Raw genomic sequence first — 235,715 nt, 5'->3', positions numbered from 1 at the left:
ATTTTTTAGTAAGACTGGGTGTAATGCATGAACACACGTGTGTGTGTGTGTGTGTGTGTGTGTGTGTGTGTGTTTCCAAACCATTCCGACCTCTTACAGACAGTGATAAGAAGCAATGATCAAACCTACCTGGCATGTGCGAGGTAACCAGAGTACCAGTAGGAAACCCACACGGACACCAGAGGAACGAAGAAATATACGTCCCCAGTGCTGTGGTTTTATGTGGCACAGTCTGGGTAAATTAAAAAAGCTTTAGGATTTGCTTATGCGACGTCATGTGGAAATGCTAAAACCATTCATGGAGTGTAGTGGGGTTGACGTAATGGTAGCAGTGATGGGTTAAATACTCCTCATCCAAACTATAAACGTTGCCGTGAAACCACAGACGCCAGTAGGTGGGTTAGCCGAACCACTCGCTGATTGACGGCTGATGTAACCAATAGAAATCCAGATTTGCTCACGGCTCCTTATATTGAGACGTGGAGGGGGAGGAGTCAGTATAACACCGAGGACTAGCGGCTCTACTGGAGGAGCGAAGGTGCCGAACGAGTGTGAAGGAATCAGGCTCGTTCCCATGAAAGCGTTCCGTTATGTACACTAATGAGGGGAGGAAAACTTTATTACACCTGCAGCTGAACTGCGATTGAGCATGGAATCCCTCGAGTCGTGCGGATATTTCGTGAACGTTAGTTAAGCGCTTTGTAAGGTAAGGCTTGTGTGAGGTAACGTTAGCAAAGCTTACGAAGATGTGTTGCGTTTAAGGCAGTTGGCTAAAATATCCGACTTTGGCATGAATAAAATGAACACGCAATAATCGACTTTATTTCGAGCTTATTATTATTCTAACTTACGTCAGTTCCAGGGTCGGTTATTCAGAGCATCCTACCGAAACATGACACCGTTGTTCATGCAGGATTCATGTATTAGCACTTCCAAGTAGCGTCGTGTCGATTATTATTCACATTTCAGCACAAATATGTTCACTAAATTAAAAGTAAACCGTGGTTAATGAGCCAATCGACGCCCACTCCCGAACTGTAACGTTACCTGGTTATCGAGTTAAACTTCTCGGCCGTTCCGCAGTGTGACTGAGTAACGGTTAGCTGCCTAAGTAACCGTTGGGCGATTTAAATTTGAATTAATTAAGCTCTTGTAACGGTCGTTTCTGCGCGAGCTCATATAAAGCGCGTGCTAAATAAGCAACAAAGAAAACAGCACTGTCGCGCTCACGTGCGATTCACTCGCGCTTACTTATTTATATATATATATATATATATATATATATATATATATATATATATATATACTGTATATATATATATATATATATATATATATATATATATAACTGGTGCACTTAATAATGTAGCTGCGTATTTAAACAGAGCACCCAAACTGGACAGCAGCAACACTGGGCGATACCAGAGGTGAATGGTCACTTAGGTGACAATGACATCAACTCAACCCCGCGGTGGAGGGCAACTGTAAACCCTTCTGTACAATACCTAGAAAACTAAATGGACAAGAACGACATAGTGCCAGAAGATGGGACCCTCAAGACTCAAGCTCTCAACCTGTTGCTGAGAAAGACTTGGAGAAGTCCTCAGAGTACATACAGCCTGTTAGCATGAAGCAGCTTGGTGATATGAAGAAAAAGTCGCAATTGGAACCTTAATTGTTCGAAGTATGAATCATGGCAAGCCAACTTGGAATCGGTGAACTAAAATACCAGGATTAGGACACTTTCAATCAGAAGAACACATTGACTATTACTTGGGTCATAAGTAAGAAATGAAGCGCCCTTCATCATCAAGAAGTATGGGGCGGCATGGTGGCTAAGTGGGTAGCACTGTCGCCTCATAGCAAGAAGGTCCTTTTTTGTGTGAAGTTTGCATGTTCTCCCCATGTCCGCGTGGGTTTTCTCCGGGTGCTCCGGTTTCCTCCCACAGTCCAAAGACGTGCAAGTGAGGTGAATTGGAGACACTAAATTGTCCAGGACTGTGTTCGATATAACCTTGTGAACTGATGAACCTTGTGTACTGAGTAACTACCGTTCCTGTCCTGAATGTAACCAAAGTGTGAAACATGACGTTAAAATCCTAATAAACAAACAAACATCAAGAAGTATGTCCAGAACATGATTATTGGATACAGTGCTGTAAATGATCAACTGATGTGCAACCATTCAACATCTCTGTCATCCAGGTTTATGGCCCAACAACAGATCCAGCCAAGACGAAATTAAAAAGAATTATGATGAAATCCAAACTGGAATTGACCAGACCTGCAAACAAGATGACTTACTGTTTATGAATGACTGGAATGCCAAAGTTGCAAATCAGACGGAGGAAAATAAAGTTGGACAACTCTAGGATCTCTGTCCTGGCGTTAATCCCGCAGTGCAGGGTCCGCTCTTGTGCACAGTCTTCTCCATCTGGTGCGATCTAGGATGTCTTCTGGGGCCGCGTTGACAGTCTTCATGTCTACATTGATACATTGATGGACAACTCTAGAATAAAAGTTGGAAACAGGAATAAAGCTGTGAACTGTATCAAGAAGCACCTGTGTTGGATTCTTGTGTGTGTCTGGCCTGTGATGGACTGGCAGCCTTTGTGGGGTGTTCCTGGCTTTTGCCCAATGAATCAGACTCACTGCTACCCTGACCAGGATAAAGCAGATATAAAACATTGTATTCTTCAAGCAAACAAAATGACACCTGGACATCACCCAGTGGATTTCATTAAAAGCAAATTGACTGCACTCTTTGTACCGAAAGATGGACAGGGCAGACAGGAACCAAAACCTGTGGGTTAAGCTGAAGAAAAGAGTGAAGAGAATTAGAGATGGGACGATCGATCGGCTACGAATCGGTATCGGCCGATTTTTAATCAAAATATGCGATCGGCGATATTTCCTAAAAGTAGCCGATCCGATCGTGTGATATATAAAGATCACGTTAAGTTAACAGCTCAGTGGATTGATCCAGACTTTGAGCTACGAAGCACCAACCATCACATCACCATTCATCAACCATCGTACAGAAACCATCGTGAAAGCTCTTACGATGTAATTTTGCTGATTGTAATATTTACTTTAAAAAGATAATTCGACCCGGTCACATCTGAGTGGATTCTATCAGCACGTTATATAAACTCCTGGTTCACTTTGGTAAATCGTGAGCGGTTCTTACTTGTGATGTAGATGAGAACAGAAGACGTTACAGAGCCAATCAGAGGCAAAAGTTTATTCATTATCAAATTCGTTAGTTCAGGATCATCTGCTGAACTTTTAGCTCCTTAGACGGAACGAGTCTGACTCGGTTACAGATCTGTGGTAATAGCAGTTTAATGAAGCTTTTTAATGTAAGAGAGTCACACAAAATGTTCTGTAGTAGCTGGTGTTTATTTAAAACCACGACATTTAATTAATAACAGTAAACACGGAGAGATAACTGAGAAGAGAAACTTACGCTTCACATAAAAATGAATCAACTCATGAATCAATGAATCACTTATAGCGATACTGTGAACAAAGCGTCTCTTCTAAAGGCACAAACACACACACACACACACGCGCGCGCTGCTCCGGTTTATCTTCACTGTGAGGCTCTTTTTAAGTTTATTTACTGCTAATCCAAACACCCCCCCCCCCCCCCACCCCCCCCGAATCGGAATCGGCTATCGGCCGATGTCCCTGAAAGGAGATCGGAATCGGTGCCAAAAACCCCGATCGGTCCATCTCTAAAGAGAATACTCGGTTGGCAAAAAGAGTTTGCACATAGTGCCTGACGCAGGGGTGCAGTTAATTAACAGTGTTGGCACAGTGGTACATCCATCTCCTGATTGGGTTATTAGATTAAGTGACTTTTTTGCATGACTAATTCACATCCAACAAGTAAAAGCCATGTTTACATGACCAGGTAGGGCAGCACGGTGGCTAAGTGGCCTGGGTTCGATCCCCGGGTGGGGCGGTCTGGGTCCTTTCTGCGTGGAGTTTGCATGTTCTCCTCGTGTCCGCGTGGGTTTACACCGGGTGCTCCGGTTTCCTCCCACAGTCCAAAGACGTGCAAGTGAGGTGAACTGGAGATACAAAATTGTCCATGACTGTGTTGGATGTAATCTTGTGAACTGATGAACCTTGTGTACTGAGTAACTACCGTTCCTGTCCTGAATGTAACCAAAGTGTAAAACATGACGTTAAAATCCTAATAAAAACAAAAAACATGACCAGGTACCAGGTAAAAGGACCCTAAGTGTAGGTGGATGTGTACCCCGTGTGTCTGGAATAGGCTCCGAGCACACCGTTCCCATCATTATGTTATGCAGTTACTAAAATAAATGAAGAAATAAATAAAAGGAAGCTCTGCTCTATCCTGTGTTCTCATGTAACTTTTCTGTGCGTAGTTGTTGAATGAAGGCTGTGATGCATGCACCACCTCTACCTGAGCACTGCCAGGCCACTGTGCTCAACCAAGGATGGCACATGCTCTCTTTGTGCTTGATAACATTGGTCTCCATGACTACTGCAAATCCCGCTCAAGGTAAGTTGCTTAAACATTTTTTTCAGCTGCATTAACGTGTAAAATATACTGAAATAAACTTTAGGCTTGTTTTGGGGTCTGTGTAAATTTGTCAATACATTTGTCAATTTACATCGGATCGTTTTATATGTCATGCATCTGGATGGTGTCCAAAATATTTTGACCACCTGTTTACATTTGTAGTCAGTTTGTATGTCTCAGTTTAGCCAGATTAGGAAATATTAGCAACAAGGTGTATGTTTGTCACATGAAATAATGCAAAACAGGGGAATTAGTGCTAAATCTGCCACACTGACTAGTTTTGTGCTGATTTGCTGTATAAAGGTTTACTAGAACCAGTGTGGTGCTTTTGCAGCAATAATAAAACCTGTTTCTGTACTTTTCCTTATATAGTACACTGTTATGACTATCTGTTGAGTAAAACTGTAGAAAGCTGGAGAACAATCTAACACTGATGCACAACTAGCTGGTCATTATATGGCTTTTGGGCTTTGTGTAATCTACATGAAGTAGATTAGTGCCAACTAGGTTCTAAAGTAATTTGAGCTATTAATCAAAATTCACATGTTTAGACATAAGTCTCGGACACTCGGGTGGCACAGAGGTGAAAATGCTAGCTCATTATTGCTGGGATCCAGGGTTCCAGTCCCCAATAGTGCTATTGTGATGTGATGGTCATGGGTCATGGGTAGCTAAGTGGGTAGCACTGTCGCCTCACAGCAAGAAGGTCCTGGGTTCAAACCCCAGGTGGGCCGGTCCCGGTTTGCATGTTCTCCCCATGTCCACGTGGGTTTCCTCTGGGTGCTCCGGTTTCCTCCCACAGTCCAAAGACGTGCAAGTGAGGTGAATTGGAGACACTAAATTGTCCATGACTGTGTTCGATTTGACCTTGTGAACTGATGAACCTTGTGTACTGAGTAACTACCGTTCCTGTCCTGAATGTAACCAAAGTGTGAAACATGACGTTAAAATCCTAATAAACAAAGAAACAAACAAACATCAAGAAGTATGTCCAGAACATGATTATTGGATACAGTGCTGTAAATGATCAACTGATGTGCAACCATTCAACATCTCTGTCATCCAGGTCATAGCAGGGTTCCAGTCCCCAATAGTGCTATTGGTCGAGCGTCTACATATATGCATTGGCAATGTGATGGTCATGGGCTCACAACAGGTTGGTGTCCTGACTGGTGTGTTACTGCATTGCGCCCAGATTCCGGAAAAACCAAAGCCACCGCAACCATAACCAAGACAAAGCGGTGGTAAATAAAACAAAAGTGACAAAGGTTTACTAGCCTTATTTTGCTACTATACTCCGATGCAATTGTGGAACACTAAAATCAGCTTTTACTGAGGTCTTGTTCTGTGGCTGATGACACTGAGGAGCTCTGTTCCTAGCAAACAGCTGTTCAGGATCTAGCTTAGTGGGGGGTTGAGGGATCATTAATATTAATATCTCCATGGTAAAATAGAAATATTAATGTAAAAGCCTTTTGTACAAATTACTATCAGTTTTCCCTGTGGTTTTAGTTCGACTTCTTGAGGTCTCATAAAACACTTAAAATGTACTTGAAAGGAATTATTAAAGAAGGTGCTTAGAAGGGGAAAATCATGCAGTCAGATAAGATCATGATCAGTTGTTCACCAAACCAAACACACGTTTAGGAGAAATAAACCATGACGATTTGTAATAGTGTGGAGATCCTTAAAATGGGTTGAAACTAATAATTCTGACAAATTATTTAGTATACAAAAGCATATAAGAAATAGACATTAATAAATTTCCAAATAAGCCTATTACTAAAATAAAGAAAATAACAGTAAAATATTTTGTAGCAACTCCAGCAACAATACTCATGTTAAACAGTAAAATGTAGATTGTTTGGCCTTGCTCATCAGTAATGATTAAAATAGGTTTTATGGGGAAATTAATGTGAAGCTGATGCACTACAGGACACAATGACATTTCTTTTTAATTTTACTAAACAGCAAACTCTAACATTATTATAGTCTGGGATTATTTGTACTTTGTTACCTTAAAGTGCTTAGTAAAATAATCCCTGTGATGGATTTGCTCTTGCAGCCATCGAAACAATTATTCATTGTTTGGAAATCTAGCTAATTCAGTTGTATCATTGTGTATCTTGATTCACTATTTGATGGTTTTGGATCATCTTTCTTGCAAACTGTGTGCTTAATATTAAAACCTTTTATCTTTTAATACTTTGGTTCTATAAACTATACTCTACTTCTGCATACTGCTGCCATCCTATCCTGGAGCTGGCACATTTCTTGGCCAAGTTTATGAAGGAGTCTTAGCGTAAATCACAATGAATGTCAGTCATGTATACGCTGACTGTTGAATGTAAACACAAAAATGCCATTGTCGAGCTCCATAGCATCGGTCAGAGAACATGCAGGAAGTGTTAACTCAGGCTAGAACGTTATCAAAGGTTAGGACTACCTAGCCTAATACCTAAAGCTCTAGAAATATGGACTTAAAATGTACCCAAGACTGCACTAGAAAAAAGTCAAACATCTTTCTCTAAAAGCCTCTTTACCATCTGATTAAAATGCCAATTTATTTTTTTGGCCAGGACATGCTATTAAAATCATTAAACTGAGTAAGAAGCAATGAAAGTGCTTCTGTTGTGAGTGCTTTCACTGATTTTAGCTGACATTAAAATTAAAGTTATTATATAATATATGGGAATGTGACGGATCCTAATGAAATATATGTAACTGATACTTCACAGCCAACACAAAGCTAAAAAATAATTACGTGTACGATTTCAGTCTAAAAACATCAGGGTTGTGTGAGGGGGGTATCGGTGGAGGGAGGAACGTCCGTTTTAATGAAATGACTGTAGCATCCTAATTCCATTCTGAGATGTCATGGATCCCACTTGGCTGAGGGTGTGTGTTCCTGTTGATTTTAGTTTACAGTGGCAGTTTGAATCATTTCCCAGTCCAGTGCTTGGAGGCGTAAGAGCTGAGCTGAGCAAGTGATCGCACTTCCCCGGGGGCTAAAGGAGTTGGCAGGTGTTACCAAAGATTTTGTTAGATTGTTTCTGCTCACACTAATGCAGAATCAAGCAGGAGCTCCACTTTGAATGAATTAGATGTTTATTAATTGTGTAAGCTGGTGTTTGGCCTTTAATTAGCAGTTACAGACGTTCTGTCTGTGATACACTGAACATGATATTCATTAGCGAAAGTGCTCGGGTGGAGCAGCGATCTGTTATGCTCCTCACCATCACTTTGAGATCTGGGTTAGAATCTCAGCAGTGTATTTGTCTGGCCAGGAGTCTACACATACAGGGTATTCCTGCTATGCACACAGTGTTTTTTTTTTTTTAGTGGAACCAGGCCCGCTGCGACCCTGACCAGGATGAAGTTGTTGATAAAAATGAAAGGAACATACAGCAATGATTGGCAAATCCATTTTGACCTTCTATCAGAATCCTTGGCAATTGTTGGCTGTCTTTCGTTGATCCATGATCAGTCATGTGATGGTGTCGGTCACCTGTTTGACCCAATATCCACGACACCATCGTGGCCATAAATCTTTCTTATTAATATGTTTTGTTGAGTATATGTTAGTTGCTACCCTGATGGATTAGTGTGGTCACTTTTAGTGTGTAATCAACCCTGCTGAAAGCAGGGCAATGTGAGTTGAGGCCTTTGAGGCAAAGATAACACTGTCTCCATGCTGCTGCCAAAGCAGTAACACAGACACTTTGTTGTTATTTTTATCTGAGCTCAGAGCCTCAAGAGAATTCCACTAGGTGACCCTTCAGTCATTACGTGTTCAAGTCATTGTTTATCATGTGTGTTAGGACTGGTCTAACTGGAGAAGGGCCACTGGTTTAGATATGAATATGAATGGTTGTTATTGCATAATCTCAAAACATGGCAGTCGTACCTGTGCCAAGTCGTCCTTGTACCTGACCAGACTCTCAGTAGAAAATGTATTGTGTCTGAGGGAGGGAAGGCTGGATGGTGAATCTTTTTGTGACATCAACAGGACTCGGTACTGCCGGTTTGAGGCACAGGTGGTGGAGAAATATGGAGACAATAGCTTGGTCTTCTGTATACATTAAAGCTGTCTGTAAGAGTTGATGTGTGCTAGTTTGCCTTTAATATAGCCCTACAAGTACATAATAATAAAAAAAATCTAATTATCAATATAATAAATCACATTCATTCTTTATTTTTCCAGCTGCTTGTGTAATGTTACATGTAAAACAGTGGTATCGTCCCACCCTATAACCCCTTACTATGATAGCATTGTTCCTATGAGATATGTAAATCTTATCTGAAGCAAGTGCTTTAGTGGTTGAACTCTGTGGCAGACATGTGGCAGTTTACATGAGCCAGAATAAACCCTGCATGAGGTAACAGGCTTGAGACAGAAGGTTGGCACTGGTGCTGGTCTGCATTGGATGTGCTACTGTATGCTTTTGTATGTGTTTGGGCTGACTTACTTAGTCCAGATGGTGGAAGATCAGAAAAGACAGCTTGATGAAGAATTCAGTGGAACAGACAGACATCGTATTGCTCGTCATACTGTGCAGATTGTCATGAATACAAAGCACTTTGTCAACAGATGATAACCAGGTTACATTTATAGAAACACGATTAGATTCTCCAAATAAGGGATGCCCTGTCCTAAATAAATCACTGTGCTAGATTTTTATGCATAAGTAACTTACCCAAAGAAATAGCGATTAACAGTTTGTCTTACCTGTTGAATTAAGCATTTTATGTTATTTTATAGGCCAGCATTGTGGCACAGCTGGTAGTAGGGGTGCTGCGTAGCGTCATGGTTGAGTGGAAGTGTGTGCTGACTTGCAATAAACTGGTTCCCAAAGTGTATTGCTGCCCCGCATCTATTTTTTCAAGGATGGCTGGACCCACCGCCTCCTAATTAAGAAAAATATTATCGCTTACATTATTATTGTTAGGGATGCACATTTTGGCAATCTGACTACAGATTACAGACTATAGTCATTAGGCAATGATGAACCTTAACTAACAAGCTTTTAGTGTTCCATCACCTTATAAAAGACAATCCTGAACTTCAGTTTACTAGTTTAATTAGTGTCGTAGTTAGTACACACTACCGTAGTGTAGTGTAGTAGTTAGGAAACATTACTGTAGTTATACGTTAATAAGCAGAGTTTTACTTTTATAGATTATAAATTGTCCAAATCAGTTTTGTAAAAGAAAAGTGCTACATACAGATCCACGTGTGCAGTTGTGAGTTGCATGTGAGTTTAACATGCTGTCAGACTCCATACTGGCACAAAACAGCTTCTCTTTTATGATTTTAATGTGTCATTTTTGATCATAGACAGCAGGGCAGCATGGTGGCACAGCAGGCAAACTGGCCACACATTACCAATTACCAGGGTCCTGGTTGAGTGTTGGACTACAGTCAGTAATCGTAGAACTACAGAGTGCTTCTATATGATAAGTGGAGCTGATAAAATGGACAGTGAGTGTAGAAACAAGGTGTATATGACAAGGTTTAATTCTTTTACTCATTAATGAACAATCAGAGAATACATCAATGATTTGTGACCAAATATTGAGCTGCAATCAGTAATTGACTACAAGAAAAAAGAAAAAGTTTTTACTATTTTAGAGTGTTGAGTGGTTGAGTGTGTTATTTCCACAGTAAGCCTGATCAGGATGAAGCAGTTGTTAAAGATGAATGAATTTCGTTGCCTTGTACTTGTACATGTGTAATGACAATAAAGTTGAATCTAATCTAATCTAATCTAATCTAATGATGTGTACTTTAATGTCATTTTACTAAATTACTAGTTTGCTGGTCTCATTTGATGATGGTTACTGTTAGGGTCTTAGTGTAAAGGGTAGAGATGGGACGATCGATCGGCTATGAATCGGTATCGGCCGATTTTTAATCAAAATATGCTATCGGCGATATTTCCTAAAAGTAGCCGATCCGATCGTGTGATATATAAAGACCAAGTTAAGTTAACAGCTCAGTGGATTGATCCAGACTTTGAGCTACGAAGCGCCAACCATCACATCACCATTCATCAACCATCGTACAGAAACCATCGTGAAAGCTCTTACGATGTAATTTTGCTGATTGTAATATTTACTTTAAAAAGATAATTCAACCCGGTCACATCTGAGTGGATTCTATCAGCACGTTATATAAACTCCTGGTTCACTTTGGTAAATCGTAAGCGGTTCTTACTTGTGATGTAGATGAGAACAGAAGACGTTACAGAGCCAATCAGAGGCAAAAGTTTATTCATTACCAAATTCGTTAGTTCAGGATCATCTGCTGAACTTTTAGCTCCTTAGACGGAACGAGTCTGACTCGGTTACAGATCTGTGGTAATAGCAGTTTAATGAAGCTTTTTAATGTAAGAGAGTCACACAAAATGTTCTGTAGTAGCTGGTGTTTATTTAAAACCACGACATTTAATTAATAACAGTAAACACGGAGAGATAACTGAGAAGAGAAACTTACGCTTCACATAAAAACGAATCGACTCATGAATCAATGAATCACTTATAGCGATACTGTGAACAAAGCGTCTCTTCTAAAGGCACAAACACACACACACACACACACACACACACACACGCGCGCGCTGCTCCGGTTTATCTTTACTGTGAGGCTCTTTTTAAGTTTATTTACTGCTAATCCACCAGTATATTTTATAAGTATAAGTATAACAGTTTATTTACTGTTTTTTATAGTACGGGATAGAATGTCAAATGTCCAAATTGCTGTATATGTAAAAAAAAAAAATACTGTTGAATTATTAATTGTAGAATAAGTTTTTGAACAGATTATTAAAGTGCATGTAGGCTTTAAGATGGCATAGGATGGCCGAAGTGGAGAACCACTGCAGAAGTGGTGGCTGCCGAGAAACTGCAGAGTGACATGGTCTTCAGGGCCTCTCCTATTACAGTCCCAGCCTTCCTGTCGTTTAATGAAAGCTGAGGGAGTGGGGCTAACACACAGAGAACTGGAGCGTTCTCCTGTGAATTACACAATACACCAACTATGTTGTGGGCTTGTGCTAAGGAGAATATTCCAACATAAACCTGCCTCTCCTTCCTCATCAGTTCTTCACCTTCTCACCCTCTCTTTATTTTCACCCATCTATCAGACATCTGTTTACTTTAGCCTTCGCTGTCTTTCTCTGCTCCTCTTGTGCTTCATTACACACAGGAGGAGAGAACGTTTACCGTGTGCCAGACATGACCTCAGTCATGAAATCTTAGATCAACAGAAGCAGCCAGGATAAGTAATGTTGTGCCTGACATGCTGTAATCGTACTGCGAGCTTCAGTCACCTAATTACAAATCTTGTCCTAAATTCATGTTCTTTTGCCAAACAAGATCACAGAGTATGGAAACACTTTTCTGATGTTGTTTTCCAATTCCAGGACAAAAATTAAACTTTGTGATAGGGATGTAAATAGTTAACCAGGAGCTCTGGTTTCCACCCACAGTCCAAAAACAAGCAAGTGAAGTAAATTGAAGATACAAAATTGTCCGTGACTGTGTTTGACATTAAATCGTGATCTGATGAATCTTGTGCAACCAGTAACTACCTGTCCTGTCATGAATGTAACCAAAGTGTGTAAAACATGACGTTAAAATCTTAATAAACAATGAAATTATTGCCCTAATAGTGAAAACTTAGTTTTTTTTGTTTTGTAGTCAATTACTGATTGCAGCTCAATATTTGGTCACAAATCATTGATGTATTCTCTGATTGTTCATTAATGAGTACAAGAATTAAACCTTGTCATATACACCGATGAGGCATAACATTATGACCACCTCCTTGTTTCTACACTCACTGTCCATTTTATCAGCTCCACTTATCATGTAGAAGCACTTTGTAGTTCTACAATTACTGACTGTAGTCCATCTGTTTCTCTAAATACTTTTTTAGCCTGTTTTCACCCTGTTCTTTAATGGTCAGGACCAGCACAGAGCAGGTATTATTTAGGTGGTGGATCATTCTCAGCACTGCAGTGACACTGACATGGTGGTGATGTGTTAGTGTGTGTTGTGCTGGCATGAGTGGATCAGACACAGCAATGCTGCTGGAGTTTTTAAACACCTCAGTGTCACTGCTGGACTGAGAATAGTCCACAAACCAAAAATATCCAGCCAACAGCGCCCCGTGGGCAGCGTCCTGTGACCACTGATGAAGGTCTAGAAGATGACCGACTCAAACAGCAGCAATAGATGAGCGATCGTCTCTGACTTTACATCTACAAGGTGGACCAACTAGGTAGGAGTGTCTAATAGAGTGGACAGTAAGTGGACACGGTGTTTAAAAACTCCAGCAGCACTACTGTGTCTGATCCACTCATACCAGCACAACACACACTAACACACCACCACCATGTCAGTGTCATTGCAGTGCTGAGAATGATCCACCACCTAAATAATACCTGCTCTGTAGTGGTCATGTAGGGGTCCTGACCATTGAAGAACAGGGTGAAAGCAGGTTAAAAAAGTATGTAGAGAAATAAATGGACTACAGTCAGTAATTGTAGAACTACAAAGTGCTTTTATATGGTAAGTGGAGCTGATAAAATGGACAGTGTGTGTAGAAACCAGGAGGTGGTTTTAATGTTATGGCTGATCAGTGTAGATACCACAGTGAAACAGGAATTTGTTGCTGCCCTTATATGTGTTTCTAATTGCTCAGGTAAACAAACTATGACTGGGAAAATACATTTATAAAGAACTTACAGTTGTTAGTTATTATTGTTAATTATGTTTTTAATTAAAACCCAAAGGATAAGCTATAACAAATATTTACAGCCTGTTTGATTTGTTTTTCGGGGTGGCACTATCTGTACACATGTAAGAAGTGTTGTTTGTTCTTTGCACTTAGGCACTGAAAAGTCAACAAAGTTCTGGTCAGCGTTAAAGAAAATCACTCAAAATTTGTCATGTTTCTTGGTTTTGCACCCGACCATTTAAGGTCAGCAAGGAAATCCGAGTCTACATGTCCATGAATATTTCTGTAGCTTTTCCTTGTACATGGTGGTAAAGGTTGAACCCAAGCCTACATGCCTTTAATCTGCAAATGACAAGTGATGTGTGGCAGGCTGTTTTGCTTGCTCTGCATTTAAGTGTACAAGCCTGTAAGACAAAGTTCACTGGAAGTCAGAATCCCATTTTCATAAGCGTTCAATACTTCAGTGAACCAGATGCAGCTGAATGTTAAACATTTCCTTACAATCATAGACTGCACATGACTAAATTGCCTATATGCCATTCCTGAATCTCACTTTATAACAATACAAAGCCACAAAATCAGACACCTCTCGATTGTTCTGTGAGCACAGTTTGCTACCTAGGGAGAGATGTGTTTACATAAGACAAAAACAGAAACATAGATTGTTTTCTTCCCATCACACCAACAACAAATGAGACTTTTTAAAAAGGAGGGAGGCAAATTAAGGGGAAATGACATCATTTAAGTGGGGTCCGTAATTGGTATCTCAGGTTTCCAGCAGGAGATTTTGGCTACAGACTTGCTTTTTGTGTGATTTCACTTTATAACCCAGAGTTGATAATGACAGCTCAGGAGGTTTACACAATTTTCACTGTGTTGGTGCTGGACTATTAGACAGATCCCATAAATGCATTTTAAACTAGGCACTAATGAGACAAAGGGTCCTTTGTTGCTCAGTTGGATTGTAATCCTGTTCCAAATTAAAGAAACAATGCCCTTTGAGGAACATGCAATGTTAGCATTTGTGGTGTTGATACTGATTCTTTGGATGGCACAGTGTTGCAGCTTGTAGAGTGGGTACCACATAGCAACATGGGTCCACAACCACCAACCAAGAATAGCTGACATTTAACTGCTGTTTAAATATCATAAACATTAATTTAAAATAGCAACCGTCAAAATTCCATACATGGAAATAGCTATAGTTATAAACTATATATTAATATTATCTATCTATCTATCTATCTATCTATCTATCTATCTATCTATCTATCTATCTATCTATCTATCTATCTATCTATCTATCTATCTATCTATCTATCTATCTATCTATCTATCTATCTATCTATCTATCTATCTATCTATCTATCTATCTATCTATTAAAGAACATGAAATAATTATATTTAAAAAATCTATTCTAACCAGATTGCTGTTCCAGATTTTACTGAAATATTTCAAGACTGCGACCCAGATCAGGCTTAAATACAAACATTGTGTTAGCCGTTTGTGTTATTCTACAAACGTTGGGGTCTGTATGCATTAGTTTGGACTATAAGGGTTTTTTTTCCAAATTATTTTGAGGAGAAATGGCTAGTAAAATTTGGAATTGATTATAGGTATAAGTGAGACGATTGGATTGCTTTGCCTTTAGACGGACCTTAACCTTCTTATATTGGGTTATATTATTGGGTTCAGTGCTGGACAGGAGTACGGGGAGGAACAAATTACATTTGTGTCTTCTCAACTGAATCATTTATGTGAGATTGATCTCTTCTCACGTCTCTGCCATTTCATCCAGAGGCGGGAGGGAGAGAGAAATTCTTACATCTAGATAAATAATAAGCAGAAAATTGGTTATATTTAAACATAATTGACAACAATCCTATGTCTAAAACTATCCGTATGTTGGTCAGACTTATGCCTTAATGACTTTTTAATATCAGTAAATATCAGTAAAATGACAGCACATAAAATAATAATGGTAACAGTTTATTAATAAAGAATAAAAAAAAATAATTTATGGTTTGTTACTCATTGGTAAAACAATATTTAGTAATTGTTATTAAAACACATAGGAACCTAAAACATAGACATTATTGGTTTAATGATACAGAAGTTCCACAGTTTGATGCCTGTCATAGTGTTTCTGATCTTCAGCACATGAAAACATTACATGAAGGACTCAGTTACGATGCAGTAGCAGTAGTGCATGACATGCTTATGTTACAGTAACAGGTGGTAGAGCTGTGCTCATTCCCATAGTCATGATGTTGCTCTTGCTTTCTTTCTGTCACACAGGCGTACGTTGGTCATTAGTTCATGTTCTAATTTACTATAGCTGAAGGTGATTTTCTTTCAAACACACTGTATATCATGACCATAAGCATCCTGTAAACCAGTGGTTTTAAAAGTCCTTGAAAAATCAAACCAAGGGTGGCACAAAGTTTGCCGTGTGTGTTGCATTAGTGCACAGCTCCAACACTTACACACAGCTCATACACTGCCAGCTTTTCTACTACTACCATTACTTACATCGAAAAGCCTTTGCTAATGGAAAATTATAACACAACCCAGAATAGAAACCAGGAAAACTGATACTGCACTTAGTAACTCTGTTTCAAGCCTCTACTTTTAATTATTGAAATGTTGGCCCAAACAGCTGTCAGCCAAGTGGACTTGTGAGACATTCTGAGCTATGTAATATAACATGCGTTATAACTAAACAACAGGGCTGCAGGTAAAAGTGGGTAAGAGTAAATAAATAGTTGTTTATTGTTTTTGCAAAGGTGATTTAAGTACCTCACACATATCTGTACATATTGTTTGAAGGATTATGGGGTGCTATAATAATATCATGCCATTATTTGTCATTTCGTTTTACTGTTAAAGAGGCATAATCTTAACAAGTTGCCAATATGGATTCTCGTTCGTTTCTTGTTTTTTATAGACTGGACGTTGTTGGCCTCCAACATGACAAAGCAATCCCTGGAGGAAGTGCCACAATACCAAGCTTCACCTTCTGCCTTACCATCTTCTTTCTTCAAAGCCTTGGCACAGTCAAGTGACATCTATAGGACTTTTACTATCTTGCCCAACACTGAACCAGCCAAACATTTATCAGATGACCACAGTGTGTATGGTTCAGCAAGTACCCCACCACTGAGTTACATCCATAGTCCAGAGCCTCTGTCTGGCTCTGCAATAAGTCATTCCCAGTCAGGTAAGGCAGATGAAAATAACTTTTCCTCAACACTGTCACAGGATGTGAAACCTCCTCTCCTTTATAATGTGCTGTCTTCATCTGTCCGGGGAGCTGTTGCGTCAAGCATCCAGCTCTCACAGACTGTACCCAATTATTCTGCATCAGCTTTTAACATCTTTTCCTCTCTGCTTTCAGCTGGACCTGATGCTTCTGAAGAACCATATTTTACAGCCCCAAAATTACAAACAGAATTAATCAACCCTGGAAATCAAATGAAACCTTTTAATCCATTATTCCCTAGTCAAAACTTAAACATACAAAATGATGCATATCCAGATGGTTACACCCTAAATCCAAGTCATGCTATTTTTGGAACCCTTCATGCAACATCATATTTTGTGGAGCCAACTATGGGCCCACCAGAGGACTTCTTTCCAACAAACACCATGGATGTTGAGTATGGTTCTGGTGACTATTTAGAAACAATGGCCTACTTGGGAACTGAGGGAGATGATTATTCTTTGGTCACCAATCTTCCGTCTGAGATGTATGACTTCGAGGCCTCAAACTCAGAATTCTATGATACATCTTTTCCCTCAAGAGTAGTGATTCCAGTGAGCACCAGGTACCTTTCTCCCACTCCCACCAGTGCGTTTCCTAATGCAGAGGTCACCATATTTGCTAACGGGATTTCCAATATAACCCATAATTCGACAGGTACTCCCAGTGTGACTAGTACTCTTCCCACCAAGACCACTTCTCAAGAAGTAATGACAGCGGGATCCCCGGCCTTACCCGTAAGCCCTACGTTAACCAGTATTCCAAACATTTACTCAACCATTCATCCAACAACGGCACATTTAGCATCGATTCTTCCAACAAATTCAGCCTCACTAAACCAGAGCAGTGTAGCCAATGAGACCTTAGATTCCACCTGGCATGACAGTGTTACCATTGAACCCAGTGATGTTCTTTTGCCTGATATGAATAGCCTGGAGTACTACACCATTCAGCTAACAAAGGGTGATGAAGGCTTGCCAAAAGAAAGCGGCAACCAGGCCCCCTCCACTCACACCTCTCTCAATTCACTAAGCATCACCAGCACCTTCAGTGTTAATTCAGATCACATGCCGACAGTAATGTATGGAGAGGATCTACAACATATGGACAACTCATGGCCTGAAGAATCTTCAACAGACATCTCAGGGTTTGATCTCTTCAACACTACTGTATTGGATCTGTCAGGAGTTCGACCTAGTTTAGCAAATTCCACACTCCCGTTTGAGTTTGTATCTGTGCTAACGTCTTCCATGGACCTGTCAACTTCACCATGGAATACGGCCTCAACTCCTGCCCTGATTAGCACTGAATCTGTTTCAACTCCTGGAGCCACATCAATGTTTATCCCACCAGCGGTGTCGGAGGAAGCCGATGTCGTGTCACAATCTGCCTCAGACATCGACTGGTTTATCAAGTCCACTTTGCCTGAGACCTCTTTCCCTACTCCTACACTCATTAGTCATGTGTTCACTCACACTCCAAGTGCATCTGCATTTCCCACTGAATCGACACACAACGCCTCCATTCTGCCTGTGACTGAGATGGCTGACCAAGGTGTAACAGAGAGTCCTTTCTCAGAAGTTACCAATGATGAAATGACAACAATCAGTGATTTCAGGACCAACTCCACTTCAGATCTAAATAATGAGACAACAGTGGCTACTCCATCAATTATCACTGTCTCCCCTGACACAGGTAGTCTACCCACAACCCTTTTAGTCACAACCCAAACACCCATCCTTGAGACTACTACCGTCCGGCAGTACATCTGCAACATCACCACTAAGCCTGATACCTACTTAGTTCGAGTTGGTAAGTCAGTGTGCTCTTTGCTGCTTTCTTGTTAGGTTTCATTCATTTGAAGCAGAGAAATCATATGTAGTCTTAGCTTAAAAACATCTCTTAAGTGTATTTATATACATGTTTCTAGACCACCAGAGCACAACTGTGGAGTGGGGGGACCTCTTAATTTAGTTGTAGTTCCGTGTGGGTGTTTTTTTGTTGACATGGATAGATATAGATTGTTTTTGTGTAGACATGAATAGTTTCTTTGTGATTAATAAATCTCACTTGTTTTTAACAAGTTAGAAATAGGCAGCTGATAGACATAAATGTGTTATCTGTGTAGTCTGTCACATACACTGTGGGAAAACAAGTATTACAGTACTTATTTTTTATTCAATTTTTGATGTTAAATACAGTGGCACTCAAGCGACATTGCAGTGTGTTACAGTAGATTCAAACCTAGATATTAGTGAATGCTATCATCCGGCAAGGCATCTACATAGACGTGACTGACAGTGTCGTCGAACCTTTTAGCTATATTTCAGCTCGCTATGTTTGGGAAAATAAATGTTGCATATATGATTCCAGCAAGGTGCCTGCATGGCCTAGAAAATCTTCCAACTTTAGCCGGAAGGAATGAGGCCAAATTTAACCACAATGCTGCAGATATGCTTATAAATACATAATCAATTGATAGAAGGTATCTTTGTGTTCTAATGCCTTATTTATTTTTCCCAGGTTTTCCAGCTGGCTTGACAGCAGGCTATGCTAAAGCCAAAGTCAGAGAAATCCTCAAAGCTGAATTCAATCGATCGGTTGAACTGCAGGTATGTCAGAGGTCATAGAGCTTAATAATTACAGGTCAATATCAGTACTAAAACAAAGTTATGGGTACGATAACAGCAACAAGGGCCTGGGTTTGATTCCACTGCACTCATGACCAAAAAGTGCCGTGACTAACACACGCCTCCTCCGAGACCTGCGCTCGCTGACCACTTCTTTTAACCTGCATAAAATTATTGTATGATTTAGTCTGATGACTGTTTAAGCTTTGACAAAAGCGTGTGAACTTTTTTGTAATGACTCCCTTAATTCCATGTCAGATTTTAGATGTTCTTTCAAACACACACAAGCTTTTCCTGTCTGACTTTTATCTCTCTTTGTCATGTAATCAACTAGGAGAGAGACTGGGTAAAATTGCCCCCTCACATAAACACAGATAACAGTTTCTTTGTAACTGATTAAAAATCAGCTCATTTAGAATTACAGTGGATGATGAGTATTGATATCCACTCATCATGGTATCTTAAGTAAAACCCTTGAAATGGTATGCAGTATACAACTGCAATCAGAAATATTCAAACCCCTGAACTTGTTGAGATTTCTATAGGCTTAAATAAAAGTCTTAGTTAACAGATAAAGAACATTTATTGTTATATAACAGCAATTTTGAGAATATAATTTGACATACACCTAGTTCCCTTGATAAATGTCCATGTGCACTGTTTTTCACCCCAGTCTCAGTAAATGGTGGAACATCCTTTTGCCTTATAACCTCTAATAAGTGATTTCAGTAAGTGCTAAGAAGCTTCTGACACCTCTCTTGGGGAATCTTTACCCATTCTTCACACACAAAAGCTTCCAGCTCATTGAGGTTTAATGGCTTTCATGCTGCAGTGGCTTTCTACAAATCTCTCAAAAGATTGTGTGTGGGATTTGAAGACTGACAAGGGCACTACAGGATACTCCAGGACTGATTCTTTAACCAAGCTTTGGTTGACTTGGACCTGTGCTTGGGATCAGTTTCTTCCTACAAAGTCCAAGTGTCACCAAGGTTCAGTTGTACCACAGAAGGCAGAACGTTCATCCTCAAAATGTCTTGGTATTTCTGTGAATCCACGATGAGTCACACAGTTAAGCTTGCCAGTTCCTGCAGCAGAAAAACATACCCACATTATCACTTACCCACCTCAATGCTTGACCATGATGATAGTATTCTTTTAGTCATAAGACTTGTCTTTCTTGTGCCAGACAAACTGCTGATCCATATGGCCAAACAGTTCCAGTTTTTTTTTTTCCAACTGTGTCCCAGAACTCTGCAGTCTTATCCAAATTCCTCCTGGTGTATTCCAGTTGACCCTTCATGAGCTTCTTGGTCAAGAGTTGTTAAGTGATATGGTTGCCACTGACACATTTGTCCCAGACTTCTTTTGGACTTTTGGACTTTCTTCCATGGCCAGGCATGTTTGCTGCTGTCTCATAAGATATGAACCCTCCAGTGGTGTCTCTAGGATTGTTCAAGGTCCTGGAAATCTGGCCTTTTGGTGCAACTAAATAATCTTCTCTTTCAGCTCCTTCATTTTCACCAAGGTTGCAACACATTTTGAACAATAAATCTCTAAGTGGTGTTTATATAACACGTCATTGCTGAAGCAATGCTGAAACGTGCTTATTGAAGTCCCAATGTTTTTTGACTCTATAATACTACATCATTCATTATCTTTGTTCATTTGCGGTATCATTCAACTGATAAAAGACTTTATTTGAAGCTAAATCTAGCTCTCCAGAAAAGTTATAAATGCTTATTTCTTTGGTAATATAGCAATATAGCATTAATTAGTGTTTTAACTTTGTCTTTTGCGTGTGTGTGTGTGTGTGTGTGTGTGTGTGTGTGTGAGTGTAGGTAGTGAAAGCCCCTCCAGACTTTGTGTTTCGGGCCGTGTCTGGTCCTGTTGTCTACACAGCAATCTCAGTCATGAACGCTCTAAGACGGTTTATGCATACTTCTGATTCCATGCTCAGTGTGTCCCCCATCAGTCCTGTACCAGACCTGCAGTACCACATCCACTCTGGTTAGCAACCTAATCACTGCTTTTCTGTTCCTAATTGTGTCTAAGACGTTGTAATTGCATCATTATTTGTGTTTTATGCGGATGACTCATGTACTATATGACTTTTGACTTTGTTTTTGTAAACATTGTACTAGAAGTATACTTGTTCACCACCCTGTATAGAACATAAAAGCTAATATTTATAATCTGATGCTTATTAATCGTTTATTGTGTGCTTTCTTTTGGCAGTGCTCCAGTTTGTGCCCAACCACATAGACATACATGTGTGTACATTCATCGACCACGTAGAAAATGGCCTGACCTTTGCTTTTGCTGAAGTGCGCCATCGCTCAAGAAAGTCTACAAACTTCACTGTGCATGTATGAACCTCTATTTTTAGACTTGTATATTTGCACATACATCACATGGACTAATGTCCAATGCGAAAGCATTGGACTCTTGACAAGGTTGAGAGGAGAAAAACAAACTGGCACGTTATGCTGCTTCACAAAGCTTTGGGGTGCTGATTTTGGAGCAGCAGTTTGCAGTGATTGTATTTTTTTACCCTCATGTTTTCATGTTCAGTGGATAAATAAAGTCTTTAATGTGTTTCAGATATTGAACATTACTTTGAGCCCTGTATCATCATCACAGAGGCCGAGGGGGTCGGTGGACATCACTTTTGTTGTGCAGGATTCTCTTGGTTACATACTGGGGTCAGAAGTCAGCTCTCTCCTGCGACTGCTCAGTGTGGTGGAGTTTAGCTACTACCTGGGCTACCCTGTTCAGCAAATCGCAGAGCGTAAGTCTAGTCATTCACTGCACTGATCACAGTATGGTGTTTAATGTGAGAATAATAATGCATTTCTTTGTAAACAGCCTTTCACTATCCTGAGTTGAACAGTACTCATCTGCTACGCTCCTCTTGGGTAAAAACAGGTCTGTACACTAAGCTTTACTATATTTATATTTACAAACCCTGTTTCCAGAAGAGTGAGATTAGATCCATGATGTTTCATTGTTGACAGTTGCTCTTTTCAAAGTAATGACATTTAAAAAGTCCCCAATAGCTCTTATTCTTAGCATCATTTCCAGTTCTCCATTATAACTCGATTGTAGCCTGCCACTGTTGGGTTTGCACACAGAGAGCCGCATCACATAGAGACGCATCCATGTGTCTCCACTACACCCACGCAGGCACCCAAACCAGTCCTGTAGATCACTTATTGCAGCGGCAAAAAAGCAGACCCTGTCCAGCCCTCCCTTCCTCAAACACAGCCAATTGTGTTTGTTTGGACACCCATTTGTTTTTATTTATTTGCTAGATTTAACACACATACGTATATTTACTGCATACAACTTACTCAATGATTTTAATTAGAAAAATATAACCAATTAATTTAGTTAAGGCTACTAAAAAGAACCTAAAAATCGGTAAATAAAATCACAAAACGACCTACAAAAGTTCCAGAATCAAGATTGCAATTACTATTATTTCATTATTATTATGTCATTAGGGTTCCAATCATGAAAACGGGGCCCTTATTTCTTTGTTTTATTTCCTGTTTAGTGTTACTGGGCATGATGGAGCACCGTGTAAGCGATAGAGTTTTCCAGGCTACGATGGAAAGGCGGTTCGCTCTGCTGCTCAGGGAGGGACTGGCTACAGGACAGCGCTTTAAAAGAGCCACCAGTGTGGGCAACAACAGCTTGCAGGTAACATCACAAAAGTCACCGATGACCACTTCATTAAATGAATTTTAACTGGGGCAACTGGATTATCTAGATCGCTTGGTGCATGTATGTAGGTGTTTATAGAGGAACATGAAAAGAATTCGGAGCCTCATTTGGAATTCCTGCTGTGGATGTCCTCAGCGTCTTTGGCTTCTTAATGGATCCCTTTCTGTGGCTTCCTTTAACACCTGCTCCACTCTGCTCATCCCCATTTTAGTCCCCTAGTAACTATAGCAACAGCTTCTATTCATTCAGAGACTGAGGAGCTACTTACTTCTCCCCTGTTCTCTCCTTACAGTCTGAATAACTGATAACTGATCAATTATTGAACACCCCTTTTTAGGAGGATGAAGTCATTCTTATAATACATCTGTTCCACTGACAGATTTGAACTGTTGAATGGGGCATACACACTGGGAGAGTCCTTTTTCAAATCAAGAAACTGGTCAATATTGGCCTGGTTTTCAAGCAATTCCCCAATGACGTCTCCAAAATGCTGCTGTTCTTGTCAATCCTGCGTGTTTTAGAACTGTTAAGATTTTTATTAATACACTGTTCAAATGCAACTTGGACATCGATGTACAAATGGTATAATCTCAAAGTGTAATACACATGCTAATATATAATAAATACATGATGACCTGAGACTGAAAGAGTTTTTTATCAAATCTAAATTGCTCAAATATGATTTCATTTATTTTAATGAACGGCAACAAAATTAGTCAAATGTTTAAATGAGCATAGAAGGTTGCTCATGAGTCAACTTTTTCAATATGACTTACTTTTACCATATTTCCGACATCTGGATGTATGTTTAGAGAATTTTGGCCCACATTATGGCCTGTAACTCTTCTGCCACTTACTGCCATAGAATACTGGTAGCCATCTTGAGGAAATCATTAGGTTTATTGACTGCTTTGCCAGGCTGTTTAAGAGCTAGCAAATGTATGAATATTTTAAAAGACAAAATGGCCAAATACTTTCTCCTAATTGTTTCCAAATTTCTAGAAGATAATGCCCCCACACATACTGCTAAAATAATTTAAGAGTCATTTAACAAGCACCAGCATCTAGTCAAGTACTTCCAACAGCCTCCCGAATGATCGTACTTCAACATCACGTCAAAGAAACTTTATTAGATGTTTTAGAGTGCAGGCTGTTAATATCTCATTTTCTTAATCTATTAAAGGACTAAAAAAATCATGATGAATGCTTAAACCAGCACTTGGGTGCTGCAGTTGTCTGTTACACTAGCTTACACCCGCAGAGATCCGGGTCTCAGCATGCTATTGTCCGTCCAGCCGGGTTAAACCCTTTAGGACTTGGAGCAGAACACTGAAAAAAAATGGCAGCTGTTTAGATGGCAGAAGTGTGGACCTGTTTACTAGCTCACGATTTATTAGATAAAAATACTTTGGTCAGTGTTTATGTTATTTTGTCCACCAACAGTACCTGTTATAAATGTACTAATAAATCAGCAAATCAGCAAACTACATATACTGAATGTGTAGAAACTATGTGAAAGAAGTTTGAAGCTGTTTATATGTTTTATCTCTAGGTTTATTACACACACAAATACAGATGTACTTAAATGATGATATATTTAACATGTTGTGTGTGTGGTGGGACACAGATTGTGCAGACCACCCGTCTGGAAGGGCCTGATAACCCTCTGGAGATAATCTACTTTGTCGAAGATGCCAACGGTGAGAGGCTGCCTGCCGTCACCACTGCTAACCTACTCAACAGGCTGGATGTACAGCACGCTGCTATTTTGCTGGGATATCGCGTCCAGGGGATTCTGGCTCAGCGTGAGTGTTTACCTTACAGCCACTACACACACCGCTCTCTCATGCTGAAGAAATGTGGACATGGAAGAGACCGAGCTTTAAGCTCCCTGTTGGACGTCGTTTCTCAGTTGCTTTTAATCAAATACTTATGACTAGTTCTCAAGTCTGGCATTACTCACTGCCTCTTGGCTGTAGTATCTGTTCAATAAACAATTAAGTTTTCCACACTGTGAACATCAAAGTGAAAGGTTTAACGAACACATCTACACATGTTGGCTGGTTTATTTGGAATTGTTTTTCTGGCAGATTTGAGCTGATTCACTTACAGCAAAAAATAGGTTCATTCCCTCTTTTTAAACACTGCTTAAAGTTCCCATATAATGCTAATATTATTCATTATAAATAATTAGGGCTGTCAAACGATTAAAATTTTGAATCGCGATTAATCTCAGAATTTCATATAGTTAATCGCAATTAATCGCATAAAAAAAATCTGTGTAAATGTTATAGAAAACAAGGATTTTTAAGTGAAATGTTACCATTAAAATGGTGAACACATTTTATGCTAAATGTACTTATGTTAAAAACTGCTGGGACAAGAGAAAACTGTACGGTTGTTTTATTCACTCACATACTAGGCAGTAATACTATCCAGCAGAGACCCTCGACTTCGTATAGATGTCAGATTGTAGGTAAAAATTGTAGATCAGCGGTGCTTTAGGTGGGATAAGGCGTAGTCATTGTAACAGACTTTTCTGTGGTTGTATCGTGACGATGGTTCGATGGACGTTTCTACACGAAGTGAGTGTGTTTTGACCCTTTGGGGCTTCCATAGTTCATGTAAGAGCATGCTTGGCTAACGCGAGGACTCTCGGTACCGTAACAGAAGAAGTTAATAAAAGTGTTCTGCTCCCGACAACTTGTGAATATAGCGTGTATTAATTTCTTTATTAAGCGAGTGCATCACTACGACGCTCGGTTACATTATGATAACAAACCGCAAATGAAACAAACGGTGACACTTCGAGAAACGCTGTCTCAATGAGAGATGCCGTGCACGGTCAAGTCTCCACATGAACTACGGATGACTCGCAGGGCCAAATAGAATTTGCGTTAATGGCACAATATTTTTTTCTCGTTATTATCGCGTTAACTTCGACAGCCCTATAAATAATTTATGGAACCCTACTACATTAACAAGAATATGTGAAGAATACATAAATTAAATGATAGAATAAATGAAAGCTACAATACACAGCACAGCCAACCTTAATGGTTAAATGTAAACCTAGAACATCCAGCGACGGTGCGGTGTTCTGTCTCAAAGATGAAAATACTTGTCTGTGTTTTGACACACCCCCTTCTGCGTCCACAGAATTGGTTGGTAGTTTTCCAAACCGCTTTTAGCTGCTTTACACTTCAACATCTTGAACGTTTTGACCAACCGATTGCTAACTGAATTGCTGTAGGATTGCTAGGACATTAACCAGTAAACGTGAGGCATTTGAACGCTACGCGGATTAAAAAAAAGACTGTGGCTGTGAATTAGGTAGCGCCTTAATAATTTATATTATAAAAAAAGTATTATTTTGCTCAAGAAACGTCTTCCCATTACACTGATAAACCATAGTATACACTACTCAAAAACTACAACTATCTGCCGAACTAGTCATAACCATTTACGCAAAAATATCACTATAGACCCTGCCCTAAACGAACAGTGACGTACCTAACACCCCTTTTGACATGTGCAGTAGACAACCACTTATTTTAAACTGCACAAGGCGGCTTCACATGGTATTGTGTAGTGAGTCTTGCACTGATCTCCATTATTTACCATCTGTTTGACCAGCAGCAGCAGTGAGGAATTCCTTCGGCCCTCAAACCCTTAGACCTCAGACACATTTTCTGCTCAGTCACTTTAAAAAAAACATCTAAAGATCTGCACATCATTCCAGAATTGTTTAATATGAGACCTGAGCTGCATCTGACTCCTGCGCTCTGCCTTTTGTTTCTGTGTGCAGCTTTCGAGAAGCAGACATCATCTCCCTCTGAGACTGAGAAGACCAACACGTGGATCATAGTAGGAGTGGTGGTGCCCGTGCTGGTGGTGGTAATCATCATTAGCATACTGTACTGGAAACTGTGCCGTACAGATAAACTGGAGTTTCAGCCAGACACCATGAGCACCATCCAGCAGAGGCAGAAGGTGAGAGACTCATTTCTGTTACAGCTTGTGTCTCAGGCTCATGTGTGCTGTTTTCCTTTTGGGTTGTTAGAAAAAGCATTTGTTGCATTGTTATCATTGTTGGCTGTCACATCTGCTGGGTTGCATTTCTAAAAGTCAAACAGCTAATCAGCTAGAAGACTCCTTCCTGCGTGTCTCCGTCTGCCTCCTGCGAATTTTCGGCATGCTAATCTCGTGTCAGTGGCACTGATTTGAGCTGCTCAGTGCCAGTCCAATCTTCAAGTTATTTTTGAATGTTTGGGATCAGGTTAAAAGTAAGCCCAGTCACTTCAGAAAACTTTTGTTCCTCTTTGTAAAATAGGCTTGATCATTGTGAGAGGGGCTAAGCTAGCCTGGGTTTATTCGGTTGGATTTAATGTAGGTAGTTTAATTGGTGTTTTATATGTTCATTTGTTCAAACAATACATTTTACATACCAAAGTCACTGTGTTTCATACATTACGTCCATACATCATCCTTTGCTGTCCTTCTACATCAAAAGTGACAGAACACCATGCAAACAGTTAAGGGTTAAGGGCCTTGCCCAACACTGGCACCTTGACGGTGCAGGGGTGTAAACCAGTGACCTTCCCATGAGTACAGTTCTTTAACTGAGTTTAGATCTTAATAATGTACCTGCTGCTGTTCATGTTCCAAGTGTCAACTTCCCAAGTTCTCTAAATGATGAAGAATTGAATTAGGTAATAATTTTACCACAAACTTTTACTGTGGTTGATGTTTATACTTTCTCTTACTTCATTCACTTCTTCAATTATGGCATGTCATTGATCTGTCTCCTCACCCCCTTCATCTGTATCTTACCTCATTTTCACTTGCAATCCCTATTTAGTCCAGCACTTCAGTTCAGAAATCCATAACCTCTGTCCAGACGTCAATGACCCCAGTTAAGAGTGGAAAGCTTTTAGGAATAGGGTGTAGTGAGGAGGAAGAAGAAGAGGAGGATGATGAAGAAGAAGAAGAGGAAAACAAAAAGGAGGTAGATGTTAGCAGGAGAGAAATCGTTCCCCTGTAGGTGACAGTGCACTGGTAGTTCATAATAGAAAATGTGGAAAATACATCCTGCCACTCAACAATCTCTTCTTTTTTTTCTTTTGGATCCCATGTAGCCCTCCCTGTTTGTAGTGTTGTAGTATGTTGTTTTCTTGATGAGTGTTTGTGCATTTAAATGTATGTGTATGTTTGTGTATGTATTTGTGTGTATATATATGTATGTATGTGTAGTTAAAGTGCATTTACAATTTTTATTTGTGCTATTGTATTAATGTTTTTATGTCACTGTGTAGCTTTTATGATTATTAATGTTTGTGTTTTTATTGTATTATACTTGACCGCATTGTAAAGCACTTTGTGGCTTGGTCCTAGAAAAGCGCTATATAAATAAACTTTACTTACTTACTTACTAAAAGAGAATCAGTCAAAAGGTAAAGCAGGTGCTTCCATAGGATTTACAGATGAGGACTTTTCAAAGTAAAAGCTGGTCAGTAAACTGCATTATAAAAAGTAACAGCTTATTTATAGCTTTTTTTATTCAGCTTTATTCATTATTTTCAGTATTTCCTATTTTCATTGATCTGGTTCGCTTATGAATGGATGTTTTGCACACAATGCAGAACCTACAAATATTAATTCTGTTGTTAAAGCATGTTTTCTAACCCAATGTCTGCCACATTCTCACCATCATGTGCAAGGTTGGAAGGTTAAGAATTTGGTGATTTTAAACCAACAAAAAAAACATTATTTGTTTTGTCTACAAGGTTCCTAATCATAATGGAGACAGGCAGGCAGGCAGGCATGCCAGATCACTTTATTCATGACTTCACGCTGTCTGCTCAGCCAATACTCAGTCCTACACTTACACATTGGTCAAACACAATAGCCAAATGTAAGAAGCTAAATGATCTCGATTGATTAGATCTATTATAGCTATTTATTATATTACACTTCTACAGTCTGTAATGCATTAAACATCACCACTCCTCTCAGTGCTATTTTAAGATCCATGCATTTCATTCCTTTTTCTCACTCTCACTTTTTTTTTTATCTAAACGTTTCTGTTATTTTCATCCATCCACATGAATTCCTGCCTTTATTCCTCTCCCCAGCTGCAGGCTCCCAGTGTGAAGGGCTTTGACTTTGCTAAGCTGCACCTGGGCCAACACAGTAAGGACAATCTCATGGTGATCCAAGAACCGTTACCACTGCCAGCACCAACCAAAGAGCCAGGCACCAACGACAATGCAGAAGCTTCCACGCCCAAATCCAAAGGTTCCTCCACCAAGACTTCCCGTAACAGGCAGCAGAGGCCTGGACAGTAAGCAATACAATCTTTAATTTACTAATCCTAATATTTATCTTTACAAAGTTATCAATATATTTCCATTTAGTAAATCATTAAATCCAGAAATAATGTAATAAAATGTACAAATGTGCTTAAAACAGACATTACAGGAGGTGCCTGATGCATTATGTACCATCTATTTTAACTGACAGAAAGAAATGATATTTAATGTTTTGGCTGCACAGCTTCATTGTATTTTGTTAATACAAACACATTTTGAAGATGAGGCAGGGCCAACTACAAGTAAAATGTTTTACACGATATTCAGACTACAAACAATCCACAATAAGTGTATATGTATATAAAAGGAGGTATTTCGAAAGTACATGCTATATGAAAAGTAAAATCGATCATAAATAATAGTCTTAATATATACGTAATATACGTATATAAAATAAGCACTTATAAAATGATCCTTATAATAAAATACCATGTGTTCATTCATATTCAATAGTGAGGTTTCTGTAAATCCATATCAGTCTGGGTTTTCTCTCTAGCCCACAGATCAATAGCTCAGCCATCACTCTAATGGCATGAGGCTCAGGCTAGAATGATTCCCACCACACAAATCTTTAGCTGTCACAGAGCAGAGTACCTGCAAACATGGCTTCTGTCATAAAAGCACAAGTGGTTATGTCTGAGAGGGGGTGGGGAGGCTAAACAACGTAGTCATTCACCTACCTGTGGGCTTATCGGTGGTAGTCCGAAGCATGAATAAAATTAGGAGGTTGACATCAAGAACTGCATCCGGCATAAAAACTGTGCCAAGTCATTGATCTGTACCAGAATGATCCACTGTGGTGACCCCTAAATACGGGATCAGCTGAAAGAACAGAAAAGTCATCAGATTACATCATGTAGATGTTGGTAGCGTGTTACTAGTCTTAATGAAGAACAAAAAGATAAAAGTATATGTCATTCAAAATTATATGGTCAAAAGTACACAAAGAAAATGAAAATCAATTAAATAAATGATATGCTTCCAACCTTCCTGTATCAGCATACCCTTTATTTAATAACTGCACATTTATGGATCACTAGTGAGAACATGTCTTCAACACACTACTCTCGAGCTAAAATATTGCGTTGTGTTTGTAAGGATCTCCCCATCAGATGGTGATTCGGTTGGAAGTGAGCCCTTCACTGAGATGGAGTCTCCTAAAGAGATTTCAAGACACTCTGGACCATCCACTGACTCCAAGCAACCTCACAAGGCAGCCACTAATGGACTGAATGGCAAGTTAACCTTCCCCACTTTCCATGAGTTTTATGATCACATACTGTAGCATGTGGCTACTGAGATTTCATAATGACGCAAAAACTAAAAGAAAATATTCATTTTTAAAATTTTTAAAAACAAACACCCTTCTTCATTGTTCTTCAGTCATAATATGTGCCAGAAACGTCTGTTTATACAGATGTATGAAATAGGGCTGTCGCGGTGACAGAATTTCCCCTTGCGGTGTTCAGACTGTCTCAATATCGCGGTATGCGGTTATATCGCCATTTTTTTGTTGTTTTTGAAAATTACTTAATTGATCTGGATTTTAGAGCTATATAAACAAGCTTTATTGTTAGGCTATGATTCGATATATTATTGCTTTATAATGACAAAGATGAGACGGCTTTAAGACCAATGAAATGCGTGTTTATTGTTAAATACAGAACAGAGCAGGGATGCGCGTCGTTTCTCTATTAAAAAAGGTTTAAATTAGCTTCTAGCCTAGGTTAGATATACACTGTGAAACGAAAAAAAAAGTGTTTAGGCTAAATATTTTAAATGCACATCTAATCAAAATATGGTAAAAAAATAGAATAAAGAATAAAGTCTGTAAGAGTTTAAACCTGCGTTATCATGCGCGCTAGACGAACCAACATGTTCACCTGATGTGTTTTAGAGAGGATCTGAGTGGGGTAGCGATGTTCCCCTCGGCACTAAAACCCTCTCTGATGGTGCTCGCTGCATTAATACACTGTAGATGTACTGAACCTGCATGCGACTTTAGAGATCAGAGAAAGTCTAGCCTGGTTATCGCGCCACTATTAACCATCTATTTAGTAGCTATAATTAATATAACAATATATACTACATTTCAAGTTATTATTCGTTTCAATAAATTTTTATTCAACGAAAAAATGCATTTTAATCATTCCAGCAAGCCAGCAAGAGAGAATCTGCAGGCTGCAATGCCATATTAACCGTCATTAAGTGTTTTAGTTCGCCATGGCTGTTTAAATGTCGTCTAAATTACAAGTATTTATTGAGTGTGAACTCAATTTAATCATTAATAAACTTGCCTATAATTCCTGTTGCGATTGTTTACATTTTAAAACACAAAGCCTGACACTCAGCAGCGACGCATGAGAACAGGTTGCGGGAAAATGTCGCTCCTATAGCTCATTTTCATTATGAATTTATTTAACATTTATTACGCCCGAATGTAAGCGTATAAAACAAGATGGACCTGCAACAATAAAAAAAAGGAGAAGAAAGAAAGAAAAAACGTGAATATCGCGGTGTTGCGGTTGTCCAGCATGCCCTGCGGTTGGCTGGTCTATACCGCGATATTTCAAAATTGCGGTTAGCGCGACAGCCCTAGTATGAAATTTTGTGCCATTGTTGTCAATAGTAAAAATTAAGTTCTGTGCCCAGTCAGATTAACATTTAAATTTTTGGCATTTAGCAGACGCTTTTATCCAAAGTGACTTTTATTATAGTTACAGTATTCAGTCTGATCAATTAAGGGTTAAGAGCCTTGCTCAAGGGCCCAACAGCAGCAACCTGGCAGTTGTGAGGCTTGAACCAGCGACCTTCTGATTACTATTAGGTTACAGTTTGCCCAGATTTACTCACATAACCTTCCAAGTATTGCTAAAATACTCTAAAACACAGTAGATAATGCAATGATAAGCTTTCTCTAATTCGAGTCAAAGTTGGACATTCCTCTAGCACAAACACTTTAGGCTTTTTAATTAACTTATTTAGTCGAAATAGGCATTTCGGGAGAAGAAAAATCATTAAAATATGCAGATCAGGGGCAACACTCCACGTGTAATCTAGAGCTAGTCAATTATTGTGACTGTGATTTATTTTTCTACTTCCCTGTCTGTGATTGGTCAAAATCAACCATTTGACTGTATCATAGTGGCAGTAATAAAATGCATTATGCCATGCTAGCTTCAACAAATTGTATTGTATGCGTTTATAAATGGATAAGACCCCCAATACTGTCGTATGGACTGTTTTACTGAGTGCCTAGAATATTGCAAGCAAATTTGAACTCATTGTTTAATTCTAATTGATGTCATTTGATGAAACACTGCTACTTATTTACACTTAACTTAAAATTGATTTGAGTAATCCTATATCATGCAATACATTACTTAGCCAGCATTTTATCTACTTTATGTATACATCGTGTAAATTAGGATGTATTTAGGATGTATGATTTTTCTATTCTTTCTAGCTAATATCCACCATAATAGACATGAATGTAGGGCTGTCGCGGTGAAAGAATTTCCCCTTGCGATATTCAGCCTGTCTTAATATTTTTTATTAAGTTTTTTGAAAATTACTTAATTAATCTGGATTTTAGAGCTATATAAACAAGCTTTATTGTTAGGCTATGATTCGGTATTTTATTGCTTTATAATGACAAAGATGAGACGGCTTTAAGACCAATGAAATGCGTGTTTAATGTTAAATACAGAACAGAGCAGGGATGCGGCGTCTTTTCTCTATTAAAAAAAGCTTTAAATTAAGCTTCTAGCCTAGGCTAGATATACACTGTGAAACGAAAAAAAAAAGAGTTCAGGCTAAATATTTTAAATGCACATCTAATCAAAATATGGTAAAAAAAAAAATAGAATTAATAATAAAGTCTGTAAGAGTTTAAACCTGCGTTATCATGCGCGCTAGAAGAACCAACATGTTCACCTGATGTGTTTTAGAGAGGATCTGAGTGGGGTAGTGATGTTCCCGGTGTTACCGATGTTACACTAATACACGTGTACTGATCCTGCGTGCGACTTTACAGAGCAAAGCAAATCTAGCCTGGTTATCGCGCCACTATTAACTATCTATTTAGTAGGTATAATTAACATAACAATATATACTACATTTTAAGTTATTATTCGTTTCAATACATTTTTATTCAACGAAAAAATTCATTTAAATCATTCCAGCAAGCCAGAAAGAGAATATTTGCAGGCTGCAATGCCATATTAACCGTCATTAAGTGCTTTAGTACGCCAAGGCTGTTTAAATATAGTCTAAATTACAAGTATTTTATTGAGTGTGAACTCAATTTGATCATTAATAAACTTGCCTATAATTCATGTTGCGATTGTTTACATTTTAAAACACAAAGCCTGAAACTCAGCAGCAACGCATGCAAACAGTTGGCAGGAAAATGTCGCTCTTAGCTCATTTTCATTATGAATTTATTTAACATTTATTACGCCCGATTGTAAGCGTAAAACAAGATGGACCTGCAACAAAAAAAAACAAAAAAAGATTAGAAAGAAAGAAAGAAAAAACTTGAATATCGCGGTGATGCGGTTGCTTGGCATGCCCTGCGGTTGGCTGGTCTATACCGCGATATCTCAAAATTGCAGTTAGCGTGACAACCCTACATGAATGATTCTTTTTCTCACACTCTCACATTTCTCTCTATTGTTGTTGCTTTCAGGGAGAAATAAGATTGGTAAGAGCATCTGTGGTCTGTAACATAGATTTAGTCTAGTTCCAAGTAGTAAAGTGTGATCCTTCTATTCATTCTTTCTAATGTAATCATTTTAATCACATTTTTAAATATGTTTTGTGTCATTTCGATTTTTTCGCCTATTTGTATAAAACCGTAGTCAGATACATAATCGCAGTTGTATTTTATTTAGAGTTTATTTACTATGTAGTGTTGCCTTATCATGAATTTTGTAACCTAACATACAGTAGCTGTCTGAACACTGAGCTCTTTCATTTCTGCTCAAACAAATAGAATTGGAAGTCACTTTTAATAATATTTAGCAGATGCTGCTCTCTGCTGGTGTTAAAACTACTTGCAATATGTAGACATCAGAACAAAACCAAATATTTATACACAGTTACGTAAATGTTCCCTGAATTTGTAAAGGATGAAATAATGTAGACATGTAAAATCAATATATTGAGAGAATATTTATTAATTTACGGATGATATTACTCATTTCAAAATAGCAGCATTAAAATTAAACTTTATGATCTGCAGGTCCTCCTCCACCAAATGATCAGGCATCATCAGCATCCATTTTTCAGCATGTGGACCGGATGTCCCGCTCAGCAGATGGTGCCAATAAGCGCCTCTCCAGCAAGATTCAGCTAATTGCTATGCAGCCCATGCCAGCTCTGCCATTACCAAACACTGCACCCACCGACAAGGCTGCAGAGAACGCCAAGATGAACAAAGAGGTGAGCTAAAAATTTAACCACCCTTACCAAAACTCTAATCACTGTCACTAATGCCAGATAAAACAGTAAAGGGATTTCTGTCCTCCAGTCTGTTGTCTTGTGTTTTTCAATCTAGTATCTACTGTACCTCATTGGTGCATATACAAGAATTGTAGGAGTTACAAAAGGTCCCTTGTTTTTAGAAGAAAGTGAAAATCCCATTAACTCTAAAACCTACTTATAATGAACGCGTGAGGATATTTGCTTAATTCATTAATACAAATACAATTAAAAACTGGCAGACGAGAGGCCTACCAGAGCTGTTTCTCTGTAGTTTTACACTAAAGCAATACAGTAAAAAGGTTTCCCAATCTATCCATATCCAATGACTCAGCTGTATCTTCTCTACTGCTGCAGATCACTACCCTGACTGAGGAGGGTCGTACCTGACACACATACTTAACCTCTGAATGGCTTAGAAGACAGAAAGTTACATCCGTTCTTAAACCACATTAAGATGTGGTGACGGGACCTTAAACACTTTATGCTTGACAGCTTTACATGTGGCTGAATTCAAGCGATTCTGCAAAGTGGAGTGGACCAGAATCCCTTCACAGTCATGTGAAAGACTGGTCTTCAGTTATTGAAAGTGTTTGGTTTTAGTTGTTGCTGCTGAAGGGGGCACAAGCAGAATTAGGTTTAGGAGGGATTCATGCTTCACACATGGGCAGTTGGAGTTTTAAAATTGTTCTCCTATAATAAATTATTAGTTTATATCCTTTTGCATTCTTTCAGGTTGTCTATATCTGTTGGAAGTCCATTTAAGATCTGAAATAAATGATTTCATGTTTTCTGGTTCTCTGTCTTATTAGATTCAGGTTGCTCTAAGGCAAAAGTCTGAGATCGAGCACCATCGCAATAAGATTCGTCTTAGAGCAAAAAGGAAAGGCCACTATGACTTTCCCACCATGGATGATCTGATGGATGGCCTGGGTGACGCCAGAGAGCAGGACCGTATCTACCAGAAAGCTCAGATGCAGATTGATAAGATTTTAAACCCGGACAGTCGCATGTCCCCTCTCCACACTGAGCCCAGGAAAAGGTTAGAAAGCGTTTGGCTCATTATTTATCCCACAATACATTTCAGTACATTTACACTGCAGTGGAGCAGAAAGTGGTTCTTTTTTCTGTCGATTATAGTAGCAGTGGGACCAGTGCCACCCAAAAACACTGGGTTCAAGGCAAAATTTTGCAATACATTCACTCACTCACTTATTTGCATCTAGGACAGTATACTGTAGAGTAGCCAGTCTGCCTTCTGCATGATTTTGGCAGATGGGAGAAAAAAAGGAGTTAACACTGACACAAGGAATGAACATGTTAAGCCATTTATAGACGGTGCAAAACATTTTAATTAAAACAATTTAATTGAAACGTCGCTGGTAAAACATGAAAATGAAATGAAAACAGTTTACTGCGGTGGCTTGGTACAGAGCTCTAGCAGGTAGCGGGTGCTCATTAGGTGCAGGGTGTAGGTGAGTGAGTGTGTACAGTAGTAAGTGTGTGGTTTTACCTTGTGCCCTGTGTTTCTGGATGGTGCCAAACCCAGCTCACCCAGACTAAAAATATCATTACACAGTACTGAATGAATGATGTTAAGCTACTAGGCTTATTAAGTGTATCTGTGTGTGTGTATGTGTGGCTGTAGCAGAGAAAAGCGTTCTCCAAGGCAGAAAAAGAAGCAGCAGATAAATGGAGATCTGACAGATGCTGACAGAGACAGACTCATCACCACTGACAGCGATGGCACATATAAGAAATATCCTGGAGTTAACAACATCGCGTTTGTGGTTCGTCTTCTGATTTCCTCATTTGTCTTTGTGAAGTTTGTAGACCATGATTACAAAAGTTTAATGTCTCATCTCTGTCTTTTTCAGTCCGATCCTGACCAGGGCCCTGACACTCAAAGTCCTTCCCCAACTGACGACGTCTTCCTGAGTTCACCCCCAGGCCACATCGCCCCTCCTCCACCCTACCTGCCCCCTCAGCCTTCTATAGAGGAAGCCCGGCAGCAAATGCATTCACTGCTCGATGATGCTTTTGCCCTGGTGTCCCCTTCCTCACTGGGGCCCAATGCAGGCATCACTTTGCCTGGGCTTGGGGTTAGAGGCGGGAATGCATCTTCCTCCAGTCCTCCAGCACATGGCCCAGGACCTTGCGGACCCTCATACCCTGCTCTCAGCCCTTTCTCTGGGGTACAGACATTACTGTTCTTTATTAAGAGCTGAAGTAGCTGTGGCTGAGTAAATGCACACTGGCTATGCTTGTAAAATGTGGGTTTAAATATTTTTATCTTGTTTTTAAAATTGTGTGTGTGTCTTTTTTAGAGATATCCTGAGTTAGGTCTGCCACCTTCAACAGTACAAGGCTTACTGCACAGGTGAGCTCTAATATTAAACAGTCACACCCAGTTTGTGTACTAAAGCTAACATTTATATTACAACAATATGGTTATGTCTAAGTTAAGCCTGAGTGTCCTGAATGTGGCCTGAATATGTGAACATATGATTAATAACGTGGAGTTGTCCCCATACATAAATGTGCACATGTACAGAATATAATTTCAATGTGAATTTAACTTTGTAGCTTTGTGTGATGTAAGGAGTTAATGCACCGTCCACTAGGGGGCAGTTTGACTTTAAATCTTTTTTTTTTGCCATTAAGGAAACAGTACAAAAATATTTTCTTGCACAGCCCAGCTTAATTCAGTACAGTGCAGTTAAACTATTAATTCAGTCACTTCCAGTGTTCTTCTCTTTCTTGCACTCAGTTTTTGGTTTACCAGGTCAGGTTGTATGACAGGTCAGGAGATCACAAAAATCTGTTTAAATGTGTTATTAAATATTTTTATTAATGTGTGATTTTGCCAATTGACACCTTATTATTAACTGTTAAACAGTTTACACTGTAATCATGCATTTAATAATTCTGCCCAACTGTAATTGCAGACAGGGTTTTGGGTCGTGTTACCCCCAAGGCGAAGGAGTAGGTGGAGAGCAGCTGCAGCCAGAAGCACTTTATAACAGCAGAGGGGGCTATAGTGATGAATTACCATCTTCTGCCAGGCCTCGACCAGTAGGGAGCACTACAGGTACTACAGGTACTAGTTACAGTATAACCACAAGCCTTAATGAATTTGTTCTCAAATAAATTACTTTTAATCTCAGTTTTTGTGTTAATCTTGCGTCCAGCTCTAAACTAAATCCTTATTGAAGGCCAGCCTGGTGATTTACATGAGATAAATCTACAATGTTTTGGTTAAAGAAAAACGAAATTTATTGCAACATTAACAACTGCAATATCATGAAAGTCCATGAAAGCTACAGGCGCCAATTAACTAGCAATATTTGTATACAAGTCATTTCCTCTTCATTTTTCTCTCTGCTTGGTACAGACAGTTATGGCATTTTTTAAGCAAATGGTTGGAGGAAAAACTTTGCAGTTACAGAGAATTTGAACCAGTAATATCACAAAATATACACCCAGCTGTGACTGTTCTCATAATAGGAGCAGCCAAATAAAGAAGAAGAAAAAGAAAGACATGTGGCTGTATATGTAGGTCACTAAGTGATTGATTTAGGATAGGAGTGGGATGCTGTGTTTTCAGCAAGATGAACAAAACACACTGGACTTTTTTTGTTCTGGTGAAAGAGCCTAACGCAAACAATCAGCAGATGATATGACAGGATTTGCTCACCTTGTGGTGTTTGGGCTTTTATTTAATTTTTACTTTTGATTCCCAACATTACAAAAGCCAAATATGACTGTTCCACATGGCTGCAGATTTATGGCTGTGGTTTGTTTACTCGTCTGTCTACATAGGTGTTCATTTACATCACATATCCCAGGTAGGAGTTTCAAGCCGTGTGGGTGACAGCAGGCAGCCTGCAGCCTTAAACTTGGGACCTTATCATGAAGAAGACTTTAGACCCGCTAACAGAGATCCAGTGAGTATCACTTTCCTTTACTGTACACTTTCACTGTTTTGCTTTTAGCTCTTCCTGCTTTTTCATGTTTGTTCTAAAATTTGCCACTTACAAATCTACTTTTCTTTCTGTTATGCAACATTGTTCTTTCTCTTTCTTCTATTTCTTCTCATTCTTTTTTTATATCCAGATTTTCGAGTTTCCCCCTGTCTCTGTGTTCCAGAACTCCAGGAATGGGTTAAGGGAGCCGTCTGCACCCCCTGTCCACCTAGACACAGTGGGTCTAGGCTACTCTCCATCCGCCCCTCCTGAGGATTCCATACCCCCCAGCCACTCATCCGCCTCACTCATCAAAGCAATCCGTGAGGAGCTCATGCGCCTTTCACAGAAGCAAGCTGCCCCAACGGGCTACCACAGCTGAGACCGGCTTCCTCCAGCTACCCCTTACAGCAATACTTTACAGTACTTCCTGTGGAAGTGTTTTTAAGTGCGGAGCACAAAGAGAAAGATGCTGGATGAAGAAATATTCTGACGTGACTATTTTACTGATGGCGAAAGCTTTGCCTGCTGTCTGTTAAACATTGTATTTGAACATCAGGGTCTGACAAAGTGCTTCATTATTTGGGCCCATTAATATTTTTTGGGCTTTTCAGATGAATGAACAGCGCAGTTCTGAACCTAAGCACTGTATTCCTATTAAAGAAGAGCACTGTCTTTGATTCAGTACTGGACTTGGATCTTTTTAGTCTGTTTTTTACACTTAACAGTATTTACATCAATTACTGAGATGTCATGGCAACCTAGAATCTCTGGTAGCAATGAACTATTATGGTGTTTCTGTGATGACCAGTTTGACGACAGCCAAATCCTGACCACCACACATGCTTTAAGACTATTAAGACCATTCTCTTGACAAAGGTGTGTCTGTAAGTAGATTTGTTTTGGGTTTTTTTTTTCTTCTTTGTATTTAAATGATTTTCCACCAATCAGTTCAACTCATTTCATTTTATCTTTACATTTTAATCAGCTACTTTCTTTTTATCAGGGCTGCGGTGAGTCTGGTTTCAATCTGAATCACTGTTCACCAATCCAAAACATGGCCAATTATGTCTATGTAGAACATTAAGGATCTTAAAAAATCATGTTCTAAATATTTAGTCCCATTTTTAGCGATTGGCACCCCCAGTGGTGATTTTTTTTTTTTTTTTTAAAGATGAGGCTTATTAAAAATGCAACTTTTGGTTAGTTAGTGTACTATTAAAAAAAAAAGTGTTATTTTTAAAGTAGCGTTTTCAAACTTTAGGCCTTTAAGTTTGTGGTTAGATGGCAGGAATGATCTGTTGGCGTGTAGGTGGCTTCTGATGGTAGTTTTGAGACTCTGAACCCAAGATGCTTTTTTTTGTAACTCTCCAATATTTTGCCTCTCTTACCATTTTCTGCACTGTGTTCGGGAGCAAAACAAACTTGGGTCCTCATCCATGATTAATCACAAACTGTATATTTATGGTATTTTACATATTTAAAAAAAAAATCAAACAGAACAAATGTTTTTTTTTTTAGATTTAATTTTGGTTGTTTTGTTTTTATTTAATCTGATGTATTAGTTCACATTTGCATGAGTATATTTAAAATGTTTTGGGGATTTTCTAAGTGAAATAGCCCTAATGCATCGATCATGTGATTTAGAATCCGTGCAGCATTTTCTCCTGTCTCTTTTTCTGTGAACTGACTGGTCACTAACAACCACAGTTAACACAGAAGTGACTGATTGTTTCAACACTGCAAGTTTAAACCCTGAAGGCTCTTTAGCCATTAGTGACTAAGAGTCTAGGACAGTGTAGTTAGCTCTGCTGTCTTCTTATTATAAAGAGCATTTCTCTGCTCTGTGTATTACAGTGGCAGCAAAACCAATGCAACAAACACCTCACGAGAACTGAAGTTCTTTGTGGTGGGATTGAGTAGTGCAGCGGTGCCACTGACCTGGCTGGGCATCAACTTAAACACAGTGGACCGTTGCAGAAAAAATGCACCTTAGTAGGCCTAAACCTCCCTTTGTTCTTCAGACTCCTGTTGCTCACAGACCAGTTCATCAAAACAGCCCAGCTTTAATTCTATTTATATTGGGTACGCTTGTTCTAAATATTAAGCTTATAGAGTATTAGACCCACTTCTCTCAATTCTGTAGTATTATATACTTGCTTCATTATACAAGCCACATTACTGTACCAGGCGTTTTAGTGTCTGGTTGAGTTCATTTCTTTTGTGTTTTTTACAAGCATTATGATTCTGTTTCTTGAATTAGCCTCAAACTGTCACACATGCTGGAGTAAGATGGGTGCTGTACAAACATGAAGGACAACCGACATAACTGCTGTAGTAGCTCAATGTAAAACACTAGCAAACTGGCCTTTACATGTCTATAAAAATTCCAAGCAAGCTCAGCTTGTGGAACTGACCCTCACCTCTTGCTAACTTATTTGGACCTCTGCAATGCGTTATGCGTAAATGTGTTTGATTAACTTTATTATTATTATTTCCGCTTCGAGTTTTTGTTCATTTGGTTTGTTTGCTGAAACTTAGTTTACGACAAGACAGTTGTTGAATAGATGGTTTACCAGAGTTGCTTTTTTGTAGATGTTTGAGATGCTGGAATAGGTCAAGCTGGTTTTTCTCATTGTCCTTATACAATATGTGGCAATTAGGCCATCTGCTAAATGGCAAATCTTTCTTTTAAATATGTAGTTTAGGTTTAATTTGAATAAACTAAGTGAGGCATGCTGCTGTTACCTGTAGGCTACATTAGCTTTGTAGCTTTATTGCAGAAATTATGCGCAAACACTGGAAACTGGAAAGTGTCTGGACTGATGAAGTTCATTTGGGCCAAGCGGAAAATTGTGTGAATCTAATTCTTTTAAATGTGTAGGATATTTAAAGTACTATTTTAATACACTAACATTTTTCTGGATTTTTTTACTAAACAAGGCTGAAAATGAAAAGCGTTGTTAAAGAATAGTATTAAATGAAATATTTATTACAAAAAAGAAATTGTTTGATTTGGTTTAAGTCTTTTCCAGTTTTATGTTAGCAGCCTGGTTCAGTCTCTTAACATGCTGTACTTCCAGTAAAGTAGCTTTTACAGACCTTGCGGTGTTTTACTTTGCAGTATGTTTTTTTTTACTTCTCTTAATCAGATTGTCATTAGTTGACGGAACACTTCACTGTTTGCTGGTTTGCTGTATTCAGATCATGTGTGTTAGCAGAAAACTGTATTTCATTTTTTGTAAGCAGTGTTACGTTCCATACAAGCTCAGCCTGTGGAACTGACCTTCACCTCTCGCTAACTTATTTGGAGATCAGCGATGTGCTATTGTTCTCCAAAACGTATCCAAATCCTGTATTAAAGCAAAGAACTGACTTTGATTGTTGAGTTTAATGAAGTTTTGTTACTCTACAGCATCTGAATTATATTTGGTTGTTTATATGTTGAAGTTCTGCTTGTGTTTTTTGTTGTTTGATTAAACTTTCTTGTGTTTACAATTATGACAGTGTTTTATTTAATAGCCAATTATAAAAATCTCTTTTGTTGCTTGAGGAAAATGGTAAATACACGTGAATGGGTAAATCTGATTGTTTCTACTTTACTGTCTATATGCTCTGAAAATTCAGCCATCAGCTAAAACTGAATCTTTAATTTTAATATGCAAGCTCAGATTGTAATTATTTTTTATCTCATTTTCATCAACTGCTTTATCCTGCTCAGGGTCGCAGCGGGTCCAGTTCCACCAGAAAACACTGAGAGCAAAGCAGGAACACCCCAGACAGGGCACCAATCCATCGCCATCCACCCCCCACCAGACATACCTATTCATATAGACCTCTGTACCACCTGAGTACATTGACCTTAACTGGGACAAGTAAGGCCTGCAGTTCTTTTGTGACCGCCTGGATGAGTTGTCAATAAGTTCTTGGTCAAATTTTGGTAGGCTGGTCACTTCTGGGAAGGTTCACCACTGTTCCAAATGTTCTCCATTTATAGATAATGGCTCTCTCTGTAGTTTGCCCGCATCTCAGGGCCTTAGCAAGACTTTGTAACCTTATTCAGACTTCAGTAACTTTGTTTTGCATCTGTGTTTGAATCTTTTTAGAGCGTGACATGTGCAGCTTGTGCTGGTTAATTTAGTAGCTAAGAGGGTAATTGCTGAGGACTGAGCAGCTTTTTCCCTTCAGTAAATGAAATCATCATTGAAAAACAAGCATTTTGTGTTTACTTGGGTCTTTGACTAAGAATGAAAGCAGTTTATAGATCTGAGACATATAACTGACAAAACACAGAAGAAATTGGTAAGGGGCAAATACTTTTTCACACTACTGTGTTAAGTGAGAATAATTTCCAAAGTACTCCCGAGCCGATGAGGCAATATTTATCACAGTAGTACAGTATGGCTGTTTTTCATGCAGTGCCATCTGAGGACTCGGAGGTCACAAACATTTAAAAGTCATTTTCAGCTTTGCCCTACGTGGACTGAAATTTCTCCAGATTACCGGCATCTTTTTCACAATATTTAGTTTGGTAGATGGTGAAAGACCACCATCTTAAACCTACATTTTTTGCAGTTTTGTATTGAGAAATGTTCTTTTTACTGATGAGCTACAACCCATCATTGCTTGCAATGACAGAGTCTTTGGATTATTCCAAGTTCTAATACATTATAGTCCTAATAAGCATTTAATACATGTATCAGTTAGTGCTATGTATATCGTATACAGCTCATAAGCTCATGTTTCTGCTGTGCACATATGGTGTGCTGGTGCACTTTTGTTCAGTGGAAACCGAAGTCCTGTTTACATCTTCGGATAAAAGAGTCCATCAATGTTTTATTAGCTTTCCACTCTTCAATTTGTACAATTTGTAAAGTGTTAGGGAAGTGCACATACATTCATCACACCAAAGTTTCCCAATCTGTAAATATAATCATGGTACATAAATGCACTTATCAACACTGCAAACACAATGGCTTTAATATAATGTTCATTTTTTATTGGTTTGTTGCTTCTTAGATTCTCCATCAACAAAAAAGTGCCTTTATTTTTACATTCATTATTTTTTTTATCTTTACCTGTTATAACAACAGACAAAACACATTGTGCTTAAAAACATCATACATACAACATCACGTCTTCACTGAGCACACTATAACCATCCAGAGTCCAGACTAGAAAAAGCATTGCACACCAATGCAATCTCAACTGTAAAGCATGGTGAAGAGAGCATCATGGTTTATGCTGCCTCATTGCCACAGGCCCTGGACAGCTTTCAATTAATGTGGAAACAATTCATTCAGATTTTTATTAAGAATAAAAAAGATAAAGAATAAAGGTACATGACCTAAGGCTTAGAACTTTCATAATAAAAGGGTTTACAAACATTGTCAAGCCTGGACTATTTAAAACAATATTGTTGTGTTGAATAAGGACATGGGAGATACACTGTTTATGTGTTGTTAGTTTAGACAATGTTTTTGTTTAATAAAAAGAAAATTAGAACAACCATGTTCTATGAGCATTACAAGAAATCAAAGTATTTCTACATGTTTTACTTTTTTTTTTTTACATTTGTACAATGTCATCTAAATCTGTTTAGCATGTTCTTCATCCAAACACATGAATATTTCACCATCAGTACCTCCAGATCAGTTGACCCTGTTGTTTTGTTTTCAGCATTTGTCTTTATGGTTTGCTGCACAATGAGTCTGATAAGGCTTTGCCTCTGACTTCTCTGCTGGCATGGCTAGGCTTCACGTGGGGGCTATCGCTTACCATGGCTCAGGAACCTGACACCTTACCAACCCCACAGTCACTGAGCTACGGCTACAGATGAACAATACAGGCTAGTTTTGGCAAGGGGGACTACCTGATCACAAAACGTTACAGCTCTCTAAGTGCTCCCAAACCAGCTCTTGGACAGCAGGAGATAATGATGAGTAGCAAGAAGGAGAACGACTGAGATGCAGACTGAACATTTGTGGATGTACCTTGACGTAGAAGTTCCTGAAGTTTGAAACCAGAAATTATATCGGAACAGCAAGGACTCACATTTTCAGGAAACAATCATGCCACCAGGATGGAAGACTCTTATCATGACCTCTGGAACTTTCACTTTTATTGGATATAAATATGTTTTCTGTATCAGCATAAAGAAGTAAAACCATCTATAAATTTGTTTTTTGGGAAGATTTGTGGCATATAGCATATGAATAATTAGTTAAAGGACAAGATAGCTTTTTAATTTAATCTTTTAATATTAGCATTTTTAATTTATCATAGTAAAAAATGAAAATTTTTCTGGAAATTTGAGAAATGGGCTCAGTCCCCCAGAAACCTCAATGTCAGAAGAAAAGGTCTGTACCAGCTCCACTGGCCTTCGGATTTTGATCTCACTAAAGTCAGAAGATTAAGCATCAGTGTGAAATGTGAAATTTGGCAAATGCACAGGGATTCCATGAGGAAACAGAAGCTCTCATCGCATTCTTCACTGGAAACACATGGGTGTGGTTTTAAGTGCTTTCTGATTTGAGTGGTGCTGTAAACTTTTGCTGTGATGCATGGTCTTCCATGCTTCTCATTGCAACAATGTTTCGGAGCACCTGCAGATGTTTCTGCAGAACCTGCTCTCCCAGCAGACTCCAGAACCCAGCCAGATCCCAACACCAGCCTGGCCATTCTTACTCAGCCTGGAGCTGCTGGTCCCACAGAACCCCAACACCAACCTGAACATAGCTGCAGCTCAAAGAGAATTAAAACGAGTCGAAGTCGGTCCAAAGAGCTAGCAGCAGAAGATCAGCAGGACGTCCAGCACTGCTCTGTCAGCTCTGAGGGATTTTCCGAACATCCTTCACAAGAGAAAAGTCCAGCTGAAGATGCAAAGTATCCGCATATACCACGACCGTCTATCATCAGATCACCACAGGTAAGAATACTGTAGGTACTAGTAGAAGTATGCATGCTGGACTAAATAGAAGAAGAATGGCTTTATTTGCCATATATACATATACACGAGTACAGTATAACAAAAAATTTTCTTCGCATATCCCAGCTTGTTTGTAAGCTGGGGTCAGAGCGCAGGGTCAGCCATTGTACGGCGCCCCTGGAGCCGAGAGGGTTAAGGACCTCATTCGGGATTCGAACTCTCAACCTTTCAATTGATAGCCCAAAACTCTAGCCACTAGGCTACCACCATCCTATGTTCAATAGTAAAATAAATATGTTTGTTAACTCTAAAACCTCTTAGAACTGTTGTTGTGTCGAAATGCCGTTTCCAGATTTTGCATTCTCCAAACAACAGGGGGAGTGCTTTATTGTTTTGCCCTCTCTAAGGCTTATGTGCCTCCCATTCGGCTGTGGGCCTCTGAATCATCACCATGCTTAACAACAATGTTACTGGGATTTTCTCCTCCTTTCCTTGTTGGCTACACTGTAGGGAAGTCTGAGGTTTGGAAAGCATTTCTGAAAAGCTATTTCTCTCTCTCTCTCTCTCTCTCTCTCTCTCTCTCTCTCTCTCTCTCTCTCCACACAAACACACACATGCACACACTTAGTTTCTCTTGGAAGTTTCTCTCCATTACTACGGCTATGTCATTCTTATTATTGTTATTATTACTGTGCTATTTGTAAAAAAAAAAAAAATCTGGATGAGGAAAGTGTTGTTCTTTACCTCACCAAGCTCCAACATCTTTGTCTCTAATGGGCTGTTACTTGGCTAAATTATTTTTACAGCAGTAGGATAAATGTGTGCACTAGCACTGAGCAGTCCCATCAGGATCTGATTGTCTTACTCATTGTAACAGACTGAAATACTTTATTTACACAGCTGCTTTGTTTAAAATGTGTGAGAAGAGCAGTTTTTGTGTTTGGGATACAGTATTGCGACAAAACTGGAGACATTTTTGATTGTAATTCTGTTAATATTTGCTTAATCCAGTGCACAGTGGTACAGCAGTCTATTCAGTCTATTCTATTCAGCAGGTCACAATCACAAACAAAATATCATTGTTTCTTAGTAAAATTAAAGATACTGCATTTTAAACTGCATACTATTCTACAAAAATAGCACTGGTGCTAATTTGACATGCTTTTAGTGGAACATTGTCTCGGCCCAGGATGAAGCTGTGATAAAATATGAGAATGAAATGAAATAACTGTCAAATCAACTTTATCCAACTTACTTACTGTTACTATGTTACCTGAATGAAGAGAGCCCCGGACTATCATGCTCTCCCTCTGATATATGCAGTCACAAGACGGAGTCTCACAGGAAGCAGTATTGTGTTCAGAAAGCTTATCTACAACAGCAAGTGCCTTTGTCTATACCAGTTGGAAATATTTCTTGGAAATAATACTCATTATAGTCATTTTAATGCTACAAAATATGTTTCTTATGTATGTTAATTAAAATATTAACTTGAGAGTGATAAACTGGAACACACTGGGTTTTTGGGTTATTTTAATTTTTATGTAAGTAATTTCTCAGAAAGGTATTGTTACCCTTTCTTTAGAATAAGTATAGTATAGTTCTTGTGATTGCTTAAGCTTAATAAATGACTTTTGGAAGTTTATCCTCTGATACTAAAGTTCCTATAGATGATTTTTAAAAATTTGTGTGATTCTGGACTTTGTTTGTTTGTCCTGCTTAGCTTTTAAGGCTTTTATGCATTTTTAACATCTTGCATGGATTGTTGCCCTGTCCAGTGTTTAACAGTTATAAAGCGGTTGATGAAAATGAAATGAAATGGGGGAAGAAAACCATAAAAGATGTGCTTATTGTATCTGATATCTGTTCCAGGAACAGGAGTGTCCTCTCCAGGAAGTGCAGTCAGACTGCACAGATTATACAGAGCCAGAATATGGACCGTTATCAGGTATGGATAAACAAACACACACACACACGCACACACTTGTACTCTCACTAGCTGGACACTTCATGGAGTGGACGAGCAGTTATCAGGAAAAAACATGGGTTTCCTCTCCTCCTTTTCCTCCATTGAGAAAACAGACACAGTGGAAAAAGAGCGGTGCTGGCGCTGTGTTAGTGGAAAATATAAGTGCATACGATCCAAAATTGGGATCCCCAGCATAATTCAGGCCGTGGCATATTTAAGCGTAGCTTTGCGTGTGTTGCTCTATGAAGTGTAGTTATCCAACTCAAAAAACAAGCCTTTTTTTGTTCCTTAGTCCCATTATGGAGTTAATTTAGGGATATAACACAGAGCTCTCTTTACATCTGTCTCCACATTTCTGTCTCTGTATCTTCCTTTATCTCTGTCTCTTTCTTTTTATGAGTTCTTTTGCTTTAGTAATGCCTGGGATTGGCCTCTGGCATCTCTTACTTACATCAACTAGAGGCAGATGACAAATTAAAAGATCAAATAAAAGCTCATTGAGCTTATTTCGACCATTGCAAAGACAGACACACACACTATATGGCCAAAAATATGTTAACCTGGCCATAAGCTGGTTTGTCATCCAATCCTAAAACTAAGATCATTAAAATAGATCATGCATCCTCTTAATGGCTGTAATAGCCTCTGCTTCTCAAAGGCTTTTAACAAAACTCTGGAAAGTCTCTGTTTGTGCCCATTATAATAAATGAGCATCTGTGACATCAGGCAATAATGCTGGACAAGAAATTAATGTTCCAATTCAATCCATCCAATACATTAATCAGGGGTAAGTTCAAGGCAATGTACAGACGTCTGAAGTTCCTTCACATCAAACTTTGTGCACAGTGGTGTGGTCATGCTGGGACAGGAAACTTGCCTAAACTGTTGTCCCAGTCTGTTGTCCCAGAGTTATAAAATAAACTTTATTCTTTTAACTCTGTTAACAATTGTTTACACGTTGGATAACAACTGATGTTGCTAAAACAGTGTTATAATTGGAGGTGTCCACATAGTTTTGGCCATATGCTAAAACAGAGAAAAAATATCATTTTGTTAGATAATTTCTATATGAAATGACTTTAGTCTGGAATTAAAACTTTAGGTCTGTTTATCTTGTATCTTGCTTTATGCTTTTAAACTGATGAGGCAGTGTGATAGATGATCTGATTACTTTAAAGCCACTTTCCCAGATGCACGATGAACCCTGGATCTGTGACCGAAAGCCAACCTCTATCTTTTACTTTATTTACTCACATTACCCACTTACAAACCTCACTTATATTTAACACCTTAGACTTTAGAAGTTTTTTAAATCAGACTGGTTATTAAAGTAGTAGAAATTTCAGAATAGAAATAGAAATGTTATTTAGAACTCCCAGCTGAAGGAAAAAATCATTTAGGGACCTGAGAGTTGATTTACAACCTTTGATACCTTTAATGAAAAGCTTTTATCCTGGTTTTTGTCCAGGTAATCCTCAACACTTGGGCTTCATTCTTGGATAGTGAACATTGTCACCCATGTTCCAGCTCCCTAAAATTCAAATCATACCAGTGTGAATTTCATCAGTGACAGTTTGAATTTGGGTAAAGACCACTGTTCCATGTACCCTTTCATGAGTGCATTGTGGTTGTTTCAAAGGTTCATTTTTTAAAAAGCATCATTTGTTCTAATCAAACATTTGCAGACATGGTACATATCCCAGGTTCGCCCCATTGTTGTGCTCCAGATACAAGATTGAACATCCCATTCCAAAACCATTGGCATTAATATGAAGTTGCACCCCAAACCCCTTCCATGCGGCTCACTCTTCTGTGAAGGCTTTCCAAAAACTTGTGAGGTCAGGCGCTGATGTTTGACAAGACGGCCTGGCTGGCTCATTGCTGACATTGCTCCTAAAACTCATTAATAGAGAGGAGCGTCCACATACTTTTGACCATGCAGTGTATATCTCTACGTATAATCATTAAAATAAAGATGTAGACTTCTTGCAGGTATATGTTTACAAGTTGACCTGGTACACTCTGAACAGCTGTGTGTATGTGGTATGTTTGAGACTCTCGCTGTTATTTCCTGTGTGGTACATTTTTGTTGAACTTTCCACCTCTTGTTTCCTCAACATGCCTGCAGGCTCTAATGTCTGTGATCAATTTTAAGACCTGATTGATTGCCTTTTACATTGTATCAAACATTATTACATCACTCTGCATCTCCTCTTGAATGCAGAATGATTCTCTGCATCACTTTCTCCATTCATTTTACTCAGCTCCATTAGGCTAAGTGCTCGGCGGGTACTGAGGAGAAAGCTTTGTGTGAGTTTAAATCACAACAGACTCAGTGTAAGTGACAGATACAGCCTCGATTCAACCCTGATTTAAGACTGAATGCTGTCTTAAATTTAACAGAGCTACATATTCACTGTAAATACGATACTATTCACCTTAATCAGCTACGTCATCCAGTACTGTATACTGTAGAGACAGAACAGACAGACCCAAGTTAATTGTGTATAGTAGTTCTGTCCACACTGACTAACTGACTATATAATTAGATCATTCTGATTAAACACAGGGCGACACAGTGGCGCAGAGGGTAGTGCTGTTGCATAACAGCAAGAAGGGTCTGGGTTTAAATCCCCAGCCAGGCAGCCAGGGTCCTTTCTGTGTGGAGTTTGCATGTTCTGCGTGGATTTCCTCCAGGCGCTCTGGTTTCCTCCCATAAGTTCAAAGATATGCAAGCCCCAAATGTGTGTGTGAATGTCAATGTATTTGTAGGCATTTTTGATCTTGTCACTGCACCACAGAGATTGAGCTTTACTTTATGATGCAGTACCCTGCAAATTATATTTTAAAATACATACCAAGTCCTTTTTGGCTGTGGTACAAAATAATAATAATAATGATAATAATAATAGAAAAAGTACAGAAAAGCCACAGAGAAGAAAAATACAGACAGTAAGTCTGCAGTAAAAATGCCAGAAGGACAGAAAAAATGACACTTTTTTACTATTTTTTTGCCCTTTCCTTCAGGATTTTCAAAAATTAGAACATATTTTATATGATTTCAATTAAATGAACTACACTTTTCAAGTTCTTTTTATATGCACATATGAAAACTATAAAAAGCTTCAAATGCCTAAAATAAGTTTTAAGCTGTTCCTTTAAACTTGTTCACATAAATGTGAGTTTGTAGAATAATGTGATATATGTTATTTCTTTATTAATAAGTGGTTTAGAAAAACAAAGCTTTTGGATGACCCCTCATACAGAAACAAGCAGAAACATGCATTACTAATCAGTGTCCCAGCTGGGTTAGATCTTCACCTCCCTTCACTATCTGTAAGGAGTTTGGTTTTCTGATTGGTTTCCTATGGGTATTCCTCCTACCTCAAAGTTGCTCTAAATTGCTCTGCTCATGATGCGCAGTATTTTTGCCTTGCAGCAGTGATTCGGTTTAGGCTCCACACCACTGTGAAATGATTGAGTGAATGTTAAATAAAAGCTCTCTTGGTAAACGGTCTATAGTGTTTAATAATGATTATTCCAGAGTGATGGAAGGTTTAGGCATGTCTTTGGTTTACAACACTGTAAAATATCCTCATAGGACCAAGGACCAGTTTATGAGAATAAAAATGGAAGGAAAAGGAAAACTGGACCTCCACGTAGCTGGGCAGTGTGTAATCACAGGAAAAATAGCATCATAAAATTGTTCAATGCTACATTAAAACAGCAACATCCATGAAAAGTATTTGGCTGCTTTTTAATTTCTTCTATTTTTGCATATGTATCACACTTACATGTATCAGATCATAAAACTATTATTATTATTAAATAAAGACCCAAGTCAACACAAAATGTTTTTTAAATTAATGATTCATTTACTGAAGGAAAAATATTGTTCATCCCACCTGACCCTATATAAAAAAAACAATCACCCACTTAGCTACTAAATCAACCAGTTCATTGTCAAATTCATTTGACAGTTGGGTTTGATTTCACTAGCAACTCCCAGGCATGATTACTGCCCGACCTGTTGAATCTGTTTGTCTGTCTGGCAATGTGAATCTCTAAAGACATTAAAATACAAATGCAAACAAGTATTTAAATCTACCAGTCTGGAAACGGTCACAACAGGACACTGCATTTTACTACACAAACATCATACCAACAGTCAAACATGGTGATGGTGTGATGGTCTGGGGCAGCTTTGCTACCTCGACCATAACAAGACCAGTGTGTCAGAATTGATGGAACCACGAATTCTGCTTTCTATCAGAAAATCATGAGGAAAAAGTGTCTCGTCAGTCCGTGACCTAAAGCTCAAGCATAGTTTGATTGTTAAGAAGGCACACGAAAGTCTGCCTTTTAATGGCTCTGAAACTAGGAGTTTTAAAGTGGATGAGTCAAAATCCTGACCTGAATCCTGATGAGATGCTTCTTATTAAGACCTTAAGCAGGCAGTTCATGCTTGGAAACCCTATAAGTTAAACATTCTACAAACAAACAAGAGTTGGCTAAAATTTCTCTATTGTGGTGTAAAAGTTATCACAAGTTTGATTGCAGTTGTTACAGCCAAGAGTGGCAAAACCGTTATTACATTATTAGTTTTAAGGGACAATTACGTTTTACATGTGTGATATAGGTTTTAAATTAATCTTTATCCTCAATGAATATAATGATCCTTTAAAAGCTGCATTTGTGTTTACTTGTGTCTTTAATTTATAATTAGTAAAAAAAAAAAAAGGTCTGAAACGTTTAAATGTTACAAACTAGCAAAAATAAAAGAATTTTGGAAAGACTTTTTCACAGCACTGTAGAATTACTTACTCAAAATAAAATAAGCAGTGGAGTTTCCAAATCAAATGAGTCTGGAATGGAAAGGAAAGTTGGCAGACAAGCATTTGCTGATGTCTCGTTCTGTACTGATGAAATAGATGCAGACAGTTTAATTTATGCCAATAAATTCCATGATGTTCTACCTCAGACAGAGTTTAAAAGTGCAATAGTAAAATAAATAAAAACTTGTATTGCATCGTCATTGTATTTGGAATCTGATTTAATCACAGCTAAAGTAAAACAGGGCAGCACGGTGGCTCGGTGGGTAGCACTGTCGCCTCACAGCGAGGAGGTCGAACGATTCGAAGGAACGGTCGAAGAATTGCAGACAGCATAGCGTAATTGTTAATATGTAATCTTTTCATGCTTATTTCTTCCAATCTGGTTGTTTCCAATTCTCTGTTTTAATTCCTCTGCATCTTACACCTTCCTCACACTGGACGAGGAGAGTGGCAGACTAGCTCCAACCCCCTCCAACACATGTGCAGTTGCTGACTGTTGCTTTACACCAGCCAGCAGTGGATTCTCACAGCTGTACTTTTCACCACTTGTGCAAATGCTTCAACCAGACAGCAGAGGCTGCGTTTTTGCATCAGCATCGAAGAGAAACTTCATCTGAACTTCCTTCTTTCAGACATGGCCAACTGATTGAATGTGACTTTGGACAGAACTGTTGGCTTTATCCCTTTTATTCTATTTATCAGCTGTGTACCATGAACTCTTAAATTTAATGCACAAAGGTGAGCGACAAAAATAATGTCTTTATATGATAATAGGCATTTGACACCTGAAAATGACATTTTATGTACTAAGTCTTAATCTAATCATTGGCTACAGATGCAACCTTGTAATCAACAGTGTGATGAGATCAGCTGGAGGTCACAGTGAGGTTATTTAGTAGCACTGCAGCTCCTGTCACATGTCTGTTAGTCCTATTCAATATGGCCTATTGTATTAGCAAAGTCAGAGTCACACTAGCTCTTTTTTCCTGTGTTTTTTTATTTTTTTATTTCTCCTCCTCTTCTCCCTGTCTGTGACAGAAGTAGTATGACACGAGGCAGTAGAGTGGGGGTGTTGGATATGTCAATAATAGTATGACAGAGAGGTTGGACTCAGGAACAGGGATTAGTTGTGTTTAAAATGTCTTTTCCAGCTGATGATGATTCAGCCTAAACAAAAGGTGATTAACACGTACCATCTGAGACCTGTGCATACTGGATATACACATTCTGCCCAGAAAGTAAATGAGTATTGATTTGTTATTGATTGTTTGAATGGAAAGAAGGTGAACAATCTGTGGTCAGCAGACAGTTTTTCCCTTTGGTTAAATTATCAAGATTTAAAGCTTTGATTTGTTTTGTGTTCATTTTTATAATGTTAATGTGTGTGGCTAATAAACGCACATGGAAAGTCCTCATGGTGTTAATATTGATTTGTTTCAAGCAACAGTCGATATGTGTATACAGTATCGTCAACAGGCTTATGTCATATTACCCTCCCCCTCTATAAACAGCTTATAAATGCTTCTGATATTCCATTAACATACTAACAGCAGATTTACATTGTTAGCAGAGGTATTACAGTGAACGTTCATTTGTTTACAATAGAAAACATAACACCGCTTTCATGCCAGACTCAAGCATATAAAAACTTAGATGCAATTTAAGAACAAAATCTACATGCTAAACAGACTGCATGGTTTTTAAGGGGGGGGGGGGGGGGGGTGTAACTGCCCTATTTCCTTCACATCACTTCAGGGCATTTAGAATCCATTAACACAGTAACTGTATAGAAATCCCTCTATAAATTCGTATTTAACAGTTTGGGGTAAGATTTTATAATTATCTACATGTTGCTGCTTATCATTGCTGCTTATATTTTATAGTTCTCTCAAAATAACTGCGCTGAAAATGAGTTTTCCAACATGATCTCATTTGTGTAATGGGTCCCCCGTTCTACAGAAATAGGTCAACGGAGAAACTGTGTATTCACTGTTTGTCTAGTTATTCATGATGCCTTTCTCTCAACAATTAGCTTTGACAACACACTGACAGTTGTAATGTCATTGGAGCCATGACTACAAGCTTTGCATTATGGTTCATATGAGTAGATTTTAACTAGATTTTAAAGTTTTGGAAGCATTTGCTTTTATTCCGCCGCAAGTGAGGCCAGCCGCTGAGGTCTGGCATGTAGTCTGCATTCCAGCTCAACCCAAATTTGTTAAATGGGGTCAGGGTAAGGGCTCTGTGGAGCCAAATTCAGTAAACCATCTATTTGTCTGTATTGCTTGGTGTTCTGTTGTGTTTTACTGCAATCTGCTTAACACAGATTTGCCACAAAGTGAAGATTTATTAAAACAGGGTGTGTCTGTACTTTCAGAGTCCACTGCTGGTGTCCTTTAAACCATCTCAGTCAAAACTTAAAATGTTTATAACAATCTAAAGTTGGTGCAAGGGGTAGGGAAACCCAATCCACGAAGCTTCCAATAAAGGGTTAATGTGCTAATATGTCTTTCAGGGGCAGTTTGAAACCAAAGACGACATTTTTTGCATTCTACTGCATGAATGAGCTGTTACAGTTTGATGCTGGAATTTCTCCACATAAACAGCAATAACAGCAACAGCACTTACATTTGCACAACAAGGCAACTCCAGCGTGGCATCTGCAAACTGATTTTGTGAAAGAGTTGAGTAAAAGTAAGACATCCTGTAACAATGTTACATTAAAAGCCACTAAGCTGATCAGTATAACCTGTTCTACTGACAGTTATGTTCTATGCAGATTTCATAGCTGTGAGTTTGATTTTATGTACCGACTTGTTATTAAAAGGCCTTAAATAGCCAAACCTACAAATAAATGGTGTCCAGACACTTGACGGAGTGGCATATATCTTCTTTTTAAAATGTTTTTTTACCTTTACTTGCAAACAAGTTTGTAAAAGAGGAAGTTAAAAGAATTGCCATGGTTACAGATAACTGTAATTTCCTGTTTAAGGCCAAAGCGACGTTTACTGTAATGCACAACCCCACAGTTTTAACAGGGGAATATATGAAAAGCCTTTTTCTTAAATAAGTGAGGGTCATTTGTACAAAAACAAAACATCTGTAGAGAAGATGACTGACACTGAGAAGATGACTTTGGTGACTGAGATCACTCGTGGTTAAAATGGAAATTCTATAGATTAGAGATTTAGTTGTTTTGACCTCGAATTTCCCGTCATTAGGATTCTTAAATACTGACATAATGTCTGGGGATTGCCTCTTTCTCAGCAAACCCCACCATGAGACCCTCCCCAAATCCCCTTATGGAGCACACATCTGTTTCCTTTAATAAGAGCTGAAGCACACATGTGCACACCCCTCTGGAGATAAAATAGTTTATAAAACACCTTGATATCCTGTAACATTACTGTACTTTGGCCTATTACATTAACATTACTGTGATGGGCTTATTAAAGTTATGCATGTTTACTTTTTGTAGCTGTACCCCAGCTGCCATTTAGAAGAAGAATGCCTTTATTTGGGTCATCCATTGTACGGCGCCACTGGAGCAGGCAGGGCGTCGCTCAAGAACCCAAAAGTGACTGCATGGCAGAGCTGGGATTTGAGCACTCAACCTTTCAGTTGATAGTCTAAAGCTCTACCCACTAGGCTACCACTGCCCCTACCATTTGCTGTTCTTTGCTTTATGCAAAAGAAACATTCATGCTTAAACAGAAATGGGGCTTCCCCAAAAGTTGCCACAAAGCTTAAAACAGAGAGTTTAAAATAACTGATCTTACAAACCTGTTCTGTTAGTTATGAGCATGACTGAAACATATGAAGGTAATAGTTAGAAAGGGTGTCTATATATTTTTGGCCAAATTGTGCAGCTAGACTAGTGTATGTTTAAAATCTCTCTCTCTCTCTCTCTCTCTCACACACACACACACACACACACTCTCTCTCTCTCTCTCTCTCTCTCACTCTCTCTCTCTCTCTCTCTCTCTCTCGCTCTCTTTCTCCTCATGCTGTTTACGGGAAGCCTGACACATACTGTTCCCCAGTCACCTTGTTCATAATTCACTTATGACGCTCTGGAGAATCACATCACTGTGAGGTTACATACATTACAGGATGTACCACCTACAGAATCAAATCAAATCAAAATCAAATGCTTTTGTGACTGCTCGACAACATTAGTAATTACAAAAAATACACTCACTTTCTTTGAGTTATCCAAAGAATTATCCAATCAAGGTCGTGTGTGTGTGGGGGGGGGGGGTAACCCAGCTTTTCAATGGGCGCAATGTGTGTGTATATATATATACACACACACACACATCTAATCTATATGTATATATCTCTATCTATCTATCTATCTATCTATCTATCTATCTATCTATCTATCTATCTATCTATCTACACACACACACACACATATATATATATATATATATATATATATATATATATATATATATATACACACATATATACTGTATATACACACACACATCTAATCTATATGTATATATCTATATCTATCTATCTATCTATCTATCTATCTATCTATCTATCTATCTATCTATCTATCTATATATCTATATATATACACACACACACATATATATATATATATATATATATATATATATATATATATATATATATATATATATATATATATATATATATATACAGTATCTATATTGTTTAGTACTCTAGTAGCGTACTCTGTTTTGGGGTGTAGTTCACACATATAACCGTACACACTCTTCCTTTTTGAGGTTTCGGAAGTGGGCTTTGTTTGTGTGTGTGTGTGTGTGTGTGTGTGTGTGTGTGTGTTTCAGCAGTATAGACTCCGCCCACTGTCCGCTGTACCACGCCCAGTTCACTCATGGGTTTCCCTGCTTTGAAACAAATGGGCGGAGCGTATGACGCAATCACGGACTGACCCCCCCCCCCTCCACACACACCCCACCCCCCACTGTGCATTTATATTCTGTATGGTTCTCCTCCTCTCCTCAACTGTTCATTTACTGACAGCAGACACACCTAGAGCGCTGAAGTGCCTGAGAAAAACCCCAAACAAACCCATGTTCCTCCGGCGCCAGCACCTTCTCCTCCCTCCTCAACACTAGCTGTGATTTAAAGTTGATTTAAGGTAGGTTTAAAGTCACTTTTATTATGCTGACCATGGTGAGTGATGTTGCTGCTGCTGCTTAACGAGTTTGTACCGGGACAGTGGAAATACAAACAGCGGAACAGTCTTTTGTTTTGGTTTTGTATTTTTTTGTGTGTGTTTGTGACTGGAACAATGAAGCAAAGCTTGTAAAGAAGAGTTAAGTGTGAGTGGTTTGGTTGTTTGAAGTCTTTACCAGCGTTTGCTATTGTTGCTATTGTTGCTACATTGTTGTGGTTTCACTGGATGATGTTCAAGCTTTGGATTAGTCAAATCACAGGTTTGCCTTTTAAACCAGATGCTTTAAATGAACCTTTAGCCTGATACATTAGCCAATTTAATATTAACTATGCTTGAGTACTAATCTGTATTACTAATCTCTATTAGTCAGTCATTGTGGTGTTATTTGTCTTTGAAATAATTCCACACATGCATGATATTTACATACACAAACTCTTATGTTCATCAAGATATGTACCTTTTTTCTTAATTCACATTCCAAACTTTACACTGAAAATATCAGATTATGCAACCAATCTAACCACATATACATCAGTTTATTCATAACAGCTTTATTCTGGTTAAATTTGCAGTGGGGGTAGCATCGTGGCTTGGTGGGTAGCACTGTCGCCTCACAGCAAGAAGGTTCTGGGTTCGATCCCCCGGTGGGGCGGTCTGACTCCTTTCCGTGTGGAGTTTGCATGTTCTCCCCGTGTCTGCGTGGGTTTCCTCCGGGAGCTCCGGTTTCCTTCCACAGTCCAAAGACGTGCAGTCAGGTTAACTGAAGACACTAAATTGTCCATAACTGTGTTGACGTTAAACTTAAATGTAAAGTAAATACCGTTTCTGTAATGAATGTAACCAAAGTGTGTAAAACATGACGTTAAAATTCTTATAAATAAATACATTATGGTTACATTTGCAGTGGCTTTGGTGCTAGGCAGAACTAGACACTGGACAGAGTGCCAATCCATCACAGGGCAACACACACCTGGGCATTCACTTACTTACAAATTACTACATTTGCTATAAATGTAAAGATATAAGAAGTATATAAATTCATAAAGTACCATTTTTGATTTAGCATCAACATCAGTCAAAAAATGGTGCAATTTTTGAGTGCTAATATACTGTGTTGTGTTGTCTGTACTACAGAGATACAGCAACTATTTTAATAGCTATTTAGAAGGATCACAGTCATTAAAACAACCTCTAAATTCTAATTTCCTTAAACTTTATTTTAGGTCTGTTTTTAGATCACAGCTGGCCATTGTTATGCAGTTTACAAGGTCAATAGCACTTCCACCAATATAGAAAACATAACTGTCAAGGTTAGACTGGACAATATTAGTTAGCATGGTGTAAGGATGTTAAAAAGTACATTTTTACAGTGTCTTGCATAGACACATATCAGAGCTGTATCACACAAACTACCTGCTGCATCACAGTGCTTCCTTAACATACAGCTAAACAAACTTGAACAACAAGGTATACCTCAAAAGTGGAAAAAGCTTTTAATAACATATTGTAAATACAAATAATTATTGGTAATGAGGCCAATACTGGCTGGCTTTAACGTTTTTCAGTTCCATCCACTGACAGTTTTCATATTTTCAACTTGTGTTATGCTGACCAGCACAGTTTTATAATAATAACACAAACTTTCTAAAGCTGCCACCCATTACACATTTAATGTATTCCATTACAGAACTGCAGAAAACAAGATTAGTTAATGCCAGAATGTCAGTAGGGGTCAGAGGCTTGAGGTCTGAGTTTAAAATGGAATTTAAACAACTCATAACTCTATCATAATTGTTGGACCAGTCCATGTTTGGATGTACTTTTAATACCTTGCTTCATATAATAGTACTGACCGTGCTGTTCCCAGAAAGTTGTGCTGAGATTTTAGTCTGATGTATTGTCCTGCTGTTTGTGATTCACACCATGTCAAGTCATCTGCAAAGTATGACAGTAAGTGTGTGTGGTCAGTGTTTTTGTTTGTCGTCTTAGATACTTGAAACTTTACTAGATTCCAGAGAATAAAAACTACTGCTGTTCTCAGCTAAAGGTCCGGTTCAGAAAAGTAAAAGAAAATAATTGTAGAGTAAAATCTGAGTGCTTATAAAGTCATCATGTGACTGTGATAGTACTGTCGTCTGCAGCGGTGTTGTCATAGTGTGTAAGACAGCAGCACAGTGTGCGCACATGTAGCCAGAGTGACACTGAGAGTAGGGAGGGGTAGATCCACATGTGTTTGTTATTTGGAGAGTTTTTTGCAGAATGCCTTACATCTGTTTTGTGATCTTTGAACTAGTTCTCCACCCCCCTTCTATTTTTTCCCCTCTTGTGTCTATTTCGTCCTTTTTTTTTCTTTGTGTGCTTGACTCAATACAAAAAAAGAAAAAAGAAAATGGAAATGTGAATGAGTAAGCCATGTCGTTTTCTTTCCTGTGGGAAGTTGGGAGTGGGTGGGAAAATTGATCATCTTTGTGCAATCTCAAGTCCTGAATATGACAGATCACTGATTTGGGATTATTTTCCTTTTACATAATAGAAGTGTTTAATGTAACTTACATTGTCATATAAACTATCTGTTTTTAGTCATACCATGCTTTTTGCTTGCCTTACCACAGTGGGTGAGATGATGTGGTTTCTGACTCACTTAGAAACAGCTTGTGTGATACACTAGTATTATGACTCAGTAAATGGTCACTTATACAGTTAGCTCTGTTAGGTCTCATTGTGAAAGAAAAGAAGGGTTTTCTTTTAGGTGTGCACTTTTATCTTGGAATTATTAAAGTTAACAGTTTGGATGGCTATGGTAATGGTGTCTATAGTAATTAAAACACTGTGTTAATAATACATGCACATTATATCTACATAGAGTGAGCTCATGTGGCTCAATAGTATGAGCCACACAGCTGGTAACGGCAGTGCTTAAGTTCTGGGGGTTCAAATCCCAAACTGGACTCTCAAATACAGAATGTCCATGGCATTATGTGAACTTGGCCATTGGGGGGAGAGGGGGAACATCGGTGCACCTTTAGTGCCAGTCCCAAGCCTGGAAAAATAGGAGGGTTGTGTCAGGAAGGGCATGCGGCTTCAAAACTGTGCCAAAATAAATGATGAGTATTCCACTGTGGTGAACCGTAACGGGAGCAGCCAAATGAAATAATTCAGATCTACACAGGTGTTAACTTACCCTCCACCTGTACTGGTATTTGTCGCCTCACAGAAAGAAGGTCCTGGGTTCGATCCCCAGGTGGGGCAGTTCGGGTCTTTCTATGTGGAGTTTGCAAGTTCTCCCCGTGTTTGTGTGGGTTTCCTCCAGGAGCTCCGGTTTCCTCCCACAGTCCAAAGACATGCAAGTGAGGTGAATTGGAGATACAAAATTGTCCATGACTGTGTGTGACATTAACTTTGTGAACTGATGAACCTTGTGTAACAAATAACTACCGTTTCTGTCATGAATGTAACCAAAGTGTAAAACATGACGTTAAAATTCTAATAAACAAACAAACTGTACAGGTATTTGGTGTTTACTTAAGTGTCTCAATACTCAAGAACTCTTGTCATATGACGTATTTACCAGCATGCCAATTTCCACATATGCCTTTAGGTGGTTTCTACACTTGTAGCCCTGTGTGCACATCAGCTTTGTCTCATGTCTTTAAAATTACCTTTTTTTCTATTTTACTCTGCCATAACATCACTTCGGTTTAGCTTTTTGGATACTCTGCACCTTCATATCAGTTGTGTGTTTGGACCAAACGTAGATGCAGAAAACTAGACTTTGTTGTCTCTGATCGACAGTTTTAGTATCAGTGTGGATAATTCATTTATTAGCACACATTTAATGAGTTTTATTGCATATTTAATAAATACAGCTTGTATTTCCAACTTACCAAATAATTAACGGTGATTAGTATGTAACACGACAACAATGAGTGAATGCAAACAATGTTTGCATTAGCTGCACCTCAATCCACAAACCCTACTTACTGTAGTTTGTTTGGCACCATTGCTAGTGTACAGATTGTACACACTATTTAGTATGTTTGTTTGTTTATTAGGATTTTAAGGTCATGTTTTACACACTTTTGGTTACATTCATGACAGAAACGGTAGTTACTCGTAACACAAGATTTATCAGTTCACAAGGTTATATCAAACACAGTCATGGACAATTTTGTATCTCCAATTCACCTCACTTGCTTCTCTTTGGACTGTGGGAGGAAACCGGAGCTCCCGGAGTAAACCCACGCAGACACGGGGAGAACATGCAAACTCCACACAGAAAGGACCAGGACATTCTTTCTGTGAGGCGACAGTGCTACCCACTTAGCCACCGTGCTGCCCTTTTTAGCATGGTTATTTATTTAAGAGAACAACAGTCAGTTCCTGGATGTTCCTGCACTAAAACTTAAAACAGTATAGTACAGTACAATAAGACCTCATTTAATTTCACATTTTGGTACATTAAAAGCAGTAAATAGTTTCTTCTAAAAAAAAAATCAAGTAAAAAGGCAGTAATTAAGTGAATTCCTCAGTGCTCGACTCCTAATTTTCTGGCACCTCAATGCTTCACTACTTGTGTGCATTTGCTACTTATTCTCTTCAAACATTGTCGTGTTACAGACTTTGCCAACTTTGCTGACTTCGTCAACTAGCTCAACCAGCTATGTTAACACTTTCAAGTTTGTCATTTGTACAAATAGCTGCAGTAAGTGTACATTGAAATGTGTATGTACATATTCATTTGAAGAGTTTAGCTTTAGGGTTTCCAATAAAAGTAATGTATTTCCAGAGCACCATACGTTTTTTGTTTTACAGAATGTAACATTTTTGTTACAATAAATGAGTATATTGTATGTAAGCTTTTGTTTTTTGTTTTTTTCTTCATTAGAGCAGGTGTACCGTGTCTTTTATATGTAAAGAGGAACAACCTGTTAAATTGTAGTGTCAGGCATGCATGAGTGGAAAATGCAAAGCCGGGCCATTACTGGTAAAGGTAACCTGGTATTTAAATGACCTTTGCGTGTGAAAGGGCTAATAAAACATTTGAAAGGCTGGCACTTTTTAGGGTAATGGGTAGGATGGTGCTTTAGCTGTGCCCATGAGTCTGTGATGGGTGGGGAATCCTTGCTTCATACTCCCAGCTCCCAACACAAACACTCCGGTGAGTCAGCACACTGCTGCGGTTCTCACTGGATTCTGTCCATACTGCACATTCTGGAGATGCGGAAGTCTGACTGTAGATCTGTGTGTACTTGCTAAGTAAACAGAACAGTTTGTCTGTTACTATAATTGTGTACATTAAGACTGAAGTGGAATTCATTTTAATCAATATGTTTGCTTAAATATGTGTGTTGGCAGTTTTTATGTAGCTAAAAGTAAAACACTGTAATTCTAATATCTAATTTGTCATTGGTAACAGTGGTAGCCTAGTGGGTAGAGCTTTAGGCTATCAATCGGAAGGTTGCGGTTTTGAATCCCAGCTCTGCCACTGCTCAGTGTAATGTGGCCTGTTCTAGAATCTAAACAGGTGCTGCTCCTGAACTGACCCACATATGCAAAGTTTTTCCACACCTGACATGGATTCTCACCGCCATGAAACTAGAACAAACAGTCCGATGAATTCCTGTGTGACTGTTCAGACTGAGGACGCAAAGTCACGTGTTTATTAACCTCCAGTAACTGCTTTTTTTTGGTCAGGTTTGTGGTAAGTCTATACCTTTAAAACTGGGTGGCAGAGTCTATAGTCCATCACTTATTTACACTCGCCCACACCACAAGCTGTGTGGCACCAAGCCGCCCACATTGCCATGGATGATATGCACATTTCAGAACTACGTTCAAAAAACATTTTTAGATCTGAACGGATGTCCGAAAACCTATTTAGAATAACGTTTGCTTTATAGCACTGTTGCTTTTTTATGCAGTTCACACTGGTGTCAGAACTTTGATGCCTCTGTATGTTCATGTATTTCCTGCTTCCTCTTGTGGTTCAGTGTTCAATTCTCTCTTACATTCTCACTCTTTTTCTGCATGTTTGGTACTTATAAACTAAAGTGATAATTTTAGGTGATGTGACTACAAAAATCATGCATATAAAGACAAGGTACAATAAGCAGACTCAAACATAATACTGATCATGCCATAAAATGACACAAACGTGTTAAACGTGGCATAAAAATCCAAGCAGACAATCAAAAAACATACAGCATCTACTTCTTTCTGATATAAAAGTATGATTGTGTATCTCTGTGTGTTGTAAAGCACAAGGAGTTTGTTTCTATTCTATCTTTCTGGTTTCCATGAGTTTGTGTTGTGGCCTCAGCATCCATGGGTTTTGGAATTGGAATAAATAAGAATTATGTTTGCATTGTTGGAGAACAAATTTGATTTTCTCATTCACATATCCAAGCCTTGGCAGTATTATAGTTCCCCTGACACGTCGATGGAAGACCTTAATCAGGTCACCAGACTAACATTCGCATAATTAAAAAACTCCACACTACCTCGGGGATCCAGGTTTGGAATCACTCACTCACTTTCCTAACCGCTTATCCAATTAGGGTCGGGGTTGCTGGAGCCTTTCCCAGCTTTTCAATGGGCACAAGGCACACAGTAACACCCTGGACAGGGCGCCAGTCCATCACAGTGCAGACACACATACACACACACATATACACACACCCATTCACCTATAGGGCAATTCAGTGTCTCCAATTAACCTGACTGCATGTTTTTGGACTGTGGGAGGAAACCAACGCAGACACGGGGAGAACATGCAAACTCCGCACAGAAAGGACCCGGACCGCCCCGCCTGGGGATCCAACCTTCTTGCTGTGAGGTGCTACCCACCTAGCCACCGTGCCACCCGGTTTGGAATCAGCGGTGCTATTATCTGGGCGTCTACATACAGACATGATTGGCTGTGTTTGGGTAGGGGTTCATTCTTTGGAAATGAAACCCACTGTGACCCTGACCAGGATAAAGCAGTGGTAAAACATAAAAATGAAATAATATGGAAAGAAAAAGCACCACCATAAGCACCTCTAATAGTTAAAGGGAAATGTTTACATCTGTCAGACATCTGCATGCCAAAAGCTAATCTGTTCTTCCAAGAGCTTTAAAAAGCAGCAGGAGATTATTTTTGTTCAAATATGAATAATTCCCAAACCTTAAACGTGTCGAATTTACTATGAATTTTCAATATTTCACCAGTAGTGTTGCTAGCTTGGTTGTTTTTGTTTTTGTTTTTCTCCAAACAAAGAAGTGCAAGCCTGTGCCCACTCCGGGACCACCGCTGTGAGGGGCCGGAGAAAAGCAGAGGAAAAAAACACGAAGGCGGGGGAGATCACGTTCTACATGAAGTATTACAGGATTCCTACAGGACGTGCACAGTGTCTAATATGGTCAAATCCAGACTGACAGAAGGCTTTTTAATCTGCTCTGTATTAGCCGGAGATCATCTCTTTGCAAATAAATAATAGTTTCAGCTGTGAAAAAAGGAAGTGAGATTAAGAAGATTTGGGTTGTGGTAATGCAATGATTCATGTTATTTAAATCATTCCGCGTTTGAGCCATTAGACTTACACAAGTATTCTGCGTATATGTGAACATGAGGCTGTAGTACTGTGGAGTGAAGTGTATATTATGTGTGGGACGTCCACTTAGTAATTAATTCGCAGATATCTTTGTTGCTAACATTGGAGGAGTCTTGCTACCAGACAGTCCTTCAACTTTAGTATGTTGGAGATGCATCAACTTTTAGTGCAAACTGGTGCCATCTGTTTCACAGGTAAACAATCCACACGATGCCATGTCCAGTTCTGATGTCTGAGTGCCCATTGTAGGTATTGTCAGTGGTGGACAGGAGTGACCCAGTTTGCTGCTGAACTTTTCAAAGCCCCTCCAATGAGTCGAACTGTTTGATATGACGTAGTAAAAGCGACGCAGGCAGTACGAACAAAGCTTAACGTGACTTACTGTATTAAAACAAAGACCAAGGAATTCAGTTAGTGGAGACAATATAACCAGCAATAAGAAGTTTAGAGAAGTTTAGTGTTCCTGTGTCGTTCTTTTAGTTCATTAAACCATGTTAAGCTTTTTTGACAGTAAACATTTTAGACTCTCGTAAAAGCTGATTCTCACAATTTCTCAGCTCTCAGAACCCCGAGCTATAACACAAGTTTAAAAGTGAAACAGGAGAAAAATTCAAGTAAGCATATATACATGTGGACGATTTCAGAGTGAATTTGACGGTTATTTCACAAATGCATATTCGTTTCTTGGTGCATATTGATGACGTTTGACGGCACTGCTCAAGCCAAGCGCTAAGCAAAGCGACGACTTGCGCCGAGGCTCGCGGTTTTGCTGTTTCTTATGTGAATCCACCTTTAGCATAGGCATTTTGACAAGCCTGATACAATGCTATCCCGTACACGGAAGGTTTTGATGCACTGTGTGTTGTGAGACATTAACGTCATCGTCAGTATTAAAATTATCTGCAGTTTTAGCCACAGTAGCTCTTCACCAAACCTGAAGTCATTGCGGTGCTATCAACTGACCGGTAATTTACACTGGCTTGGTTGGTCTGAATGATGTATGGGGTCTGATGGCTTAAGCCCTCTGATGTATTGGTGCCCTGTCTGGGGTATTCCTACCTTGTATCCAGTGTTTCCCAGTGAAACCAGACCTGTCACAACCCTAACCCGGACAAAGCGGTTGGTAAAAATGAAGTAAACATCTTGTTGCTTACTGGACATCTTTTTCTTCCATCATTGATGCACATGAGCAGCTCATATAGACCCTAAAGCTTCACATGTGACCCAGCAGTTGCTGTGCACAGCTGAGTAGAATCTGTATGTTGGCTATACTGCGGTCTTTGTTCTACAAGTCACAGCTGCTACAGTGGACATACATACTCTTACTCACACCTGACCCTTTCTAAGCAGTTGCTGTAACCCCTGACCTTTATATTTAAAAGTGTTTTAAAGCTTTGAACACAGTGGTACAGACCTTGTGAACAGTGGAACAAAAGCCTCATGGCGAGGCAGCACGTCACACAAACTGCTGTGTGTTGATCCTGACGCAGGTTTATTGCTGGCTGCAAGCTTTCCCAACTCTCCCTGGAATGGAATGTTTTCTGGCCTCTTTGAGAAAGTACGTTACGTCTGATTTACATGTTATGCTGGTTGATCTGCTTTTTGTAGCTGTAAATCAAGAACTGTCACTGATAAATGATGTGTGGCCGTGTTTGCTGACATGTTTGCTGATTGGGTTTTGGTTCATTTGCATTGACTGCTGTAGTCATGACAGGTCCTGTTCCACAAAGAAACACTGGACGCAAGGCAGGAATATTCTGGACATGATATGCAATACATCACAGGGCTTTGGCCAATCATGTCTGTGTTGTCGCTCGGCTGGTCGATAACCAATGTTCGAATCTCAGCGGTGTTGGGCTACCATAACAGGGCACCGAGTTCCCTGTGGTCATGTTAATAATCTTTAATGATGGCTAAGATTTATCAAAAAACAATTCTTTGGTCTTAATGAGAAAGTTTTGTTGGTGTGAAGCGTTGCAGAAATATTAATAGAAAAATGGCATCAAAGCATGAATATATAAACATAGTGGGATATTTTATCTATTTTAATGGGATCCATTGGAAAGTTGGTAATGCTTAACTGGTAAGAACTCGGTAGTAACTCGAAGAAATAGAAGATTTGCTATTTTCATTTAAGGCAGTGGAATTTGTGCATTAAGGCAGTGGAAAGTTGGATGTAATAGACTAATAATGTTTATTTAGGTCTGTAAAGATTCTAATGTAATCTACACCACAACCCTCATTGATGTGTGTATTTGTGAGTCTTTGTTTGCTCACCTCTGACAGGACTGCTGTTTGCGCTGCTGTGTATAGCACAATAGACAGTCTCTGCAGGTTCATCACATTCCTGCGCCATGACGTAAATCGACTGGGTCGTTGGTTTCAATGCTATTCAGTCTATTCAGATGTTGCTCCTGGATTTACACAAATGCAAACAACGCTGCACTCCATGAATTTCTGAGTCTTGATAACATTTATGAGGTTACTGTCCTGTTAGGTTAAACCATCATTCCATGTTTGTATATAGTGGGAGAGAATGTCCTGCCCTGTGAACTATCGGTGCAATAACAGTAATAATCATCATCATTAAGTGACTTTGTTATTGGAGTAAGAGTGGCAGGAGCTTCAGTCAGAAAGACTGTGGTTGAACTGGCGACTAAAAAAAGGCAGCTAAAGTGGCATCTGTGTATAGATAAATAATTGTGAATTGTCATAATTGAAACGATAAGTGTGTGTCAATGTCTGATGATGCAAATCAAATACTATGGCCTTCAGTGTCATCAAATCTAATCCCAACTGACCACCAAAGACTTTTGTACAGATGTGTTAGATCATTACCATTGCAGTATTACAGACTTCTGAGATCTCGACCAAGGTGCATAAAAGCTGTTCTAGTGGCCTAGAATGATCCTTCATATTGGTTTTCCTTAAGTCTGGTACTAACTGCATCTTTATATGCTTCTCTTGTCATAGACTAATTTACTATACAGGGGATGTGTAGTGTGTGGTGTTCCCCTATACAGGGGAAGTGTAAGAACATTCCAGGGGCTAAGGTCTGGCACAGGGGTCTAAAACAAATTTGTAACGATCTTCACAATGGCTGCTATGTAAAAAGAAGCCAATGAGGACTGACGTATTCAAAATGGTTCATTTAAGTCATTAGCATAGTGGAGTAACAGCAGGAAAGCTTAAAGTCGATTAAGGAGAAATAATTATAGAATTATTGTGTTGTACTGAGGATAAACTTAAATGCTACAGTTCTGCATTGTGTCAAGTTACGATCGAGTTAGTCATGTGTTTGTGACTGCCATCTGGTTTCAATATATGCATTTGCTTTTGCACCTGTTCTTTTAGGTAACCTCAGTGTAACCACAGCCGGTGTATGATCCTCGCTTCAACACACTGAATGGGTTGCAATGATCTCTGTTATTATAATGCAGACAGACTAGTATGAGCAAGACAAGCAGTCAAGCAACAGACTAAAGTTTAGACAAAGAAAAAGTAGTCAAACAACAGTTTAAGTAATTCAGGTGGAGTATGCATTTATTCACCTTTATCAACTGCTTCATACTGATCAGGGTCAAGCAGCATGCCACTGTGCTCCACTACTGTAGAGAAATGTAGAAAAGCAAAAAATGTGTAATAAGGCACACATCAAATCCGACCTTTTTCACTTAGGAAAGAGGCCAGAAAAGGCTAAGCAGACATGTATTTATCATGGTTTTCCCTTAACGTGCCTGTACAACATGTGGTAAAGAATGTCTGCATTCCTGTATTTTGCTTAGGGCCCTAAAATGACTAAATGTGTCCTTGCTGGTGTGAAACGAGACTTTAAACATGAATGTGAGAATGGGTGCAGCTTAGCAAATGACTGTGGAAGTAATGCTAAGTCTGCACTTTTGTCATAAAGGTAACTTTGTAATGTCCTGGCTCTTACATCTCAGGAACCAAATAACATTTCAGACAGGGTGGCAGACAGCATCACACACGTGTAGGATCAGCCTGGTCTATCATGACTGAGTTTCTTTGGTGTTAGCTTTTTGTAGATATACCGGCAGATCAGATGAAATCAAGATTATTCTCAGTGATGATGGGTTTGTTTGGGCAAAAATCGATGAATATCAGGCGATGCTTAGCGCCGTTCTGGTGTTACTGGGCTTGGGTTTAAGCTCAAGTCTTAAGTTGCTCAAAGTGTAATGTGGAGGAGGAATAATGCATCTCAGATTGGCATAACAATGTAAAAACTGGAGCTCTGGATGCTTTATATAGTATCAGCAAACAACTGATTAGTTCTTTGCCAAGACCTAGTGACTTCATATCTAATCAATTAGAACAAACCTAAAGATAACTCGATTTTTTGGGACATGACCCTGCACTATTGCTTCCTTAACAGTTTTTCTATGTTTACAATGAGCACTATGAGATGTGTATGACATGTTTGTATCTAAAGACACAAGAATTTCTGAGAGATCAGTTTATAGAGTCCAAAATGTATTTTTAGTTTCCCTAATTTACATTTACATTTTAGGCATTTAGCAGACACTTTTATCCAAAGCGACTTACAGTTCTGTGACAGTATACAGTCTAAGCAACTGAGGGTTAAGGGCCTTGCTCAAGGGCCCAACAGTGGCAACCTGGCAGTGGTGGGGCTTGAACCAGCGACCTTTGGATTACTAGTCCAGTACTTTAACCACTAGGCTACAACTGTGATATTGGTCAAGAATGAGTAAACATCTAAGTAAAGTCATTACCTTTACAGTCACATTTTGAACATTGCTTAGGTCAGTGTAGACCTTGTATCATGGACCAAATATAAATACTAATTTATCAGAGTATGTCATACTAAATCAGTATCAGGACTCGTTGTTCTTTCATAAAGAGGTTACTGTCTTTAAACACGATTTCTTTCTGATTTGGAGTATCTGGGGAGTGCAGATTGATGTACGTATGTATGTTGCTTTTATTCCTTCCTCGGTTTGGTTCCTCGTTTAGGCTCTTTGCTGCGCTCTCTAGAGACACTGTGTTCCCAGACTCGTGCATGCTGTAACATGTTCATGTTTAAGGAGTGATGTCATGTTTTGGAGCAACACAGAAACACACAAAAAGCTGTAATAAAAACACCAGTAGTTATTTGGGGTATTCTGTATATTCGGTAATTGTATATGCTTGTTCACATGTCCTTGTGGATGTGACAGTAAGTGTACTTGTGAATGTAATTGATGCACTGTAAGTGATGAACATTGTTTATTGTATTTTAGTATTGCAGGAAAGTCTGTTTGTATATAGTGTCAATAATATGAATTATTTGTGTGTGTGTGTGTGTTTGTGTAAATAACATCCCTTTCATGCTGTTATTTAAAGGTCAGGACTCCCACAGGACCACCACAGAATAGGTATTATTTGGGTGGTGGGTCATTCTCAGCGGGTGTTGTGCTGGTATGAGTGGATCAGACACAGCAGAGCTGATGAAGTTTTTAAACACCTTACCATCACTGCTGGACTGAGCATAGTCCACCAACCAAAAATATCCAGCCAACAGCGCCCCATGGGCAGCGTCCTGTGACAACTGATGAAGGTCTAGAAGATGACCAACTCAAACAGCAGCAATAGATGAGCGATCGTCTCTGACTTTACATCTACAAGGTGGACCAACTAGGTAGGAGTGTCTAATAGAGTGGACAGTGAGTGGACACAGTATTTAAAAACTCTGATCCACTCATACCAGCACAACACACACTAACACACCACCACCATGTCAGTGTCACTGCAGTGCTGAGAATCATCCACCACCTAAATAATACCTGCTCTGTGGTGGTCCTGTGGTGGTCCTGACCATTAAAGAACAGGGTGAAAGCAGGTTAAAACAGTATGTAGAGAAACAGATGGACTACAGTCAGTAATTGTAGAACTACAAAGTGCTTCTGTATGGTAAGTGGAGCTGATAACATTGACAGTGAGTGTAGAAACAAGGAGGTGGTTTTAATGTTATGGCTGATCGGTGTATGTATGTATATAATTAAATTTGTTTTTAGTAATACTATATACAAATTCAGAGACTTGAGTGAACTGGGTGGTAAATTGAGTGAATAAAAAGGAGGAACGAGGATTGCAGATGGGTGGGGAGGATTTGGGAGGATGGATGCTATCTGAGGGGGAGGTGCTTGTAGGTTTTTTGGAGGGATCTTAAGAGAAGACTTGTTCAAGCTGGCACTGTTAGTGTTAAAACCGCCCTCTTAATGACCCAGGTTAAGAGTGTGACGTGACAAACATATAGACACGTGTGTAGGAAACTGGTGGTCCGTAAAACAAGTGAGAGTGACAGACGGATGGAACCAGTAAAAGGGGTTTGAAGGAAAGGAACGGGTCATTTACTTCCTGCTGAGTCAAAAGTATGTCCAGCGATAATGACAAAGGGTCAGATGGTGCAATAGACTGCCAGCTGCTCCTGTTCACCCTTGATCACTTTGTCCATGATTGTCTCAGCAAAGGGAATTAACCAGCAAGGACAAAAAAGCTTTATATCTTTCAGGATTGTCTGTCTGTTTCCTGTTATTGGGACCTGGTGGTAATGTGTGACGTGTGTTAGTTGAGTACATGACTCTGGAGGAAGCTGTTGATGATAAATGACACGGTTTTCCAGGTTTCCTTGTTTGGCGTGTTGATATTACAGGTCATAAAATCCAAATGTGTTGATTTAAGCTGTGCAATATGGAAAAAGCATACAGGTCCTTCTCAAAAAATTAGCATATTGTGATAAAGTTCATTATTTTCCATAATGTAATGATAAAAATTAAACTTTCATATATTTTAGATTCATTGCACACCAACTGAAATATTTCAGGTCTTTTATTGTTTTAATACTGATGATTTTGGCATACAGCTCATGAAAACCCAAAATTCCTATCTCAAAAAATTAGCATATTTCATCCGACCAATAAAAGAAAAGTGTTTTTAATACAAAAAAAGTCAACCTTCAAATAATTATGTTCAGTTATGCACTCAATACTTGGTCGGGAATCCTTTTGCAGAAATGACTGCTTCAATGCGGCGTGGCATGGAGGCAATCAGCCTGTGGCACTGCTGAGGTGTTATGGAGGCCCAGGATGCTTCGATAGCGGCCTTAAGCTCATCCAGAGTGTTGGGTCTTGTGTCTCTCAACTTTCTCTTCACAATATCCCACAGATTCTCTATGGGGTTCAGGTCAGGAGAGTTGGCAGGCCAATTGAGCACAGTAATACCATGGTCAGTAAACCATTCACCAGTGGTTTTGGCACTGTGAGCAGGTGCCAGGTCGTGCTGAAAAATGAAATCTTCATCTCCATAAAGCTTTTCAGCAGATGGAAGCATGAAGTGCTCCAAAATCTCCTGATAGCTAGCTGCATTGACCCTGCCCTTGATAAAACACAGTGGACCAACACCAGCAGCTGACATGGCACCTCAGACCATCACTGACTGTGGGTACTTGACACTGGACTTCAGGCATTTTGGCATTTCCTTCTCCCCAGTCTTCCTCCAGACTCTGGCACCTTGATTTCCGAATGACATGCAAAATTTGCTTTCATCCGAAAACAGTACTTTGGACCACTGAGCAACAGTCCAGTGCTGCTGTTTCTGGTTCAAAAGTGGCTTGACCTGGGGAATGTGGCACCTGTAGCCCATTTCCTGCACACGCCTGTGCACGGTGGCTCTGGATGTTTCTACTCCAGACTCAGTCCACTGCTTCCGCAGGTCCCCCAAGGTCTGGAATCGGCCCTTCTCCACAATCTTCCTCAGGGTCCGGTCACCTCTTCTCGTTGTGCAGCGTTTTCTGCCACACTTTTTCCTTCCCACAGACTTCCCACTGAGGTGCCTTGATACAGCACTCTGGGAACAGCCTATTCGTTCAGAAATTTCTTTCTGTGTCTTACCCTCTTGCTTGAGGGTGTCAATGATGGCCTTCTGGACAGCAGTCAGGTCGGCAGTCTTACCCATGATTGCAGTTTTGAGTAATGAACCAGGCTGGGAGTTTTTAAAAACCTCAGGAATCTTTTGCAGGTGTTTAGAGTTAATTCGTTGATTCAGATGATTAGGTTAATAGCTCGTTTAGAGAACCTTTTCATGATATGCAAATTTTTTGAGATAGGAATTTTGGGTTTTCATGAGCTGTATGCCAAAATCATCAGTATTAAAACAATAAAAGACCTGAAATATTTCAGTTGGTGTGCAATGAATCTAAAATATATGAAAGTTTAATTTTTATCATTACATTATGGAAAATAATGAACTTTATCACAATATGCTAATTTTTTGAGAAGGACCTGTATATTGTGACTGTTTAACCTTTACAAGTTGTTTAACTGGCTTTAATATAATAAAAGTTATATTAATATGGAGTAGTATGGTCACGTTTCAGATCAGAAAAGGCCTGATGATATCAAGGCTGTTTTTAAATTTTTTTTAAAAATGTATTTACTTTTTATCAACCGTTTTATCCTGGTCATTGTCGCAGCAGGTCTTATCTTGGCATAAATGCTACAGGGAATTAAGCAAAACAGTTTAAACAAATGTTTGATTTTTAACTTCCGTCGTGCTTGTTTAACCACAAAACCAACAGCAAGAGCTTAAAAAAGGCAAGAGTGACTTTTTTCCTCACCTGTGTGTGTGTGTGTGTGTGTGTGTGTGTGTGTGTGTGTGTGTGTAGATGCATCGTTTAATTACATGACAGCAAGTTTTGACCAAACTGACGTCTTAACACTTTTAGTGTGCTTAATGACTATGTTTAACAAGCATTCACACCCCCACATGCACTTACCATCTTAAAAAGACGAAACATCTATAATTACAAGGGACTGGCGGTGCCATAAACATCAAGTCTTGTTCTTTTATGGAATCTTTGCTGATTTATGCTTGTTTATGTGAGTAGCTTTCTTTTGTATATTTTGTCTCCTCCTGTAATAGTAGTTATTATTACAATAATTAATATATAGTGCATATAGAAAATCATCATACCCCATCAAAGTCCTCGTCTTTTGTTACATCGTACCATAGAAATAAAAATAAAGTCTAACTTTTACCAGCTGCATTTACACACTATAACCCTCATCATCAAAGTAAAAATTACAATTTAAAATCTGATAAATTATTATATTTTAATTAGTAAAATACAGAGTTTGGTAACCAGGTCATTAGAGTAACAACTATACACTTGCTCAGGTACAACCAATCACCTTCCAGATCTCACACCACACTAGCTGGCTCACACCTGACATCAGCTGTAGTGGTTTTAAAATAAAATCAAAATAAAATCCTCTAGTTGTGCCTTGAGTATTCCTCTACTAGTAGTGGAAAGGTGTTTTTTGTAAAAATGTTATGAAAATGCACAAGTTAGGAGAAGAATACAAAAAGATTTCAGTGGCTTTAACTTTCCTTCCGAGTAGCGTTCAAAGCATTATCAAGAAGTCGATGTATATTTAGATTTTTGGCATTTACTTTTATCCAAAGCGACTTACAGTACTGTGACCATATACAGTCTAAGCAATTGAGGGTTAAGGGCCTTGCTCAAGGGCCCACCAGTGGCAACCTGGCAGTAGTGGGGCTTGAACTAGTGACCTTTTGATTACTAGTCCAGTACCTTAAACGCTAGACTACAACTGACCTGTTTATGTCCTCATTCAGTTTTTTAATTGACATGTATTTATAAATTCTGGGTCAGTATTGAATGAGTTTTTTTTTTAAACCACTTTAGACAGTAAAGAAGAAAGTACAACTCAGTTTAAACTTCACCTGTCCTGCACTGGGTGCACAGTGTTTCCCCTCTGAGTAGCCCGGAGTTTCTGATTCTGCCCTATTCAATAGCAAGACTGACTTTTCAACACTGAACCTGTTCTGTAGGTGGATGGAAATTATAAACAGTTAAAAATATCAGACGATTTTGGAACAAAACATGTTTTTAATTGAATTGTACAGACTACAGGTCTCACTGAAGGTGAAAGAAGTTCTGAATGATTCATCTAGTATCAGGGATGTGTATACTTTTTATATGCACTGTAGCACAATGGATTATGCCACCAAGTAATCTGAACCAGATTAAGATGGAATAACAAGTTTCAAAAAGTTTCCTTTAATTGCATATTGGCCATTTCTTTCAATGGTACTGAAACCTCCAGTAATCATGAGGCTGAGGTACATGATGTATATTGCCTTGTGTGATCTAGTATGATGCTACCTAGAGTGAACTGGTCTCTGTGTCTCAGCCAAGTTCAAGTGCTCTTGTAGGCCATGTGCAGTAGGTGACAGCAGCACCAGGTCATCTCTGTAAAGCAGGATTAAATGTCTGATAGGAGAGATAATATAAATGGCTCTTATTTGTGATGTTTGGCAGCAAGCGCAACTTGAGGAGGAGGCTTCCCTGACAGAATTGATAGGAGTTGATAGGAACTAGTTAAGGTTTAACCAGCCGGTGTTTTTACTCCATCTAGTGGACAAAGTCTGAAACTACATCTAAGTGATGGAACACTGACCAGCACTTTGTCACTTTATGCACAGTCATATGTCTTGTCAGGGGTACTGTCAAGGATTTTAGGCCCATTAAAAGACTATTATATTAAGCCCTGCCACCCCAAGCTGCACCAATTCTGAAAATAGCTCAAATGTGTAGACATGCATGGAACATACAGTGGAAATTACTATTCGGTGCAAGACTGCTAGTTTTACAGTGTAAATGTATTTTTAATAGTAAAATTCCTTTCACTTCCATTTTAGTTTCATTTCTTTCTGTTTTGCTCCTCTTCAAGGGCAGCTGGTTAAGGACTGGACTAGTAATCAGAAGATTGCTGGTTCAAACCCCACCACTGCCAGGTTGCCACTGTTGGCTCCTTGAGCAAGGCTCTTAACCCCAATTGCTTAGACTGTACATATACTGTCAGTACCGTAAGTCGCTTTGGATAAAAGTGTCTGCTAAATGCTGAAAATGTAAATGTAAATCTTCTCACTGGTTCACTTAGGTAACAATCATGCCTGGTTTGAGGGCGAACCGATCCATTTTATGTAAATAGAGGGGGCAATACAGAGGCTGTCTGGAGGTTTTGCCAAACAACTAAAGAAAAAGAAGTACTTTGTTTTAATTAGCATTTTCTATGAATAGTTATAATTAAATAATTTATTATCGAAAAAAAATGTGTAATGTTTTGGGCACCTCTCACTCCATACTTCGTCCCAGTCTCTTGTACAGACACAAACTGTGTAATTGATCTGATCTGTAGAGCTTGTAAATGTATAAAGTGTGGAATGTCACATGTTTAGAAGTGGGTTGTAATTCACACGATGAGTAAAAGCACCGCAGATAAGAGATTTACATTTTAACCTGGACTTTGAAAGTACTGGAGTAAAGTCCTGCAAGCATTTTCACCACACACACACACACACACACACACACACACACACACACACATCACACAAAGTAGGTTGCCTTGTTTATAATACTACAGCCAAAACATGGCTTGTTGGATCCTACTGAAATATTTTTGTTTAAATTTTTTGTTGAACAGTTTACCCTTCATAAGCATGCCTTAAAACAACTAAAAACAATACATAACAGTTTACCCTTCAACAATGCACATGTACTATTCAATGCAATTTAGTTTTGGTGGGCACTTTCATTCAAAACTTTGTAGAGGAGTAATGAACTGATAAACACTTTAATGCATGTTGATTTAGATGCCTAAATTAGGTTTATATTGAGACTAAGTATAATGTCTTTATGCAGTAGGGTTCTGGTGGGGCTTGCAGGGATTGGGTGGCAGCATTGTTGATGAATGTTGGAATATGCAGGGTGAGGATGAGGACAGTGTTTGGGCATGCAAGGACATTAAGATAGGGATCGATTGTCCTTCCTGTGCAAGTCTTTGCTGTGTAGTCTGATGAATCTTGAGTGGGTTTTTTGTGCGTGTGGATCAGTATTAGATCATGACTCATTACAGTCGAGCCCCACACACTGACCAAGAGACAAGTGCATTAGGGTTGCTTCTTACAGTCTTACACTACACCTCTCATTTCTCCAGAGTTGGCAGTGATATTTAAACCCATGTGGTTCAGTACACATTTAAAGCCAAATGGGAGCCACATTTAAGATTGTTGCTTTTCTTTCATAAAGGGGATTCCGACCCATTACCTGGACTGACTTTCATTTTGCTTGAAAACAGCTCCAGCTTTACTCATACTGTCTCATATCCACTCACTAATCAAAAACAAAGTTGTAGTTATGTGTTATTTTATTCTTCACTTCCTTGTGAGGGTTGTATTGTGTCTATTTTTAAACTGGCGCCCTGTCTAAGGTGTTCCAGCCTTTTACTCGGTGTTTCCTGGTGGAATCAGATCGGCCATGACCCTGATCAGGATAAAGGTGTTGTTGATGAAAATGAAATGAAAAGTAAAATGTGTATTTTTTTTTTTATTTTTTTTTTTTATTTTTTTTTTTATTTTACATATTTTAGACGTTTCTATGTAATAATTAAAATTGAAAAAAATTAATTAAAGCCCAAGTCAAAGGATTGTAAATGCTCTGTCCATGTGTAACAGGTGGTCAGTTAACACTTTATGTTCTTAAATTATGTCACTTTTACATACAATTCTTTACCTCAAAAGATCAAGTATCTACCAAAGGATCAGTATCTGGGCGGATACTAGACCAAACTGCCGTATATTATTTAATTGTAGTGAATTGGTTACTGTACAGATATGAGTCAGATTTGATTATTCTATTATTCTATATTCACAAAACTGCAGCTGCTAACACAGAGGTAAACCTTTTTCGATTGTCTTACAGATATCAGTTATAAATCTGTTTATATTTACAAAATACTATTAAGTTGGTCAGTTAAACACTCAATCTTTTGCTGTGGTTTCGTCTGTTAAAGGTTCAAGAAAATCAGCGAATCTCAAATTCTTTTTTTTTTATTACATTTTACAAAATGTCCCAACTTTAACAAGAGTTTAAACACGATATGTTTATTTATTTATTTTTATTAGAATTTTGGTTTTGTGTGTTATAAATTTAACACTGCAAACTGAGCAATCTGGCAACCCTGTGTGTTGTTGCTGGAGGATGGAGGCGGGTACTCAGCCTGGTTGTGTTGGACTGAGTGAGTAATAAAAGCTGGAATAATTCACTCAGCTGCTGATCGAGAGAGAGCCGCTTTATTCTCTCTCCTGTACTTATCTGAGCTCTCTGTGCTCTGTGAGACATGGCAACCATGTTCAGGTACGCAGTGTTCCCAGTGCTGCCAGGTGAGAAACTCCAATCTGGATTTACTTTTATGGCATTTAACAAATGCTTTTATTCAAAGAGATGTACAATTGTTACTGAATACAATATGGCAGGTGAGGGTTAAGAGCTTTGCTCAGGGGTCCATCAGTGGAAACTTGGTAGTGGTAGGGCTTGAACCAGTGACTTTTTGATCACTAGACCAGTAACGAAACCTTTGAACTACCACTGCCAAGATTTTATTCCAAGATAATTCAAATTGAAAAACATCTTAAATGAAAGTACAGGTACAAAGAATGTAAATGTGATCTCCATGTGTAACAGGTGTTCAGTTAACACTTTATTATGTTCTTGCACAGTTATTTTCCTCAAAAGACTAAGTAGCAAAGGATCAGTATCTGGACTGACACTGGACCAAAATGCTGGATATATTTTATTGTAGTGAATTGGTTACTGTAAAGATGTATTAGATGTTATTATTCATTCTTTAACTTGCATGATTTACCAGTGCTTTATCCTGGCCAGTGTTGTGGTGGGTCTGGTTTTCCTGGAATCCCTGGGCACAATGTAATAACACACTACAGACAGGACGCCAATCAATAGTCGATCATGTTTGTATGTAGACGCCTGACCATCTGATAGGACCGCTGGGGATTTAACCCTGGATCCAAGCGGTAGTGAGGCAGTGTAATTTACCACTGCGCCACATATCAAATTAGTATTGATTTAAAATGTTTTTAGTCATTCTGTATCAGATTTGGTATGGAGCAACCCTAGTTCCTACCCCATTAAGATGCTTGTTTCTGAGTGTTATTTGTAAAATGGGCAGATTCTAGTTCAAGAACCCAAATCTGTGATCTGATCCTTTTCTTTCTTCCTCTGTCAGGACTGGACCAGTCGGAGTTTCCGGAGGTTTTGCTGCCTCGTGTGCGGAGCGTTATGGCTGAGCCGGACTACATCGATGGCGACTGTGATGAGCTTGTCAAGCCCAAAAAACTCATCAACCCAGTGATGACCTCCAGAAACCACCAAGACCTCCATCGAGAACTTCTAATGAATCAAAAGAGGTAAAGCTTCACACACTTCAAACTTCCCTCTTTTGTATTATGCTGGAGATTGATTCTCATTCTTTCAGAGTTGCTTTAGGAATGTGTTTTACCTTTTACATCTGTTTTTAATCTATTAACTGCACTATGTACTTTCTACTTATCTCGGTGTGTTCATGGTATCATTTATTATCATTAGTATTACAGCAACACCAGGATACTATTGATTAAAGGTGAAAACTTTGGGGGAGAAAAGCTAAATTAAATTAATGTTTGGTATAATGTATAAGACACTCAAAGTTTTGGAATAACACTTAACGGCAGCATTAGATTCATTGTACATGTTACATCGTGTGTGTGTGTTTCATTTCATCTTCGTTTCACCACCAGTTTATCTGGGTCAGGGTCATGGTAGGTCCAGCTTTCCCAGAAACACAGCCCAGACAGAATGCCAATGCATTGCACCCCCTATCCCCAGGCATATCCAATCATGTCAGTATGTACATGCCAACCGCCTAGATTGCACAGCTGGAGATTCAAACCATTAATTTACCACTGCATCCGGGTTCGAATCACAGCAGTGCTGTCGGCCGACCAGGCGTCTGCATATACGTGCTTGGCTCTGTCTGGAAAGACTGGGGGGTTGCTGAAGCCCCGTGATGGATTGATGCCCAGGGTATTCCTTGCGCCCAGTGTTTTTTGGTGGAACAGGACCCGCCGCGATCCTGACAATTAAAATGACATTTTTAAAAATGATAAATGCAGTGACCAGTTGTATTCAACAGTCCAACACCAAACTACATAAAATATATGTATATGCTTTTATGCTGTTGGTATTATAGTAGTACTGATTCATAAGATTCAACAAAGACAGCCTGGTTTAACGAAAGTACTCATTTTCTCTAAGCAGCACTTGTAAAATACATGGCAACCTCTGTGGCGTAAACTGCATGCAGGTCACTTTAATTTGAATGGGCCTCCCACGATGCGGGCATGCATCACAAGTCTGATGGTGTGTAACTTCTGCTGCGTATCCATTGACGTATCGTTTCTATTCTTCCAAATTCAATCCTTTGAGCTGAATGGATGCATGTACTGCTTCAGCACAGAAATAAAATTATGAAAAAGGCTAAAATGTGTTCCTATTAGCCTCATTCTCTCTTTCTCACGTCATAATCCGTATGCTTATGTAACGGTTCAGTGCTCTGCATCCCTACAAGCATCACTGCTGGATGAAAACCCAGTCAGCCTCACTTGCTTCTCTTCTCTCCCTCCTTTTTTTGTGTTTTTTTCTTCTCTTCTCTCCTATTTATGTGTGTATTATAAAAGAGAGTTTCTGCCTCGGCAGTGGGATGAGAATGATGGAGGCAGATTTTGCTTTGTGTTGGATTAAATCACAGATTGGAGTGGGCTGCAGATGTTTATGTAATAAAGGTCTTTCCTGTTCCCTCTAGTACCGAATATTCTCTCAGTCTGCACAGTTGTGTAATCAGCAGCTGTATGAAAGGACAGGCACTTTAAGGCCACTTTTATGTGCACTAGAACTTTAACAATGGGGGCAGCTATCATTTAAGGAGAGTCAACTACCCACTCCTTGTTGGCTTTGATTATTTACTAGAGCTGAAGTTATCTTTTAGCTGACAGTGACAGTCAGGTGATAAGAATTATTAATTAAATTTCAAACATCCTGGACCTGATTTGGCTTTCCAAATGAATTCCAATTGAATTAAACAGTGATTTTAGTAATTTTGGTGCTGTAGCCTTATAGTGAGCACTGCCGTGCTTGGGAGCTGCAGCAGTCTATTACGCTAGCTCAAAAGAATCCAGGTTCGAATCTCTGTGCTATCAGATGGTTGGGCGTCTGATATGATTGGTTATCTCTTGGGGTGGGGATTCTGGACCTGATTTGGCCTTCCAAATGAATTCCAATTGAATTAAATAGCCTTATAATGATTTTGTAATATTATAAGACACCTGCATATGATTAGACGAGAGTGATAACTTACCTATTGTGTATACATAAGCTAACACATGCCCTCTGAGAGAAAGCAGAGCTGGTTATGCTTTCTCTGACCTTAAGCCCCAGACAACAGCAAAATTGACATTTGACATCTGACATTCAAACTTTTGGTTCACCGACAACAGTCTGAAAGCTCTATCACTATTTTAGTCCATGCAGCTTGTATAAACTTGATCATCTGTCAGCTAAATGTACCAGTGAAATGTAATTATGTCTGGATGTTCTTTAATATATAAGCGGAGGTATAGTTATGAAAAGTGTTTAGTATTGATATGAGACTTCTTAATTGCTGTATGTCTCAAAATGCACAGTTCTGTGGGGGTAGTTAGACGACATATTTTATAACATCATATAACCAGACGGGAAATTTTAATGATCCACAACAGGTCATTTTCACATTGTTGTGATGATCTTTGTCCTTACATAATTGCACTATGTTTACCTTCTTATCATTATACACTGTAGAGTTTTAAAACCTGGTTAAAAATTGTTTTGTATGCGTAAAAATTTACTGATGGTACAATAATGTGCAAGCTAATTCGCTGACAGTCTTGTAGTCGATCGTGCCCTCTGACTTGGGAACAAACATGTCCCTTTTTTTCTTAATGAGTATGCAGACTACTTTGCATTCCCAGGTAAAAAAAAAACAGTCATTTATTTAGCGACATTGAGATTTAATGAGTCTGGAAGTCATTTCAAGTAGTTAGTGTTTGTGTATCAGATAATACAACAGAATGACAAGTACTAAGCTGATTTGCTTTTGAACCATGGGATCAGTTATTGTGGATGTAGTGATCTCTCCAAACTATCAACATTTCTAAGGACAAGGAAATAGAAATTGTAATGAGTTTTCTTAAAATAAAGTCCAACAAATAAACTTGTGCACCTGCATTTTTTTTTTCCGGCTGCTCCCGTATTTAGGGGTCGCCACTGCGGATCATTTTGATTTAACTGAGTTGGCACAGTTTTAATGCTGGGATGCCTGACACAACTCTAATTAATTTTATCTGGGCATGGGACCAGCATTGAGAGTGCACTGACCTCCCAATGCTGCCCCGAACCCAGAACAATCAGCTTATGCAAAACATAGTTTCCATTTACTTGGGTGTCATTTGCTTGCTCTTTCCCTGCACATGCTTACTGAGAAGTTTTTTGGCTTTACATACAAATTAGTACTTATTATTTAGGTTCTTAGTAAATTAGGACTTCAGTCTGCCCTAATTTAGGCATACATAGTGTTTGGTGTTGCCTGATTTAGCAGCACTGACTTGTTCTGTAGTAGTATCATGCACTCTCAGTGCTGCAACTAATGATGATCAAAGTTATTTTAGGGAAAACAGAATGTGGATTGTTTTCTTCATCCAGTTCTGCATTGAATACCGTTCTTATACTCATGTTATACCTGCCACAACAACCACACACTCTATCTCAAATGCTAAATATATCACTCGAGAGCCAGGAAAACAAAGAAAAACATTAAAATGTTTTATGTTGCTTTATGAGATCTGAGATCCAGGTTCGAATCGCTGTGCAATCAGCTGGTCGGGCATCTACACTGACATGATTTGGTTATGTCTTGGGGTGAGGATGGCTGAAGCCAAGTGGATTGAAGTGGATTGGCTCTCTGTCCAAGGTATTCCTGCCTTGCGCCCAGTGTTTCCTGGTGGAACAGAATTTGTTGTGACCCTGACCATGAAATAAAATAACTGGGAGATTCTTGGTGTAGTAAAGCTGCCGTATTGTCATTGAAATGTTACATCTTTGTTTGCTCTGATACTAGTCTGATCCTCTGTAATTAATTAAACCTCTGTGTCTCCCGGTCTGTCTCTCTCTCTTTCTGTCTGTCTCTCTTTCTCTCTCTGTCTCTGTTTTGCTCTCTGGTCCTCTCTCTCTCAGTGTCATGCAGCCACACAATCACAGTTTGCTGCATGTGGCAGTTCAGTATTATATAAGGGCATTTTGATCTTTATATTATGTAACCTATAATGAATTAAGTGATTGCTGGAACAGAGTTGCCATAGTGACACGGATCAATGGCAGTCTTGGCATCAAGGATTATATGTTATGCAGTTTGTAGACATCCTTTATTTTTTCTTACAGCTTCACAAATACAAGCTTATGTTACCCAATGTCATTTTGTTAACATGGCCTTAAAAATGTGTGTTTTTAGTTATGTTAGGCAAAGTTCTTTTTACATTATGACAGTTTAAAATAGATTATTGACTCCCTCGGGTTCTGCAAATCCGGAGTCAGGGGGTGGCATATGTGGATCACAAAGTTGATGGTAGTTTTGCTTCATATTGTGCTTTGGTTATACTGAGGTGAGAGATGTTGACCTGCAGATCTGGGTTTGATTATCTGTATTATTTGATTATAGTAATTTTATTTAGATAATTGATGTTTTCAAAAAGTAAACATAACATTTGCCACAAACACAGGTTACAGGCACAGTTACTATATATCTGAGAAAAAATATATAAAACTGTAATTGTGCTAAAGTCTGGACACCCAGCTACAGTATTACAGATTGTAAATGCTTTTACACAATTTTTACACTACTGTTTTAAAGATTTTTACACAAACACGATGTTTGTGTGTCTAAGTGTGTTTTCTAATTACTCTATCTTTTCTTGTAGGGGTCTGGCTCCACAGAACAAACCAGAGCTGCAGAAGGTGATGGAGAAGAGGAAGAGAGACCAAGTGTTAAAAACTCAAATGGCAGAACAAGAGGCTCTCAAGAAGCCCTCAGACTTTGAGATCGAGCTCATGAAGAGACAACAGAAACTTGAACAGGTAAACACACACACACACACACACACACACAATCATGTTTGTGATAGTATAATAACCTGTGATGGACTGTCAATCTGTTCGGGATGTTTCCATTTTACTATGACCAGGATAAAGCGGTAGTAAGTGAATGAATGAAATAATTAATTCTAAGTGTTTCTCTTTGTCTGTAGCTGGAACTAGAGCAGCAGAAGATGGAGGAGGAGCAGGAGAACACACCTGAATTTGTCAAAATGAAAAGCAATCTAAGAAGAACCAAACAGGAGGTGGATGAGCAGGAGAGAACCACCTAGACGCCTTTTCATTGCTTGTGGATGAGTCCATGGCACATGACATGGCAACTGGACTGCATTTTGTGGGAATTTCCTAGTGTTTTTTTCTCCCTGTGTTCATGTGAAATAAGTGACCACGTATGTTCCTTTTGCCTGTTTGTAGGCACGACCAGTATTTGCTTAACCACTTCTCCCTGAACATGTGCAGCAGACGAGTAGGTTGAAAGAACAAATGTGCACACAAACATGCAGCCGTCACTTCACTGAGGCTGAACTTGCATGGCAAGATTTACAGAACCTACCCAGAGTTTTTGCAATAGTTTTTTTTTTTTTCTTTCTTACTATTATTTTTGAAAAAAAACACTCAAAAGAATTTTTACATTTATTTTTTTATTTTTACAAGTTTAAAATGGGACACTGGATGGCTTTGGTAAGCCAAAATAAATATCTCTGTTCAGTTTTGCCTTTGAATTGTGAGAAATTCTCACGAGGCATTCCGTTGATCAAACAAAAAGAGAAAAAAATATGTTAAAGAAAAAAATCAATATTAATTACTATCAGTATGTTCATTGTTTCAGCGTTTGTGTGTGATGTACAGAGCTTGCTTTTGTTATTTTATTCCCAATATTTGTGCACTCTCTCAATTAAGCAATACTAGATCTAGTTTTGTTGGTTTTATGTATACATTTTTCATGAACGTGAATAGCAGTTTTTGAGTGCAGTAAGCTAGAGTAAGAAAAGCATTTGTTTGCTAGTTCAGTATTGTTTCCTAATTTACATGCATTTGAGCCAATAATCAACTGGTCATGTTTCCTTTATATTTGAAAACCATCTTTTAATAAATGTTATTTTGTCATGATAATGATTGAAATTGTTGTTTATTATTTTACCACGCTCTAAGTTTTGGGGGGAAAAGTGCATTTCAAAGTCCTGGGGTTCGATACCTGCCTTTGGTCTCTGCCTATAGGAAATATGCATGTTGTATCTGTGTCTGCTTGAGTTTCCTCTGGTCATTTTTGGTTTCCTTATTTATTTTCCAAAAACATGCCCTAAGTGGATTGGTTATCCAAAATTGCCCCAGGTGTAAGTGGGTAAGAAGTGGGGTAGTGGCTTTTTGCATGTTGTCATTGTTGCCATGTCCTGGTCTATTTTTGCCTTGTTTCCAGGTGTTGCTAAAACTTCAAGACTGTGTGTTGTATAAAATGCTGAAGGTTTATCAGAAATCATGACATTTTGGTAAATCCATGAAATCTTTTAAAAATTGGCTTTTATTAAAATTTTATTGTAAGCTTGATAAGTAACACTATTTTAAGAAATCATTTTATACTTCATATAGTTCATAGACATGTGGAGCCATCAAATGATGAGCTTACTTACTTGGATTAAGGTGACACAGTAATCTAATCTTTATGCTAGTTTATACAGTGACAAACTGTCTTTACTGGCAAGGGTTTTCTGAAGTACCTCTAAGCCATTTACTATTTTTTCAGAGATTTTGTCTCATTTGTTAAATCTTTTCATGTTATAAACTGTAGATGGTAATTCTTAGCAAACGTAGAAAAATGTTGCTCTTTAACTTACAAATATACTTTTAGTTCGCATAGTTTTCCTAAGGTTAGTAGTGGCTAACCTTAACCCATCCTTGTTCATAAACCTTACTTGCCCCAACTTGCTAACTGTTTTCAAGCCTCAAATAATAAATTACTGTAGCAGCTTTATTTTTAAATTGGTGTTGAATGCACACTGAACACTTTCCTGAATTAAATTATAGATTTCCCATATGGTGTTGTTCAGGCTCATTTTTACACAATTTAGAAATGAACTTCATACTGTTGTACATCTGTTATGCTGCATTCCCATAATTTAGGAAACAATTGCCAAGTAATATACTTTCATGAATATACAGTATAAACATGGCAGATAAAAAGTTGAACAAGGCATAGATGAACAGTACAACTTTGGGCTTGGTGTTTATGTTGTACATGTGATCAACACAATGTGATTGTATCTAACAGAGGAAGTAAAATATATGTTGTTGTTTTTTATAACTAATGAAATGCACATGACGGCCATAAATGCTTCTCTTCTTCACAATATCAAATGTGAGCATGTTACAATCTTTTTATCTGTTCATGTTTTCTGAGAGTTTTCCTTGTTTTGTTACAGCTGGATGATATTTCATGTTTCGTGAGCTGGCTCGGTGGGTATATAAGGTGTGCGATAAACACATATATGCACATACATCTCTCGTTGGGTAAAAGTACCATGGGTTAAATAGTCTTCCCTGGGTCGGATGGGATCTTCCAGAAAGACATTTACATTTTCGGCATTTTGCAGACGCCTTTATCCAAAGCGACTTACATTACAGGATACAGTCTGAGCAATTAAGGGTTAAGGGCCTTGCTCAAGGACCCAACAGCAGCAACCTGGCAGTGGTGGGGCTTGAACCAGCGACCTTCTGGTTTCTATTCCAGTACATTACCACTAGGCTACTGCTTGCCCAGTGCGAGATGTCACATGGCTAGAAATGTCACACATTGGTTGGAAGAGCATGACCAAGACGTCCAAGTACTACCCTGGCCCCCTCATTCCCCAGACAATTGAACATCTGTGGGACGACCTTGATCGTCGTGGTCACTCTGTGGATCTTCCCCTCTGCCCCCTCCAGCAGCTGTGGGATGCACTGCAGTCAGAATGGCTCCAGATACCTGTAACAACCTACTAGGACCTTATTGAGTCACTACCAGCCCGTCTAGCTGCTGTCTGTGTTGCACATGTCAGTTACTCTGGATATTAGCTGGTGGTCATTATAATATGACTCGACTGTGTATTTCTGTATGTATACACCCAACTGACCAACAGTACTGAATTCGGACCGTGGATTCCAGCGGTTGTGGCAATTTACCGCTATGCCACCCAATCACTTAATACTACTACGAATAATATATAGTTGTAAATGAAAAAGCAAAAAAGAAGCATTTTCTCTAGTGGCTTCAGACTGTTATCCTTCACTGTATCTGGCTGTTGTGGTTTATAAAGTGCCCAATGAATGTGCAAACAAGGTAAGCACATATATAATTAACCTAATTATATTCCCAGCTAACAAAATTACATTCTGAGAACGTTCCCCAAACGTTCCATTTTGGTTGTGGGAATGTTGCATTGGAATGTTCCCTCAACGTTATTTTGTCCAGTTTTCTTGATGTTCTCAGAAAGTTTTTTTTAAGTTATGAAAACGTTCATAGAACGTTACCTAAACCTCATTTGCAACCATAATTTAACGTTCTGGGAACGTTGTCTTGGAATGTTCTAAGAACATTTTAAATAAAGTCCTCTGAACGTTCCCTTAACGTTCCATTTTGGTTGTATGAATGTTTTATTAGAACGTTCTTTCAACGTTATTTTGTCAGTTTTTTGTCAGTTTTCTTAATATTCTCAAGACATTTAATACAAGTTAAAGAACAAACCCAAAAACATTTTTAAATGTTACTTTAACATACTTTTAACATAACTGCAGATAATGTTAATCCAAGACAATGTTAATCCCTCTGTCTCTGTGATATATTGGATGAAGGAGATTGCAGGCAGAGAGAGAATCTGTTTAACTCTGCACATTTATTGTCCACACACACACACACACACACACACACACACACACACACATTCATGTGCATTTACTTAGTAATTCTACCCTCATTATCTTATATAGTCATGAAGTATTTACCCGTTAACTAATTTACAGTTATATATCACCAAATACAATTCTAATATACTACAGTCTTGAACCCCCCCAACCCCCTCAGACATTACCATTCATTCAAAAAAATATCTGAATCACTCTGATAACATCCGCTATGATGGTCTAATAAACAATTCATGTGATAATACTGACATAAACGGAGGCAAAATCAATGCAAACATATTTATTTTAAAACATGTTTTATCATCATCAATCAAATTCAATTGAATGAAAGAAAAAGGAAAAAAGAACAATCCCTCAATTTTTCTATCCATTATAAACTGAGGTAAAATCAGTTGTATTGTATTTATTATATGTTATTATTATTATTATTATTATCAAGCAATTAATTTAAATTAATCAATGGAAAATGGAAAAAATATATATAAATTCTAATGTAAATGAATAAATAGAAAAAGGAGAAAAATCTAATAGTTAGGTAGTAATTCAGGACGTCTCTGCATTCTCCACCTGCAAAGTAAACAAAGAGATTTTTTAAGTATTTCTGCATATTTATCAGTACATGTAAAACATTTTACACTGTAACCAAGTCATTCTGGGCAGCTAAAATACAAAGCTTCCTTAAAGTTATGTTGCAGTCTTTAATTTAATTTAATTTAATTTAATTTAAGTCTTCAATGTGCAAGAGGTGTCTGTGGCTCTTTTTTAATGGTTGAATTATTCGTATGTGTGATTTTACAGTGAAAATCATGAAATAGCATATTTCATTAGGTACATGGCGGTATTTAATATGCCATAAAATAATTAAACAGCCAGCTTGATTAAACAAAATTAAGAAGGGAAATCATACTAGTGTTGTGGATGTTTTAATATTTATTTAAATATTGTTTTTTTTGTAAATATTGTTTCTGTTTTTGTATTTTAAATAATCCAACTAATCAATTAATCAAAAACATAATCACCAGATTGATTAGGAAAATAATCGTTAGTTGCAACCCTACATGTAAAGTGAAGCATTTTTGTTTTGTGCATACACGTTAGTTTAGGATTATAAACTGTTCAGACAAATGTAGGATATATGTCACATTAAAAAGCTACGGGGGAAAAAAAAGATTAATTTAGTGTAAATCTTTTTATCTAATTAATCTTCTTTTTACTGAGAATAGTCCACCAGGTAAAAGTGTCAGTATAAGAGTTGTAGTATCTATGTGGGTTAAACTTGATAAAATAAAACTTGTTTTGGAGCAATTTGATGAATATTTTAAAAGCTATTAAAGTTATGAATAAAAATCTGTTTTTTATTATGTAATAAAGGGTAAAAGTGTCAGTATAAGAGTTGTAGTATGTAATGTGGGTTACACTTAAGTTACCATCTGTATATATATATAGATTTTGTAGATTATTAACTGCCTTAAAGCACCTTAGATTTATATAAATATAACGCATTTTTAGGGAGGGTTTTATTTTATTGTTTGTTTTATTTTATATGTGATGCTACTGGAACAAGGTTTCTTAAATGATTTGTAATTAATCTGTTTTTTTTAATTTTTTTTTTATTGGTATTGAACATATACCAGTTATTGTTGTACTAATGTTAAAGCATATTTTTGGCTATATGTTCATTTATATTAAATACACTGTATACTGTTTCTTCAAATAAAAAAACAAGGTAAGCTCAGTTGAAAAAGTAGAAGTTTGGCATGTTCACTTATGTTTTTTCTAGGTTTATTCCTCCCATCTCCTTTAAATTATCCTTTGATGTGCATCAGTATGTTTGTGTGTGTGAATGATGGAATAATAGAGCAATGTAATATAGATTGGCGCCCTGTTCAGGGTGTACTGTGGGACTCGGAAAATCCAGTACAACTTAATTAATGGTCAAAAAGATGAATTAAACATTGGCGTTATTTGTTTTTTTTTTTAGCAAACTATTGCGTTCAAATTTTTTACAGTTTGTTATACAGTCGCATATTTAATAAATGTCCACCCGGGACTTTGTGTTAATCGCCTGATGGAAAGTCCAATTCAATACTCGTTATTTGGTGCACATGTGGTACTAGCAACATATGAATGGAACGTGTAATAAAAATAGAGTTAAGCACAGTTGTATATAAAAAAGAAAGGAACCTCAGATGATAAACTTGAGATGATTTCAGGTTAGAAAGTGAAAGTGTTTGTAAGTTTTACTCCGGCATTACCCCGGACTGCCCTGTACTGCCGCACCGCTAATCAGACATGGCGGCGCAGATGGCGGTAAATTCAGGTAAATCACGATAATTCCAGCGTTCTTGTAGCTAATTAACTAGTTTGTGTGTTTGGTACATTTGTTTGTAACTTTTAATGCGATGTTATATTTATTTTGCAAGTAATTTAATAGAAAGGAAGCTGATACGATGTGAAGTGTTTGTAGAGTGTGTGTTGTGTTAGCATTAGCATTAGCTGGTGTGTGTAGCTAACATGTGAACTTGTGATGTCAGATCTGCTCTGGGTTTATTAAGTGTTTAAAAGTTCAGTAGCGTGTGTGAGATGTGAACTAAAGTTATGTGCAGTATGTGAATGTCATGTCATCTATTGTTTACATTAGCGCAGTGTTTGTGTGCTGTTTTTGGCGCAACACCAGCGTACCAGGTGTGGTGTGTGTGTGTGTGTTATTAAACATGACAGGATTTTACTCCTTCTGTTGTCAGCATCACACACACACACACACACACACACACACACACACACACACACACACACACACACACACACACACACACACACACACAAACATTAAGAGACGTTTAGTGTCCATGACAAGAAGTTGAACTCAACCATTAAGCTGAGACCAGAGCAGCCACACTGTTGTAGCAGTAACTAATATCCCAGTGACACCTCAACTATTTTGTATTCTAGTCGCTGCATTTCTACATTTACATTTTTTTGGCATTTAGCAGATGCTTTTATCCAAAGCGACTTGCAGTCTAAGCAATTGAGGGTTAAGGGCCTTGCTCAAGGGCCCAACAGTGACAACCTGGTAGTGGTGGGGTTTGAACCAGCAAACTTCTGCTTACTAGTCCAGTACCTTAACTATTAGGCTACAACTGTGCTACATTTCTCGAATAGACATTGTCACAATAAAAAAGTTATTTTTATTTTTGTTTGAACAGCCAGCAGAATTAAAATGGTCCTGGTATAAATATGGTTATAATAGAGGATATACAAGTTGTAGTGAACTTCATGTAATTACTGGCATAATGCCTGAGACTACATAACCATCACTACGTAAGGGTATTTCAGTGCATTCACTTAATTGTGTAGGAAGTTGTACGTTGTTCGTTGGCTATAGGTCCATCCTTGGGCTGTTTTATTATTTCAGTTAAATAATCATCAGTATGTTTGTGTATGCTTCTTGATGACTTTGATCACCTTAAATGAATTTGATTTTATTGTTGATTGTTTTCTTTTTTTCTTTAAGGAGCCAGTCTGTGGGGTCCTCTGAAAGAGTTGTATGAAACTGTGGATGGGGCAATATGGAGAAGGCAGTCAGAAAGTGTTCATCTTCTGGATGTACAACTGAAGAAAAACAAGCCTTATTTTTTGTCTCTGTTCAAAAATCCAGTAAGTAATGAATGATTCTTGACTATTTCAGGCTTATTAAGTTATACTATTTTAAAGCCTAATTATAGTACGTGTGTAGAATCATTTTTAAAACACGAAACTAAAGTTCTAGTAATGTCAGAAAAATGTCATATCTGGGCTGTAAGTCTGTTTTTAGAGGCAGGAGCTGCTAAGGCTCACAGGAATTCTTGATCCATCCTTGATGTAAAAGAGCTTGATCCATTTGTGTTTAAATGATCAGTCACCTGACATAATTCTTGAGCTAAAAAGGAGCACCTGGAAAAAAAAGCCTAGAAGACTAATTAGAGATTCTTTACTATGGAGTTGTTTTTTTTTGTGTTCAATAAATAACCACAAACCGATTTATTTTATTTACCAAAGATGCCAATGATTGTCTTTTAATGCTGATTGCAATTATTAAAACACGCTCTTATAAATGTAATACATTTACATTTGTGTTTCTAACAATAAATAGCCGAAGAGTGCAGAGCAGAGAGACAAAGTAAGGAAAGCCAGCACAGAGGGCATTGCTATTCAGGGCCAGCAAGGTGCTCGACTTCTGCCGGAGCAGCTCCTCACAGAGGCCTTCCTTCTCAGTGATCTTTTTGATGTTGGAGAACTTGCTGCGCTGGAACTGTTGCTGGCAGGTAAACGCACACAAGTACTCATGTCCCTAGCAATAACAGTGCAATAAGCAGTGCAAGTCTCTATGTGCAAATAAATATACAAATTGTAATCTGTTGCACAGAGTAAATGTTTAGCTTTAGTATGTTTTACACAGTTTGTATTGTGAGCCTTAAACGCTTTACTCCACTGGTTACAAGGAGAGCACCAGCAGCCTTATTTCCCTGGATTGACGAGAGGTCTGGTGGCTGTTCTGCTCTACTGGGATGGCAAGCGCTGTATTTCCAACTCTCTCCGCTCCCTCATCCAGTCACGTCATGGCAAGACCTTCACCCTGGACTTGAGGTATGGTTTCTTTTTATTCTTCTTTATTGTCTTTCATTTGCATTGCCCTGTTTAAGGCTATCCAACTTTTATTGTACTCTGGAGCCCCTTGCTGTTGCCCAACTGCCTTGCTGGCTGAGAGGAGCTGCGAGCATGCATATTTTTACTTTGCTTTAATGTATATAGAAACCCTGATCTCTCTGTATATCTCTGCTGCTTCTGGTGCCATGTTGACCAGGCAGCAGTAGTTCCTTTAGCAGCTGGAACACCTGGCCTTTCCTTTGTTAGAGACACCCAATTGTGTCTGTTCAGAACCTGACCAGTCAGAAGGCAATACTCTGGCGAAAGCATTCAACCTCTCTGCCTCCTTGGATTGTAGATCATAACAGGGAACCTCAAAACCGGTCCTGTCTAAATGTGTCTTAATATTCCTGTTGTTGTCTGTATTAATCAGTAGTTTTTACCATGATGATTTCTCATTTTCTCCTTAGTGTGGATTTGGTTAATCTCACGACACGCTTCACAGATGAGTTAATGGCTCAGGGTTTGACTAAGCAAATTTTAAGTCTTTTGTCGGAAATCAGCGTCACTCAGGAGTTTGAGAAGCTGCAGAAGGAGCGAGGACTTGGCAATGAGAAACACCGGAAAGAGGTGAGAGGGAAATGACTCTCTTTTGTCACTCCATCCCAAAACCTGCACTAAGAAAGGAGATCCCTCCCGCAAAAAGTTGCACTACTAAATGATGGAGGAGGGGTGCAATAATTGTGATGTGGAATCAGTATAAGGGAGAAACACAGGACAGTGGTGAGAGGAAAATGACCTTGACCACCTGCTCACCTCATACATTAGCTTTTTTTTCAACTGATGGCATTGAGTTTAACAAACACCAGCTTACAGAACCCACTGTGCCAAAGATGTGAGGTCTTTTTTACCCTCTGCCATCAGACTTTACAATGAGTAGACAATATAGCCAATCATGTCTGTGTAGACGCCCAGGTAGACGATAGCACCACTGTTGAGATTTGAATCTGGACCTCTGTGCCACCTGAGCGCCCTCATAAAAATAAATAAATATATAAACAAAAGTTTGTTCTACTGTAATTTAATTCTGCACTTACAGGTGCAAGGTTCAGAAGTAGGCGAGATCTCTGTCATGACTACTATGCGAAAATGCCTAGCTACAAGACACTATAGTGACAAAACGTGTTTTAAAATGTGAAGAAGTGCTTCAGTATTTTAGTCTAACTTGCTATGTTGCTGCTTGCTTGTCTTCTGCAGGTCTCTGACCTCATTAAAGAATGTCGACAGTCTCTCGCTGAGTGTCTGTTTGCGTGGACGTGCCAGTCGCCTCTTAATAAAGATGATACACTCGCCCTGATCAGCCATCTAGAGACAGTGACGGTGGAAGCCGATGGCTCATTGGATAGCGTGAATCTGGCACTGGTTATGGCGCTGCTTTATTGCTTTGATGTCAGCTTTCTGGAACAAGGCACAGAAGACAGAGATGGTACATATAATACTGTGTCTGATAAACTGTCAACATGAAACAATGCTGTGTATCTGTTATGGATGTTAAGAAATGTGCTAGAAATCTCGTAACATGATTGTGTGATGGGTGATATCACTGTAGTTTACTGTACATGAAGGGGAACCGTCATGGCCAGCTAATTTAAAAATGAACCGTTCTAATTTTATTTGATCTACTCAAAACTTAAACAACAAATACAAATCTAAGCAAATAAATCCTTATTCAATTTATGTTGGAATATGAAGGATTAAATTGTAGATGAAAATGGCTTTTGATGTTCAGTTCTTGCTTACATTTTTGTTTTTGTGTGTGTGCCAGATCTGCTGCAGACTCTGCCTCTGTTGACAGACAGGCAGTATGTTTTTGCGGTGCACAATAAGGTGATGGAGGACAAGGTGTGGAAGCTGCCTGGACTGCAGGCAGTGGCGAGGCTGGCTTGGGCGCTTTCACTCAGAGCGCTGTCACAGTTCCCTCAGGGTGCAGGTACCAAAAGCACACTTCTCATGTTACTCTCCATTCGTGCTATCTGAAAATATTCAGTGATATTCCTGCTATTAATAGTTTGTAAAAAACTGAAATAATAGTTTTTAATAATATTTGTTAGTGTATTAAAATTGTGTGTACAACAAGGTGTAATAAATCAATTGAATAAATTAAACTGTATTCTTCCAACAAACTGAGGTCTATAAAAACAAGATGACGACATAGAGGTCTGCTGTCCCTATTCCCTATTTAGTCCCCTATTTAGTCCCACTGAACAAATTTGGAATGAACTGGAACATCAATTGAGACAAACATCAAAAGAGCTATTTTAATATCACTTGTTTTTGAAATGGGATATCCAACAACTAGTGGTCAGGTGTCTAAATACCTTTATCCATATAGTAAAAAAGGGAACTGCTGGAACATGAAAGAGCCTTCCCTGAACTGTTGCTGCCAAGTTGGAAGCATATAATGTCCATTATATAATTGATTTATTACACGTAAGTACTTCTTGGATTAAACTCATGAATTAAAAAAAAATAGAAGGGGGGTCCAGTTCTTTTGTCTATATAGTGAACTTAAGCCCAGTCACATGGTCATAATAATTTGACTCTTATTAGAGTAACTCGGGTATAAGGATCATACCTGCTGCATTTAACATGTCTTCTACAAGTTACTACCATCAGCCCAACATTTAGTATAACCCCACTGTGCCATGCACTATTGTTATGGAATAGGCATTGTAGTGGGTGGTGGGTGGTTTACAATCCAAACAGAAGTGCTTTTTGTATACTGTTTTAGAGTTTCCATTTTTTGGTGGATCCTGGCAGCCTGAAATGTGAAAAAATAACTGTTAACCTCAGTGAATAAATACAAAACTAAAGCATTGCATGTTTTTGATATAAAATGAAATGCTAAAATGATAAAAACAGGTACACTGTATTGACCATGCTGATTAAACTGATTAAAAGTCAAGCGCTTTTCATTTAGGATAGAACGTGACTAGCAGGGCTTGTATTATGTTTGTATCCTGTACTTTGTACTGCTGTTTCATCTATCTGGTGGTTTTAATGTGTCCTTTTCAGGTCTGGTGGAATTTACTGAGGCAGATGAAACTCTGGCTGACCAGGCACTTCTGGCAGGCGTCTTCCTGTTTTTGACGGAGGGCGTTCTGGCAAGTGAAAGCTTCCGTCAGGAGGAATTCTACACCCGGCGACTTCATGCACTTATCATTGACTTCCTAGCTCTTATGCCCATGAAGGTAGGTGCAATTAGCAGTTGTTGTGGTGGAAAAACATCAGTTAAAAATTTAAAAGACGTGTCCCAATACTGCCCAAAAACTACACCTGGAAAATGATCAGGCTGAAGCATAAATGGAAATTTTTACTTAAACATTTATTTACAGGTGAAACAACTGCGCAACCGTGCTGATGAGGATTCCCGGCTAATACACATGGCCATGCAGATGGGCAGCGAGCCTCCATCTTCTCTGAGGAAGGACCTGGAACACCTCATGATACTGGTATAAGTTCTTCTTCCCTCCTTTTCTTAATAGGTAATGCTTGGTGCCTTGTTTTAAGTTCATATTGATGTGCTTATATGTGATTGCCACAGATTGGTGAGTTTTACAGCAAGGACTCGCATGGTTTGGAGTTAGCGCTGGAGTTCTGGTGCCCTTCAGAATCCCTGCAGCACACCTCTCTTACTGGATCCTTTTTGGGCGTCACCCTGCAGAGACCTCCTCACAGACAGGTGTGTGTGTGTGTGTGCAGATGTGTGAATGCTTTGGTGTGTGTGTGTGCACGTTTTGGGCTTAGTACTAGAACTTTTAAACCGAGTTAAATGGTGTGTCTTTTTTTCCAAGCTCCACGTGTTCAGTTGAGCCTCTTTTCAGTCCATCACCAACTGATATTTAGACAAAAATCTAATATCGTAAATTTATTCTTTGCTTTTTCAAGATTGGAGGTCTTAAAAAGCATAGCATTAACATTCACTAGAGGCAAATTTTGTGCCACTAGGTTAAAAATTCTGCAGTATAGGCGCCCAGGTGGCAGCAGATACGTTTCTGCTAGGGCAGGATGACCGGACTATGTGGGTGGGGTCTGCAGTATAGTCACTGCTGTGATGCTCCTATAGGAGCCATCGATAGGAAGATGAAGTATGATGATGCATTTTTATATATTATATGATCAAGCAATTGCTGACTTTAATCAGTATGTATTTTTAAGTCTCTAATGTATTGCTATTAACCTGTATTGAGCTAAAATTGCAAATTACAACAACTAGTAATGTACAGAAAAATTCCTGTACACACACCTGACTGTAAGCTTTCAGACATGAATGAGATGTCCAACCAGCTCATGGTCAGCTGTTGGTGTTTGGCCATATTGTCTAATAATTAAAATAATGTATTTTTGGTGTTCAGGTGGTTCTCTCCAAGTTTGTCCGTCAAATGGGGGACCTGCTTCCTGGTACTCTGTATATTCCTTATTTGCGAATGCTAAAGGGGCTTGCTAACGGTCCTCAGTGCTCTCACTACTGCTTCAGTCTACTCAAAACCAACGGAGCTCCTCATGGTAAATATCACCCCAACCCACTTTCTGTCTGCACCCCATTCCCAGATTGTCAAACTGTATTGAATTGTCCATCAAATTTGTCTGTTTGTGTGTCCTAGGAGAGAAATTGCAGGGGGGAGTATCAGGCTGTCCAGTTTCGTGGGAGCACTTGTTTCATTCCCTCATGCTATATCATGAGAACCTGAGGCGGGACTTTCCCAGTGCAGACACCACTCAGTATCGCCATCCACCTATGAGAGGCATCACTCAGAAAGAGCTGGAGGGCCTGACTGCCTTCCTGCAGCTACTTACCACCATCATCACCTGGGTACCGCAAACCTCTTTACAACCATTCTCCTAAGCTCTAATGTGCTGATTTATACGTAATGCACAGTGTCTCATGTAAAGCTTTGTTTATACCAGACCATTGGCATTATTGTGTGTGTGTGTGTGTGTTTTAGAGTGAGAATGCCCGACTGGCACTATGTGAACACCCTCAGTGGACTCCTGTGGTGGTGATGCTGGGTTTACTCCAGTGCAGTGTGCCGCCAGTACTGAAAGCTCAGCTCCTTCACGCTCTTGCTGCTTTTGGCAAGTCTCCCGAGATTGCTGCTTCCCTCTGGCAGTCGCTGGAGTACGCACAGGTAGTTAGATGCTACAGTGTGAATTGAAATACAGTAGGGATTCATTCATATTTGAATGTTAACATGACTAATGTAGAGGCCTGGTGTTTATATTTATTATTATTAATAAGTATCTTTTTGGTCTCTCAGGTCCTGCAGACTGTGAAAGCCCCTGGACAGAGACAAGCTGCCGGCATAGAGGTCAGTTATCAATATTAATCTATACAAATATGAATTATGATTGAAATTTTCTCCTGAACTGAGCCCTGACCTCAGCCCCACTGAACAGCTTTGGAATGAACTGGAACATCAGTTAAGGCTTCCTTGACCAATATCAGTGTTCAACCATACAAATGGTCTTTTGAATGATTGGACACAAGTTCCCACAGACATACTTCAAAGTTTTGTGAGACATCTAACAAGCACATGGTCAGGTGTTCAAATACCTTTGGCCATATAGTGTGTGTGTGTGTGTGTGTGTGTGTGTGTGTGTAAAGCTAGCTAAACATTCAAAACAAAACAAATTATACTTAATTAATGAAATGGTGGCAATCTGGTCCCACTGTAGTTTACAATGTGTAATGTAAAGCCTCCACAAGGGGGAGTTTGTGTACAATTTTTTTTTTATGTGCCTGTTAAAATAGGTTTATTTTTTATTCATTTATTATGGTTTTAATCTGCGACCCATTTTTTTGGCCCAGAAAGAGTAAAACAGACCCGTGGGTGGGTCGCGACCCAGCTGTTGTAGATAAAGCTGAATGCATTTATATGGTAGTTACAGATGTTTCTCCTGTACAGATGGAGTTGAATGAAATCGAATCAAGCTGTGAGGAGTACCCTCTGACCCGAGCCTTCTGCCAGCTGATCAGCACTCTAGTGGAGAGTTCACTTCCTGTTAATCTAGGGGCGGGGCTTAGAGCACCAGGATTTCAGCCTTACCTCACCTTCCTGCGCGATGGTGTTTTCCTTCCCTTTCCAACGAGAGCTTACCGTCACCCAGCTGAGAAGGTACTTTATCATTTACTGCAACTTTAACTGCTCTACCCTATTTTACCTTAAATGTACGGGCAAGCCGTAGCCTAGTGGTTAGGGTACTGGACTAGTAACCAGGAGGTCACTGGTTTAAACCCCACCACTGCTAGGTTGCTGCTGTTGGGCCTTTGAGCAAGGCCCTTAACCCTCAATTGCTCAGACTGTATACTATAACTGTGTGTATACGTCGCTTTGAATAAAGGCGTCTGCTAAATGTCGAAAATGTAAACATGTTTTACTCTTTCTGCAGTGGGAGGTAGCTGATGCAGTGTTGGAGGTCTTTCACAAGCTGCTGCAGGACTACGAGCCTCAGTCGGCTGACTTCTTACAGGAGACAGTTGAGCTCCAGGGACAGCAGGTTCCGGCCCATAAACCCCCGGGCCACGAGCTGATGTTTCACCTGCTGAATGACTCCCCCATGCTGTCTCTGTGCCTCAGCCTGCTGGAGGAGAGTGTACGCCAGCTAGACACTTACGCTCCCTTTGCTGGTCAGTTGATGCCGTCACACTTTCTAATTATTTAGTGTGGTGTTATTTCCTTTATACCCAAAACACTTTGACTTCTTTAAGATCTGTAGAATGGGGTATTAGATTTTGAGCTAAATGTGTAGAGCCATGTGGATGAACGGAGTTTGTGTTTGTGCAGGTAAGAAGCATTTGGAGTCAGCAGTGATGCATTGTCTGAGTCTGCTGGATCTGGCCCTGCAGAAGGAGGTGCTCTTTATGGACCTGCTCAGAGAGAGTCAGACCTCTATGCTGGCCTCCCCACTGGAGCAGTTACTGCAGGGTGTTAGTGCACAGAGCAGACGTGCTGATCACATTGTTAACATTGCCAGGTGGGTTTTTCACTTTTTCATGCACCAACTATTTTGTTCTTAAGTAGTGATGGGTAATTTGATTGCTAATTGCTAATTCATTTATTTGCTGTACATATACACAGTCACATTATTATTACCACTATAACACATAACTCATAACACATAATAAAAGAAAACATGTTTCATTAGCTGGCTTGGTGGGTGTATAAGGTTGTCTTCCCAGGGCTGGATGGGATCTTCCAGCAAGACAGTGCGATATGTCACATGGCTAGAAATGTCCGACATTGATTGGAAGAGCATGACCAAGTACTATCCTGGCCCCCTTATTCTCCAGTTTTGAACTGAATTAGGCATCTGTGGGACCAGCTCGATTGTTGTGTTTGCTCTATGCATCCTCCTCCACGCCCCCTTCAGCAGCTGTGGGATACACTGCAGTCAGCATGGCTCCAGATACCTATGACCCTACCAGGACCCTAATGAGTCACTCTCATTCTCTGGCCACGAGATCTCAGGTTCAGAGACCCCTGCAGTGTTTTGATATAGAATTGATTCATGGCTTTCTCCTTTTTTAGAAGAAATTAAATCTGCATTTCTAGATGCAGTGCCCTGTGGGGGACCTGGGATAGAAAATGTCCTCAGCCTCCTCAAGCTGTTTTTGAGAGTGGCGAAAACACCTTGATTGCATTTTATTTACTGTCCTAACTTTTTGGGAATTTCTGGAGGTTATATAAGCATTAAGGCCTGCTGATAACATAAACATGTATTACACATTAAGAATGTAATAGATCTGAATAGAAGTGACATAACTGAGTAGTTTCGTCCTTGTATGATTAGAATTCTTGTTATTATGTCAAATATTTAGTCCTATTATTTGAAATATTCTTGCTATTTCTACAGTGTTGTGATTTAGACAATGCATGTTCAGAAACCTCGATCACTGTCCTTCCTCTCCACAACAGGTACCTGTACCACGGCAGTTCAAATTCTGAGGCTGCATTTTTGAGTGCCAAGATTCTGAGACATATTGCACGCTATCCCAACATTCAGGCTAGACTGGTTGGAGACTTTATCAGTGATTCAGTGAGTGACTTGATTATATTGTGTATTTAATTATTTATTTATTTTTTCCATTATACAAAAAAGGTTCTGATCAGGACTAACACAATTATGTTGCATAAGCAGGCAGTGAGTGAGAAGCTCATGGCTGGTTTTGTGGAGTGTCTGGACAATGATGAGGCTCAGGAGGGTGTGGAGAAGACTGAAGGTACGTCTAGATAAGAATACTTACATAAACAGTGCTTCTATTTAGAACAGATAGTGATAATTCAGTGCACTTAATGTAATATCTCTCTCACAGATTCTGACCCAGAAAAGCGTGTGGCCAGGATCCGACATGAGACACAGATCCACATCTTGAACCTTCTGATCACCTCTCTGGAGCTTAATGCTCCTAACCTTGGTCTCTACCTGTTGGGCTATGAGGTCAAGAAACCAGTCTCCTCCACCAATCTGCAGGACCCAGGTCAGCATTTAAACCATTTGAACCTTTTATAGTTTGGGGTTCGACATTGATAAACAATTCATTTGTTGATTCTTTCTGTTTTACATTAGGAGTTCTAGGCTGTCCGCGGAGTTGCCTGCATGCAATTCTAAGTTTGCTGCAGCGAGGCAGTGAGAGTCGTTCTGGACCTATAATCATCCAGCAAGCTCCATACTTAGCAGAGCTCTGCTATCAGGTACAACCTAACGTTTTTGTCAAAGAAAATGTCACCTACAGTGTGATACTGTTATGCAAAAGCGTTAAAGCCACGTCAGTAACGATCTTGTCAAAGTGTTAATTGGTTGTACTAGTGTAATATTTCTTCTCTTTGTACTTCAGGTGATCTACCAGCTGTGTGCGTGTTCAGACACCTCTGGGCCAACAATGCGGTACCTGAGGACCAGTCAGGACTTCCTGTTTTCTCACTTGAAGCACTTACCATTTAATAGGCCAGGTTGGTGCCTTCAGTCCGTCAGTCAGTCATTTTACAGCTCTACTGTGGTTCTGGTTAAATTTTTCTTTTGATCTTTTAGGGAATGAGATTGCTGCCTTGAATCAGATGTCCTGGTTAATGAAGACCTGTGCTATAGAGCTTAGAGTGACCTCACTAAACCGGCAGCGCTCACATACTCAGAGATTGCTCAACCTGCTTTTAGATGACCAGCCAAACCTGCAGCATGCAGGTAAAACGCACACGTGCGCACACACAACCTTGTCACCCTGTCCTAAATTGCTGTCTGAGGTATGGTTGACAGACCTCACTTATCCTTTATAGTATCCCAATACTATGAAATTAAAGTTAATGTAAAAAATACTACATTTTTTTATTTGCATTTTCCATGCTGTCCTGACTGATTTGGGGTTGTATTATTTGATGGGGTTTTATTTCTGCTAAATCATTTTGGACAATCCTTTTAACAAACTGTAGGACCTAGATTTAATATTTGAAACATTCACTGATGTGTATCTGTTTTGTGCTTTTGTAGATGGAGAGATGGGTATGGAGGAGGAAAGTAGATCACTTAGTAGCTTCCTGCACTTTGACACAGTGTCTAAAGGTGCGTTGTTACATTTAAACCAGCCTTCATGAATAGACCCTGTTTTCATGTCACAAAACATTAAAAAAAACATTGTACGTTTTGTCTGTGTGAACAGTTCGCAGAAAACTTTTGAGTGTTCTGGATGCCATAGACTTCAGTCAGGAGGTGCCTGAGCAACTGCAGCTTGACTTCTTTGAGCGTGCTCAGATCGAGCAGGTCATCACCAACTGTGAGCATGTCAACGAACAGGGACACACCGTCTGCAACGTCAAGGTTTGTGCCTCCACAATGCTGTGCATTCATGCATGCAAAAAATCTGGTTGTAGGTTGTCCTGTTTTGCTTGTGCGAGGTGCTGCTGTATGACCTGGCTGTTTTTGCTCCCTGATGCATATAATGTACATTTGACTGTGGCAGCATTTAAGGTTGGAACAGTGGCATCATATGACAGTGCCACAGTAAAAGCCACTGAGCTCAGTGTCTTATTCTGCCTGTATGCTTGACTATATGACCTTGTGACTGATTCCCAGACTTGTGTCCACTTATGTAAAAATGTACAGTAGTATATTAAACAGTAAATCTTCCAAAATATGGACCTTAATATTTGGGACAGAATGCAAATAAACAGAAAAAAAGAGATCCGAACATTCTCTTAGCAATACAACCATAGCTAATCATGCCTGTATAGACGCTTAACTGGCTGATAGTTGTAGCCTAGTGGATCCTACTGCTGCAGCTCTAATGCTTGTGAAAATAAATAATTTGGTTTTAATTTTTTCTCTTCTGTTGGATTACCAGTTGCTGCACAGAGTCTTGGTTGCAGAAATCAATGCTCTGCAAGGGATGGCTGCTATTGGACAAAGACCTCTGCTGATGGAGGTAAGTGTTTTTGATATTCAGAGTTACATAGCAAGGCAAGGCAGTTTGTATGCGTGTTAAGATCTAATGATCTTTGTCGCCGTGTCAGGAGGTGAACTCCATCCTGCAGCAGGTAGTGGAGAGGAACCGGGTTCGACGCAGCCTGAGCGCTAAGCGGCATGTCCTGCAGAGCTGGCGGAGCTTGGTTGAGACCATCCTCACTGCCTGTCCTGCCGAGCTCATCCCAGCCGATCAGAGACAGCTCATCATCAGAGACCTGCTGCTTGACCTGCATGATAAAGTACTGTGATGATTTACTGACGTGAATTCCATTCCAGTGTGTGTTTGCACTGAAGATTTATTTACTCCAGTACTGCTGTTCCATCACAGGTTTTATCTGAAGATGCTGCTGTTGAGTTGATGCCGATTGTTGCCGGGGCAGTTTTCACCTTGTCAGCACACCTCAGCCAATCGGTGCTTTCTGAGCAGCAGCAAGGGGCCGGTCTGGAGGGTGGCTCTTCATCAGGGTTTGCCTCTATTGCTAACTCAGCACTGCACCTTATACTGAGGAAGCTGCTGGACTTTATCTTGTGCACAGGTGTGTAAGCTACCCCATACACCTGCTGACCGCTTTATTAGTGCTGACCTCTAAGCAGCTGAAAGGAATCATTCATTAATGATGTTAATAATAAATAAATGTTTATATTCATGAGTTATTTGTATACAAGGGGCCTTAAAATTTGCATTTTTTAAAATTATGAATTTGTAGGTGGAGGTTTCCAGCGTTTACGGGCTCACTTGTATGGCGCTCTGCTCTATTACCTGCAAATTGCTCAGAAACCAGAAGAGCCTGACACCCTGCAGACAGGTAGTCCATGCACACAAAAACGTCTGCTAAATGCTCTAAATGTAAATGAAGACGCCCAGTCGCACCACTGAGATTTGAACGCTGATCTCAGCGGTAGTGGGATAGTGTAATACAGGGTTTAAAAAAACAACAACGGGTGTAATAGACCTGACCTGAGCTGAGCTCCATTTGGCAAAGTTGGCATTCCATACCACAACACCAAAATGGAAAATAAAAAAACCAAATAAAAATAAAATCAACGTTACTGGTTTTTAGGACAGTCTATGTGGGAGCGACTTACTGCACCCGAGGACGGCTTCTCTAAGCTGCAGAGAGAGAACCTCGCCATCATTGATAGTTACGGTACTGCTCTGATGGAGGTGGTGTGCCGTGATGCCTGTGATGGGCATGAGATAGGCAGGGTAGGTACAATGCTTTACTGTTCTTTTTCTAAATGAAAAAATGTATGTATATATAGATTCACATTAAATATTAATCTTGGTATATTTATGAAATGTTAAATGCTGTTTCGTGTCCTCTTTACCTCAGATGTTGGCTCTGGCAGTGCTGGACCGGGTGTTGTCTATAGACAGGCAGAGCCAGTGGCTGGTCTATCTGTGTAATAGTGGCTACCTTCGTGTTCTGGTGGAGAGCCTGAGGCAGGATGATGTTGCTCTTCAGACGCTGCTTGTACCCCAACCACCATTGCTCAAGCCTTTATACATCTATGAATCCAAGATGGTAAGAAAACACTTTACTGCTCTTAGTTTATTTTGTTAGCTTGGAGACGACGCTGCTTTTGATGTTCATAAATTCTTGATTTCTTATACAGGCATTGCTGACCCGGGTGGCTAAGACGGCACAGGGAGCTACGGAGCTGCTGTCTTGTGGGCTGGTAGCTCAGCTGGGTGAGTGCCAGGTCTTCCACATGCTGCCCGAGAACGACTCACACAGGTATTATTAATAAGTAATTTTGAACTTTAGGCAATAGCCTTTAAACCACATGATTTATAGACTTGCTCTGGTTAAAAAATGTAATATTCTTATAATCTCACACTTTTCCCCTTTTTGGCTGCTTCCATAGTTTTTTGGGTGCAGTTTTTATGCATGATAAGTATACAGTATAACTTTTCTACTGTACCCACTCTCTTTCTAGAGTGTTTGCACAGAGAGACCCGTCTGGGTTCATTCCCAGCCCTCTGGAACGATACCGACAGATCCTACTACCAGCTCTCAGACTCTTCCAAGTCATCCTTACCTCCACTACTACACACCACCAACAGGGGGCAGCACAGGTACCGTTAATACAGTACACTACAGGTTTGTTCATATGTTTAGCATTAAGCAGTGTCAATTCAAGCTTTTTTTCATCCATGTGTAGGTGCTGCACTGGCTGATTTTGTACTCGGACACCATTCAGTCGATCCTGCGCAGTCAGGACGTGAGCATGGGGTCCTTACAGGAGCTGTCACTTCTCACAGGAATCATCAGCAAAACTGCTCTGCCAGGTACTTACAGAACCACACATCACTCTACTCTTCTGTCTGTGTATGAAGATGTTACATAAACACGTGTTTTCATGTCAGGTGCTCTGGATTTGGGTCAGGATGTTAGCAGTGCAGCGGTTCTGGAGGTCCAGGGACATGTCGCCAGATTCCAGGTACAGATCAGTTTTGGTTATCAGATGAATAAGTCTGGTTATTCATAGGCATTTTTCCATGTGTCTTTCAAGCAGCAATAATGACTCTTCAAGGGCTTATTACATCTAACATGCCTGTTTCGTCACATTTGTAATAGTAACTGATTCTTTTCACCTGCATGACCAGTCACACACTGCTTTCCATTATTCACTACCTCCGTGCAGATGCCTTCGACCTATATTAATGAAAATAGTGCTGCCCTCTCTCAGACACAGCAAATCATGTCTATGAAGGCACCCAGATGGCCGATAGCACCTGATTGTTGTTTGCCCTGTTGTAATATTGTCTAACAATTCAATTAGCCCTAAAAAAAGCTTAAAATATTTTATTTGTAATGATTAAATGAATGTTATTATGTCACAGTATAACTGGACCTTAATGATTTTGACATGATAAACTTTTTTGGATAAAAAATGCAGACCCATGTTGTAGATCTTGCATTTGCTTCATTTCTACAGGATTTCTTATGTTTAAAATGTGTGTTAAAACAGGTGAATGCCAATATTTCTTTTATTTCTTTTAAAGCGACACAGCTTGTCCTTGCTGGTACGTTTGGCTGGAACTGAGCGTAATCGCTATCTTAAGCAGATTGAGGGTAGTGTTGCTCCTGGTGACTCTGCAGAAAAGAAAGAGGAGATGAAGCTTGCCATGCAGCAGGTGAATACACAGTAAACCACTTATATAAAAAATTTTTACCTGCTGTACATTCCCACACTTAAATTGTATGTTTATTTTTTGTGTTGTCAGATCTGTGCAAACATCATGGAGTATTGTCAGGCACTGCTCCTGCAAAGCTCAGCTGATGCCCAGTTCAGTACCTGCCTCTTCAGGCCATCAGCCAGCGAGCCAACAGGTCGGTCTGTGTCTTTCACCCAGTGCACACACAATGTACTAAATTAGCTCTTTTTGTTCTACAGTCCTGTTTTTTTATGTGGCTTAGATGTAGCAGTGCCCTCTGGCTCTCGGGCTCCAAGTCTGGGTCTGGTCCTGCTTCTGCTTAGGAACATCACGACTGATTTCTTCACATATCATGACAGTCACAGACAAAGCCTGAGCAAGCTGGAGAGGCTTGAGCAGCTCCCACCGGAAGAGCTCAAAGAGGTACAATCCGAACAGAAAGCATTTTGTCCACCCATGTCATGTGAAATAACTTTCTTATGTTATTTATAAAATTCAAAGTGGTTTTTAGTAGAATATGTGAATGTGAACTGTTTATTTACTTTAATACCACATTAAGCTACTGTCATTGACCTAAAATATCTCTCTTTATTGATGTCAGTATGTTTTGTGAGAATAAACAACCAGAATTGCTTTGTGTGTAGCTGTGCCAGGGTCTTGTCTCAGGATCAGGTGGGGTGGAGAAGATCCCATCAGTGCAGAAGAGCCTGATGGCCAAACGCCGTCTAGTTCAGCTCATCAACAACCGTGCAAAGCTGCTGGCACTCTGCTCCTGTATCCTTACACACCTGAGGAGTGATGAGCATAAGGAATAAGCAAGGGGAGGGGGGGGTGGGGGGGGGGGGGGTGGATATGGATAGTTCTGGTAGTTTAAAAAGAATGCCTTTATGTTGTGTGTGTTGGTAAGGGTTGTGGCTGAAACAGCATTACATTCTCCCACACCCACTCCTCTCACTGCTGAGTAATATCACTGTACAGTCCCTCCACTGAAGTCTTTGGCTTTTCTTGACCCCTTGTTCTTCCAAGATATCATTGAGATGTGTCTGTTTGTGATCTGGCGCCACCTGGAGTACTACCTCCTCTACTGCACTCCCAGTGATCCCAAAGACACCCTGCTGCCTGGATTCAGAGGTACAAAACCTACACTTTCCTCCTACCACTAAACCCAAAGGTTTACTTGCATGTACAGTTTTTAAATAAGAAGCACTTGTGTATAAGTTTTCTGCATTATTAGGATTAAGCCTTTATACATTTCAAAGCTTTTTCAGCACTTGTGCGGTGCATCTATTACACTAGCTGACTTGGCCTGTCGGGAGTCTACACTGATATGATTGACTGTATACAAGGGTGTGTGTGTGTGTGTGTGTGGGGGGGGGGGTGTCTTAAATTAGTGTCAAGCTTTGCAACAAAGGTGTCTATATAATATCACAAGATGAATCTTTTAAGTAACCTTAAAGTAAAGAAATAAATGATTCTGGATTGTTTTAGATGTGTTCGTACAATAGAGTTTGGGTTTTCTCTTTTGGGGGAAGGGGGGTTGGTGGGGTTGTTATGTGAAATTAGCTTGGATTACTTAGGTGTAGCATAAATAATAAATTTTATCCCTTTTCAAGCATGGTAGAGACTTTTCTGATCTCTGAATGTTTTTGATGCAAATTTACTCACATTTTATAAAATTATAATACTCAGGTAAACATTAAAATGAGGTGAGAAGTTTAATGGTTCAGTTATCTGTTTATTTGTTTAATATAATGCAAGAATGATCCTAAGCTTCACTGTCTTGACAATTTTCTTCATATAGATGTCAGTGGGGGTGCAGGAGTGAGCCTGTCCAGAGTCACCCAGCAGGATCTGGAGCAGGTACAAGCCACATGTCACTATCAGTCCTTATTAACAGTGTGTAGGTGTGGTTTTGCATGTACTGATTTTTATGTTTGTGTTTAGTTGCAGAGTGATGTGGCGAGTAACTTCTCTGAGAACTTACAGAGGAAATTGCTAGATGTGGAGGGGCTCTACAGCAAACGCCACTCGCACCACACCTTCATCCAGGCTCTGACACGCAGGATCCGTGGCCTGGTGCGCCACGCCAAAAGTTAGACACACATTGTGCATCCTGCACTGCCCCGTTGTTCTTGGCTCCTGGAGTAACGCTGAAGTAAATCATTCACAGGATACAGTTCTCCATGAGAGAGAGGAGAATCTACACATGACGCTTCAGCTCTGGAACTGAAACCTGATCTGATGTCTAGTGTTAAACGCCAGCTTAAAATTTTCATGTTTAATGTTTGGTTATTACTATTTTCTATTTTGAAATGAATAAAATGCCCAAATAGTTTTGTGTGTGTGTGTTTTGTCTGGGTGCTTTTCATTCTGTGGAGCTCTCCATATTTGTTTGAAGTTATAGAGAAGGTCGGAGTCTTATTTCAAACTAAAATTACATTTAATTTTATTTATTAGGATCTTAACTTCATGTTTTACACAGAAATTACATTTTATTAATTACATGTTGATCTGAGTTAAGATTTGAGGCAACAATGTTGTCAATATATAAATATTTCTCTTAGATGTAATTTGAAAACAACTGAAAATTTGAGTTTTTAAAAACGACAATACAGGAACATGTTAAACGAGTTTAGATGAGCTTTCTTCCAAAGCAATAGAGCTGATCTGAGATTAAATTAATTAAAATTTAATTAAAACAATTAAATGAACTGAAATTCATTCCTTTGTACAAACGATCAGATTTCCTTAAGTCTCATTATTTTTTTGTTTTAACTGCCTGTTCGGATGAGCTGGAATTTATTCTTAGTTACTGCATCTGCATTGTTCACCAATTATTAGTATGGCCGTGTCAAATAGTAATTAATTCTGAGTTTTATGTAAACTGCAAGAAGGACTCAACCTGACTAAATTAAAAGAAGTCTCATCTGGTAAACATTAAAGTCAAACTGCACATACGAAGCTGCCAAGACCAAAATTACAGCTAAAATTGCAGTTTAGCATTCTTGCTGTGGATTAGCACTTATGCTATGTCTAAGCATGCCATAGCAGCAAGCTATTTTTCATCTGAAATTAGACGGCACCACACTGACCACACCCTTTAAGACACAGACAGCACTGCATTTTATAAACTGTCATTAAATAGTGATAATTCATCAGTCTAAATACTTTAAAATGGATCTTGACGATGATCTTTGTCAAACAGCATTTTCCCCAATTTTACTGAATTTATTAGTTTTCTAAAGCTGATTAATTATAAATCTAACTTTTTATTTGGTTTGTATTGTGACTATCACTGCCAATTTTTACCCTCATGCTGAAATGAGAAGGGCAAACCCAGGTTCCTCGTCTTGAGATGTGAATCATTTCCTGCATTTCTTTAATCCTTGTTATGATACATTCTACAAACTTAAAGAAATGTGGGCTCAAATACAATGGGGACATTTTTTAGCAAATTATTTCAGTTATTCTAACTAATTAATATAATGGAACATTTCTATTCTGATCTATGCACAATGCCAGTAGCCTCATTTACAAGGCACAAGGGGTCACTGCAAAAAAGTTGTAATTGATGTGTTCGGACCTTTACAGTTATCAGATTTAAACTTATTGAACACTGGCGTTTGTGTGGGGGACATATTTTCTGTTGCACCGCTTAATGCCATGAATTTGTGAAACAACATCAAACAACTATTCAAGTATAAAAATATACTATTAAAACAGGTTTTGGGTAATTAATTTAAAACATAAATAATTTACCAAGCCATGATTCATAGTCCTCAGAGTTTATTCTTTTACAATGTACACTTTATAGAAAACAGTAAAGTGCAGTTTAGATTCAGGATAAAAAATAAAGCTAGAACTAGGCTCGAGATATTTTTACTTAGTGCTGTAGGAAATCTCTGCTAAACAAGAGGCCTGCATTCAGATAATAGGAACGGGCACTACAGGAAATGTACAGTGAATTCCAAAAATATTCAGCCCCTTTACGTTGTTTACGTGTTGGCAATTATATCCATTCAAAATCAAATCCACAACACACTTTTAACCATCAATCTACACTTAATCACCCAGCATGATAAAGTGAAAAAGTGTTTTAGGAAGTTTTCAAAATATGTCCAATGAATGCAAACAGCCTCAGATGGATGGCAATTGAATCCTAGACTCATTTTAAAAATAATGAAAGCAGCAAGGGGTTTGAATACGTTTTGCAAATGTATAATTATTTTTTGTTTTTTTAAATAATAAAAAAAAACCTTTGAAATCATGTTTCTACTTCATTATTACGGGGTGATTAAGTGTAGAATGATGATTAAAAATAGCTTTAAAATCAAACACACAACACAAAGTCCACAAACAGTCCAGGGGTCTGAATACTTTCTAAATCCACTGTAGGTTTTCTGTAAGAATCATCATCATACTGGTGATGGTATGTGCACACATGCACTCTGTACCTGAAATACTAGATGATAATAAACAGAACTTCTAGTTCTAGGATTTGTCTCTGTGCATTTCACTGAATTCAGTTGTGACTGTCATCCTTAATGCAATACTTTTAATAAAATATTGATCATTTTATTCAGATTTCAATATCATGAGAATAACCAAGAAAAGTAGAAGAGCAATTGAGGATAATGACGTTTGGAAAATAAACAGAACACTTGGAGGGCAAAATACCAAGAAACGTTTACATTGTGCTGTTTTTCAAAATCATGTTTATCAATTATAAATTACTTTAAATAACAAATAATTACAATATTTCATAAAACATTTACATGTCGCTCCTGGCTTATGGGCCTGTTCGTCCTCGATTGTGCTGCCCGCACAGAATGTCTCGTTTAAGACACTCATCAGTAGCGTTAACTTAAAAGTTAACCAGACATACACCTTGAAACACCTTCAACGTTCAGAAAAACAACATACAGTCTGTGCTTGAAGATGCTAAACGTGGCCACGTGTACAGAAGCTACGTCCACACTGTAAGATCCTGAGAGCTCAATTCATATTTACTAATCAAATCTGATTATTTGGCTGGGATTATCATATGATTTTATAATGATTATTTGACACTGAAAGGTTTGTTCTACTGAACTCTTCACACAGGCCAGAGAAACATGATAACAAATGCTGAGATTAAAGGACATAAAAGTCACATTAATTTGGATTTAACGGATGCGGATTAAATTTGGATTGTCGGATTACTGAACCAAATATTCATTCGTTTTCACTAAATGCTTTATTCTGATCGCAGTGGTTTAGCAGCCCACCCATGAACAAGAGGCGCTTATCCATCCAGAAAAGCGGCCAGTACACCTACTGGCTAATTTTGTATGATAGGTGAAATTTGGAGTACTCAGAGGTAACCCACTTTGACATGAGGAGAACATGCCAAGTTCCTCAGACTGAGTGAAGGTGAGGTACAAACATATGCTAACAGGACACTCAAGCTGTGCAGCACCCACACTACATGGTGTATGTGGCACATACTCTCAATGAAAATGCCCAACAGACATCAAAAATTGGTACAGTGCTAATGTGGGTAGACACAGGATTTAAAAATCCTTCCTGTGCTAGACTACAGGAAGCGTCTTTTACTTGCAGTGTGAACGTAGCTAACGATGGACTAAAATATTTATATATATATTTAAAAAATACAGTTTTTTTGGATGTATTGATTCAATACTGATAATGGTATTTGGAAAATGCTATGAGTCAGTGTTGGATTAGATTGAACAATGAACCTAGTGATGTTTTATTCTGTGTGTTTGTGTCATGTTTACCAACAATGCACAACACAGATGCTTTCAAAACCTCATATTTAGCTTGTTCTGTTTAAAATGAATACATTTACGAAAGCTTATTAATAGATGTATGATCCACATGTGTCTGTTGTTTACACCATCAACAAAACTAAAGTAGCACTTCTCCGTTATGCTCACAATTAAAATGACTGAAGTATTTGCTTTGGAACAGACATAATGTTGATACGTCTGTATCAGGGTTAAAGACACCGTCCCGTCCCACACCATCCTGACTTTTCCAGAAGGAATCACCAATTCTGGTGGTATTTTCTTAGATACTTGGAAGCAGAAAATACTGAGTTAGCAAGCCCAGTTGTCTGCACAATTTAGTTAACATCCTAGAATAGTGATTGCTAGTACATGCTAGCTGAAAAGGGATGTCATAATGCAATCGAACTAGCTTAAAAAAGCACTATCTGAAGTATTTTGTATCCATGAGCTTACAGATGTCCAAGCTTGGGTAGTGCCGTGCCTTCGTTTGTTAGTCATTGATGATTTTGATGGGTTAATAGCAGCATCGATTAATACTCAGACCTCTATAACATCTCAAAACATTAGAAAACAAACTGGATTGGAAAATTCCAGGACATTTTGATTCTCTGCATTCTATGTGCCAGCAGGGCATCCGTTTTCCAGGTTTTAAAAGGAGGATGCAGATTAAACACAGCACAGCACACCACAGCACATTATTGGCAGTGCTGTGGTTTCAAAGGTGTCCTTTAATTAGAAAAGTTCAGACTAAGGGCAGATGAGTTTCAGTCTGTAGATCCATATTATAGGCTGAGTGATGGACGTGCTGGGGTGGAATGAGTTTGTAAATGATGGTTTTCTAATGTAGCATCATGACTCCTGCTGAAGTGCTCTTCACGTGTAGCAACATACAATAATTTTATTGCGAGTTCATCAGTAATAGAATGTCATTTGTTGTCCTTATGAACAAAGGATTGTAGGAAGAACAATAATCTCTCTTCCATGGCTGCTGATATGGCCTGAATTTAATCTCAGACGTTTAATCAGTGTTGAAGAGAGGCCTGCTTTCACTTCACATCTTTATAAAAGAGACAGTGAGGGCGTATATATATACATCTAAGTGGATTGCTACAATATATACAATACATTTACCATACTGCGCTATCATAGTACTGCTTGCAGTGATTATACTGCAGTGGCTGAGACTAAGAGAGTTGTGTATAAGAAATTCAGTCTCTATATCCATAACACCTTAACCAACCATCCTGGAGCACCGATGACTTTGAATAGCACTTGTGTATGCATGCCATCACTTTGGACTGCAAGTTGAGCCTTTTTTTTGGATAGCCTTATAATTGTTGAATCCAGCATGGGTGTATTTTTCTCAGCCCTGTCTGTGGCTGAGGTTCATTCACCAAGCTCATGGTTTGCTCACATGGAGTCTCTGGTGGTGTATCTTTATGACTTTCTCTGAGGCCTGAGGTGGCACAGACGATGCTGTGCGCTTCCTCTTTCTTTACACGCTGTCTGAACTCAGCGCTCGACTGATCTCTGGCACGTGGGCATCAGGTGGCGGAGGGCATTCGGGTATCTCCCCGGTCACACACACACGAATAACTTTGAGCCAGCGCTGCTTCAGCTCCTCTGTCTCAGCTGCAAAGCTGTGCACCGACTTCGACTGGGACAGACGGAAACTGGCTGGAGGGTCTGCTGTACGGGGAGCATCTTCCACAGAGTAACCCAGCAGAGGGATTGTGGACTGCGCCTTCACGTCCTGCAGAGAGACATCAGAGAGATGAGTTACTGGTGTGGAAACCATTTGGACTTTGATACTTATACTAAGTACATATTATATCCTATAAACTGTATTTGTTTTTTTTTCCTAGCAATACTATGGCTAAACATTTGTTACTGTCTGCTGTATATTAGATTTAAAACAAATTCAACATGTCATGTAGAGGTCAAATTATTGTTTTGCATGGACAACAACTGTAAGATAATACACAGGGTCCTTATGGTGCAGACATTCTTTCATGAGAACCAAGTCCCTATATACACTGCAAAGATTCATTAACTGTGGTTTAATAACACCAGAGGGAACTCAAACTCCTAACCATTCTGAACCATTTTGCGCGACAGGTAGGCCGAGCTTTTGTTATTATTATGAAGTTTTTAACCCTGTGCACCAGGAGGTACAATATATTTAACATCCTGTAGGAGACATGATTAAAGGTTTTCACCCAATTAAGTTATCATTTATCAAAAGTCTTGTCTGGTATTATTAGGTAACATGACTTGGTTCAGGTCATTGTTCATGGTCTGCTCAGAAATCATCACAGCTACCAGTGGTGCAGCACTTACCGACCAAGTGGTAAGTAATTCCATATTAATTATAGTTATTTTCAATAAACAATAAAAATTTCATATAAATTATTGTGACTATTGTCTTAATTTGCTTATGAAAAAAAATGGCATAAGGTTGTTGTGGGCCTATATTTTAATAAAATGATAAAATCAAATAAAACATTATTATGTTTATTGTTTGTTTTTTTAACGCCATGTTTACACATTGGTCATTCTCATGGCAAGATAGGTACCTAGATTTTGTACAGGTTATTTATTAATGTTCTTTGTCTAGTGTCCTTTCTGTGTTTAGTTCTAGAAGTTCTAGATTTTCTCTGAGTCTCTGTTTTGGTTTTGTAGACAATTTTAACCACTGTATTTGTTATTGCAAGTCTTTGACGTTCTATGTTATATTTTGTGTACTTTGTCAATAAATGTTCAATGGTTATTTGTGTATTACAGTGGTCACATATCGGTGGGTGCTCTCCCTTTACCAGGTCATTAATATGTTTACTATTTTGACTCTACAACTTAATTGGGCAACGTATCCAACGTATTACTTTAATTTATTAAATTATTTTTTGGTTTTAAACTGTTTTTAAATCTCTTTGAATTTACTTTGAGGACACATGCAGAACACTTAAACATGCAGAACACTTAAACATGCAGAACACTTAAACATGCAGAACAGTTAAAGACTAAAATGTGACTTTCTTTTTTTGAAGCTTTGCTGTGGTATTCAGGAACGAAAGCAGAAGTTTTCTTCTCTTATGAGTCATCAGTAACGTTTCTCTAAAACCCCCTGACTAAACTTTAAAATCAGGAAGTAAAGTTTTCACTTGCATTAACTGTATGTGTCCATAATGGAACGTAAATGAGCTGAAAATATCCTGAGACGATGATGCACTCACCTGAGGAGCTCCATACAGATAAAGCACTAAAGCCTCCTTCTGAGGAATAACACACCAGACTTTCTGCCATGGTTTATTCTTCTCACAGTACTGCAGGAAGCCACACATTATACTGCTGCCACAGAACTGCGCTGCTTCAATCTGAAAACAACACACACACACACGGTTTAATCACAGTTCAAGTGCCAGAGACAGAAGCTTTAGCTTAAACTGAAACTTGATCAAGAGGAAGCAGAACAGTAAATGAAGTTGTGGTTTTTAAACTGACTTTAGACACTCAACTGTGTAGATAACAGGACCAGGCAGTAATTTATTGTTCATTATTTTTTAAAAGATAATCAGGCATTCGTCTCACAACTATTGCAGCTATTGTGATCAAAAGGAAGACGAATGGTCACAAGCCATCACACAAAGCAGAGCAGCTAGAATTTGTTTTGCCTGGAGTGGCATACAGTCAATTTTAAAGTCTGTGATTGAAAATCAGGGTTATAATACAGAATATTGATTTGTGATTTGCTCTAAATGACAATATTTATTCTCACATTTTAGCACAAGGTCTTAATAAGTACTTAAGTCTAGTAATGAGAATATCTATATAAAATACACATGTAATGCTGATGAACGTAGGGATTTTTTTAAACAGCATTATAAATAGTGAAAGAGGGTCAAAACAGTAAATGATTTTAGCTCACTACCGCAGGGATCCAGGGTTCGAATCCCCAGATGTGCTATCGGATGGTCAGACGACTACATACAGACATGTTTGGCTATGTCTGAGGGATGGACAATTTATGGTATATTTCAAGTTTATAAAATATCAGTTTCTATTTCTGGTTTACAATTAAAATTAAAATGTTAATTCATATATAAAAGTTCATATTTTTACAGTTAAATACAATGATGAGCTTACCTCCAGAATGCCCTTCTTTTTGCCCTCTGTCTCTTCAGTATGCCCTGTTAGGATGGAGTAGCAATCACGACAAACTTTATTCATCTTGCTGCCATCATATTCCAGAGGAGCTTTATATTCTGAGCACTTCCAGCACACCACCTAAAATAAAAACATAAAACGACACATGTACTCCTTTAAAGGTTTGGCCAGAAACTCCAGAGGTTAACTTAAATCAAAACAAATAGAGCCCCTCTCTTCACTGGGAGACACCCGGCCAAAGGCATAAACGTATATTCACACAGCACCAAGAGGCAATTTAGCATAGCCACAGGAAGGCCATGCCAAACTCATTGACAGTAAGCAATGACAAGGTTTCAACCCAGGTCCTTTTACAGAGCCTCAAGTAGCCACAGAGACCAAGATTATAATAGTTTAGTGACAGCTGTTACATGTTCAAACATGATAATTAATTAACTGAAGCTTCAAATTAACCACAAACCCATTTGCAGAAAAGTTAAGATATTTTGTAAAATACAATAAAATCAAGAATCTCGCATAATTTAACTGACAGTAATAAAATAAAAATGTCCAATGTTTTTACTGTAAAACTTAATTGTATTTTGTAAATCTAACCAAATTTAGAATTTGATGTCTGCAACACAGTCAAAAATGTTGAGACATTGCCATGTTTCCCACTGTTACCTTCCCTTTTTATAACACTTTTAAATCGTTTGGTAGGGCACTCAGTGGTTAATTTTGCCAGCCCACTACTGCTGGGATCCAGAGTTCAAATCCACAGCGGTGTTGTGGGCTGGTCAGGCATCTACATACAAAAATTATTGTCTGCTTCTGAGGAAGGTGGGTTGCATTGATGGATTGGGATCCATCTTGTCCAGGATGCTTGAGAACTGAGGATACTAGTTTGTGTGCTTGGATGAATTGGTGAGTAAAACTAAATGAATCAAAGTTACAGCACTGTGCTACTTACATAACCACAGGCTCGACAGTGATGTCTCCTCCGAGTGAGAGCGTTAAAGGGTTCTTTACACTTCATACACATGGTCACTTCATTATCCCGAATCCAGCGTGGCGCTCGCTTTCCCAGATCTGATATCTGAGTGACACACAAAATCTTATAAATAAATCATCATAAAGCTTCGGTACTGAGATTTCCAAGTTTATTATCTTAACTTAATTTATTAGCTTAACTTTCCAGTAGATGCCATGCTACTCACCGATACTTCCTCCATTTCTTTAGCAGCCATTTTGAAGGTCTCGTTCTTTTGTTGAAAGATCTCGATTATTTTCTGGAAAGCCTAAAAGGCAAAGAACATCGCTGTTTAAAGGGATGTAAAGAATAAAAAAAAGATGAAAACTGTGAGATCTCATTACCTTTATCCAGTCCTCTTTATCCTGCTCAGAGCTGGACAGAAAACAATCAAGAGAACAGTTTAGAATTTATTTAAACAATTGTTTGATTTATTTGAGTTAGGCTAAAGTGAGGTGTACCTGGCCTGCAGCTCGAGGGTTCGTTCCTTTCCAGACACTTGGAAGGTATGAGGATAATCCTCGTTATATGTCTCCATCACCTTCATCCCATCAATGCCAATTCGTGTACGTACTGTGAACTTCTGCCCCACTAGACTGAATTTGGGGACACAGTACAGCAGCATGCTGTTGAACTGAAGGCAAAGAGATAAACACACAGATGTGAGAAAACCACATAGAGAAAAAAAATACATCAATATGCCAAAACATTATGACCAGCCATCACATCTGAAAGAGTCCTGTGGTATCTGATTCTAGGGCATTATTAGCAAGTCTTTCAATTTTGCATGTTGAGATGTGGTGACATCTCTTCCACAGGTAAATGCAGCCATCCACATGATCTTGGAGAAAGACTTGTTGGAACAATAAACATTGTTTTATTGTGTCGATATTCAGTTTCGATGCCTACCTGCCTGCTCATTATAGGTGCTTTCAACAGTGGATAGGAGTTAGCATGGGTACTGTGTCATACATGGTGTAGTGACACATTCACTTCATCACCAGCATTAAAATGACCTGCAATCTAAGCCACAACAGCCCTTCTGTTGGTCCGTACTAGAGACCACAGCTTTTATGTCTGCCAACATCAGTGAGTTTATAAAGGCACTTTAACCCAGTTGTCTGGTTATAACAATTTGGCCCCATCAAAGTCATTCAGGTTTTTGTGGCTGCCCATATCTGCTACCATCAGCCCAACATTTAAAATAACCCTGATTGTTATGAAATAGGCATTGCAGTGCACAGTTTTGGCTCATCACTTTATAAACTCTATATGACCAAAACTATGAGACAACTCAGTGTTACTACTCTGGAAATGATGCAAAAATTAGAGGTCCTAATAACTGTGAATAACTTGGTTAGGACTCACTCACTGTCTTAACCGCTTATCCAATTAGGGTCACAGGGGGGTGCTGGAGCCTATCCCAGCTTTTCAATGGGCGCAAGGCACACAGTAACACCCTGGATGGGGCGCCAGTCCATAGCAGGGCAGACACACACACACACACCCATTCACCTATAGGGCAATTCAGTGTCTCCAATTAACTTGACTGCATGTTTTTGGACTGTGGGAGGAAACCCACACAGACACAGGGAGAACATGCAAACTCCACACAGAAAGGACCCAGACCGCCCCACCTGGGGATCGAACACAGGACCTTCTTGCTGTGAGGCGACAGAGATACTCACTGAGCCACCGTGCCTTGGTTAGGACTATTTGTTATTATTATTACCCCCTTTTCCTTTCAATTTGATAATTTCCAATTACTTATTACTAGCACATGTGCCTGCCGACACTGAAGCCACTGGAGCAGATTCCTAACAGAGCTTTATCACATATGGAGGATTACTCTATGCTGACTGTATTCCTCCACCCATTGTGGCATCTGGTAAGTAGAAAAGTGACCTCATTCTGCTGAGGCTGTTTGGAACTTCCATCATAATTTTGCATTATTGTGTCATTAAATATTAGATATAATAATCAGAAACAAGTGCCTGGACTGGAAGTATGAGCATCTCAGTACTGTTGATAGCTGCACTATAATAATAATGATTGAATCCAGCACAGAAGTTGAGTTGAGCTCACCAGAAAGAGATATCTGTCCATGGATGAGGTGTTCCTGGCTGCCAGTTTAAGAATGTGGCCCTCCTTTATGAACTCATTGGATGCATTGACTATGTCCTCTTCCCCACCCAGCATCTCATAGATCTCCAGAAGTTTCTTCAAGTTCTCCTGTCAGAAACAACATGATGAATACGTGAGTACAGCAACAAGCATATGGTATCGATTTGATCTAAACACGAATGTTTTCTTTCTGTGCAAGATGTTTTGTTTTGTCATCCTTTTAGGAAAATGTTTTTTCCAGGCATTTTTGCAGACCCTTAAATTCTTCCTTATTTACATTTTTGTTGCACATTATCTTATAAAGTGAATCAGAAAGTATCCTGACCCCTTGCCGGTTTGCACAATTTATTGTGTGAGCATTTTTTAATTATTTCAAAATTCAAATTAAAAACCTCTTATTTACAAAAGCATTCAGGCTTGCAAATTATCTTGGCATGTAAAAATCTCTTAAACACAGACAAATTACAATTTTAAGATATATATTAATTACTGTATGATAAAACCATTAAAACTGTCTTACAAAAAATAAGCATCAGAAAAAATATCCAATTTCTAAGATGTTTTTATTGTTATTTTAAGACAGTCGTTTTCCATGGTAAAACTAGGTTTGAGACTTTTCTGAAAAGTGGAGAGAGCAATAAAGGCACTCACAGATTTGCGAATTGCAGTGTTGGAGTGTGTGGCTGCTGTTGCAATAATCTCCAAAGACTCTAGAATGAGAAAAATAATTTTCTCAAAACGTAAAAAGCAAATGTCGACACATAGAAACATAGATGAGTCGCAGAATACTTCTTATAAAAGGTTTATTTTATTACATCTTAATATGTAACACTACAAGAAAATGACAAGGACGAGTTTTTTAGGACTCACTCTCGGCATCCCGACAGTCCACGTGGTCCTGAGGGAGCTTCTTCAGGTAGTCTTTGAGGAGCATCTCATATCTTGGTACTCTTTGCACAGGCTCCAGCATGTGGTGCTGCAGTGTTAGACTCCCACAGACGTCCTGCTTCTGAACTCAGGACCAGAAAGAACAATAAACAACTGGCTAGTGTTAATGATAAAGAAGCACACTTGGTATTAGAACAAAACAACCAGTACAAGGCTGATTTTATGTGCATTAGAGAAAAAAAACATTATACAGTACACTTTAGTGAGTAAGGTATTCAGATTGCTTGCTAGAACAGCTTTTGACCATTTCCAGTCATTGTGTCACTAAAATCCAAATTATTTATACATCCAGCGAATATTTTAAAGCATATACATTTTTAAAATTAATTTAGACATGCCCAATTCCCCCACGACACTGTCAACCTCTGTCTCACACACAACATACAAGCAGGCCAAAGAGGGCTGCAGACTGGCAAACGCTCTTTTTGACACAGGTAAAGCCATTGGATTTCTTCTATTTACTGACTGCTGCTCACTAGATGTTTTTTTACACATTCTATGTAAACAGTGTTGTGCTCAAAAAATCCAGATTAGCAATTTCTGACAGACTTAAATCAGTTAGTATGGCACTAATAACCATTACCTAAAGCTCCTGACCATCTCTGTATGTGTTTATATCTTGCACTTTTGCCCCATGACAGACTGAAATAGAAAATAACCACACAAAACCATCACTGCCCCTCTAACCTGGATGTCTTGAACGATGGACTTGAACTGAGGTGATCGATCTGTCCACTGTTTCAGTAGTTCCATGGCGTGATCAAAGTTCCTCACGTACTCTGCATACATCTTTAGGAAGGGGGTGAGTTTCTGTAGTATGTCCCCGATACGAGGTGTTGACTCCCTGTGGAGGCACAGTAGACTGTTAAATAATAATTAAAGATAACAGGAAATCACAACTGACCAGTGACCAAATTCAGCTTTAGAGATTATATTAAAGCAATAAGCCACGAGAGGCCGTGCATTACTGTGATTTTAGCACGGGGATGACGTTTTTGGCACGACGCGAAGCGGAGTGCCTAAAACTTCTTTCCCCGTGCTAAAATCATAACAGTAATGCACGGTCTCGAGTGGCTTATTGCTTTTATAAAACAGCGGTCAACATAAAATATAATAAATACAACAATGTTTAATTCATAAATGTATTTATTGTGTATAAACTTACAATAAAGCATTCTTCCGCGACGCAAAATAGTTCGATTAACAGTGTTGCTAGGCAACATGAGGGCGAAAATAACATTAATTTTTTCTATTCAGTGGCGTATTAATATGGAATGATGTGAGGTGGTCATAGGTGTGCGTTTATCGGGGATTTTACAACGGCTTCGAACGCGGCTCAGCCAATCAGATTTTAGGACCGGAACTATCCGTTTTATAAAAGTCATTCTATAATGCTGAGAAAAAATTCCTATTTGTGGAACCTGACAAGCTGTTCAAGCAAGACATTGCTTAAATAAACACATTAAACATTTTAATACCCTTAATGTCAAACTTCCCCTTTACGTTCTATAAATATCTATAAAACAATATAGATCTTCTACAGAACAGTAAGGGATTTTTTTTATAACTACAAAAACAATAGTTTTCTTTTAATACACAAAAATGTACTTGCATTTTAATTTATTTGCTATGCCTCAATTTGCATTTACATTTGTGGTATTTAGCAAACACTTTTATCCAAAGCGATTTAGAATTATGCTCAGGGACCAAAAAGTGGCAACCTGAAGATGTGGGGCTTGAACAGGCAAGCTATTGATTACTAGTCCAGTACCTTAACCGCTGAGCTACCACTGTCATCCCAGCCACCATCATCGCACACATACATAAGGCAACAGTCTTTGGACACCTAACAAAGTTTACCCAAACTATTATTATTTTTTGAAGATTTGTGTCCTTCAGGCTCCCTCTTGACCCCCTTTCCATTATTGACTTTTGTAATAATTCGCCACCATCCTTGGTGTAATGAATGGTGTAAGTCATTGAGTAACACAATCATTAGAATGAGATTATTTCAGGAGAAGTGATCTGACTTCAGTAAAGAATAAAGCTCTTACCATTTTCCCATGCGTTTCTCCAAATCTGGAAGGAGAAACTGGCTGTGGAAGGTGTTGATGGAGGAAATATTAGAGAAAATGTTCTTCACCACCTCGACAGGGAACGTGCCTTTCCCTGCCTCATCCATCAGCTTAGTACAGAACACCTGCACAACAGGGCCAAGTTATTTTTAGTCTCGTTTTTGTATGCTAGATCATCTAAAGCTCATTCAGATCATCATTGCTAGTTAAGTCATAAAAGCAATGTACCCTAGCTATTAAACTCATTAAATCTAATAACTGGGAAAATGCATTACATGTGAATTGTGCAAGTGCAGCAACATGTACGGGCACACTTACCCCATCTAATAAATTAAGTCGTGCAACATAGGCCTTCTCTGTCTGGAGAAGCTCATTTGCTATCTTGTAAAGCTTCTGCTCGTTGGTCTCCTGAAAAATTTAAGTAGTTATAATTTGGACCCATAAAATGAATAGTTTTATTAGTTAGATTTAGTGAGTCATTAATGCCTTTTAATTATTGTTAGGGACAGTGGTGGCTCAGAGATACAGCTCTGGCTATCAACCAAACCCTTAAGCAAAACCCTTAATCCTTATGGCTCAAGCAGTACAAGAGCTGACCCTTCTGTACCATACAGGATTTCAATATTCACACAACAACTTGAGACTTTGTGATTGCTCTAAACATCTGACACATCTCTGTCACATTTCCTTTTTTAAGAGGTAGATCAAGTGAACCTGGTGTTTTTACTTAAAAGATGTCACGTGACTGGACATTCAATTCATTCACCAAAATAGTAACATCAGAATTTAAGATGCATTAGACATTGCTGTACATCCTACTTGTAATGCAATATGAACATTTTGCAAAATGCTTGTCCCAATTTTTTCCATAAAATTAGTTTTTAAGCCTTATTCTTCAACAGCTAAAGCTTGTGGTACATCAACTGATTGCTTGTATGCAATCAAACGTAACGTTTGCAGTTTCAGGTGTCATATATTCAAACAAAACCAAAATGGCTACAGTTAGCAGAATAGTCAAAATGGTAAAAACTGGTGCTTAGGTGGTGCAGTGGTCTAATGTGGTAACCCACTGGGATACCCAGGTTTAAGTCTAGGCCTCAAGTCTGGTTGGACACAAGACAAATGGCCATGTCTTATAGAGGAAAGGTCGGGGGGGCTTCTTGCGTCTGCAACAACAATGCATATAGACTAGTCAGGTCTCCAGCACAAGCAGCAGAGCAATACATTGTTTAAAGCAGCTGTTGGCACACTATATATTGTAAAAGATGTGCTAATCTGCAGCCCTCCTCAACCAGAATGATTGCATACTTAGGGGTTAATCAGAATCAGAATCAGAATCAGAATCAGAATCGGGCTTTATTGGTCAAGTATGCTCACACATACAAGGAATTTGTTTTTGGTTACACAGATGCTTGCAGTGCACGAAAAAATACAGTAAAGACAATCTTATTCACACAGCTCACACTCTCTAACACACACATTCATACCTGTAAACATAGAAAACATTGTAAACATTTAGCATGTGCAATTTACATTGTAATTTTAAAAAAGGTGCAGTTTTGTGCAATATAAAAACTATAGAAAATATAAAAATATATAATTGGGGGCAAAAAAGTTTAATTCTAAATTATATAATTTAATAATGATCAATTCCTTCTGGACCTGAATCACACGTGTAAGAGCAGATAAAGGACATAACCCTGCAGAGCAGGCTGAAATGTACCTGTCAACACAGACTAAGCAAGTAATGCAGTAATTAATCTGCATGCTGAGGATGTCTGAGCTTAGCGGAATACTTGAAAGGTCAAAGACAGAGTCAGTTTACTCTCCCCTAAACACATCAACAAACCAACTGTACTTAAATGAAGTGTGGTAGAGAGCAAGTGCCAGCAAATTGGAACTAAACCTCCTGGTGCAGAAAGTCTAAGCATTGTGGTTTCAGCACTTTTAAGTAGACAAGTAGTCCAAACCAACAACACTGGTAAAAAACATGACCTTTACTATTACTGTTCATACAAGGGGAAACAAGAATAGACATTAAAGAAGGGACTGGAGTTGAAAGACGTTAAGTAGATAGGGGGAGAACAAGCTGAAAGTCAGACTGCAGATTTGCAACGCTAGCAAAGTTGATGGTAAAAACAGGAAGGTAAACTTTAAATATTACAAATTATTACATGACAGTTTCATTATTATTACATAAGAGCCTTTGTAATAAATAAAATGTGATTATAATACATACTACTGGTTCATGAAAAGGTGGGTTCTGTTCTCTTGTTTTATCTTTTAATAGAAGTGATTATTAAACAAGAAATCATTGATGTGAGAGAATTAACTCGCTGTTAAGTGGTAAAAAGGGGATCACTTATTTGGTTAAATCTTTCGGTGAATTTTTTTTTTACTGTAACCATAGATTTAAAGCACAAATGTTTTGATATTACATCTCTATAAACACTACAATATTTTACAATGGTAGTTTAGTAAGGTAGAACATAGCTGCATGGTGGAATTACCCAGTGTTGTGATGTGGTGCTATAGTTTGAGCTGACAATACCTTGGTATATTATTTCACATTCCACAGAAATGTGTGAAATGCTGTTGTAACAGTCCATATTTCTGCTTAATGATAAAACACTAAGTATCATGGTGAAAACTACTCTGTTACTATATAACCAATCCGTTACAACAAGAATAGAAAGTATATAAGTTTATAACTAAATAAAAGCAACAAATAATATTTGCAAACTTTGCTACACTGACATTCACAATAATTGCAATAAATGACATTGTAATGGTCCAGGAAGCAAGAAATTATGACTGATATGTATTGTTACCAGATCGAAAAAGGTTTTCTGAAGAAAAAAATGAAGGCAATTTAATGATTAAGGCTCTAAAGTTAGCACCAACTGGAGAGCATGAAAGCATAAAGACTTTAGTATGGGCAGAACATGTCAAATAAATGAGTCCCTCATTACCCATGTGCAGACACAACCTGCATCAAATGCAAAACAAAACCAAAAAACCCTTAAAGGTAGCATTCTAAAATCACATTTCAACATACAGTAACCACAGTTATCTTAACAAAGGAAAAAATGGCACCGTTGCAGAAGCTGGTGCATCTAATAAGCATTCCACTTCTTAACTGAACACACCAGACTGAAATGAGTATTTAAACATCTGGGTTAGTTAGGCAGGTTTTCCATAAATAAGATGAGAATAAAAGTGTAGGTAATATAGGTGCACTAAGAACTTTAGATGTGCACAAACTGGGAAATAATACAAAAGTATACCTCAATGTTCACCAAATCTCACCAAAATCACTATAAGACAAACAGTTAATAAATATAGGAGATTTGCTACTTTTGGCATTGAGCTGTGAAATGCTAAAATGGGTGGTGAGAAACCAAAAGTTTATAGCGAAAGACATTTCTAAACTTGGTGTTTGTCCACTGAACAAAAAACACCAAACAAGAATGGTGTTGATGGACGGACAGCACTACTCTTAAAAAGCATAGATGCATTTTGAGTTTTCACCAAACCGTCTTAACGTTCTACAATGCTTCTGGGAGAATTCTGGGGTCCCGGAGGGAAATTCTGCACTGCACACCAACAACAAAGTCTTAATCCAGATGTGAAGCATAATGGAGAAAGCATCATCTGTTCGGGCTGCTTTGCTGCCTTACATCCTGGCCAGTTTACAATTATGAATCTGTTTCAGGTTTGTAGTCATTTATATTCAGCTTAAAAGAAGTTGATGCAACAACTTCTAACTAAATAACTTCAACTAAATTACTGTAGTAAGGTTATTATATTAGGTTTAACATAGAGTAACCATTGTTACCATTAACCATAGTAAACTTACTGTAGCATGATGGCTAAATTGTACTACAGTTATCATTGTGATGGATGGTAAAACCACCGTGGCAGCAAAGTGTAACATAATCATAGTAACCAGAATATAAACCATAGGAACTATATACCACTGTTGCTCAATCTCTGAGGTATGATGGGTTAAGATTGTTACCATGACGTGTTTTAGTAAAGCAGTAAGGCTTACCATATGGTTACTAGAGTGACGATAAAACACAATAGTAAAACCACTGTGGCACTGTATGTTTTAACATATAGTAACCATAGTGACCATGAAACACTGTTTTATAATCACTGTAGTATAACTAAAAGTGATCATGAACCACCATACCATCATGGTTTCACGTACAGTAACCATAGTGTCCATACAGTAGAAAAGTACTGTGGTTTACACAGTAACCAAACTGACCATAACACGCAATTAAACAGTTAAACTACTTTATTATTATGCTTTTATTAACATATTAAAAACAAAAAGACTATAGAATATTGACTATAGTTTGATCATACAGTTACCAAAGTCAGCGTTATGCACCATAGAGAAACTATGTAATGTACCACAGTACAACTACTATAGTGATTTTGCAAGTAAGTTATTACTTTTAATAAGCCCCTGCCTGTTCATGTTTAAAAAAGTGGCATATTCTAAAAACATTAAACACACACTCACCTTGTGTTCCATACTCCTGTCCTCTTTATCGGCCTCATTCTTCGTCTTCTCTTTGCTGCTCCGGTCCTCTTCCCCCGGTGCCTCAGTGACACAGACAGACCCCTCCGGGTCCCCGTCTACACTCTGTTCACCTATATCTCCATTCAGTACTGGCTGGCTGGCAGATCTTGCAGCCCTGTTGTCTTCCCTGTCTTTGTCCATTTGACCTAACACCCCATTGGCAGACGGCATGTGTGCATGACTGGCAATGCCAGTGCTGTCTGTGTTGGTGTCTTGTGGCTGTTTCTGGCAGATCTTGTGTAACGGGCTGCTCTTAACAGGTCTGTTAGTCTTCTGAGGCGAACCCTCTTTCCTGCCGTTAGTGTCTCTGTAAGAGAGAGAGAGAGAGAGAGAGAGAGAGAGAGAGAGAGAGAGAGAGAGAGAGAGAGAAAGAGAGAGAGAGAGAGAGAGAGAAAGAACCTAGGTCAGAGGTAGCAAAAGATTTTCTTTATCAGCAAGCAGTGAAATATCTCCTCTACTAACAGCAAACAGTGGCTCACTTGTGTAGCTAGTAAGAAATCTAGCAAGAGCAAGTGAGAAAATGTGTTAGAGTTAAAAATACACCAGTGCACAAACTTCCTCTACGATGTAGGGCAGCACAGTGAGTGTGTGTGTGTGTGTGTGTGTGCGCGCGTACCCAAGCATGCGTGTTTGGGTGTTAGCAGAGGATGTGAGACCATGCAGGTTAGGGAAGTGATGGAGGAAAAGGAGGGAAGGCAGAGGAAGTGAGGATAGGCACTGCTGCACTGTCTCAAGAGAAAGCCCTAGTTCATAACACATGCCAAAATACAACACACACAGATAAAAACTACAGTTTAAGTTAAATCTTTACATACACCTGTAAGGAACATGCGTGTAACCACATTTGTGTAACTCATATTAATTTGAGTTATTCTATAAGTTTATAATATATAATATTATATAATATTATGGGTTTGTACATGGCCTCTTAATTCCAAAGTTGGTGACTTGTTTGTAACTCTACACATTAGAATAAGCCACAAGTAGTACAATTAAAAAGAATTTCCTTCTTAAACAGCAGCCTCTAAGCCCATGCTGATGTAAAAGCTCACTTGACTGTAAACAGTGTGTTCCAGAAGTTTTCAATTCTGGCTACTGGATTACAGCTGATCATTCAGACCAAATTATTCTCAGTTTAAAGTAATCAAATAAATCAAGTAGTCACTTCTTGACTTGTTAAAATCATCTGCTTTCCAGGATACAGTATGTACATATTTTTCCTGTTGTACTGTTTAGGGCTCAGTCTAATGAGTGTAGTTAAAGTAGTCCTACTAAAATAAGCACAAATAAGTCATTTACAATCACTAATGAGTTATTAAGGTCATGCCAATAAATTAAATAACAGAACTACACCACTAAATTAGTAATTAGAAGTCACTATCTATGTCTATGTATTGTTTGACAGCAGATTTTCTTAGAAATACCCACTATAAACTAAAGAAATACTTAAATTTGTGATTGATTTTTGAAACAAAGAAGTGTGCGTCCCGATAATTTTGTTTAATTGCAGGACAAGTTCATGAAACTTTTGACTTTGAACTGTGATTAAAGCCCAAGTATTTCTATACCTATTAATTAATATTAATATAATTGGGCTAATACATAAAATAGTCCGCTCTTGCCAAAGTTGAATAGAAAAGCCAAACAGTCACATGATGCTAAGGTAGTAATTTGTATATATGGTCAGATGCAACCCAAATAGCTTTTAAAAATGTGCTTGTAATACATTGTTTTGTTGGGATTTCTTGGATTCAGCGTATAGTAACAGCTTGGTGTTCTCCTGATTTTGTCAAGAGACCAGTGACGCCACCACCTATAGTAAAACAAAAAGCCTAATAAGCAATTTGGCTGGTTAAAAAACAGTTAAAATCTCTGAAAGAATAGTTGCAAAAAAATTATTAAAATTCCAAAACTGCCATAACATGCATGTCCCGTACAAGTGTATGTGAACATTTGATAAAGTTCTACTGCTTATAGGAGTTTTTTTAAAAACCAGGACTAATGAAGCAGTAAGCAACACTGAGTACACTTTTAACAGCCCCCACATAACCACACATCCTGTACACTTTCCAGCTGCTTCCAGTCTGTGGCCCACCTGCAGACAATCCTTTCCTGTACAGGGCGGGTGGCAGAAACCTGAGGGTGGTACAGTACATTACACCACACCAGATCACTGCACAGTTCCTACAGATATACATTTGTGGTATAATGACCCTAATGTGCATTATCACAGCATATATAAAGCAAGTAAGCTTAGATAAAGTTTCAGAAAAGACTAATGTGTACATGTATGGGCAAAGAAGGTGGTGCTGGCTAAATCCATGATGTGGTAAAAATGCTGCTGTTCACTTTTGGACTCATGCCAGTTCCCATCCAAATTGCCGAGAGGGCAGAGGCCCTCTAACTAACCAAACTGTAAAAAGCAGGAGAACAGCTAGTACTGGTTTGGAACAAGTAAGAGGGCAATGCTAGGTCTGCACAAATGAAGTAAAAGTGAGGTGGAAATTTTTTTTCTAATCTGCTTTATTGAAGTAGAAAAGGTGCCAGTTTTGGAGGTTTTTAGGTGTACAGTTTCATACACACATGACACTGTAAAAATACACTGGGCGCATTAAGTTGTGGCAAGACATGGGTATATAGCTTCAGGCAGCCTACCTTTACCCAGAGGTAAACACCTAGCAGTAGTGTTCCTAATATTTGTAGATTTGTAATCATATGAGCTTTATTTAAAATCCTTTTGCAAACTATACAAACTATCTAATAAGACCACAAACACTAAAGATGACTTTTCTGTCTTTAAATGTAACTTGTTCCAACATGCTCATCATGATGTACACCTTCTTAAACTGCCTTCTTAGGACCCCTCAGCTACCACTTGTGCATTACTGTTTTCATTGTCTGTCTCAAGGCCCACCACAGAATCTATTTAGGCCAGCGGTACAATAAAGATCTTGCCTCCTACACAACTGAAATAGAGCAACGTTATCAGACCTGCAGCACAAACAGGATGTACGTATATATGAGTGTGTATTTATACAGTAGCTATTATTTTAAGCTTGTGTGGGGCAGAATATCCAATAGAATTTTGATCATTTACCCATGTGTGAGTATGTCTGGAAAAACCATCTGTGTTTGAATACCTCAGGCTGCCAGGGTAAGTTTAGGACAACATGCATACGAGGACAGAGTGTGTGAGCTTTGCTGCTTTAAACCACATCATTTGCATACATACATACATAGCTAACTCTTTCTTATGATAAGGATTTAAACACCACCTCTATTGCTTATATATCATGCCTAACATTTAATTGTACATACTAAAAATACCAGCCTAACCTGTATAACATTACTGAATTTTGAGTTTTCATATCAGAGCCAGAACTGTGTGTATGTACTAAAGTCTAGCACACAACGACTACAAATACATTTCATATTTAAAACATATTGACATGCCTTTAACTAATTGATTCAGCTATTTTAGTCTCACAAGTTGTGACACAGACATACAGTCACTTAATCTTTATAAATAAATGTCAGCAGTACAATGATTCATACTGAAATTCTCAGAGACTTTAGTGTAGCGCTGTCTTCTGATGCCTTCTTTCCAGCAAGCCAGTCTGTTAGATGTCTGCCCTGCTAGAGTGTTGTTTTTGTGTATATTGTATTGTCTTGCACTTTTAATTCTATGTTGCACCCTGGTCCTGGAGAAACGTTGTTTCGTTTCAATATGTACTTGCATATAGCTGAAATGACAATAAAGCCTCTCTTGAACTCTTAAGCCATTTTCATCATAAAGTCAAATTAAAACAAGACAGATAGAGGATTAAATGTTTTAATCATTTTATTAAATTTTTATTTAGGATTTAGAAACTTAAAGTCTATCAGATGGATCCCTCTAAAAAATGATTGGCCAAAATTGAACTATAATGCTGCAGAAAGCAAATTATGTCTTACTGTAGACTTCTCAAAGCCGTAATCGCCAACACAGACTTTGAGACTAAGTACTGATGTTATTCATTTATTGTGCAAGAGAAGTCCCCTGTATTAACACATTCTAAAGGACATTTTTAAGGACATTATGTGTGTATTTATACTGGAAGTATATTAAATATATGAAGTGGATGACTTGTCTTTCCTCCATTGTATGTTACACAGTGCATTGAGGCAGTGTTATTAAATGAAAATGCATTACTTTAGTTCTGGCACATGGACTTAAAGTTGTACAATTGTAGAACTGTACAGATGTATATCTTTCAAAAAAAGAGATCTAGTGCCCTTCTTAATGATTTGTTTTTATTTTTCTTCTATGCCCTACTGCACTTACACTTTTTATTAACTACTTTAGCTGCTTAAAAAACCCATGTATTGTTTATAAATCTGTAACGAATGCCCATTGTGTGTACCTTTCACGTAAAGTTGTGCCAATATGACAGACTGGTAATTTCAAGGGCTGTTAACATGAATGTTGTTGCCTAAACTTCACCAGCAGGGTGCAGCAGACTAAACTAAATCAGGCTCTTCTGGCAGCATATTATATAGACTGACTATATGAACAATTCAATCTTATGTTTATGGTTAATCATCTGTACATTAATAATTCTGCATTTTATTTCAGCCTTCAGCCTCATTTTCTACCAGCAGCTGGTCAGTAGCTGTCTTATCCATTTCAGTTCCTTTAACACCCTTTCCGTTGTAAATGGGAGTCAACTTCAACTTCTTGATAAAGTCTTTCTGTATAAACATGATCTTAGTGGTAATTCATGCTGTTCATATTGTAAATGTAAAAAAATCAGAACCCTTGACTTTTTGCTTGCTTTACTTGTGGATTTGTTATCAAATGAATATGATTTTTCTCTTATTCACAAAAGTATTCACAAAACCCTCTGCTGTTACCATTTAAATTGACTGAACATATCTTGAAAAGGCACACGTGTCTAAAAAGAGCAACAATTTACACTGCATCGTCAGAAGAAAAAAACAAGCCATTAGATCCAAGCAACTGTCTATGTGTCGCAAGGTATAGATCAGAGTGAGCACATAAAACAATAGCTAAGGTTTTGACTGTTCCCAGGGCTACAGTGGCTTCCATGATTATGAAAACAAAAAGCATGGCACAACCTCAAACCTTCCTAGAGGTGGCTGTATGGCCAGCATTATACTAAAAGGGTGATTCTTAGTGATTCTGAGATTAGAGCAACAGGTCAGATTTCAGTGCAACAATGACCCAAAGCATACAGCCAAAACAACACTGGAGTGGCACTGGGTCAAATCTCTGAATGTCCAGGTGGCTCAGTCAAAGCCTTAGACCCCCTTGAACAAGAAAATGGCTGTTCACAGATACTTCCACAAAGTATGACATGAAGGGTCTGAATACTTTTGTGAATATGAAAAAACTCAAAAAACACCAAGTTTTTACTTTATTATGGGTGATTTTCTTTATTTAAAATAGTTGAGGCAAATTTCCCATATTCCAAAATAATAATGCATATTACTGAAATTATTTAGCCAATATTTAGGCATTCACTTCAAATAATAGGACCTTACATTTAATAAATAAGAATAATCAAATTTGCCCACCATACATATCTCAAAAATATCCTCCATAAAAACAAATTTGTGTTATGAAGATAGATTAGTTTTATTTGTGTTCATTATCTTTATAATAAGCTTTAAAAACAGGCTGTGTACCTGCTGTGTACCCAAATGTGTACCTGTTATCTTCAAAGCGATTGATGAGGTCAGACACTCGACCCTTTCCTTCGCCGCCTCCACCTCCCTCCTCCATTCTGGAGCTAAAGGGTGAGCTCCTGGCCAGCGGCTTACACAGCTCTGTCACCGGAGTCTGGAGGTTTGCTGGTTTAGGAGGCACTAAAGTGCGGGATTAAAGAATACAGAAATGACAGAGCGTCACTACTGTGATGATAAAGCCACCACCCAAAAAATAATGATCACTGGTGGTTCTGTGTTGGTCACTGGGTACAAACAGATAAGGGCTGACCAATGAACTGTAATGAGTAACTGCGTTCCTCCAAAAATCATGAAGCAATAAATGAGCAATGCATCAAGTACCAGGTACTGTATAATATTCTGTATAATTCATATTTCCTACATAAATCAGCTGCACCAATAAAAAAAAATACAGTAATTGCTAAACACATGATGTTTGTGATTTCCCGGGAATCATTCATTAAAGTGTTTCATTTAATTGAACTAATCACACCTTTCTGATGTAATGAGTGTGTCCTCTACACCAAATTCTTTACCAACGCACCAGCGCATTTTTACTGACTGCAAACAGATATTGCATGGATCCACCTTACTGTTCCCAAAGTTCACAAAAAACTTTCTTTCTTTGAAATAAAAAACAAAAAACAAAAACAATGCTGCACTTCAGATTCACTTTGTTGCACTTTTACAGACTTTCCTTGTTTGTTCATTAAAAAATCATTAATTTTAAGCTAGACAGATAAAGTGCTCCAGGCCATTAGCATGCTTACTATGTAATCAAGCTAGCTATTTTTATGCAGCTAATTAAATCCAGTCTTTTTTTAGGATGCAGAGCGGCAGAGCAACCTAGTGTGACAGCTTCTATTGTGTAATTTCAAGTGCAATTTCAATATTGCACAACATTGCACAGCATTGTATTATTATACACTGCATTGCACAATATTGAACAGCATTATATCAATAATTTGATAATAGCCTACTGTTTAAAAATATACAATTATGTGCCGCTCAGGTGGCGCAGCGGTAAAAAAGACACGCTGCAACCACAGCTGGATTCTGAGTACATCGTATCAAATCCAGCTCTGCCTTACCGGTTTGAGGCTGAGTGGCTGTATGAGCAACGATTGGCCAGTTGCTCAGTTGGGGGGTGGGACAAAGAGCCGGATGTGGGTCTCTCTCTGTCAGAATGCGATTACGACCTCTGCCGGCTGATTAGAGGTGCCTGCACAGAGATGAGGAAGAGTGCCCTTAGGGTGTGTGTATTACAGGCTGTAGGCAGGCTGCTTGGTTAACTAGATAACTCCAGTTTTGGCAGAAAGTCTCAGTCAGCGCTCTCACTAGGCAGCTGGAAAACCAGAAATCCAGGTTGCTACAATCTGGTGGGCTAATCACTACTCTACTCTAATCTAAGAAAAGTACCTAGATAACACAAGTAAAATGTCTCTAGCTAATCAGATTTCAGCTGCTTTAGTGGTAGAGTACTAAACGTTGGAGTTTGTGCAGACTTTGGTGTCATCTAACAACAATATTCTGTTTATTGTGATTATTGTATAACTCTGTAGCTAATGCAACATAATCAACCTGAAGATGATTGTTCCAGCTCTCCGATTTGTCCGTGGCTGGAAGAATTCCATGCCAGTGCTACAATTTTCCTCTCAATCTAGTCGTATCCAATAAGCAGATTGCATTACTCTTCCTCTTTACTGATGCTGACCTCCACTCCTAACTGAAGTGAGCTGTGACTAACACACACCCCCTCCTACAAGTGTGCAGTCGCCGAATGCAACTTTTCACCTGCACGAGCCATACACAAGTTCATATGTGGATGAGCTTTGTGTATGAAGAGCCACACCCTGATCCTCATTATCTCCCGTCTCTGTGCAGACACTATCAATCAGCCAGCAGAGGTCATTATTGCATCAGTAATAGATATAAAAATAGATATAAAATAACTTTATAAATGTAGCTTTTTTAAACTTTATAACATGGATTTACATACAAGCTTCTCTCATCTATCTCTTTTTGCAGCCAGTACAAATGCACAGGTGTTGTAGTAAAGATGATACACACTGCTGACCAGAAGGCAGCGATTAATTATCATAAATGTTGTTTCACAAATAATAACAGATTATAATAATAATAATCTACTACTATTTCTTCTTGAAGTAATTTCACCCTCCAGTCAATTAACTGGTTATCATGTTATTAAGACTTTAACAAGCTTTATTATTATTATGGGAACTAAACCTGATAATCCAGTCCTCAGGCAGTGCATTTAAAACAGTGTGTTAGTAACTGAACCTGTAGGGAAGTCTCAATGCTATAAAAGAAGTTGATTGTTTTCTATCTTATCTCTCCATAATGATTAATCAAGTTCAAACTGAAAATTAAACACAAACACAGCAGACCTTCATGGAAACCATCTCGCTCTGGCTGCTATAAATTTCAGCATTCTCCAGCTGTCAAGTGACCACCACAAATCCCTAACTACTGACTGGATTAAAGGTCAAGTAACAAAACTCAATAATTAAGAAAGCAATAATTTTACTCCCACTTCATTTCACTTCTACAAATAAGAGTATGCAGGAACTATTAGCACCTATTCTGCATAGTAAAAACTACACAACATTGCCAAAAGTATTTAAACACCCCTAGAGCAACCATACCCACTGTTAAAATGTGCAAACATTAAGAAAAAAAGCCATGCAAACATCTTAAACATCCCAACAGTCACTACCATCATCGTTCCTACTCCACATGCTAAACCTTCTCACTAAAATAGAAGTACAGTGATGCAGTTCCATGATTTGAATACAGACATTTAAGCAAATCAAACAATGATGAAATAAAATTAATAAAGAAAACTTTCTTGTTTTCGGTTCATAATGTTTGCATATACTTCCTCATGGACTCCATGCCTACAGTGAGGTATGAAGGTGGAACCATTAAGATGTTGGGCTGCTCCTAAGGGGTACTACACATCACAGAAGGAAACATGAACAGATATATGAACATACTGTGCACAGGGGTACAGTAATGCTGGAACAGGAAAGAGCCTTCCCTGAACTGTTGCCTCAAAGTTGTAAGCATGTAATTTCTTTTAAATATTTGATCTATTGCACCTGTTAGCAACTGTTATGGCAGACACACATGAATTCAATCATTGGAAGGTGCGTCCCAATACTTCTCCATATAGCATAGTTCCCACAGTTTTAGTCTGACCCGTCAGTGTTGTAGTTTTAAGGTGTTAAGTGCAGCATGTGATTTGTATTAAAAATGTAATAATGTGGACATGTGTGTTGTTTTTACCTTTTGGTTTGGAATGCTGAGGGAGCCGACGGCCTGAATTTCTGCCATTTATACCAGTAGATCTCTGGCTACTGGTTCTGCATCCCTGATGCCGCTTTTCTCTCTGAGACGCTTGATTGGTAGACCCACTGACAGGCTCTGATCGAAAGAGACACAGAAGTGGATAAGATTAATCACTGGAATTAAAAGTAGAGTTGTAGAGTAGGTGAACGAATGAGTATATGCATTCTACTTTATGTATTTGCCAGTGGTAGAATGATCCAAGTCCCAACATACAGAAGTTAAAGAACCTGCTAGTAATGTAATTGTAACAAGAGTGTTGTTCTCCTGTGCTTACATCTTACGATCTAATAACAGAATTCTCTCAGAGTTGTGACAACACAGGTTCTACCACATTCTTCATTCATAAAGTAAGCATTCTTTTCCCAATGCTACAATGTGTACATGTTTTGTGTGTTCACAATCAAAACAAGAGCTTTAGGGTATGTTAAACTTCTTACATCCTTCGTGACAATTTAAAAAAAGACCTTGAAACTGGTACAGTCAAACCAATATGATGTTAGGTTTCAAGTTCCTCTGTCTGTTCAGACAATAAAGTCTCCTACAGTCTTTAAAAGGACAGAGGTAGATTAGTGGATAAGGTACTGGACTGAGGTACTGATTAGAAGGTCTACGGTTTAAATTTTGACCACTGCCATGTTTACACTGTTGGGCCCCTGAGCAAGGCCCATAATCTTTAATTGCTGGAACTGTATTCTGTCACAACTGTAAGTCACTATGGATAAGAACATCTACTAAATGCAATGCTGAAAATGTAAATGCGAAGAAGATTAAAACCAATTTTTCATTAAATTAAACTTACCAATGGCTCTTAACAAAACTCCTGTTATTCTGTCCATATTTTCTATATTTTCTAACAGAGCTTTAGCAGACTTGCATACTTTGACTGCTGCCTATTTGTACTGGAGTAAGAAAATCAGAAAAACAAAGGACTTTATGTTGCTCTGGATAAGAGCACCTGCTAAATGTAGATGTTCCACAGTACAACAGCAATATGCTTTACACCACTTCAGCAGACGCTTGGTACAGTGCTTTGTAAGTTTAAGCTAAACATAAGATTTAGGCCTATTAGCAGCACTTACAAGGTGGAAATTCTAATTTCTTTATGCAATTTGAAAACAGATATTAAGTACAACAGAGCAGTTTGCACATGTTTACAATGAATGTGAATTGAAAACCAAACCACACTTGTTATAATACACACTTATCATTTTTATATCAGTTTTGATGACTTGTTATTCAATAAGGATTACCTCTGTGTCTAAGGGAGAAATTCCTTCCACTTAAAAACATTTCGGAATAAGTGCTGCAACTCCTTGATTGAATAACTGTGATGTGCTCACAACAACGGAACATTAAATACCATAAATAAAAGGAAAACCATTCTTGTTGAAATGGAGCAAGAATGTTTAAAGCTGGACAAGAGTAAATATATGGACAGTCATTGGCTGAAAGGACAGGGTTGAGAAATCAAGACTAAAGGAATGTAAATAGCTTGTATCTTTCTAATCTGAGAACAGTTAATGGAAAATAGTAAATGGCCGACGGTTATTAATAGTGCCAAGTTTTAACCAGGGAAAACCACGGCTCTCACAAAAAAGCACAGATCGCTCCCACGGTTCTGAGCTAAAACAGGCTGGCCCTCTTACCAAACAGCCAGTTCGTTTTATTAGCAAATATGTGATTATATTAACAAGTGAATAATGCCTGGGTGACTTGACTCTCAGGTTCAATTTCACCACAGAGAACTAACATTCCTGCTCAAAATGTCTTGTTCTTTCTGTGAGTGCCAGTCACATGGTTAAGACTGCCAGTTCCTGCAGCAGTAACAATATATTGTTTATTTATATAGCACTTTTTACTTAGCCAAAATCTCAAAGTGGTTCACATATACAGATTTAAAATGATAATAAGGAGTACATATGGTAAAACATGAACTGCATCAGCTTAACAAAATCATGGGCTACATAGCTTTTGGAGATCAGGCCATTTAGGCCATATTGGAGGTCATATGTGGGACTTAGAATAGCCAATGTAAACTAAATAAGCAGTACCTGATATGAGACTTTTTCTAATTATTGTTATTATTATAATAGAAGAAGAATTTTACTCCATCAGTAAAAATCTAAACCTGGATGACAACACAAAGCCAACCACTGGTTTCCAAAAAGATGATGAAGGTGCTTGCATTGCAATGAAAGATGATTTTAACCCTTTAATGGTCTCACCAAGAATATATATATTTTTGCAGTTCTTAGTTCTTGGGACTAAACCAACAACAAACAATCAATATTTTTTTTAGCAGTGCACACAGTATTTTTAATAAGCCTGAGAGACAGTTGAGATGATCACAAAAATGATACAACTTTTATGGATGATTTTTCAGCTGCTAGACTGAAGTTGACATAAGGGTTAGAAAGGCTGTAATCTACCAAATCATCTACCAATATTTTCGAGTTTAACATGTGTCAACCAAGGAGTAGATACGGCCCAAAAAAGATTATTTAAATACAGCTTATTTTTACCCAAATATTTAGACTAAAAATAAGCTCAACCAAGTGGTTAAACAGACCATTAAAGGGGTTAGAGGAGAATTTTGACAGTCATATAAAAACCTAGTACGTTGTTAAAGCAAATTGTGTGCTTAGCCAGCCCAAAAATGTAGTTCTCCAGAATTCCTGATCTCTCTCTTTACTGCACATCCTTCTATCAGTAAACCATACTTCATGTCTGATCATACAGTACTGAGTTTAGGGAACTTAGCAAGCGGTGGGAGGTGAATGTCAGTGTCTAACAGAATTACTTCTTTTAACCTGTGGTTGGAGTTGATACATGAATGTGATGAAGTGTGAAGTTCAGTGTAGATGAGAGTAATGTGACTATAAACATGGCTGCACAAAACAAGGCTGTTCATTCTTTAGCTGGTATTGTGTAACCCCATTATACAGCATTACTTTCCCAGACAGTTTTACAAATCATTTGCATTTGATTTAATACCTCATACTCACATGACTTCTACAGCTACACTTACTGTCAGTAAGTACGTGACCTGCACCGAAGATTAAATCAAATCAAATTTACACCGCAAAAGCTTTAGGATTAATACTTCCTCAAACAGAACTTCCTCATGAATCCATCTTACCGTAACGTCAGGTGTAAACGGAATGCCGGCTTTCTGAGCATAGTGCATGTGTAAGGGTAAATTCAGGGCATGGTCTGCTTCTAATCAGGTTACCATAGCAACTATGTCCTGCCTCTTATGGTTCAGTCCAAGAAAGTCGAAATAAAACTGAGAAGCGATGCGGAACAAGGAAAAGGAACAAAGATGTAGTGAGTTTCATTCTGACTGTACTATGGCTCTATTTCCCATCACTTAACTGTCTTCCTGTAATGCTCTTCTCTACTTTAACATCACCTGATTGGCTGTAGTGACGTAAAGCTGTTGACTTTGCATGGGTGGCCTATGGTCCAATACATCAATACGCACATGTATATGCACACTATACGCTGTTCATTTTCAACACTGTTATTTATTCAAGTGTTGGCTCGGTGGGTAGCGCTGTCACCTCACAGCAAAAAGGTTCCTGATTTGATTCCGAGGTGGAGCGGTCCGGGTTCTTTCAGTGTGGAGTTTGCATGTTCTCCCAGTGTCTGCGTGGGTTTCCTCCGGGAGCTCTGGTTTCCTATCACAGTCCAAAGACGTGCAAGTGAGGTGAGTTAGAGATACAAAATTGTCCATGATTGTGTTCGACATTAAAACTTGAACTGATGAATCTTGTGTATCCACTAACTACCCGTCCTGTCATGAATGTAACCAAAGTGGTTACGGTACTGGACTAGTAATCAGAAGGTTGCCAAAAGTTTAAAGACCCAGCATAATGGGTTCATATCTTCTCACATCTCCAAATGACAACCATTGTAGAGCTTCCTTATTTTACACTAAAATGCATTTTTATTTTTTGGAAATCTGTGATGTGAATACACTGTGAGTAACGTCAGTCAATCCTGTGTACTGTTTTTAAAGCTTGGTGCTCAGTGGCGCAGCCAGCTAAACGTGGTTTTGCTGTATATCATGTGAAAGGCTAAACATCGCGGTAAGCAGCAGCATGCGCCCGGCCTCAACAAGAACGTAGCGCAATCCACCAGTCAAAGCTTTCATCATACCTACAACACTACTGTATACCAAACAAGCACCTCACTAATGTTATTTTGACATGACATTTAGTGCATATCATTCTTACACCTTGTTCATCCTGGATCTGGTTTTTGAAGCTGTATCACAGATTTTTATTTTATAAAATAACCAGCAATTATTGAGCATCTGTTTAGAAGCACAAATGAGGACACACTAGAATTAATCAGATGGGACGCAGTGTTCTGTGTCCTAATCAGACTGTTTTCTGGAACAGAGTGGTCTGGTGCAAGAAAGGTGAGGCTTATTATAGTGATGATGAGGGGACATTTTTCTGCTTGATTGTTTGTCTGGCATCACAGATTTACATAAATACGAACACATTTCTTGTGCTTTTAAAATGTTATGCTTTTGGTGGTAAAATTGAACTTTAAGACAGATCCCACAGACAATCTCTGGTGGGATTTAAAGAAAGCAATTGTAGAGGCCCTACAGTCATTAGATGCACTTGTCAGTGCCGGTCCCTAGTTTAGATAAAGAAAGGAGAGTTGAATCACGAAGGTCATCTGAGGTAAAAACTGTGCCCGAACGATCTGCTGTAGTGATCCATAAATATGGGAGCATTTTTAATTTTGTTTAACAGTTTTTCTACATGTTTCAGATTTCAGTATTTCTCAGAACATTTAGTACAGGATTTTTCAAACCCTGGGTCGCCCATGTAAAAAAAAAAGTCACAGAGGAAAATAATAATAAATGAAAAAAAAAAAAAAAAAAAAAATTTTAACAGTCACATTAACACGAAAAGTTGTCCATGAACACCCCCATGTGGAGGCTTTACGTTACATCTTGTAAACCACAGTGGGACCAGACTGCCACCATGTTCATTAATTTAGTACATTTTGTTTTGTGTTTTGTTTTGATGCATTGTTTGTGTTGCCTGGGTCGCATTAAAAATCATGGACATAATGTGAAAAACCCTGATTTAGTACACACAAACTTATTGGCTACAAAACATTGTCTGATTTTCTAAAACACAAAAATTTATGATTTACAGAAAAACTTAGAAGGAATGTCAATTTTTACTAGTAAAGCTTAATTTTACTGCATTAAATTTAATCAGAAACTAAAAACTACTACCATCACCAATCTACCAATTAATTCTAAAGCAGAACACCACCGATACACTGTAGAAGTGTGAGTTGGTATTTCGCAAGACCGCCTTTAGTCTTGGAATGAGGTTTAACTAAAGCAGCTGGAGCATAAGTTCTAAACTCAAAGCGTGGGACCCCTGACAACACCTACCTTATCTCTGTAAAGAAGGAAATGACCTCACTGCTGAACAAATAGCAAAGTTGGCAAATGAAGTAAATAAATCTTGTGTGTAAGAAAAGATGACTTTAAAAAAAGCAGCAGCAATGATATAACCTGATCAAATTAAGAATTTTTAGTTGTAGAGATGTTCTCAAGAGTTTTAGCTAGACTTCAAAAGTTTATATTCTGCTACATTGGAAAGACATGAGAACAGGTTTGGCTGCTTTTTAGTTAAAGCAAAAATAGAGACTCTGTCCTCTTCTGTCCTGATATTTAGTGATTGTGTATTTATCCATTTTCGTTCTTTATAAATCCTATAGGATAGCATATGGATAGCCAATATGAAATGACCAGATTTTAGATATATAGAAATACCTACTATGGTGTACTGATCAGCTTTAAAAGATGTATTGATTCGCTTATAGAAATATCTATAAAGATGTACTGAGCAGCTTTCAGAAATACACACAAAACAATAGAATAAACATTTCCATACTACAAAAATCTATATTATAACCTGACTGAAAAAGGGACCTTCTCATGTGTAAGAAACGGTACACCAACTGTAAAACTTCAGGGTAAACACAGAAGCAAATGGTTAGCAAAAGAATTTCAGCAGCAGCAGACTGAAGAAGTCATTCGGATTGAGTGAAGAAACGTATCTCTACAACAAACTTGTGTCCAGATGAACTGATTGAACTTTGTGGATTTGTGTACCTGGATTATTGAGCATGCATCAACAGACAATTTCAGCAGCAGTTGCTCTATTCAACGGCTCTGCGATATAAAATAAAAAGGACTGGAACAACAAAGGTCAGATTAAACTCACCCTTAGGTCTTTATACAATACAATCCAAGAAATGAAAGAAATCCTGATGAGCACTATCAACAACCCTTCTGCACTTCAACACAACTGAGTCTGACTGTAAGAGAACAGCAGTCAGTCACCGGGTGAACAGCTCCTCCTTCTGTGAAGCTTCACACACTGAAGTATTGAGCATTCATATCTGTTCTGCATGTTCTGTGTCCACTGCCAATGGCTCAGTTGAACTTATTATGATTATTAGAATCAGAAAATAATGATTCACACAGGAGTTAACAACTGCTCTCGCATTACATACATGCACAGCAGATGACGACATCTTTCAGTCACGTAATAAACACATCGCTCTAAATCACTGTGACTCAAGAGCCAGTTATTCATGCAATTAGGGCTGATGTTACAAAGCACATTCCATTTTGAATAAAGAATAAAAAGATAAGAAGATTGACTGTCAACAGAAAAATGCTACAATTGTATTCTCTGACTCTGCTATCACATGAAGATGGTGAAAACTAATTGCGTCATAAACATTGCAAAACCTTGGATAACACAGTGGGACAAAAATGACCAGTGTTACTCACTGAAAGCATAGAAAAGAAACAAAGGCTCAGGAGTGACCTGCAGAACGATAAAAAAGCTTAAAAGTCAAAAAAGTTACACTAATCTAAGTGATGATCCTGCAAACACAGATAAACACAAAATTAGCCAAGAATGGCTTTTATTTACAGACCAGCTAAGGGCTTAGCACATTCTTTATGCTGTTAATTTGACAATATCTAATTTAACACAGAAAAAAATGGTTTTGCGTTTGTCTTTCCTTTTATTCTTACTGTTTGTTCAGACAATAATACACCAATGTGACTCATGTCAACAAAGCAACTTCCTCTTTTGCTACTTATTACCAAATTGTCTCACTGTATTATTAAACTATTATCTAGTACATTTACATTTTCTGCATTTAGCAGACGCTCTTATCCAGAGCGACTTACAGAAGTGCTTCCATAGTAAACATTTCATTTCTCAAGTTTAAGTAAACAACAGTCGAAGAACACAAATCTGCTGAAACCTGTTAGAACCAAAGTGGTTGTTTTTTTTCTGGAAATGGAAAAATGTTAGTAAATAAGTACAAGTCAGTTCAAATAAGTTTTACTAAGTGCTTAGTAAAAAGGTGGGTTTTTAATCGTTTTTTAAAGACAGCAAGAGACTCAGATGTTCGGACAGAGGAAGTTCATTCCACCACTTGGGTGCTAGAACAGAGAAGAGCCTTGATGCTTGTCTTCCTTTAGTCCTGGGTGGAGGATCAAGTCGAGCGAGGCAAGTCGAGCAAGCCTATCTAGTAAACCTGCTGTGGTCATTATCTTCCTCCATAAGATTTTGAACTTTTCTGATGCACTTCTAATGCATGATGCAGGTTCTAAAAAGCCTGGATACGTCTCTCCTTCTCTGTCTTCAGTGTCCAGGCTTCACACCCATATGTGGCTACTGGCTAGACCGAGGCTTTCAAATATTTCAGTGGTTCATACCTGCATATTTCAATATGTAACTGATATGCGACATAAACATTCCTAAATATTATGGTGGTGTAATGATATATCACACAAACCTCAAAAGAATGCATGTCTAATTCATGATGTTTTATGTAAAGTGTATTATATGATGCATCATTAAAATCTGTCAAAACACCATAACGTTCATTTGCTGCTAGGAGCATTAATGTTCAGTAACTCTCTGTACAGGACAGTATTCAGTTTATTGTTTCAGTTCCTTTATGCTGATCTATTTTTAATATTTCCTGTGAGAATTACTGGGCCTTCTCCATCGAGTTAAATTTTACAACCACAGTGATTATACACAAAGCAAAAACAACAGATCACATAAAGTGTCGCACATCATCATTAAATTCCTGTAATGTATGCTTACTTATGACTACAATAATTAAACAAAAACACAGTAATTTGTTGGTTGATGAAGTATTCAGCCTTTTAGGTCAATACCTGGTTAAACCATCAGTGGCTACAATTACAGTGGGATTTGTCTCTAGGTAACAGTTGTGCACATCTGCATCAGAAAACTTTGCATAATAGAACTGCTCTGAATAGCAATAGCAACATAATCAATCTGACTGAGGTCTGGGCCTTGACCCCTCACACATTAAGGTTACTGGTATACCCGTATAATATCTTAATGTGCACAATAACTGCACAAAGAGACCAGATCCACATCTAAAAGATCATTAAAAGGTGATCCTTACTTTTAATTTTATTACTATGGTCAACATCAACTTCTAAAGTATGCAAAACCACATCTAAATAAATCTGTGGTATTTTAAGTATGTTGTGACACAACAGTCAAACTCACTGACTGCTTTCACCAAAAGTGCATCTAAATAACAAGGATCTATTGTAGATCTATTATACACTGGGATTGTGTGGTAGTGTAGGTCTTGTGTTAATAGAGGGAGGAATGGAGTACTAAACAGTGCTCAAAGTACACCTCAAAATCACTACAAATACTTCTAAATAACCAAAGGAACTATTTAAAGCATGCAGTGTATGCAAAATAAAATGACTCGAAACATCTGCAGAGAAGAGTTAAAAAAATCCTAAATAACGAATACATGAACTGTTCGCAGGTTACTAGAAGCCGCAAAAAGAAACTACGACCAACTAGTGACTATCACAGTGCCAAGACTTTCATGCATGAAACATTAACTGTTTCATTTTTATATTTAGTTTGCATAACTGTTGAACTCTTTAATCTCTTGCTTTAATCTCTTCCATGAGCTTCTTATAAACTAGGAAATTAATAAAGCATGTGTTTAGACCGAGGGGAAACCAGACTTTTGCAAACTAAAAATAATTGAAAACCACAAGGGTACGCATGACCACACCTTGTTAAAACAGTTTTCAAATAACACAAGGCTGTAACACAGGGCTGCACAATATGCTATTTTTTACCTTATTGTAATACTGGCCTTTGCAGTATGAAGGCTCAGGAGTGTGTAGTCTGGGTGTTGAGATGAATCACAACTACAAATGACCTTATGCAATGGTAACTTAAGGCTTTAATGCTACAAAATTCCTAAGGCCATATATTTAGAAAAACGTGTGTAAAATGTGCAAGCCGATGTGCCTATAGCATCTGCAGAGGACTGCATTTTTCCAATAAGCAAAACAATGTGTCTTTTTATTTTGTTGTTATAGTATGTGATACTAAGAGTGGCTCTGTTATAACATTCAGCACTATATGTTGCTGGATGCTGGGGATGTAATAATGCACCACAAGAAATTGATTCACATGTGTAACGATTCAAATCAGTTTACATGTATAATGAATCGATATTCACTTTAAACAGCAGAGGGCACTGGCGCTATTCTCCTCACCTGGTTTACGTCACCACAGGGTTGCCAGGTCCGGAATTTTCCAGCCCTATTTATTTATGTGAGGATACTTTCTTTATTTGTATTATTCATTTATTTATTTAATGTGGGATTTATTTCATTTCAGTTTTTTTTTTACACTAAAAAGAAAATGTGCAGCATTGTTTTGCATAGTTTGTACCTGTCTCAGAAATAAAAGGGCATTTATTATTTAGATACATAAAAGATAAGCACAAATAAATTATTTTATTATATTTAAAGAGAAATAATAAAAGGAAACTTTGTGATAATTTGTCTTCAATTTAATTTTGTTTAAAAAATTTGGAAAAAATTGTATCATGAACCCAGTAACGTAAATCGCATCGTGGGTAGAGTGTATCGTTACATCCCTACTGGATACATTATTACCTCATTTAGATAATTTAACAAACATAAATCAAACAAACAATAATAATACAGGTCAGTATTTAATCATATTAAATTAAGTGTCCAATAAAAAGATAATGTGCATGAAGAAATTACATTACATAAATGTATTTTATTCAAATCTTCTAGCTATTTTACAAAAAAATCTGATTTTATCCACATTTTAAATGATCTAAAGAGAATGTCAAGACTGCAATCTGTAATGACTGCTATAAAATGCATATTTAATTGTATTTACATGGCTAGTAACGTTGCAGAAATAATCAGCCCACAAAATCTTGCATTTAAATAAGCCACTAAAATTAGAATCAGCTCTACAGCATGTTAATGAGTTAGTGTATAATGATTCCATGCCAGCCTTTGCATGCCATAACAACTGAGCAATTCACTTTGGCTTCTATAGTGGTATGGCACAGAGGAAATTCCCACGGACTGAAGGACTGTAAAGCCTTTGTACCCATCGTTCTTTTCTGTGCATGTAGGGGCAGTAATGTACAGCATCATACTTATCTCTTAGGGAGATTTGTGACTGCTTTCAGAAAGAAGTAGACCAGAATAATTAAAGAAGAAATATACCAGAGCGCTGTCTATCACAAGAGTAAATTAAAGTCAATATTACATATTTAACAGCCTCTATAAATGTCTTGCACTAGAATCACCTGTGCAATAGGAATAAAAAAGATGTAGGTGTTCACAGTCAGGATGCTTTTAATATTTAAAAATAATACAGACTTTATTAACAGGTAAATAAAGTCAGGGACAGGAACAGGAAAAGTAGGTAGAGAGATAATGAGATAAAATGTTTATTTTTACCTTTTGTCTCAGCGATCTTCACCCCTACACAAGCCTCTTCTTCATCAAGGTTTTTGGTGGGAAAGCAGCTGTCTTTGCTTGCTTTTTCTGTAACAGACAAACATTTCATTATTGCTTATTTTGGGTCAAAATGTTACAACTACAGAACCTAAAAGAAATGAGGATCATTTATGCATCAGTGTTTTATGGTTAGTCTGTAATGCAAACTGTTCAAACCTAAACATTTGAGGAGAACACACAATATGGCAAAAAGCAATAGGATGAGTGTCCACATGATTTGGACATATCAGGTTATATATATCGGGGTATTTCCACAACACTGGTGTGACATCAAATATGTAAATCGTTATTTCTGTACATGTCTGCCTACACAGAGATGATTGGCTGTGTCTGAGAGAGGACGGGCAAAGGGATTCTATTTATTTATTAGGATTTTAACATCATGTATTACACACTTTGGTTACATTCATGACAGAAACGATCGTTACTCATTACACAAGATTCATCAGTTCACAAGGTTAATGTCAAAAACAATCATGGACAATTTTGTATCTCCAATTAACCTCAATGCATGTCTTTGGGAGGAAACCGGAGCTTCCAGAGGAAACCCACGCAGACACGGGGAGAACATGCAAACTCCACACAGAAAGGACCCGGACCGCCCCACCTAGGGATCAAACCCAGGACCTTCTTGCTGTGAGGCGACAGTGCTACCCACCGAGCCCCAATGCTGGCCTGCAAAGGGATACTTCATTGCTGCTGCAACTGTAGCCTCTGCTGGCTGGTCAACGCCGCCTGTGCAGAGATGCTGACGAATGGAGAGAAGTGCTTGGCTCTGTACGCTATATTGATCCCTGTGTAGACCAGAGGCATGCAGGTGAAATGAAGAGGTTGGCTTTGCCCTAATTTCCCAGTTTTCATTTTTAACACAACACCAATGTAAAGGCTCTTAACACTGGACACTGGACTTTCTCATAACAACCTGGCCGTCTCTTGCTTCTGTGGAGTCACGGCACAAAGGAAGTTCCCATGAACTCCAGGATAATAAAGCATTTGTACCTGTCACTCATTACTATGCACATAGGAGCAGTAAAGTACAGCAGCACCAACAGCATCTGTTCATATGTACAGATACGTGACTGCTTAGAAAAAATACACTAGAATTATTTCTATAAACACAAATGTAGTGTCAAATATACCCAAATCTATCAACAATAAGACCAGAATACACATAATTCAAAAACACAAAATTATTTATGTTAATGTATTGATTGCACAAGAATTCCTTGTACATGTTTGCCTAATGATAATAAAACCGATGCAGCTTTTGATATTTACAAAGAATAAAAACTTTATTACCAGGTATTAATAAAAATCAGGGACGGGAACAGGAATAATGTAGAGATAAACAGATATTTAGGAACTCCACACAGAGGCACAATTTAGCAGCAATCAAAGTGGTATAAAATACCACTGAAATAGCCACGTACACAATCCTAATTCCATTGTATTCCAGATTCCACACCACCAATGTATTTATTTATTAGGATTTTAACGTCATGTTTTACACTTTGTTTACATTCATGACAGAAACGGTTATTCGTAACACAAGATTCATCAGTTCACAAGTTTAAGTTCAAACACAGTCATGGACAATTTTGTATCTCCAGTTCGCCTCACTTGCACGTCTTGGACTATGGGAGGAAACCGGAGCTCCAGGAAAAAACCCACACAGACACGGGGAGAACATGCAAACAACACAGAAAGGACCCGGATCCCTCCATCTGGGGATCGAACCTTCTTGCTGTGAGGCGACAGTGCTACCCCACTGAGCCACCGTGCTGCCCACGCAACCAATGTAAAGGCTTTATACATTGGCATGAATTGGCAGTTATGGCATAAACCCAGCAATACATGCATCATACTGACTTGCACTTGTTCCCATAATCCCTTGCAAAATATAAATCAAAGATATAAATAAACATTGTCAAAAAAATACCATATAGTGATATCATTTATTACTATATTATCATAACTTGCTAGTTTACTGTTGGAGACTGAGACTAAAGGTTAAGAATTAAAAAAAGAATGGGGGGGACAGATGAGGTCAAAACCGGTGGGATTGTGGGAGTTAAATCTAATATGTGTAGTAATAAAGACTCCTGCATAAACAAAGCATGTGCAAAGCCCATGAAGCATTTTGTGCAAAATAAGTGATCCATTGAGAAATCCAACCACTAATTAATTCTGCTCTGATATCAGACTCAAGCTGCTCAGAGAGCCATCAAACTCACATATCAATTTATTGTCTGAATTAAAACCTTTATTAGATTAAAAATTACACAGGCACACATAACTCCACATAGACACACACACACACAACTGCACAACAACCACCCACCCACAACTCCACACGTACGCACACAACTGCACAAACAACCACACATACACTTGTAAGAGACATGTATACCAAGGCAGTTTTGGGATTTCAAAGATTAATTTAGGGTTAATATTGAATTGATGATAAGTAATGATCAATCAGGATTAACATGCCTCTTTGATAACGTTAATCCTCAGTTAAATAAAATAAGGTTTTACTAATTGAACAGTAACCCGTGTGTAATGTCGTGTTTTGCATCATTAGGAGGTAATTTGGCAACACTAAATTGCCCCTTGGCGTGTGTAGTACTATGTCAGTTAAAAAAGAACAAAAACTGTTAACAATTTAGGTTTCTACCAACTATCAGGATACCTGGATAAATCTCAGGTCAGTATAGGACAAGGCTGGAAACTACTGCTGTGCATGATGTTTGAGCCTTCAGACCGCAAAGCATAAGAAACAATCATGCTACAGCCATATGGGTTCAAAAGTACTTTGGATATTCGTTGTCACTTAACACAGTACCATTGTCTCTTAACACAGCATATTGAATGAATGGTGTATATTGAGAGACATACTGTATGCCACCATCAACTGCATGTCTTTGGACTGTGGGGGGAAACCCAAGTGGACACAGGAAGAACATGCAAACTCCAAACAGAAAGGACCCGGGTTGCTCCAGGACCTTTTCGCTGGAGGGCAACAGTGCTACCCACCGAGCCACTGTGCCACCCATTGGTTATAAATGACATCCATGATAAATACATGTTAATGAATAAGTAAAATTATTATTACTGGCTGTGCAGTAATGTAAATATGACAGGAGTTGAATAAAACACACATTAGCAAAACAGAAGTACCACAATATGTGTAAAACTAATAATCTGTAAGTAATAACCAAGAAATTTAAAAAGCTTCTTGATACTAAAATAAAACTGTTAGAGTTAAAAAAGTTAAAAAATCCCTGATATCTAGCAAAAAAAATCTCATGCTAACTCTTTATTCTTTACTCGCATTAATAATAATTATTTAATAAATCTTATCAATTAAGTTAAGATAGCACCCACAACAGCTACAATACTTACGGTTCAAATATGCTGGTGTAAGGTACAGACTAATAAACAACTAGTGCAACACGAATGATTCTATAAGTAAACCAACGGCTTCTGTAAAGTATCACATCCTGCATACATCCGATTCAGCTATTAAGTCAACCTAGCACCTACAGCAGTGTCATACACCCAATGCTCTTCCTTCTGCAAACAACTTCTGCTACTAAACTACTAAATAAACTTGAGATTGAAAGGACTGAAGTACCTGCTCTGCTTTGTCTCTGTTTGAGCCTCTGTTTTCCTATCTTGCTCATATCGATGTTTTAGCGTCAGTGAGAACGAGTGACAGGAGGAAAAGTCTACCTTGTGAAATATTACCCTGCATTCAGCTGTACACCACAGTGCAGCAACACTTTAACACTTAGGCTGTGGGTATATAGTTGCTATTATTATGTTTCCTCCTCCTATTGCTAGTGTTAAAGTGTCAGTATTAAAGGAAAGCTATAAATAAAAAGATAGATAAAAGATAGACACACGGATGGATGGATGGATAGATAGATAGATAGATAGATAGATAGATAGATAGATAGATAGATAGATAGATAGATAGATAGATAGATAGATAGATAGATAGATAGATAGATAGATAGACAGATAGACAGATACTTTCTTTATCCCAAGGAAAATTAGTGGCTTCCAGTAGCTGAACAAGAAGAAAATAAGAACAATTATAAATACATATAAGTAAGTAGGTAGGACGTAGCAAATGTACAATCCATCACTTACATCTAGTAAAATACACTTGTATTAATAATAATTAGTTTAGCTATAATTTCTGTTTAAGGTATTGCAAAGACTTATGTAACATTACGTGATTCATTTAATAGCAGCAAACTATTATTAAAGTCATACTGTTGTTATATTGCTAGAACAACAGTGAAGTTCACATAGAGAATTTAGTAGTTGTAATAAAGAAAATCTGACTAATTTGATCATTTTATACTTAATAACTGTAACACATATTGGACATATCAGCTAATATGAAAATATTATTTTAATAATTTAATAAAAGTTTTATATGCTCAACAGAAACCTGCACAGACTAATCATCACGTTACATTGCCTAAGACGTAATGCTGCAATATCCTGTACACTCTTTTTAATGTGAGAACTGCATGATCAGATACCAAGTACTGGAGTTAGGACCGATACCTTTAAAAAACTGCACTGGTATAAGATCAGACCCATTGAAATATTTGTATGTGGGAGCCAGGCTGGTCAGTAGCACAGCTGAGATTCGAAGTGGGATCTCTGTGTAAGGTATAAGATCAGACCCATTGAAATATTTAGACTGTAAATGTAAGATGTTGACTCGTGTAAACCAGATCTTCCACAGAATCACAAAACCCAAACTTTACGTACATAATGTAGTTAAATAATAACTTAAATAACGTAGTTTCATGCTTTTGAGGTTTTGCATAAACTGCAGTGAATGAAATTGGCTAAACTAAAGATGTGAGGTTAAACAAACCTGTTTTATGCAGATGAAGGTTATTAAAGTTTAAGAATCTAATCAGCGATTCCCTTTTTAGGATAATCAACAAACAAAACGTGGCGAGAGTTGAGAGTTGGAGTGTGTGGGTGTAAGAATGTGAAGGGGGACAGGAACAGAAAATAAGCGCTATATTGATTGCCCAATTTCCAGCACAACAGTCTTACTGTTTGCAGTTATATTCGTGTGCATGTTTTTGAGAAAGGCTGAATGTGTGTGTGTAAGCAAGTTTCAAATGTGCATGTGTGAACACCACTGAAATGCATGACGCATAATTAGTTGCATGCTTGAAAGACAGACATACTGTGCAGCCTTTCAGTTTTTAATTTTTAGTCGTATGTTTATACATGACATGGCCATTATTATAAAAAGCATTTTCAAAAAAGTTCAACATTTTGTAAAATGCAATAAACCAAAGTCTGTTTAACAGATGTCAGGACAACAGTATGGCTATGAAGAAATTAAACACATGCTAGGATGACAGTGGCCTCAACGAAGTTGAAATGGAAGAAGATTGGCAGAACCTTAAACTTTCTTGCAATTGACCATCTGGCCAAATTGGGCATCCGGACAAAAAGTGACTTGGTCAGGGATGCAGCTAAACACAAAGTGACTCTATAAAAGCTCTAAAGGTCCTGTGCAGAGATGGAAAGACCTGTTGGAAGGACAACCATCTCTACAGCACTTTATAAATCAGACACTTGACTGAGTGGCTGAGTGACATGACCAAAAGAGTCACTAGTCTGATGAAATGAAAATTGTATTCTTGGGCAGAACAGCTAGCACTACATATAGAACCAAAAACCAAACTAACTAAAACCTGGCTAATAACATCTCTTTAGCAAAACAAGGTGCTGGAAGCATTATGATATAGAGTGCCTCTCAGTGGCGAGGACTCTGAGACCTTTAAGAACTGCCGCCAAATACTGGAATATCCATAGAGAAATCTTTCTCCAGAGAGCATACAAACCACACTGTGGTGGCGGTTCACCTTTCAACACGACAATGACCGAAAATATACAGCCAAAAAAATCCTGGAGCGGTCTTAGAATATCTAAGTATATAGTATAATCAATACATTTTTGGTCTTCTCTACCGTACAGGCACAGCTGATCGTGCTTGTATGTGGGAGCCTGGCTGGTCAGTAGCACAGCTGAGATTTAAAGTAGGATCTTAGTGGTGGTGATACATTAAACATTTAAACATTTCAATCTACACATGGACTCTAAAACACAATTCAAAATAAAAAAATTACTTATGAGTATTGATTGTTTTAAACAAATTACTTAATTACTTATTGTTTGTGTTGTTTGAAAATATATTACGCATATTAGATGAGCTCCTGCCCTCCTAAAAATCTGTGCATGTGCAGAAAGGTTTCTAAATGGGCATGAGCATAAAAACCATAAAAACAGACACATTTGCAAAGGAAAAGACCAACAAGAAATAATGCAAAGAACGAGAGAGAGAGAGAGAGAGAGAGAGAGAGAGAGAGAGAGAGAGAGAGAGAGAATGTTGGGAAACCTTGTTTGCAGTTGTTTCTTTCTCTAAATGCTTCCTGTTTAATGGTTTTGCTTTTCCTTCTGCTTTTTACCTCTTTTAAACACTATTAACACAGCTATTAACATAATAAATACATAAGCAGTGCCTACATTCATGATATTTCCTGTTTTCTTTTTTTAATTGAGAAATTATCTACTTTACGGACCACCCAGATTTAGTGCATTATTAAACTGACTGCCGCAATTTAATGAAAAGAGGAGGTCAATGGAAAGTCCATGCATGAGTGTAACAGTAATTAGATCAGTCCTGTCATCTGACAGTGTTAGGACACAGGGCTGACCATGAAGTCAGTGTTAATAGATAAAAAAACTTGACACAGTCATAAAACAGGATCTTCTTCTTCTTCTTCTTTCGGCTTTTCCCTTTTCAGGGGTTGCCACAGCGAGTCATCCTCCTCCATCTCACTCTGTCCACTGCGTCCTCTTTCCTCACCCCAACTACTTCCATGTCCTCTCTAACTGCATCCATATACCTCCTCTTTGGCCTTCCTCTTTGTCTTTTTCCTGGCAGCTGCATATCTAACATCCTTCTACCAATATACCCGCTGTCCCTCCTCTGGACATGTCCAAACCATCTCAGTCTGGCCTCTCTAACTTTATCTCCTAGTTGTTTAACCTGTGCTGTACCTCTGATTATCTCATTCCTAACCTTATCCATCCTTGTCACTCCCAAGGAGATCCTCAACATCTTCATTTCTGCCACTTCCAGTTCTTTCTCCTGTCTTTTTGTCAATGCCACTGTCTCCAAACCATAAAGTCATAAAACAGGATAAACATGCTAATCACAAAAAATAGAAAATATAGAATAAAGCAGCAGTCTGTATATTACATTTACATTTAGCAGATGCCTTTATTCAAAGCAGTACTTACAGTATTGTGACAGTATATTGTCTAAGCAATTGAGGGTTAAGGGCCTTGCTCAAGGGCCCAACACTGATAACCTGGCAGTGGTGGGGCTTGAACCAGTACCTTAAACTCTAGGCTACAACTGTATTATATACTAAAGCTTTTCCTGACAGCAGTAGTTCTACCTTTATGATGCAAAATATCCAGATCATATCGTAAACAAATAAAGTTCCACACAGATCCACATGTGCAGAGTCTAACATACAGCCAGACTCCATGCTAACACTCAACAGCTTCTGTAATGTTGTAATGTTGAAACAGTTCTGTTTTCATGATGTAAATATAACAAATGCACTTCTGTTGGATGTACAATGTTCTCAGTCTAGATGAAAACTTGACACAGTCATAAAACTTGATTATTCAGAACACTGTAATGTACATAGTGCATGGTAACCAGTTTGAAATTCAGGTAGGTTGTCCAAAACTGGTCAGTAATTGATGTTGTCTTTGATTATATTATGAAAACTCATTTTGCACAGTGTGAAAAAAAACTTTATTGCACTACCTTTCTTCTGGCTTCTCTTTCAAACATTTAATAAAGACGATTATTTAAATCACATTCTTTGGCTGTGTCTGTGGGTCCACATGGACATGCCAGTTAAAGCGTGTACCCACCCGAGTGTGTGGTTTTGCACTTTAATGAGAGACATGGAGTGTGGCTGCCACCATAAAGATTAATGTAGCCTCCATCTCTGTCTCACATATACACTCATACAATCACTCAACATTAGACTAAATCTAATCCAACATTAAAGATGTAGTGTGCTTATTCTTCTTCTTATTACTATTATTTTTCCTCTGAATGACAGTTTTCACCACATGCAAAATGCTGCTAGCATGACAGCTCGTCTGCCTGTTACATGTGTGGTGATTTCAACCCGTCCACCTTTTGTCATCAAACTGAATCACATGAGACATCCACCATCCAGATACAGTTGGTCTGGTTTCATCAAATCCGTGATAGATAGAGAAAAGCGGAATGGCATGCAACAGAGGTACCAGCTCCCAATTACAGACCCCCAACCACAGACACTCAACCATAGACCAAGATCTAGACAAACCCACCTCTTATGATTCTTCTAATTCAGACAACAGCTGTACGTGAATGAGCTGATGTATATATCCGGAGTCATGCTGGAGCGGAAAGCCTCACTGCGATCTCTCCCTTGTCCTCGCTGCTTCTAACTGCTGCTCTCACTGCATCCTCCTTCCTTCGCCTTCTCCCCCTCACTTGCTAGCAAGCTTCTCTACTCCTCTTTTCCCTCGTGTGCCCTCTCCAGCCTGAGACCCCTCTCCCCCTGTTTTTACTCCGCTACCCATTAAAATTGCATTCCAGAGGAGAGAAAGCATATGGCAGGGAAACAGCACTGGCATCAATCTCTCATTCTCCGAGTGCCAGCAAGTGTGTGTCGCATGAACAATCAGTCCTATTATGCTCCAGAAGGAAACCCGAGCATCTCCTCTGCACCCTGTTCGGCACAGGAAGAGGAGGGAGGAATCACAGAGCGATGGATATAGAGAACGGTCGAGATGGATGAATGGCTATCTGTCTCCACAGACCTATTCAACCGTTTTCTTTATCGGCTACTTGTAGCCTATAGTGTCTACTTTAGATACAGCAACAAATAAGCTTGACACCTTTAACTGGCGTGTTTCCTCAGACCATGTGACACAAGCTGGCAGGGTGGGGACAGAAAGAGAAAGGATGGGGGATGCACATGGATGAGGAACTTGTGGGGGAGGGTTCCATAGGGAGGGCGCAGTCAGAGCCACTCCAGGCCACCTAAACTGGTCGCCTACCTACATCATTCTCATGGAATTGATCTCAATTAAACACTCTAATGAGCCATTACTAAACTGAATCACATATGTGCAATAACACAGGTTAAAGAGCAGCAAAAACAAACACCAGTGTGTAATCAACCACCATTCAGAAAAAAATAGTAAATGAATACATACATGAGGATGAAATTTTTTAAACATTAAACAATGGTTTTACACAATGCTGGTAACCTAACAGTTTATTACAAGTGCTATTTAAACATGCTAATCACAATGAATAGAGAGGCAGTCTGTATTATAAAGCTGTTCCTGACAGCAGTAGTGTAGTTTTCTATAGGATGATAAACTTATAGTTCTACCCTTATACTAAAGCATGATGCAAAATATCCATATCATATCGTAAACAAATAACAACAACTTGTTTGAAATCTCAATGTTGTAACATTTATGTTGTTCATAATGTAAATATAATAAACATATTTCTGTTTAGATTAGAAATGGATTAGAGATGGTGATTCTTAAATAGTATAAAGTTCTCAGTCCAAAATAGTGAGTAAAATGTACAAAATCAAACAATTACCTCCACTGACTGATGCCCAACACACTGTACCAGAGCCTCAGACACTAACTTGCCCCTGTCATTTCATTTTCTATGCTAAGCAAAGAATGGCCCACCCCCCCAAATAACCTGTCAGCTGTGCTCCTTTGGTGGGCTCTTTCCATTGATTGGTATGGTGGAGTGTGGACGTGGATGTAATTACTATTAATACAATCTAGCAGGGCTTTGTGATTCACTGACATGCTCTAGCAGATTGGTTGCCTCTCCGCCTACAGAAACGTCCACCCACAACCGGACACTATGGACTCTTGGGGCCCCATGGCAGCTGGACACACTCATCACACACCAACAGTGGCAGCTGGACAAAAGCCAGATCTGTTTGATCACAAGCTTCTCTTACAAAGGTCTAATGGGGCTTAAAGGCTGGTTTATAACATAGGTCAGGCATCTGGTATTTAGAGCAATTTACACTCCACAAATCAGATCACGACACAGAACTGAAGGACTGCAATCCATTCAGATCAGTTTTGTGGTGAGAGGGCAGGGATGTGAGGGTGATGAGGATGAGGACTGTAACAGCAAGAATTACGATCAAGTAATGTAATTTGCAGTTGTGTGCCACTGATTCAGTCCCACGCTGGCAAAGCTGATTAAAAAATGATACTAGCAACCTAAATACATTAAACATCAATAAAATGGTGCTATAACAACCTCAGGGATTTCCACAATATTTTGCAGTGGGTCTGTGGGCATTGTGCCCTTGTGGTCAAAAAGAACATTTGTAAATTCAGGCACTGATGTCAGATGCATCGCAATCCACATTTATAATTGGAAGAGCTGTCAACACACATTTGGCCATACAGTCCTCAGTGGTATAGCATTTACTCCAGCAAAATTACATTATTTTGGGACTGTTTGCTATATTTTAGTGTTTTGGTTGTTGTATTCCCTCTTTTTTTTTTTTCCAAATTCTAACGTTTCAATTGTATATTTTCAATTGTTCTCTTGTGACCCCTGTCACATACACACCATCAAACTGGCCAATCTGACTTTTCCTTCTGACTTTCAAATAATTGTCTTTCCCAGTAAACTGGTCCTTCTCATTATGTGTCCAAATAAAAGACATTTAGTTTTGTTTTCTGGGCTTTAAGTGGAAGGCTTGGTTTGATTTTGTTGAGAAGCCGTCCAGAATACTTTTCAAAGCCTTCACCAGCAACGGAAGTTCAAAGGCTTCAATATTCTTACTGTCCTGCATCCAGGTTTACATTCATAAAAAAAAAAGTCTGGAAAATTCTCCTCTTTGTTTATAGAAACAAATGTTACCTGTAGTAAATTAGGTATATTTTAACACACTTAAATAAATTCCTATGACTGTAATTATGTAACCTGAGAGACCAATACCAAACACTCCACTTGTTTCTATGTGCAAGTAAAATCAGTTAATCTGGAATATTTTTATATTTGAGTACTACAACAAAACCCTCTACCAGATTCTTTTACATAAATTATTCAGAATTCAATACATTCAATAAATTGTGTAATTAGGCTCTAGCTGCTAGCATGTTTGCTGTGTGCTAATGTTATCTACATACATTCTAAAAAGGTTTAGCTATTATTAAATAAATCACCAATGAAACACCATAACTGTTTGACTGGTAAAGCTCTATGATGAGCCTCTGAAGTGCATTAGAATAGAACTAACTAAACGCAACAATAAGTATAACATAAGTCAACAGCTTTTTTGGTGGAGCTTTATCTTAATTATTTTGCTCCTATAAGCACAAACATTTATTCATGGTCATGTGCAAAACATAATCATGCACTACTGCATTCTTAGAGTTTTTATACTTAAATTGGCCTGTTCCTGTACTTGCACGTGACCAACATCAATCTGTAATTGCACTTAACTTCTCAGGAAAAAAGCGTGTGTTTTTGTTTTGCTATTTAAAAACCCAATATAATATAGACAAAATTGCTTTCTGAAACAAAAGTTTGAATCTATTACTCCCTGGTTATAGATATTGTGACTTATTGTGATATATTTACATAGGAAGCCACTTTTCCAATAAAATGAGCACTAAAAGCTGTTTTCACCATACACAAATCTTAAACAAAACAACATAAAAAAAAAAAAAAATATTTATATACAGTATATACAGTATATATATTAAAAAAAAAAAAAGATTTGTGTATGGTGCTAAACAGTGAAATTAGCTTGCCAGTTAAGTTTGCCCATTAAAAAATTGGCTAACGTTCCAAGACACAAAGAAGTCAGAGTGTGGTGGAGTCAGAAACATTTTAAGCAGTTACAAACTGTTTTGTAGATCAGTTACAGTTGTCAAAAAGAAATCAGTTTAACAACCTGTGCTCATTTCACAATATCAGACATACTGGATTAAAAGCAGAGACAGAAAAAGATCTTTACCTTTAGTTCTGCAAAACCAATACTTTCGCCGGCGTCTCATTTTTCTTAATCCACTGCCCATTACTGATTTATTAAGATCTTTAGGATAGCTTTAGTTCTAACAGAAGATTGAACTTGCTGCTATGGAAGTTGAAGCGGCAGACCTTGTACCGTGCCTGCCTCTTCTTGATAATATTCCAATATATGATTTATGTTCATGATAAGTTCATGATAAAATTTACTATCATTCATGTAGTTGTTGGCCATCATCACCTACCAGAGGCAGTCCGGTGCAGATGAGACCTTCTGAAGCCAGAACCCAGGCAATCCATCACCGGTCTACAGCAGAATCATCAATAAAACAAGTATTTAAAAACTGTAGAGCAGAAGAAAGTTTTTTCCTAACAATTTCTTCATTGCTAACAATGAGAGTGGAAAATGTTTAAGAAAGAACAATTCTAATGCCTTCCTGAAGAAGAATAGGGACCTAAAATATCCCACATACTTCCATTTCCTCAGTACAATCACCTCCCCTTTTCCTCTACACTCAGAGCTCCTGTATGATTCATAAGTTACTTTAATAATACATTAAAAAATGAAAGGTGATCCTCCTTCGTAAGACAGTGATATCAAGTATCCTGTCAGGGCTTCACTAAAATGCTCCTTATTTCCAGTTTCTCGAAGGAGGTGATGCTGGATTTGTTCTACTCCCAAAATGATCCGTTGTTTTGTCACCACTGTGTCCCTTCGAGAAATGTTGAACTGAAGACCATCCTGTAGACAAGACGTGGTTTTAATCTGTCTGTGTGGAACATAAATCCCAGAGATCCTGCTTACCAGCTTGATCCTAGTATGAAGTTGCAGTACTGAAGCAGTAAGTGCTAGAAAGTGTGCCATTCGCTTCAAGATTTCTACATGTCCTGAACGCCTGCTTTGAAAAACAGTAGCAGGAAGCTCAAGGAAAACCCAGGAAACACCACTTGTAAGCAGTGTTCCAAAAACAGCTGAATCCAGGCCAGGTTTCTCCAGAGGAAGTGCCACAGCAAGATGTAACTGGGGAAAGGACGCTTACTGGGTCACAGAGCTTTAAAATGGCAACAAATCTGTTGATAAGAGCGTCCAGTGACAAAAGACTAGAAGATGATTGACACACCTTGTGTATGACTGCTAATGAACAGGAGTGCTTGTATGTTTACAGCTCTGTTAGACGTTTCTCCATCAAAAACACTTGTATTTCATGTAACATAATAAAGCATTTTGGCTTTAATTGTATGAAACAGGCATTTGCACTCTGTTGATTTGTCTGATTTGACATACCCTGAAATATTTTTGACAAATACTGCTCAGTTTAATGACTGTGCAATATAATGTAGTTTATGGAAACACAGGAAGCACTGCGACAGCTGCTAAGCAGATGAAATAAGAATATGTCTGATTGGAATACAAAGAACTGTTTGTCTTAATGAAGAATGAATCACTGTGACGTGCATCAAGCAGTAATGGTTGGTGTGATGGCACCATCTTCTGGCTTTATGTGGCACTAAGAAAAAAAGAACCTTCTGAGCATGTGTAGCTGTAGTGGTAAATAAATCAGTGCTTCTTAAATTGGGTTGGTCAGAAAGGTCACTGGAACTCAGTAGGATATTTCATTTACGGCATTTAGCAGACGCTTACAATTATCACTATATACAATTAGAGCAATTGAGGTTAAGAGTCTTGCTCAGAAGCCCAACAGTGACAACTTGGCAATGGTGGGGCTCGAACCGGCAAACTTATGATTACTAGTCCAGTACCTTAACCACTGAGTTACCACTGCCCCATATTAAAAAAATGCAACAATGCTAAGGTTAGATTAAATAAAATGTAATTAATCAATTTATTAACTTCACATTTTCTGGTATAATAAAACTATGTAGCTCTAACATGCATTTTAGAATAAATCATTTGCTACTCTAGACAGACCAAAAGATCTGTTATATATGTAATATATAATACTGTTATATACAATACAATGTGATGTAATATTATTTATACATTTACACAAAATTATGTATGTATTATTATATTTAAGGATCTTGAAGTTTTAAGCATTTGTTTAAAACTGCAGTCAAAATTGATTGTAAGGGACGGACACAACACTGATTAGTTTAAACTGACATTTATGGCAGCAAACCTGGAAAATAATCGAGCACCCGAGCCGTAGAGAAGTTCCTGTTCTGCAGATTCTCTCTTAAAAATCTGTTCTGTTCTTTTTACAGCAGGTTACAGCAGCAAGGAGGGAAGCTGATTTCAGCACCATGTATGCAGATTAAAATAAACAAGTCTATCTATTAAAAATGAGACATTTAGATTTAACACCTTTGTTAAAATATTGTTGTTAATTGGTTTAATGTAACGCCAAAAAACGCATTTAGCAAAATAATATGTAACCTTTGGTTGAATTAAACTGATTCCATGAAAAGAAGAAAAGCCATGATCAGATTGGAAACTGCTGAGTGGGTCAAAAAAACACATTTGCTCTCTTTATCCCAGCACTAGTGTTTATAAACTTAATTATTATCATTTATTAATTTAGTTTAGAGACAGTAAATGACTTCTAAAGGTCAACACACTTTTTGAGAAATTACCTTGAGGTAACAAACATCAAATGTCATTATTAATACCACAGTTCAACAGGAAGTCATGGATGACTGCACAAGAGTTCCTAAAAACTCAGGTGAACTTTTAAAAAGTGCCATTTAAATAGAACCTATGTTTAGTTATTTTGTAACTAACTAAGAAATTGTAGAGATATTTGTGCTTTTATCTGTACTATGATGAAATCATTTTTCTTGATTAAATGGTATATTTTTATATTCTATTGAAATCTACAATATTAACCAGAAAGACGTGGCTTATCTAGAATGAAAACAATTTGGAAGCTAACTGGATTTGGTTTTGGTGCTTTGTTTGGCTACAATCATATAATAAAAAGTAAATAAATCACTTTATTCCTTAAAACTGGGTCACAATAAAACCAACAAACACTACACTTATTAGAACCAAGGTAAAATTACAAGGTAACCTAAACAGCACTGACGGGAAGAATTCCCTGAGCTTGGAACAGTGAAGTATGTGGATTGGAATTAGTCTGCAATCCAGTCTCACACCCTATCTGATTACATATTATTACAAGTCAGGGCATGTGACCACACGCCGAGCACGGCCTCCTGCTTCCATATCTCTCATATCCTGACGGAAAAACCAATCCTGAGCAACTTCACCTTTAAGGTGTACGGTTATTTCTGCAGTTTCTGCATTGCTCTGACATCAGCACAAACTGAATCATGTATCCTGAGTAGGGCAGGTTAAAGAGACTTTCATTACATCAGTCTGTTCTAACCTTGAGAATTGTAACTCAGACCATCAATAAATATTTTAAATGTATAAAGGCAAACTATCCAGCAAAGTCAAGACTTTATCTGAATACACCAAGACAAACTCCACCCTAATCAGAAGAGTCCATTAGCTTTTCTCCCACAGGACAAGTCTTAGTGCTGCAGTCAGTACCGCTGGTGATACCACAAACAAAACTCCTAATTCATGCTTGGCAACAATCCCAGAAGGCCTTGATCTTTCTTTTTAGTACCACAATCACTTTCATTGTCTGAGTATTAGCAAAGAGAGGCTGGCTAATGCTGCAGAAGTTTTCCTGAGTGTAGCTGGTTTTCAGTGAGAAATCAGACATGATCATGCTTATGGACAAACTTGTACATTAGATCCACTGACCAACTGACCAACTATAAAAGCAGCTCTGGGAATGTCATTAGCTGAAAGCAAAGCGATGACATTGGGGGTCATAAACTGTTGGTGTAAGACATTGCTGCCAAGATGCCCGCAGAGAAGTGTACTGGATGTTGTGCTAATCCAATCAAACTGAACATAAGTCACCATGAGCCATTAGGTAAATTCTTAAAACATTAAAAGCTGGTTTCACAGACCAGACTAAACTAAAATATCAGTGATGATTCTGTTAGGGAGTCGTCACTTGTTCATTTTGCTAACAGACTGCACTGTTTATATACAAAAAGTCATTTTGAGAATTGCTCGCTTCTCCCTTGTGTCCCAAGTGTAATAACTAGAGAGACATTAACTAAAGGCCTGGCTTAAATATGCTACTGAACTGGGGACATTTTTGTTGTTGTTTTGGTGCAGACAAGGAGTTCTTACTACTAATGTTTATACACATCTAACATTAAATTATCTTAGACTATATATGACTTCAAGGCTTATGTTTTACTTCAGCAATAACACAAGGGAATGACTTGTTTTGTTCATGCTGACTCAAGTTCACAATGGTCAGAGATTGCTAAACACCTCACTCCTTAAACACACACGCCTGCCTAGTGCTGCACTGTACTATAATGTGTTAATAACTAATCTTCAGTATGATTAAACACACAGGAAAACCCTTACTGTGACATGACAAAGACTTCCCTTGCAATTCAAGAAGCAGAATTTGTTGGCATTGTTAGGATTCCTTACCCACACAAGGGTTGCCAGCCATCCTGACTCAGCCTAGAGACATGTTCTACTGTTCTACGGCTGACAAACGTTACATTTGTTCAGCAATGTTAAGTGATATATTTTTTATCTTTACAATATGAAGCCCCAACAGAAAACTGAAATACAACAGTGTAGAAAAGTACATGCTCCCTCCTGGTGCAACTGAACTGCTTGGAATTGTTTTGAACCTTCAAACAAAACTTATTATATATTTGGAACTTATGTAAAAAAAGCAATTTTCCATAGTAAAATATGTTAACTATTGAAGGTCCCTTGGTAACTCCATTAAGGAATTTGCTCAATGTAATTCATCTGTATGGACGGTAAGGATTAACTTTACAACATTTCCAATAGATTTATGCTTGATTTTAATTTAGGTACATTTTTATTAAAATAACTTTGATGTTTTTATTATGTTACAGTACAATTTTAGAAAACTGCTTATCATCCATTAGTAACTACACTTCTGTTATCCTTTATCCAGAAGCATCTATATTATTTACTATTGGCATTATAGTATATACTACAGTATTTATGTTCATGTTACTATTCTACATTGCCACAGCCATGTTTGCTATATTATACTGTTTTTTATTAATAAAACTTTACGACTTGTTTATCCGAAACTTGAAGTGTTTTAGAATAGTGAAGGTTGCTGTGAGCTAATGATGCTTAGTTAATATAATAAAACATGGGAAGGGGGCAATCTACAGGGTGTGGGGGGTTCATGCCAATCTAAAACTATTCTGCCATATCAACAACTGATGGGAACAATAAAGCTAGTAAGTGGAATATGTTTATTTATCATTTTTACATCAACATATTGGGGCAACATTTTAAGCATATTTGAATATTTTGGGGGCCATATCGCCCCAATGTACATTTACAACATTTAGCAGATGCTTTTTTTTATCCAAAGCGACTTAAAGTACCATGACAGTATATTGTCCAAGCAATTGAGGGTTAAGGGCCTTGCTCAAGGGCCCAACAGTGACGACCTAGCAGTGGTGGGGCTTGAACCAGCGACCTTTCGATTACTACTCCAGTACCTTAACCGCTAGGCTACAACTGCCCTTGGGTTATGTATACTGAGTACAACCTTAATTAAAAGATATTGGCAAAATTTGCAGCCCATTTAACCAACTGAACACAATCACACTTGATTTTAGTCCACCCTGAAAACAATAAAAAACAGGTATTTTTGCAGTATAGTTATAAACTCACCTGTAAGAGTTTAGACACTGGTGTTTCTGTAGTGCTGGTATAAACTGAGACTTTTAAGAGTTTAGACACTGGTCATTTTAGTTAACTAACCGGAATGAGATTTAACACTTGTATATTTGCAGAGCTGTTAAAGCTTTAAGTACAAGTTTTAAGACTGTATTATCTGGAGTGTACACTCAGCTCACCTGTGTGTTCGGTTTGTTCGCCTGATCCTCCACTCTTCGTTTTCCTCCTGAATGCGGTTCTCCTGAAGTCCCCCATGCCCTCTTCTCACAGTTTATACATTTAGAAACGCTTTTAAGTCCTCACCAGAGAAAAAAGGGATAACATAACATTATATCCACCTCGGTGTTTTATTCCGCCCCGCTGTAGTTCCCATTGTGCAGAACACTGTGTAAATAAACGCTCTCAGTCAGACTCAACTGCTCTGATTACCTGAACTGCACTAAACCCCGCCCACTTCACTCTTCCTTACTCATGATTGGTCCAGCCGTTCCACTTTGCTCTGAGGTGCCAAAAATGTTTTCTGTAAACAAACCATATCCAAAACATAGTGTAGAACCCTATACGGATCTCAAAACATCAACGTCCTTAAATACACAATATTTCAAACTTACACTTGGCGACCATGAAATGATTCTCAGATTTGTAAAATTGATTCTAAGATTTCGAATCGACTCTTTTTTTTAAAGCGAGTATCTGAGAGAAATGATTCTTCTCGGAATCGACTCCCACCCCATCGACTCCCAAATGATCGCCAGAAGTCGGAATTGACTTGTACACGTTGGCAACAAACTTATACCACATATTTTAATACTGTATACAATTACTGTTCATCTGCTTGTAATAACATACTGGGGTTACCTTCCAAAATATACAGAAGGTACACTGGCTGCTCTAAAATGCCCATAAGTGCGAATGAATGAGCAAGTAATGAATAAGTTGTAGCTTAGTGGTTGAGGTACTGATCCAGTTCAAGCCTCACCACTGCCAGGATGCAGATGTTGGGCCCTTAACCCTCAAATGCTTAGACAACATACTGTCATAACTGTAAGTACCTTTGGACACAAGTGTCTGCTAAATGCTGAAAATGTAAAGTAAATGGCCTTTACGTTACTGCCTGGTGGTAGCTTGGCACTCTGTCCAGGGTGTATTTTTGGCACTTAACTACCAATGGCTCTAACTAATAAAAAAAGAAATCACAAAATATGGACTGTACACTCATGTCATACCAATATTATTTTGTATTTAACAACATGCAGAAAAGAATATTAAGTTCAGATTTTATTTCATGAACAAAGACATGAATTACAATACTATTCATACATGAATATATATACACAAAATTTGTTTAAATCATTTCCTGCTGTCACAACAATGCTTTCACCAGTAACAAGGAGGTGATTGTCCTAGTCAGTGCATATCACTTTAATTCTTATCAGTCATGATCTGTGTACATCAAACAACCACAAACAGAAGACAATCATCTCAATGTCTTCTCATATTTTCATGTAAACTAAGAGACGTGGTACAAAAAGTACCAGGAAGACTTAAAGAATCTTCTCAATAAGATTATTAATCCAACTACGTCTTTTGTGGGAAACACACCACTGTTTCACTTCCACAAAGGTTTCTCAGATTATCTAAGAGAAAGCGCATAGTTCATTCACACTTTCTGATACACTATCTGTAAAGTATCTAAAATTGTCCTGGTGGTAAATCTGACACATAATTATACCAAATTGTTAATACCATTATTCTTACAGACTACCTTGTTTGTGCTTAAGTCATGGGTATATAGACAGAGAAAAGAGTGAGAAAAAGCAGAGAGATTAAGGAGAAATAGAACACCCCTAATGATCCATGTGGTTAAACATAAAGCAAAAGCTTTGCAAGGTTGTATTGATAGCAGCAAAGAAAACTTCTTAAGAACTACAAAAGAAATACAAATGTAAACCCTTTGTAATAATCTAGCTGCATTAATTATTCCTAAAATATGGTCTGATCATCTAAGTCATAACAAAATATGTACAGAACGTATAAGTTTTTATTATGACTTGAATAAAGATCAGACAGCATAAGGAATATACACAATAATGTAGATAATTGCAGGTGGTTCTTGGTACTAACAACCATGTTTCTGGTTGTATCCACAAAGCAGGATCAGGCCGCACTCTGACAAACATTTACTATTGCTGTCACATAACTTGTACAGTACATTAACATTTAAACTTACCTTCCATATCTCACTCATCTTAAAATTCAAAGCAGAAATTAATAAAAATAATTCCATAAAAATATATATAAAATTTAACACAAAGGCATTGCTTAAATTCATTGTCATTTAACCAATTGAATGAAGCTTACAGTTGTTTCCAAACATGTTGAGAATTACATTTACATACTGTCATTTCAATCAAGTCCAGTCGACCTGGAAGCAGCTCAGAACTAAAATTTAAATCTAAATCTTTTCAATATTAATTTTATATCAATGGTCTTGATATATGGTCTTCGTCCACCTGTAACACACTCCTAGCTTATTTAAAGCATTGCCAACACAACAGGTTTTTTACCTCTTACAATTTCACCTAGATCAGCAAATAATTTTACTCCCCCTCTTAGGTTAATATTCTACAGTTAGAATTAAAAACGGTATTTTACTTCATTAATGAGCTGATGTTGAAAAAAGGTAAATGTGACTTTCACATCAAAAATTCACCACTGGTTAAAAAAAAAAAAAATTTGTAGTAGTAGCAAATAAATACACACATAAAAACAAAAACAGATAAATAATGAAATAAATAAATAAATAAATTTCAAGCTAGTCTGGGCAACAGTTTTCATCCTTCAAGTGTTTACCTGTTTTTCAGCAAGAATAAATTAGTGCACCTTAGTCCAGAATCCACAAGGTAGGTTAAAAACTGGGTGAGTCTGTATAACGTTAAAACTGAAGCACCTGACTTGATGTTTAAAAGGCATGTAACTGGTTGTTCAGTTTGGAGTGGTCCAGGCCACAGGAAAAGTCGGGGTGGGTGCTAAGGGCCAGGTAGATGGGTGCGGGTTGCCAAACATTTAAAAGGGTCACAGGGGAGTCTGGAGATGGCGTCTTGTAGCTGGTCTTCTTGAAGTGTTATCACAATACTAGACCTTAAAGAGGAAAAAAGAAAACAAACAAAATAAATAAATTTATTATACAGGGATTTTTCTTCCTTTTGCATAATGAATCAGACCCACTGCGACGCTGACCAGGATAAATTGGTGATAAAACAGACAATGAATGCTTTTTTTTTTTTTTTTTTTGCAAAATGTGATTAAACAGTAGGCAGAAGCTTGTTCTCTGTAGAGGATATGTTACTTAAAGAACTAAAGCACTTGTAAATAGTACATATTATGTATGTACAGTATGTGTGTGTGTGTGTGTGTGTGGTGGGGTGTTCAAGCATAACTGTTAATAACTTTTAATATTATGATAAAATGCAAATCATCTACACAGTAGTTTTTTTATCAGTAGTTATAGTTTCTCTAGAGAACAGGTTACCTGCGTCCCATGGACGTTCTTGTGCGCCTTATTTGTGGGGAGAGTGGCGGTACTGAGGCAGTAGGCTGCTGACAATCTACAAGAGACTGATAAATTAGACAGATATACAGGAGTGACAGTCAGGGTTAGTGACACACATGCACACTATGACACACACAAACACAGCAGGAATGAATGATGTCAGTGAATGAGAGGTTATTTAGTTTAGAGTCATGCACATATTAAATAATGTGTATAAACTATAGTTTGATATGTTTCCAGTGATTAGGAAGAATAAATGATGTTTATTTGTTTAATGTGCTGAAGTCATAACACTAACAGGCTGAATGGATTGGGTGATGATTTAAACATGACAAAGCAGCAAGAAATCAGAGATGCTAATAATAAGGTAAATGGCCAGTGGACAGACCACAAGATTTATTATGTTACAATGAAATACAAGAATTTTGATGGAGAAACTGAGAAGATCCAACAGAACATATTACACAAAAACAACAAACAATATTTATTATGTTCATATTTAATATTATGTTTGTTTAAAAGGTAAAAGTAATTTTTAAAACTATTTGTTTTAATATGTAAGTTGTCAAAAGAATACAAGACAATATTTATGACATAATAACATTTACGCATATTAACCTTTTATCTGCAATCTGAATGTTGCAAGCTAGAAATTTACACATGTTGCAAAACTGTTAACTTTTCTAGCCTCTGTCAAAAATGTGGCAATTAAACTTTAATTTTAAATTACCAATTAATTCTAGGTTATAATCAGAGTAAAAAATATTGTAAACAACAAAGAAATTATATGAGTGGGAGACATTATCTGTAAACTTTTTGAAGATTTAAAAGTAAATAAAAAATTACTTCAAAAGTGCATTAAAGAGTCGCCCAGGTGGCGTTGCGGGATATTCCACTAGCACACCAGCGCTGGGATTTTAAATTCCCCAAGTTCGAATCTCAGCTCTGCTACCGGCCGGCTGAGCGCCCATATGCAGGCACAACTGGCAGTGCATGTAGCAGACAAAATTAGCCACTAAGCCTGCTTACGATAAATTTGGAGAAATGGGGAGGAAATACAAAATAGAAAATAGTACATTGAAAAATTGAAGGTCTGTGTTAATGATTTCACCAGAGAAATAGAAACAAATGTTTTGTTTATCCTAGTGCAGATCTGAACAAGCTTAAACAGGTCTGAGAGCTTGAACGTTTTTTAATCCACATCCCAAAAGGTATGCTATTTTCTTAATTTTTTTTTAGTTATGGAGGCCTGTGGTGAAACCTGATACGTGGAACACAAAGGAGGATCTGACTGGTTTTCATCCTTCCACCAGCACTGTGAGTCATACAGGTCATACACATGACAGGGCACGTAATATTACTGCACCACAACAATCTAGCCAACTAAAATACTGATCTGACATTATTTCAACTAAACACATGGAAAAGGATTTTAAAAGGATTTTATAGTGATGTACATAAAACTGCAAACGTCAGCAAATTTAAACATTCATTCAAATCACCTGACCAAATGACGTAGCTGAGTCAAGACCTGATTATCTTCAAAAAACAATATTGCTGATTTAATGCAGAACTTCTAAGGAGCATCACTGACCAGAACTTTAGTCTAATGCTTCCTTGGCCCGTGGCCTCTGGTCCATTATGATTAATGACCTACAGCATACACTGGACCATTTTTTTGGTCTGTAGGGAGATGGGTAATGGGTAATTGTGAGCTCATGTCCTGACTCTGCAAGATGCACATATTGCATTCCCATATGTTGTAGCTTTAGTAGCAGAAAATCTCTGTGAAATCTGAATGCACTGAAATAATCAAATCCTCTGTGCTGGTGCAATATGTAAATATGTATGTAGTGCTATTTTGTCACGTCTGTGTTTATATACAAGAAGATCTGAAACACATACGATCATAAAAATCTTAAATTTTATATTTGGTACAAATACTGGGCCATTTATTATTCATGCTAAGCAGATTGGGTCTTGTTTTGCTCTGTACTTATGCTAACTGACCACTAGATAGCGCCTGTTGACCTATGTGCTACTCATCTTGGAACTCAAGAGACCTACACAGTACTGTTCGGCTTAAAGTATGAAATCATCCCATTCAAGGCGAAGATCAAACCCAAACCTCAGGACCCACTTATGTACATTTACATTTGCAGCATTTAGCACTTGCCAGTGGGAACCAGTCTGTTCTCTAATGTGGTAAAATGGTTTGGAAACAATTATCTAATTTCTAAGCCACATTCATCATTAAGTTCAAATGATCTCCTGACTCTACTGCTGACCAAGAGGACTTGGGCGGCTGGGCTGCCAGCAGTGGTGGACGCATCATTAAAAAAAAAGAAATGAATGGTTTGAGTAGTACATTAGGGTTATAAAAACACCAGTTTGCGTCTTACTTTTTGAGGGCTGCTCTTTATCTTGGGCATCTTTATTCCACGACCACGATGTGACTGCTCGTGATCAAACTCCAGATCTTCTAAACGCTGCGTGAGGGACAATTTCTGCTGGATGGCCATGCGGAGCAGAGAATTTAGAGTCTTCTTTTCATCCTCGGCTGCTGCCAGCTGTCTCTGCATCTCATCCAGCTGTGTAACATACTCATCACACCTGCACATATGAATTAAAATATTAAAATAATTTTAATAAATACGTTTAGACTTTTAGCCTTAACTGAACTAGAAGAAAGGGATTTAAAACTGATAGAGCATACCTGGTGGCAAACATTGCCCTTAGCGAGGAGAAAGTGGCGGCATCTTCTTTCAGAGCCTTTAGTTCATTCCTTAGCTTCGTCATTGTCTCTGTGACCATAGCTTTTTCATTGTCATACTTACTCTTCAGGTTAGTTAATGCACCCTCAGCAGCCTGGTGAGAAACCAAGAACAAACATTTTTAATGAACCACTAAGACCTTTGCTATATATAAGCCCCCGTTTTTGTACCTATTGCCTAACCAAATGACTTTTGTCAAACTTTGTCCAGCATTACAATCATAAGTTGAACTGACGTGGACTAATAAGTGGAGAAACGTAAGTGCAGATTCCTGCAGGCTTGTGTACTGCATGATAAATGAAGTTGTGGAATAACTCCTCCCAACTCGTAATTGACTGCCCATCATTCCCTTCGTTCCTTCTTGATGATTTCTCACACCCACCTCCTCCCAATTTCCTTCACATCTCTTCCCCCGTTAAGATTTTAACATCATGTTTTATGCACTTTGGTTACATTCATGACAGGAACGATAGTTACTGGTTACACAAGATTCATCAGTTCAGGGTTTTTTTAAATGTCAAACACAGTCATGGCCAATTTTGTATCTCCAATTCACCTCATTTGCACGTCTTTGGACTGTGGGAGGAAACTGGAGCTTCCAGAGGAAACCCACGTGAACACGGGGAGAACAACTCCACAGAGAAAGGACCCAGATCGCTGCACCTGGGGATCGAACCCAGGTCCTTTTTACTGTGAGGCGACAGTGCTACCCACAGGGCCACTGTGCTGCCCCTGTTTGAAATGACCCAATGCAAATCATTACAAATTTGTTATTGCAGTAAAATGTTGCTACTTTAGTCAAAAATTTTAGATTTTTAAAATTTTATTTAGAATAAAATATCTAGCATCATATTTTAAAAAAGTCTAAAATACAAATAATAAGCAGATTAAGTTGATTGATTTTATATATTCCTACCTGTTTGTTGGCCTTGAGAACAAGACGCAGAGTGGCAATCTGTTCTCTCTTGCTGCTCAGGAGGGACTTGAGCTTCAGGATCTCCTCCATGCAGGCCTCTTTGTCCTTGTCGAAGATCGGTGCCAGCTCTCGGGCAGCAGCCCTCTGTCTGGACAGTTGAAGCGAGCGGTCTACAGCCTTCTGCAAGTGCTTGATCTGATCCCTAATAATGGCATTCAGGTTGTAAATGTTCAAAGGCTCCTTGCGAAGATCTCCACCTGCCTCTATTATAAGTGAAGAAGATGTTGAAGTGCTGTGAATTGGGGAACCAAATGGGGACCTGCAGGGACTCTGCTGGTTTACTGTGTCTGCTCCACTTACTTCAAGCAAAGCCTCTTTTTGAGGTGAACCATGAGGGCTTCTGGATGCATCCGAGTTAATGGCAGCAAGCCGACGGGCAAGACGGGGTGACAGCAATGCTCGTGGATCATCAGAGCCCTTAATGCTGCCACTTCGTGTAATGCGACTCTGGCGGTAGTAGTCCAGCATGACACGATTGGGCGTCTCATTATTGCATAGGCATACATGATGGTAAAGCTGGGCGAGCTCTTCGCTGAAGGTAACCAGCTCATCCTGGGCAGCGTTCAGTGTACCTTGATTGTCAATGGCCATGGATGATGCCCGACGCAGCTCCGCCTCTAAGCTGGCATTTCGCTCACGGCTATCCCGACACTCCCTCTCCAGTGATGTCGCGTGCTCATAAAGTGACTGCAGTTTCCCTTCACTCTGGCTGAGCTCTTCTGATTGGTTCTCCACGGACTGGTTATACTTCTCCTTCAGGGCCTTCAGCTCAGCTTTCAGGTCGATGACCTCTGTGACAGCCACTTTATACTTACACTCCAGGATCTCCATGCCCTTTATGTCAACCTCGTACTCACGGCAGCCGTTTGAGGTGGCGACCCCTTTCTCAGTTTCTGCAGCGTCCAGTTCCTTGTTGCTACAAAAACGCTTTAAAGAATTGATGCGTTCTGTGAGAGAGATCACGTGCTTGTGTTGCTCTGTTAGCGCCCCCTGTGTGTGCTGCAGCTGCGTCTGGGACTCGTGCAGGTTATTGAGAAGCGTGGCCTTTTCTCGCTCCACCTAGAAGAGAAAAAGATACAAATGTAGTTCCTAGATTTAAAAAATGCCATTTTTATAACCAAAATTGTCTCTCCCTGAAAGCCTAAACTGTGAGAAAATGTTTTTTGATCACTTATCATACTGTAGTAGTCAGCAGCATTTCCACTGCTTAATGCTTGAAGGTGTTGGGTCACTCTCTGGAGAAGACCCAGCATAAAAAAACCATACACTGATCAGCCATAACATTAAAACCACCTCCTTGTTTTTACACACACTGTCCATTTTATCAGCTCCACTTACCATTTGGAGCATTTTGTAGTTCTACAAATACTGACTGTAGTTCATCTGTTTCTCTGCATGCTTTGTTAGCCCCCTTTCATGCTGTTCTTCAATGGTCAGGTCTCTCCCAGGACCACCACAGAGCAGGTATTATTCAGGTGGTGGATCATTTTCAGCACTGCAGTGACACTGACATGGTGGTGGTGTGTTAGTGTGTGTTGTGCTGGTATGAGTGGATCAGACACAGCAGCGCTAATGGAGTTTTTAAACACCTCACTGTCACTGCTGGACTGACAATAGTCCACCAACCAAAAATATCCAGCCAACAGCGCCCCATGGGCAGCGTCCTGTGACCACTGATGAAGGTCTAGAAGATGATCAACTCAAACAGCAGCAATAGATGTGCGATCGTCTCTGACTTTACATCTACAAGGTGGACCAACCAGGTAGGAGTGTCTAATAGAATGGACAGTGAGTGGACACGGTATTTAAAAACTCCAGCAGCGCTGCTGTGTCTGATCCACTCATACCAGCACAACACACACTAACACACCACCACCATGTCAGTGTCACTGCAGTGCTGAGAATCATCCACCACCTAAATAATACCTGCTCTGTGGTGGTCCTGTGGGGGTCCTGACCATTGAAGAACAGGGTGAAAGCAGGTTAAAAAAGTATGTAGAGAAACAGATGGACTACAGTCAGTAATTGTAGAACTTTAAAGTGCTTCTATATGGTAAATGGACCTGATAAAATGAACAGCGAATGTACAGGGGTTGGACAAAATAACTGAAACACCTGGTTTTAGACCACAATAATTTATTAGTATGGTGTAGGGCCTCCTTTTGCGGCCAATACAGCGTCAATTCGTCTTGGAAATGACATATACAAGTCCTGCACAGTGGTCAGAGGGATTTTAAGCCATTCTTCTTGCAGGATAGTGGCCAGGTCACTACGTGATGCTGGTGGAGGAAAACGTTTCCTGACTCGCTTCTCCAAAACACCCCAAAGTGGCTCAATAATATTTAGATCTGGTGACTGTGCAGGCCATGGGAGATGTTCAACTTCACTTTCATGTTCATCAAACCAATCTTTCACCAGTCTTGCTGTGTGTATTGGTGCATTGTCATCCTGATACACGGCACCGCCATTGGATGCACATGGTCCTCCAGAATGGTTTGGTAGTCCTTGGCAGTGACGCGCCCATCTAGCACAAGTATTGGGCCAAGGGAATGCCATGATATGGCAGCCCAAACCATCACTGATCCACCCCCATGCTTCACTCTTCGTGATGCATGCAACAGTCTGGGTGGTACGCTTCTTTGGGGCTTCTCCACACCGTAACTCTCCCGGATGTGGGGAAAACAGTAAAGGTGGACTCATCAGAGGACAATACATGTTTCACATTGTCCACAGCCCAAGATTTGCGCTCCTTGCACCATTGAAACCGACGTTTGGCATTGGCACGAGTGACCAAAGGTTTGGCTATAGCAGCCCGGCCGTGTATATTGACCCTGTGGAGCTCCCGACGGACAGTTCTGGTGGAAACAGGAGAGTTGAGGTGCACATTTAATTCTGCCGTGATTTGGGCAGCCGTGGTTTTATGTTTTTTGGATACAATCCGGGTTAGCACCCGAACATCCCTTTCAGACAGCTTCCTCTTGCGTCCACAGTTAATCCTGTTGGATGTGGTTTGTCCTTCTTGGTGGTATGCTGACATTACCCTGGATACCGTGGCTCTTGATACATCACAAAGACTTGCTGTCTTGGTCACAGATGCGCCAGCAAGACGTGCACCAACAATTTGTCCTCTTTTGAACTCTGGTATGTCACCCATAATGTTGTGTGCATTGCAATATTTTGAGCAAAACTGTGCTCTTACCCTGCTAATTGAACCTTCACACTCTGCTCTTACTGGTGCAATGTGCAATTAATGAAGATTGGCCACCAGACTGGTCCAATTTAGCCATGAAACCTCCCACACTAAAATGACAGGTGTTTCAGTTTCATTGTCCAACCCCTGTAGAAGTGGTTTTAATATTATGGCTGATCAGTGTATGCTGGAAGAAAAACCAAAATGCAATTAAGCTCATTAAATCTTGCACTTGTGACTAACCTGTATAAGCTGCTGTTTAAGCTTCTGGATCTCGGACAGGTTGAGTTCACTGAACAAATCTGACACAGGGTGAAGCACCTCTCCCTTCCTTCCACCAGCTCGGTGGTATTCACCATTAATCTTGGGCGCATGACCGTTACAGCCATTACACTTGTTACTGTCCTCATTATTGATACTGGAACCCGAAGCTGATGTGCCGATATTGGTTTGCTCCTCTGCAAACTTAAATCCCTCCACTACAGAGATGGATATTTGTGTGCTTGCTCCATATACACAGTCTGTGAGACTATTATGGTGGGCTAGCTCTTTCCTCAGATTGTTCTTCTGCTCCCGCTCACTCTTCAGAGCATTCAGTGCCTCCTCCAACTGGCCCTCAGAGATGTCTTTCAACCGCAACGCGTCCTCCAGCTGACTGTTCAGCAACACCGTCTCCTCCTCCAGAACCTTTATTTCATGTTTTAATCCCTCATACTCCACCTGTGAAGAGAAGAAGTTGGAGAGAAGAATGAAAGGTTACCAAAGATTTTATATTTGTATGTGTACTTTGGTGATTGGTAAATTTACATTAATTATAAATATAAAAGTGGATAAAAAGACAATGTTTTATTGTTAGTTAATTGCTGTGGTATAAATAATAAGCAATACTTTTTGCCCTGAAGAAATAATTATCTCAGTTGAAACATTTTAAAGCTGCAGTGCAAAACTTTTGATGTTATCTGATCAAAGCAACATCATTATTGCAGTCAGCAAAAAGAAAAAAATACATTTAAAATGAAAAGCCTAAAATAATCTTGCAAAGGCAATGCTGTTCACATATTTAAAGAACAGTTAAACTAATCTTAGTTAACCTACCTAAGCCTTAGTTGTTCTAATTGTATTTAGTCACAGGGCAGTTGTAGCCTAGTGGTTTAGGTACTGGGCTAGTAATCAAAAGGTCGCTGGTTCAAGCCGCACCACTGCCAGGTTGCCACTGTTGGGCCCTTGAGCAAGGCTCTTAACCTTCAATTGCTTAGACAGTACACTGTCACGGCACTGTAACAGTAAACAGGATAAAAGCGTCTGCTAAATACCAAAAATGGTAATGTAAAGTTCACAGTTGTAAGCCACTTTGGATGAAATGCCAAAATCCTAAAACGTGTAAATCATTGTAAGTAAAACACCCTCTATATGGAACAAACATCTGCACACATTTAATGGCAGACTAGGTTAATTAACTGAATGTAACATTAGTATAAAAATCTAATATGTGCAAAACCTATGGCAGATTTTTAATGCTTTATTATTTATGTTAAATTCAGCAAATTAACTTTAATTGTGATTTACATTTAGTAGTTTTCAAATGTTTCGGGTGGTGTAAGAAAGTATTATTATTATCATCTAAGGCAAAACAAGATTTATAATATTTATTTAAATAAATTTTAGAAACTATATTTATGGTGGAATAAATTACTTATAATAAAGACATATTTAAAAATGCTAATTAATTGTATTTTCTTCTTTTACAAACTGTTGTATTAAAGCAATAAAACAATCAAGGTTGTGTGTTGTCAAGAACAACCATGATACACACTCCCTCGCATGTTCAAGAACTTAAATATTGTATATTAGATTTTAATAATAATAATTTTTAATAATTTTTTCTACATGCTTATTATTATTATTATCAAGTCTATTTTTACATCTGTAATAATGGTGTTATATAGAAAGTCTTCTGTTTGGGTCTTGAAGCATTTTTATAGCTTGTTCATGGTTCTTCTAATTGCATCTATCTATTCATTTTACACATTTACATTTTCAGCATTTAGCAGACGCCTTGTATCCAAAGCGACTTACATTACAGTGATAATACACAGTCTGAGCAGTTTAGGGTTAAGGGTCTTGCACAATATTGCACAAAGGCCCAACAGCAGCAACCTAGCAGTGGTGGGGCTTGAACCAGTAACCTTTTGCTTACTAGCCCAGTACCTTAACCGCTAGGCTACAACTAGACTACAACTGATTATTCATGTTGTAGCTGGCTGTGTTCTTCCTCTTTTACCTTCTAAGCATTATTGTTTTTTTTTTTTTCCAGTTAATTGGTTCTTCTCATAATGTGTACAAAATAAGTGACACATGCAAACATTTACAGTGAAACTAAATACTATAACAAGCCTATTTAACACAAAATAACCCGTGATGAATAAACTGTGTTCAAACTGTGCTTACATTACAATATTAAGAATACGATTTCACTATACAGTGGTTCGGATTTTGAGCCTGGCAACAAAATTAAATCAAGGAAAGAAAAATTCTTCACAGTGTGTTTTTCTGAGTGTGTATGAGCATTTGTGAGTGTGTTCAGGTGTGTTCACCTGATTCTGTTTAAGTGTAGACACAAGTTTCTGCAGCGTGATGTTCTCCTCCTCCAGCTCTGTGTAATCCTGCAGCAGTCTGGCTTCTCTAAACTTATACTCCTTAATCTCCTCTCTCAATCTGCTCCTCTGCAGATCCAGCATCTCATTACTCTACAACAAACATAAAAAAAAAAAAAAACAGTAATTTGTTATTCTGTCACATGGAGGAAGGTTAGCATCAGCATATATTCCAATGGGGTTTGCTTAGAGGTGCTGGAATGTATGAGAGTAGCCATATTTACAAGCTCACAGAAGCTAGACACATAAATCTGAGCCAGTGAACCAAATAACACAGTATGTGACTTACCAATTAATTAATGATGAATGGCTGAATGCACTGTATATGATATACAACATTATTTATATATTTATGTTACAGAAAAATGCAGCTGTGTTTGAAACAAAAAAAGCATACAGTTCATTATTAAACATGCAGTTCTAATAAGAGCACACAATAAACTACAATTGTGTTCTAATGATAAAACATTGACAAAACAATTAACAAAATATTTTATATTAAAAAAACACTTTACTTTTCTGATGCACCTCAGCAGTACAGCAGTAAAATAAAGAAAAGGCTATATCTTTTTCTCTCAACATTTTTAAATCCTATACTATATACACTACACCCATGCTTTGTATTATTTTCTTTTTATGCATTTTGACCCTTCTCCCAATTTAGCGTAGCCAATCCGCTGCTGGGGACTACAAGAAGAGTGTATATTCACCTGACACACTCTCTCCAACCTGTGATACCAATCCCCTCTTATTCACCCATACTTCGGTGGATTTGCGTGTGAGGTCGGCTTCAAGTACAGAGAGCCACGCCCCGTTCTCTGCGTTCCTCCACTTTCTGTACAGGAGCCATGGGCAACCAAGGTCCTTACACAGCGTTGATAACCACACTCCTTAGTCCGGTCTTGATAACCCCACCCAGCAGACTGGAAGCCAATTTTGTCTGCTGCAGGCACCAGCCAATTATGTCTGCTAGAGGGCGCCCAGTCGACCGGTAGCAGAGCCGAGATTTCAACAGAGAACTTTAACACATATGGAAGAAAATGCTATGCTCTTTGGATCCACCACTAGTGCCACTACTTTAAGTAACTGCCCTTCCTTCCTTGAAAACTGACAGTCGTTTTGTTCAGTGCCCAACAATGTTGAGTCTCTACACAGGACTTCTTGGAGTAAAACCTGAACTTGGAGAGCATCAGTTACCTCAGTAAAACCACTCCAGCATTTTTAAATCACTGCTGACCCCAGTGCTGAGTGAAGGAGCTCACAGACAGAAATGCTGATGCAGACACCAGTGAATATCTGGTGCAGAGGTAGCAGTTTGGCCAGGTCCTGTAGAGACACTGAGACTCTCTGGCAAGGACAAAAATACATCCTTCACTAAATGCATTTACACGCATGATAATGAAATCCGATCGCCAGCGTGATATTTAGTCTCATTTTTAGTCATTTTTATAGCAACAGTTCAACTGCATGAATTTGTAGCTGAATGCTTTCTGACAATAAATGAAGCTGAACAATAAACAGATTAACAGATGTAATGATGTTGCTCCTGCCTGAGTCACTTTCTGAGAGAGAGAGAGAGAGAGAGAGAGAGAGAGAGAGAGAGAGAGAGAGAGAGAGAGATTCGGCTCTGTTATCATCCAGCTGACTTTATTCATCCAGTGCTACACATACAGTGGATTCAGAAAGTATTTAGACCCCTTGACTTTTACACTTTCTGTCATGAATCTGAGTATCGTTGCCATTTTTACCCATCAATCTACACTTAATTTGATCTTTGCTCTGGCAATTCAAACTCTGGTCATGTGCATCCTGTTTGCTTTAATTACCTTAACATGTGTCTAGAACTTAACCAAAGTCCACTTGTTACAATTTAAATTGGTTTTTTTATTGCACAGTGGCAAGGCAGAAGTCACTCTTGAGTAAAAAGTAAAAGGCGTCCCACAGCCCGTTTGAAGTTTGACAACATTATTAAACAGATTCTCTGGTGTGATGAAACAAAAATGTAACTTTTTGGCTTGAACAACAAGCACTACATCTGGCAGAAAAATAAGCACTGCACACCCCTGGCTAATACCATCCTTCTGGTGAAACATGGCAGTATCATGGTGCTTCTCAGGAACATACAGGAACATATTTAAAGAAAACGTCCTTCACAGTGTCTAGTGTAACATCTTTCTAAAAAACAAAGACCCAAAGCATACAGTCAAAACAACACTGGAACGGCCTGGGGACATTAAATGCCCCAGTCAAAGCCCAGACCTGAACATGACACATGCCATCCAATCTATAGGAGCTTGAGAGAATCTGTCATGAAAAAAGGATAAACTGCCCAAATCCAGGTGTGTAAAGCTTGTAGAGACAAGATTGTTTCTACATAGTATAGAATAAAGCATCTAAATACATTTACAAATAAGAGATTTCAATTTTTGAAATGTATTTAATAAAAAAGTGTTTTAATTTGTCATTATATGTGATTAAGTACTAATTAACTGGTAAAAACTCTGCAATTATATCCATTTAAAATAAACCTGTCAAGTGTACAAAAATTCAAGATGTCTGCATACCTTATAAACCCACAGATGTCCACAGTGGGCTGAGCTATGAGTATTGACTGATTTTCAAGTCAAACATTCATTAAGTTTCACAAAACCCCACTTGCTCTCTCACTGTACAGCTTTATTCATCTCATGTCCTGGTGTAAAGGCCAGAGGATTACAGACCAATTATAATCCAACAGGTCCTATTGTAGCTCTAACAATCGAGGGCTTCACACATCGAGGTCAGGAGCAGTGCAGTGGTGTCATTCTGGACCTGACCCCAATGCAACAATGCGACAATGCCCATAGAGGTAGAATTAAACACACTTCCACATATTATTGAAAAGGCAGCCATGCATCACAGTACTGGTCCAGAAATGGTTTAAACTAAACACAACTATGCTTTCTTTTTCATCACCAATTATTTATTTGTTCCATGCTTTAATTTCAGAGCCAGAAGCCAAGTTTGGTGTTACTTTCTAAGCAGAATGTGTCCCAAATCACATACAACTAAATACAAACCTCAGACTTAGTAAGTTGAGACAGTATGTGACAGTATGAGACAAAAAATACAAAAAAATTTATTCAGCTATATATCTATATATATAGATTGCTCTTCTATTATTCATAGGAAAACCATTGATTCTAAATTAATGTCAGCAAGACCAAATGTCAACATGACCAACAAAGATCAGCCAATATCACCAAAACAGTCAAATTAATTTCTACAAAATTACATAGAAACAATAAACAGAAAAGAATTCTTTACCTACTTTTACCTCACAACTCTCTAATAAACTGTTTCAGCTCATACAGATGTTTGTGCATTGTATATGAAATTCTAAATGAACATTCCTCTCTCATTTGTTTAACAGATGTGAGTAATGTGTCTTTATGCTGACCGCAGGACATTCCCTATATTCCTCTTATGGATTTGGCCTCAACAATGGATGAAAGTCTCTGACCTTTGCACCACCTCTGCCCTATGATGACTGCTGACACAGACAGCCACACTAACACATATGCCTGCACTTTGGATGACCCCAGTGAAGGCCTAAAGGTAACAGCTACAACATAAGTAATGAATGTTTTAAACATAACTATAAATAATAGTATTTTCAGTTACGTACTGACCTCTCTTAGTTCCTGGATCTGCAGGTTAAGACGTTCATTCTCTGCCCGTGAATTGGAAGCAACTGAGCGGCACACATTGAGCTCTGTCTGTAACTCCAGCAGACGACTCATGTAGAATGCTTCTTTGGAAGCAGATTCCCGTAGAAGCGTCTCTTCGTTCATCTCGCCATCCTCTGCCACCTTACGCTGGTTGGAGTATGCCTGACCAAATGCCTGCAGGATACAAAAAAATTTATTTATCTGAGAGGCTGGATCCATAAAGCAGAATTCAATAACAAGAACAACTAAATTAAAAATGACACTGAAGACTTTAACCATAAAAATTAATTTCTGAAGTTTAAAGAAATATCAAAACCCTGGATGGCATTATTTGATATGGTTTGGTTAGCAGTGGACAGTATAATAACAATAAATTGTTTTTGTTTCGTACCAGAACAATTATAAACTTACTACTGAAGCATGAGGTAAAGCTATGCACCAGAAATAATGAGAGTGAAATACTAAAAACTTCCAATAAATTCACACATACACCATTTTGGCAAGGTTATGGTTTTGGTTATGAATATTAAATATCAGTTTTAAGAGGATCTATAAACAATGTATCATTGTATCATACTCCTGAAGAAGCACTATTGGCAGCATTCAGTGTCCTCACCTGCAGAGAGGTCTGACCGGTGAAGGTACACTTAAAGGTAAAAGAGATAATATTTCACCTTCTTGCTCTGATCAATAAAACCAGTGTTCCCATTCTCCTGACACAGGTTTTCACAGCGTCCACATCCGGTGTGCCATGAATAAAGTGTCCATCCTTAATTGCAAAACTACAGCAACTATAAACAGGCAGAGCAAAGCACAAAGTATAAGTTTGGATCTAGATCTGTCTATAAGGACATTAAGAACATGTGCGAGGACAACCTGGACAGGATGCCAATCCATCACCTTAAATCTGTTTTTTTTTTTTGCCAATATCCTTCTCCCGGGTGAAGTCATGTTTTCTGACTGGAAAAAAGCTTCTTCCACATGACACAGACAAAGTCTGATAAATAATTAACAGATGATTCTGTTAATAGTGAGTAATAATGCTACTCTCTGATCAGCCTTTATTGCTCTGTGGTATTTTATATTGGGGATAAATAGTGGAGAGCTCTGCAGGCCTTACATCCAACAAGAAAATCAATACGTATCTTACCGGGAAAAATGATGAAAATAATATGATATGAGGGACAAAATCAATAGTGGTACAATGGCAGCTGCGAGAGTTGTGGACAGTGAGAAGATACATAGTCATACACTACACATTCTCTCTATTATTTTGCTTTTCTATGCAAGACCTTGTCTCACGTTGTTCGCTACACACTATGCTGTATCTGCTAACACCAATCATTTTAATCAATATACAGTATAAAAGGTCCTAAAGTCATCCTAGTTTTTCCATCATCATGGGGTTTGTAATAGAGGCTAGAATCAGAAGCTTGCAAACAGTTGGCTTAGTTACTGTGGGGATGTCAGCACAAGATTGATGTTGGGTATTTGTGTGTTGATACTGGATATTTTTCAGTCGAGGTCATAACTGCAGTGGATTTGCGTTTCAATATGCATAGCTATAGAATCTGGATTTCTTATACAGGGTACTTAATGGTTTCTTTTACTGTCTTATGGTTTTTAATTCTAATTATATAAAACAAGGTTTTTGCATTAACCTGCAAATTTGCCCCAATACTACATTGAACTATTATGGAATGGTGCTTCATGTTATTACAAAGTTAATTAAAATAGTTAAATTATACCAGATGACTGGCTGGGATTTTAAACATTTTTACCCAGCCTGACTATGAATTATTTAATAAGTAAATGAATAACAGCAAATGTAAATCTAATACAATATAGATGCCATAAATAACTTTTATGGTTGTAATATGTAATATTACCAGCAACTCAGACAGGTGAAGAAGACATTCTAGTGCAGACACAGGACCAAATTTGGTCTTCCAAATAAATGTAAACGTATAATTCACAAATAACACATAAAGCTAAAAATACACTATAATAAATAAATAAATAAACAAATTGTTACTGCATAACCATCCATTTCCGTAGAAAGTAAAAGCATGTATGAAGACTTTGGTTGCTTTACAACCTGATCAGCACTTTATAAGAAATGCACATGTCCCCATACAATAGTCTCCAAGTTATTTTTACTACAATGCATTATTTATTGCCTAATTGATGGTTTCTGGAATACAATTCCTCTGCTGCTGAACTGCATACAGCACTTTATCAGCAGCTATTAGCTGAGTACCTGGGAGTGTTGTAAAAGCACACAGACTGTAGTATACACCGTATGCTGATGCTGCAAGACTGGAGTCCACTGGAGGTCATTTATCATGCTTACTATTTTTGCTTTGAAAGAATGCATGAGAGAAAATTGGCAGTGAATAACACATAAGCTAGCATTGTAAAGAGACTGCTGAAATGTGTAGCTTATAATTCATAACTAACAGTTACGAATAACAGTTTAGTCAAGTTGATACAGATTCCAGGCTGTGGTCACTTGTTAAAGTGATTTCTTTGTTAAGGCACTCTATTAGACTAAAACTGATTGATATTGAGTTGGTTTAGAAAAGTCTTTTATGCCACCTGTATACCACTATTATAACATTATAAAGATACTAAATTAAACTTCATTTTTACAAACCTAATAAAGTGTACAATTGATGCAAAACTCTTTTAAGAAGCTGAGGAGTCCATCAACCACACAAAAACCACAAACAATCAGAAGTAACAATGACATGTAACTATGCTTTTTCCATCACTGTGACTTCTGTACCCTGGGGAAGGGGCGATTGTAAGGGTGGTGAGACAAAAGCCAAATGGATACAAAGCTTAAATTAATTCAGTTCCAGCATGAATAATCTCCTATTGTAAGGAAAAGGCAATGCGCCTGTAGTTTTCTAAGGATGCTCTGCATCCCAGCTGGGCAGGGCTCCAAATATAACCAGAGACCAGATCTTGGATTGAAAATATAGGAGGCAGATGGTTTTTCCATCTGCTTCCTGTTATTTACAGAAGAATGTAAGTTTAACTGGCACACACCCACAAGCCACCACCTTACCCTGCCTATCTATCATATACACTTATTTAATATATACTCAGCAGATGAGCCAACAGTGGTACAGTTCATGAACTGAAGTAACTTTCCTGTTATAAAGGCATCCACATGCTCAACTGAATTTAACACATTATTGAGATACATAAACACAAGACTATAAAAATGATCATTAAAATGTAGTAATAACACTGGCCTGGTTAGGTGCACCTTGTATACAACTGTAAAATCAGACTAATATAGAGATATTTGACAACAGGACATGAGTGTCATTACATGTTACTGCAGAGGTAAATGATGAGTGACAGAAAGAGAAACCGGAAAGAGAAAGAGAGAGAGAGATAATAGCAAACAAACAAAAAAACAGCCCATTAATTTTCTGCCCGCTTGGAATGATGTACATAAGTCATACTGTCCTTAATAACATGATGCACAAGATAAAATAAATAAATACATTTAACTGTCTAACAGTAAGGATGATAGACCATGTCTGAGAAATGCTGACTCAGAGTTTATATAAAACCTTTACATCACTAACCCTGCATTCAGTATATGCTCATCATCACATGCGATTGTGTATGACTGGAGCGGTCTCATTTATAAAGCTTAAAAAAATGCTCTATTAATCAATTATGGGTGGAAGTACACACATTGGTTCAATTATTTTCCCAAAATGATGGCAGACATCCCATTTTAACAGACAATTTTTTTACAAAAGCATCGTATGCATAACGATGACAGAGTGAACAATGCGACTTGACATTATCATCACTAGGGGCAAACACAGACACAGAACATACAGCAGCCCAGACACAAAGAAAACCTATACAAGTTATTATAACACAGTACAAACAAACCCAAAATATGCTGTACCAGTTACTGTAACACAGTACAAACATACCAGACACAACCAGCACAAAACCCCAAAATACGCTGTACCAGTTACTGTAACACAGTACAAACATACCAGACACAACCAGCACAAAACCCCAAAATACGCTGTACCAGTTACTGTAACACAGTACAAACATACCAGACACAACCAGCACAAAACCCCAAAATACGCTGTACCAGTTACTGTAACACAGTACAAACATACCAGACACAACCAGCACAAAACCCCAAACCTTCAATACAGGTTACTGACCAGACTACACATAAATATAAACAAAACAGATTCACACAAAGTTTTCACAAATCTGTAAAGCCAGTCACCATAATGAAGAAAATGAACAAGGCATAGGCATCATAGTCTTGTTATTGCTATTGATTTTGTTATTTTGTTATTTTGTTATATTGTTGATATTGTTATATATGTTCCAGGAATTGGTGATGAACAGTAAAGTGCAGGATTGAATGTGGTGAGGCTTTGTTTATTCAGACTCTCAGGAGACCTGAAGTTTAGGGTGGGGTTTAATAAACATGTCTGCTCTGTGGGAACTACAGATCAAGAGCAAACCACAAAAAGCCACAATAATACATTAACAAAAAAAAAACATTAGCAAAAGATGTTCTGATGATTATTCAGCCTATCGGCTGGTATCACTAACTAATTACACCAGAGTTACTGTATTTCACAGTTTATTTCCATCACAGTTTGTAACTGTTACAGTTGGAGTCTGTACTGAACACACAGATGTACATTATGTGTAAATATGTCTTTCCATTTTTTTACACTATAAAATAAAGCTGCCATTAAAATTCAAGCTCTTATGAAAGCATGTTCAAAAAAAGCTGAAATAATTAAAAACCTGGCATAACTTATATGTTCCTTACATGTGTATATAAACTTTTAACCTTAACTGTGCATAGATAGGTCATAGTGAAATGTCAGTTGTAAAAAAACTTGGCTTTCAGGAACACTGAAAAACACGTCATGTCATCTGTCATTTCGTTACATACAGGTCAGTGGAGGAACCCATCTACTTATTTTTATTACTTTCTGTCTCTCTGGCTCAGCAGCCGGAGTAATAAACACAGATGAGGTCAAGCTTACAGTAAATCAGGGAAATACACTGGGCTGCTAAAAAGAAGACCTAATGGATGCCTCCACTTTTCAGTAACAATGTTATTAGACAAACCCAAGGGCTAAGTTCTATATCAAATCAACAGAGAGAGGACATTATGGGAGGAAATGACCCTAATAAACCAAAACCCTAACCAGACGGAGATCCTTGGTGTATAAAGAACAGTAAGTATTGCTTTCTCGGATGACTGGAGGTCACTTTTTGTCTTACTTACGAAATAGCAACCATAAATCCATTCATGTGTCTGGGCAATAATGTATTAATGAATACTCTCAGGTATTAAAACAAAGTACAAAGTAAAATTACATTATATTTTAAGGTGGGTAATTGTTCTGTATTAAAATGGTCTTTATTTTAAATGGGTATATTGCTGCTCACGCCGCCTCCGACCCGCGTGCAGCCCTTAATGTAACCCATGCACTCTAAACAGGCACCTCTATCCGCCAATCAGGGTCCTTACACAGCGTTTGAAGACCCCGCCCACATATTCCGGTCATCCCTCCCTGCAGGCACTGCCAGTTATGCCCGCTAGATGGTGCCCAGTCGACCGAGGAGTTCAGAATCTCGACGCTGGTGTGCTAGCAGAATATCCCACTGCGCCACCTGGGCGCCTTGTCTGAGCTGTTCTGACAGCATATTATTAGGGTAGTCCTAATGATTTGGCCCATCAGTGTATACATCAATAGCCTTCAATGTACACTGGTCAACACTAACAGTAAAACTCAAAAGTTCACACATCATAGCAGTCTTAATTCTGCACTTGTTTTTATGATAATTCTGCTTTGTTTATTTTCTTTATTTGTGTGGGGTTTTTTTTTATATGTTGACTTGCAAATATGCAAGGGTACCAGCATATAGTGGGATTTTAGAGAAACATAGTCTCCCATCATGGCTGCTTCTCTTTCTGGGAAGTCCCTGGTTATTTCACCAAGACAATGCCAGGCATAAGTCTGCAAACGCTCCAATGCAAGTATGTGTGCCTGACTGGCCTGTCTGCAGTCCAAATCTTGTATAATCTAATTGTAATTATTTTCTTTCTACTTTTGACAGGTAAATAAAAATTCAAGAGGATGAACAAATCACAGAATCTTGGTATAAATGCATTTTACAGAATGTCCCAGCTTTTCCAGAAATGGGGTTTGTACTTTTTTGTTCAGATTTACAAAGTCGTTGTGTGACAGTATAAGCAGACATGCCCTGGACGTATATTAACCAAAATCAAACGTGACTGTATTCATGTCTCCCCTCACCGTATTTGACAGTTACAGTTATTAGAGGTTAAAAATGCTGCAGTATTTCTTATTTCCACCTCCACCCCAAACTGACACTCTGCAGAATTTTGTGTTCTGTTTACCACACTGAACGCACACCCACTCCCTCCTTATTTCTGCTCCTGAGCTTGCAGTCTTACAGTTCATCTTAGATCAGTAATCAATACACATGCCTACAGGAGAGACTGCTTGGCTTCTTACACACAACCTAAATTTCAACTGCAGCAAAAAGAGATCAGCAATTTATAAACAAGGACAAATCATTTGGAACCTGGGGCTGTTCCATTATAAAAGGATTAACAAGATCTGTATGTTCATCTTTATGTGTTCACACAAAGATTGACCACTGTTCACTCAGTAAATACTAACCAAATAAGTCAATACTGCAGACAGAAATTTATAGCATGCCAATGTTTAAAATAACTATAATGTTGTAGAGGAATGACAAGGGTTTTCACAAACCCAGTAAATGAATAAAAAAAACGAAACTTAAGTTCCCTATGAACCAAGCTGATGTAAAAGCAAGTTTTCTCAAACAGAAGACAGTTGACCCACCTCTGTTCATTGACTGTCAGTAGTTTGGTATGTTCTGCCTGTGTCTGCATATGTTTTTAAGTCCCCCAACTTTCAAAACACCTAGTAATAGTTGGGTGTGTTGCCCTGCACCCTGCCCCCCAGGGTGTATTTCCACCTTGGTTTGGGTCCGGGTACATTTATAATTCACCATGACTGACTAGGGTAAAGCAACTTAAAAACAACAAATGGATGAAAAGCTCCATAGTCATAAAGATATATCTGAACTGAACCCTCCTGAGAAGTTTGTCATGTTCTCTCTATGTCTGTATGGGTTTGGTGAGAGTACACTGGTTTCTTCCCACCTCCCAATATATGTTTATTTATTTATTAGGATTTTAACGTCATGTTTTACACACTTTGGTTAAGTTCATGACAGAAACACAGTAAGAGACAATTTTGTATCTCCAATTCACCTCACTTGCACATCTTTGGACTGTGGAAGGAAACCGGAGCTCCCGGAGGAAACCCACGCAGACACGGGAAGAACATGCAAACTCCACACAGAGAGGACCTGGACCTCCCCACCTGAGGATCGAACCTTCTTGCTGTGAGGTGACGGTGCTACCCACTGAGCCACCTTGCCCCCCTTCCCCCCCAATATATGTCAACAGGTGAATTGAATACTTAAAATTGCCACAAGGGTGTGAGTAAAGGCTGCCCTACAATGTTCTGGTGCCCTGTCCTGGGTATATTTCCTTCATTTGCCCAGGATGGTTACTAAATATTAAAGAATAAAAATTTACTGCATTAAACAAGTGACCTACAATTGTGACAACACAACCCAAGCCATCGAAGGTTAAGGGCCTTGCTCAGGAGCTTAACAGTGTCAACCTGGCTATGAATGAATAAAACCCATTGCTATTGTGTTTTAATTAGTATTAGTGCTGGTACCTCTTGCAGCTGTTCCAGTTCTCTCCTGAGAGCCTTCTGTTCAGCCTCCAGTTCTGCGCACTGCTGTTTCAGACACTGGTTCTCCTCCAGCACAGCGAGGCCGCACTCCGCCGCCCGGATCTTCTCCCGGTTCGCCTCAGCCAGCTCCCGGTTCAACCGCTCCACCTCAGCCCGGTACTCGTCTGCACTGTCCGCACATCCTCCACCCGCCGCCATCACTTCCCGCTTCTGCTCAATCAGCCTCGCTGTTTTCTAAGTCCTTACAGACAGGTTCAGATTCAGATCCGCTCCCCCCCCCAGGTCCTCTCCGCTCAGTGCGCCACAAGCCGAATCAGACAGGCGGGGATGTCCACTGCGGCTCCCTCCACCCGCTCCAAATCTGAGCCTCTGCTCTATCAGACAAGCTAAACTAGCAAGGGTCCTAAACATGACATGTTCAAATAAACCCTCGTCAATAAAAGAATGCAAATGTTCTAACTATGTCTGATTCCCCTAAATGACATGAATACCGGCGCTGCGCCTCTACAGCGCACGGTGGGAGGGCTTGGGTACACCGACACGTGACGTCACCTGCACCCTGTTGTTAGATTGCATCTATTGTTGCCCATTGGTCACTCACTCATGGCTCAGTGGTTAAGGTACTGGACTGGAAATCAGATTAAGCAAGATATATTACACAAAACGACATTTAATTTTGTATTTTCACTAACTACTTCATAATGGTCAGGGTTGCGGTGGGTCAAACGCCATCCAGTGACACTGGGCACCTCCTTAAGTAGCAGTAACTGTAACTGATTACTGTCATTCTTTATAAGCTGTATAACTGCTATAAATCAGTCAAATTGCTGGGCAATTAGGCATAAACTGCTAAGGTTCTCCTACAGCATCCCATTTCCTCTTGGCAAACTGTCAAGTCCCCAAGGTGACAAGGTCCCTCTGATGGACTCACAATTTCACTCACAAAAGTCCTTCAGAAGTTTAAGTCCCATTGTTGTTTCACCTGATTATTGTTTTGATTTGTCTAAATGTATATGTGCAGTTTTGACATCTCTACACTTACCATGCAGTTTTTTTTTTTTTTTTTTTTTTTTTTGTGTATTACTGCTTTTCCTGCTTATTTCAGGTCATCCTGCTACTTTTTTCTCAAGTTTCAAAGCACATCTTGTGAAGTGCACTTGTCCAGAGACTATTTGATTTACGTAAAATCTGAATTTACTGGATTAGCAAAGATTGCTCATCCAAGCTTCACCATGGTCAAGCTGTAACTGGTGCCCCCTGGGTAGATCCCTTAATCTTTTAACACTTTCATTTACATATTAAAATAACAAATAGAAAATAAGCTATATATATGGTATTAGTTCTTTTTACTTTAAATTGCTTTAATCAATGATTTAAACAAAAAAAAATTATTTATTTTTGTTTTTGGGTTATTTGAAGTAGTGGTTACTGTTAATTACAAGAAGTTGGGTGGCACGCTGGCTCACAGCAAGAAGGTCCTGGGTTCGATCCACAGGAGTGGTCCAGGTCCTTTCTGTGTGGAGTTTGCATGTTCTCCCCGTGTCTGCGTGGGTTTTCTCCGGGAGCTCCGGTTTCCTCCCACAGTCCAAAGACGTGCAAGTGAGGTGAATTGGAGATACAAAATAGCCCGTGATTGTGTTTGACATTAAACTTGTGAACTGATGAATCTTGTGTGGCGAGTGGCTACCGTTTCTGTGATGAATGTGGTCTGGGTGTGTAAAACATGACGATAAAATCTTAATAAATAAATAATTACTAGATAAATAATTACAATGAACCATTTTCCTAAAAAAATCCCAGCAACTCATACTGAAAAACAAGACTACATTTAGTTGCTATTACTATGCACTAAATTTACAACGTGTACACTGAAAGAACACCATTAACCCTCTACAGCACGCATTTTGGTGCTACATGAAAAAAATTATTCCACATTATTTCTAGGTTTATTTTGGGACATTTTATTGATAAAATATATATTTTTATTTTATTGACCCCCCCCATCAAAAAAAAATTTTTTTGTTGCCTAAGGGCAACGTTGTGCAACAATGGTACAGATTCTCAGAGAAAATGATGAATAAACAGATCATAATTAACTACTCAGAGTGCAGTACTAAATCAGAAAATCTTTTTAAAAATCTCAACAAACAATTAAAAAGGAAAGAAAGAAGCACTAGAAACGTGTATTTTTTTGTACATGGGTATTTCTCGAATTTCCCCCATGGGGATCAATAAAGGAATCTTATAGGTTTGTATTATGTAGTGTGTTGTGTCATGCACTAAGAGTGAAGTTCTTCTCTGCTGTGATGTGGTACGTTACACTTTTTGCATATCATTTTGGGCATTCTTGTGAACCCAGGAACCCTGCATCTTTATTTATTGTCACACATTATTGGCCAGTGTAAGATATTGTCCAGTCTGATATGTTGGTTAGGGATAGGTGCTGTGGGCCACTGCTTCTCCCTCTTCTCCTAATACTGTTGGGAAATCCCACCACTGGGTCGCTCTCTCTTCCTGACACCTTATTTGTAATTGCACAAACTATGTGCAAATTGGGACTTAAAGGCATAAAGATACATGAGGTCACTTCTTATTATGCCATTGTTAGCACAATTCTATCTGTATACATGCCAACATTTCACTGGCTGATGGAGAAATGTGTAGCCATTCAGGGAGTACTGTAGAGGCAAAGGTGTGTTTTCCATCAAGGGATTTAGGAAAAACTACTGTCATCTTCTGACAAATTGTCTTCTTTGTTCTCTTCCTCACTGGTGTCTAGAGTATATTTCCAATACCAACAAAAACACAATAATAAAACAATTAATGCCACAGCTTGATGTTGCTCCAATATTCCTCAACTTCCTTTTGTATGTTGTCTGCTGTACGAAATTAAAACCCTATATTTTCATTATTGCTCAAACCTTTTTCTACACTCCACTCCTCCTCATTGTCATTGCTGTCTATCTCACTGTCTTCACTATCAGATGGCATTGGCCTAACATGGCGATCCTGTCTTCCATAAAACACGTTTATGTCCATTTTTTATCAAAAAGCAGGAAAAAAGTTAATTTAAATGAGAAGAAAACACATTTGAATTTGGAGCTTATACTGTACACAAATACATGTGATAATACATGATAACATCCTAAAACATAGTCAGCAAAAACATCCTTGAAAAGTACCCCTTAATGCACAACGTTGCCCTGAGGCAACGACAAGAAAAAACTAATTTCTAAACATGCAAAAAAACAAAAAACTTCATAAAACCCGACAGAAGACTTCTTTACACCTTCACACACATGCACATATTTTTTATTTACAGTCCAAGTTATTTTAAATGAGATTAATAAAGCAAAAAATCTCATGTTTTTCTGATACCATGTGCTTCTGTGACCATGTGTCAGAAAAGGCAGTCCCACCTTAAAATGATGCTTGATGGTGAATCTCAAACTTTATAAGATTGTTTTTTGATATTTTTTTGACCATTCTGGTTGATTGCAATAATTAAAAAAAACAGGCACTGGACATGGAGCTTAAGAAAACTTTCTGTTGCCTGAGGGCAACGCTGTGCTGTAGAGGGTTAATATGTTTTTACAATGAGCCGAGCTGATCCCGTTAAATTTGTAAAGTCTGAACAAGACTAAAATCAGAGATGTCCTTATATTTCTGACATCATGCTGCCATCTACAGCGTCACTGGAAGGTCTGGTTACTGAACAGCTTACATCCTTGAGTTTTCTTTTAGCCGGGGGCTCTTCTGATAGGGCACAGATAAAATCTGTAAAAACTGACAAAGTCCAATGTTCTCATATCCAGGTTAATAAGCTAAATTGCTGTATTAAATGCCTTAAATCTCACAATGTATGAACTCACATTCTTTATAAAAAAGTAATTAATGCAGAAGTGGTTCACAAAACCATCCTTAAACTAACTTTAATAATATTTTACTTTATTTCAAGGCTGCAAAAAACTATAAAGAACTTGAATTTATAAGACTTTTATGCCTATATTATTTAATCACAGAAAAAAAAACAATTTCCCAGACTGTCATGCTCTTTATGGCTGTATGCAAACCTTTAACTTCAAATGTAATTACAGTAAATGAAAGTGTATGAATGCATGTGAGAATGCTTGTGCAATTCTAAAAGTAGCTACGAATGAATGAACAGATTTGTGCTTGAGCGTGGCCTTAATATGAGTCATGTGATTGAAGCTTAACCAGAGCTCTGTTTTTTTATATACTGTAAAAAAGCAGAACTAATTTTTAAATTTGCATGGTTTTCCAAATAATCATATCTGAAATTATTAAATTAAATGTATGGCAGGTATATTTACATGAATTCATTCATTAATTATTGGTAGGGGGTAATTTAGAGTATTTCTTTATTTAGTACCCATTTCTTCATTTAGAGCATTTCCTTTATTTATTACACTTCAACTTCTGACATGCTGTCAAAAACCTGGCTCATAAAGTGGTATATGAAAGAACATTTTTTTTAGTTCCAAGGACTTAAATTTTTTAGTTTGCTGCACCCTACTGAAAAACAGTAATTTATGAAATAGCCAGTAATAGACTTTGGTGTGTGTGTACTATGCACACTTTATTATATTTGAAATTTAAAAACAAAGTAAACTGTTTCCGTATTGCACCCACACACACAGCTGTCTGCTTACACACACCAAACTGCAAACAGTTAATACTGTTTGTTCATAACATCATTGCCTCTTTATAATGATATTCTTTGTCCATAAAGAGAAAGTTTATGTCATCCATCTGTTTTATTTTTATTTTTATTTTTTTACCCCTTTTTCTCCCCTTTTTAGCGCATCCAATTGTTCAGTTAGCATCGTGCTTCCTCTCTGTCTATGCCTCTCTGTCTATCCCTGCTGGTGATTGAAGCTAACCCGTATCCCCTCCGAAACACGAGCAGCAGCCAGATGCATCTTTGCCACCCACACATTGACGAGTTTGGCGCCACCCAGCGTTGCATGCGGAGAGACACACCCTAAGGGCACCCTCTCTCATCTCTGTGCAAGCGCCTCCAACCAGCCGGCAGAGAACGTAATCGCATTCTGACAGAGAGAGACCCGCATCCGGTTCTTTGTCCCACCCCCCATATGAGCAACCGGCCAATCGTTGCTCATATAGCCACTCAGCTTCGAACCGGTAAAGCAAAGCTGGATTCGATACCACGTTCTCAGAATCCAGCCCTGGTTGCAGCGCGTCTCTTTTTACCGCTGCGCCACCTGAGTGGCCTCATATCATCCATTTTTATGCAATTTGAAAATGACTGCTCACTCATCTGGTTGCAGTAAAAACGGCATGCTAGTTTTAACATTTAAATGTATTCACATCCTGCAAGTTTTAGAGCTTCAGCAAATAAATTTTAAAGATATGGTAAATTTAAGATCTATATTGTAGAAGTGGCAATTAGTGGCAATCCCAGACTTAATTTAGTATTCACTACAAAAGTGTGCCCATGCTTGACTGACCTGCCTGCAGTCCAGATCTGTCTGAAAAGCTTAATTAATAGGAAAAATTATGTAACATGCTTCTTCTCCAATTTTGTGAGTGTGTTGCAGGCATCAAATTCTAAATTTGTTTATATTTACAGATTATTTCGTATTGAATTTTAGTCAGTTAAAAATGTTCAGAAGATTTAACAAACCACACATACTTGATTTTATTGCATTTTACAAAATGTACCAACTTTTCTGGAAATGGGGTTTGTAAAAGTGCAGGAGTTTGCTAGTCAGCTGCTATGGTGAATGGAGTTCACATGATCATCTAACTAACAAGTCTTCTTTCATTAATAATCAGCTTGAGCAGGAGCCACGGTGCCTGTCTAATGCTACTCTGCCCTCCTTCTACTTCCACTCATTCACATTCTCTCCTCTTACTTCTGCTGCTGCTCTTTATGTTCTCACTTTGACTTTGCCTTTTGCTTACCTTTTTTTGGAAGGTGAAGTTTACAGATTGAGACCTCTGTCTCAGGAATTTACTGGACTCATGGCTCCAGAAAAGGATAGAAGTGACAGCTATGGCTTTGCTGTAAGTATTTTTAGTAGTGTTTACTTGTGAGACAAGTTTAAATAATGAGAATGAACATTAACTTTTATGCTGTGTTTACGACATATCATGTGGTGCTGCATGGTTTAAAGAAACACTCTTTTAGTTCATACCAAACAAAAAAAATATGATATAAACTGTTATTGCTTATGTGTGGCCAAGATACGTTTTTGACAAAGAATATATAAATCAACCACATTTAAAAGTAAAATTTGTCAGTTCTAATTTACTATTATATTTAGTTTTACACTGCCGTGATTCTATTACACACATGAGCAGGACAACAACAATATAAACATTACCATGCCAGTGATGATTAACAGAATTAAAAAGACACCACCTAATAAATTATTACCAAATATCTTGTAAGGGAACAACAATGTATTGACTGGTTTGCTACATCTGAAACAATTTAAACTATTATTCACAATGTCTCTTTATGTTTACATACAGACCTACATTGCCTTGATTTCTGATCTCTTTTTGACTAAACAATTGATAAACACACTTCTTTGTCCAAATGACCTTTCATAAATTTAAGTTTAATAGTCCAAGAACCACCAAAACAGAATTGCCTTGAATAAGGATCTGTTGGAACATGTGTGACACAGCCACAGCCAAGTAGTGATTTTTAAGCTTCTTATGAGGTTGATTGACTGTGAGCAGTTGAACTGACAACCTTCTGATAACTATTCCAGTACCCAAACCTCTAAACTACCACTATTTTGCCACTCACTACCGTTCTTGTTCTTTTCTTCTTGATCACTGTTTTACTACATGAAATGCTATGCTAGTTAATCCCTCACCACAAACATTCTTTTGCTGGTAATGTTTACTTTTTAGGTTGACAAGATGGTCAATAGTTTCTGTACCATATCTGGTGAGCAGGATGCAGACTTATCAGAGGAGACAGACAGAAACAAACCAACTTATTGTGTAACAGATGTGCCACCATGGTACCTCTGCATCATCCTAGGAATTCAGGTCAGTGTAATCTTTCTTTGAAACTGCCAACCTTTCAGGGATTTCAGTTCAGGGATTTTTCTTCCCTACATTCCTTTCCTAAGAGGAAGTGAATGACTTTTTAGTAATTAGATAGTTAAAGCATGTGCCTTAATGAAACTTTGTTCTTCATTAAACAGAAAACAAATCATTATTTTGTGTGTACATTTCAGTTCTTAATGTTCAGACTTAAAAATGTACATCAAATAAACTTAAATACATAGGTAATACTGATTGTATAATTGTATGCAATACTGAATTGTGTCATTCTGTCTGTCTCTTAGCACTGTCTGACTGCATTTGGTGGAATCATTGCCATCCCGCTGATCCTCTCTCAGGGTCTTTGTCTGCAGCATGATGGACTCACTCAGGGTCTCCTGATCAGCACCATCTTCTTTGTTTCTGGGATTTGCACTTTATTACAGGTTATCTTTGGCATCAGGTAGCCTATATCTTTAAGTTTTCTTACACATTCAGTTTTTATACACATTTATTTGTGTATATTTTATTTGTATTTGCTAATTTGCATATGCATAAAGTAAAAAAAAACATTGTATGTACATTTGAAGTGAATATATGAATGGGTTGTATACCAGATAACAAAAACAATAGTGGCAATTTGCAATATCAGAGTATTGTGACATACAAGTAAAACCACAACTGCTGGACCTCTGAGCAAGGCCCTTAAAGTTTCACTGTTATGCTCAGTCATGAGTTATTTCAGGTAAAGTTATATTCTAATGAATGCAAACTATGAACCATATGTGAACCACAACAAAATGTACATAAAGTTTGTGAAATAAAGCATGTGGCAACATAACATGAACCTTGATCTACAACATATCATAGGTGGTAAAGAAGATAAAGCTGGGTTTTAACGTTGCATGTGTAATTAGTCTATTATATAAACTGATCTAATTAGATCTGATAGCACAGTTAAGATGTGACTGGTAGATTTTAAGGTAATGCAGTATACATTTGCCTGAGGACCTTAAGTTCAGTAAACACAGCAGTAAGTTTCTATACAAAGAGCTCAAATACTTGTGTAATGCTCCTGGTCTGTTTGAGTGAGACTACCGTAAATGTATTATCCACTGACCACGACTACTATCTACTGACCAGCAGAAATCAGAGATGATAACAGGATTAGAGAGGAATTTAGAAGCCTGGAATATTAGGATGTTTTATATGCACATTCCACAGGTTTTCATTATCTTTACAAAACAAATCTGAGATCAGCAAACAAATTATAGTTATTAAAGCCATTTTAATTTTAACTTAAAAATGCACCAGTTTTAACAAGTATATGCTAAAGTTTGTGCATCCCTGGCTAAATTACACACTTTAATTTTTAAAGTGAACAAGAAATCAACACATATGGACTTTTAAAAAATAAATTAAAATGTTATTGCATACAAATATTGTATGTTTAATAATATATATTTACTAAATCTTAATATGATTTCCTTTAGATGCAAACTGTGAATATACAGTATATAATTAATACAGGTTTCAAGTCATTTAGCTTTTTAATATAAACCTACTATTACTATTACTATCTAAAATGAAGACATCATGCACCATAATAAGAATAATTTCAATTAAGAAAACACTGGCATGCAGTGTAATGGGTGGTGGAGTGGTTATAGTTCTGCTTCGGAAATTAAAGGTGGCAATAAACTGTGTTTATAGATAAGGTTATGGTAGAGACAAACAGTAAATATTGAGTGTTTGATTAAAAAGCACAGGAGGGTATATTGAATTAAGATTAAGATGGTGATGAAAGAGAATCCTTAACATTGGTTGAACTAAGAACTTGAACTAAGAATTTAATTGGTCATAGATAAATACAACTCTTCTCTTATTATAACAGGTTGCCTATTCTTCAAGGTGGGACTTTTACTCTTCTTGCACCCACAACAGCCTTGCTGTCCATGCCAGAATGGACTTGTCCGGCCTGGACACAGAATGCCAGCCTGGTCAACACATCTTCACCCGAGTTTATTCAAGTCTGGCAGAGTCGCATGCAAGTAGTGAGTGATAATTTTTGGCTTGAGGACTGAAAAGATTGATTAAATTGCCAAGTACAATTTAAAAGTTCTTGTTTTGTTTCCTCGACAGGTTCAGGGTTCTATCATGGTGGGCTCCCTGTTCCAAGTGTTGGTGGGATTCACTGGTCTTATTGGTCTGATTATGCAGTTTATTGGTCCTCTGACTATTGCTCCCACCATCTCTCTGATTGGCCTTTCCTTGTTTGATTCTGCTGGCACGAGTGCAGGAAACCACTGGGGCATCTCAGCCATGTGGGTATCTATTAGTGTAAATGGTTTAGCTCCACTGACAGTGGGAAATTTAACGTGTTGTAAGACGTTTAATAACATCTGGATGTGACATTTGTGTTACCTTTTCAGGACAACATTCTTGATTGTGCTGTTCTCTCAATATCTTCGCCACATTGCCATCCCCATTCCCACCTACAACAGGACCAAGAAATTTCACATCTCCAGAATTAATATCTTTCAGATTCTTCCAGTAAGCACATGGCTGCGTTATTCATGATTCTAAACATCAGGCTTTATTGGAGGGCTACATAAATCATTTTGTGTTTGAAATTGTTTTACAGATCCTCTTGGGAATCACTGTTTCATGGCTAATCTGCTACCTGCTGACTACCTATAATGTCCTGCCTTCCAATCCGGAGCAGTACGGCTATCTCGCTCGCACTGACATTAAAGGAGATGTAATAAATAGTGCACCTTGGTTCAGGTTTCCATATCCAGGTATGGAACCACAATGTTTGTAATGCTTTTCTACATAAAGAAAACTTTCTGTTCAGTCAGTCACATCATTTTTCTCCCTCACCTTAATAGTTGGGCCCAAGTGTCTATAGTGTTCTACTTTCCCTCACCTTAGCCCAAGTGGCTAGTCTCGTCAGTTCTGGGTGAAAGTACTGCTGGGATACTTCTGTTTGACTGCTGCTTTTCCCCATGTCCTATTTGTGTTTTTATTTACTTGTTTTCACCCTACATTGCCCTTCAAAACAGGTTACAAATTATACTTCAGTTTAAGTACAAAGTCAAACACTGTCACAGGAAATTGTAATATTTTTTAATATTAAAATGTGTTTCTTTATTCAGGCCAGTGGGGTTTACCAACCATAAGCCTTGCAGGAGTGTTAGGAATCTTCGCAGGAGTCATAGCTTCAATGATTGAATCAGTGGGTGACTACGTTGCCTGTGCTAGGTTAGCTGGTGCGCCACCCCCACCCAGGCATGCAATCAACAGAGGGATTGGTATCGAAGGTCTGGGCTGTCTGTTAGCAGGGGCTTGGGGTACAGGCAATGGGACCACCTCCTACAGCGAGAATGTAGGTGCACTGGGCATCACTAAGGTAAGAAGACCAAAATTACCTTTTAATCATTAAAGCATTACATGTCTCAGAAATAACTGAGTGAAACTGAATAATGTTTGCAGGTTGGCAGCCGCATGGTGATTGTTGCCAGTGGTGTCATTATGATTATAATGGGAATGTTTGGAAAAATTGGTGCTATATTTACAACAATCCCAACACCAGTCATGGGAGGAATGTTCTTAGTTATGTTTGGTGTCATAACTGCAGCTGGTATTGCTAATCTACAGGTAGGAAAATATTATGAACATTCTGCATTAAGACAAAAATAAAACAAACAAAACAGAACAAAAACTGTGTTTGATTTGATCTTTTTTACTTTCACAGTATTCAGATATGAACTCCTCTCGTAACATCTTCATCTTTGGATTTTCTATGTTCACGGGGCTTGCTATTCCAAACTGGATTATAAAAAATCCCTCCACTGTAGCTACAGGTATCTTCACTAGTGATACATTATAGTGTAATCATTATGAGAGTTATGATTAAACACACAAAGCAACACTACCTAAGACTAGACACAGACTAGAATAGGTTACAGCTTAAATATTGAACACTTATTAAAGGACAGTATGGACTAAGTCAGAGTAACTGTGTGGAGTTTGCTTGTTCTCCCAGTGTCTGCGTGGGTTTACTCTGGGTGCTCCGGTTTCCTCCCACAGTCCAAAGGCGTGCAAGTGAGGTGAATTGGAGACACAAAATTGTCCATGACTGTGTTTGATATAACCTTGTGAACTGATGAATCTTGTGTATTGAGTAACTACCGTTCCTGTCATGAATGTAACCAAAGTGTAAAACATGACGTTAAAATCCTAATAAAACAAAACAAACATTTACATTAATTTGATGGTGTATAAAGTTATAGAATGTAATTTACCTTTGTTGCATAGACATCTAATTTCTTAATAGTATAACTGATTATAGTAGGTGACTTCATTGTGCTTATTTAAACTGGGCTAAATTAACTAAATCTATTAATAAGTACATAATACAGTGTTTTCTTGCTAAGATGAGAAAGAACACCCAAAGATGATCGGACATTTGTTTATCTGGCCTTCTGCAAAATTAAGAACCACAAAAACAGGTTTGCCATAAATTATGAATCTGGATGAAATGGTCTACAGTCAATGCTTAACAAAGCCACTAGTTTAAAGGCTAAATGCCTAATAGATGCCCCTGCAACATCTTCAGTCGAGCTTTGGGGTGCTGGTTTTGGAGAGGAAGCTTTTTTTTACTGCTTAACTTGTGTTAAGGAAGAACTAACAGAGCTGTCCCTTTAAATTTTAAAACTTGGAATCTAAAGTTCAGTGTGATTAGCACACTAAGAATGTCAGTGTGTCATCAACTACACACCAGCAAATGAAAAACCTTTTTTTGTAAAAATACTACAATGTCTTTGTAGAAAGATCACTTATTAACACTTATTCACAGCAGTAAGTACTTTATTTCGTAATTCCTGTTAATCCTAACCTTATTTATGTACACATATTACCATGTTTCAGGTATTTTGGAGTTGGATCAGGTGCTCCAGGTTCTTTTAACGACCAGCATGTTTGTGGGAGGATTCTTTGGCTTTATACTTGACAACACAATCCCTGGTGAGATTAACTCTATATTATTGCCACTGAAAATCATTATGAGTAATAAAATGCCAGTCATCTGCCCACCAGTTATTTCTAAATTGGATAAATAAACATGCCACATGCTACATAAATCAACCTAATTCAGTAAGATAAGCACAGCTTTCGTCTTCTTATTTCTCCTGCAGGGACAAAACATGAGCGAGGCATAACTGAATGGAACAAGGCTCATAAAGACGAGTCTGACAGCACTGTAGAAAGTGAAGATGTGTATGGACTTCCCTGTGGTATCACTTCCTGTGTCTCTTCTTACTCCTGTTTTAAATATGTACCATTTTGCCCCTCACATAAAGCAAGGCCACAAAATAACACATCCGAAATTCTAAAGAACCAGGACGAGCCGGGCAAAAATGACACACAGATCATAGTAGGAGTGGCACTTTAATTTGTATGAATGTTATGCTTTGCTTATATATGATGTAATTTGCTTGTTTGGAGGCACTAAATGCAGCATCTATAAGCTCTAAACCTACTTATGTTCTGAGGCAGCTGCCTGAGATTTTAATGTGTTCATTATACTTCATTATACTTTTTTATGAAAATAAAAATGAAATATTGAAATGTAAGACTTTTCTACAACAAGTATTTGTGCCTTTATGGCACAAAGTGTTTCCAAGTGTTCCCCGGTGGAAATGGAAACACCGCAGCCTTGACCAGAATAAAGTTGTTGATGAAAATGACTAATACAACTGGATCTTACTTTTGAAGAAGTCACAATAGGTTCACTTATTTTCTAGACTGGAAATCAATAATATTAAAAATACATAAAAATTATTTGTGTTTTATCAGTTTGGACTGATACATTATTATGCAGATTATTATTTCCTATTTTTATGCTGGTCATAAGTACGTTTTGTTTGGTCTGTTACGTAAGGAGGTTTTGGCTGTGACACTGTGATTAACCGGGATAAAAAAGTGGAAATATTAAAAAAGAAACATTATTAAAGAACTAGTTTGAGGTTGTAAGTTCTCTGGCTGCACTCCACACTGTTCTGGTTCAAGTTTGTAATTTATTACTTTTATCTTGATAAATGATCAGAACCGTTTTCTCATGTTTTCTGTCCTGGTTCACAATCTAGAACATCTAGCTGGAAATAAATTCTGTTATCAGTGGTAATACAGAACATATCTTATTTCATACACTTACATAGTCAGTTTATTCTTATCACTTTGTTTGGACTTTATTATATTAAATAAATTAAATGTGACTTATTGTGCTAGAGTTTGGTTTTGAATACAGTCTGGGGAAAAAGACCTTCTGAAAACATTTCCAGACTGCTAAACGGTTTAAGATCAACACATCTGTTTGACATGGCTAGGCAATATTAGAACAAGTCAAGTAGAACTCCTAGATCATTGTGACCTTTTAGTTAATCATGCCTAAGATATACAGTAAACATGAAGAAGCACCTTCAACATTATACATAATGTCTTTATTAGAAAACTGTTAAATAAAAAAATGATAAATTTGATGCTGCAAGTTTTTTAAACTATCCAATAAAAAATCTAACTACCTTTATAATTGCAGTATCTTTGTTTACAAAAACATTTTTCACCAATAATGATATACTATTATTATCATCCATGATATGTAAAAAAAATAAACCCATTTTATCAATAAAAATTAGTCAGTGAAATTCAGTCATGGGCTATTGTGGATTGGCACCCTGTCCAAGGCATTCTCCTGCATTGCACCAAATTTTAAGGTAATGCCAGACCAAACCAGTTATGCACCAATAATGCAATAAACCAATAATGCAAAATTGAATAAATAAATAATTAAATATCCATTATTTATTAAAAGGAACCAATATAACTGATATGATTTGCAGACAGGTTTCTCCATCAATCTGATGCAGAGACTATCCATACTTAAAAAAAGATAAACCATGTTGAACAAACACACTGTTTACGCAAGTGAGGTCAATGAGTAAGGGCGTGGGTTTACACACAGTAAAGTTAACAAGTAAGATTAACAAAGTCAAGATAAAACATCTAGACAGGAAATGCATGAGATATCGTGGAGCATCCACACTGTTTTTTAACAATAAACAACTCAAAGGTGCAAGAAGAATCAACTCCAGGTTAAAAACAAACATCTGATGTTTTGAATTAACAAAGTTGGAACACATCCACTCAATCATTTTCTCCCATTTTTTTTTCAAATGAGTTTTTCCAGTTGTGAGGGATTCTGGAAGACACTAAAAATATAGTTGCTTTTACTTCATTTCCTGTCTGATTAAAAAGCAGTAGCCTTTGTTAATGCAAATTGTGATAAAAAGGCAAAATTATGCACGCATTAAAGGAAGGAAGAAAGGTTCAAAGTACTTACACTTTATGACCTCCCACCTCTGATTTAAAACAGGGTGAGGAATGAAATGTTGCTTGACAGACTCAGAACCTTTATATGACCACTAGAGGGCAGACGTGTACTAACAATGAAATAAGGAATCTCTCTCTTCAGCCTTTTAATTTCAATACTGAATTACAGTGACATTAAACATCAAATGTATTAACTAATCCTGTCACTACGATTAATTGCCACTCAGTGAATGCCACTCAGTTATTGCATTAAATATTCATTTTAAGATCTTGATAGGGTGTTGGCACTATACTTTGTTAGTGACTAAGCTTTAAGTTTAAAAATCCACTGCCAGTATTGTCCATGGCAAGTGCATTACTTCATGCTTAATTTTATAGATTTATAGATGCAACAGTTACATACGCTGATTAAAAAGGGTGTCTACATTCTTTATTGTATCTTAATCTTAACTCTTGAACTTGATCAAATCAAAGTTTATAGTCATACACTGTACAACTAGCAGTGAAATGCTTTGCAAACTGTCCGGTCATGTGATCAGCAAGGTAGAATAATAATAAAGGACACCAAATATACATGAATATAAAAAAAGATTTTAATAATTAAATGCACTGTAAACATGTAACGTGATTGTAATCTAAATGTGCAATAAGTAAAGTGCAACATAATGCTGTGCAAATTAAATAAATATGTCCAGATAAAGGTCCCGTGTGCACTATGTACTGAAGCAGTCCTAGTTACTATTCTGGTTAAGAGTCAGAATCTCCTCTTCATCCTCTGTGTTGGCCTTCATGGAGCAAAATCGTTTCCCTGACTGCAACAGAGAAGAGTCCATTGTTTGGATGTCTGGGGTTCTTTATTATCTTCCTGCCCCTGGACCAGGACTGTTTGCTATACATGGACTGCGGTTCAGGGTTTCGGTCCAGATGATGCGCTCAGCTGATCATAATGGACAGGATGACAGGAGATTCTTACAGTTTACATCTCAAGAGTTCTAAATATCAGCTATGTGAAATGTTTTTTGCTGGCAGCATGGTGTAGCACTATCTCTCTGTCTGCTGTTAGTAAATCTATGAGGCTTATTTATGATGAATCCACAGTCTAAGCTTTTTGGGATTTTCTCTCTGCAAGGCTTGGCGATGTTGTTGCTTTGCTCACTCATTCGTGTTCGTGCCTGTGCAAAGAAATATTGTGTGATCATTGTAGCATCCCACTTTAGAATGATGGCTTGAGACTTGTGTGACAGTTTATGAAGTGTTTATTGCTTAACTTTACAGGCTAACATGAGGTCAGCTGGACAATGATACAGAAAAATATTATAAGAGCTGAAAGGGATACAAATATACAGAAGACATTCTAATGCTTTATTACAACATTTTTATAGGAACATATCCGACATTATATACAAATAAATAAGACATTACACTTTCATATGACTTTACTTCCAGACTGAGAAGACTTACAGCAGCTAATTGCACTAACTCATTTATTTATTTATTTTTAATCAACCAATTTACCCTGGTCAGGTGTGCACTGAAGCGGTTTGACAGGGAAGCACTGGGTGCAAGGCAAAAATTTTTTGTTTATGCATTTTCTCCTCCTTTTTCTCCCGACTTTTAGCGTGTCCAAATACTCAATTGCCTTATGCTTCCTCTACACTGATGCCAATCCCGCCCTGGTTGAGGAGAGCGAGACTGACACACGACCCCTCCAACACATGCGCAGTAGCCGACTGCATCTTTTTACCTGCACAAGGTGAGTTCATATGCAGATTAGCTTTGTGTATGGAGAGACACACCCTGATCAATGCATTATTCCTTTACTCTGTGCAGGCGCCATCAAACAGCCAGCAGAGGTCGTAATTGCATCAATTATGAGGTCCTGGCTCCAGTTCTCACCCTGTATGAACAACAGCCAATCGCTGTTCGGTTTGCGGAATCCCTGAGCAAAGGCAGTTACTCACCCTAGACAGGATATTTTACAAAATTTCGAACACTCAGACATTAGTTTATGTTTTATATCAAACATTTACATCTTTTAATACATTTAACTTTGCATAAATACTACTTAAGTCTTTTGGGTATTTGGCTAAAGCCCTGTGATGGATTGGTGCCCTGTCCAGGGTATTCTAGCCTTGCACCCAGCGCTTCCCTGTCAAACAGCACCAGTGCACACCTGACCAGAGTATATTGGTAGATTAAAAATAAATAAGTTAGTAACTTATTAGGTAACATTCTGCATAATTCTTTAGACTAATGCACTATAAAATTGAGCTTAACATTGTGTCTCAAACATTCTGAGCCTGTAAAGTAAGGTCACTGGTCACAACATTTTATTTAATTTACTTTAGTTTTATTTGAATAGCACATTTAATAAAATACATTGTCATTAAGCAGATATGTAAGACAAGACCTAAATGCCAAAGACACCAATGACAAGAAATTCCTAACTAAAAATCATAATGTAAAAAAGGCTTGATAAAAACCAGACTCAAAAGGGGAACCATTCTTCATCTATATAGACAGAATACTACTGGCGTAGCCCTCGGTAAAGTAAATGGCATGCAGGACTTACATAATTCAGCTTAGGCAGTAACAGGTGCACTTATAAATGGTATATATTGTTACAAATGTTTCCAAAGTAAATAATTAATGTTGTAAATGGTTAAACCACCATATGGACAACTGATATATAGCTTGTCCACTGTTTGACCTTTTATTTCAGATGTTATGATGCCTTCTGAGGACATTTCTCATACAAGTGTTAAATCTACATGAAAGTATAATTAAACAAAAATATTACAGGTGTGTATGAGAATCTATACAGCTGGAGGGAACAGAAAAAAAATAGAAAAACTGTGATACGTCTTCTAAGTTTGTTTTAATATACTGCCCTTTTGATTTATCTACACTGCTCCAAAATCCTTGGTTGTCAAGTGCAAAAATCTTTAAAATACTGCATAGAACATTAAGCAATACCTTCTCAAACTTTAAGTATTTAAAGTATTTCTAAACAACAAATCATGCTGTTTTATTCCAGATGTTCTAGTGAGAAAAAATTACACCCAGAGACAAATCACTGCATACAAAACTGTCAAAAACAATAGGATTACTTCTCTAGCATCCATATGTCCAGTCAGTCATGTGAATGAGTTCAGCTCTCTCTGGCAGATTTTACCAGAATATTTCTGTAGATATGAGAGGTTATGCGATTTTGTCATCAAAATGCCTTTGGGTACCCACAAGCATGTAACCACAGTCATGGGATCAGGGCTTAAACTTCACCTGTAAGGTGTTTGGCATGTTCTCTTCATGCACATGTGTTTTTTTTTTTTTGGAGAAACACAAACAGCTTAAAACATTACAGATCCTTCACCATAATTAGTATTGGGATTTTGTTTTTTATTAAAATCTTTTTTTTTGTTTATGCATTTTCTCCCCCTTTTCTCCTGCCTTTTTAGCTAGTCCAATTAACCAATTGCATGAGGCTTCCTCTTTACTGATGCTGATCCCGCCCTGATTAAGGAGAGCAAGACTAAAAAACAATTAAAAACAATTTTGTATCTCCAGTTAACCTCACTTGTACGTCTTTGTACTGTGGGAGGAAACCAGAAGCCACTGAGACACCCAACTCATGTAAGTGTAAATGCTTGTTATCTGAATGAAATGCAGATAAGCTTTTAGCCACAAATTTATAAAAATGACCAAGTGTAAGGAGGGTCTTACTAAATAAATGCTTTTTTGACATTTTAAAACATTTTAGTACATCATGTGTAACAATACAAATAAATGCTAAAACCATTATCATCATACCACTTTATAGCTTTTCTTTACTGTTACATTCCCACTGAGCTCCATTACTTCTGCTCTTTGGTTACATTTATTCTTCATTAGTGTATCATATTCAAAGCCCAAATATTCAGGTTTTTCTTTCTGTGGTTGCCAGACTCAGTGGTGCCTTTAGTGGTCACTGTAAAGTGAAAGTCAATGTGGCTGCGAGGCTGCGGTCCAAAGTCATTACTTTTGTTCCAATTCTTTTTAAGAAAGGTCCCTTACCAAATAAACTAACTTGATAAGAAAACCTTGATTTAACAGCTACTTGGAACATTAGCAAAGTTCACGTAGTTAGCAAGCCTGGCACATGGACTCTTATATTAATTAATATTATCTTAATCTCCATTCTAATAAAATATGTTCATTACATACTGATCATATACTTGGATTAGTTTACATTACTGAAACTAATAATGGTTATTTCTGTCCTGAACTTCATGTAAAGCTCATATAGTAGGAACTTGGCATTAGCTCAAAAAGCATGAGAATATTAATTGCAGACCCTACAGGCAAATTCTTACATGTTAGAAGAATTACAAACACATGAACATGTACGGTGAAATACTTGTAATTAATCAGTGTAATAATAAGGAACCTAAACCCAAAATGAGAAAAGTAAACGCTGCAGGAGATAAGAAGAGTTTCAGCGCTTTTATATGCACCATGTGTACACATACAGATCAAAGACTCGAAAATATTCTACCTAACCAATGACCTTGCTCTTGTATGTGCAGTCTAGTTATCTCTGGTTTGACTCTTACTAAAAATGAGGTCATTTCATTTGCAGTGGACAGGTTAGGATTTATCTTATATTACTTCAAAGCAACAGCTAGGCATCAAGTTGCAGGTGTGTGAATTATTTGGATTAACTTTAAAGTGTGGTCTAAATAAGACCCAAATTAATATACTTTACTGAATGTGATGCAGTGGGTAGCATTGTCGCCTTAAAAGGGCCTGGGTTTGGTTTCTTTCTGTGTAGAGTTTTTTTTTTTTTCCCACAAGTTTGTTTGTTTTATTAGGACTTTAACCTCATGTTTCACACTCTTTGGTTACATTCATGACAGAAACGGCAGTTACTCATTTCACAAGTTTATATCAAACACAGTCATGGACAGTTTAGTTTCTCCAGTTCACCTCACTTGCATGTCTTTGGACTGTGGGGGGAAACCGGAGCTCCAGAGGAAACCCACGCAGACACGGGGAGAACATGCAAACTCCACACAGAAAGGACCCGGACCGCCCCACCTGGGGATCGAACTCATGACCTCCTTGCTGTAAGGTGACAGTGCTACTCTCTTCCACAAGTCCAAAGACATGCAGTCAGGTTAACTTGAGCTATGAAAATCACCCTGTGTGTGTGAATGTGTGTGTATTTGCCCTGTGATGAACGTGGCGATCTGTTTGGGGTGTTTTCTACCATTTGCCCAGTGAGTCAGACCCAACGCAACCCTGAAAATGGATAAAGCTGTGATAAAAGACGACAAATAAATGAAAATATAAATAAATTAGTTATAGACATTTTTGCAGTTTTTTGCAGTTTTTGTAACACTGAGTTTCACCTCATTTAGCACTGGTATGGATGGTCACTCATAAGGTTTGAAAACTTTACTGAATTACCTCTGTTGGTAGAAAACGTATCTTATTGTGGCTTGATGAACATAGAGTGGGCTGTTCTATGAGTAAGATTACAAAACAAGCCTGGATAATTTAACTTAAATCAATCTGCATTATAATGTTGATGAAATAATATAAGAAAGCTGATAATATTAAAGGCTGCTTAGGATTGTGCTTTGGTGCAGGTTTGTTTTCAAGCTTAGTTTAGCTTTTTAATTTTACTGGACTTACTGTGTTTTGTACATAACAGTGTCACATTAACAGTATTTTAATTAAAAATCAAAAACTAAAATCTCATATTCACAAAAGTATTTAGACTCTTTTGCTGTGGCACTCCAAGTTGTAATCAAATTAGATGCATCATGTTGCTTAAAATATTGAGATCTAGATTCACTTGAGTGTCTACAACTCAATTGGTGTCCACCTGTTGCAATTTAAATTGACTGGATGTAGTATTGAAATGAACACACCTGGCTCACAATTTACACTGCATTGTCAGGACACCATGAAGTTAAAGAACTGTCTCTGGATCTTCATGATCAAATTGTGGCAAGACAGAAATTAGAACAAAGATACAAAACAATATCTAGTTTAGAGTGTTCCCAGGACCACAGTGGCCTCAATAATTACAAAACAGTATAAGCTTGGCAGAGACTTGAACCTTCCTAGAGTTGGTCAAATTGGGCATACAGGCAAGAATAGCCTTGGTCGTGGAAGTAAGACTCCAGAACTCCTGTGCAGAGATGCAAGAGCCTGTTGGCGGCTACCTCTGGAGATCGCCATGAATCAGGCTGTATGGCATAATGTCTGGATACAAGCCACTGCTGGAGTTGTTAAAGAAAATCTTTGGAGAGAGCAGCAAGCACTATTGCAAAAAACAGGCACTATGCATGTTATTACCAGGCTAATATTCATTCATGGCTAAAAGTTGGAAGTGTGTTATTTATTTTATAATTAATTTTGAACACTATTAGAAATGGATGTGGCTGAAAAACCTAAACCCAACAATTATAGGGTTTCTGGCCAAAAGTGTCCAAATACAAACCTGAACCCAGTAATCATGGGGATTATGGGCAAAAGTATCCACATACTTTTGGTCATTATGTTATATATCAGTTCTGATGGTTCTGTATTTGTTCCTAATGCTTTTGAAGAGTAAATGATTTTTTTTTATTAGAAACACTTAAATCAGATAGTGTTTTTAGTGCATTTACCATCGAAAACATACTGTAGTGCTTTACTCATAATGATGATTGATGCACCCATTACTTAATGTTTTACTAGGAAAAAGCACCCAATGAAACAAAGTTATAATTAGAACTAAAATCAGCACAATTTGCTGAAATTTCATAAAAGAAAAAAACCGAAGGCAATTAGTCGAGCCACACAAACGTATGTTCCAGTAACCCGTAACCATAAACCATTACTGTTGTCAGTGACAGGTGTGATGAGTGGGTAGTGTGTTGTTCACTGTGTTTAGAATGAAATATGTTCGTGACTGGTGTGGAAAATGTTTCTCTATGTCTGAGTCACAGCCTTCAAACCTTCCCGTAAGAACTAGCACTAGCAGACCCGATACATTTTATATGAACTTCTAATCCAGTTGTAAAAAGGAATTGCATAATTTATCATACATCTTGTAGGAGCTTGAATGTCTGTAAAATCATGTACAATATCAGATCTCTAATCATCATTTACACTACCCCATTATCTTTCCAACCAGTGTGTAACACAGTGTTTTATTTTACCTCAGTGATTCTGGTCAAGTATTTCAACAGCTCGACTTTTTGGAGCTGGATGAGCTGTTGGATTATTCCTCTTTGTTTGATTAAATGGTTGTTGAAAGCTCTGTCTTCACCAAAAGAAGCTTAGAAGCACACTGGAGATTTTAAAACATTCATCAAATGTTATTGTGTGGCGGCACAATCTGAAATTGGTGGAGGTTTTTAGAATCTTAGAGGCTAAAGTCTGAATCCCTGTCATCATTATAGTTTTTATTAATCATTACTTCATTTATCTTCAGTAAATATTTTATCCTGCTCAGAGTAGGTCTTAAGTGCACACTGGGAACAATGCACATGGTGAGACTACCCACACCCAGGGAGACACCTGACTTACAGTGTTGAAAGTCATGAGAAAAGTGAACTAGCATAACAAGAGGTGGTGATCTAATTCAAAACCCCAAGACTGTAAGGTGACAGATCTATGTACACACACTTCTGGTTTCTACAACTGAAGACACAGTTTTGCTAAATCACTTAGATTCTCACGCTGGCCCATATATATATGTACCAATCCTTGACGGGTGCCAATGTGACAAGATGTTATTCAATGTTATTCACAGTCAGTAATTTTATGCTTATTTCTGATTGGTGCATAGTCCCAAGATTATTCTAAGATTATAACACAAAACATGTCTGACCCCTGTTTTTTTTAATATACATTTCTATATTTTTATTAAATTACATTTTCAACAAAAACACATGGCTACTGGGTCTGTGTATATGCAAACTTAGCTCAAAAGGGCTCATAGGTAAATACTGACCCTACAGCATGCTGAAAAAGCTTTTACTTTTGCATAATTTATTCATTCTATTTAAGGTGGTGGATCTGGACTCTCTCAGAAATGACCACACTAGATGTGCCACAGGACTTAAATAAATACTTCACATCATTAGCAAATTCACCAAAGATTATATTAAGTAAGCACCTCCAAAACCAACATATTTTGCTGACCAAATCAAAAGAGCAAAAATCCCAGTACAGGGTAAAACTGAGAAGTAGCGGTCATGCAACATTTGACCTACTGTTACATTTGGCATCACAGTTTTGAGTCTAAGTATGATATATTTTTCTGGTATAAATGAGTCTTGTTATAATTGGCATTTAACCTGCTGAGCTGGTACATTTTATCCACAGTCCAATTTAGAAAATACGAGCAAAATCTAAAATAAATCGGATCATATTTACTTGTTAAAACTACGATTATTATAATTTTTTAACTCCAACTGAGCCAATCATAACATGATATCTGTCCCAGCTTGACTACACTACCACTAATGTAGAAGCTGTTTTTACAAACACAGCAGTCTCAGTTCACCGAAGAGTGATTTGAAACCAAGAAAGTACAAAGACATGGTTAGTTAAATCTTTCAATAAGAAGTCATTTAAGGTTTTAAATATTAGGATTTGTACTGTACAGAATGGCAGATTCTTGTGACTAGGCAGTGATTTGACCCAAGTGTGAATTGCAGTATTGAGAAATGTATTATATAGTAAAAGAGGAACACAAAAACAGAAGTTTGTTTGTTTGTTTATTAGGATTTTAACGTCATGTTTTACACTTTAGTTACATTCAGGGTTAGGGTTAGGGTTACCATTACATTAAGTGATGTTTCTGCCAATATATTTACATTTCAGCTGATGTTCTGTTGGGCATGTGGTGCACTACATACATTCCAGATTTAGGACAGCTATTACTGTCCTAAATACTGTCCATTATTAGCTATTATGGGTTTTAATGTTTTTCACTAGTCACTTGTTCCACCAGTCATTTGGCAGCAGTCTGGTTAAAATAAACCATTTTGGTTAAAATAATCCATTCAGTTTTCCACCAAACACAAATACTTTTTAGGAAATATGATTCAAGTAGAGTTTTTATTGAGACTGTCATAGAGGTGCTCATTTACTTCTGTGATTATTTTTTGTGGCAGTACTATTGGGCATTTAGCCATTATTCTGTACAGGGCCATCTATTTTTGTAGGTTTTGATTTAAACTACTTTTCCTCCTTGGAGTCCTTGGACTCTTTGACCATTAGGTCGAAAAGGAAAACTTGTTTCCCAGCAAATTATTTTGTTATTCACAGGCCAAAAACCAAGAGCCAGTTATCTCAGTCACAATGTAGTATTTGAAACTGTGAAAAAGAATGGCAAAATGTTTCTATAGAAAATCATCACTGCCTTTACAACATAGTCCAAAATTAAAATGAATCAATGTCTTGACCCTTCAGTCGTCATTTATGTATGTAAGATAATAATGTATGTGACACTTGAATTACACTAATACATTTAGGATAAAACCATAACTGAAGAAGAAAGTAATAAAATATGGATGCAACCATGTCAGTCATGCGAAAATACTCCGAACCATGGCAACCCTGCCAAACAGAAGCATGAAATCCAAGAAACAGTCATTAAACAAGAGTAACCTAATCCTGCCAAAACCAAGTTAGGTTTCAAAGCTTCTGGCTGCAGCTTTACTTTGCTGGAACTCACAGATGTAGGTTTGAGAGTAGTAAGGCACAGACTGCAAATTAGATGGATGTGTGCACACCACTGCCGAAGGGCTCATGGGCTAAGATCAAATCAGAACCAATAATATTTCAATGTTTTTAATATAATGTTTAAAATGTTATATAATAAAACAAACATTGAGATTTATAATTAATCGATCCAACAAGCCCTATTCACATTAACATAGAGAAGTCATAAGCTATAGTCAATCATGATCTCAATAAACAAGAAATTTAGAGGCCATGCAGGCCAAGACAATGTGTTTTTTAAAACCCACAATAAATTTGTAAAGGAACTCAAATTTTAAGACAAAGTCTTAAAAGTCTTCCAATCCAAAACTGATGAAATACAAGTGTATGTAATGATTTGACTATAACTATTGCCCATAGTCATTTTTTATATTCACTATATTGTGGGCTGTATTGCTACCTGCTGCACATCCAATGTTACTTTTTCAGTGTAGTAAAACTGTCACTGTTTTATACTGATTTATTTTTTTTAATGAAAAGTATACATACAATATTATTCTGTAATTACAGCAGGAAGGTTTGCAAAGTAGTTGGCAAATATGTGAGTCAGTGTGTGGGTGGCTAAAGACCAGTAAAATATCACTGTCATTCATTAAGGTGCATTTCTGTCCAAACTAAACGTGACTAAAAGTCAAGACCTTTTGAGTGTGTTTACCTTTCCATACCTCTCAGTCCTAAAATCCCTAGTGGGTGTGTTGTTAACCAAGAGAAGCATTATAGCACTTAAAGCCAGGCTGTTTCATTCTGTGGCTGATGTTGTGCAGAAGTCATTTCATGTCAGTTCTGGGTAAAACTTTTACAGGAAAGTGTCATTAATTTAACTTGACTGTGCCCAACTACAGTCCTGAAAGCCAGGGTTTAGCACGGTGTGGTGATTTAGTCTCACAGGGTTTGACAACTTTATAACAAGAATACAGATCTAGGAAAGCATTTTCAAAACCTGTTAATGAATGATGCATTCAGGAGCACTGTGAAACCCTCCCAGTTTAACAATGGAAGGAGCAAAACATCCTAAATGCATAATTTAAGTCTATAAAAATAATGTTTAGAAAATATAGTAGTAGAATCTTATCTAATGACTTATTAGACACACTGAAGTGTCAAAACTTTGGGCATTTCAGCCACACCAACTACTAACAATTATATAAAACAAATCTGTGGCACAATTTTTTGTTTCCACAAAAAAGCCCTTTCCTGTTTCAGCATGACTGGGCCCCATGCACAAAGTGAGCTCCATGAAGACATGGTTTGATAAATTTGGTATGAAAGAACTCTTGTGGCCTGCACAGACCATTGCCCTTAACCTGACTGATCACATTTGGGAAGAACTGGAATGTTAATTGCAAGCCAGTGCCTGACCTCACAAATGCCCTTTTGAATAAATGGGCACAAATTCTTGTGGAAAGCCTTCTCAGAAGAGTGATGGCTTCTGAGCAACTCCATATATTGGCCATGGATTTGAAATAGGATGTCCAGCTAACTTAAGGTCAGGTGACCCCATATGTTTTGTCATATTGTGTATAGCTAAAAAAACAGGCTTCTTTTTAGACAGATAATCTGTAATCTGTACAAACACAAAAGTTTTCTTTTACAGCCTGAACCACATCCTATGTACTGAATAGCATTTATGAATGACAGTGGGAGAAAACTAATTTGAAAAATTGTCAGTATGATGGAGTGCAGTCTAGGATGCAGTCTGTTTTTGATAGCCATCCGTATTATGAGCTCTGCCTCTACAAAACTTTTTGGACAGTGGTTTTAGCTGTGTATGTGTGTAAATGTGTACCATGAAAAAGCTGCTGTAACATGGGTGTTTCTGGCCACAGTCAAGCTAGCGTCAAATCCGACCATCCTGAAAATGGTGCAAAATATAAAGTGGTACTGAAGAGAACTGAATATAAGAATAAATTTAGAATTAAATGTAAAATAAAATGCTATATATATGGCTATAATAAATAAACTTTATAATTTGGAGGAGGGTCAAACCTACAAGGCCACAGTTTATTCATTAATTGTTACTAAATGCTTCATCCTGCTTGGGGTTCAGATGTTACTTTAACACTCAGGGCAAGGTGGGAATACACTCTACACTGTGTTAAACTGTAGGCTCTGGACAAAACCAATTAAGAGACATGGGCTGTGTTCGAAAACCTAGGGAGCTCTCTACATAGACAGCATTTTGCGTCATCCTACACACGCTCCCGAGAAGTAGGCTGTTCGAATTCCTAGATGCCTTAAAATGCTGTCTACTAAGTCACCTTAAATCTGAACAGTATTTTGACAGAATAACAAGGGAGCATTCGATGCTGCCTTAACGGTGAAGGCAATCCCAGCATTCAGTGCAGCACAACTTTTCTCACAAAATTTAAAAAATATGGCAGACGGTGCTGAGAAACGAATGTAAATAAATTGTTATTGATTTTTAATTTGTATAAACTTGCACTTGCATAAGTGTCAATTATTTGCAAATTCGAGCTTGTCAGTGAATTTAACCATTTTTGGTACACGGTGGGAGATGTTAGTTGACATCCTAGAGCCTTGTTAGCCATGAGGCTAGCTGTGTTAGCTTAGTAAGCGAAAACTGATGCAAGGCAGCTCACTAGGTTTTTGAACACACCCATTGTGATCATGTAAAACAAGACCTTAGAAACGTTGCTGGGTGGAAACCTCTCTATCAGATACAACTATGCTCCCCTTATGCTACAGTTACACAAATATTTTTTTTATATTGTATAAGAATTAGCTCAATACTAAAACACATTTGATTTAAATAAGCTTCATTTCATTCTTAGACAAAATTTCAAGAAATCACTGCTTTATAGTAAGATTAGTTCTTGTAACAGCAAATTTAATTAAAGTAATGTAATCATTAATTTATACATTTGATTTAGGTAAAAACTGGACTGGCCTACATAAGAAATCTGTTGTTGCTATGACCAGCTACAAAAAACACATACAAAACGGAGGTTTGCTTTTTGCTTCTTGAGGTCTTTCAGCTGTGCCAAGTTTAAATTTAATGTTGGAGGTGATGATAGTGCCAGATCCATGAAGATTTATGATCCCTTTAACCAGGCATGAGTTTCTTTTGCTAAAATCATTGAAATTCTGAGTAGAACTCATCCAAAAAGCAACAATTGTTAAAGAAAGTTTTACAATAAACTTGTGGTCGAGGGGGTTCTGCATTGCTGTGTCAGTTGTGGTCTTTGCTGGCTGGTCAAAATATAGGGATCATTACTGTAATGCGTGACTCTCCATATGCTGTACTGATTTTTGTGAGACCCTGTTTTTAGCAGGTAAGCAGAAACGATGGGCCACTGTGCCTACCACAAAGGAAGCGCATAAAAATCTGCCACACTGCTTGGTCAGGGTGTGGGTCTGCATCACGGGAGAATGATTATTTTCTTATTGCAATTTAAAGTTAATCAAAAAGGACAACTACTCATCTCTTTCAGTCATCCATGGTTTTTAATTTATATGCAGATGGTGAACATTACAACTCACCACAACTATAACAGCCATAAACATACTGTGTATGTGTACACCATGTTACTCAGGCTTTTATTTTATTTAAAATCACATAAATACATAGAGTTATAGTCTGTAGATGATTAAATACATGTATCCATGAGAAAATAAATATTTTCCCATGAACACAGACATCCTAAACCAAAGGGTGTTCTTGTGGGTCGCGTTAGATATGGTTGTTCTTGTAAAACTGTAGCTACGAAATACACAACTGAATGCTCTTGGTATTCAGTAATAGAAAGAAACATGGGTCCCCTGCGGGCTGAGACTCTCAAACGATAAGCCGCATTAATTTTTAAACACCCATCTAGTGGTCTTGTATCCTGTGCAGCTGTGTACGATGGTAAAAGCAGACGTTTGTTTATACATTCACAGCGTCACGCATCTTTAATATGAAGAATTATGACTCGTGAAACTATCTGACCAGAGATAGAAGGAAGTATCATGACCAGACAGGGTTTTTACTGATGTGATAAAACAGGAGAGCGATCATGGGAACTCAGAGGACGCTTCATATGAATATACAATAAACACTCCATAAACACTGTACGGCATACAAATAAAAAAGATTAAAAAAAATACTTTTACTATTCTTCACTCACTCACTGTCTTAACCGCTTATCCAATTATGGTAGTGGGGAGGGGGGGGGGGGGGGGGCTGTTGGGTGCTGGAGCCTATCCCAGCTTTTCAATGGGTGCAAGGCAGACAGTAACACCCTGGATGAGGCGCCAGTCATTGCAGGGCAGACACACACACACATACACACACCCATTCACCTATAGGGCAATTCAGTGTCTCCAATTAACCTGACTGCATGTTTTTGGAACGTGGGAGGAAACCGGAGCTCCCGGAGGAAACCTACTATTCTTCAGTTCACTAAAATATAGATTGTAGTTCTAGAATGTTTTATTTAAATGTGTGGCCAAAGCAATGCAAACGAGTGTTGTGCAAATGTTTTTTTTAGTTTGATGACCAATTCAACCCCTTTAATACAAGCTTAGTAGTAACATTTAAAATCCAGGCATTTCCATCTTGCACAATTTCTCCTACGTACCTTTTTAGGCCAAATCAAAACAATTTCCCAGGGCTCAACTGCAAAGCAGGTTCATAGTTTTCTAAGCCACCAATGGTTGATTTATAATAAAAAAGGTTTTAACAAACTAAGAATGACACACGTATACAAACATTTTACTTGAACTAAAGTAACTGGCTTGTAAAATTGATCAGATTTGCTAAAAAGACCTTGGCAACTAATTTATAAATGACGTACAAGGTTACAGGTACAAGACTCCCTGTCTCCTGTTTGGCTGTAGTTAGAAACAAATGGTACACATGTAGAAGTGTGTTTACACCACTGAATAATCATGGTGTCTCACGTGACCTTTGGCCGTTTGGATTAATGGAGAAAAAATGGCCATTACAGCCCAGATGTCCTGCTCATGGTTCCTTTAGTGTTGATGTAGTATTTACTTGCGTATTTTAGTAACCCTTGAGGTAATACTACAGCACACTGAATGATAATTTATGGTGAGTGTACATGACTGAGGAAAAACTGTATACAAGCTACAAACTCAGACAGTTGTAGCAACATTACATACAAACAAGCAGTATCTATTAGGGCATGTCTAAAGAATAAACATGATTAAACATGCATCTGTATTTTAGAATAAACCATGTTTTTCACTTTCCATCCACATTTTGCAGAGAGCACACTGCAGAAACGCTCTTCAAGTGAATGTGCAGTTAAAAAAGAATAACGAACTTCTTTTGGGACTGATTTGTATTATCATCCAATTTACAACTAGACACACACTTGCTTCAAGTTAACACAAAAACAACTGTACTTCTTATAGTCAATGCCATTTAACACATTTGGTGTCTAATTAATATTACAAGACAAAAGATGTAGATTGTAGCGTTGGCCTGTTCTATATACATATACCCCCATGGTAGATCAGTTTATGTGAACCACACCCTTTAAAAAGTTTATGGACCTCAGAAGTTAAATTGCAAGGATGCATAAAGCTAAAAAAAGGTACAAAAGTATTTCTAAAGACCAAGGTGTTTCAAAACACATTTTAAAAACATTTTCCTATGTGTAAAGCATGGTGAAGGGAGCATCATGACTGAGCTAAATGCTACTTCAGGACAGACTTTACAGTTACAAAAAAACATGTAGCATTTGTTTAAATACATTTAGCAGATGAAAACAACAAATTGGCAAATTAGTTGATGAAGTAAATTAAATAGTGAGAAAATTCAAAGCTAAGTGAGATGCTTTGGCATGACGTAGATAAGTCCTAATGTGAGAAATTAAAGAAGTTTGAAGCTTACTTTCTCTGTTAGAAAGGGTTTTACAAATGAATACATTTATTCCTCTTAACTGCTTGCTTCATTTTGATTTGGATCGCAGCTCCATGTGGAAACACTGGTGGTCTGTCCATGGAGTATTTCTACCATGCACCCAAGACATCACAGGACATCATTTACTCACACAACCCCACAGGGGCAACTTCTTAAAGCTATTTCTTGTTTTCAGAGGAAATTCACACATACATACATTCATACACAGTGAGCAGAGTTGAGGATCAAACCCAGGTTCCCAGACTCTAGCGCTGTGTGACACCCACTCTACCAGCTGTGCCACGATGCTGCCCTTAACATCAACAAAATATTGTATGATTAGACTTTATACTGTAAAACTTTTTGATCTTATCCAGCGATAACAAGCCCCTGAATGTGTAGGTGAACTTAGGTTCTGCTTAGGTTCACACAAACCTGAGGCCTTTGATGTAAAAGATCAAACCCGCCTTTCATGTTTGTTTAATACTTCCTTTCAGGTGTCAGAGCCATAGCTGTTTAGCTCAAATTAAACAAATGATTACCTTATGTCGCGGTAAGTGATCAGTCATTTAAAATGCAATTATTTAGAACAGTCATTGCTCTAAAAAATTAGAACAAGCATAAAAATGTCCCTAATTATTGTTGTAATCAGTAGGCATTATAATAAAGTGCATTTGCATGGTCATCTGTGGTTTATAGATGTTTATTATGCAGTGAGGGGAAGTTAATATTTTGAAATTAACATTGACAACCGAATTATAAAAAGGCACAACAGTTGCCCAATTTAATTATAGGCACTACAATCCATTTCTGTCTGATTACAAAGACAGCAACACCCACAGCACAGTGAAGGCTCAGTCAGGCTTTTTTTTTTTTTTTTTTTAAATAGACAGTTTATTCTTTTAAAGATAGCTGCATTTTCTTAAACTGATTAAATACTGAAATATAAATGACTCAGTTGAAATGCTTTTATGAGTACTGTATAAAGAATAAATGTATTCTCTTATGTATAAGTTCATAGCAGCTTGTATTTGTTGGCTGCACACTTCCAGTCGGCTACCTGCCTTGATCTGGTGTTCGGCCATTCTAGTAAACACACACTGTGCAGGTTAAACCAGATCTGTTCTTAAAACCCGCAAGTATCTGGAACCTGTGCTGAATTTATTTGCACAGTAACTCAGCTGAGAACACATCATCCGATTTGTGGTAAAGAAACACTGTGTTGTCGGCCTGTTTTTGTCATTTTGTCTATTTAAAGAAGTCAAAAGTAAATCATGAACACTGCAACACAGCGAGTCTAAGAACATTCAGAACATATCTGTCACACTGATGTAATGGAGCACATGCTGCACCAGCCAACGTCTACATGGTCAGTTATTTTCTCACAGAGTAATGGAGCAAACAGCAGTCATCACAAGTAACTGGATCCACTTTAAACAAATATTGGTTACAATTAATTCTATCCATGACCAACTAAATTTGACTAATATTATATAAAATTATATAGTATAAAAATATTATTATTTTATTTCATAAAATATAATAAATATTATCATTTTATTTAAATGATCTTAAATGATTTATACTGCATATGGATATATTTATTTAGCTTTATACTAAAATCTGGAAAAACATTGCACCTTATTGATGTTTTTTGAATGATAAAAGTTCTTTAGTGTTTTGTGAAAAGTTTGACAAAGTCGTTAATGTCAAAAAGCGGGCAGTACTCAGATATGAAGCAGATCTGCATGATCTCACCTCCAGTGATGTTTTGAAAGATAAATGTTTTCACATGGACACATGCAACCAGAGAGCTATCAAGCATTAGATGTGCCAACAGCAAAACATTAGGTTGATTAAAGCATGCTTGTGTTCACATGAAAATGGTAATTGTCCCCAGCTTTACCTCAAATATAGTGAACATGTATAAGAGCCTGTAGATTCTACAGTAGTATTAAGGATGTCATTGGAATTGTTGGCTCATCTCTACCCACAGCTATCCTCTTGTAAATTTACAGCAACATACTGTAAATATAATGGAAAAATATATGTTAACAAATAAGAGAATCTTTGGAACATAAATCCTCACCAAATGATTGGAAGACCACAGCACTAGACCTTTTTGGGAAGAACTGGCCTATGTTTCTTTTAGTCTTGGAGCTGAATCATTATGCAATCTGATAATGATCAGAAGTAAACCTGAGAGAAGGATTGAAACTGAGGTGCAGCTACAGTTTAAAAGATTTTAAAAAGTTTTAATTAATGTATAAGTATGTAACAAATTATTTTAAAGTTAATAAGTACTATTTGGCCAAAATTATGTGGACACCGTTACTAGGTCAGTTTTTAGCCAAACTCAATTCTACTTTTTTTCTATTTTATTTATACATTTTCTCCCAATTTAGCGTAGTCGATTTATCTTCCGCTGCTGGTGGATCCCTGATTGCAGTCAAGGTGGGCATATTGCTGCTCACGCCTCTTCCGACCTGCGCGCAGCCCTTAGCGGAACCCTTTTTCACCCATGCATTCTGCACAGGTGCCTCTCTATCTGCCAGTCAGGGTCCCACACAGCGTTTGAAGACTCCACCCACATAGTCCGGTCATCCCGCAGGCACTACCAATTATGCACTGATGTCTGAATCTCGGCACTGATGTGCTAGCGGAATATCCCACTGCAACCTCAATTCTAATTGTATACACAAACACATTGTCTCATACATGTATGTAAATTGCTAAATCAGCTGTCACTTGTATTTAACTAATTTAATCTCACATGAAATACATTAAAAGTAGACATGATCCCTCAGAATTAAAAACAAAGATTTATGAACAGAGAAGGTGTGTGTTCTGTGTTGGTTTCCACTCATCCATAGGGGTCCATTACAAAATGACAGCGCCTGTATTTCAGCACTTCCTAATTAGTCCCTGCTGGTACATCAAAAATAAGCTGTTGTTCTATCAGATAGCTTGTATTTTTAAAAAGGCAGCTCAGAGGGATACCGGCATGTGAATGGCGTCCTAATGTGCTCTGTTTATCTTGTACACACTCACCCATCTGTTAAATGTAATCAGCAGGTTGTCAGCCGAGCACTGAAAGATCACATGCTGCATGAAGGACCATAAAAATCTGCTTGCTGCAGATGCTTATCATTCATCCCCTTCAATTCTGATGCTTTACAGTTGGTCTAAAAAAGTAAATTCTCTCAGGGCTTGGCGAACAACCAGACAGAATGGACGTAAGATCTAAAGCAACAGAAATACTGTATATCCCACATATCACATTATTTTTTTCCTTCCTTTTGTATCTGGGGATTGCTGAAGTTGGACAAACTTTAAATCAGTTTTCAAATGTACACCACTGAGCCAAAACATTAGGATCACCCAATTAAACAGCTCTGACCAGCCAAGACATGAACTTCAGAGAACATCTAAAGAAGTCCTATAGCATTTATAGGAGGGGCAGTTGTAGCCTAGTAGTTACAACTAGTGGCTGGTTCAAACCCTTCCACTAACAAGTTGCCACTGTTGGGCCCTTAAGCTAAGCCCTTAACCCTCAGTTGCTTAGACTGTATACTGTGAGTTGCTTTGAATGAAGTGGATTTGGATTTCTGGTGCCAGGGCATTGCCAGCAGGTCCTTCAATTTCTTTACACTTGAAGAAGGATCTTCCTACACAGCTGCCTGGTGCCATCTCTTCGACATGTAATCGATGCACACATGCCAGGCCATCAAAACAGGATTCATCTGATCAGTCAAGCTTCCTTTATTGATCCAATGTACAGTTTAAATGCTTGTGTGCCCACTGAAGGCACTTTTGAAGGTGGACAGAAGTTGGAAGCATGGCCACTATTATTGGCATGTGAAACGCAACCCTATAACACAGAAGTGTTTGATGATCCATGTGACACTTTCATTTCATCACCAGTATTAGATTATCTGCAATATGAGCCATGCTAGCCCTTCTGTTGGTCAGTTCCTAAATCCATAGCTTTCCTGTGTTTTGGCACCAATTAATTTTTGGCTTGCCCTTTATTAGACCACTGTCAGTGGGTTCTCACCACTGCTGTCTACAATCAAGATACTACAATCAAGTCTTTTGGCAATAACAATTTGGCCCTTACTACTCAGACCTGCCCATATCTGTAGCATTCAACACAAATACTACATGTAACTACCATTAGCCCAAAATTTATCTATCCCTGACATCGGCATGCACAGGTGTTACAAAATGAACTGGTTTTAATGCTTTGGCATATGCATGTGTATCTTGAGCCTTAGCCAGGACACTTCACACTGCCCATCTCTATAAATTTTGATAACTGCTAGCTACACACAGCGTGGTTAGTATGTCTTGAATTTTACACTGCAGATCCTGCTGAGTGCACTCGTACCTGGCTCCTTCCTCTACTCATTACTCATTATGTATATTTATCTTTCAGAGAGACAAAACCGCTTCACTACCACAGGGTTATGCCAGTCTCCCATTGGACCCCCAGGGTTCAGCCAAAAAAGCTCATTATTCATTTGCATCGCTGGAGCAGTACCTTAGTGTGCTCCTTCGGGAACCATTAGACCAGACATCCCATCCCAGCCAACCACCACATTCATCAATCATGCAAATCTGAAGGGTTGCCAGGAGCAGAAGCCAGAACTACAGTAATCCCTATGGCACGAACACTACCACAGCACAAAGAAAAGGGCCGGAGACTATTGCTAATAGGTATGGACACTTAGAAGGGGAAAAATGCAAGTGATGGAAATGGGACACCACTGGGTTGGTGCGTAGGCACGACAGAGCTTATACTAAAGAGGATTGTCTTACCTTGTTCTGACATGAGTAGCTTGGCTCAGCAGACCGTGACCTAGCTAGTTCTCACCCTGTCAAGACGATAGTGTTTTTAACATGCTGGTTTCTTAAGGAGCCTAATCTGAAAATAAGTTTTTAGTGAATCTGGAGCTAATGAGTTCTGAAGCTTTGGACAGTTAAGACATGAACTCTGATAGAATGCATACACAGCACACATTTTCATAAAGTCACTTTCTGTGCCAAAATTAGATCTGTGTTGTGCATTTTTTACCCCATAAGAGACCAGCAAAATAAATATGGTGCAGATCTAAAACTGAGAACTGGCAATGCTGGAGGTTTGGGCATAGACATCAGATTAAGCAACTCACACTATCATGAAACAGTCTCTTAATGTTTAATGGCTTAAGTCTTTTAGAGTTTTAGAGTTTGCTCATAGTTTAGTTAATCCAATTTATAGTATTACAGGTTAGATAGATTTAAAAACTGTAGCTGTACTAAACAAAATTATTAAAAGAAATGATTTGATAATTGCAGATGTATTCGTTTTTTACTTACTCATTCACTTACTCACTCTCTCACTTTATTAACTGCTTATCCAATTAGGGTCACTGGGGTGCTGGAGCCTATTCCAGCTTTTCAATGGGTGCAAGGCACACAGCAACACCCTGAACGAGGCGCCAGTCCACCGGAGGGCAGACACACACACACACACACACACACACACACACACATTCACCTATAGGGCAATTCAGTGTCTCCAATTAACCTGACTGCATAGTTTTGGACTGTGGGAGGAAACCGGAGCACCCGGAGGAAACCCACGCAGACACGGGGAGAACATGCAAACTCCACACAGAAAGGACCCGGACCTCCCCGCTTGGGGTTCGAACCCAGGACCTTCTTGCTGTGAGGCGACAGTGCTACCCACCAAACCACCGTGCTATTGAGGTGCATTTTTAAAAATATATTATATTACATTATTTTTACCTTCGTCCTAGTGAAATGATTGAAAGTAAACTTGCAGTTTCAACTGTTGTGTTAGCCTAAAAACAAATTACACAATGTAGACACTGCATCATTAAGACATTTATTCACAATCACATTGCTAAGGTACAAATGGCTAATTTTACCAGTTATAGTTTGTTTCTATCACCACAATGTGAAGTTAGTGTAGGTCAAATAAGACAGATCTATAATGTGGACTCTGTTGGCATGTCAAACCAAAAAGGCTTTTACAGTAAACTATACTGTATTTCAAACAGGACATTACTTTGGATTAATCACAGTAGTAAACTTAGAATGACATGCTAGTAAATGCTGTATTTGCCATGATATGTATATTAATCACAAAATGAATGCAGAAAGACAGGAAGGTTAAGGTTCTTGTAGTACTTTAATTCTACAAGAGACCAGTATACTAAAAGATCAGTATTTATCATTTAAATCTTTTCTTTGTATTTTTTGTCAGTTAAATGAAAGTTAATGAAAAATAACAACTTACAGGTTCTTGTTTTTATTACATTTTATCAAACTTTCTGAAAATGATGTGTATTATGATTGCTAAGATAATGTTTTAGATAACGCTCCAGAAAGATGTCAGCATTGATTATAGCACACGCTAAATTGGGCTTAATAAAGATTAAGGTAAATGCACAGTATGTACTTTTTTGGTCACTGTTCTGATTTGGTTTATGTGCAGCTCACTGGAACGTTTCTTTATTTAAGAAAACTATTAAAAACTTTTTCTACCATATGACTGAGAAGATCATTATACAGACTGTGTCTTTCCCAAGCAGCTGCATAGCTGAATTAAGGATTTACCAAAATTGAATTGCTTTATGCCACTGTCACAAATTAAATAAAGCTAGAGAGAGTCTGGCTTGCAATCTGCATTCCAGTAATCTCAAATGTGTTCAACTGGGGTTAAGGTCACTGAAGTTCCTCCACACCAAACTTCAAACCATGTCCCAATCATGTTGGAACAATTTTATGCACTATGTGCCTCAGCACTTGGCGACCCAGCTCTTTGTGGTCTGCCACTTTGTGGCTGAATTACTGTGGTTCATAAATGCCTCCCTAGCAATCACAGTTGATTGTGGAATATCCAGAAGGGGGAAAAAAAAATCACATACTGACTTGTTGCAACCATGGCATTCTACTATTGATTGAATTCAGTGAGTTCTTTAGAGCAACCCATTGTTTCACAAATATTTGTGAGGTCAGACCGCATGTGTATATGAATTCATTAAAGAGCTCCACAAGTCCTATGCAGAAATGCATCCTGGACAACCAATACTTCATATTTTACTGCCGATTTAGAAGACAGAAGAGACTGTTGAGTAAAAGGCATGACAGCCAGATTAGAGTTTGCTAAACAGCATGGAAAGGAAAAATTCTCTGGCCGATGAGATGACACGGGGAGAACATGCAAACTCTACACAAAAAGGACCCGGACCTCCCCACCTGGGTATTGAACCCAGGACCTTCTTGCTGTGAGGCGACAGTGCTACCCACTTAGCCATCGTGCTGCCCCACCTGGCTAATAACATATATATAGTGAAACATGGTGGTGGCAGCATTATGCTATGGGGATGATTCTCAGCAACATGAAGACTGATAAGACTTGAGGAACTAATTATTGCAGCCAAACACTGCAGCATTGTTAAAATGTTCCCTTTTAATGTAAAATGAGCATTTAAAAGTTTAAAGGTAAAAAAACAAAAGGTAAAAGTGAGCTGAGGGAGCGAGTGGAGATGGTGATAGGCTTGCCATCCTCATAGGATTTTTTTCAGCCTGGTATGTCTCCTGATTATACTATTTTTAGAAACCACTCTGCTCTTGGCAGGCCGGTTGTTACCTATAATTCTTTGAAGAGAAGCATTTTGGGACAACTTACGTCTGGTTTATGTTACTCACTCCTCATTTCACACCCAGTCTGATTATACCCTGCAAAGCCACACAGGCAGGCATATGGTAGATGGCATTAAAAGGAGATTGAAAGTCATTTACACACAGAAGATTATCCTTTGTTTCTTTTAAAGGGTGATATTTAAAACAGACAGTAGAGAAGTGACATGGGTTAAACACTGCATGGACCACATCCCCTTTTACGAGGCACATTTTGTACAGAATTTACATGTCACCACCATTAATTTTCCACTTAATACCCTCAAGCAGTGCATTTAAATCTACAGCTGCTAGGCTGATCTTTTTTGCCTATCAATATACTTTTGAAATATTAATTTATATTACTAATAATTTATATTACAAACAGAAGATTTTCAATGTTTTAGTGACCAACTTATATGTATTTACTTGTAAATACAATGCTTGTAAGTTGAAAATATGTACAAATTTAGAATGTAATGCCTGCAACACAAAAAAAAATTGGGACAGAAGCACATGTACCATGGTGTTACATCCCCTTATCTAGTAATTACATATAACAAAATGGAGAAAACTTTGAACAGTAGTGAACCTTTCCAGGAATGGCCAGCCAACCAATATTTCACCAAGAATACATCAGCACCTCATTCAGGAGGTCACAAAAGAACCCAGTCAAATATCTAAAACACTGCAAGTCTCTCTTGCCTCAATTAAGGTCAATGTACCTGATTGCACAATAAGAAAGACACTGCGCTGAAATTAAATCCATGGGAGATTTTCACAGTGCCCACCACTGCTTACCAAAAAGAACACAAAGGCTCATATTGCATTTGGAAAAAAATAGACTTTTGGCATAATACTCTGTGGAAAAAGATGTAAAAGATGTAAATTTTTGGAATACACTGATCCCGTTACATTTGGCATAAAGTCAAATTTTACAATAAGAGCATCATGCAAACAGCTAAACATGGTGGTGGTAGCATAATAGTCTGCAGCTGCTTTGCTTTTGCATGACCTGAATGATGTGTCTTGATGGAACTATAAATTCTGCTGTATATCAGAAAATCATGTAGAAGAAAGCCTATTACTGTAGTTTCTGACATAGTTCAAGCTCAGCTGGGGTTATGCAGCAGAACAATTATGCACTCCAAGCACTCAAGCAAATCTACCTCTGAATGCCTCAAAAGAAGGAAACATTTAAGTTTTGGAGTGCTTGAATCCCATCTGACTTGACTTAAACACCACTGAGATGCTGTGGCAAGACCTTAAACTCTCTAATGCAGCTGAATTAAAACAATTCCGGAAAGAAGAGTGGGCCAAAAATTTCCTTCACAGCGTTGTAAAGACACAAATAGAAGAAATCAGGAACTGGCCCTATGTTGAGAGACCAGCAATTCTCATTGTGTCTCAGTGCACAATACATACAAACAGCTTTCAGAATGATCAAATGCTGATGACTAGACTTATATAATTATTAATAAGTATTAATGAACTTTTTTCAAATTGCTGATACAGTTCTGGCCTATAAGTTGACTTGACAAAGTCTGAATGGTACAAAGAGTATTAACTTCATGTAGGGTTTTAACTCTGACTTTCAAAAGTATGCAATAAAAACTATTTTGGTATGAAAGGGGTTAAACTGAAGGCTGTTTAATACTAGTATTTTTGTGTCCTTTTTAAATACTGGTGTATATAAATGGTATATTGTTTTTTTACCTTAGGGCTTTTGGATTTACCCTCATTTTAAGCTTCATGTATCAAATAAACAAATGGTTTATACAGATTTCAACTTAGTGCTTAAAAAAAATCACTGCTGTTCTTGCAAACCATTTTAATGAATACAAATTCAGCGTATAACACAATTTCTGCCTGATATTGCCCTACATGTGCATGGAGATGCCAAAGAATGATTTCCTGTAGTTTCTAAAAGGAACAACAGCGGTTATAAACTCTTTCAGAGTCTCCCTTATGAAAACATAAATCACCATGTGATAATGATGCTTGTGCAACCTATTGCTGGGGCTTTTTCGCATTAGGCATGCGATAAATAATACTGTGCTGTATCTCATGTGAGAAATGGTGTAAATATGGTACAGTGATGTAAAAGTACTCATGGAAATTTTTATTACTCAGGTAAGGAGAAAAGAAAGACTCATTCATCTGTCTAAAAGCTTAAATCAACTCTCTGTTTGCATTTTGTTGCTGCTCACAATATTAATGACTGAAAAGCATGTTTTCTTTATACAAAGCTCCATCTACAAGCGCTGATTTACTCAACACTGATCTATACTTGCAGAAAAAATATAAACATTATTAAAATCAAGTCACTAACATAACAAGCATAACAATCACATATTCAAAGTAATTTGGATTACCTTCAGCAAAGGTTTCCATGATCAGTGAATATAAGTATATATTCATCACTGCACCTACAAATGCACATTAAGAGTCTAGTACGCAAACCAAAAGCCATCTATCAACTTCTATAATTGCAGCCAACTTAAAGTGACATAAAAAATGAAAGTCTGTGAACAGACAACACAAAGGAAAAGGATCACCCCCATTGCTGCTTATTTGGATTTTAGGGACAATACTGCTTCTGTTAGCAGGACAATTCTGCACATTACAACAGTGTGGCTTTATAGTAAGTAAGGAAATTCTACTTTTACAACGACTGGTTTTATCCATTCCAAACTGTTACAGAATATTGTTAAAGCAAAATATGTATACAAGTACAGTAAAAGTAAACTACATAAAAATGAGGTCAGGTAAAAAATGAATCACATGCACAGGTAAATATCAGAAAAACATTTTACCACAACAGCAGGTACAACTAAGATTAAGAGTGCAGACAAACAAGGGCCTGCTAGCTTTTATTTAGCTCTGATTATTAACAACACATAGTTGTAGAAAGACTTAAATGAAACATACAGTACAAATACGTAGATCACTTACCTTATTTATTAGCCATGTAATCCTTTCTGAATCAGGAAATAATGAGAAGAAATGTAATGTGGAAACACTTGATAATTAGCTCCTTACTGATGCAGGCCACCTAAACCAGATATTTTTAATTATTCATAAACTAATAATTTAAATAGTTTTTAAATGCACAACATGAAGAAAAGAAAACAATAGACCAGTCAAATGATCAAGATTAGACTGTAAATAATTAAAAATGACAAAGATAAACTCATTTGCAGGTGCTCACCAGCCTACCAAACCTCTTGTGCAAAACAGGAAGTGATGTGGCAACAATTAAGCCAAATAGTGTTCGTCCTCTTTTCATTGATTCAGAAATAACATTGAACTACTTTTCTCTACTATAATTTGAGAGTTTAATACAACAAATTTAACCAGCTAACAAGTACTATTACTATCTCCCAACAATACATCAGACCAAAGCCAATTTTTAAAAATGATTAAAAACTAAAATGACAATAATAAACTAGTATTTTTTTTGGCTTATTCTCCATACAAATAAATGCTTGATTGGCTAGGTTTGCGGCTGTGGGTGGTTTTCAAAGCCCAGCGATGGATTGGCGTCCAGTGTTTCCTACTGAAACCCACAACAACCCTGACCTGGTTAAAGACTTAAAAAAATTATCAACATCTAAATTTATTTATTTATTAATTTCATTAACTATTTAAATAGGATAATTCTTTTATCCTGAGCTACAGTGAGTTACATTCAGTCACATCAGACCATCTCAGTAGTTAGTTTCTCAGCAGCCATTTGATCTAAAGCCACAACAAATTTGATCTTTTCTCCACAACTAAACTGAGCTCAGAAGTATGTTTAATGTCTTTTAGTAGGTTTGGTATCTCTCTCCAGATCTCTTCTTGCCCCAGATTGGATGCCTCATATGTTTTGAATCCTAAAACCTTTATAATCCTTGCTATTGATTTATTCTGTGTACTGTTTTTAATGGATACTGTGTAAAGGATGGCCTGTGTACATAGTTACCAAAGTAATGCATTACATTAAATCAAAGAATGTGGAACAGTTAATAGTGGTATAAGTATTTAAGTAAAACTCATTTTTTTCCTTTTAGGTTAGTGTTTTGTTAGGTGTACAGTATATTGATTAAACACAATGCACATTGTTTAAATATTAACTAAATACCCCTTTAACACATTGTACTCTACTAGGTTTTGAATGGAGGCTAGATTGCAGAACATCCCAATTTCTTGCACATTTGAATCAATCGTCCCCACGGCTTAATCAGCTGTAAGAGAGAACAGAGTGGAACATCTGAGAAACATCACACAGCTCTGAGCTTCTGCATGTCAGCAGGGTGTTCATGTAGAGGAGGGGCAGAGCACTCCTGCCAGATGTACAGTACATGTTGAAAGGCACTTAGACATGTGGGAATATTTACACAATATATCAAATTTTCCATCTGTACCAGGTATTAGTTTGATCCCAGTTTATGACATAATTTTATAAATTCAAAAAAATTTATTTTACATCTAATAAAGACTACTACCACATACTCCAGGTTCATGCAGTCCTTGGAAGAGCGGGAAAACTCATTTTTTAAAATGAATTTGCTTTAGAAATGTTTGGAGATTTTTTTTTAAACAATGAGTAGTTAGCTTTATACTGGTACAAGTCAGAAATATCTTATAATATTGAATATTTACTATGCAAAAAAGATCAATAATGACAATGACGGCAATGTATAGATCAAGTGCACCAGTGCCTGGTAATGCATCAAAATAAATCTAATCATTCAGTAAAACCTTTTTTTTTTTTTTGCAATTTTCCCCCAATTTTCTCCCTAATGTAGTTGTATTCAATTATCCTGATTGCATTATGCTTCACCTCTACCGATGCTAACCTCCACTGGTGATTGAAGAGAGCGAGACTGACACACGCCCCCCTCCGACACGTGTGCAGTACCGACTGCGTCTTTTTACCTGCACAAGGCGAGTTCATATGCGGATCAGCTTTGTGTACGGAGAGCCACACCCTGATCAGCATTATTCCTTGACTCTGTGCAGGCGCCATCAATCAGCCAGTAGAGGTCATAATTGCATCAGTTATGAGGAATACCTGTCCAGCTCTCACCCTGTGTGAACAACAGCCAATCATTGTTCATATAGCCGCCCAGCCCAGCCGGATGGCAGAGGTGAGATTCGAAATGATGTGTTTGAAATCTTAGCTCTGGTGTGCTAGCGTGTTTTACCGCTGTGCCAGCTGAGCACCAAAAGTTACCTTTTTGGGTACTTTTTTAAACTTTAGAAGAAAACTTAACTAAAAGCTGTAAATGCTAATTAAGCCCATTGTTTGAGACCAAAATACAAAGAATGAATTATAACCAAATAAAAAAAACACAGAATAAATATACAGTACATTCGAATTTTACCTAATGTATCCAGTATATCGAGGATACAGTAAACCAACTGCATTTAAAAGCAGATATTAGCATAATGAATGTATGTCAAAAGCATTGTGTTGTTATGCTATCAAATATGTGGTTTGGAATGAGTTTTGAAACAAAAACAAGTGAACAATTTAGTAACAAATATTTTTAATATTTTTAACAGATGCCTCTTATGTCCTTGTAAACGCAGACTAACTCTGACTGTCGCTGTAACTATTTGGTGGAATGCTATGAAGGGATAAAACAAAGACGTTCTTTTGTATTATGTAACAATTTATTCTAAATTGTAGCTTAACAAGAAAGAATGCAAAAACCAGTTTCAAGTGCATGGTTGACATAAAATTCAGTGCCAGCTGGTTTATTTTTATTATTTTTTTACAAGACAAAATAACAAAGGAAATAAATTAAATCTGCTAAACATCGAACAATAGAACCAAATACAGAGAAAACGTCTCCAAAAATATTTTCAGAATTCTTCATGTTGTGAATCATTTAATAGGACCATGAGCTAGTGGTAGGTTTGACTACAGTACACGAATCATGATTACAAGTGATATATTCAGACACAATATGTACAAATATTAACACCTGAATAAAAAAATAGAGAAAAATGGGAACGAGAGTCTGGATTTCTGGCTCAACTGATTTGCAAAACCTGATGTGAAGCTAAAACTAGTCTCTAGTTACACAACGACATATATTAGTTTAAATTTATACATAAATTCAGTATGACTTATCACAAAAACACAATGACAATAAATGACAATCCCTCACAAATCTATGGCTGTTCGTTGTTAGATGAGTGCAATGGGTTTATATTTGGTTACCAGACTTCACATCTGAATTTACTGGTCAGCTACAGTTCTTTGTGGAACATAGTAAAAGACAATCTGAAAAAGCATGGATTTGTAGTAGGAGCCAAAAGGTTCAACTGCCTTTTATTTAATACTGATGTTATGTATTTTTCCTCAAAACATTTGGCTCAGACGGGCAACACAGGCTTTGTTCTGGCAGATCAAGGGAGGAAATGTCTTTAGTTAAACCATTACAGTTGTACTTCAGAAAGAGAGGAGTAATGGCAGGTTGTTAATGTATGAGCTCCAGGTTCTGCCATGGGTCTCATACTTAATATTCCATTAAGTAAAAACTTTTAGATCCTAAGTCCAAGATGTTCATTTGTGTTGGTATAAGGTGGAAACAGACATAATTAAAATTCCATTAATGTATGAAATGAATCACTCTGAACAAATCAAAACTACTAATTGGAACTAATTTGAGTAACTGCAGTCATCACCTATTGTTCCTGAAGCAAAGATGACTGGTGCACTTAGTACATGTATCAACTAAGCTTTGGGTTGAAGTAGTTAAATCATTTTAAATAAATTGTATAATGCCATGTGTAACATTCAAGATTCTGCATACAGGAACAACGTGGTCCAAGTAACATCCCATCTATACAATTTCTGTACACATTCTTTCTTATGATTTCCCTTCATAAGCAAAAACAGCTTTCCAAACATTTTAAGCTTTGCATTAATCATGGAATCATTGGAAAGAGACTTAATCTCTTACCAATGCATTAAATAAAGACATTTAACGTTGTTTTTGCGTTGGGCTAAATACTTAGGTCCATGCTCAGGATTAGATCTGTGTTAGTTTGATGAATGGCAGCGATGTGTACATGTTAACACAGACACAGTCAATCCAAAGCCTAGCTTGATCTTGTAACTTATGGCAAGTGTAATGTACTGGGAATCTTGTGAGAAAAAAAAATGCTTGCCACTGATCAACTGTCTGGGTGAAGCTCCTCCATAAAACCAAAATGCTTACTTACAAAAATAATGAATTTCTTTTTTCAAGAGTAAATTTTTTAGCCTTCCTTGCTCCATATATTAAGGAGTCATCCTCTTTTATCAAATAACATGTAAGGTATATTTGGTCTTTGTAATAAATCTGCTGATCACAGCTGTAACACAAGACAAATGTGACAAAAAATGCACAAATTTTGATCACATTAACCGAATCCCGGCCTTATAAGTGGTTTCCATTCACACATCAGAGTTCACACCTAAGTTTAGTTGAAGCAAACCACAGACCATTGTTTTTTAGTTGCACCAGAAATAGGTTACCTGGCAGTGCACCCAGGTTTAAAGACAGTTTTAACATACTGTACTTCAAAAAGCCAAGGTCCAAACTGCAAGTGTTTTAAAGCTCCAGTACAACATTTGTTTTTAGCTTATTAAACCTTCATTTAAAGATGTGTTGATTTCTGCAAAACACTGTAATTGCAAGGTAAAAGCTGATCACCATATGACACTAGTTTGCCTAAAGTACCACAAAGAGCTTATATTCAATTTCTACACTTCATTTTGATCACTGTGATTTTATGATATGATTTAATAGAATTGTGACTGCTACGACAAACTCCATCCAAGTAATTGCATGGCACAACTTGTCTTAAATCCTGTTCCCAATTTAACTTTGCACTACTAATCAACCATAGCTTGCAGAGGATTGGCTTATTTACTGTTAGGAATCAGATCAATATCAGACATATGCAGTATAGCAGGAATAAGCCTCAATATTAGAGTTGAAATAGCATTGGTGCAATCCATAAAAAT

General features: G+C 38.1%; 6 protein-coding genes across 9 annotated transcripts; 4 read left to right on the top strand and 2 right to left on the bottom strand.

Annotated features, from left to right (window-relative positions):
- Positions 1–580: 580 nt before the first annotated feature.
- On the top strand, positions 581–39,690 carry si:ch211-1e14.1 (UPF0606 protein KIAA1549). Its single transcript, XM_063004260.1, has 22 exons — positions 581–706; positions 4,404–4,540; positions 16,253–16,525; positions 16,703–18,379; positions 19,091–19,179; positions 21,036–21,204; positions 21,433–21,563; positions 21,799–21,985; positions 22,063–22,122; positions 22,754–22,899; positions 24,551–24,728; positions 26,732–26,916; positions 29,058–29,266; positions 30,393–30,529; positions 34,540–34,739; positions 35,591–35,820; positions 36,427–36,568; positions 36,656–36,973; positions 37,106–37,158; positions 37,727–37,869; positions 38,601–38,725; positions 38,895–39,690. The coding sequence occupies exons 2-22, from the start codon at positions 4,411–4,413 to the stop codon at positions 39,123–39,125; spliced, it is 5,013 nt and encodes a 1,670-aa protein (XP_062860330.1). The 5' UTR covers positions 581–706; positions 4,404–4,410; the 3' UTR covers positions 39,126–39,690.
- A 17,808-nt stretch (positions 39,691–57,498) lies between these two features.
- fam107b (family with sequence similarity 107 member B) lies at positions 57,499–85,467 on the top strand. Its single transcript, XM_063004802.1, has 4 exons — positions 57,499–57,618; positions 79,376–79,556; positions 84,192–84,348; positions 84,519–85,467. Exons 2-4 carry the CDS (start codon positions 79,429–79,431, stop codon positions 84,636–84,638), a joined length of 405 nt encoding a protein of 134 aa, XP_062860872.1. The 5' UTR covers positions 57,499–57,618; positions 79,376–79,428; the 3' UTR covers positions 84,639–85,467.
- Positions 85,468–90,517: 5,050 nt separating this feature from the next.
- Positions 90,518–108,899, top strand: nup205 (nucleoporin 205). The gene is made up of 42 exons (XM_063004258.1): positions 90,518–90,580; positions 91,775–91,917; positions 92,393–92,564; positions 92,742–92,886; positions 93,357–93,516; positions 94,144–94,372; positions 94,712–94,876; positions 95,962–96,137; positions 96,282–96,398; positions 96,491–96,628; positions 97,302–97,452; positions 97,551–97,759; positions 97,893–98,075; positions 98,205–98,255; positions 98,853–99,062; positions 99,337–99,574; positions 99,732–99,921; positions 100,863–100,983; positions 101,086–101,167; positions 101,261–101,425; positions 101,515–101,639; positions 101,783–101,897; positions 101,977–102,126; positions 102,430–102,501; positions 102,599–102,756; positions 103,280–103,360; positions 103,449–103,640; positions 103,730–103,937; positions 104,109–104,207; positions 104,463–104,608; positions 104,736–104,927; positions 105,019–105,140; positions 105,343–105,481; positions 105,568–105,694; positions 105,773–105,846; positions 106,412–106,543; positions 106,634–106,739; positions 106,827–106,987; positions 107,209–107,338; positions 107,591–107,695; positions 108,366–108,424; positions 108,509–108,899. The coding sequence occupies exons 1-42, from the start codon at positions 90,553–90,555 to the stop codon at positions 108,659–108,661; spliced, it is 5,919 nt and encodes a 1,972-aa protein (XP_062860328.1). The 5' UTR covers positions 90,518–90,552; the 3' UTR covers positions 108,662–108,899.
- Positions 108,900–110,333: 1,434 nt separating this feature from the next.
- Positions 110,334–165,435, bottom strand: fgd4a (FYVE, RhoGEF and PH domain containing 4a). Of its 2 annotated transcripts, none has more exons than XM_063004257.1 (18): positions 165,406–165,435; positions 147,255–147,341; positions 136,310–136,447; positions 132,985–133,141; positions 127,214–127,580; positions 122,995–123,084; positions 122,656–122,801; positions 121,289–121,445; positions 120,524–120,662; positions 120,305–120,363; positions 119,615–119,761; positions 117,991–118,163; positions 117,874–117,904; positions 117,717–117,797; positions 117,470–117,595; positions 116,500–116,640; positions 115,590–115,730; positions 110,334–114,109 (listed from the first exon to the last, which is right to left on the bottom strand). In XM_063004257.1, exons 4-18 carry the CDS (start codon positions 133,056–133,058, stop codon positions 113,852–113,854), a joined length of 2,130 nt encoding a protein of 709 aa, XP_062860327.1. In that variant the 5' UTR covers positions 133,059–133,141; positions 136,310–136,447; positions 147,255–147,341; positions 165,406–165,435; the 3' UTR covers positions 110,334–113,851. The 2 variants fall into 2 exon arrangements, with proteins under 2 accessions (XP_062860327.1, XP_062860326.1); XM_063004256.1 differs by lacking the exon at positions 165,406–165,435 and adding an exon at positions 159,473–159,532.
- A 2,820-nt stretch (positions 165,436–168,255) lies between these two features.
- On the bottom strand, positions 168,256–190,157 carry bicd1a (bicaudal D homolog 1a). Of its 3 annotated transcripts, XM_063004799.1 has the most exons (9): positions 189,916–190,157; positions 182,045–182,257; positions 178,314–178,466; positions 175,963–176,439; positions 172,470–173,588; positions 171,496–171,647; positions 171,182–171,392; positions 168,759–168,844; positions 168,256–168,367 (listed from the first exon to the last, which is right to left on the bottom strand). In XM_063004799.1, exons 1-9 carry the CDS (start codon positions 190,129–190,131, stop codon positions 168,256–168,258), a joined length of 2,739 nt encoding a protein of 912 aa, XP_062860869.1. In that variant the 5' UTR covers positions 190,132–190,157. The 3 variants fall into 3 exon arrangements, with proteins under 3 accessions (XP_062860869.1, XP_062860871.1, XP_062860870.1); XM_063004801.1 differs by lacking the exon at positions 168,256–168,367 and having other exon boundaries at positions 168,787–168,834; XM_063004800.1 differs by lacking the exons at positions 168,256–168,367; positions 175,963–176,439 and having other exon boundaries at positions 168,787–168,834.
- A 5,785-nt stretch (positions 190,158–195,942) lies between these two features.
- slc23a4 (solute carrier family 23 member 4) lies at positions 195,943–202,484 on the top strand. The gene is made up of 12 exons (XM_063004798.1): positions 195,943–195,984; positions 196,846–196,986; positions 197,289–197,446; positions 198,878–199,037; positions 199,126–199,307; positions 199,416–199,536; positions 199,628–199,784; positions 200,142–200,395; positions 200,479–200,643; positions 200,741–200,849; positions 201,916–202,011; positions 202,182–202,484. Exons 1-12 carry the CDS (start codon positions 195,943–195,945, stop codon positions 202,436–202,438), a joined length of 1,842 nt encoding a protein of 613 aa, XP_062860868.1. The 3' UTR covers positions 202,439–202,484.
- The last annotated feature ends 33,231 nt before the right edge of the window (positions 202,485–235,715 follow it).

This window comes from Trichomycterus rosablanca, chromosome 11 (genome assembly GCF_030014385.1).
Source record: "Trichomycterus rosablanca isolate fTriRos1 chromosome 11, fTriRos1.hap1, whole genome shotgun sequence".
In the NCBI taxonomy this organism is placed as follows: domain Eukaryota; kingdom Metazoa; phylum Chordata; class Actinopteri; order Siluriformes; family Trichomycteridae; genus Trichomycterus; species Trichomycterus rosablanca.
The sequence above is the reverse complement of the archived record's forward strand: the minus strand, read 5'-3'. Positions and strand labels throughout refer to the sequence as shown.

Bases quoted from the DNA above. Each gene is read 5' to 3' on its own strand.
- si:ch211-1e14.1 (XM_063004260.1), top strand. From the start codon at position 4,411: ATGAAGGCTGTGATGCATGCACCACCTCTACCTGAGCACTGCCAGGCC. The intron at 22,123-22,753 runs GTCTGTACACTA...TTTCCTGTTTAG, and splicing joins CTCCTCTTGGGTAAAAACAG to TGTTACTGGGCATGATGGAG. The intron at 35,821-36,426 runs GTTAGAAAGCGT...GTGTGGCTGTAG, and splicing joins CACACTGAGCCCAGGAAAAG to CAGAGAAAAGCGTTCTCCAA.
- fam107b (XM_063004802.1), top strand. From the start codon at position 79,429: ATGGCTGAGCCGGACTACATCGATGGCGACTGTGATGAGCTTGTCAAG. The intron at 79,557-84,191 runs GTAAAGCTTCAC...CTTTTCTTGTAG, and splicing joins CTTCTAATGAATCAAAAGAG to GGGTCTGGCTCCACAGAACA. The intron at 84,349-84,518 runs GTAAACACACAC...CTTTGTCTGTAG, and splicing joins GACAACAGAAACTTGAACAG to CTGGAACTAGAGCAGCAGAA.
- nup205 (XM_063004258.1), top strand. From the start codon at position 90,553: ATGGCGGCGCAGATGGCGGTAAATTCAG. The intron at 97,760-97,892 runs GTACCGCAAACC...TGTGTGTTTTAG, and splicing joins TTACCACCATCATCACCTGG to AGTGAGAATGCCCGACTGGC. The intron at 103,641-103,729 runs GTACTGTGATGA...GTTCCATCACAG, and splicing joins TGCTTGACCTGCATGATAAA to GTTTTATCTGAAGATGCTGC.
- fgd4a (XM_063004256.1), bottom strand. From the start codon at position 159,512: ATGAGACGCCGGCGAAAGTATTGGTTTTGCAGAACTAAAG. The intron at 147,342-159,472 runs GTAAAGATCTTT...TGTCTGTTACAG, and splicing joins TTGGTTTTGCAGAACTAAAG to AAAAAGCAAGCAAAGACAGC. The intron at 117,596-117,716 runs GTGAGTAGCATG...TGTGTCACTCAG, and splicing joins AAGAAATGGAGGAAGTATCG to ATATCAGATCTGGGAAAGCG.
- bicd1a (XM_063004799.1), bottom strand. From the start codon at position 190,131: ATGGCGGCGGGTGGAGGATGTGCGGACAGTGCAGACGAGTACCGGGCT. The intron at 182,258-189,915 runs GTACCAGCACTA...TGTATCCTGCAG, and splicing joins AACTGGAACAGCTGCAAGAG to GCATTTGGTCAGGCATACTC. The intron at 168,845-171,181 runs GTAAGACGCAAA...CTAATTTATCAG, and splicing joins TAAAGAGCAGCCCTCAAAAA to TCTCTTGTAGATTGTCAGCA.
- slc23a4 (XM_063004798.1), top strand. From the start codon at position 195,943: ATGGCTCCAGAAAAGGATAGAAGTGACAGCTATGGCTTTGCT. The intron at 195,985-196,845 runs GTAAGTATTTTT...TTTACTTTTTAG, and splicing joins GTGACAGCTATGGCTTTGCT to GTTGACAAGATGGTCAATAG. The intron at 199,038-199,125 runs GTGAGTGATAAT...TTTCCTCGACAG, and splicing joins GGCAGAGTCGCATGCAAGTA to GTTCAGGGTTCTATCATGGT.